The sequence below is a fragment of the Bos mutus genome, chromosome 5 (genome assembly GCF_027580195.1).
Source record: "Bos mutus isolate GX-2022 chromosome 5, NWIPB_WYAK_1.1, whole genome shotgun sequence".
Classification (NCBI taxonomy): Eukaryota; Metazoa; Chordata; class Mammalia; order Artiodactyla; family Bovidae; genus Bos; species Bos mutus.
This window is the reverse complement of record NC_091621.1, coordinates 5,544,240-5,823,227: the sequence shown is the minus strand read 5'-3', so window position 1 is coordinate 5,823,227 and position 278,988 is coordinate 5,544,240. Positions and strand designations below refer to the sequence as shown.

General features: G+C 40.4%; 4 protein-coding genes across 7 annotated transcripts; 2 read left to right on the top strand and 2 right to left on the bottom strand.

Moving 5' to 3' along the window:
* The first annotated feature begins 22,687 nt into the window (after positions 1 to 22,687).
* On the top strand, positions 22,688 to 36,985 carry NOPCHAP1 (NOP protein chaperone 1). Its single transcript, XM_005899066.2, has 4 exons — positions 22,688 to 22,851; positions 24,955 to 25,041; positions 27,486 to 27,622; positions 30,319 to 36,985. Exons 1-4 carry the CDS (start codon positions 22,737 to 22,739, stop codon positions 30,556 to 30,558), a joined length of 579 nt encoding a protein of 192 aa, XP_005899128.1. The 5' UTR covers positions 22,688 to 22,736; the 3' UTR covers positions 30,559 to 36,985.
* Positions 36,986 to 37,492: 507 nt separating this feature from the next.
* On the bottom strand, positions 37,493 to 98,456 carry ALDH1L2 (aldehyde dehydrogenase 1 family member L2). Its single transcript, XM_070370230.1, has 23 exons — positions 98,304 to 98,456; positions 83,782 to 83,926; positions 82,349 to 82,583; positions 80,201 to 80,366; positions 75,716 to 75,817; positions 75,425 to 75,514; positions 72,907 to 73,041; positions 71,360 to 71,485; positions 70,498 to 70,589; positions 67,710 to 67,857; positions 63,123 to 63,242; positions 62,378 to 62,505; positions 60,562 to 60,712; positions 56,897 to 56,967; positions 56,710 to 56,815; positions 52,582 to 52,669; positions 51,958 to 52,051; positions 50,696 to 50,795; positions 49,991 to 50,089; positions 47,622 to 47,787; positions 45,655 to 45,760; positions 42,754 to 42,953; positions 37,493 to 39,911 (listed from the first exon to the last, which is right to left on the bottom strand). Exons 1-23 carry the CDS (start codon positions 98,349 to 98,351, stop codon positions 39,856 to 39,858), a joined length of 2,772 nt encoding a protein of 923 aa, XP_070226331.1. The 5' UTR covers positions 98,352 to 98,456; the 3' UTR covers positions 37,493 to 39,855.
* A 36,065-nt stretch (positions 98,457 to 134,521) lies between these two features.
* Positions 134,522 to 196,851, top strand: WASHC4 (WASH complex subunit 4). 2 transcript variants are annotated; one of them, XM_005899065.3, is made up of 33 exons: positions 134,522 to 134,666; positions 137,593 to 137,732; positions 138,635 to 138,688; positions 138,786 to 138,851; positions 139,708 to 139,753; positions 140,210 to 140,277; positions 145,205 to 145,287; positions 146,787 to 146,829; positions 147,459 to 147,562; positions 148,150 to 148,270; positions 149,890 to 150,013; positions 150,109 to 150,236; positions 151,067 to 151,227; positions 155,669 to 155,795; positions 161,221 to 161,346; positions 163,174 to 163,281; positions 163,758 to 163,904; positions 164,029 to 164,108; positions 165,283 to 165,388; positions 166,965 to 167,081; positions 168,255 to 168,423; positions 169,075 to 169,229; positions 171,691 to 171,765; positions 172,019 to 172,123; positions 174,294 to 174,428; positions 176,511 to 176,619; positions 181,064 to 181,130; positions 181,606 to 181,692; positions 184,342 to 184,489; positions 191,334 to 191,430; positions 192,039 to 192,235; positions 192,566 to 192,665; positions 194,594 to 196,851. In XM_005899065.3, exons 1-33 carry the CDS (start codon positions 134,606 to 134,608, stop codon positions 194,659 to 194,661), a joined length of 3,522 nt encoding a protein of 1,173 aa, XP_005899127.1. In that variant the 5' UTR covers positions 134,522 to 134,605; the 3' UTR covers positions 194,662 to 196,851. The 2 variants fall into 2 exon arrangements, with proteins under 2 accessions (XP_005899127.1, XP_070226328.1); XM_070370227.1 differs by lacking the exon at positions 194,594 to 196,851 and adding an exon at positions 193,293 to 194,587.
* Positions 196,852 to 200,377: 3,526 nt separating this feature from the next.
* Positions 200,378 to 252,026, bottom strand: APPL2 (adaptor protein, phosphotyrosine interacting with PH domain and leucine zipper 2). Of its 3 annotated transcripts, none has more exons than XM_005899062.2 (21): positions 251,816 to 252,026; positions 243,965 to 244,063; positions 233,405 to 233,464; positions 232,774 to 232,845; positions 228,139 to 228,226; positions 225,548 to 225,589; positions 225,378 to 225,436; positions 224,271 to 224,417; positions 220,907 to 220,989; positions 217,508 to 217,666; positions 215,910 to 216,098; positions 214,426 to 214,468; positions 214,264 to 214,320; positions 214,076 to 214,164; positions 210,007 to 210,165; positions 209,799 to 209,851; positions 208,049 to 208,223; positions 204,136 to 204,172; positions 203,605 to 203,745; positions 202,754 to 202,801; positions 200,378 to 201,511 (listed from the first exon to the last, which is right to left on the bottom strand). In XM_005899062.2, exons 1-21 carry the CDS (start codon positions 251,867 to 251,869, stop codon positions 201,377 to 201,379), a joined length of 1,989 nt encoding a protein of 662 aa, XP_005899124.1. In that variant the 5' UTR covers positions 251,870 to 252,026; the 3' UTR covers positions 200,378 to 201,376. The 3 variants fall into 3 exon arrangements, with proteins under 3 accessions (XP_005899124.1, XP_070226329.1, XP_070226330.1); XM_070370228.1 differs by having other exon boundaries at positions 200,378 to 201,295; XM_070370229.1 differs by lacking the exons at positions 232,774 to 232,845; positions 233,405 to 233,464.
* Positions 252,027 to 278,988: the final 26,962 nt, after the last annotated feature.

Genomic DNA, 278,988 nt, shown 5'->3' with positions numbered 1-278,988 from the left:
AAAGCAAAGTGCATGGACCCAGGGGAGGTGGCTGGAATGCCAGACTTTTCAAACTTGCTCATGCTTGTTTTTAAATCTATGTAAAAAAGTAAGCTAGAGTTTGCAACGTAAAGCCAAGAATTCATTTACATTATTTAACAACTATCTTTTGAGCATCTTTTGCAGGTAATGGGTGAAGCCCTGGAGGTATTCCAGTGACCAGAACAAAGGTTTCTGTCCTCAGGCTCTGCTAAAAGAGAGACTGCCCTTTTAAAAATTACCCAGCACATGACACTTCCTCAAGTCAAAGCTTCCACCAAATCTTAAGTCACTCCAATGATTTAGTAGCAGATTTTCGGGTGCTAAGAGAGATCAGAGAGTATATTTACCCACTTTTTTTTTCTTGAGGCGTGTTTTTTTTTTTTTTTTTTTTTAGTTGCAGCATGCAAATTCTTAGTTGCAGTATGTAGGATCTAGTTTACGGACCATGGACCAAACCTGGGTCTCCTGCATTGGGAGTGTGCAATCTTAGCCACTGGACCACCAGGGAAGTCTCTGCCATGAGAGTTTTGACCTTCACCTTCAGGATGAAGGGTACTTCTGTATCAGTTTTGGTCATCTGAGGTAATGCTTTTTATAATGGCCCATGCAAGTTTAAGGACAGGGAAGCCTGGGGTGCTGCAGTCCATGGGGTCGCAAAGAGTTGGATACGACTGAGTGACTGAACTGAACTGAACACGCAAGTGTTCTTCACCCCTAAACATTGGTTAGGAATGAAAGTATAATTGCAAGGAAGTGGAAAAACAGTGTTTCCACTGCATTTTCAAATGATTTTTGTTCTAAAGGTTTTGAATTGCATATCACCCCGAGGTAATTAACTCCTCTTGAAAGCTTTTGTCATTGTTGTTGAAAGCTTGCTAGAAGTAAAAGTTCCAAAAAGATACATACCTCCTCTGGGTCCTGTAGTCTCAAGATTTCTACACAAACCATACATAGGATACACCACCCTCTGCCGGTTTAGAAAATCCTACCAACGTTTTTTTTCCTGAGAGCTAATGGTTTCCATTGCCCTGAATTTTACTAGCCAGCATGTAGCAACTTTCTCCTCATGCAGTGCCTCTCATTCTATATGCCACAACATGGAGTGTGTGTGTGTGTATATATATACACACACACACATATATATACATTTAGTTATTTTAAGCTTCAAATTGGAATCCAAATTTAAATCTCAACCCTGAAAATAGCTCAAGGTGGAAGCTGGTGAAGGGATACCCCCTTCTGAAAAGTTAGGTCCCAATGTGTGCAGGCAACAGCATCATATTATAACTTCATTTTCTACCTGACAGCTGGCAACTCTAAATATGAAGCAAGTGACTTAGAATTGAGGATATGTAGTAATCACGGTTGTGATGATTGCTAGAGAGAGGCCTGGGAGTTATGAAAGTGTGTAACAAAGAGACCTGTCTGTTCTAGAGGCTAAGAAAGAGCCCTTTGAAGAAGTGACATTTAATCTGAGCCTTGAAGAATAAGGAGTAGGAGGCCTGGCAACAAAGGGAAGGGGATGGGGTGGGGAGTGGAGTTTGGAAACTGCAGGTTTGAAGGCCCTTTGGTAGGAAGGGGTTCCACCTGTGGAGGCCTTGAGAAGGGACCACTGTGGCTGGAGTGAGATGGCTAATACTGCAGGAGAGGACAGCAGGAGCCTTGAATGCTACGACGAGGACTTTATTTATTCCAAAAGACAAAAGGAAGCCACTGAAGAGCTGGAAATGGTCCATTTGGACGTGATCAAATTTGTATTCATGTAAGACATTTCTGGCTGCAGCAGGGAGCACAAATAAGAAAGGAGCCACGGAGGAGGCGTGAAGACCAGGTTGTAGGCAATGGGAACTAGGAGGCAGTGAATCAAACAAATAAGTGAGGGTTAGAACTGCAAAGGCTTGATTTTTGACTGTGTGTGAAAGGTGAAGGAGAGAAAAGGATCCAAAAATCACTCCCCATTTTCTGGCTTGAGCTTATCCTTTTCCCAGAGAGGGGTAACCTGAAGGAGGAAGTCTAAAGGAGATCATTTTGAGTTACTTTGGCTATGATGGGTTTGCTGACTCTATGAGATATCCAAGTGAAGATGCTAAGAATATATTTGGAGAATAAATCTGGAACTCAGAGATCTGGACTGGAGATAAACTCAAAGCTAAACTTTAAGATAACATGAAATATAAATACAGTAATTTGAAATGCTTTCTTGATGAAAAATAAACAATTTGTATATAAAAAAAAGAACATGAAATATGATTTGTTTGTAAGAATTTAACCTCTAAACTGTAGAGAAAATGAGAGAAGCAAACGGAACCTAAATTGACTGTGAGACACTTCACAGAGGTTATTTTAATCCTTACCCCCTATGAAGGATTATAGTTATAATCCCGTTTTTCATATGAGGAAACTAAGGGTTAAATCCTCACTCAAAATTACTTAAAATCCCAATTAAATAAGAATCTCTGCGGGTAGCTTTGATGATGACTGAGGTTCAAGAACTACCCTGTGGACTGTTTGAAAGTGGTCCTGCAGGGACTTCCCTGGTGGTCTAGAGCCTAAGTCTCTGCATCCCCAGTGAGGGAGCCCAGGTTTCAATCTCTGATCAGGGAACTTGATCCCACGTTGCTCAACTAAGAGGTCCCGCATGCTGCAACTAAGACCTGGAAAAGCCGAATAAATAAATATTTTTTTAAGTGGTCCTGCAAACCATATAAAATACTCATAAAGAAAACGGATTAGAGAAAACCATGACTCAGAAGACATGCAGCCCATGCAGTACATGTTTCGAGGCATATGTTCCAGTTTCTTCATCCCCATCCCCTGTTATCAACACCCTTCTTGGGAATTTCTAGAACATTCACTTGTTCATTCAGCAAGTATTTATAGTGGACCTAGTAGTGTTAGTTGCCCAGTTGTGTCTGACTCTGTGCGACCCCATGGGCTGTAGCCTGCCAGGTTCCTCTGTCCATGGGATTCTCCCAGCAAGAATAGTGGAGTGGGCTGCCATTTCCTTCTCCAGGGATATTTACACTATCATGTGTAAAATGGATAACTAGTGGGAACCTGCTGTATAGCACAGGGAACTCAGCTCAGTGCTCTTTGGTGACCTAAAGGAGTGGGAAGTGGGTGCGGAGTGGGAGGAAGGTGAAAGGTTGTTGTTGAATCACGCGAAGACACCGGGATTCTTGGCCCCCTGGAGGAGAAGAATTCAATCTGGGGCCAGAGACGAGGCTTGATCGCTCAGAGCTTTTGTGTAATAAAGTTTTATTAAAGTATAAAGGAGATAGAGAAAGCTTCTGACATAGACATCAGAAGGGGGCAGAAAGAGTACCCACTTGCTAGTGTTAACAATGAAGTTATATACTCTCCAATGAATCCAAAGAATGTCTGGAGGTTGTAAAGACCTCATCAGACCTACTCCCATAATTTACATTTTAAGATAACAGAAGGTTTAATCCAGAGATTGTCCTTAGGCAAGATACATTATTGTTATATAATCCTAAGGAATGTGGAGAAATAAAAAAAGTTTGTCCTTTCTTCCTCCTTGAGAATTCCAGACCCCTCTCTCCTTGGGGACCCCTAGACTCCTTATCAACCTGCCTAGGAAATGACTCTCTCAAAGGTCCAAAAGGGAAGGCATATTTGTATATATAGTTGATTAACTTTGTTGTACGGCAGAAACTAACACATCATTATACAGCAACTATATCCCCAATTTTAAAAAAATGTTTTAATCAGTTCAGTTTAGTCGCTCAGTCATGTCCGACTCTTTGTGATCCTATGGACTCTAGCATGCCAGGCTTCCCTGTCTATCACCAACTCCTGGAACTAAAGTTTTAATTAAAAAAAAAAGAGCCATGTCCTGTGTGACTGGAGTGACCTGATCAAGGGGACAGTGGTCACAGATGTGGTCAGGACAGTGGGTTAGAGGCAGGTCATGGGATCATAGGTCACAGTAAAGTCTTTGGCTTTCACTCTGGGTGACACAGGAGCCACCAAAAGTATCTGAGCAGAGAAGTGGTTTAGGGAACAATGGTGTCACCATGGAGAACTGAGTGAGGGAAGGAGGGCAAAAGCAGGAGGACCAGCAAGGAGGCCTTCACAGTAACTCAGGTGAGAACGCTGAGGGGACAGGCCAGGCTGGTTGCAGAGAAAGTGGTGAGAAGGGCCTGGACTCTGAATACGTCTGACAGTGGAGCTGAGAGATAGGATTTGCTAATAGATTAAATGAGGAATATTCTAGAAAAGGGGGCTTCCCAGGTGGCACTAGTGGTAAAGAACTCTCCTGCCAATGCAGGAGACATGAGAGAGTGGGTTTGATCCCTGGGTTGGGAGGATCCCCTAGAGAAGGGCATGGCAACCTACTCTAGTATTCTTACCTGGAGAATCCCCATGGAGAGAGGAGCCTGGCGGGTCCATGGTGTTGCAAAGAGTCGGGACACGACTGAAGCGACTTAGCATGCACGCATGCAGGAGAAAAAGAGAAGTGTTCAGGAGGCCTCCAACGTTTTGGTGTCAGTTGATGGAAGAATGGAACTACCATTTGCTGAAAGGGGAAAGACTGCAAGAAGAAATTCAGGAGACTGGTGTGAGGTCACCTGGTGAGGGCTCACGGTTCTAAATGCCCATCTAGGTGAACTCATCCAGTCTTCATGACAACTCTGTACAGTAAATACTATTGTTATTACCATTCTGTGGATGAGGAACTGAGCCCTGAGTGTGCCTCAGATGCCACAGCTGTAAAATGCAAAGACGACTCCTGAGTTTACCACTGCACTGTCTGTAAGGGAAGACAGACCACTCAATAGACAACTACAGCAATATCTGGAGCTCTGGGAGAGGGAGTCTGAGGGGCTGCAGTTGTACAGAGCAAGAGCATCTCCCAAAGTTTCCGGGGAGGGAAGACAGGCAGAAGTCAGAGAAGCCTTACAAGAAGTGATGGTGGGCTGAAGTGTAAAGGATCAGTGGCTAAACTAAAAGGCATTTTAAGAGGTAAGATAGGATAGGAAGGAGAGAGTCTTCCAGGCAGAGGGAACTACTTGTGCAAAAAGGAGGGGGGATGGGGATTTTAAGGAACTAAAGAATTTCAGAGTGGTGCTTCTGCCTCTTTTAGAGCAACTTGTTGATTGATCCCTATAGAGAATTTTCCTCCACCAAGTCACGGTAATGGTTCAAGGGTTCCCTTTCCTGCTGTCTTAGACTGTATCGCTGAGAAAGCAGAGGTCAGCTGTCTTTGATCACTTATCAGGGCCCTGCTGTTCCTCAACTGTGCTCACCGGTTCCTGCCTCCCAGCTTCAGGGCTTGCTGTTCTCATTAACTAGGACACTCCATTCTCCCAGAAGCCTTCCCAGGTCTGTACCCACCAGGTGAACTCAGAGTCTTCCCTCTTGGTTTCCATGACAGCCAGTGAAGGGCATGATCATAGTACTTAAAAATACCACGTTGTAATGTGTAATTATCTGTCCATCTTTCCTTTTTTCGTTTTTTGAATCACCCACAGGTGCTTGTTTTAATTACAGACCTCCCGAATCCAAACTTTCCTGGAGAAAGGCCTTGGAATCTTTTTACTAGCACCTAGGTGATTTTTTTAAAACTTTTTTGACTGCACCTCACAGCATGTGAGATCTTAATCCTCCAACCGGGATCGAACCAGTGCCTCCTGCACTGGAAGGCAGAGTTTTAACCACAAGACCGCCAGGGAAGTCCCCTATCTGTCCATCTTTCTACTAGGCTGTCAGCGGGGCCTTGTATCTCAGATTAGCACACCATTTTTAGCCTTAAACAGATACTCAATAATTTTTACCCTGAAATGAATGAATAAATACATTTTAATTGAACTTCCTTTGCATTTAGTGATGCTGCTACTGGCATTTTGATTTTCTGTTCTAGTTCCACTCCCAGCAGAATTATGAATAGATTTTAAAATGTAATTACGTATGGCATTGTTCTTGCTCCTTGAGCCTGACATTTTGGATGTTGTTGGGAGACAGGCTTTCTCTAACACTGGGATGCTGGTGGCTATTTTTCCAGCCTTTTCCAGCTTCTAGAGGTGGACCACATTCCTTGGCTTGTGGCCCCCCTTCTCTGTCTTCAAAGACAGCAGTGTACACAGCATTTCTGACCCTCTCATCATCACAACTCTGATTCTTTTTTTCTGTCTCCCTCTTCCACTTTTAAAGGCCCTTGTGAATACATTGGGCCTACCAGACAATCCAGAATAATCTCTCTATTTTAAAGTTAGTTGATTAGCAACCTTAATTCCATTTTACCATGTAATGTATGATGAATAAATATATTGAGAATAATGAAAGTCAGATTTCCAGTGGTACTCTGCTAAACTGGTTCTCTGTGGGAGGAGGGGGGAAGGGGAATAAGAAAATTTGATTTGCAGCATTTGCCAATCGCAATGGTATAAATGGTCCCATGACTGATTTTCAGGCAATGATCAGCTCAAAAAATTACAAATAGCTAGTAATCAGCTTTTGTGAGCTGGTTCATATTGGTTCCAGCACACTGTGGCAAGCTTCTCATTCTTGAAGTTTTTAAATATAGATAAATATAGAAATAAATATAGATATATTGTGGATAAGGATATGTATGTGTGTGTTTCCTTGCCCTCTACAATGGAAAAGCCTAAGAGCTAGGGCACATCAGTAGCAATTAGCTACTGTGTGTTCGTGCTCACTCACTCAGTTGTATCCAACTCTTTGTGACCCCATTGACTGTAAATTGCCAGGCTCCTCTGTCCATGGGATTTTTCAGGCAGGAATACTGGAGTGGGTTACCATTTCCTCCTCCAGGGGATCTTCCCAATCCAGGGATTGAACCTGCATCTGCTGCATTAGCAGGCAAATTCTTTACCAAGGAGCCACAATTAGCACACCTAGCTAACTAATACATTCAGATCTTACTTTCCAAATACCACTCTCACCATTAAAAGGAACCTTGGAGAAAAGGTTAATTCCAGGGCTGGGGACAGGAAAGTACAAAATGAGCCTGCAACAACTTGTACCAGAAATTAATGAACTGTGCAAAAAAAGACGAGGATACATGAAAAGGAGAGATTTGCAAATAGAAAGAGCTCCCTCTGGGACAATTTTGTATCAAGATAAATTATAATAGTAATGGCTTAAAGCCCTTTAAATAGAATAAAAATCCATGAGTTAAACAGACATAAATAAGTGAACAAATAAGTAAATGGAAGGACAGAAAGCTTTCTCACAATAGAATACCAACTCATACATAGAAAGTCCGCCTGCAATGCAGGAGATTCCTAAGTCGATTCCCCAGTTCGATTCCTAGCTCGGGAAGATCTGCTGCAGAAGGGATAGGCTACCCACTACAGTCTTCTTGGGCTTCCCTTGTGGCTCAGCTGCCCACAATGCGGGAGACCTGGGTTCGATCCCTGGGTTGGGAAGATCCCCTGGAGAAGGGAAAGGCTACCCGCTCCAGTATTCTGGCCTGGAGAATTCCATGGACTTTATAGTCCATGGGGTTGCAAAGAGTCAGACACGATTGAGAGACTTTCACTTTCACATAGAAAATCATCAGTAGGTGAAAAATTGAGTGAAATTTTAATGAGACAATATGTTTACATCTCTCCCCACAAATACTTGTTAATTGAAAAGAAATAACTAGTAATTTGACAGAGCAGAAATTTCACAAATACCACCTTAACTGAGTGATCAAAGTTAATATCACCAGTAGTGAGACAAATCTACGTCATGAACATACATGATGGACTGAAAGGACCTAATATCAGCTCTGTGATTAATTTGCCGGAATATATGATTTGAGTCTAACCACAAGGAAACAGGAGAGAGACCCAAATTGAGGGATATTCTACGAAATCTCATCTATCCTCTTTAAAAATGTCAGTTATAAATGGCAAACGATGACTGATGACTGAAAAACTATTTATCACAGATTGATAAAAAGGCTTGAATGCAGTGCATGACCTTGTGTTTGATACTGGCCTGGCCAAAAAAAAAAAAAAAAAAAAGTCATAAATGACAGTACTAAGACAAAGTCTGAATACAAATAGTGGGTTCCATAGTGGAAATAAATTCATGGTAAACTGTCTGATTTTGTTTATTGTACTATGGTTATGTAAGAAAATATCCTTATCTTATACTTAGGATTTATACACTAAAATACAGACTAGGAAGTTTACAATTTGCTCTCAAGTTATTCAAAGAAAGGATTGTGTTGTATGGTGTGGGGAGAGAGAGAGAAAATATGACAAAGGGTGGCTCAGTGGTAAACAATCTACCTGACAATGCAGGAGACATGGGTTCAATCTCTGGTCTGGAAAAATCCCATGTGCCATGGTAAGCCCGTGTGCCACAACTATGGAGCCCATGGTCTAGAGCCAGTGGCCCACAACTACTGAGCCTGTGAGCGTCAACTATCGAGGCCTATGCAGAAGCCTCTGTGCTTCACAACAAGAGAAGGCACCACAGTGAGCAGCCCAGGCACTGCCGCTGGAGAGCAGCCCCTGTTCTCTACAACTAGAGAAAGACTGCAGCGTGGAAGATCCAGCACAGTCAAAAACAAATCAATAAATAAACAAATGGGGCAAAATAGATCCATGTTTCAATCTGGATAAAAGGTTTACGGGGCTTATACTGTTGTGGCAACTTGTCTTCTTTTAACTCAGAAGTTATATCACCCAAAAATGTGACCAAAAAATTGAGATGGGGAAGTGTGTGTGTTTACTCGCTCAGTCATATCCGACTCTTTGCGACCCCATGGACCTTAGTCCGTCAGGCTCCTCTCTCCATGGAATTCTCCAGGCAAGAATACTGGAGTGGGTTGCCAAAGATGGGGGAAGAGGGACATAAAAAGTTATTTTGGTAACATTCCACCAGTGCAGAGGGAAAAGTCATACAAAAATATGATGGTTGTATCTGCTCCTGCTCTCTGTACCACTTCTCTGTTGATACCGTCTGTATTCTTGGCTAAAACAAAACAAAACAGGAGCTTCTAACCAGTGTGTAGGTGGTCTGTTTGGGCAGCTTCAAAGACAGCTTTTGTGAAAATGAAAGTATTCATTTTAAAATCATAGAGATCTCTCTGTCCTGCATAGCAATTTGGGAGCCCTGTCATAGTTTGTAATCAGAGTGTCTAATCTTGCAAAATATTCTTTTTTTCTTTCCTAAGTCAATTTCTATTTTTAAAAATTTTTAAATATTTATTTATTTTTAATTCATTGATGATTACTTTACAATCTTGGTTTGATTTCTGTCATATATCAATATCAGTTAACCATAGGTATACATATGTCCCCTCCCTCTTGAATATCCTTCCCATCTCCTGCCCATTCCCACCTATCTAGGTTATTACAGAGCCCCAGTTTTGAGTTCTCTGAGTCATATAGTAAATTCCCATTGACTGTCTACTTACATATGTTAGTGTATATGCTTCCAGGCTCTCTTCATTTATCTCACCCTCTCCATTTTCTCCCCTACCCTTACCCATAAGTCTGCTCTCTATATCTGTCTCTCCACTGCTGCTCTGTGAACAGACTCATCAGTACCATCCTTCTAGATTCCATATATATGCATCAATATACAATATTGTTTTTCTCTTTCTGACTTATTTCACTCTGCATAATAGGCTCTAGGTCCATCCATCTCATTAGAACTGACTCAAATGTGTCAATTCTTGCAAAATATTCTTAACGTAAGATAAATGAAAGAGGTGGTATGTAGGACCAGAAAAAAGGAACAGTAAAACCATACACAATTTATGATTTTTTTTAATAAAAAGGTATTTCCTTCCAGTCCTCTCTTGGGATTTAACTCATGGGTATTATCGCTTCTTGTTCATTAATATTTAGCAGAATTTAACACAGATCTCATTTGTTCCTTTTGATGAAGAAATGATGCCTTGCACTATATACAAAATTCAACTCTTAAAAAAATAACTTAAAGATTTCAGCACAAGAGGCAGAGAATCAAGGTTTAAGCCAGTTTAGCTTCAGGATGAAAAATAAAATCTTGTTCTGCATGCCTCCCTACTTCCTCCACTGGGTGAACATTTTATGTTGCTAGAAAATAAAGCATTTCTTTGACACAAATGTTTGATTTGATCCCTAGTGTTAAATAGATGAATTGAGAGGCTAATGAAAATCAATTATTTGCAATCTAATTACACCATAATTTTTAGCATTTAAGTATCCGTATCTCTAGAGATAAAATAGTTTTGATTTACAAAACTGGGTAATTAAGCATATAGGCCTATAGGCCTGAGAGCCAGGTAATAGCAACTTGAAAAGTTAGCAATATAAACGATCAGTTTGGTTAGTCTGCTGAAGATAAAAAAATGAGTAAAATTTACCCCTGAGGAGAAAACCTCAAAACAATCCCAAATATTATTGACTGCAGTTGAGATGTGAATGCTTCCCTAGTTTCCTTTGCACTCTCTCCCTATCACAGCAGCGCTGCCTTCTGGGTGATATTGACCTATCCACCCCCAGCTGGAGGGGTAGGCCCTGATTGGCCTAAACCAATTAGGATTGTCCTAATCGTCTCAGCTAGTTCAATAGCAGGCCTTGGCCCAAGTTGGTTAGTTTTACATTTAATTTCTGGAGAGCGCTCTTTTTTTCTTTTTTTGCCATACCACACAGCACATGGAATCTCAGTTTCTTTGACCAGGGATCAAACGCACATCTCCTGCATTGGAAGGGCAGTCTTAATCATTGGACCACCAGGGAAGTCCCTGGATAACAATCTTAATTCCAATTTCTTGGGAAAGTTTTATGGTAACACCTAATCACCAACCAGGACCTGCCTCCCTTCTCCCATCATCAGAGCTTGCCCATGATCATAACTATATACAGTAGAAGTGACAAATGGATTCAAGGGATTAGATCTGATAGACAGAGTGCCTGAAAAACTATGGACAGAAGTTTGTGACATTGTACAGGAGGCAGTGATCAAGACCATCCCCAAGAAAAAGAAATGCAAAAAGGCAAAATGGTGTCTGAGGAGGCCTTACAAATAGGAGAGAAATGAAGAGAAGTGAAAAGCAAAGGAGAAAAGGAAAGATATATCCATCTGAATGCAGAGTTCCAGAGAATAGCAAGGAGAGATAAGAAAGCCTTCCTCAGTGATCAATGCAAAGAAATAGAGGAAAACAATAGAATGGGAAAGACTAGAGATCTCTTCAAGAAAATTAGAGATACCAAGGGAACATTTCATGGAAAGAGGGGCACATTAAAGGACAGAAATGGTATGGACCTAACAGAAGCAGAAGATATTAAGATGAGGTGGCAAGAATACACAGAAGAACTATACAGAAGAGATCTTCACAATCCAGATAATCACAATGGTGTGATCACTCACCTAAAGCCAGACATCCTGAAATGCAAAGTCAAGTGGTCATTAGGAAGCATCATCACAAACAAAGCTAGTGGAGGTGATGCAATTCCAGTTGAGCTATTTCAAATCCTGAAAGATGATGCTGTGAAAGTGCTACACTCAACATGCCAGCAAATTTGGAAAACTCAGCAGTGGCCACAGGACTAGAAAAGGTCAGTTTTCATTCCAATCTTTAATAAAGGCAACGCCAAAAAATGTTCAAACTATCGCACAATTGTACTCATCTCACACGTTAGCAAAGTAATGGTCAAAATTCTCCAAGCCAGGCTTCAACAGTACATGAACTGTGAACTTCCAGATGTTCAAGCTGGATTTAGAAAAGGCAGAGGAATCAGAGATCAAATTGCCAACATCCACTGGATCATCGAAAAAGCAAGAAAGTTCCAGAAAAACATCTATTTCTGCTTTATTGACTATGCCAAAGCCTTTGACTGTGTGGATCACAATAAATTGTGGAAAATTCTGAAAGAGATGGGGATACCAGACCACCTGACCTGCCTCCTGGGAAATCTGTATGCAGATCAAGACGTAACAGTTAGAATTGAACATGGAACAACAGACTGGTTCCAAATCAGGAAAGGAGGACATCAAGGCTGTATATTGTCACCCTGTTTATTTAACTTATGTTCAGAGTACATCATGTGAAATGCCAGGCTGGATGAAGCACAAGCTGAAATCAAGATTGCCAGGAAAAATGTCAATAACCTCAGATATGAAGGTTGCTGCTAAGTCACTTCAGTCATGTCTGACTCTGTGCGACCCCATAGACGGCAGCCTACCAGGCTCCCCAGTCCCTGGGATTCTCCAGGCAAGAACACTGGAGTGGGTTGCCATTTTATTGACCTTCATATAACCTCTGCCACCCTTATGGCAGACAGTGAAGAAGAACTAAGGAACCTCTTGATGAAAGTGAAAGAGGAGAGTGAAAAAGTTGGCTTCAAACTCAACATTCAAAAAATGAAGATCATGGCATCTGGTCCCATCACTTCATGGCAAATAGACAGGAAAACAATGGAAACAGTAACAGACTTTATGTGGCTCCAAAATCACTGCAGATGGTGACTGTAGCCATGAAATAAAAAGACACTTTCTCCTTGGAAGAAAAGCTATGACCAATCTAAACAGCATATTAAAAAGCAGAGACAATACTTGCCAACAAAGGTCTGTCTAGTCAAGGCTATGGTTTTTCCAGTGGTCATGTATGGATGTGAGAGTTGGACCATAAATAAAGCTGAGCACCAAAGAATTGATGCTTTTGAACTGTGGTGTTGGAGAAGACTCTAGAAAGTCCCTTGGACTGCAAGGAAATCAAACCAGACAATCCTAAAGGAAATCAGTGCCGAATATTCATTGGAAGGACTGATGCTGAAGCTGAAACTCCAATACTTTGGCCAGTTGATGTGAAGAACTGACTCATTTGAGAAGACCCTGATGCTGGGAAAAGTTGAGGACAGGAACAGAGGATGAGATGGTTGGATGGCATCACTGACTCGATGGACATAAGTTTGAGTAAGCTCCGGGAGTTGGTGATGGACAGGGAAGCCAGGCGTGCTGCAGTCCCTGGGGTCGCAATGAGTCAGACATGACTGAGACGCTGAACTAAACTGATGATCATAACTCTAAGTTATAATATATGCAGGTCAACCAACAAGCTTCTTATATGCCTTTTAAGTATCTTAATGTTTAAAACAGTTTATCTTCCTTTTCTATGATTTTCATTTTGAATAAAACAGAAATTTATCCTGTAGAATTTCCCATATTCTAGATTTGATTGGTTGATTTCTTGAGTGGTTTCACTAATCCCTGTTTCTCGTTTTTCCTATAAAATGGTAGTTTGTACTAGGGGCTTGATTTAGAAATGTCATTGTTTTACAAAATGTATTAGGTGGCACTGTGCGCTTCTTAACACATTAAAGTCAGAACCACACAAACTTGGGTTGGCCATAGTTTTAGTGATATCAGAATGGTTGGCAGAGTCAGATTTAGTTCATTTGAGCTAGTGGGAATTTCTGGAGTTAGTTCCAGATTCCTTTTGACATGACCCCAATAGTATTTGAGAGCCTCCTTGCTTTCTGGTTCCCCCAGTGTCCCAGGTTTATATTTCCTGACCCAGACATGAAATCAGCCATGTGTCTAAGAAGCTCTGTTCCTTTTCTTAATAGTGGGGAAAGTTGTTTAGTGGGCACCACCTGGGCTCAGGAATACTTGTAACAAAGGGTTGTTACTGTTTCTAGACCTGCCAGTGGGCCAAGCTAGGGAATAAGTAGTTTTTCAGAAAGAGAAAAGGAAATCATGAATTTATACAGATATTGCCAATTTAAATTTAAGATTATAGAAGAGCTTTACCTCTTATCTCTGACACAAAAAATCTGAGCCGCAATTCGTGTTTATATAACTTTATTTGCTTTATCTAAGAATGTTTAAGAATCTAACAGTATTTAAAAATCTAAGAATCTGAGCAAACTCCAGGAGATAGTTTACGGACAGGGAAGCCTGGCGTGCTGCAGTCTATGGGGTTGCAGAGTCAGACACAACTTAGCAACTAAACAATTACAACAAGAATATTTATATAAGCAGTTTCAAAATAATCATATCAATGCTGCTGCTGCTGCTAAGTCGCTTCAGTCGTGTCTGACCCTGTGCGACCCCATAGACAGCAGCCCACCAGGCTCCCCGTCCCTGGGATTCTCCAGGCAAGAACACTGGAGTGGGTTGCCATTTCCTTCTCCAATGCATGAAAGTGAAAAGTGAAAGGGAAGTCGCTCAGTCGTGTCCGACTCCCAGTGACCCCATGGACTGCAGCTTACCATATCAATAGGAGTACTAAAAATTAAGATGATAGAATGCAAATTTTAAGATTTGTTGAGGGTGTGTGGCTATTGTCTTTCTCTTTAAGATATATCTTATTAAGGATGTACTGTCCAAATATTAAGTTTTAGAGTTATCTAAAATAAGTCTTTTCTGTGTTGTGCCACAAACTTGATATACAGTTAAATTCAATGACTTCTGTCCATTTTAAGTTTTGGGAAGAGGGTTCTTTCTTTTTGTATTTAATTTTTTAAAGTATAGGTTATTTACAGGATTCCAAAATCAAAATGGTTAAACAGAACACATTCAGAAAAGTCTAACACCCTTCCTTGTTCCTTCCTTTCCCTTCTGTTAATGTTATGAAATGAAGTAACATTTTTATATGAAATGAATAATAACTTTTATTTATTTTTGGCTTATCCTCCATTGCTTCTTTTTGAAAATATACATGCATATGTATCTGTATGTGTGTGTATATAAACATATATAGGTATTTTCCTCATTTTATTAAACAAATTTGCTTTATGTGCTTATAAATATATCCAGAAGATCCTCCATAGCAGGATATACATATTTACCTCATCTTTTTACCATGCATAGTATTTCATTTTGTGTTTATTGAAATAGACCCCCATTGATGGACATATCTAGGTTATTTTCATTTTTACCATTACAAATAGTGCCACAGTGCCTACGTTATCTTAAATTTTTTCCCAGAATATTGATAGGAATTTCTGGGTATAAGGTAAATGCATATATGTAACTTACTGGATAATGTCAATTCCTTTCCATAACAACTCTATTATTTTTCATTCCCAACTTTAATGTACGACACTGCCTGCTTCCCCATTACTTTGCCAATGGGTATGTTTTAATTTTTCATTCTTGCCATTCTGATAGATGAGAAGTAGCTCCCCAATGTCTTTTTCTTTTATGTGTGTGTTTTTTAATATGAGTGTGTTTCAGCATTTTTTTAAATATGAGTGTGTTTGAGCAACTTTTGTATTTCTGTTTCTGTGAATTGTTGGTTCACTTTTCTAACCTTTTTTTCTGTGGAGTTATTGGTCTTTTTCTTCTCAGTTTTTAGAAGCTTTTAATGTTATGGGTATTAACTCTGTGATATAAGTTGGAAGTCTTGTTTTCAGATGTGTCATTTGTCTTCTTACATCACTTATGCTGATTTTTCTTCTGTAAAAATTATTTTTGAATTTTTATATAGTCAAATTCATGAATCTTTTCTCTTATTGATTCTAGATTTTGAATGATAGTTAAGAAAGTTTTCCCCATCCATTTCAGTTATAAAGAAAACATTCTATCGCCCTCTCTTTTCCTAGCTCTCTTTTATTACTTTTAAAGTTTCATTTTTTAAGTTTGACTCTCTAATACATTTGGAATTTGTCTGGATGCATAGTGTGTGGAATGGACCCAAATTTACCTTTTTTCCTTTTTTCTCAAATGGCTATTCTTTTGTTCTAATACCATGTTTGTTTTGTTTTTGGCCATACCACATTACCTATGGGATCTTAATTCTCCACCCAGGGACCAAACCCAGGACCCCTGCATTTAAAGCATGGAGTCTTAACCACTGGACCACCAGGGCAGTCCCCTAGTAAGAGGCACTTATTTAAAAGTGCCTCTCTTCCTTACTGATTTGAGATGCTGCCTTTATCTACACTAAAATTCCCAAAGCGTGGGGATCTACTCCTGAATTGTATTTTTTGTCCTCTGTTTAGTTTGTGCATCAGGACTGTTTTTAATTATTAGGCAGACTCTACAGTACGTTTTACTAATAGAGGAAACACCTCCCTCTCATTGTAGCTCCTCTTTTTCAGTCTCCTTGCTGCTACTGTCATTTTGTATGAACTGTTTCATCATTCAAAGGGAAAAGATTACCTGATGGCATTTTTATTAGGATTATGGAAATTTCATGGTGGACCTTAGGAGACTGACAGTATTTTTGATATTGAGTCTTTCTATCCAAGGCAATGGATATATCTGTTACATATTTCCTTTTATTCAAATCTATTCTTTATCTTTCAAGAATATTTTATGGTTTTCTTTATATACTTTTTGAAGATTTCTTGTTAAGCTTATGCCTAGGTGTTTTAGTTTATCTTATAAATGGGTTTTCCCTTCCACTATATTTTCGAACTGGGTGGCGTTTCTCTGCATTTATTTCCTACTATTTTACAAGATTCTCATTTGTAGCAGTTTTTCTGATTCTTTCCCCACTCCTATTCTCAGATATACTATTGTAACATTTGTATATAGAAATAGTCTTACCTCACACTTTCCAAGTCTTATGTTTCTGTTTCCTCTTGTGTAAATGTTTTGGCTAATATTGCCAATTCAATGCTTAGGTAATAGCAAAGACTGAACATCCTTGCATTTCCTCTAGAGGCTTTAGGAAGAAAGCCTCGCATTTACCCATTAAGTAAAATGCTGATTTGGGGGCAGAAGTATATATGATTTTATTATGCATAATGGGTATCAATTTTCATCTTATTGAATGCTCATCTGTAGATACGATCATATGATTTTTCTTTGTAACTGTTAAACTGATATATTAATGACAATACTACTATTAATATACTAAAGACTATACTAATCCCTCTTAGAATAAGCACCTCTTGTATGGCATCTAGTTTTTAATGTACTCTTGGATTCTCTTGCTAGTATTTAATTTGTTTCATCTTAAAGAGATGGGAATACCAGACCACCCTATCTGCCTCCTGAGAAACCTATGTGCAGGTCAAGAAGCAATAGTTAGAACTGAACATGGAACAATGGACTGGTTCCAAACTGGGAAAGGAGTACATCAAGGCTGTAAATTGTCACCTTGCTTATTTAACTTACATGCAGAGTACATCATGTGAAATGCCAGGCTGGATGAGGCACAAGTTGGAATCAAGATTGCTGGGAAAAATATCAATAACCTCAGATATGCAGATGACACTACCCTCATGGCAGAAAGTGAAGAAGAACTAAAGAGCCTCTTGATGAAAGTAAAAGAGGAGAGTGGAAAAGCTGGCTTCAAACTCAACATTCAAAAAATGAAGATCATAGCATCCAGTCCCATCACTTCATGGCAAATAGATAGGGAAACAATGGAAACAGTGAGAGACTTATTTGGGGGGGCTCCAAAATCACTGTAGATGGTGACAGCAGCCATGAAATAAAAAGACACTTGCTCCTTGGAAGAAAAGCTATGACAAACCTAGACAGTGTATTAAAAAGCAGAGACATTACTTTGCCAAGAAAGTTCCATCTAGTCAAAGCTTATGGTTTTTCCAATAGTCATGTATGGATGTGAGAGTAGGACCATAAAGAAGGCTGAGCACTGAAGAATTGATGCTTTTAAACTGTGGTGTTGGAGATGACTCTTGAGAGTCCTGTGGACTGAAAGGAGATCCAACCAGTCAATCCTAAAGGGAAACAATCCTGAATATTCATTGGAAGGACTGATGCTGAAGCTCCAATACTTTGGCCACCTGATGCTAAGAGCCGACTCATTAGAAAAGACCCTGGATGCTGGGAAAGATTGAGGACAGGAGCAGAGGATGACAGAGGATGAGATAGTTGGATGGCATCACCAACTAAATGGACATGAGTTTGAGCAAGCTCCAGGAGATGGTGAAGGACACAGAAGCCTGGCATGCTGCTCCATGGGGTCGCAAAGAGTTGGACACGACTGAGCGACTGAACAACAACAAATCTCTCGCATCAATATTCATAATTAAGACTGGTCTTGTCATAAAGGTTGTCAGTGCCTCACCCACATCCCATTGGCACTTACTATTTATATACACTTCTGCCCAATTTTCTTTTTTCAAAAAATTGTTTTAATTAATTAATTTAATTTAATTTAATTTTTAGCTGCACTGGGTCTTTATTGCTGGCATGGGCTTTCTCATTGTTGCCATGAGCAGGGGCTGCTCTCCAGTTGCCAAGCATGGGTTTCTCATTGCAGTGGCATCTCTTGTTGCAGAGCATGGGCTAGAGCTCATGGACTCAGTAGTTGCAGCAGGTGGGCTTCAGAGTTGTAGCCCAAGGGCTTAATTGTCCTGAGGTATGTGGAATATACCTCAGAGCAGGGATCGAATCTGTGTGCCCTGCTTTGGCAGGAGGCTTCTTAACCACTGGATCACCAGGAAAGCCCCTGCCCAATTTTCAATGACCAGCATTTGTAACTCTCTGCCTGAAGATTTTCTCTTGCCACTGGAGCCCACTTAACTAGAAAGCAAAGAACAGGCTGGTAATGCTGGGCAACTTGTACCACGTAGGAGCAGCCCTCAACCAATAACTGACATGAGCTAGTAGACAAATACCTAGGCTCACTGAGGGTAACTGAGAATTCCCCAGCAGTATTAAGTTCCAGTTGCCCTTAGCCACAATTTACTTGATAGTAACACATTATTGTTAATTCTCAGGTGGCGCTAGTGGTCAAAGAATCCGCCTGCCAATACAAGAGACTTCAGAGAAGCAGATTTGATTCCCTGGGTTGGGAAGATACCCTTACCCTGCAGTAAATTCTTGCCTGGGAAATTCCGTGGACAGAGGAGCATGGACAGTCCACGGGGCCACAAAGAGTCGGACACAACTGAGCACATAACACAATACTGGTTCCTTTCCTTCTTTGTTTCTCTTCCCCCTTCTGGCTTCAAAGCTACTTGCACTTGAACCTCATCTCTAGGCTGGCTTCTAGGGAAACCAATTAAGCCAGTTCTATGATTTTCTTTTTTGTACAGTCTTTCTGAAGTTTGGGTATCAATGCTATATTCATTTCTTAGAACTTGGGAATTTTACTTTTATTTCCCATGCTCTGAAATAGTTTAAGTAGCATTAGGTTTATCTGATCTTTGAAAGTTTGATAGAAATCCCCTTGTAAAACCAACTGAGCATGGTGTTTTTATGTGAGAGCTCTGACAACCCTCTCTGTGACATCTATAAAAATTGCTCTATTTAGACTTGCTATTGAATTCTGGGGAAATTTTGTAAATTATATATTTCTGGAACATTAACCATTTCAAATGGTTTCATTTAGGCTTTCAATTTCCTTTGCATAGAGTTGTGCAAAGTAGCGTTTATACGTTTTTATATATTTCCTCTGATTTTATGGTTATTGTTTCATTACCTTTTATTTCATATATTTATACCTTCAAACCTTCCTTCACCCCTGTATTTTGACTCACATTAAGCTAGTGGTTAGTTTTTTAAGGGCAAAGGTTCATTTCATTATTTCCTTTTAATGCAAGGATTGATTAGCAGTGTGTTTTTACATTTTTAGGTGGAAGAGACTTTTTTAAAAGTCATTATTTGCTAGTTATATAGAATTGTGATCACAGAAGGCCACTTATATCATTTATACTTTTGGAATGTATTGAAATTTTGTGGACTATAATACAGCAATTTTGTGAATTTTTCATGTGACTTAGAAGAAGGTTTAATCTCTGTTATCAGGATTCAGTGTTTACATTTATTATATTTATGTGTGTGTGCTCAATTGAATCTAACTCTTTGTAACCCCATGGACCGTAGCCTACCAAGCTCATCCGTATGTGGAATTTTCCAGGCCAGAATACTGGAGCAGCTTGGCATTTTCTACTTCAGGGTATGTTCCTGACCCAGGGATCAAACCTGTGTCTCTTACGTCTCCTGAATTGGTAAGGTGGATTTTTCACCTCTACTTTATTTATAATTTTGTTTAGGTCTTCTGTAACCACATAATTTTTTGTTCAATTAGATATAGTCTGTTCTGAAACAGTGTTAAAATTTCCAATTATTAGAGTTTTTTTGCTTAATTTTCTTTGCATTCCTTTTTAGTTTCTGTTTTATAATACTTGTTGCTATTTTATTAGGCACGTGGATATTAATGATAGTTTCCTCTTTGCAGATTCTAGTATTTAGCATTATATTTATATTTAGCATTATAAAGTATCTTTTTGTTTCCTTTTAGGGAAAGAGCCTGAATTCTTTTCTTTCTATCTTATTAATTTTTATTTTTATGAATATTTTTATTTTGTTCTAATAACTGTACTCAATATCATTCAGTCCCCTTTTATTTTGATATTGTCTTACTATGAACAACATTGTAACTTACAAGTAACCTCCTCTTTCTCTTCTCTCCATTACCCCCAACATCTAACTTAAAATACTATCCTTTTATTTCAAGTTTTTAAAAAGTCAGATTTCCTCTTACTATATAGTCTCTGCTTCTCCCCCTTTTTTGTTTTATATCCGCACTATCAAAACCTATAAAAATTAAAGACTATTCTTTCAACCTTATTCTCACTGTTTTCCCACAATTCTACTGTAAAATGCTCACTACCAAAACTTAAGTTGCATTTCTCCAATTATTTTCTGAATCATATTTTCTAGGAAATTCCTCAAGGAGGGTTTGGGAGCAATATTTCCTGAGTTCTTGTATGTTCATAATGGTCTATGTCTATTATCATATATCTGATAAGAAAATATAAATAATTCCTACAATTCAACACCAACAAAGCTACCTGAACTAAAACAGGCAGTGGATGTGAATACACATTTCTGCAAAGTAGATACACAAATGGCCAATGAACACATGAAAACATGCTCAACATCACTAATTGTTAGAGAAATGCAAATCTAAACTACAGTGAGTTATCACCTCACACCAACTAGAAAGAAAGAAAGAAAAAAAGTGAAGTCTCTCAGTTGTGTCCAACTCTTTGCGACCCCATGGACTGTAGCCTACTAGCTCCTCTGTCCCTGGGATTTTCCAGGCAAGAATACTGGAGTGGGTTGCCATTTCCTTCTCCAGGGGATCTTCCCAGTCCAGGGATCGAACCCAGGTCTCCCACATTGCAGGCAGATGCTTTACCATCTGAGCCACCAGAGAAGAACTCAACTAGGATGGATGGCCACTATTAAAAAAAAAAAGAAAGAAAAAGCAAATAAACATTGACGAAGATGTGGAGAAATTGGAGCCCTTGTGCCCTAGTGGTAGGAATAAGATAGTGCAATCACTATGGAAACACACTGAAGGGTCTTAAAAAGTTAAAAATAGAATTACCATATAGTCAGTAATCACACTTCTGGGTATAATATATCCAAACAAATTGAAAGCAGGGACTTCCCTGGTGGTCCAGTGGCTAAGATTCCATGCTCCCAATGCAGGGGGCCCATGTTTGATCCCTAGTCAGCGAAGTAGATCCCATACACTGCAATGAAGATGGAAGATCCTGCATGCCACAACTAGGACCTGGCACAGCCAAATAGATAAATATTAAACAAAAAGGAATTAAAAGCAGTACCTGGAAGATATATTTGCATATCTATGTTCACTGCCTCATTGTTCAGGGTACCCAGAAGGAAGCAACCCAAACACCTGCCAAGGGATGAAATGCATAAAGAAAGTGTGGTATATGCATGGAATGGAATACTATTCAGTCTTTAAAAAGATGCTGCTGCTGCTGCTAAGTCGCTTCAGTCGTGTCCGACTCTGTGCAACCCCATAGACAGCAGCCCACCAGGATGCCCCGTCCCTGGGATTCTCCAGGCAAGAACACTGGAATGGGTTGCCATGTCCTTCTCCAGTGCATGAAAGTGAAAAGTGAAAGTGAAGTCGCTCAGTCGTGTCCGACCCTCAGCAACCCCATGGACTGCAGCCCACCAGGCTCCTCCGTCCACGGGATTTTCCAAGCAAGAGTACTGGAGTGGGTTGCCATCGCCTTCTCCGTTAAAAAGATGGGAATCCTATTACTTGCTACAACATGGATAAACTTTGAGAATGCTATACTAAGTGAAATTTGCCAGTCAAGAAAAGGCAAATTTTGTATGATTTCGCTTATATGAGATATCTGAAGTAGTTAAACTCACAGAAACAGAAATTAGAATGGTGGAGGCAGGATGCAATGGTGGGGGAGGGGTGGGGGTGGGGCGTTGCTCAATGAATATAGAGTTTCAGTTTTGCAAAAATTCTACGGATCTGTTACATAACAATGTAAATAGTTAACACTTCTGAACTATACCCATAAAAATAGGATTATATGGTTTTTTTTTAAGATTTCTTTTTGGTGTGGATCATTTTTAAAAGTCTTTATTGAAATTGTTGTAATATTGCTTCTATTTTATATTTTTATTTTCGTGGCTGGGAGGCATGTGGGATCTTAGCTCCCAGACCGGGAATCCAACCTATACCCCCTGAACTGAAAGTCCTAGTCTTAACCACTGGACCGTCAAAGTGTGTTCTATATCACAGAGGTTTGAAGAGGAGGGCAGCCCCTATGGTGCGCTCTTCACTTTTAAATCCAGCCTTGCTAGCTCTTTCATCGAATCACAGGATCTCTAGAGCCTCCACCTACCTTTTCTCCGGATAGGAATGGCCTCCTCACTCCGCTAGGTGCCGCCCTCTCCGCGGGCCTCCCTCGCCCTGCCCCTAGCCCCGCTCCTACGAGTTTCCTCCAATCGCAGTCCTGGCCCCGCCTCCTACCCCAGCCTTTTTCCTGCATCCGGGCTTGGAGAGGCCGCTGTGAAGACCAGCGAGCAGCATGGAGGTTTCCGGCGAATCCCACTCCGGCCCAAGCTGTTCGTCGTCCTCGCGGGATGGCTCCGGGGTTTCGGTCTCCAAGGAGTTGCTGATGGCGGGGAGCGGCGGCCGCGGAGGTGACGAATGGGTGGTCGGCAGCGGCGTGGGGCGCGCACGTGCAGCTGGGGGCGGCGCTGCTGGAGCTGCGGGTCAGGGGCTACCTGCCTAGCTAGCGAGGGACCCGGACATCACCCCGGCTGCGGGGTTGGGGGACTGGCTGGCCTAGGTATGGGCATCCGGCCTCGAGCCCGAAGGTGGTTTGTGTTTTCATGTTTTAGGCACAGTGCTGAGTGCCCAGTGCTGAGCGCCGCAGCACGACCTTCCCCCGCACCCCTCCTCCTCCCAAGGGGACGACCTTAGAATCAGGTCTGGGTTCCAGCAGTTGGCTAGTAAGGGGAGCAGGTGAGTATTATGGATTGAGCACCCTCTCTCTGCAGATGCTCACAGAGCCATCCTTAGTGCGCTCCCTTAGTGCGCTGCTCTGGTAGAGGGAGACGCGTCCAGGAAACCCTCACAGGTTTTTAGACATCATAATAGAGAGCTAAAAAAAACTAGGGTTCGAATCCCAACCCCACGAGTAATTAGCTGTCGAACTTTTTTTTTTGGAGGGCGGTGTTTGAAGAGAATAAAGTTCATTCGAGTGGTAGACGCTGTTAGAACAGATGGCTGGCTCAAGGAAGAGCAGAACCAGCTGTGGAACTTTTTTGTGGCTCGGTGTCCGACGCTTTGCGACCCCATGGACTGCAGCACTCCAGGCTTCCCTGTCCTTCACTATCTCCCAGAGTTTCCTGAAACTCATGTCCGTTGAGTCGATGATGCCATCCAACCATCTCATCCTCTGTCGCCCTCTTCTCCTCCTGCCCTCAATCTTTCTCAGCATCAGAGTCTTTTCCAGTGAGTCGGGCTCTTCACATCAGGTGGCCAAAATATTGGAGCTTCAACTTCAGCGTCAGTGCTTCCAATGAGTATTTCAGTGTTGATTTCCTTTAGGATTGACTGGTTTGATCTCCTTGCAGTCCAAGGGACTCTCAAGAGTCTTCAGCACCATAGTAGGAGAGTTGTTTACATCCCCAAAGCTTCAGTTTTTACATTTGGAAAATGGAAGTAGTAGTACCTATAGTGTTTGTTTTTGTTTTTTTTTTTTTGAGAAGAAGAATGAGTGTAATGTCTTGGACATATCCTCATTAAATATTAACTTGAAAAAACATTCTTTGAGAATCCAGAGCATCCGATAATAGCTGAAGCTTCTTAGTGCCTACTCTGCCCCAGGAATTAATTCGCTAAATTTAATCCTCACAACTTCCCTGTGTGGAGTTGGTTCTGTTAGGGCAGTTGTACAGATGAGGAAACTGAGACCTGGTGTATCACACAGATAAGTAACTTGTTGGAGATCATGTGGCTGGAAAGTGGCAAAATTGGCATTTGAATCCAATCGGTGTGGCCCCAGAGTCCATGCTCTTTTCACTAATCCAATTATTAGGTATAAGCTATTGATAGTAGCTAGGAGTGTGGAGCTGCTGCTTTGAGGGTGAACAGGATTTTTATGCCAGAGTGAAGAGATTTTCCAGGTGTGGGAACCGGGGTGCATAAAGCCTTGGGTTTTGAAAGTAAGTCCTGTTCTCTGTGCTCTGATGGGCTGGAGAGTTGGGTTGATTTGAGGAGCTGTGAAAAGGCTAAAGGGGTTCTCTTTAAAGGGCTGTTTTGTCTACATCAGACATCTTGACTGAAAGGGAACTTACCAGGCAGAGATGTTTTATAAATGAAGAAATTAATACTCAAAAAGTGTAGGTGATTTGCCCAATATAATGTAGCTGGTAAACCATTTCTGGCTTTACTTAACCCTTATGTATTCTGTACTGCTTCCTGCATTCTGTCATTGCCGACCTACATTTGTTGCTGGTAGATTTCTGGCCCAGAAAGGTGCAGTTTAGTGGGCATTTACTACCTGGCATTGGTGAGGCAGAGATGTAAGAGACAGGTTTAAAGGGGGGAGATCTGCAGAAAGAACTAAAATGTTGTCATGGAACTTGGAATGTTCCTTTTTTTTTTGTTGTTTAATGTGTTAGAAAGTGAGGAAGGAACAGTCAAGACTTGAGGGTGGAGGGTGGTCTTGCAAAGTTTGCTCTTGGGCTCCTATTTCTTTGTGCTGTAATAAAGGAAGTGTGTGTGTGTGTTTGCAGGTATATGGGACAGGTTGCTCATCAACTCCAAGCCTAATTCCAGAAAGAATTCTACTCTTCAAACAGTTCGGATAGAGAGGAGTCCCTGTAAGTACCCTTCCCTCTCTTCTCTTTCTCTCTCTCTCAAGAACCCTCTGTGATATGAAATTCTGCCTAATTAATCACTTATTTGTTGGGACAGTGTCTGCTTTTGTTGTCAGAGAGTCCATTCTAGCAAGTCTTACTTGGAAATTACATCATGAATTCAGTGCACAGGGATAAAATTTCTTGTATTATTCCCCTGCTTTAAGAGGGTGGGGCTTAAACCAGGCAGGAGACTCGGGTTTGATTCCTGGGTTGAGAAGATCCCCTGGAGACGGGAGTGGCAACCCACTCCAGTATTCTTGCCTGGAGAATCTCATGGACAGAAGAGCCTGGCAGGCTACAGTCCTTGGGGTCACAAAGAGTCAAACACGACTGAGTGTGACTAACACTTAAGAGGATAACCTTGCCCAGAAAAACTTGTGGGATGGATTTTTGGAAATCAAAATCAATTATTGTTAAACTCCATGGGGAATGTTTCCAGAGGTTACTGACTCCTAAATTTCACACACGGATGTGGGAAAACACCACCAGATTTTATTAAATTGGACACAGTTACTTAAATGGTAAACGTTACTCATAACAGGGCCAGTTCTTTTTATTAATTACTCTGTGATATTGGTGTACCACATACTCTAAATATATGTGAGTCAGACTTTGTTCAGATAGCATCATGTAACACTTAGCATTTGTGTAATTCCCTTTTAATGTTTAAAAGAAAATAAAGACAAGAATTAGTAAAAATGGTGTAAATGATACATGAGGTTATCATGTCTGTAAACTACAAAATCGTGAGTAGTTGAGGGGAAGTTAACCATAATATGCACTAAATGTACAACAGCTGAAATGATTGCATGGTGGGTCCCCATTCAAATATAAGTTTTTGTGTAGACATAGGTTTATATTTTTGGAGCGTACGTATCTCTGAGTGGAATTTTAAGAATTTTTATTTTTTAGTATTTTGGCCGTGCCACCCATCGTGTAGGATCTTAGTTCCCCAACTAGGGGTGGAACTGTCACCTCCCTGCATTGGAAGCATGGTGTTTCAGCCACTGGACCCCAAGGGAAGTCCCCAGAGTGTATTTTTTAATAGAGAAAAGATTGCCAAATTCTTTTCCAAGTTGGGTATACCATCTGGAATCCTAGCAGTCCTGTTTCACAATTCAAGGCCATTTCTTGATCCTCACCTCCATTTTCTTCTTCCATGCTCTGAACATTTTAGTCCACTGTTACATGGCTGTGTCAGTGACTTAAGTTCTGAGAGCTCATAATGTGCATGGTTATATGCTGGGCCTCTTGAGAGCTAACTCAGTAAATGACATATCCCTGTTCTTTGTCTCCCCTGTGCTTAGCACTCACAGATGAGTAAACTGAGGTTTTGATTGGTTAAATTAAATGTATTAGATTCCTGTGGTTGCACATGAATGAAACCCAGCTCCAGTTGCCTTTAGCCAACTGATGTTGGCTCATTTTTGGGGGAAAAATACCCCCAGTGATTTCAGGTACATCACCTGGGATCTGCCACTCTATATCTCTTAGTTCTACTTTCCTAGGTGACTTTATCTAGAACCAGTTCTTCCCTGATGATGGGTGGTAGCTGGGCGGTTTATCAGCAGCTCTAGGTTTACATTCAGCAACTCACCTAGTCATTGACTCTGGAAGAATGGACATCTTTCTCAACAGTCCAAAACAGAGTCCCAGGGTGATCTCTAATTGGCTTGCCAGATCACGGTGTCATGAGACCAAATCCCAGTGGCCAAGGTTGTGGAATACATAGGCAGGAACTGGGTAGGGGCAGGAGTGACTAAGAGTGACAGAGCTTAAGAAAGTCATCATTATCAGAAGAAAGGGAAACAGATGTGGGCCTCATCAACATCCATTGCTTCATTAACCTGCCCAGGTAACTCAGGTAGTAAGACGTGGAACTGGGGTTCTCTGAAGAGCCTCAGCAGTCTGACCCCAAAGCCTCGGAGTCTCATGCATTTAACTATTAAGTCCAACTGCCTACTTAATCAGTTTACTGTCTGTTGAATGCCATTCTTCTAGGAATTTTCAGTTCTGGGCATATATGAAAACCAGAAAACTTTGAGAAATAATTGCTGAATTGTACAGTCATACTGTTTTTCATGGACAGAGGAATTCCCCAGACAAGAATACTGGCGTGGGTAACCATTCCCTTCTCCAGGAGATCTTCCTGACCCAGGGATCGAACCCGGGTCTCCTGCATTGCAGGCAGATTCTTTACTGTCTGAGCCACCAGGGACGCCCACCATTTTAAGAATTCAGAAGAGAATGAAAAGTTTTAAAATAGAAGGAATTTGAATGCTTTTTTATTGAACTGTTGTTATTATTCCTGTCAGATTGAGAAGTGTTTATATAGAAATTCTGAATTTTAAAAGTTTGGCCAAAGACTAACATAAATATTGATAAATGATATTTTCGCTCCTTAGTATTGGACCAAGTACGGACCTTTCTCCCACAGATGGCTCAGGCAAACGAAAAGCTAAGAAAAGAAATGGCAGCTGCACCACCTGGTCATTTCAATATTGAAAATACTGATGAGACTCTTGGACAAGTTATTCAAATGGTAACTATGCCTTGTTTTCATTTCATAGTATAAAATAAACAATATGTTTCATCACCTGAAAAAGAAAGAGAACTTTTAAATTTTAATTCCAAGTGTTATTTTCCTTTTTGCAAAGTCAGCTCATGTTTCCAGTACTGCACAGGTGCTCAGTCATTTGATGATTAAATGACCGAGTTATTTAATCCTAATAACCTCATAAGTCAGCAAGCTTCCCTGGGTGAAGTCTAGGAATTTAGTCGTTCAGAATCATAGAAAGGCTTTTTCCACTCCAGTAACACATGTGTTATCTAGAAGCATTTATATACTAAGTGTCCTGAGTTTTTAAAAGTTTTCCCATTCAAGGCCCAAAAGAAGTAATCAGAGTCTGATTCATTGAGAATGCAAAAATAAACAATGTGTATAACAGAAAAACTGCTTATATAACTCAGGTGTGAAAATTGTCTTTCACTTTGCTGCTGCTGCTGCTAAGTCGCTTCAGTTGTGTCCCACTCTTTGTGACCCCATAGACGGCAGCCCGCCAGGCTCCCCTGTCCCTGGGATTCTCCAGGCAAGAACACTGGAGTGGGTTGCCATGTCCTTCTCCAGAGCATGAAAGTGAAAAGTGAAAGTGAAGTCACTCAGTTGTGTCCGACTCCTAGTGACCCATGGACTGCAGCCTGCCAGGCTCTTCCATCCATGGGATTTGCCAGGCAAGAGTACTGGAGTGGGGTGCCATTGCCTTCTCCAGTCTCTCACTTTGGGCTCCTCTTATTTCTGCACTGAAATCCCCTTTATAACACTCATGTCTGGACAGATCTGACACCATTTTTAATAATCATATACCTGATCCATCAGCAGATATGGCAGCTCTGCATCTAGAGTACATCTCGAATCAAGCCACTCCTGCTCGGCACCCAGGACCCTCACTCTAGGTGATGACAGTCTCTCCTCTGGATTATCCCAGGAAGTTCCCAGCCAGGCTTTCTGCTTCCACATTTTTCCCCCCAAAGCTTGTTCTTGACACATTGTATGTGGCTCCCAGTTTGGGAACCAGGGGGCTTCCCATCACATTTCTAATTAATTCAGAGTCCTTCATGGGCCAGTGTGATCCTGCCTCCATCTCTCCATTGACCTTCTCTCCCACCAAGGACCCTCACTGATTGTACTCCAGCCTCCGTCTCCTTGGCTCTGGGCCTTTTCCCTCTTTGTAAAATCCCATCCCCAAATTCCTCCATCTTTCATCACTTGTCACCTCAATGGTTTTCTTTCTTCTTTTTTTCTTCTTTAACTTTTCACTGCCCTACACTGTGCTTTCTGAGTAATTGTTTATTGCCTTTAAAAAAATACATTTATTTATTTGGCTGTACCAGCTCTTAGGCTTTTAGTTACAGCACGTGGGATTTAGTTCCCCAACCAGGGATCAAATTTGGGCCCTCTGCATTGGGAGCGTGGGCCCACTGGACCACCGGAAAACCTGTTTCTTAACTAAAACAGAGGTCAGCAGCCATTATTTGTAGGGGGCCAGATAGTAAATAACGTTAGGCTTTGTGGACCATGCTGTCTCCGGTATGACTGTCTATTTCTGCCATTTCCATGTGAATACAGCTGTGTGTGTGTGCGCGCTCGGTAAGTCGCTTCAGTTGTGTCCAACTCTTTGCGACCCCTGGACTATAGCCTGCCAGGCTCCTCTGTCCATGGGATTCTCCAGGCAAGAATACTAAAGTGGGTTGCCATGCCCTCCTCCAGGGGATCTTCCCGACCGAGGAATTGAACCCACATCTCTTATGTCCACCTGCATTGGCAGGCAGGTTCTTTACCACCAGCGCCACCTGTGAAGCCCCAAAGACAGCTGTAGATGATACGTAATGAGTAGGCACGTTTTATATACTTTTTATGGAATCCAAAATTTGAATTTCATACAATTTTTGCATTTCATGAAATACTATTCTTTTGTTGTTTTGTTTTTTTCCTACCACTCAAAATGTAAAAGCATTCTTAGTTCATGAGCTGCATGAAAACAGGCAGGGGGCTGGGTTTGCCCTGCAGGCCATGGTTTGCCACCTCCTGCTCAAAAACATAAGTTCCACCAAGGCAAGGATTTTGTTGTTGTTGTTGTTGAGATTCTAATGTGGTGCCCGGTTAATGTTGGTATTTGTTAATATTTGTTGAGTGAGTTTTGTTGGGTAGATTCAGCTATATAGAATTCAGCTGTGAGGAACATTTTAGACTTGTAATAAAAGTAAATCCTTAGGCCAGACTCTGGCAACTGAAAGAATAATGCTGCTGCTGCTGCTGCTAAGTTGCTTCAGTCGTGTCCGACTCTGTGTGACCCCATAGATGTCTGGCAGCCCACCAGGCTCCCCCGTCCCTGGGATTCTCCAGGCAAGAACACTGGAGTGGGTTGCCATTTCCTTCTCCAGTGCATGAAAGTGAAAAGTGAAAGTGAAGTCGCTCAGTCGTGTCCGACTCTCAGCAACCCCATGGACTGCAGCCTACCAGGCTCCTCCATCCATGGGATTTTCCAGGCAAGAGTACTGGAGTAGGGTGCCATTGCCATCTCTGGAAAGAATAATAGTATTGTATTAAAAACATTTCCTGTCTTCTGTGCTTCAGTATTTGTCCTAAGTGTTGGTCATTCCCAAAGTTGTTTTTATAACTTTTTAGGGAACTGCCCCAAAATAAATCTCCCACATGGTGTGTAATTTTTTTTCTTTCAGGACGTGGCCTTGTTTGAGATGAATCAGTCTCATTCGAAAGAAGAGGACAGTTCGGAAGAGAATTCACAAGACAGTTCAGAGGAAAGTTCAGAATCTGAGGATGAAGACGACAGCACCTCTTCGGAAGGTGAAGTCACCATAGATAATATTAAGCTTCCTCATTCAGAAGATGGAAAAGGCAAGATAGAGGTTCTGGACAGTCCTGCTAGTGAAAACAAAGAAAAACAGGGAAATAAGTGATCTGAGAAACAGGTGATAGATGCCTGCTAATTAAAAGGCAACCCACTCCAGTATTCTTGCCTGGAGAATCCCATGGACAGAGGAGCCTGGTAGGCTAGTCCACGGGGTCGCAATGAGTCGGACATGACTGAGCGACTTCATTTCACTTGACTTCAATTCTATGGAAAAGAGTGTGACTCACTAGTTGTTTTGCATTTCAGATACCTATGGTGCTTTTTTGCAATATTGAATATACTTTGTTTTTTGGAGAAACAGAAGCTGGCTTTTAAAGAGCTGGAAGAGATAGCATTTGGGGATCCTCTAAGAGCACACTGTATTTGATTTCATGCTAAAGAGATTGCGTTTAGAAAGCTTAATTTTATGTATGGTAATGAGTGAGATTGTTGGCATCCTTCTTCATAGCATAGACTTCAGAAATCTCAAACTTATTTTAAGGTAAAAATACATATCACCTGTTTGTTTTTACTTTAAATTGTCCACTTGGATAAAACAACCTAGGTTGGTTTTTATTTTTTAAGTTTTTATAAAGTCAGACTTATTTATTACCATCAAAATGGGGTCAATGAGGTAGAAATCTTTTAAAGAAGTTTTTTACAAAGAAAATAATTACTTACATTTAGCCACCCTCAGACATATCTACTTTCATTAAAAAAAAAAAAAAAAAAATTCCTTTCCAATTTGAGCGGGAAAACTGGTGTTCTGGTTTAATCACTGGTTTAAACTGGATTAAATTGGTTTAATCACTGTCGATGACTCTGTAGCCCCTTATTACATACTAATATGTAGAATTTTTATATTTCTCCCTTGCCATGGCTGTCTCATATAATACAACCAGGTGTGCTATACAGTTAAAGAAGTCATCTAAGTTCAGTTCTCTGAATTGTATGTAGAATTTACTTTTTTGGTTTTGTTTTTTCTTTTTCTCATAAAGCAATGTTTTTGTTTGTTTCAACTATTGAAATTATTCCTCACAGTTGCCCAGTTTTGAAATCTGTTCATTGTAGAGAATAGGGACACCCCAAGAAAAATAGGGAACAGTACATAAAAAGATAGTAATTGGTTTTCCCTTTCAAAAGACAAAATGATCCTACTTTGGGGTCTCCTTTCTGCCTTATTCTTGACCTTATTAAACTTGTTTGGGTTCTTATTTGCCATGGAACTGGCTTTGCTCAGGATGTAAACTAGAGAATTTAGAGGAGTGTCTCCAAGTGCATTGAGCTGATGGGACTTTGTTCCCTAATGTTTTAGGGTTTTTTTTTTTAACTGTTTTTTTTCTTACTCCTCACCTTATCCTTGTGAATACTCTGAAGATTATTCTCAAGGTTCTTTCTGGTATTTCCCATTGGAAATTGGAACCCAGGCTGTGCCTTAAAAGTATGCAGAGTGAACAGATCTGGAAACCAGATTTCTTAGCTAGAAAAGATACTATGTTGTACCTGGTAGCACCAAACACAGCTGTGATGAATTATTGGTGTAAATATGTATTTAAATAAATTAACAAATATTTAAATAATGTCTTCTACCAGCTAATATTTATGCCACATTGTGGGAAGAATTGCATTTGTCTGGTTCACTCCTTAGCATGGTGCATGGTATACAGTAGGCACTGAATGATGTAGATAAATGAATCAACAGGTATATGGGGATGTACAGGGCATTTTAAGCCATGGTATCCATGGGGATATGAAGGTGTAAGTTCACCAGAAATGCATACCTAAGTAGTAGACTGGTCAGTGAAAGAGACTAGTCAGTGTAGAATTACATACTAGTACGTAGAATTTTAATATTTCTCCCCTTCTTTGGCTATCTCATATAATACAACTAAGTGTTCTATACAGTTAAAGAAGTCACCTAAATTCAGTTCTCTGGACATTCTTATGACATTGGAGGAAAAAAAGAAATCTAATATGTGATAGGGTTGTCCTTTTCAGTTCAGTTCAGTCGCTCAGTTGTGTCCGACTCCTTGCAACCCCATGAATCGCAGCACGCCAGGCCTCCCTGTCCATCACCAAATCCCGGAGTTCACCCAAACCCGTGTCCATCGAGTCGGTGATGCCATCCAGCCATCTCATCCTCTTTCGTCACCCTTCTCCTCCTGCCCCCAATCCCTCCCAGCATCAGAGTCTTTTCCAATGAGTCAACTCTTCGCATCAGGTGGCCAAAGTATTGGAGTTTCAGCTTCAACATCAGTCCTTCCAATGAACACCCAGGAGTGTTTTCCTTTAGGATGGACTGGTTGGATCTTCTTGAATTCCAAGGGACTCTCAAGAGTCTTCTCCAACACCACAGTTCAAAAGCATCAATTCTTCAGTGCTCAGTTTTCTTCACCGTCCAACTCTCACATCCATACATGACCACCGGAAAAACCATAGCCTTAACTAGACGGGACCTTTGTTGGCAAAGTAATGTCTCTGCTTTTGAATATGCTGTCTAGGTTGGTCATAACTTTCCTTCCAATAGTTAAGTGTAAATTGGATCCATTATTTAATACACAGTGTCAGGGATGGCTGTTTTTAAACAAAGTTAGAATCTAGGCTCATACCATGTACTAAAGTCAAGGGACAAATTGGGAAAAATATTTGCAATAAAAGGCAAAGAATGAGTGTTATTAGTATAAAATGGGCTCTTACAAATTAGTAAAAAAAAAAAAAAAAAGTAATACTCTGAGTTAGTGAAATGTGAGCAGATAATTCACAGGGAAAAAATGCTCAGTCCCATTTTTCAAAGAAATGCAAATAAAACCAAGGTTATACTTTTTTACCTGTTGAAGTGGCAGGTGAAACAACAGCTAGTACTTAACTAGTACTTAACCTTTTTGTGTGCCTGCCACTATTCTGAGTGTTTTGTGAGTTACCACCACTCTCACACATAGAAAAATTTATCGAGTTACACATTTAACATCTGTGTACTTTATGTATGTTATACCTTAATGAAAAAGCTGTTTTGTTTGTACGCAGCTTGCTCTACAGTCTCTTGGAAACTGAGTCACCGTCATGCTTTGGTTGGTCTGACCCTGTGCATTCTCTGCCTGATTCTTAGGTGTAAGGTGACGGCTGCCATTTGAACAGTCTTGTTCCTGCTAAGGCTGCTCAAATGTTCTCTTTAGCCTTGTGTGTTATCTTTTTATGGCTCTTTGACAGTCATAAACTGGGTAATTAGGTTTAATGGTCTTGGAAGCAAAAATATTCTTAATGAATCTCCTCTATCCTCATAATACTTTGTGCATCAAATGTGGTATTTATTAAAAAAAAAAAAACTGCCTTGCCAAGTAGCTTGTATTCCTGTGCCTGAGTCCACGGCTGTGGCAGAAAAGACAAAGAGATTGAGTCTTTCACTTGTATTTCCCTCAGTGCCTGGCATGGTGCCTTTCACTCGGAATGTACAGTAAATGTTCATGAAAAAAAACTTTTTTTTTCCTCTTGACGCCAATAAAGTAATACATCTTAAACATCAGTGGTCACCAGTCCTGAAGAAAGACAGGTTTACTACTGTCTTTTGTCTAACTGATTAGTAGACTTTTCCCCAGAGTTTAATGTTGGCATCTTTGTGGGTGACTCCCCACCGTATGGGCTTCCCTGGTGGCTCAGACAGTAAAGAATCTGTCTGCAGTGCAGGAGACCCGGGTTCGATCCCTGGGTCGGAAAGATCCCCTGGAGAAAGGAATGGCAACCCACGCCAGTATTCTTGCCTGGAGAATTCCATGGGCAGAGGAACCTGGCAGGCTACCGTCCATGGGGTCACAAAGAGTTGGATACGACTGAGTGAGTGACACTTTCACTTTCTCCACCATTTGTTCATGGAAAATCCTGGCAGTGATTGGTTTGGGCGATGGGTATGTGACAACCTTCAGAAAGCGGCACAAGCCAAGTCTTATTAGTAAACTTTCTGGAAAGAAAAGGATTTCTTATTCCGAAGAAGGAGGCACATGAAAAAATGGCTCCTTCTTTGGAACCGTGGATATCTTGTGGTTGGATATGGCTCTTGCCACTCTGACCTAGTGGGCATACCTGGAGCCACAGTCAGCACGCCGAGGAGAGCACAGAGAAGCAAGGAACATCACTGAATTACTGCATCAAATAACTTGACAAAGCTATCACTGGATTTCTAGTTTTGTGACAGTGAACTTCTTTTTTATTTAAAAAAAAAAAAAGGCCACTACCTTATGAGATACTCTTATAGCTACTTCACAGATTTAAAGAAAAAAGTGGCAGGGAGACACTAAGCAAAAATTTTAAAGCCTCCCAATAGGTAAGTGGTGGAGAGACTTCCCTGGTGGTCCAATGGCTGACTGTCCTTCCAGTGCAGGGCGCCCGGGTTCAATCCCTGGTCCAGGAATTAGATTGCACATTCTGCAACTAAGACCCCATGCAACTTACGTGGTGGAGCCACATTTTCAATTCAGTCAGCCCCACACTGCCATTATGGGTCTTTGTGCCAGTCACAAAGCCACAAGCGTAGGCTCTGAAGCAGGATCAATCCCAGCCCAGCCACTTACATTAGTTTTTCCATTTGTAAGATGGGAATAATAGTATCTCCCTTATGTGGTTTTAGTATTAATAAGAAATGAATGACTTAATACCTATCACGTGCTTAGAACAGTGTTTGGTAAGTGTGAGGTGTTATGCTATAAGAAAAATACAGTGGTGGCAAAAATGTGGAGAAACTGTTGGCAAGATTGCTATATCCTTTTAATCAGAGATTACACCTCTAGGAATTTATTCTAATTAAGCAAATACAGTTTTGTTCACAAACTTCTATATAAGATTGATTGCGGGGACCTCCCTGGTGTCCAGTGGTTAAGAATCTGCCTTGCAGTACAGGGGACTGGGGTTCAGTCCCTGGTCAGGGGACTAAGATTCCACATGCCTCGGAGCAACTAAGCCCGTGTGCTGCACCTACTGAGCCCACACACTGCAACTAGAGAGTCTGTGTGCTGAGACAAAACATCCTGCGTGTCGGATCAAGTAAGACCCAGTGCAGCCAAATTAATATTTTTTGGGGGAAAAAAAGATTGATTGCAGTGTTTAAAACAGTCAAAAAGCAAATATAAATGTCCAACAATAAGAGAACAAGTTGAATTAAAGCCAGTGAACATATGTAGAGGTATTTATTGACATAGAAAGATGGTTACATATTTTTAATTGAAAAAAGCAGATAAAGTTATGTACAGTATATATTAGTTCTAAAAAAAAGTATATTCATAGAAAAAAATCTGGAACAATTTCAGATATCATCTGGTTATTTGTGGAGAGTGGTTGAATCTTACCTTCTCATTTTATTATTTTTACAAAATAAGGTGTGACTTAATCATTAAAAGTCCACTTAGGTATTATTTGCATGATAGTAATAATCATAATAATTCATCCTTTCAATCATGTTCATGTCTGATAACCTACTTCTAGACCAGGTTCCCTTGAGAGCTTCTGTTTTCTTAAAAAGGCAGGTATAGGGAAACCAATTTGTTTCCTTGCCCTCTTTTTTTTTTTTTTCTTGCCCTGTCTCTTGATGTTTCCACAAAAGCTCTCACATGTTCCACTCAGTTTAGCTTTGAGTTTGACAAATATTTAACACATGCCTACTCTTCATTATCCAGGGTCTGATTTGGTTATGGGCAACAACGGGATCTTAGCTTGGTTAAAAGACTTTCAGCTTCATTGCTTGAGTACCTGCTCTGCCACTGAATAGCTGTTTGATCTGGGCTGGTTACTTAACCTCCTTCATTTGAAAACAAATATTTATTGAACTCCTCCTATGTGTTAGACACTGGAGATACAGCATTGAACAAAAGCCCCTGTTCACAAAGCTTCAGTTCTAATGGGAAGAGCTGGATGGTTAATAACCATGTGGTGATAAGTGCTGCAAAAACAATGCAGGAGAAGGCAAATGACAAAATGAGAGGACAAATGAGGTGTGGATGTGGGAATCTCATGTGCTATTTTAGGAAGAGTGATCAGCGAATGGACCTCCACTGAGATGGTGTTTGAGCAGAGACCTGGAGATGAGGCAGCCTGTTGGGAGGTGGTGTGTGGGACAAGTTTCAAAAAAAGCAGTGGTGTACTGGCTGTAGCCCACACTTGTTCTAATCACACGTATCTCTTCCCAATTCTGTGTTCAGTGAAGTTTGTACCTTGAAAGCAGCCAGTATGAGAGCATTTATACACAGAAATCAGAAAATGCTACAAGTCAGAATTTTGTTTTTGATTTTTTTCCCCAGAGAGCCACTTGTTAAATATTTACCAGCACACTGCTGGGAAGAAGGAGCAGTAAGTGCAAAGGCCCTGCACTTAGGAGTTAGGAGTGTGCTTGATCAGTTTGAGGAACATCAAGGCAGCCAGGGTGGCTAAACAGAATGAGAGGGTAGATGGTAGGAGATGAGGTTAGAGGTAGCCAGGAACAAAGTTGATAGGACTTTGCAGGCATGGTAAGGGGTAGACTTTATTGTAAGCGAAATGGGGGCCATTAGGAGGTTTTGTGCAGAGGAGTGACACATTTCTGACTTAGGGTTTGAACCACACAGGGAGGGATCAGGAAGGCCAGTCAGGAAACGCAATAACCTCTTGGTGGGGTGGAGCCAGTAAAAAGAGCGCCTCGATTTATTCATCTTTTCAGATGTGAAGTTTAAGTAAGTTGGCTTAGCATAGTGACTAGCATACAGCAGCCCCTACATAAGTGATAGCTGTTATTATTGACAGATGCCAATCCTGGGAGTGGGGAAGGGGTTCTCATATCTAATTAGGAAGATCAATCATTCCAGCACCACGCGGTAAGAACTGTGTTCCAGACAAAGTATAGAGGAGAGATACTTAAAACCAAGTTGGGCACAAGAAAGGTCAGGAAGGGTGTTTGAACAAAAGGGCAGCACTGGGAAATGGAAGGAAAATAGAACGTTTAAAAGTGTCCACACCTCCTCAACTCCCCAGTTAAGGGAACAAATCACAGCTTTATCCTTTAGCAAAATAATCAGTGATGTGAAGAAATGGTGATAAATTACTCTGTATGTTAATTAAATTATCTAGCAGGCTGTGTATCATTATATTCTCATTCAAATTCACTTGTCATTTTATAAATCCCATGTAGCCTTTGACTCTGGTCAGCAATTGGATATAAAAACTCAAGCCACTAAGAACTTCAAAACTCACTATGGAAAAATGAGTTCTTAATCTAGAGCTCAAGCATGGGTTTTAGGAGGTCTGTGAATTTCTTGAAGATATTTGCAGAATTAGGTGTGCAGGTGTGAGTTTTGGACAGGGGGATCCATAGCTTTTATCAGATTCTCAAAAGAGGTTTATGACCCCCAAAAGATTAAAAGCACTGCTACTGAGATTAATATTAGAAGGTAAAAGTCAGTCTAAAAGAAATGGGCATGTTTTTGTTTGCCATTTCATCTATCAGTAAAATATTCAGTGATATAAAATAAAGTGATATTTTAAATCACATGAAATCAGTAAAAAAACTGCATTTAAAATGTGGTTCCTTTATAATAAGAACTTTGTCATTTTATTCAAATATGAACTATCAATTTGGACCCTGTTGGGTCCAAATTTAGAATTTTACCTGTGCCAGCTTGCTTACAGGCAAAATTTGCTCTATTGATCATGCCAGGATCATACCTAATATTCTTCCTTTTGAAAGTTTTCTGTCCCTGATTTTGTTATTGTTGTTTATTGATTAACAATTCCCTGCACTCTTCTTGGTTAAACTGCTGAGTTCCAAAGTAGTTAAGTAATCCCTAAGGGCTTCTTCAAAGCCAGAGAGATAGGAATGTTTACTGAAATTTTACTTTAAAAAGAGAATTAATGGAAATTAATTGCTCTGACAAACTTCTAGAGACTCTTCAAGTCAGGATCTCACCTTCTGCTAGTCACACCTGGACTACTTACCCACCTATTTTTGTCTGACATCAGGCAATTATGAAGTGCTTCATGAGTTGTAATAATTCCTCTTTCTTGAGCACAGAGAATGATCTAGACACCTTGTTGAGTGCATTATGTATATAATCCCATTGAATCCTTACGACACCTAATGAGATAGGAACTTTATCCCTATTTTATAGATTCCACCTCTCAGCTTTATATTGATATATTAGGTAACCAATCTGCCCTTTATTGAGTATTTACCATGAACAAAGCCCAGTGCAAGGTGCTTTACTAAGATTATTGCATTGAATCCTCACCTCATCATAAGGTTCCTGAGGGAGGCATTACTGTCCCCATTTTACATACAAGGAAACTGAGGCTTGGAGAAATTGCATCGGTTTCCCCAAGTCACATAGATAGTAAGATGGTATGATATGAACCAAGATCAGCCTCCAAAAACTACTTACTTAATAATATATCATACTGTAAAATTCACTTTAAAAGCTGTTGACAAGAATTTCAACTATTTGGGGTCAAAGATCATGTCATTAAACTTTGTGTACTCCTCAGGACATAATATAGCACCTCGTACTTAGTAGGTACTCAAGAACTGTTTATGAGCTGGTCACTTATCACAGTGGGTTGAAAAATAGAACATCAAGGGCATAATGATGTATCTTATTTCTGAAAGAAAATAAACTTCCTTCGCTTTCCTTGGGGGGGATATACTGTTTCTTGAGAGCAAAATAATAGGGGAAGAAAGATTGTGGCAAATGGAGAAGGTGGTATTGACATGTATGTGCTACCATGTGTGAAACAGACAGCTGGTGAGAAGCTGGTATATAGCACGGAAGCCCAGCTTGTGCCCTCTGATGACCCAGATGGGTGGGATGAGGGAAAGGGAGGGAGGCTCAAGAGGGAGGTGATACACGTATAATTATGGCTGATTTGCCTTGTTCTGTGGCAGAAACCAATACTATATTGTACAGCAATTATCCTCCAATTAAAAAATATATTTAAAAGATTACAGAAAATCTTTTTAATAACCCCCACATGCCTGGTTCATAGGTTAAAACCTTACCTATTATACAAGGGTTCCCAACTTTCTGTACTATAACTGCATCATATTGATGTTTGCAAAACGAACAACCTTGATTAGGATTAGTCTTGGTGGGGGAAAAAAAGCAGCTCAATATTTTAGAAATACGTGTGGTATACAACATAGTCAAAACCCAACATCATTTTAAGGTATAAAAGGGGTATTAGAAAACACTCAGGCACAGGTGTAAATGCTTAGACATGTGGCCCCACCCTCCTCATGGTCCCTGTGCATGTTTTTTGGCTGGCGGCTGGCACCTCTGTCCTCGGCACAGCCAGGCTTCTTCAGTGGGAGAGCTGAAGAGTGGTGGGCCCGCGAGGAGTTCCTGAGGATGGCACTGCTCTAGTACTCCAACGTCACAGACTTGGTTTTGAGGTATTCGTTTAGAGCTTCCTCACCTAGGAAAGAGAAAAGCAGTTGATGGACTGTGTTCACAGGTGGACGTGATGGCGCCAGGTGTAGTGTATCTCACTGAGCAAGAGAGTGGGGCTGAGACAGTGCTTCTCAAACGTTCGATTTCATGTGAATCACCTGATCTTATGACACTGTAGAGTCTGATTGGATTAAATCCAGCAGAGGCCCCAAGGTTATAAGTGAAAGTTGCTCAGTCGTGTCTGACTCTCAAACCCCATGAACCATAGCCCACCAGGCTCCTCTGTCCCTGGGGATTCTCCAGGCAAGACTACTGGAGTGGGTTGCCATGCCATCCTCCAGGGGATCTTCTCAGCCCAGGAATAAAACCTGCATCTCCTGCATTGCAGGCAGATTCATTGCCATCTGAGCCACCAAGGAATCCCTATATGCTTCTAACCATTCCCCAAATGCTGATGCTCATGGTCTACACTTTGAGGATAAGGGTTTAGACCAGCTACCAGGCCTTCTAAGGACCACACTGTTGACTTATCAACCTCTACCCAAAACCCTTCTTTATGTCCTGGCTTGATGATAAATCTTCATCTCTCTTCCTCGCCATTTAAGCTGAACAAAAGTGATCAGGATACTGTCCTTCCAATTACATTAAATGTAATTATATTAAATGCAGTTAAATGCATTAAATCCAATTACAATAAATGCAGAATAGAGTGAAGTTTGAGATCATTTTGTTTCATTTTGTTAGAGAAAAGAGAAATGTATTTTTCCTGACTTACATAGTATGTTAAAGACACAGAAGGCATGCATGCGTGCATGTAGTTACTATAGTCGTGTCTGACTCCTAGCAACCCTATGGACTGAAGCCCTCCAGGCTCCTCTGTCCATGGGATTCTCCAGGCAAGAATACTGGAGTGGGTTGCCTTGCCCTCCTCCAGGGGATCTTCCTGACCCAGGGATTGAACCTGGGCCACTTGTGTCTCCTGCATTGTAGGCGGTTTCTTTACCCACTGAGGCACCTGGGAAATCCACAGAAGGCATATCCAGGCAAAAAATAGGTCTGCCATTTTGTTTCTGTGCCATTCCTGTTTTGAGCTTCCGCAATCATCGATTTCTACAGCAGTTAAGGGGCATGAATACCATGAGTGAAACTGATGAGTATATGATTCTGGAGTTAAGCTTAAACTCAGGGTTCTTACTGTTAAATTAGAATCACCTTAGGGAGCTTTTAAAATTCCTGATCCCAGGTCACACCTCAGACCAGTTAAATCAGCATCTTTGCATTTTTTTTTTAAAGCTCCCAGGTGATTCTAATCCAGTGTGCAGCTGGGAACCATTGAGCTGAGGGAGTTTCAAATTCAGAGAGGAAGAAACTGTTAAGACAAAGTCTACTGTGTTATAATAAAACAGACAAATCGATCATTCTCTATCAAAAGACAAATGGAACACTGTTGCCTTCCTGATAATGCTAACACTATTGCTTCCTGATAATAATTTCCCTAAGAAAATCTCCCCCTGTAGTTTAGATCCAGGGATGAAAGCCAGATTGAAGACATGAAAAGAAAAAAAAGAATTAAACTTCAACTCAATGGAATTTAAAACGGGAGTCACTCTTATTGTTGCAAATAAATTGTCAAATGTCATCAGGAAAGAGAAGATGTAAAAATACCCCAAATTAACAAGCAGACTGTAATTTTGGTAAATCACAAACATTTCAACTTTTGAAACAACATGCCAGACTGTGAGGGGTGAGGACATGGGCTACACAGCTGGAAGACCTCGCTTTGCAGTCTTGTTGTCCATGGCTGGCTGGCTGACTGTGGGCAAGTTGCCCAGTCTCTCTGAGGGCCATTTTCCTCATCTGTAAAATAAAGATAATAATAGCACCTGGGTTCCCATGGCTGGGACTTCCCTGGTGGCTCGGTGGTAAAGAATCTGCCTGCCAATGCAGGAGATTCGGGTTCGATCCCTTGATCAGAAAGATCCCTTGGAGAAGAAAATGGCAACCCACTCCAGTATTCCTGCTTGGGAAATCCCATGGGCAAAGGAGCCTGGCATGCTACAGTCCATGGGGTCGAAAGGAGTTGGACACAATTTAGCAACTGGATAGCAAGCTCCCATGGCTATTGTGAGGGCTGCTGATATGCTCTTATAGGCCTGGTATGTATTTAGTTTTCAAAATAAGCTATTACTGGAAATGCGATAATGTTGCTGCCCACTGTAAATTACATTTTTGGGGGCTTTCTGCAAACTCTGAGCTCCCAGAGGCCCAGAAAACTCTGCCAGTTTCAGTGTGGACTCTGAAAGACTGCCAAGTGGTTCAGAGACAGCATACATTCTTGGAGCTAGCTGGTTGTTGCCTTCTACCCATTTTCCTTTCTTGGTTCCACTTGGTCCCATGACACCTAAACCAAGTTCATGCTGAATGTCAGGTTAAAAGAAACAACCGAACATATTTTAGCTAAATTGTCAGTGTTTTCTTTTCGATAGGAATCTTCTTTTTTAAAAGGAAGCCCTTTTCCATACAATTTGTGTTCTTTTCTATATGTACGTTATGTTCAATAAAATGTTTAACCATTGATATGTGGCAACCTGGGATGGGAGGGGAGTTTGGGGAGAATGGATATGTGTATATGTGTGGCTGAGTCCCTTTGCCGTCCACGTGAAATTATCAATATTGTTAATCAGCATACTCCAAATAAAATAAAAAGTTTTTAAAAAATGTTTAACATTGAAAGAAAAATCAATGCCCTTGAAACCCCAGATCAACTACCATGTGGGAAATGCCCTTTAAAGCAACATACAAGTGTTGGACAAAGCACGAAGCGGGCTTTTTATGATGTGCAGTAGAAAGGTAAGGCATATTCATACCTAAGTCTTTTCCAAACCCAGACTGCTTAAATCCGCCGAAAGGAGCAGCCACATCCGTCTTGTTGTAGGTGTTAATAAAAACAGTTCCTGCTTCTAGTTTTTCACTCACATACATGGCTTTATTTATGTCTCTTGTAAAAACTCCTGAGGCCAAGCCGTATTCTGTATTATTTGCTCGCTGTAACACTCCATCGACGTCCCTATAAGATGTTTTTAGGAAGACATAAAACCTCATTAAATGTAAAAGCAAAACACTTTCATTTTATGTTCTAATATTTTTCCCCTCTGTGTTAGAAACAGGAAAACGTTACTGCCAGTGTGCTTACATTTTTATAAATGAAATATTCCAGGCTTACACCAAAAGAAACGCCCAATGAGATATTACAACCCTAGTATTGTATTTTTTCACATATATCATGTGACACCCTTTAAAATCTGAGTTGAAGTCATCTTTTCAATCTTCTTCATTGGGTTTCCTTCATGACTACCCCATTTGTCTTTCCCCTGAGTTCCATATATAGATATTATATATTCTCAGAGCACCCTCTCAGTCCCTCCATCTATTCAGATTTTACATGCACAGTTCACGGGCTCATTCCATGCCTCACCCTGAAGCCTTCTCAGATCCCATCAGTGCTACTGCTTAGGCGGTAGAGTGGAGTGGCCCAGTGAGAAGGCTCAGCAGCCAGACTGCCTGGGTGACCTTTGGGCAAATGACCCCATCTCCCCCAGCTTTTCTGTATTCTTGTGAAAAAATGGAAATAGTAATAATAGCACCTGTCTGTTGTCATAAGGATTAAATGAGCCAGTAGTGTCTGGAACAAAGGAAATGCTCAGTGAAAGTCAGCTATAATCGGGTAGCCCACGTTCCTCCAACTCAGTCACCTTCCAACTAGACAGGAAGTTCCCAAGGAGAAAGAGAACATTTCATTTTTCTTTATACTAGGATGTGGCAACATCACATGTGAACTCAATTAATAGGCTAATCCCATAAAAGGGTAGTAAAATCATTCCTTCAGTGGGTCTGGTGACTTCCCTGCCTTCTGTCTCAGTATGTGTGCATGGCCAAGTCAGTGCAGACATGAACCCACTCGTGTCTCCGCTTGTTCCAGTTCCCATGTGCCTGCCATACTGTATCTCATCTTTATGAGTGTCATCCTAATGTTAAAAAAAAAAAAAAAAAAACATGAAATTTCTACAACATGGCCAGTAAATGCAAGCCAAGATTTCATCTGGGGATCTGGCAAGGAAATGGGATTTCTGTTCCAAAGCTGGAAGAAAAATTAGTTGTGCTGAATTCTTTGAAGAGACAACAAAGGCTTGAATGTGGTGCCTCCCCTAGGGATTTTCAAAGGTAATCTTGTCTCTATCCAATTTTCAACTTTCATGAGAAATGTGGAATCTCACTTGGAGTGGACTAGACTCTGCTAAAACTCTCACACTTGATGCACTGCACTTGATCGCACTGAAGATATTCATAGATTGGACTAAGGCTGAAAGATGGCTGGATGCCAGTGCCCACTGAGGACTGCTGAGATCACACAGCTTCATAGTACACCTTGTCCACTTTTAGAATAATAACAATGATTGCAACTGCACCAGCAGCAAACACATTTAAATCTTCAGTCGCTCAGTCGTGTCTGGCTCTTTGCGACCCCATGGACTGCAGCACGCCAGGCTTCCCTGTCCATCACCAACAATGACCCCAAAACATAGATACTATTAATAACTAGCCCAACTTCACAAATAGATAAACTTTACAAATAGAGAAACTTAATAGAGGAATTACGCTAGTAACCCAAACCCACAGGGGTGGTCAGTGCAGACTCCACCCACTGCATTTCCCACCTACACCCTCTTGGGTTAACTGCCTGTCTCTTTGTCTGTCTCCCCTATTAGATGGTGACCTCCTTGAGGATAGGATCTGTGATTTATGTAGGCTTACATTCTCTAAACCTGGCTTCTAATATCTGCATGGTTAACACGACTATCATATAGGGGAATTTATAATTAGGAAAAGAGGTTAAAAGAGCATCTTTCGATCAGTATGTCAAAATGTTACTACAATTTAGTGTCCCCAAAGTTCTCTTACAATCTATCAAAGACCAAGAAGCCCTTCTGAACTGGGTATTCTGTTTTTTACCACCTTCTCATTGGTTAAAGAAAAACTAAAGCCAGAATTCTAAAGAACTGTGTGCAGTATACCAGAGAGTCTATTATATTAAATATTATGATAGGAACTCAGTTACTATATGGACTTCTTTGATATGCTAAACACTTTGGGAAGTTTCAGGGACCCTGACAAACCAGTACGTCATTTACGGTTGTTTATAAGGTGACTGTGGGCTTTCTACAAAGAGTTGAGTTTTAGGTTTTTGGGGGCATGATCCCCTGTGGAGAAAACACTCCACTCTTTCTTTGGGAAAATCAGATTTCATAGATGATGCCTTCTCTAAAAATGTAAATGCAAAAACCACTTCTGTTAGTCTCAGTTACTGGCCTTATTCCAGAGATGTTTCAAATGCCAACTGTACAAAAATTAAAACTAGCAAATACCATATGATGTCAGCCATTAATTTAAGCTAAGGAGCAAAAATTTATTTCAACTTACATTGTAAGTTAGCATTCTCTTCTAATTATTTGTCAATTATTATTATGGTAGAAATTGTATCGGAGAAGGCAATGGCACCCCACTATGGTGTTCTTGCCTGGAGAATCCCAGGGACGGGGAGCCTGGTGGGCTGCCGTCTATGGGGTCGCACAGAGTCGGACACGACTGAAGTGACTTAGCAGCAGCAGCAGAAATTGTATGTTCTTTAACTGTATGCTCTGTATATAGCACAGTGGTAGGGAAAAAACCTGTATCTAGCCAACCCAGTTAAATTATGCCTAGGAACATACCCATTTTGGAATTTAGAAATGACCATAATAGGCCCAAAGGATTCCTCTTTGGCAAGATACATGTGGTCTTCCACATCTGTGAAGACAGTAGGTTCCATAAAAAAGCCTATTTGAAAACCAGAAGAAAATAACATCAATTATAGTGTAATTTTCAATTAGTAGTTCTCTCATTTAATTACATTACAACTTTTATTTCTTCCCTTCTGGGTCAGTAAAACCAAGAAGACTTTCATTTTCCTATTTGGTGTTAACAATCCTAGGTTCTTATACTTTTAATGTCCTTATTACAAAAATTTCAAACATATGTAAAAGTAGAGAAAATAGTATAATGAATAGTAAAATAAATCTTTATGTATATATTTTGCTAGATTTGATTCATTTTTTCCTTGCTGATATAGTTTAAAGCAAATTCCAGAGACATAGATTTGTACTAGAATACTTGGAGTATAAATTGTAATGTACATTATCATACCTAACAAAATTAATGCTAATCCCTTATTCATAGTTTGTTTCAATTTAACTTCTAATTTTTAAATTGAGATATAATTGACACATAACATTAATTTCAGATGTACAACATAATGATTTGATATTTGTATTCAATTTCTGATTTCTAGAAAATATCTCTTTGTAGTTGATTTGTTTGATTCAGGGATTCAAATAAGTTACACTTTGCATTTGGTTGTTAGATAGCTTTAATCTGGAACATTTCCTCCCTTATGCCCACCCCTTAATTTTCATGGCACTGACTTGTTAAACCGGTGAATTCACAGTGGGAAAGAATCTACTTGCTAATGCAAGAGATTCAAGAGACACAGGTTCGATCCCTGGTGTGGGAAGATTCCCCTGGAGTAGGAAATCGTAACCCACTCTGATATTCTTGCCTGAAAAATCCCATGGACAGAGGAGCCTGGTAGGCTACAGTCCATAGGGTTGCAAAGAGTCGGACATGACTGAAGTGACTTAGCACACATGCATGACTTTGTTAAACAAACTGATTCAGCTGTCCGGCAGAACATCTTAGGCATTTCAGATTTGTCATTGCTTCTTTGGGATGATATTTGATTTGTTTCCCTATCCCCTGTGCTGCTTTAAATAGAAAATATGATATAAAGGCATGGTTAGATTCATGGTTAAATGTTTTTGGCAAGAATACTTCATCGGTGATGCTGTGTTACACACTGGATCCCATAGAAGACACATCATATCCAGTCGTACGGCTGGTACTCAGTCTATCACAGTAAGACAGGAGGTTTTACACCTGTTGTTTGTTCATTTTTCTCTCCTTTTGGGTATCATGGCATGGAGTCATTCACATACTTCTGTAACAAGTACTGGGTTCAGTTCAGTTCAGTCGCTCAGTCATGCCCGACTCTTTGCAACCCCGTGGCCTGCAGCACACCAGGCTTCCCTGTCCTTCACCAACTCACAGAACTTGCTCAAACTCATGTCCATCGAGTTAGTGATGCCATCCAACCATTTCATCCTCTGTCATCCCCTTCTCCTCCTGCCTTCAACCTTTCCCAGCATCAGGGTCTTTTCTAATGAGTCAGTTCTTCATTAACAGTTACACAACAGTAATGAATCCTTCCCAGGATAAACTGGCTAAGATTAAGCCTCACATTGCCAGGAATGAAAACCGCCAGCTCCTGAAACACACTTATCCATTACGCTTGTTCACTGCATAGCTAAGGGCCTGTCACATCATTTTATTTGATTTTCACAGCCTTGTAAAGCAGGATGTGCGCATTTCATCGCATTTTACAACTAGGGCTCACCAAAACTATTGTCGAAGGTGTCACAGCTTAAAAGTGGCCAAGCAGGATCTAGAATGTATTTCTTCTGACCATAACATAAATGCCACTGTTTACTTCTGAGGCAAGATGGTGCTGTAATGAAGCCTGTTACCAATTATTCCAACTTAAGAAGCCAGGCCCCCAGCATCCCTCCCCTGGAGGTGATCATACCTGGCCTTTGGACTTGTCTTCCTCCATACACCAGGGTGGCCCCCTCTTTCACTCCAGCTTCACAGTACTGCAGAAGCTTTTCCAGATGGGCCTTATGATTTTGGGGCCCATGATCGGTAGATCTGTCAAGTGGATCACCAATTTTCATCTTTTTAATTTCTTCCACCTGTATATCACCCAGTTTGCAGAACACAATTGACTGTTAATAATAGTAATGTATACCCTTCACCGAGCTTCCGCTGGGTGATGGGTGTTGTACTGAGCTCTTCCCAGATGGTCCTCACTTAGTCTTCATGGTAGCATTGGAGGTAGATATTTATTTCCATCTTACATATGAGGAAACTGAGGATCAGAGGGGCTAAGTGACTAGCCCAAGGGCACATGACCACTAAATACTGTAGAGTTTTCTTGATGTGAAAGCCCAAGCTTTTAACCACTGAGTTTTAAACAGAACAAAAGCCACATGCATTATATTAAGATTATCTTGAACGTTAATCCATTAAAATAGCAAACCTGATGTTCTGGAATTTTTGTCAATACAGCATACTCTTCATGGCAAAGTAATTTCTAAAATGGCCACATTGTTGTCTTTTTCCTCTCCCTAAATGTGGCCGACTGCCCTTGTGAAAATCTCATGGTATAGCCACACTGGAGGACATACTAGAATATTCTGATGAAAAACCATCTTTATATGGAACATTCATCACTCACACATGCTCCTTGGTTATCTTTTTTTTTTTTTAACTTTTTATTTTGGAGTATAGCCAATTCACAATGTCGTGATAGTTCCAGCCAATTAACAATGCTGTGATAGTTTCAGGTAGACAGCAAAGAGACTCAGTCACACATATACAAGTATCTATCTATTCTTTCCCAAACTCCCCTCCCACTCAGGCTGCCACATAACATTGAGCAGAGTTCTCTGTGCTATACAGCAGGACCTTGTTATCCATTTTAAATACAGCAGCATGTACATGTCCATCCCAAACTCCCTAACTATCCTGTCCCCCCATCCTTCCTGCCCTGGAAAGCATAAGTTTGTTCTCCAAATCTGTGAGCCTGTTTGTTTTGTAAATAGGTTCATTTTGTATCATTTCCTTTTAGATTCCAATATAAGGGAAGTCACACAATATTTCTCCTTTTCTGTCTGACTTACTTCACTCAGAATGACAATCTCTAGGGCTCCTTAGTTATCTTAGTCTGTTTCTGAATTTCTTGTTGTTAAGACCAATTCTAATAAGGAGAAAGAATGGGAGTTACCATAACCTCACAGGGCCATGAATTTTGAATTTAGGTCTGGCTAAAATCCCTCAGTAAATGCTCAAAAAATAGCCATTGAATAAAGAAATTAATTTGTTCCTATGTGTGCAAAACATATTATTGATGGACTGATAGCAGCAAATCTGTGACATTTCTGGTCTTAGCATTTGAAATTTCAACAAGTTGTAGTTGTGAAAGCCCATGATGTGTCATGCTGTGCCCTGTATTTTACTAAGGCAGAAACGTGAATTTGCGGGGTGCTCATGAGCCGGACACTGCCCGCCGTCTGCCCTTCTGTATGGCTTCCTTGTTTCCTACTCTCATGAGGAAAGATGCCTTTGCTTCTTGGGGGTGGAATTGGGGAATTGGCTCTGAAGGAAAAGAAAAGCTGGGTGCTGGTTTTTCAACTAGAAACAAATTTGTGATTACTACAACCATAATGATGATACACTGTAGTATGTTCAGAGTTCATTTTTACCACAGAATTCATCTTAATAGTTCTATAAATGCTTCTAGTCTCATATTTACGGAATCGTGTCCAACATCAGGGGGTATGTAGGTATGTATCTATCTTAGTGGAGGAAATATATATGCTGTCATTTTACTGTAAATTCAGGATTTGTAAGAATCTAGTGGTATACCTCTCATAGGCAATTTAGGGATTTATAATAACCTAGGGGTATATATCCCATAAATATCAAGGACCTAATATACTATAAATACAGAGCAAGATAAAGGTAATAATAGCTCTTCAGTATACTTTATCAGGTTTTTTAATATAGACCTATAACTTTTTACTATGAAAAATTATAATTATATATAAAAGTAGGCAAATAATATAATGAAACTCCACGTACCCATCAGTCAGCTTCAACAACTGCCAAGCCATGGTCAATTTATTCCCTGACTTACTTCCTCCCCTTCTGCATTATTTTGGAGCAAAATCCAGATATCATAATCTAATCTGTAAATATGTCACAAAGTACTTCTAAAAAATAAGGATTGTGTTGTTTTTTAAAAATATACTATCATCACTAATAATCCCAGAAGTACTTTGAAAGTAAAGACAATTTCTATCCAACTCACAGAGCAAATCTGAAGATGCTTACCACTCTTGTCACAAATTCATCGTGGATGGATTCTTCCACAAACAGCCGACCAGCTGCAATACAATTTTCTCCTTTGTTGAAAAATACTGCCCCCATGCCCTTTGGCAGCAAAAGACAAAATACTTTGTTATTTGGGAAGTCAAGGTTGTCATAAAATTGCACACACTAAGAATTGTCTTATCATAAAATAGCAGGCAACACAGAGAAATTAGAGAAAAAACACAAGCCCTTGGTCTAGTTAGTGATGCTTAGAGATTCTTGGTTTTGATATTTTTAGAAATTTTATTTCTCCTTTCCCCTTTTCTATCCATGAGTACTTTACAAGAGATGTACCTATCAAGGATGACATACGGATAAAAAGATTTTGTGTTATAAGAAAATGTAGACTATACATTTAAATGTAATATTTGCATGCCAAATTTTGCTTTTAGAATCTCTACATCAGTTTATATAAATCATGAATGTTTATAAACCTCTTCATCTGTTTGTAAAAAGCTGGCCTCCAAGTTTTAAAAAAACCTCTAATTATAATGACATTATTTTTTAAATTAAGTGCCCTGAGCAATCCCAAATCGAAGCATAAAGAGAATGGTTTCTGTTTATGGTCAGATAAAACCAGACCTCATTTTAAGGCACCTGATGAACAAGAAGCTGAAATGTGTTTCAGAAGTAGCACCTATTTCACTGGACTTGATCTCCTCTTACCATTCGCACAGCCTTGTCAAGTTCACAGTCACTGAATATTATAAGTGGGGATTTTCCACCAAGTTCAAGGGAAACTTTCTTCAAGTTGCTCATAGCACAGCTGGAGAAAAATAAATGGAATATGGGCATTTACTCTCTCAGTTTCTTTCTCTTGTTTCTTGGACACAATTACTACTTAGGATGTAAAATATAATTGAGCCTCAGAAATATTAAGAAACTTATTCAAAGACAAAACATGCATGGTAGAATGGTGATGACAGCTGAAGCTGGGTGATGAGCACGTACATGGAGGTTCATTACACTATTCTGTGAGCTTTGTGACTGTTAGAAATCTTCTGTAAGAATTGCGTCTTTTAAAAATTCTGTGGTCAAATAATTAGAGATTCTCATGGGTGAATACAGATTCTTTGGGTGTAAGAATTTTGATTACATAAAGGCCTGGCAAAGAATTTAACATTTAACTAGATTACTGGCACACTGGAGGAAAATATCCATTTTTAGAAGTTATTAAAATTCTGTTTATTACTTCCTATTTGCAAAAAATTTGTTATTTAAAGCATTTAAAATACATTTAAAAATTCAGAAAGAAGGAAAAAAAATCACAAAATTCCATTCCATGGCTCAGTGATGACTATTTTCTTTTTTTAACCATTTTGATATACTTGTTTCTGGTCTGTTTCCAAACACAGCCTTTGCCTTAGTTAACATAGTTAGGATTACCCAATATGTACAATTTTATACCTTATTTTTCTTTCCATTTACCATTTAATAACAGTCTAGAGTTATTAAAAATTCTCCCTGACCGCACAGTATTCCATTATGTTAACAAACTTTAACCACTGCCTTATTTTAGACATTTAGATGGTTTGCATTTTTTTGAACTAATGTTACTGTTTTTCAGGAATGCATTTTATAAATAATCCAGATTTGTCTTTTATATGTCTTTTCAGTTTCTTACTTAAGCTTCCAAAACCAATTTGGGCCACAGTTTTAGTATAAAAAATTTTTTGTGCCAAATTGTTAAAGCTACCAGAAGCCTGCAGGCTTTCAATACATCTCTGGTTTTACTGACTTTGGGTTTTACACTTTAGAAAGTATTTTACTGTATTCAAACATTTCAGTACCCTGCTGTGATAGGATTTCTCTTCTACATTCGATGTGATTTTTCTCCTTCCAAAAGCACCTTATTTAAAAAAGTAAAAACAAAGCCAAAGACCTGGTTTAACAGGATCCTTAGCAAATCAGCACACTAAACCCAATACCTCTTCATGATCTGTTTGCCAATCAGAGTGGAACCAGTGAAACCAAGTTTGCGGATATCAGGGTGCTCTGAAAGGTGCTGTCCCACTACGCCACCTGTGCAATTAATGGAATAAAACGCAAATTAAAACTTTATCAAGGTCTTAGGGGAGAGGTGTCTTTGAATTCACTGAAGCAGTTTTCCAAGCTCTCATTTAAATCTTAGTTTTACATTTTCTATAATAATAACAGTGTGACAAAAATCTGAATAATGTCTTCCATGCAATTGTCAGTACCCCAAAGATGGGTTATGTCTCAATTTTTTTAATCTTCTAAAGTAATTTTAAAAAACGGACATGGGACACCATAGGGTAGTTTTACGATGTTGTACAACTTCCACCCTCCCACCCAATTCACCTGCCACTGTATTTCCACTTTAAGATATTAGCACGTGTTTCTATTGCACTGTTGCTAAACTGTATTTAGTTTTAATATTTTGGATTGGACAGAATGTTCATTCAGGTTTTTCCATAGGATGTCATGGAAAAGCCCGAATGAACTTTTTGACCAATCCAACAGCTATGTCAGGACAAGACTCGAGTGGGAAAATTGTTCATTAGTTACAGCAAAGTAGGTTCTTGGCTTACCTGAGCCTGGAATGATGTTGATTACCCCCTTCGGAAAGCCTGCTTTAACAGAGAGCTCAGCAAACTTCAAAGCAGTCAAGGGCGTGACCTGAGCAGAAGTAGACAGCAATTGCCTTCTTCAGACTCTGTCCTGTCCTGTGGATCAATACCTAGCTATCCTTTTATGGCCACACTAGTGTTGTTGTTGTTGTTGTTGTTTTTTACTAGAGTTTATTTTTTCTTTTACTTTTACGTAATTTCTGACTTATAGCAAAGTTGCAAAAAACAGTACAAAGAATTCCTATGTATCTGTCACCCACATTCTTCAAATGTTAATATTTTACTGTTTGCTTTATCCTCTTCCTCTCTCTGTGTGTTTTTGAACTGCTTAAGGAGTATAATATAATCTCAACATCCACAATATATTTTACTTATTTGCTTAGTCTTAAAATATACAGAAAATATTTTGAAAATTACTAAGCCACGTCCCTATGAAAAAGAAGCCTACTAACTTCAATATTATTTACAGTGTTTTTGCCTCCAGTCTGAGGCCATATAGACCAAATGTCAGTCAAAAGTTTCTTGGGTTAGTACTTCCTCATTGCCTTTAGCATGATGCTGTTATTAATATGAAATTTGGTTTAATTGATTTTTTTTTGTATTCAATGTTGGCCTCATCTATGTTGATTATATTTCTTTTCTTTATTTGTTCATTGTTGTTTTGTAGAGTATAGGAAACATGCTTCCAAAAGTGAGGATTATACAACAGTACATTCAGAGACATGTTGTTCTCCTGAATACCCCTTCCCCCATCCTTCCTAGGTCATCCTCTCAAGTAGTTACTCAATCTCATTAGTCTCTGGTTTATCCTTACAGTGTTTCTTTTTGCTCAAACGAACACATAATATTTTCCCTTTCTTTTTACCAAAAAGAGTGGTATAGTTATGGATCTCATCTTAAAGATCTATTACAGCAATGCATATCTCAGAAGCAAAATGAGAGTAATATGTTTACACTGAAAAACCAATGCTGATTAAGTCTTAAATTAGTATTCTGTTAGCTTGGTCTCAAAAAATGGAATGGACGAAAATTGAGTTGTGAATAGAAAAATAGTAGAGCTTCTATTTCTATATTTTAACAGAGAAAGACAGGAAATAAATCAAACATAGCTAACAGTTAATATGGGGCTGGATAACGGTACTCTCACTCTGTCTGAATGAAGGTCAGAGGATCACTGATCACAGGTAAGTGTGGTGTCCTAGGAAGGAACAGAAGCTCACAAGGCCAAGGGACAGACTGTGGCTTCCTCACTTGCTCACTATGCTTTCAGGGTATTGCCATGTGTTGGAGTTTACAGGCCTGCTTGCATATTCATAGACTATAGTGTTGTTTTAGCTAATAAAATGGTCAAGAGACTGAAAAGGAATCTATATAGAAACTGCATAATAAATAGTAATATTAATAGGACAAACACAAGCAACAACAACAAAAAAGCAGGGTTCACATTTTTCCTCCTTCTAGTAACAGGTCCATGGCAATAAACATTATGATGTTTAAAAAAATGTCAACCTAGTTATACTTGAGGAGAAATTTTTCAAATGCTCAAATATTTAAAATTGGCAAGAAGATATTTCAAATAGTGGCTTTATACCTACTATAGTTAAAGAAAATTCTAGTATGAAATCATTATGATTAGAAAGACTTTTAAAAACTGTCCTGAATTAGTAATTTCCATGGGACAGAAATTTCATGTCTTTGTCACTGATAATATGCCTGACAATTAGTGTGCACTCGATACATGTTTGTAATTTTTGAATATTCCGTGTAGTCACTGGAGTGTTCCAATGCTTAGCACTCTCTTTGGATACCACCATCTAGTGGTTCTCAACTCTGGCTGTACCTTAGAAACTAATGCGAAGAAGTTAAGTAATACCAAGGTCTGGCCTCTGACCCAGACCAGTTAAATCAGAATCTCTGCCAGTGGGGCCAAGGTATTAGTATTTTTAAAAGAGAATTCTAAAATTTAGAATTTTAAATTCTAGAGAGAATTTAAAAGACAATTCTAATGTGCAGCCAGGATTGAGCACTGCTGGGCTAAGTTATCTGCCTCCTCTCTTCATTTTACTAGTTTTTTGCTGTTTAATGAGTGCTGCTGCTTGGGAGAAACAGCACTCATACAGGATGCTGGTGAATTACTCAATCCTTGTGAAAGAATGAGCCAGTATCTATCACACAAAACATGGATCTATTAACTAAGTGATTCTGCTATTAGGAACATATCTTACAAAGATAGTTGCACATGTGCATGAAGCTGTATATTTTTTCAATTAAAAACATGTTTTTTTGCTGTGCTGCATATGGGATCTTAGTTCCCTGACCAGGGATCAAACCCACGTGCCTTACACTGGATGCTCTGAGTCTTAGTCACTGGACTGCCAGGGAAGACCCATGATGCTATATTTAAAAGGTTATTAACTGTAACACAGTTTATAACAGCAAAAAGGCAGAAAATCTCAATATCCATTAATTAGGTATAGGTTAAATAAAATACTGTTTATTTTTTACACTGGGCTTACCTAGTGGCTCACATGGTAAAGAATCTGCCTCCAATGAAGGAGACCAGGGTTCTATCCCTGGGTTGGGAAAATCCCTTGGAGAAGGAAATGGCAACCCACTCCAGTATTCTTGCCTGAAGAATTCCATGGATAGAGGAGCCTGGCAGACTATAGTCCATGGGGTCGAAAAGACTCGGACACAACTGAGTGACTAACACATTTTTTACACTGGAAACTTTTTTTTTTTTTAAGTTTTTTCCCTTTTTGGTAAGTATGTAGAGAGTGCTTCTATTTTACTTCATTTTATTTTTATATTGTATTGTATTGTGCTAAGAACACTTAACATGACCTCTACCCTCTTAACAATTTGTTTAGTGTACAATACAACATTATGGTTGTTCAACTGCTAAGTCATGTCTGACTCTTTGTGACCCCATGGACTTCCCAGCATGCCAGGTTTCCCTGTTCTCCACCATTTCCTGGAGTTTGTGCAAATTCATGTCCAGTAATATGATGTATAGCAGACCTCTAGAACTTACTCATCTTACATAATTGAAATTTTATGCCTCTTGATTAGCAATTTCTCATTAACCCTTCTCCTCCTGTGTGGTTTTCAGTTGGTTAAAAAATATTTTTAAAATTACCTAATTATTTAATTTAAAAAATATGCTTGTATACACAGAGAATATATCTGGAATACCTCAGAAACTAATAAATAACAAAAACACTGGTTGCCTCAGGGAGGTAAACTTGTTAGCCAGGAGAATAAGAGGGAGACTTTTCATCATCTATCTCTTTGTATTTTTTTAATTTAAAAAATTTTGAATGTATATCTTTTTTTAATGAGGAAAACAAGATGGCTGTGGTCACATGACTATATAGTTGCTCCAAATGAAAAAAAAATTTTTTAATCCTAAAAGAAGAAATAAAAAAATAATAGGTAACAAACTGTAGACTCTTCTTGAATAGAGACCAAGCTTTCCCCACCAACTTGGGTACCTCAGAATGTCCACTCCTGTGCACTGTCTGGAGGAAATGCTTAGCCAGGTGTTAAGTTTGCTACGTTTTTTTTTTTCTTGAAAAGCTACTCTAGCATTGAAAAGATGTTTTTGAGAACTCTATCATTTATTTTTAAACTAACTTCCTGTTTTACACATACATATATATTTCAAACAGCTACAATTATGTACATTATTTGCATGCTTTTCCCACATCTTATTGTAAATAACTTTACAATATTTTTGACAATTAAAATTTGAATGCCTGCATAAAACTTCTTTTGCTATTTCATAACTACTCTAAATAACTCCCTCAGTTCGGGGCATGTGGCATTTTGCAAGCACTGAACTGGTTTGTAGAAATTCAGGGGATTTCACTGACATACACTATGCTGCTTCCATTCTCGTGGATGTTCTAAAGTCTGGAATCCCCATTTTGGGTAGCTATTAAAAATGAATATTTACTAATATGAAAAGATGCCCAGGATATATGAAAAGATGGTGTAATATATGATCCCATTTTTTTCAAGAAATAATATTTGTCAACGTACGTCTGTGGGAGGGGTAGATGCCACACCTGGCCTCGCGTGTCTTACCTGCGCCGGCTTGAGCACTAAGGTGTTGCCTGCTGCCAGACACGCGGCACTCTTCCATGCCAGCATCATCAGCGGGTAATTCCAGGGGATGATAATGGCACAGACTCTGCAAGAGGAGAAAGAGACAGCCTCAGTCCCCTCAAACTAACTTAACACACGCCACTCAGAGGCACTCTCCTTGTCTTACCCAAGTGGCTCCTTCTTGGTAAAGGTCAGATTGCGGTTTGGACGGGCCTGGTTGATGGGAATTGTAGAACCCTAAAGAATAAAAAAGGTTGATACTACTTTACTAATTTCATTTTTTTTTCTTTGCCATGCAGCATGTGGGATCTCAGTTCCCCAACCAGGGATCAAACTTGCACCCACCGCACTGGAAGCATGGAGTTTTAACCACTAGACTGCCAGGGAAGTTCCTACTTTATTAATTTAAATGAGTAAATTTAATCTCAATGAATCCATTTTCTATCTGCCTCTCTTACTTTCTCTTAGCTGATATTAAAAAAAGCAGTGTTCACATGGAACTCTATTCAATGTCATGTGTCAGCCTGGATGGGAGGGGAATTTGGGGGAGAATGGATACCTGTACATGGCTGAGTCCTTTAGCTGTTCACCTGAAACTACCACAACATTGGTAATCAGCTATATCCCAATACAAAATCAACAGTTTGAGAAAAGAAGCAGTGTTCAATTTATAAGAAACATAGCCACACCTAAAAAGGAACTGCTATGCCCTTCTCAAAAGAACTAAGACACAGGAGAAAAAAAACACATAATTCTAATTTGATCATCTCCATTCCCAATTTCTGGGCATGGCAGAGAATGTTAATTGCCTGCCCAATATCTATTCTCCCCTCTGTTCTTAGTAACAGAAACCCTTGGTTAATAATGGGGATGGCAATGTGCCAGGTAAAGTACTATGTTCCCCAGTTTCCATAGCAAATGGTGATGATTAACGGAAGATGTAAGTACAATGCACTGGAAGGGGAACACTCTTTAAAGTAGGCTGACTCAGCTAAAACAAGTGCTGTTTTACCCATTCCCTCACTTCTTCATTCTTCCTTCCAGAATGTTGCTAAAAAGGCTGGTGCTGCAGTGGCTATCATGACACCAAGAGGCAGCCGTGACGGTAGCAGTCACATGGTACTAAGGATGGCCTGGCAAAGAGAGAGAAGGAATCTTCCTGTCTCAGACTAGTCTTGATTGCCTGCTCTTGGACTCCTTGAAAGTGAGATAAAAAGACTCTTTGGTTGGGTTTTCTATTATATGCAGCTAAATTTGATCCCAACTGATTTTTGGCAGTAATCTTTAACTGAAACTATCCATCTGTTTTGCCACATAAAATATTATTGCTGTTACTAATACAAGTGTATAATCTCTCATCTGAAACCCTAGGGTCAGGTGTGCTTTGGGATTCAGAATTTGACTTTAGAAACATAATATAATGCATAAACAATACCTTATATAATGTTATAATATCTATAACCCCCATTAATGTTTGGGGTTGCCTCCCATAATCAAGCATATTAGTATTTATCCAGGGCTTTCCTGGTAGCTCAGCTAGTAAAGAATCCACCTGCAATGCAGGAGACCCTGGTTTGATTCCTTGGTCAGGAAGATCCTCTGGAGAAGGAATAGGCTACCCACTCCAGTCATCTTGGGCTTCTCTGGTGATTCAGATGGTAAAGAATCTACCTGCAATGCAGGAGACCTAGGTTCGATCCTTGGATTGGGAAGATCCCCTGGAGAAGGGAAAGGCAACCCACTGAACACTTATTCAGTGAACTATGAGTATTCACTCTAAAGCTGGAGTCAAGATTGCCGGGAGAAATATCAATAACCTCAGGTATGCAGATGACACCACCCTTATGGCAGAAAGTGAAGAGGAACTAAAAAGCCTCTTGATGAAAGTGAAAGTGGAGAATGAAGAAGTTGGCTTAAAGCTCAACATTCAGAAAACGAAGATCATGGCATACGGTCCCATCACTTCATGGGAAATAGATGGGGAAACAATGGAAACAGTGTCAGACTTTATTTTTTTGGGCTCCAAAATCACTGCAGATGGTGATTGCAGCCATGAAATTAAAAGACGCTTACTCTTTGGAAGGAAAGTTATGACCAACATAGATAGCATATTCAAAAGCAGAGACATTACTTTGCCAACAAAGGTCCATCTAGTCAAGGCTATGGTTTTTCCTGTGGTCATGTATGGATGTGAGAGTTGGACTGTGAAGAAGGCTGAGCACCGAAGAATTGATGCTTTTGAACTGTGGTGTTGGAGAAGACTCTTGAGAGTCCCTTGGATTGCAAGGAGATCCAACCAGTCCATTCTGAAAGAGATCAGCCCTGGGATTTCTTTGGAAGGAATGATGCTGAAGCTGAAACTCCAGTACTTTGGCCACCTCATGCAAAGAGTTGACTCATTGGAAAAGACTCTGATGCTGGGAGGGATTAGGGGCAGGAGGAGAAGGGGACGACAGAGGATGAGATGGCTGGATGGCATCACTGACTCGATGGACGTGAGTCTGAGTGAACTCCGGGAGTTGATGATGGACAGGGAGGCCTGGCGTGCTGCGATTCATGGGGTCGCGAAGAGTCGGACACAACTGAGAGACTGAACTGAACTGAACTGAACTGAAGATGAATAAAACTTATAGACTCATGTTGGTTTGGGTAAGATTTTGGCACCAAATGAGTTTGAGTCAATCAAACAAATCAATTTTCAGGTTTCAGAACTATTTGGATTTCATAATTGAGAATAAAGGATGGACTTAAATTGCTCTTACTAAATACTTATGACTTTGTAGCTGAACAATAATAAAAACTACACTTATGTGCAAGACCTACTATAGTACAGACTTTAATTCTGTATATATAAACACTTGTAGTATATAAACACTCATTTCTAATTCTCATAACGTAGTTTGCAAGGTATGGATTATCATGACCATTTTACAGATGAGGAAAGTAAGGCTGAGAGAGGTAAATAACAACAACTGCTAGTAAGTGGCAAGGATGAGGCCTGGAACCAGGTGGTCTCTCTGATTCTATAAAAATGATGGTACAGCAATGTGACCAGAAAAAACTTTCCCAGTATCCTTAGCAGATAGAGACAGCCAATGGGAGATACAAACACAAAGTGTAGGGAGGATGGGAATGTTTTTAAAGTCCTTTTACCTTTCTCCCTCTTTCCCACTTACTCCTGGCTTCTAGGAATGTGGCTGTGATGGCTGGTGCTTCAGTGGTTACCATGAGACCAGAAGTGGCATGCATTCTGCTGTTTGCTGCAAGCCCTATTTCTCTTCTATATCTCAATACCAAAGCCAAGTGTAGTTGCCATTTATCATCACACATGTGCTATTTATTTTCTTGTAAGAAGAAGGAAATTGACATTTTTATCAAATTTATGTTTTTAAGAAATTTTTCTTATAACCAGTCTGCATAGCCCAACTATGTTAGCTCTCTGACCTCCTTAGGTATTTGAGTCTTCAATTCCTCCATTATATCAAGCTTCTGTCTATATGCCAACAAGACTATTAGATGCTCTCAAGAGACATTATAGTACAAAACAAAGAACAATATTAGATTTCAAGCTCAGAAAAATCTTGAGTTCAAATCCTAGCTCTACTTACTATGTGACCATAGGTAAGTCATTCATTGTCCTCAAGCCTCAGTTTCTTCACCTGTAATAAGAGTTGACAACTATCTACCTACCTCAGATAACTGTTATGAGGATCAGATGAGAAAACCTACGGAAGTGGTGACTCTGACAAGGGGTCTTTATAAACTAACAAACATCCGTCCATTTTCCTCTAGGAATGATCTCCACGGAAACAAACAACATTTTGCACTTACCTGAATTTTGTCACACCAGCCAGCAAAGTATCTGAATGTTTGCACAGACATTCCAATGTGAGTCTTCAGAGCCAAGGTGTAGACAGCCCCTGAATCGAGGGCTTCGATGGTTGCCAGTTCTTCTTGTTTCTCTTCCATTAGGTCTGCAAGTCTGTTGGCCAGTGAAAGAAATCCATTCAACAGATGTTGAGTCTCTACTGTGTAAAAGGCGTCCTCCTAAGGGCTGAGAATTCACACAATGGACCAGGTCTCCGTCCTCATGGAGAACGTGGTCTCATAGGGAAGACAGGCATTGAACTAATAATTGCATGAACAATTTAAGAGTTATCATGAAGAGGCAGAGGGTGTTGGAAGTCTGTATCATTCGCATTATAGACGCATAAGAAGCAAGAGTGATGGAGTCACAGTCAGCCACGGAGATCAGTGACAGAACACAGTGGGAACGTGGATAGTTCCTGAATACACTGGGAGATGTTAGAGGGCGACCCACACCCCTGGAGAACCCACGAACACCTGAGGATTTCTGGTTGGTGTAGAAATATTTCCAACACTGGCTGAAAAGGACAAGACAGAAATACATGGAATGAACTATAAACACCACAACAGGCTTCTGTTTGTCTGGTTTCTGTGGAAAGATACCCAGAAACTGACTAATGACTATGAAATGGTCAAAATTCATCTTTTGTGTCTACCTCTCCCATTTGTTTTCCTTCCTTCCTTCCTTTCATGGTTCTGACCCGTTTCTTTCAGACCATTCCAGGTCAGGCTTGAAACCTTCCTCCCTAGTATTTCTTCCAGATCCTGCTCTAGGAGATCTTTTGAGCAAGATCAGCTATTTGTCATTTAGTAAGCAGAAAACTGAATCTGGGATTGAATCTGATTACGCTTGGCATACTCAGCTACCAATTTATAACACCCTTTCCAAGCCTTCATGTTTTTCCTCCTTGTTTCTACTCCTCACACATCAAGTCGATTTAAAATTTCTCTGTGGAAACAGCAGGGTGCTGGATGTTCTCCATGTGCTGCTTGTAATCCAGTCTCCGCCCTGCTCTGTGACCCCTGGAGGATGACTTTTACAGATTACATCACAGGCTTCTGGGTTCTCTCACTGGACTTGGCTAATGACAGGCCAGTGGGAGGCAGCCCCAGGAGACTGCCAAACTGGAGGATAAAGTGGTCTGGGGATGGCTGACTGGTGGGCTGTGGATCGGCAGCGGTAGCTGCTGTGTCCTTCCACTGAAACCCACAGGTGTGGTCTCCTGCAGCCACAGATCTTGCCAGATTCTAGTAACAGCTCCTTCCTCTGTCCCATTAGGCCTTGCAGTAAGAGCAGTTTCCCTGTTTTACCCCCAGCCTGAGTGCTTCATTATCCTTTGCTGGATTCCCTTGACCTTGCTTACATCTTTACAAATCAGTAGTCCTTTACTAAACTGCTCATACAGGGATGATGACTGAAACAAGCAAAAATACAAAAATCAGGAACTCCCATATATGGGAGTTTATATGATGGAAGTAACAAAAGATATACTATCTAATAGGTGCATAATAGAAAGTCTTGAAAAATTTTTTAAATCTTGGCAATGTTAGTCAGTATCCAAAGGCCACAGACTTGTGCTCTCTCTTTTTTTTTTTTTAATTTTTATTTATTTGGCTGCACCAGGTCTTAGCTGCAGCATACAGGATCTTCAGTTGTAGCATGTGGGATCTAGTTCCCTGACCAGGGATCAAACCTGGGCCCTCTGCATTGGGAGCGTGAAATCTTAGCCACTGGACCACCAGGGAAGTCCTCAGACTCGTACTCTTAAAAAAATCATACCGATACATCAATCTTCCTCTGTCTCGTGCATTCATTCTTCCCCATTCACCGTTTTCAAAAGCATCTTTTGCTGCTGCTACTGCTTTATCAACATCCACCAAAGAGGCATAGGATACTTTGCATATCGTCTATTTCAAGGTAAGAAAACATAGGTTATAGACTATTTTTATAGAGAGATATACAACTTTTTCTTGAGATTAATATTATGCCATAAAATTCAAAGAGTTTTGATGATGGAAAATCAATACTTACAGTAAACTTCTGGTAATATAGTAAAGAAAAAGAAACCATTTTAACACGAAAATTGTGAGCCTAAAATTCAGTACTTGTCATTCACACTACACTATGAGAAGACACATGTAGGAAACTGTACCTATTTCTTCTCCCGCCTAAGGAACGCTGAATTTCTCACCATGAGCTTGCAAATTCTGAGATTTTTCTCACATATACAGCTCCATGTGGAATTGTACCTCTGTATGTATATAGGTATAGTGACCCATCTAAATTCATCATAAATATTCATTCTTAAAAGTAAGTTACAGTAGATAACAGCAGCCAGAACCAGAGCTGAATAGTTTAAAAGAATACATGAAGTACATTTATATTAAGTGCTCAGACAGAGTAACAGAATAATAGAGAGACAGAGTAATAGAATAAGTAATTCTTAAGACTGTTTTATAATGGTGTATAAATGAAAAAAAAATCCATGATCAGTGGTTACTGCACACACTAAATCACAACTCACAGATCCATCTGTTGGGTTGATAGTATCATAAGTCTGTCCATCTTCAGCATCTGTGAACTGTCCATTTATGAAACACTGATATGGCATTTTTACTGTCATGTCATTGATCTCCTTTGAAACCTAAGAGAGAGAGTTACATTAATAAAATCAACAGATTTCTATATTTATGCAAAAAGAAGCTTATTCACTAATGCAGACAGAAAAGTTGTCAGTGGGACTCCAGTGCTTACTGTTCAGAAGAGACAAGCAGATGTAATAGTTAGGCCTTATGATGCTTAGAGTGGCCATTGAGACAGGAGGTCAGCTTCTGTGACGACCAAAGTGGTCTGAGTCGGGCATTGTAAAGATCTGTCTCTTCCTCATTGAGATGAAAGATGACTCAGAAGATCTCCAGATAATGGAAACACCGCCATCTAGTGGCACCACTGGTGGAGTTCAGCCATTGCTGTCACGCAAATTTTTGAAATTGCCCATCAACACTCTTTACTTTCATACTGGTGACATTTTAAGTTTTCTTTCCAGTCTCCTTCCCCATTTTCAGTCTCCCCCTCTTACATATGTGCTGCTTAAATTGTAGTCTGTACTATTAGCTGGCAAGTGAATTTATATTCGTCCATTAACCTCTATAAATCTCGGTTTGTTTCAACAATAAAATGATAATATACCTGCCTCATACAATCATTAAGAGACATAATTAAAATAATATATGTGAAAGAGAACTATTGGCATAAAATCTCACTTCAATTAAAGGTATTAAAGAGAAAATTTAATGATTTAAGAAATTATTTTATATAGAGAAATTGAGGATGCTTAGAAAAGAAACAAAAAAATAGCAAACGCGTAGTTTGCTGCTCATCATCACTAATTATTAGAGAAATGCAAATCCAAACTACAGTGAGGTACCACCTCACACTGGTCAGAATGGCCATCATTAAAAAGTCTACAAATAACAAATGTTGGAGAGGGTGTGGAGAAAAGGGAACCCTCCTACATTGTTGGTGGGAAGTAAATTGGTATAGCCACTACAGGAAATGGTATGCTGCTGCTGCTGCTAAGTCGCTTCAGTCGTGTCTGACTGTGCGATCCCATAGACGGCAGCCCATCAGGCTCCCCTGTCCCTGGGATTCTCAAGGCAAGAACTCTGGAGTGGGTTGCCATTTCTTTCTCCAATGCATAAGAGTGAAAAGTGAAAGTGAAGTCGCTCAGTCATGTCCGACTCTCAGCGACGCCATGGACTGTAGCCCACCAGGCTCCTCCATCCATGGGATTTTCCAGACAAGAGTACTGGAGTCGGGTGCTGGAGGTTCCTTAAAAAACTAAAAGTAGTATTGTTAGGGGAAGCACACTGATTGAAACCGCCCACCCTGGCCAGGCACCATAGTAACAATTTGCATGAGTTGTTTTATAACAGGTGGTCTCAGTAAGGAACACAGAACTAATAAGCCTCCACCAACCAGAAGAGTTCAGGAAAGGTCAAAAGGAGACACCACATGTCCAACCACCTCCTAGAATCCTTCTCTCTGGCATCCATCTTGGCTGAACAAGGCGTGCACCACCAGGAAGGACTCTAAGTCAGATGATTGGTTAAAGACAACCTGGAAACTAATCCCATCACCATAAAACCTGAGACTGCAAGCCATGTGGCAGAGCAGTTCTCCTGGGTTCCCTTACCCTACTGCCCTCCATCTGGGCACCCTTTCCCAATAAAATCTCTTGCTTTGTCAGCACATGTGTCTCCTCGGACAATTCATTTCCAGTGTTAGACAAGAGCCCAGTTTCAGGCCCTGGAAGGTGTCCCCTTCCTGCAACAGTATCATATCATCCAGCAATCCTAGTCCTAGGCATATGTCCAGACAAAACTCTAATTATGAAAAGATAACATACACTACAGTGTTCATAGCAGCACAATTTACAATAGCCAAGACAAGGAAACAACCTAAATGTCCATCAATGTATGAAGATGTGAGATATATATATATATTTATATAATATTTTACTATACAAAAAAAAAAATATATATATATATATAAACCTACAAAGGAATACTACTTAACCATAAAAAAGCAATGAGCAATAACTGAAATTTTAAAAGTCATTAGAGGGGTTCAACAGGAGAGTCAAGCAGGCAGAAGAAAGAAATAGAAAACCAAACAATGGGTCAATAGAGACATCCAGTGTGAAAATAGGAAAGAAAAATAATTTAAAAAATGAATATAGCCTTAGAAGCCTGCAGGACACTATCAAATGTACTAACATGTGCATAAAGAGAGTCTCAGAATGAGGGGAGAGGGATGAAGGGGTAGAATGAATATTTGAAGAAATAATGGCAGAAAATATCCCAAATTTTATTTTAAAAAACTAATCTGCACATCCAGGAAGCTCAATAAACTTCAAGTAGACAAATCTCAAAGAGATCCATCCTAAACACATCATGATAAAATGGTCAAAAGACAAAGACAAAAAGGGAATCTTGAAAGCAGCAAGGGAGAAGAAGCAACTCATCACGTGAAAGTGATCCTCAATAAAATTAACAGATGACTTATCCTCGGAAACTACAGAGGCCAGAAAGCAATAAGATTATATATTAAAAGTGCTGAAAGAAAGAGAATGTCAACCAAAAATTCCATATACAGCAAGAATATCCTTCAAGAACAAAGGACAAATTAAGTCATTCTCAAACGAACAAAAACTAAGATACTTCATTGCTAGCACATTGCCTTTCGAAAAAGACTAAAAGGTGTCATTGACAGAATGAAAGAACACAAGACAGTGACTTAAATCTACCTGAAAAGATAAAGAACACCAACAAAGGTAAACATAAGTCAATATAAATGTAATGTTTATTTTAAACTCCTTTCTTCTCCTATCTGATTTAAAGGAAAACTGCATAAAGCTAATTATAAGACTATGTTGATGGGCTTATACTGTATAAAGAGGTATTTGTATGACAATAATAGCACAGGTAAGTGGGTAGGGAGCAGAGCTATACTACAACAGATTTTTTCTACACTATTAGTATTAAACTGGTATTAATCTGGGCAAGAATGTTTTAAGAAAAACGTCTCTAGGAATCCTCAGCCACTAAGGAAATAACTAAAAGTATGTAGCAAAAGAAACAATGAGATTAAAAGGGCATACTAGACAATATCCATTTAACAAAAAAGAGCAGTAAGGAGGAAGAGAGGAGAGAAAGAGGCATAAATCAAGACTTATAGAAGCACAAGTGGCCAAAGCACAAACAGATTAATCAAACTTAATCACATTTTGAAACTTGTGTGTGTTAAAGGATACTATCAAAAAAGTGAAAAGAAAACCCACAGAATGGGAGAAAATATTTACAAATAATGTATCTGATTAGGGGCTACTATTTAAAATATACTAAGGTCATTTACAACTAAAAAATTAAAAAGATAAATATCCCAATTAAAAAAACAGGTGAAGGGTTTGAGGGACTTCCCTGGTGGTCCAGTGGTTAGGACTAGGCATTCTCACGGCCAGGGGCTCGGGTTCCATCCCTGGTTGAGAAACTAAGACCCCACAAGCCACCTGGTACAGCCAAACAACAAAGGAGTTGAGCAGATATTTCTCCAAAGAATATATACAAATGGCCAATAAGCACATGAAAAGATGTGTATCACTAGTCATTAGGAAAATGTAAAGCAAAACCGCAGTGAGATACTACTTCACACCCACTAGGACAGCTGAAATAGAAAAAACCAGACAACAGCATATGCTGGCGAGGACACGAGAAATCAGAAGCTTCCTACATGGCTAGTGGCAGTGTAACATGGTCTAGGCACTTGGGAAAGCAGACTGGTCGTTCCTAAAAAGTTAAACACAAGAGCTCCCATATGACTCACCAATTCCACTTCTAGATATTTACCCAAGAGAATTGAGAACATATGTTCACACAAAAACTTATATTGGCCAAAAAGTCCATTCAGGTTTTTCTGTTACATCTTACCAAAAACACAAATGAACTTTTTGGCCAATCCTACGTGACTTTTCATAGCAGCGTAATTTATAATAGCCAAAAAGCAGAAACAACTCAAATGTACACCAACCAAGGAAAGGATAAATAAAACATAGTTATCCACATGAGGGACTATTGCTTGGCCAGGAAAAGGGATAAAGTGATAATCTACTCTAGAATGTCGATGAACCTTGAACACATTAGGCTGAGTGAAAGAATCCACCTGCAAAAGGGCACTTATCGCCTAATTTCACGTGTATGAAATGTCTCAAATAGGCAAATCCATAGAAACAGAAAGTAAATTGGTGGTTTCCTGGTGCCAGGGCCCAGGAGAGGAGAGCATGAATGCCAGTGGATATGGAGTTTCTTTGGGGGAGGTTAAAAAAAAAAATGTTCCATAATCAGATCGAGGTCATGGTCGCACAACTCAGTGAATATACTAAAAAACAATGAATTGTACATTTTTTAAAAGGTGAAATGTATGGTATCTGAATTATAATCTCAAAACTGTCATTTTAAGAAAGTTGTAAATGTAAAAGCATGAAAGGCACAGCATTCTTCTATAGCATGAAGGTCTTAACCATGTAGCTTTTCAACACCACGGACAGGCTTACATAATCCACCACCAGCTCTGCTTCCTGATCCTCTCCTCTCAGTTTCCTCACGACCTTTTGGATGAAGTCTTCAAATTTGGTGGCCATATAAACATCCTCATTCTGTAACTGAAGCCCTCCACACTTCTGTCTTATCTCTTCAACCAGTCTGAAAAGAAAAACCAGCTCACATTACTTACATTTTTTTAAAGAGTTTTGAGGACTGTATGATTACATTTAGGTTGCTTTGAAGTAGGACGTATGTCACATACTTATTTATAGTCCATGAGATCGTCTATATTAGTAAGAGAAATTAATGAGATTGAGAGGAAAAAAATGTTAAAGCGTTCTCAAAAGACAGTGGCAATTTTTTTTAATACAAGAAACTGAAGCAAAGATATTTTCATTACTTTCGAGAGAAGAGTTGGACACCACTCTTCGCTGAGCGACTAAGCACAGCACACAGCAGGTGATAAAGGGCACATAAAATCTGTTTCTATCCTTTCAAAAGTACTCAAGGAATAAAGAATAAAGAAAAGTTCTGAACTGTGATCATTATGAGAGACCAAAGTCACATCATAGACTGTTTTCTCTGGATCCGGTGTAAGAATAAAACAAACATTTGTTTGTATTACATGGCTAAGTGAAAGTTTTAGTTGCTCAGTTGTGTTCAACTCTTTGGGACCCCATGGACTGTAGCCTGCCAGGCTCCTCCATCCATGGAATTACCCAGGCAAGAATACTGGAAGGGGTAGCCATACCCTTCTTCAGGGGATCTTCCCAACCCAGGGATCAAACCCTCATCTCCTATACTGCAGGCGGATTCTTTACCCTCTGAGCCACCAGGAAAGCCCACATGGCTAAGGTGGGTACTAAACAGAACCTTCCCAAGCAGTGTAGTTAGCAAAGAATCTGCCTGCCAGTGCAGGAGATGCAGGAGACGTGGGTTTGTCCCTGGGTCAGGAAGATCCCCTGGAATACAAAATGGCAACCCACTCCAGTGTTCTTGCCTGGAAAATTCCATGGACAGAGGAGCCTGGTGGGCTACTGTCTATGGGGCCACAAAAAGTTGGACCACAACTGAGTGTGTACACACACACACACATGTATATAAGATAGATAACTAATAAGAAGAACCTACTGTATAGCACAAGGAACTCTACCCAATGCTCTGTAGTGACCTATATGAGTATAAAATCTAAACAAGAGTGAACATATGTGCATGTGTGAAATGAAAATATCTCCTGCCATTTCAGTAAACAAAAAATGTCATGCTGCTGCTAAGTCGCTTCAGTCATGTCCAATTCTGTGAGACCCCATAGATGGCAGCCCACCAGGCTCCCCCGTCCCTAGGGTTCTCCAGGTAAGAACACTGGAGTGGGTTGCTATTTCCTTCTCCAATGCAGAAAGTGAAAAGTGAAAGTGAAGTTGCTCAGTTGTGTCCGACTCTTAGCGACCCCATGGACTGCAGCCTACCAGGCTCTTCCGTCCATGGGATTTTTCAGGCAAGAGTACTGGAAAGGGGTGCCATTGCCTTCTCCTAAAAAATGTCATAGCTATCAGTGATTTCTGGCCTCCAAATGTGAATAAGGGCTCCCAAAACTGAGATCCAGCAGATGCTGCCACCCCCATGGGGATTGTTGAGGAGCTGGGGGGTGCAAGAAGCAAGGTGAACAGGGAAACAGGATTGTGCCCAGGTAGCTGAGCTGCATGTGAAAGGAATGAATTCAGCGAGCCCAGAGGCGTGCATCTCCCCATACACAGAATGCCAAATTCCTTAGCTCGGATACCTGATTTTTGACGTTCAGATGGCCTGCTCCCCTTGTTGCATACTTGTATATAGCCAGACTTCCCCTCCTGCCTCCTTGGAGCAGTTTTCTCAGAGCTACTGAGATGCTGTCTCCTGGGCCCAGAGTTCTAAACATTCCCACGAAATAAAATAACTCTCTACTTTCAGGTTGCGACTGTATTTTTTAGTCAACAATGTGTAACTGATTCACTTTGCTATATAGCAGAAAATAACAGCACTGAAAGTTAACTATACTCCAATAAAAATTATTTTAAAAAATACATGAATGAATACATGAACAGAATATTCATCAAGAACACTTGCTTTGTCAACATGAAGACTTTTACCTTGTTTATTTAGTAAAAAGCCATACGGTGGCCCTCAAAGGAAAAGCACCTCTACAAGACTCTCCACTATTAGGATCCTGGTCTGCTCTTCATGCCATAGAGGGTGGCTTTCTAGTCCTCTAGCCCTTTCTACCTATTGCAAACTTCTGCAGAGAAATTCTGACTAGAGAGTGACTACCATTACTCTTGCAAGAAGTCTGATAATCCTCATTCTAGATATACCATACTGGGTAACTTGGGGAGTTAGGAAAAAAGATTTGGGGTAAGCATAATCAATGTTAGATATCCTTTTAGATGCAATTATATAGGAAAATTCCAATTAACATTCTCCACTCAGAGCTTCCCAATTCCAATTGGAGGAGAATCAGAAATATGAGAAATTTGAAGAAATGTGAAATATGAAGACATATTTTTAAGTGAAATAAACAATTAGTAGGGTGGTTTTCTAGGTGTATAGTCAATATGAAAACACTCATAGTTAGCAACAAAGAAAAGAGAACAAATACATGTATTTGACCATGGAAACAAGCAAAGAAAGATGAAGGAAAGAGAAATATAATAGATGGGTATGATAGAGTGATGAGATCTAGTACAAAGGATTTAGATTCGATTTTCAAGGTCAAAGTGAAAATCCCTGGTGCAGGGGTGTGAGTCACTAAGGTGGTGGTTTTACCTGGCAACATCCATTGAGCTTGCTCCAGATTTAAAGAAGTCTGTTGAATCTTCAATAGCAGGGACATTGCTCAAAATTCCAGCCCAGATGACCTACACGACACGAGGGAAACTTTATGAGGGAGCTGCCGTGTAGAACACTGGCAGAGACCAGCTAGCTTCTCACGAAACCTACTTCTTTACATGTCTCAGCATCTCTTCAATTAGAGAGGGCCGTTTGACCAACTTCTAGCCAGTGAATATGAATGCAAGTGACCTGTGCTGTCAATCTTGCTTCTCTAGTGGCTCAGTGGTTAAAAAGATCCACCTGCCAATGCAGGAGATGTGGGTTCAATCTCTGGATTGGGAAGATCCCCTGGAGAAGGAAATGGCAACCCGCTCCAGCATTCTTGCCTGGGAAATCCCATGGACACAGGAGCCTGGTGGGCTACAGTCCACGGGGTTGCAAAAGAGTCAGGCGTGACTTAGCGACTAAACAACAATAACACTGTCAATCGTGGCCCATGCAAAACCTTTGTCACACAATTTTCTGTGCTCTTTTGCTCTTCCTGGCTGTCTGGGATGGAGATAACACCCAGCAGGTCCTTGAAGATAGCAGAGCCTGGGTTCTTGCTTGACTCCACCCCTAACCCTCATATTCCCATTTTACCCCCATGCAAACCTAGAACTGCCTTGGATTACTTATATGAATGAGAAATAAATGTGCATATAAATTTTGGCATTGATTTCCTTTTGCAGCTAATACAAAAAAAGAGGAAATAAAAGTTTCATCCCACCTCCTTTGAGGATTAATGGTACGAGTTACAAAAATGGTTACAAGAATTGTTCCAAGACAAGGAACTTTAAAAACTTCACGTGTTCACCTTGATGGTCTCCGCCACCTTCACCTCTTCGGCTGTGAGTTCCACCATTGACATCTCACCCGATGAAAAGTACTGAGAGGCAGGAATCATTTTTCCATCTTCAAACTGCAGATTTCTCACCATCAGCTGTAAAATAAAGACAAAACAAGCAGAAGAATTGAGAATTAGGACAATTCAAAAGTGAGATTGGTGTCAGAAAGAGTCTTATGTGAGTATGCTGCTAAGTCGCTTCACTTGTGTCCGACTCTGTGCGACCCCATAGACAGCAGCCCACCAGGCTCTGCCGTCCCTGGGATTCTCCAGGCAAGAACACTGGAGTGGGTTGCCATTTCCTTCTCCATTGCGTGAAAGTGAAAAGTGAAAGTGAATTCATTCAGTTGTGACCGACTCGTAGTGACCCCATGGACTGTAGCCCACCAGGCTCCTCCATCCATGGGATTTTCTAGGCAAGAGTACTGGAGTGGCTTGCCATTGCCTTCTCTGTATGTGAGTATAAGGACCAGCTTATTTGGAAAATAGGAAAATATGGATTAAAAGCACTACCTACTATGTGTAAAAGGGCTGAAATGGTATTTCAGTTATGGCTGCAGAGAGGAGAAAGTTAAGTCCAGGGGTAGATATATCTCAAAATGGATGATAAACACCCCTAAAATTGACACTTGCATACAGGAATTGGGTCTAAAGCTGACAATGACTACCACTGCTACTAATAGCACTATTACTGCCTCTACTACCATCTTCTGAACTCTTAGTCTGCAGCATGCACAGTGCTAAGTGCGTATATGCTGAGTATCTTATTCAGTCTCCTAAATCCTGACAGATGCAGAGGATGGGGATAATGTCCTTATTTTCCCCATTTTACTGATAAGCAAATGAAGGCTCAGTGAGGTTTAGTAATTTGCCCAGTGCCTCAAAGCAAGTAACAGAGCTGAGGTTACAACCCAGGACTAGCTGGACTCTGAGGCCTACCATCTTAATAACTGATGTATCCTGTGAGCCAGGACAAGGTATCTGTGAGCTGCAAATTCCCTTTTGTTTTGCTCACTGGGCACCTGCCCAAGAGCCCACCGAGGGCCAGAGTTCATGCTCCCAAGTGCAGGCAGTGCAGACGGGCATCTCCCTATTGGCAAAGGGAGGACCATCTGAGGCGGCTCACACCACCTGATCCTCCCAGACCAGACCACGCTCTCCGTTCTGTAGATGGAGAAACGGAGCCTCAGAGGGAGAGGCATCCTGCTCATACCAGTGAGTGACAGAGCAGGGATTCACACCCTGGCTCCTGACCAAACGCTAAGCTCTTTCTACTGTATCACGGAGCAGGCCGTGCAGGTCCTGTGGGTCCATCCTGAGATGCCTGGTTCTCAATCAAGGCACATAAAGCCAGCTCATCCCCAGAGAGAAATGGGCCACAGACATCTTAAACCTCCTATATCCCACTGCACAGCCAGATTGTCCTGGGAGTCTGCCCTGCCAGACTCCCTCAAGAGCTTGGGTAATTGAAGGAAACCACCAAAGTGATTTTATAGGTAACCCTATTGAACACTCACTGCTTTTCCATCGTTACCGAAAAGAACAAGTCCATTTTTGGTAACAAGACCAGGCTTCTCAGCACCTTTAATTTCCAGTGGTTCTCCAGGAGGGACGGAGCTATTCAGCAATGACGAGCCATAGAAAGTGACCACCTAGTAAAGAGACCAAACCCAAGTTGTGAAAGGAGGAAATGAAGGCTGTTTATAAGGGTGTATGAAAGCAGCATGCCCTGCAAAAAAAAAAAAAAAAAAAACAGCTGACATTCTCATTTATGCCAAAATGAGGGACCTTCCACTGCCAGTGTAAGAGACTATATCAAGCATCTATCGGAATGACACAAAGCAAGAGACAGTCTGTGAGGGTATGACTGAAGAGTTGAAAAACACCCCACATCCAGGGGATGCAAGTATACATGTATCATTTATTTGCATTGACACACAAGTGAATGACATGAAAGCTTTCACAGACTTTGCAGCCTGAAGGTAGAGTTTTTGTGGAAGTGGAGGTATTGATGTGGGCTCAGGGAGGCAGGTGCAGCGTAGTAAACAGACTATTGCATTGCAGTGGAATGTGTGACGGAGGTGCAGGAAGCTTTGTGGGTAAGCTCATGGAAACAAGACTGGATCCAGACTGGAACTAAGAGAACTGGATATTAATTGACTTGTTATTGTTATTATAATAATTACTATAATTCTATGCTTGCGTGTGTGCTCAGTCACTCAGTCGTGTCTGACTCTCTGTGACCTCATGGACTGTAGCCTGCCAGGCTCCTTTGTCCATGGGATTTCCCAGGCAAGAATACAGGAGCCAACCCAAGGATTGAACCTGTGTCTCTTACATCTTCTACATTGGTAGGCAGATTCTTATATAATTCCATATATAATTCTTATATAATTCTCTTATAATTCCATGGTCATTAGCTACCATTTATTGACAACTCTATTATTTAATATTTATTGAATATTTATTCTATGTCAGGGACTAAGTTCTTAGATGAATTAACATGTATTAACTCATTGCATCTTTACAACAACCCCAAACCAATGAGGGAGGCACTATTATTAGTCTCATTCTGCAACAAGGAAACCAAGGTACTCAATGGTTAAGTAGCCTGCCCATGGTTATACAGCAAATAGAGGCAATGCCAGAATTTTACTGGAAACATTCTGGCTTCAGATCCCACACTTTTGGTGTGTCTGTGAGTATAACTGCTTTGAAAAACAAGGCATTATCAATTGTGATAAAACATATTCATATGCTATATGATGTCACTGTAGTCCAAGATGTATATCCAGTATTCCTCATGTAATCAAGAGTACATTTGTATAAGGATGTCCATGACAAAATGTTTTATTGAAGTACAATATGTACTTGTAGCTTACTTTATACATAATAATTTGTACCTCTCAATTCCCTACTCCTGTCTTGCTCCTCCCCTCTTCCCTCTCCCCACTGGTAACCACTAGTTTGTTCTCTATATTTGGAGTCTGTTTATTTCTTATTATATTCACTACTTTGTTGTATTTTTTAGATTCCATATATAAGTGATATCATATGGCATTTGTCTTTCTCTGATTTATTTCACTTAGCGTAGTACCCTCCGATTCCTTACTCTTAACCATGGCACTGGACTTCCACCTTTGGTTCTCCACTGAGCCCATATAGTTTTATTGATATCTAATATGCACTGAGGACCCAGCTGAAGGGCTGAGACTATCAAGACAACAGCATGATGCCCTTGCCCTTGAGGGGCTCCCAGTCTATGGTGGGTAGAGGGATAGATACATAAAGAAATGCTTACAATAGACAATATGCTGAGTCAGAGCTAGGCAGGGCATTACTGGAAAGGAGAAAACGGATACCCAGTCCTGCCAGGCTGGGAGTATGAGGTCAGGAGACTTCCTAGAGGAGGCGAAGCTGGAGAAGCTGAGTTGAGTGGAGTTTCCCCAGGTATCAGAAGGCTTTTCCTGCCCCTGCCCACCACCCCTGCAGCATCTCTTCCCCATCCTCTCACTCCCAGTCCTCACATCTGAGGCCCCAGCTTCTCTGAACTCTACTGCAAGTTCCTGTCTGGGTAACATGCTCTCCTACCTCTGGTCTTTAACTCTGTGTCTCATTCTCTACTTGTTGACCTCTTCTTGAAGTGCAAGCCAAACAACTTTTCTAGGAAGCCTTTCCTAAGATACCTGAGCCTGGACCTCAGTTACAGCGTTTGTCTTACTGTCTTGTGAGTGCTTATTCATTTCCCTGCTTTCTCCATAAAACTGCAGTCTCCCTGAGAGCAGAGGCTGTGCCTAGTGTCTGCCTCACATCAAATGCTCCATATGTGTGGAGTAAAAAATGGACCACATGACCATGTGTACCTAGGCTCTTTTAGCTGGCCAGTGTACCTAAACTCCTTTAGTTGGTCACATGTACCTAGAACACAAACTCTCCTCACAAGCAAAGGAAGAACCAGGGGAAGCCTAGACTCATGAGTAATGCCTCTTACAAAGGTCACATGCCGAAAGAAAACATTGGGCCCCTAGAACATACCTGTCCATTTATCTCTGCCCAAGCTCCAGGGACTTTATCATGACCTCGGATCCAGTTATGTAAAGCTTCAGCAGACTGATTCCAAGAGATCTAGGAATGTGCAAAGCACAGGTTGAACTTCTCAAGTCTCAAAGGCAGTAGAAACATTTCTCTTCATCAGTGGCAGACATGGGTAGGGATAGGGCAGGGGGCTTGGAGATTTTCCTTTCATTGAGGAAATGGTACACTGAGAACTGCTCGAAGGTGGGGGACAGTGAATTCTGAGATGCGTAACTGAGTTGATATAAATACCTTAGCATTTTCCTTTTTCTGGATACCTTCATATGTTGCTCCTTCTTCTGACTGGGGAATGCGAGGAGCTTTACCATCAGCTATGAGTTGGACAGCTTCCACCTAAAGCCAAACATGTTACCGGTGTTAGAGTCCAGTGGTCAACAATGACATGGTCTGTTTAACTGAAGTTTCTGTTTAACAGAATTACTACATATAAATCTGTCCAGAGAGTCAGACTTTGATAAAATAACTACCATTTCTTTGAATCCATAATTGTACCAGGCAGTGTGTTAGGTGGGGCTTCCCAGGTGAGAGAGTCAATTCCTAGGCAGGTTGATAAGAAGTCCGGGGTTCCCCAAGGACAGAGGGGTCTGGGGTTCTCAAGGAGGAGCTAGGGGTCTGGAATTGTTAGCCCCCATCTGTAAGAGAGAAAGAAGCAACCAGCAGACCATCTCTCTACCGGAGGCATCCCTCCCTGATCTACATGGGGGTGTAGACAGACTTTACACCAAAGCTTCCCTTCCTTGGTCGGACTTAGTCTGTCCCTTACTGATGCAGGTGCTGTACTCGTCCCTCCCAGTTCTACCACCGAGGCAGGGCAGAGATGCACCAGGGGTAGACCTGATGACATCCTAGACTGATGTCCAGTTCCTCACCATTAAAACCTTGCTTGCCTCTGATGCCACCTGAGGTGCAATCAGTAACCTTCCGGAATGCCTCCCAAGCTAAGACTGCTGGGGGAAACATTAGGCACAACCTGAGTATATTCCTGACCACAATAAGACCAGTATGAACATAAAACTGAGATGTTTCTTCCAAGCATCACCACACCGGAATAAGCAATAGCAAAAGAGATGGTGAAGGGTTGGCCAGTGAGGAAAAATTGATTTTTGTCCTCGAGTTATTAGGGCCAGTCCTTCCATTTCATTCCCACAGATTCCACAGAAAGAATATCTAAGGAGTTGGGACAAAAGCCACTGGAAAGCCTCCTCTGGCCCACTAAGAGCTAGCATTACCAACGGAAGAAACCCATTGCACTTCCAATCTGAGTAACCTTTAACCTCAGAGATGCTCCATCTAGCTTCTGAACTTTTGACTCCTAGCAAGGCTAGGTGCTTCCTGACTACCAATCCAAGTTGGGGTCCTAAGTAACAGTACACAGTAACAGCATAGATCACAAGTCCCTTGAAAGTCTGTGATCTGACAGATAGGTTAGTAGTTCTAATTCCCAAGGACTTATGAAATGGTCAAAGAAACTGGAAAGTTTGACTGAGAAAGGAGAGTTCAGTCCACACTCTTTGCCCATTTCTGGTCGGTCCCTGAAGGATACGTTGGGTGCCTCTTGGCATTGGCAGGTCGGTATAAACCCCCGATAGGTTTCTGCCATAAGCCATATGAGGTCACTGCAGAACCTCAGAGCAGGGCTCCTCCTCACTTGTTTTGCTCAAGGAGTGTATTCATTCACACAAGCATACTGTAGAGTTAGTAAAGTACAGCAGAAAACGTGTTTGCTAGGAGAACAAAGAACTAGAGCTCCAAGCATCCTTACCTTGTCCTGAAGAATCCCGGACGAACCCCAAGATGAAAGGTTGTTACTGAACCATGAAAGACGCCGGGATTCTTGGCCTCCGGGGGAGCAGAATTCAATCCGGGGCCAGAGACGAGGCTTGATCGCTCAGAGCTTTTGTGTAATAAAGTTTTATTAAAGTATAAAAGAGATAGAGAAAGCTTCTAACATAGACATCAGAAGGCGGCAGAAAGAGTGCCCTCTCGCTAGTGTTAGCAATGGAGTTACATACTTTCTAATTAGTTATTACAGTGAATCAGAAGAATATCTGGAGGTTGTAAAGACATTACTAGGCCCACTCCCATAATTTACATTTTAAGATAACAGGATTAACCAGAAGGTTTTTTCCAGAAACTGTCCTCAAGCAGGATATATTACTGTTATATAATCCTAAGGAATGTAGAGGGGAAAAAAAGTTTGTCCTTTCCTCCTTGAGAATTCCAGACCCCTCTCTCCTTGGGGACCCCCAGACTTCTTATCAACCTGCCTAGGAATTGACTGTCTCACAGGCGGCGCTAGTAGTAAAGAATCTGCCTGCTTGCCAATGCAAGAGGCATAAGAGACTCAGGTTCAATCTCCAGGTAGGGAAGATCTCCTGGAATAGGAAATGGCAACCCACTCCAGTATATTTGCCTGGCAAATCCCATGGACAGAGGAGTCTGGTGGGCTGCAGTCCAAAGGGTCGCAAAGAATTGTACACAACTGAAGCGACTTAACACACACACACACACCTGGGTTAGCTTCTTTATGTAAAATATCCTTTGGTGGCTCAGAGAGTAAAGAATCTGCCTGCAATGCAGGAGACCTGGGTTCGATCCTAGAAGAAGGAAATGGCAGTCTACTCCAATATTCTTGTCTGGAGAATTCCATGGACAGAAAAGCCTGGTCAGCTACAATCCATGGGGTCACGAAGAGTCGGACATGACTGAGTGACTAACTAACTAACATCACACAAGTCCTACAAGGTGGATATTATCAGTCTTGTTTTACATAGGAGGTTGCAAAAAGCCTCAAGCAACTAGCTTGAGAAAAAGCAACTAGCTCAAGATCACAGAGAAGGCACTGGCGACCCACTCCAGTACTCTTGCCTGGGAAATCCCATGGATGGAGGAGCCTGGTAGGCTGCAGTCCATGTGGTCGCTAAGAATTGGACATGACTGAGCAACTTCACTTTCACTTTTCACTTTCATGAACTGGAGAAGGAAATGGTAACCCACTCCAGTGTTCTTGTCTGGAGAATCCCAGGGACAGGGGAGCCTGGGGCTGCCATCTATGGGGTCACACAGAGTCGGACATGACTGAAACGACTTAGCAGCAGCAGCAGCAAGATCACAGAGATAGCTGGTAGGTGTCAGAGAAGGGTCTGTATCCAGATCTATCTACTGTCAATATCCAGCCTGCACTTTTAAACATGACTCCTTTATTTAAACACATTTCAATCTTCTCTTGCTTTTTCAATGGAAATTTTAGGAAGATAATTGTAAAATAAGTCATTGCAGGTTATTTCTGCTCATCATGATGATTCTAGAAAATAATACATTGTTATGTTTAAGGAATTCCCCTTGCTTTATAGTTTAGGACACCTGGAATAAAAAAAAAAATTAAAGTCTGTCCATGAGTCTGATTGCCTTTGGGATGTGTCCTGTGTCCCCTTCTGTGCACCATTTATTTTTACCTTGAGTTGAGAGCCTGTGTCCTTCACTGGGAAACCTATGTGAGCTCATGTTCTCAGTTTTCTCTCTAAATACTCACAGCTAAGTACTCCAACCTCTTCAAGAGCATGTGGAGGGAGCCACCTGGGACAGGTTCAAGCTAAGCTCATTCGTTCCACCCATTTCTGGCTATAATCCAGGTTTGCACAAATGCTACTGAACACACAGAATACTACTTTGATTATAATGATCATTTTGAGCACCTACTGTGTGCCAGATGCTTTACACAAATGTCATTTAATTTTCACAACAACAACCTTGTAAGTCAGGCAGTAGTGTCCACATTTTATAGATGAGGAAACCAAGGCTAAACAGGCTAAATGACTTCCCTCTTTAAACAAATGGTAGAACAAGAACTACTCTCTTAATCATTGTGTCAGTCACTCAGTCGTGTCCAACTCTTTGTGACCCCATGGATTGTAGCCAGCCAGGCTCCTCTGTCCATGGGATCCTGCAGGCAAGAATATTGGAGTGGGTTGCCATTTCCTTCTCCAGGGGATCTTCCCAACCCAGGGATCAAACCCAGGTCTCCTGCCTTGCAGGTAGATGTCTTACCGTCTGAGCTACTAGGGAAGCACCCCCCCCTTAATCATTAAATGATAACAAACAAAATACTGCTCTCCTCTCTCCTAAATCAATGGCTGCTGTTTTATATTATCTTATTGTCCACCTCTGTGCTGTACTTCTACCATATCAAACACTAGAAGATATTAAATAATACTGAAATTATCTTTCAATGTTTTTACAGGTTAATATATCACTTCTTTATGATGTGCATGTTTTGAGTTTTTAATTCAGAGCATACCTGAACAAATAAAGCAGTGTCAAATTTTGCCCTATCACATAGACTGATTTTAAATGTTTTTGAAGGAAGTCCAAATTACATAGCAAAATTTCTTCACATTCTGCTACTTCTTAACAATTAGTCATTATAAACAGGATGGAGATCCAAATAGGTGGTAAAATAAATGAAGTTTGATGACTACCTTATCCAGTTGATCACTATCCTCAGAAGAATAAGTCAGCTTCACAGAATAAGAAATTCTGAAGTTCAGATTTCCTCCCTCAATGTACCATCCTATTAGTAAATATAATAAAATCTAATTTTGTTTTTCAGACTTATTTTTAGTAAAAAGTCATAGGAGCAAATTCTCAATAAAAGAGAAACATTGCCAAAACTTTAAAGGTTTACTAGATTCTCCTTGATGGCATAATTGTACTGACCATGGCCTTGATTCCTTCTGGAAAAAGAAATCGATTATAAAGCGCATCTACTGTATCATTGGGCTCCACATCACACGACCTCTGGAGAAGGATGGGTCCTGTGTCTAAACCGTCATCAGCCCAGAAAACAGAAAACCCAGCTTTCTTATCTCCCATGATCAGAGTCCTGTGAAAAGAGTTGCAACGTAACACATTGGTTAACTGTATCATAAGGTGAATTAGTAACATGAAAGTACAATGTGGTCACAGTGGAAAATAGACAGTGAATGAAGCTACTGTGAAAATTAGAGCAGGGCTGGGCGATATCAGCATTCAAAAAAATACAACTTAATGGCTCTGTGATTTTATACATCCCCATCTCTGTAATCTTTCTTATTAACACACAGTAATGAAAAGGCATCAGAGACTATCAGTACTACGTCTCACTGACTCCCAGGTGTTGGCTTTCTATTGCAACATCAAGTAATTTTGCCCACCAGGGCCCAATTCCCACATTGCACCTGACCCTGTATTAGGCAGAATAAGATCATGAAAGCTAAAACAGAGGATAGTCATTGCAGTGTTGAAAGGAGAATGATGTTTAATTTAGGTTGTATAATTCAGGTATAGGCATCACTTAGAGCTGGAATTAGATTGTCTATAAATAAATAATAGTAAAAGAGAGTGGATTAATTCAACTACTTGTATTACGTGTTCTATAAATTTAGCCTAAGAGGAAATACTGACCCTACAGACCTTACGGCTTCCCAGGTGGCGCTAGTGGTAAAGAACCTGCCTGCAGGTGCAGGAGACATGAGAGACTCGGGCTCAATCCCTGGGTCTGGAAGATTCCCTGGAGAGAGTCATGGCAACCCACTCTAGTATTCTTGCCTGGAGAATCTCATGGACAGAGGAGCCTGGAGGGCTACAATCCATAGCGTCACAAAGAATCAGACACGGCTGAAGCAACTTTGTATGGACACACACAGGCCTTATAATATATACAATAAACCAGATAGATGGGAATACATATATAAAAGCATATCAGAGAGCAGGCTAATATAGACAGAGTATGAAGTGATAGGTCAGCCATACTCTTCACTGAGATCATTGTTACCTCTCTGAGCTACTAGCCAAGAAGACCAACTCAATCAACTGACCAATCAATCAACTACTCATTGCAGAAATCTTGAGGAACTAATTGGCACTGTGTTATCAAGAGCCTTGAAAATATTCATATACTTTGAGTCAATGATTCTGCACATGGAAGCAATGTGAAATGAGAAAAAAATACATGTTTAAATACAAAGATATTCACTAAAGTACTATTTACAAGAGCCAAAAAGAAATCAATTCATGTAATCAGTCTTGAAGCATTGGGTTGGGCAAAAAGTTCACATGGGTTTTTCCATAGTATGTTATAGAAAAATCTGAATGACATTTTTGGCCAGCCCAATATAATTAAATGTTTTTCACCACATTTAAACCAAGGGTAGATTTTCTGCCTATATGATAACTTGACCCTGAGAGAGAGCTGGGGGTTATGCAGGTAAAGGAGAGATGGTAGAGAAGATGAGAAAGGCCCACCTTGACCCACAGGATAGTGTACCTATGATACTGGGCAGGAGCAGGCAGTGTTCTTGAACCTGGGCCTTATGGCAGTAAAAATGTTAGACCATAGTCCTTTCTCCTTCAAGAAACTTAACCTTGAATGGGGGAAGATAGACCACGAGAAAGATAACTTCAGGTAATTCAGCATTTCCTGAAATGTACCTGAGATACTCTATGCAAAAAAAGTTCTATGGCCAAATAAATTGAGGAACACTTTGTACTCACATTCCTCCTTGGAGATTAGGATGCTCACATGAAAGCACATGTTAAATTCTCTAAGTTCTGAGAAACAGAAATCCAGCATAAACCAGACTCGTCTGAACACAGGACCTTTGCTTGCTAAATACCTAGTTACATCCAGTGGAGCCAATAGGCCATAGAAGATTCTTGGGAATGCTGTTCTGGCTTATGCAGTACCTCAAGATCTCAGGGAGTTCATGCAATCAGGATCTCACAATTGTTCAAGCATACCTAGTTCCTTAATCTTCTAGGTTAAAAACAGAAAGATTACAGGCAACAGAAATGGGTCCATCTTGGTTATTTAAAGAAAAATCTCACCAGTTGATAGCAGAAGCTCCTCTGTGCCTGGGAAGGATAGACGGGTGATAAATGATGGAACCATGCTTTGGGCCATCAATTACATCCATGGGGATGAATTGTGTGCAGAAAGGAAGCACATTGAGCTCAGCACCCACGGATCTGTAGGCCTCTGCCACCTCCTTTATGGTCTTGCCCTTGACTCTCCATCTAGGGAACTTGAACACAGGGGTCCCATTTTTCTCTGCAGCCAATGCTGAGCATGAAAGAGAAGATTATTTTCATCAAAAAAGTTTGGGCCATAATTTTGTATTACTATGAGTTCACACATTGTAATTTCATGAAACATCTACAAATAAAACATGATGAAGAACAATTTAGATTCTGACCATCTCATGGCCCAAGGTAGCTGCTTTAAGCCCCACTGTATAAGTTTAAGGTGTACAGCATAATGATTTGACTGACATACATCATGAAAATGATTATCACAGTAAGCTCAGTAAACATTCTTCATCTCATATACATACAAAATAAAGGAAGTAGAAAAGATTTTTTATTATGATGATAATGCTTTGGATTTACCCTCTTAACAACTTTCATATGTAACATACAGCAGTATTCATTATATTTATCAGGTTGTACATTATATCCCTACTCCTTACTTATCTTATAATTGGGAGTTTTTACTTTCTGACTGCCTTTATCCAATTCTCCCAGTAACAGGAACTAGAATAAACACCAGAGCTGCTTCTTTCAAGAAAAAAAACTTAGAGTTATCATAGATATTATTTCCCAACCAATATATTGCATCATACCAGTGATTTATAAAGATTCAAGTCACAAGCCAAGGTTTCTAGATGCTAGTTCTTATTCTCTACCTGTAGACTGTTTCTACTGGGTTGACCAAAAAGCTCATTTGGGTTTTCTGTACCATCTTACCAAAAAAATGAACCAACTCTTTGGTTAACCTAATATCTGTTTCTTGCCCTTTTTTTCAACATAGCTAAAGTGAGCAAATCAGAATCACACTGTAGGTTTTCTTTGAGGATGGCTATTTTCTTTACCTACTGTTAAGAGTCAAGCAGCCATCGCTATAATTTGTCTGAGATAAATGTGTTCTTTATAAGCCCACATCAATTGCTATCATTGGATGTGGGCTTCCCTGCATTCATATTGGCACCTCTGCATCAGACATTATTCTACATGTCTTGTAGAACCTTTGGAAAGTCACAAGCGTAACTCAGGAAAAACATATGCTTGGAAATTCCTCTGATGGACCTGATGATTACCACATTGGTAAGTGGAGAAACTCAGTACAACGGGGGCCTGCATCTTTGTCTTGAGGCCCACAAGAGAAGGGAGAATGTTTGAGTCTGTATCCACCATACAAATGGACTTGGCCCGAGAAGGCCAAGTGCAGAGTCCCTGATCCAGTTGCTCCAAGATACACTCACCAAGTGGGTCAGCTTTTCCATCTTTGTCTGGAACTGTGAACACTCCCACGACTCGGTGGCCTTCTTTGCAGAGATGACTATAGACCTCCTGTCCAAAGAGGCTCTGACCAATAAGTGCTACTTTCAACTTGTTTTTGAAACAAACCTGTGAAACAATTCAGTAGTGACAGATATTAGTATGGATGGGTTTCCCTGGTGGCTCCATGGTAAAGAATCCGCCTGCAGTGCAGGAGACACAGGTCTGATCCCTAGGTGGAAAAGATCCTCTGGAGAAGGAAATGGCAACCTACTCCAGTATCCTTGCTTGGGAAATCCCATGGACAGAGGAGCCTGGCAGGTTACAGTCCATGGAGTCACAAAAAAGTCAGACATGCTTTAGCGACTAAACAACAACATTAGTATGGATAGAAGATACACGGATAATAAATAATCTTTTCTCAATAATACCAGATAGTAAGGACTACAAAAGGCTTAAAGGTTTACAAAGTAAAATATTTATTGACATACACTGAACTCAGACTACATGCTACATACTGCAAGTAATTTCACACCTAAGTATTCCTCATTTTCCCTTTGTTTTCACTCACATGATTATTCATTATAATCATTGAGATTGCATATATTTTTACAAGGTATTTCAACTCCTTGATAAAATGAAACCAGATGTTAACAAATAAGCCCAAGTTTCACAGTTAAAAAGAGTGTAATTCTCAGCAAGATCTACCTCAATAAAACAATGGTTTTATGCCCCACAATTTAGAAATAAGAGCTGATTCATCTCTCACCTCCAAAAAAAAGCCAAGAATCAACATCTAGTAAAATATAGAGGCCAAAGCCTAGTGCCACCCACCCCTTATTAGTTGTGTGACCTCAAGTAAGTGACTTCTATTTGCCTTTTTTTCTCATCTATAAAATGCAGACAACACCAACTCACACAATTCTGATTGAAGTAGATGACAATATCTATTAGGCTTAAAGCAGTGTCTGACACACAGCACTGTGTAAGTAAAAGCTTTAATAATGTTTTAAAGGTTTTGCCACATAGTAGACAATTCTATGTTTTTTCACATAGTCTAGAATTCCAAAATTCTTGGTAAGTAATAGTAATCTAAACTCATTTGGTTTCAAGATCTGGATTGATCTAATAAAATGTTTTTCTATAGTCTTTGAAGGTGTCTTATAAATTAACACAAAATCATTTGGCTTCAAACTTGACTGAACTGACAATACTATTTATAGTCTTTAATATAGTATGCTTTGCTACAGAGAAAATCAATCATGTGCTTAGTTACAGATACTAACCCAGACCCTGCTATAAAGTGCACGTAAGTTTCTACGTACCATACAAACTCTATTAAATGTGAATAACTCTGAACCCCAAACACATTTGGCCCCACAGGTTTCAGAGAAGAAATTGAGGTCTGCCCATTATTTCATTCATTTAATCTTCACAACTATCCTGTTTTCTTACCCCTCATTTTGTATCATTCTATGAATGAAGAAACCAAGGCTTAGAAAAATCTAGTTTATCACCAAGGTCATACTGGCAAAACAAGGCAAAGGTGGGACTTGAATCCAGGGCTGTCAGACTCCAAAGCCCACATATGTACTTAAAATGAGCCAGCACTGCCCATCTCTTCCAACTTATTTTTTTCAAATTAAAAAAAGAAATTGGAGTATAACTGCTTTACAATGTTGTGTTAGTCTGCCTTCTTTTTAGAACACTACAGTGATGCACAAAAATACACTGATGGCCAATAAATATAAACATCATATAGATAAGAATGGCACTAACAGAGTTAAAGTTTTTAAGGACTGTCTTTAAGCAATTATACCTTTTGTAAATTCTCCCAAGAGGAAGTCTTTTCACAAAGCTTAAGGTAACGTGTTGACGTGACGATTGTTAAGATGGTGAAGAGAGTCACCAGGTGAAGCAGGCTGGATGCAGGATTGTGCATGTAGGGATGGTAATCAGAGAGTCACGACCTCCTATGTGAATCCTGTTTTGGCAAGGAACCAACCCCGGCTCCCCAGAGTTCTTTTCATCTTTCATTCCACCACATTAGAATTCAGCTCCACAGGATTTGGACATAGAACATTTTTCCTTCAGTTTGAATAGGATTCATTAATGTTCCAGAAAGTCATTCTAAATTAGCAAAGCCTCACTGTTAAACTCTGACTATGAGAAACTTAAATTTCCCTTATTTCCTATTTTATTTATTTATTGGTTTAAATTTTTTAATTAAAAAAATTTTTTTAACTTTTTATTTTATATTGGAATATAGCCAATTAACAGAGTTGTGATAGTTTCAGGTGGACAGAAAAGGGACTCAGCCATACATATACATCTATCCATTCTCCCCCAAACTGCCCTCCCATCCAAGTTGCCACACTGAGCGGAGATCGCTGTGCTACACAGTAGGATTTCGTTGGTTATCCATTTAAACTATAGCAATATGTATATGTAGGTTCCAAACTCCCTAACTATCATGTCTTCCCCTCATTCTTCCCTCCTGGCAACCATAAGTCATTGTCTGTTTCTGTTTTGTAAATAATTTGTATCATTTCTTTTTAGATTCTGTAGAAATATCATATGACATCCCTTATATAGGAATTCACTTTACTAAGGGCATAAATGACATCCCTTTTTAGGCATGAACTTAAAAGCATGCAGGTTCACACCTTCCCTGTGAGCTCATAATTAATCAATTAGGGTTTGGGTTTAAAAATTCCTTTCAAGGGCCAGCCAAAGTTTCTATCCCCAAAGAGCCTAAAGCTTCAACATCTAACAGATTCTTACAAACAGACAGATTTACTCTGTAAGAACAGCTCAATTTGCCTACAGATAACACGTAACTATTCATTTCCTCTCATTCAAAAACTCAAAATGTTTGGTAATTACTCTATTTTCAGATCCTATAATTAATGCTGTTGTTTGATACAGAACCAATGCGCTTGCTAGCCTAAAAAATTTGGCTTTTACCTCACACCATTACCAATGCCAAATATTTTAAGACTTCCTAAATATTAGTCGTAAAACAATCAAGGGCCATGAGGATGAGCTGACTCAAATGTAGTGTGCCCCCAGCTGTCATCTCGTTATTGGGATTTCAATTCCTAAATCAACAGTCCCCCAGAAAGTGTTTAAAGAAACCATGTCAGTATCTCTGGAAATTCTACATTCACTGAAACACTTTCTGAGCTTAGTGGTAAAACTGAAACTATAAAGGCAAGTTTCTAACAGAAAATTTCAGAGTTAATGATTTTAAGTGTTTATCGTGAGTTAGTATAATTCTAAAGAACTGTACTGGGATGTTTTACTTTAGTCTTATTTCTCCAAGTATGATCTGAGGACTGACGGTCCGTGTTGGCAGAATCGGCTGGAAGGAAATGTTAAAAATGTGGTTTCCTGGGTCCCACCCCTGATTTACTGAGTCAGACCCTCAGGAAGTTGGCATTAACTCAAAAGCATATGAGGAAGTTTGGACCCTGTCTCTGCACCATATTAGCCCAGGAAGCTGCATTTTAACAAGCTCTCCATTGACTGACAGGCATATGCAAATCAGCAAATCTCTGGTGTTTAGAGTGTGTGTCCATCCCTCCAAAATGTGTCTGCCCTGGGGAGTCTGGGTCAGAAAGAAGTGGTGAAGTAATAGCAAACATTTTAATGAAACCCTGGGGTGTGTCAGGTATTTAATATATGTTATCTCATTTTGATTGCCCAATGACTCTCAGAGACAGCCATTAATAAGTTGTTTTACAGATGAAGTGGAGAAGGGGATGGCAACCCACTCCAGTATTCTTGCCTGGAGAATCTCACGGACAGAGGAGCCTGGCAGGCAACAGTCACCAAGAGTCAGACATGACTGAAGCAACGTAGCACAGATGAAGAAATTAAAATAGAGAGATTAAGATACAGCCTGGAGTCCAATCATTACTAAGTGGTAGCTCTGAGATTCTAACCCAGTTATCACGTCAGTGCCATCATTCTTCTATAACACCAGCTGCTGGGTATCACTTAAAATCTGAATAATAATAGTAACTTATCCTATAACTTACTATTATTATTGTCATAAGGATTTAGTGGGATAAAGCCTGTAATGTGGCAATGCGTGGTGTGTGGCAATAGTAAATGCTCAAAAAATGAAAACTATACAGAAGAACTATACAAAAAAAGATCTTCATGACTCAGATAACCATGATGGTGTGATCACTCACCTAGAGCCAGACATCCTGGAATGTGAAGTCAAGTGGGCCCTAGGAAGCATCACTACAAACAAAGCTAGTGGAGGTGATGGAATTCCAGTTGAGCTATTTCAAATCCTGAAAGATGATGCTGTGAAAGTGCTGCACTCAGTATGCCAGCAAATTTGGAAAACTCAGCAGTGGCCACAGGACTGGAAAAGGTCAGTTTTCATTCCGATCCCAAAGAAAGGCAATGCCAAAGAATGCTCAAACTACTGCACAATTGTGCTCATCTCACACACTAGCAAAGTAATGCTCAAAATTCTCCAAGCCATTTCAACAGTACGTGAACTGTGAACTTCCAGATGTTCAAGCTGGATTTAGAAAAGGCAGAGGAACCAGAGATCAAATTGCCAACATCTGTTGAATCATTGAAAAAGCAAGAGAGTTCCAGAAAAACCATCTACTTCTGCTTTATTGATTACACCAAAGCCTTTGACTGTGTGGATCATAATAAACTGTGGAAAATTCTGAAAGAGATGGGAATACCGGACCACCTGATCTGCCTCCTGAGAAATCTGTATGCAGGTCAAGAAGCAAGTTAGAACTGGACATGGAACAACACACTGGTTCCAAATAGGAAAAGGAGTACGTCAAGGCTGTATATTGTCACCCTGCTTATTTAACTTAAATGCAGAGTACATCATGTGAAATGCCAGGCTGGATGAAACACAAGCTGGAATCAAGATTGCTGGGAGAAATATCAATAACCTCAGATATGCAGATGATACCACTTTTATGGCAGAAAGTGAACAGGAACTAAAGAGCCTCTTGATGAAAGTGAAAGAGGAGAATGAAAAAGCTGGCTTCAAACTCAACATTCAAAAAATGAAGATCATGGCATCCAGTCCCATCACTTCATGAGAAATAGATGGGGAAACAATGGAAACAGTGAGAGACTTTATTTTTGGGGGCTCCAAAATCACTGCAGATGGTGACTGTAGCCATTAAATCAAAAGACGATTGCTCCTTTGAAGAAAGCTATGACCAACCTAGACAGCATATTAAAAAGCAGAGACGTTACTTTGCCGACAAAGGTCTGTCTAATCAAAGCTATGGTTTTTCCAGTAGTCATGCATGGATGTGAGAGTTGGACTATAAAAAAGCTGAGCACCAAAGAATTAATGCTTTTGAACTGTGGTGTTGGAGAAGACCCTTGAGAGTTCCTTGGCCTGCAAGGAGATCAAACCAGTCCATCCTAAAGGAAATCAATCCTGAATATTCATTGGAAGGACTGATGCTGAAGCTGAAACTCCAATACTTTGGCCACCTGATGTGAAGAACTGTCTCCTTGGAAAAGATCCTGATGCTGGGAATGACTGAAGGCAGGAGGAGAATGGGACGACAGAGGATCAGATGGTTGGATGGCATCACCAATTCGATGGACATGAGTTTGAGTAAACTCCGGAAGTTGGTGATGGACAGGGCGTGCTGCAGTCCATGGGGTCGCAAAGAGTCAGACATGACTGAGCGACTGAACTGAACTGAACTGAACTGAACTGAAATGTCAGCTAGTATTCTTATTATACTACAAGTAATACCCAGGTAAATAAAAACGATGATAATGAACCTTTCCTATGGGAGTGTACCATGAAGCAGGCACTCTATTGAACCCCTTTCACTAATTAAAAAAATGTATCAAATCCTTATCATACATCATTAAGACTCACTGTGATCCATTTTACAAATGAGAAAACAGGACTCAGGGAAGTTAAGTAACCTGGCCACAGATAATAATAATAATCATCTCAGATCAGATCAATCACTCAGTCATGTCTGACTCTTTGCGACCCCATGAATCGCAGCACACCAGGCCTCCCTGTCTATCATCAACTCCCGGAGTTCACCCAGACTCATGTCCATCGAGTCAGTGATGCCATCCAGCCATCTCATCCTCTGTCGTCCCCTTCTCCTCCTGCCCCTAATCCCTCCCAGCATCAGAGTCTTTTCCAATGAGTCAACTCTCCGCGTAAGGTGGCCAAAGTACTGGAGTTTCAGCTTTAGCATCATTCCTTCCAAAGAAATCCCAGGGCTGATCTCCTTCAGAATGGACTGGTTGGATCTCCTTGCAGTCCAAGGGACTCTCAAGAGTCTTCTCCAACACCACAGTTCAAAAGCATCAATTCTTCGGTGCTCAGCCTTCTTCACAGTCCAACTCTCACATCCATACATGACCACAGGAAAAACCATAGCCTTGACTAGACGAACCTTTGTTGGCATAGTAATGTGTCTGCTTTTGAATATGCTATCCAGGTTGGTCATAACTTTCCTTCCAATTTCATGGCTGCAGTCACCATCTGCGGTGATTTTGGAGCCCAAAAAAATAAACTCTGACACTGTTTCCACTGTTTCTCCATCTATTTCCCATGAAGTGATGGGACCGGATGCCATGATCTTCGTTTTCTGGATGTTCAGCTTTAAGCCAACTTTTTCACTCTCCACTTTCACCTTCATCAAGAGGCTTTTTAGTTCCTCTTCACTTTCTGCCATAAGGGTGGTGTCATCTGCATATCTGAGGTTATTGATATTTCTCCCAGCAATCTTGATTCCAGCTTGTGTTTCTTCCAGTCCAGTGTTTCTCATGATGTACTCTGCATATAAGTTAAATAAGCAGGGTGACAATATACAGCCTTGACGTACTCCTTTTCCTATTTGGAACCAGTCTGTTGTTCCATGTCCAATAATAATAAGGAGTAAAGGCAGGATTCAAACTCAGATCTATTTCACTTCAGCAGATGTACTTCTATTGCTTTCCTGTGTTGATGGTCTTCCTCCTCCCATCTTTTCTTTTTTTTTTTTTAAAGAAAAATTTGGCAATAGTTTGACAGGTCAGTTATGGGATACAGTTTCATCAGACTTTCTAATGGATTACCATGGTGGTCCTGACATGGGAGACAGTTATCATTTGTTAAAGGGTGAAGGCTGGTGACCAGAGGACATTCTTTGAGATACTCTCAGTGCTTGTTTTGTTTGTTTGTCATAGTCAGAATTTATTAGGATTTGCAGAAGCACGAGAGGATGTACCACAAAAGTTTGACTTTACAACGAGGAAGTATGGTATCAATGTACAGTGTTGTCAGCAAAACTGGGATACAGAGCAGAGGTTCACATTTTTTAAAGCTGATGGATGACATCTACTCTTAAAATAAAATCCTTAAAATAAAAATGGGGAGTCCAGCAGAATCTGTTACATTGGTGAGAAAGAAGAAGGGGGCATAAAATGATTCAGAGTATTTCTAAATCTGGGTGATAAGTGCTATTATCCTGGAATTCCCTTGAGATAATCTGCATTAGAAGAGCCTTTTGCAGGATATAGGGCTTTTGCTTCTTAAACTATTAATATCAAATATTGCATTCCCGCAGCTATCCACATCCTGGTGAAACTCTCTTGGGAAGCAAGTTAATATGAACTCATTATGCTCTAATGATTGGAAAAAAAAAAAAAACACAGTCTTCTACAGAAAACTTAAAGGCACAGTGCTAAGAGTCTGAGCTAATCCAAAGCCCTTCTTAATAAAACCATTTGAGCAGGGTGTAAAATAAGGTCAAAGCTGCCTATGTTAGAAATTGTGAGAACTGGCAGTTTTTCCAATGGGAAAGGACCTTTTTCACAAAAGAATAAAACAAAATGAATTTTTCTGCGACAGTGAGATACCTAACTCTTAAGGGACCCTCTGGCACGTGGTTTCCCAAATCATGCCTGACAGTGTGCAAGATCTGTTCAAGAAACATGTTTTGGGCATTTGCCAAGCTCTGGGCACAGTGTGTGGTTCCTGTTGTTGTTCAGTCGCTCAGTCATGTCCAACCCTTTGTGATCTCAAGGACTGCAGCACATCAGGCTTCCCTGTCCTTCACTATCTCATGGAGTTTGGTCAAACTCATGTCCATTGAATCGGTGATGCCATCCAACCATCTCATCCTCTGTCTTCTCCTTCTCCTCCTGCCCTCAATCTTTCCCAGCACCAGGGTCTTTTCCAAAGAGTCAGCTCTTGGCATCAAATGGCCAAAGTATTAGAGCTTCAGCAACAGTCCTTCCAATAAATATTCAGGGTTGATTTCTTTTTGGATTGACTGAATTAATCTTACTGTGCAAAGGACTCTCAAGAACCTTCTCAAGCACCATAAATCAAAATCATCAACTTTTGGGCACTCAGCCTTCTTCATTATCCAACTCTCACATCTGTACAGGACTATTGCGTGGTGAAGTGAAGTGAAAGTCGCTCAGTCATGTCTGACTCTTTGTGACCCCATGGACTGTACAGTCTGTGGAATTCTCCAGGCCAGAATACTGGAGTGGGTGGCCTTTCCCTTCTCCAGGTGGATCTTCCCAACCTAGAGATAGAACCCAGGTCTCCCACATTGCAGGCGGATTTTTTACCAGCTGACCCACCAGGGAAGCCCAAGAATACCGGAGTGGGTAGCCTATCCCTTTTCCAGGGGATCTTCCTGACCCAGGAATTGAATCAGGGTCTCCTGCATTGCAGGAGGATTCTGTAACAACTGAACTATCAGGGAAGCTCCCTGTTGCATGGTAGGGGCTGCAAATCAGTGACCTGACAAGAGGATTATATTTGGCCCACAGAGCATTAGTAAAAGAACTATGATAAGATTTTTGGGAGGTTTTGCATTAGCAGGCTGAATTTCTGACTTCTCTTTAAAAATCAGGAGGCTTGTCAACCGTGATCAACATTTCCAAGTGGCAATGGTCAGCTGGAGCTGACCAGGGGATGCTGTCCTTCAACTCTGAATGTGGTTTACTCAGTCCAGCCCAAATGCCTCATTCGTCTTACCTGTGTGGCCTCTGTGGGCATTTTTGTTTGGGATTCCTATGCTAAAGGCAACCAGAAGAGTCCCTGTCCTAGTTTGGTTGAATGCCTATTCATATTTTATTCCCCATTTGTATTTCCATTTTGTTATTATTCTTTACCTAAAGGCAAGTTTAATCATTTGTCCTAGTAATCTATGAACTCCTTGAAAGCAGGGACTATTTATCTCTTCTTTTTTTCCCTTCTTTTTTGGCTATGAGACTCTGAAAAAGTTTTTTAACTTCTCTGCATCTCAGTTTCCTGTTTTGTAAAATGAGCATATTAATATTACTTACCTCACTGAGATGTTATGAAGACTAAATGAGTATATGCAAAGCATTTGTAACAGTGCCTGTTGCATATAAAGTCCTAGACCAATGGTATTTATTATTATTTCTTCAGGATTTAGACAGTACATAATATATATAAGTGCTCAGTACATAATATATAATTTAATGTGGTTTGAAGTTGAATTTGAGGGTCCTAAATTAAACTAGACACCAAAGCAGAGGGTCATGCAATAAAGAAACAAGTCAAGGACCTAGTTGCTAGAACTAGGATGTAAAGTCAGTACTTGGTTCTAAGAAGCAGGGAAGGGTCCTCTTGAAATGGATCATAAAGTAACCCCAAGTCCTGAACCCAGAGCACCAGTCATGCTTGTCTCAGACACTGGCAGAGGAGCTAAGTAACAGGTTGCCAAATAAATATAATGCCTAAGTAGCCCCCGTCATTGGGAGAAATTAAGAAGCAGTCAGCCAGGCAAGATACTGGAGGTGGACAATAATAGCTCATTGACAAGGGTTTTATTGCTAGATACAGTGAGAGTTGGACTGTGAAGAAAGCTGAGCGCTGAAGAATTGGTGCTTTTGAACTGTGGTGTTGGAGAAGACTCTTGAGAGTCCCTTGGACTGCAAGGAGATCCAACCAGTCCCTCCTAAAGGAGATCAGTCCTGGGTGTTCTTTGGAAGAACTGATGCTAAAGCTGAAACTCCAATACTTTGGCCACCTCATGCGAATAGTTGGCTCATTGGAAAAGACTCTGATGCTGGGAGGGATTGGGGGCAGGAGAAGGGGACAACAGAGGATGAGATGGCTGGATGGCATCACCGACTCGATGGACGTGAGTTTGGGTGAACTCTGGGAGTTGGTGATGGACAGGGAAGCCTGGCGTGCTGCGATTCATGGGGTCGCAAAGAGTCGGACACGACTGAGCGACTGAACTGATAGTTGCACTATTTAAAAAGATCCAGCCATATCATTAAGCTGAGATCATTAAATAACTGTAAGTCCATTTCTTTAAGACAGAGAATTAATTATGCCAGGAAGTGTTTTAAGTAAATTTTCTCCTTGGATTTTATTAAATTCTGAGAGATTTTTTTTTTCATTCTTCCTTCATTCTGGTTTAATACAAACTCAAAAATGCTGTGTGATTTTAAAAAGTTTTTTAAGATGAAGGTACAATGTATAAAAAAGATCTTCATGACTCAGATAATCACGATGGTGTGATCACTGACCTAGAGCCAGACATCCTGGAATGTGATGTCAAGTGGGCCTTAGAAAGCATCACTACAGTGGAGGTGATGGAATTCCAGTTGAGCTATTTCAAATCCTGAAAGATGATGCTGTGAAAGTGCTGCACTCAATATGCCAGCAAATTTGGAAAACTCAGCAGTGGCCACAGGACTGGAAAAGGTCAGTTTTCATTCTCATCCCAAAGAAAGGCAATGCCAAAGAATGCTCAAACTACCGCACAACTGTGCTCATCTCACACGCTAGCAAAGTAATGCTCAAAATTCTCCAAGCCAGGCTTCAGCAATACGTGAACCGTGAACTTCCTGATGTTCAAGCTGGTTTTAGAAAAGGCAGAGGAACCAGAGATCAAATTGCCAACATCTGCTGGATCATGGAAAAAGCAAGAGAGTTCCAGAAAAACATCTGTTTCTGCTTTATTGACTATGCCGAAGCCTTTGACTGTGTGGATCACAATAAACTGTGGAAAATTCTTCAAGAGATGGGAATACCAGACCACCTGACCTGCCTCTTGAGAAATCTGTATGCAGGTCAGGAAGCAACAGTTAGAACTGGACATGGAACAACAGACTGGTTCCAAATAGGAAAAGGAGTACGTCAAGGCTGTATATTGTCACCCTGCTTATTTAACTTATATGCAGAGTACATCATGAGAAACGCTGGACTGGAAGAAACACAAGCTGGAATCAAGATTGCCGGGAGAAATATCAATAACCTCAGATATGCAGATGACACCACCCTTATGGCAGAAAGTGAAGAGGAACTAGAAAGCCTCTTGATGAAAGTGAAAGTGGAGAGTGAAAAAGTTGGCTTAAAGCTCAACATTCAGAAAACGAAGATCGTGGCATCCGGTCCCATTACTTCATGGGAAAGAGATGGGGAAACAGTGGAAACAGTGTCAGACTTTATTTTTTTGGGCTCCAAAATCACCACAGATGGTGACTGCAGCCATGAAATTAAAAGACGCTTACTCCTTGGAAGGAAAGTTATGACCAACCTAGATAGCATATTCAAAAGCAGAGACATTACTTTGCCAACAAAGGTTCATCTAGTCAAGGCCATGGTTTTTCCTGTGGTCATGTATGGATGTGAGAGTTGGACTCTGAAGAAGGCTGAGCACCGAAGAATTGATGCTTTTGAACTGTGGTGTTGGAGAAGACTCTTGAGAGTCCCTTGGACTGCAAGGAGAGCCAACCAGTCCATTCTAAAGGAGATCAGCCCTGGGATTTCTTTGGAAGGAATGATGCTAAAGCTGAAACTCCAGTACTTTGGCCACCTCATGCGAAGAGTTGACTCATTGGAAAAGACTCTGATGCTGGGAGGGATTGGGGGCAAGAAGAGAAGGGGACGACAGAGGATGAGATGGCTGGATGGCATCACTGACTCGATGGACGTGAGTCTGGGTGAACTCTGGGAGTTGGTGGTGGACAGGGAGGCCTGGCGTGCTGGGATTCATGGGGTCGCAAAGAGTCGGACATGACTGAGCGACTGAACTGAACTGAACTGACAATGTATATACAATAAAACACCATTTTCAGAGTAAAATTCTGTGAGTTTGGACAATCATACAGTCATGTAACTCCTGCTACAATCAAGATATAAAACAATTCCATCATCTCGCCAAATTCCATTCTGTCCCTCTACAGTCACTCCCTCCCCCTAACTCCAACCCCTGATAATCACTGGTCTTTTTTTCTATCACTATAGTTCACTCTCTCCAAAGTGTCAGATGAATGTGGCATGATATGTGCTCAGTTGCTCATTCGTGTCCAACTCTGTGTAACACCACGGACTCTAGCCTGCTAGGCTCCTCTGTCCATGGGATTTTCCAGGCAAGAATACTGCAGTGGGTGGCCTGAGGGGATCTTCCTGATCCAGGGATTGAACCCATGTCTCCTGTACTGGCAGAGGGATTCTTTACCACTGAACCACCTGAGGACCCATATAAATATGAAACACTTTGGGTTTGTCTTCTTACATTTAGCATACATATTTGAGCTTCATCCCTATTGTTTTTATCAATAGTTCATTACATTTTTTTTTTCTGAGTAAGAGTCTACCATATGGATAGATATACCACAGTTTGCTTATCTTGACACCAACTGAAAGACATTTAAATAGGTAATTATGAAGAAAGCCTCTGTAAACATCCAGGACAGGACCGGGAAGCCTGGAGTGCCGCAGTCCATGGGGTCGAAGGGAGTCTGACATGACCGAGTGACTGAACAACAACAACAACAAGCATCCATAAATAGATATTCCGATGAATATAAGATTTCATTTCTCTAGGGTAAATACCTCTGAGGGCAATTGCTGGGTCATGTCATAGGTGTATGTTTACCTTTATAAAAAAAAGGTCAGTTGTCCAAAGTAACTGTACCATTTTGCACTCCTATCAGCCGTGTTTGATTTCAAACAATTCTTATAGAATACAGTCTAAAGGATGGATCTCCATTTTCTACAGAGTAAAACATCCCAAATGCAACACCTAATATTCCATGTTCTCCTTTTGGCCACTGAAGAACTTGTCTTCTCCCCAGCCATATGGCACAGCTCTCCCACATGTATTCCTGGAGACAGACTCAGGCACCTGACCTCGGACCATGCCTGGTGCTTGCCCACTTGGGTGTTTTTGTTTATGCCATTTGCTACCTGGGATGTTCATCTTTTATTACTGAAAGCTTATATAATCCCACTATTGACATCTTTTCATCCTTCAAGAATCCTGTCTGCTTCCAAAAAAGACAATTAAAGATGTTGACAGAGGAGGCCAATGAAACAGGCAAACACAAGCCCCTTGCTCTCTGTACCATTCAACACAGATTCCCATGTGCCACGTAGCAAGAGAGAGCTAAGGAGGAGTCCAGAGCACTGCAAAGGAAAAACAGCAAAGTCTTTGCCACAACAGGTCTCTTTCCCCTTATTACAAAAATAGCTAGAACTGGCAGCATGGGATAAAGTGAATTCTCATTACTTGTGGCTGTCTGGGAGACCAAAGCTTTCCCATTTATGCAACTTTTGGCCAGTTCTGGATGGGACTCAAGACCTCTCTGCTCCAAGTTTTTTTTTTTTTTTTTAATATCTGGATAGGTACACATGCACACATGACTCTAGCAGAGAAGAGGAATCAAAATGCCAACTCTTTTATAACACAGCAAACATGCACTTCCTATAAAAGAGATGAGGTACATGGGATGGATCTGTTTTCTTCCCTTAACAGCTTGGACTCTGCCTAGATGCATAGATGCATCTCTTCCCCAGGCCCCCTGAAGTGCTGAAGTCAGCCCCACATGCAACGTGTCCGCCTTCATTTCATCGCTGGAGAAGCTGATGCAATTCCAAAGCGCCGGGCCGGGCCAGGCCAGGGCTCTGTTCTTGCATCATTGTTTACCAGTATTCCAGGGTGGCTGCTTCTGCAGCGCCTGGTAATCGTAGAAAGCTTGCCATCTGCAGCTCCGGAATAATGAGTTGGCAGTCACCGGCTGGGACTGCCATTGTGTGAATGGGCACTGCATGCCCATCGGGAGCGCTGACACCTGTCGGGCTGCGGAGGAGGACCCGGTCGACTTGATGCCACTCTCCTCCAAGAGGTGGACTCGGTCCTGGACCTCCGCTCCATCTCGTAACCAGGCAGGGGTCTCAGCATTGAAATGAAAGCTGAAAGGAAGCCGATTCTGTGCCCCTGGTCGATTGACTGTTTCCACCCTGTCAATCCCAGACAGACATCCTCAGCCCCTCCCGCTAGAGGACAATGGCTCGTTCGACAAGCCCATTCGGGACCCTCCTACGACCTTTACCTCCACTCTACCAGTTTAAAACAAACAAACAAACGTTGTCTTGCAAAGTAAACAGCTGCCCACCCTAGCCCCGCCGCCCGGCCCACCCCGAATCTGGAAAGCAGCCCCCGGGTGAGAGCCGGGACGCTCGCCCGGGCGAACTCACCCGGCCGGTGGAGAAGCGCCTGAGCGCCTGGCCGCCCCGCCACAACATGCTGGAAAGGAGCGCTCGCGCGGGCAGCCCGGGAGCAGCTCAGCCCAGACTCGGCCTGCAGCCTCCGGGTCCCCGGCGAGTCCCGGGACCCCCGTTACGACCCCGCCCCCTCGCCTGGCCGGCCTCCCGCGGCCAATCCCGTGCGACGGGGCGGGGCGTGCGCTGATCTCCCGGAGCTGCCCTGGTGTCCAGCCAGAGGGACGGCTTCTGGCGGCTGCCTCTGTTCCACCCTCACTAGTTGAGGGATCTTCTACCAGTTACTCACACTTCTGAGGTATATAAGGATCTGCCTTAAAGGTCAATCTGACACCCCAACTCATGTCCTTAACACAGTCCTGAAAAGACAACGTGGAGCCACGGAAGTAAGGGGTGGGGGCACCTTCGCAACGTAAGGGTCCCGATTCCTACCTCGTAGTCTAATAAGAACATTTAATGAGATTGTGTATAAAGCACCTGACAAAGGGCCTGGCACAGAGATGATCCCTGATAGACGACAGACAGATAGATGGGTCCTTTCCCCTCACCTCCCTGAAGAAATGCTCAAGGCAGGCTTTAGCTGAACACCTGTATCAAACACAACTCCTTAGCCTGGCATTCAAGGCATCTGTAGTTTGGCATTTACTCTTATTTCTTGCAATTCCTTTGCACCTGTAATTCAGTCTGAATGTAGTACTTGTCTATGATTTCTTGGACAATACCTCCCAGGAAAAGTTGCCGCCTGACCAAATTCCTTCTCTGCTTAAAGGTATACCTCAAATGTTGCCTCCTGGAGAAAACAAATGTTTTCCTGATTATTTTTCCTCCCCCACCTCCTGACATCCCCAAAGTAATCTTTCACTCCTCTGAACTGGGAAAGATTTTTCCCTATGCATGTCTTCAGTTCAGTTCAGTCGCTCAGTCGTGTCCGACTCTTTGCCACCCCATGAACTGCAACATCCCAGGCCTCCCTGTCCATCACCGCTCCCGGAGTTTACCCAAACTCATGTCCATTGAGTCAGCGATGCCATCCAACCATCTCATCCTCTGTCGTCCCCTTCCCCTCCTGCCCTCAATCTTCCCCAGCATTAGGGTCTTTTCCGGTGAGTCAGCTCTTCACATCAGGTGGCCAAAACAAAGTATTGGAGTTTCAGCTTCAGTTGATGTTGAAGGTTCAGCTTAAACATCAGTCCTTCCAATGAACACTCAGGACTGATCTCCTTTAGAATGGACTGGTTGGATCTCCTTGCAGTCCAAGGGACTCTCAAGAGTCTTCTCCAATGCCCCAGTTCAAAAGCATCAATTCTTCGGCGCTCAGCTTTCTTTGTAGTCCAACTCTCACATCCATACAACTCAAAGGTCCATTGACTAGACGGACATTTGTTAGCAAAGTAATGTCTCTGCTTTTTAATATGCTGTCTAGGTTGGTCATAACTTTCCTTCCAAGGAGTAAGCATCTTTTAATTTCATGGCTGCAATCACCATCTGCAATGATTTTGGAGCCCAAAAAATAAAGTCTGACATCGTTTTCCTATCTATTTCCCATGAAGTGATGGGACTGGAAGTCATGATCTTCGTTTTCTGAATGTTGAGCTTTAAGCCAACTTTTTCACTCTCCTCTTTCACTTTCATCAAGAGGCTCTTTAGTTCTTCTTCACTTTCTGCCTTAAGGGTGGTGTCATCTGCATATCTGAGGTTATTGATATTTCTCCTGGAAATCTTGATTCCAGCTTGTGCTTCATCCAGCCCAACGTTTCTCATGATGTACTCTGTATATGAGTTAAATAAGCAGGGTGACAATATACAGCCTTGATGTACTCCTTTTCCTGTTTGGAACCAGTCTGTTGTTCCATGTCCAGTTCTAACTGTTGCTTCCTGACCTGCATACAGATTTCTCCAGGCAGGTCAGGTGTTCTGGTATTCCAATCTCTTGAAGAATTTCCCACAGTTTATTGTGATCCACACAGTCAAAGGCTTTGGCATAGTCAATAAAGCAGATGTTTTTCTGGAGTTCTCTTGCTTTTTCGATGATCCAGCAGATGTTCTTAGTTTGATTTCTTGTTCCTCCGCCTTTTCTAAAACCAGCTTGAACAGCTGGAAGTTCACAGTTCATGTACTGCTGAAGCCTGGTTTGGAGAATTTTGAGCATTACTTTGCTAGCGTGTGAGATGAGTGCAATTGTGCGTAGTTTGAGCATTCTTTGGCATTCCCTTTCTTTGGGATTGGAATGAAAACTGACCTTTTCCAGTCCTATGGCCACTGCTGAGTTTTCCAAAGTTGCTGGCATATTGAGTGCAGCACTTTCACAGCATCATCTTTCAGGATTTGAAATAGCTCAACTGGAATTCCATCACCTCCACTAGCTTTCTTCATAGTGATGCTTCCTAAGGCCCACTTGACTTCATATTCCAGGATGTCTGGCTCTAGGTGAGTGATCACACCATTGTGATTATCGGGGTCATGAAGCTCTTTTTTGTACAGTTCTTCTGTGTGTTCTTGCCACCTTTTCTTAATATCTTCTGCTTCTGTTAGGTCCATACCATTTCTGTCCTTTAATGTGCCCATCTTTGCATGAAATGTTCCCTTGGTATCTCTAATTTTCTTGAAGATATCTCTAGTTTTTCCCATTCTATTGTTTTCCTCTATTTCTTTGCTTTGATCGCTGAGGAAGGCTTTCTTATCTCTCCTTGCTATTCTTTGGAACTCTGCATAATCTTTCCCTTTCTCTTTTGCTTTTCTCTTCTCTTCTTTTCACAGCTATTTGTAAGGTCTCCTCAGACAGGCATTTTGCTTTTTTGCATTTCTTTTTCTTGGGGATGGTCTTGATTATTGTCACGAACCTCCGTCCATAGTTCATCAGGCACTCTATCTTTCAGATCTAGTCCCTTAAATCTATTTCTCACTTCCACTGTATAACCATAAGGGATTTGATTTAGGTCATCTTAGGATGCCTCAGCATATTTGGAAAACTCAGCAGTGGCCACAGGACTGGAAAAGGTCAGTTTTCATTCTCATCCCAAAGAAAGGCAATGCCAAAGAATGCTCAAACTACCGCACAATTGCACTCATCTCACACGTTAGTAAAGTAAGGCTCAAAATTCTCCAAGCCAGGCTTCAGCAATACGTGAACCGTGAACTTCCTGATGTTCAAGCTGGTTTTAGAAAAGGCAGAGGAACCAGAGATCAAATTACCAACATCTGCTGGATCATGGAAAAAGCAAGAGAGTTCCAGAAAAACATCTATTTCTGCTTTATTGCTATGCGGAAGCCTTTGACTGTGTGGATCACAATATATTGTGGAAAATTCTTCAAGAGATGGGAATACCAGACCACCTGACCCTGCCTCTTGAGAAATCTGTATGCAGGTCAGGAAGCAACAGTTAGAACTGGACATAGAACAACAGACTGGTTCCAAATAGGAAAAGGAGTACGTCAAGGCTGCATATTTTCACCCTGCTTATTTAACTCATATACAGAGTACATCATGAGAAATGCTAGACTGGAAGAAGCACAAACTGGAATCAAGATTTCCGGGAGAAATATCAATAACCTCAGATATGCAGATGATACCACCCTTATGGCAGAAAGTGAAGAGGAACTAAAAAGCCTCTTGATGAAAGTGAAAGTGCAGAGTGAAAAAGTTGGCTTAAAGCTCAACATTCAGAAAATGAAGATCATGGCATCCGGTCCCATCACTTCATGGGAAAGAGATGGGGAAACAGTGGAAACAGTGTCAGACTTTATTTTTTTGGGGCTCCAAAATCACCACAGATGGTGACTGAGGCCATTAAATTAAAAGACGCTTACTCCTTGGAAGGAAAGTTATGACCAACCTAGATAGCATATTCAAAAGCAGAGACATTACTTTGCCAACAAAGGTTCATCTAGTCAAGGCTATGGTTTTTCCTGTGGTCATGTATGGATGTGAGAGTTGGACTGTGAAGAAGGCTGAGCGCCGAAGAATTGATGCTTTTGAACTGTGGTGTTGGAGAACTCTTGAGAGTCCCTTGGACACCAAGGAGATCCAACCAGTCCATTCTGAAGGAGATCAGCCCTGGGATTTCTTTGGAAGGAAGGATGCTAAAGCTGAAACTCCAGTACTTTGGCCACCTCATGCGAAGAGTTGACTCACTGGAAAAGACTCTGATGCTGGAAGGGGTTGGGGGCAGGAGGAGAAGGGGATGACAGAGGATGAGATGGCTGGATGGCATCACTGACTCGATGGACGTGAGTCTGGGTGAACTCTGGGAGTTGGTGATGGACAGGGAGGCCTGGTGTGCTGTGATTCATGGGGTCGCAAAGAGTTGGACATGACTGAGCGACTGAACTGAACTGAGGATGCCTCAGTCAGTTACTGGTATTTATGTACCTTTCATCTTCTCTCCTGGAAGCTCTTTGAAGGCTGAATCCATGCCTTATTTATCAGGATTTACAGTACTTAGCACTAAGCAGAGCTCAGAAAATACTTGTTGAAAGAGAGAACAAATCAATGAATGCATGTGTTTAAGAAGGTAAGAAGGAAAGAAAAATAACTTAAAAATTATTGAAGTGTAGTTTATGTACAATGTAATGTTAATTTCATATGTACGGCAAAACCACTCAGTTATACAGATATGTATACATGTATACTAGAAAAGAACCATTCTTAAAGCCTGGAGAATTGCAACAAACATCCAGGGTTTTGGTTTAGATACTCTCTGTCCCTTGACAATTTAACCCATTTCCCTGACTGCATTTTGTGACTCCTTGCTTCTCTTAAACTTCTAAATATTGATACTCATTTTGAATTATTCTGAACCAGGGAGGATAAGCAAGGAATGTGGTTTTTCCTGAGTGAAGATTCCATAGTTATATACTTCAGTTCCCAACTTTGGAAAATGAGTTTATGTTTACACAGATATAAGAAAACATACATGATGCCTAAAATTTTCTCTATAAAAGCCAGAAATGTAGTTCTTTTTATAATTGGAAGTTAACTCCAGTACTTTGGCCACCTCATGCGAAGAGTTGACTCATTGGAAATGACTCTGATGCTGGGAGGGATTGGGGGCAGGAGGAGAAGGGGACGACAGAGGATGAGATGGCTGGATGGCATCACTGACTCGATGGACGTGAGTCTGAGTGAACTCCAGGAGCTGGTGATGGACAGGGAGGCCTGGCGTGCTGTGATTCATGGGGTCGCAAAGAGTCGGACACAACTGAACGACTGAACTGAACTGAACTGAAGCCAAATGCAACTAGAGAGGTTAACAAACAAACAAAAACTAAAACACCTGCTAATCTAGACTTTCTGCATGCGTGCCCAGTTGCTCAGTCGTGTCTGACTCTTTGTGACCCCATGGACTGTAGCCAACCAAGCTCCTCTGTCCATGGGATGTTCCAGGCAAGAATACTGGAGTGAGTTACCATTTCCTTCTCCAGGGGAACCCCAACCAAAGGATCGAACCCTATTGCTGGCAAAAATGGAGATGAAATAAAGCAAACTTTAAAATAAAAAACTTGAGAGACTTTGTTATCAGTAGACATACAAAAAGGAATATTAGAGTGTCCTTCAAGTAAGAGAAAAATTACTGACTTGGAAGCCCAGACTGACAAAAAGGCAAATACGTGAGGGAATTTAAGTAAACACTGACCATATGAACAAAACCAATAATAAAGTCTTGGAGATATATGTATATATCAACAAGATATATACATGAAAATATAAAAGCAATAATAAAAAATTGTTGGATAAGTTGGGAAGGCTGGGAGGAATGGAATAGTCTTCAGGCAGAAAGAAAATTAATACTAGATGGAAGCTCAGAAATGGAGTGAAGAGCACTAGAGAGGGTAAATATGAGGACAAATTTAAATGAGTATTATATAGAATGATTCTAATAATGGTGGTCTCATATAATCTCTATTGTGTTACTTTCTTGTGTCTTTTTCTTTTCAGATTTTGTAAAACAGAAGTTTAAGATCACAGATTAGAAGATATCACACATTTCAAAGAAATGTGAAAGACTTGTGCCTCTATAGCCGAACTTGATTTCCCTTAAACTTGTTTCATTTTTAAAAGTAGAATTTTTTTCTTGGGCAATATTTCCCCATTCCTGTCTAACTTTGTGTGACACTGATGTTTACTCAAGAGAGCCCATGGTCCTAGTGTTTTTCACTTCTCTAGTATTAGAATATCTTTTTGTTTTTGTTGAAGATGCAAACGAAGTATGTACACGCATAACCTGTTGAATTCACTTTTGTGCGATTTTTGTGAATATAGTAATTGGTACAACCTTTTGCAAATGTCAGAACTGATTTTACACATCAGGTGATAGAAGATGTGCCAAATGGAAACCCAAGAGATTCCACACAAAGCTCTGTGTGTAGAGCTGTGTATAGGAAGAGTGGTTTATGGTCTTGGGCTTCTAGAATATCACACTGAAATCTTTACTCAGTTTGCCATCAGTAAGTGTCTACTTCTGTGACTGGCATCTGACTTTCAGGGGCTTTGTTCAATTATGATATGTTGCCCAGCAATCTATTTAATGTTAAATTGTAGGTAGCACATTCATTGATAATTTTATGAAACTGCAAGTCATATAATCTATAAATTTTTTAAGCATTTAAAATTTTTACTTTCACAGTCAACTTCAGGATTTTAGAATAAAATTCTGTGAGTTTTCACTCTCCTTTTATTTGACTGTTTTTTTGACTCAAACTGATGTGCAGTCATTTTTACTGTTTGGAAACATAGCCGTCTGTGTTTATTCTTAATTTGTGCTGCTGAATACTCTATGTTATTCATTTTTAGAATGGTGTTTTGACTATAAATTCTCATTTTAATTAACCCACTCTTGAAAACAGGTATTATTAGTAATGTTTGATTATTATTCAAGTGAAATTAATTTCATGATAAAAGAAATACTTGAGAGCACCAACCCAGGGATCTACAACAGGAAGAACTGGAGTAGAGGTCAAAAGGCAAAAAGTAGAGGTCAAAAGGCAGAGAAACCAGCAGATTTCAGCAATTTCATGGGGGTAGAGAGAACAACTGGAGTTTGAGCAGCCAGAATGTGAGGAGCCAAGATCTCAGCAGTAAGGGAGATACAGAAATGCACTTAGCTCTTGACACTTGTTTTCAGTTTCAGATATTTGCTGATTCTTCAGATACATGGATTAGAGGCTATACAACTAAGGAGAAAATTTCTAAAATGCAAAACAGTGTTTTCAATACCCAGAAACTGGAGTTGAACATCTGCTAAGAAGGAGGGAGTCTAGGAAACATCTCATCCCTCTCAACTGATACTCATGAAAGACACCTCCCTAGAAAGAGTGCAATCTAGAGGTGGAGCTATTAGGGGAAACACTGACTGAAACTGCCCATCCTGGCCAGGCACATAGTAACCATTTGCATGAGTTATTTTAGGATAGGAGGTCCTGGTAAGGAACACAGAACTAACAAGTCATCACCAACCAGAAGAATTCAGGAAATGTGAGAAGGAGATGCCACATATCCTGCCAACCTCCCAGAATCCACCTCGCTGGAATCCATCTTGGCTAAGCAATGCATGCATTCAGGAAGGACCCTGAGTCAGAATGATTGGCCAGAGACAACCCGAAAGCTAATCCCATCACCATAAAACTTGAGATTGCAAGCCACAAGGCACAGCAGTTCTCCTGGATTCCTTTACCCTGTTCTCTGCCCAGGTGCCCCTTCCTAATAAAGTCTCTTGATTTGTCAGCATGTTTTTCTCCTCAGACAATTCATTTCTGAGTGTTAGGAGCCCACTCTCGGACCCCGGAAGGGGTCCCCGTTCCTGCAGCAGAGCAACTCATAGCCTGATTCACATGAGCTCAGCCCTCACTGTAATGAACTAATCTGCCCTACTTTAGCTGCCTGCCAAAAAAGAAGGTCAATGTTTTCTGTAGAAAGATAACATTATCCAAAACCTTTGCAATTGTTCATTTGTTCTCCCACATTCAATCAAAAAATGCCAGGGACATCAAGAAAAATGGCCCAAAGAAGCAAACAGTATCATATGAGAACTGCTTAGGGTAGAAATGACCACTGCTGCTGCTGCTAAGTCACTTCAGTCGCGTCCAACTCTGTGCGACCCTATAGACGGCAACCCACCAGGCTCCCCCATCCCTGGGATTCTCCAGGCAAGAACACTGGAGTGGGTTGCCATTTCCTTCTCCGATGCGTGAAAGTGAAAAGTGAAAGTGAAGTCACTCAGTCGTTCCCGACCCTCAACGACCCCATGGACTGTGGCCTTCCAGGCTCCTCCATCCATGGGATTTTCCAGGCAAGAGTACTGGAGTGGGATGCCATTGACCAGTCATCTCTGTGCAATAAATAAATAATATACTGCTTTATCATGTCTGCCCCTACCAAACTGTGTCCCATTTAAGTGCAAGTGTTCAATAAATAATGTCTGAGCACCTACTATGTTCTAGGTACTGTGGTAGAAGCTGGGCATGGAGAGATGAGAAGACAGATGATTCACTTCCCTCATGCTGCTTATAGTCCAGCAGACGATGGCAAATAAGCAAAGTGTGATCAGTGCTATAAAAGATGAAAACAGGGTTTCATGGAAACATGAAGCAGGAAGATCTAACTCAGGTCTAGTGAGTATGCTGATCACCTTGCACCCCAGGATTCAGCATAATTCTTTTTTTTTAAATTTTTATTCATTTATTTTATTTTTGGCTGCACTGGGTCTTCCTTGCTGTGAGCAGAATTTCTTAAATTGCAGTGAGCACAGGCTACTCTGTAGTTGCGGTGCTGAGGCTTCCACTGCAGTGGCTTCTCTTGTTGCAGAGCATGAGCTCTAGGCATGCAGGTTTCAGTAGCTGCAGCAGACAAACTCAGTCATTGCGGCTTGCAGTCTCTAGAGCGAGGGCTCAGTTGTTGTAGTGGACAGGTTTAGTTGCTCCAAGGCATGTGGAATCTAATTCTTGACACATGGAATACATATTCATGGAACACAGAAGTAAGTGAATGTGGTGACTGGATAGAGGGTGAGGAACAGAGAGAAAGGAGTGACTGGCTCAGTTTCACATCATAAGGGAGGATTTTCACAGAAGATTTAACACTCTTCCCACTTTGACCTCCCACTCTAAAAGATAAGTTTTGAAGTGAAAGAGTTTTCCTAAAGGTGGAAAGAGAATCAGTGGTACAAGAAACAGCAAGTGACAGTTATGAAGGACAGAAAAACTCTGGGCAAGATCAGAAAACACTTTCTTAAGGCTAGGTGAGATAACGACTGTTAAACTTTTATTTAGAGGCAAAAATGTATTCTTTAAAGGAAATATTATGAAGAACCCCAATATATTCAAAAATAAATGGCAAGGGTATGGGTTCACTTCATTTCTGAGTGAAGGAGAGCCCTCAATCTCCTGCTGTGACCTCCAAGGCACTTCTAAAAGAGACTTCGTTAAGCTCATTTTGTAAGCCAGTGGGCTACAGAGTGTTCATGGGGGTCAGGGGGAGTAGGCAAAGCCAGGAAGGCCGCGTGGGGTCTTGTAGGGCTCGTATACCATGCTAAGTAGGTGATGAAAAGGGCTAAATCTTTTTCATACAGTCAGTATTGAATATTGTAAAATGTCAAAATGTATAAAGAGCAAAAACATCAAATCACCAATCCTGTAATTCAACATTTGGGTCTTTTTCCTCACTGAAGCACAGTTAAGCAGTGCAGGGGGTGGGGGGCAATTCCACTGCACTTTAAGAAAATGCTTTTGTTTGCAGCATGGAAGGTGGTAGGTGACTCCAGAGGCTGTTTAGGAAGAACTGCAATAGGTCAAAAAAGTCATCTCTGTTACAGTGGGAAGAAAAAGAAGGAACTGATTTGAAAGACATCATTACAATCAACTAAACCCTGTGACTGATGGATGGATGAGAATAAGAGATAGAAGGTATACCTACAGTGTGCTTCTGTAGGAAATGAACCCACTTACTAAAACATGGATTGCATACAGAATGAGAAGCAGATTTTGGAATGGAAGATCATGAGTTCACTAGTGAATGAGTTAAATTTGATAAGATGCCTATGGTTCCTGTGGAGCTGTCTAGTTGGATACAGAAAAATCATGAGGGATACACCTAAAACCACTGTGAATCTCAAATTTTGGTGACAGGGAAATCTTTTTTTCAGATTCCTGGGATTCTCCAAACCATATTCCTGCCAAGAGAATTTCTTGTGTAAATCATTATCCTTCAAAATGATCACCATTCAACTTCCCAGTTCAGTTCAGTTCAGTCGCTAGGTTGTGTTCGACTCTTTGCAACCTCATGAATTGCAGCACACCAGGCCTCCCTGTCCATCACCAACTCCCGGAGTTCACTCAAACTCACGTCCATCGAGTCGGTGATGCCAACCAGCCATCTCATCCTCTGTCGTCCCCTTCTCCTCCTGCCCCCAGTCCCTCCCAGCATCAGAGTTTTTTCCAATGAGTCAACTCTCCACATGAGGTGGCCAAAGTACTGGAGTTTCAGCTTTAGCATCCTTACTTCCAAAGAAATCCCAGGGCTGATCTCCTTTTAGAATGGACTGGTTGGATCTCCTTGCAGTCCAAGGGACTCTCAAGAGTCTTCTCCAACACCACAGTTCAAAAGCATCAATTCTTTGGCATTCAGCCTTCTTCACAGTCCAACTCTCACATCCATACATGACTACTGGAAAAACCATAGCCTTGACTAGACGGACCTTTGTTGACAAAGTAATGTCTCTGCTTCTGAATATGCTATCTAGGTGGGTCATAACTTTCCTCCCAAGGACTAAGCGTCTTTTAATTTCATGGCTGCAATCACCATCTGCAGTGATTTCGGAGCCCCCAAAAATAAAGTCTGACACTGTTTCCACTGTTTCCCCATCTATTTCCCATGAAGTGATGGGACCAGATGCCATGATCTTCGTTTTCTGAATGTTGAGCTTTAAGCCAACTTTTTCACTCTGCACTTTCACTTTCATCAAGAGGCTTTTTAGTTCCTCTTCACTTTCTGCCATAAGGGTGGTGTCATCTGCATATCTGAGGTTATTGATATTTCTCCTGGCAATCTTGATACCAGCTTGTGCTTCTTCCAGCCCAGAGTTTCTCACCCCCCACCAATTTAATCTCTCTTTTGACAATCATCTTTATTAGAGAAAACAATTCATTGCACAATTTCCTTTGAGCTGCTGCTGCTGCTGCTAAGTCGCTTCAGTCGTGTCCAACTCTGTGTGACTCCATAGATGGTAGCCCACCAGGCTCTGCCGTCCCTGGGATTCTCCAGGCAAGAACACTGGAGTGGGTTGCCATTTCCTTCTCCAACACATGAAAGTGAAAAGTGAAAGTGAAGTCGCTCAGTCGTGTCCGACTCTTAATGATTGGGGCTTCCCAGATGGCACAGTGGTAAAGAATCCACCTGCTCTTTATCTCTCTTAGGCTAGATTTGACATTATATTGATATGAGACCAAAGTTGCCAAGGACTAGTATATGCAACTTAAAGAAGGTAGCAAAAACTGTTCAAGAGATGGAAAAGAAATGGCGAAAAGTCAAGACCTGACATCACAAGGGCCCCAGTCCCACCACTGTGTTCAGATCAGATCAGATCAGTCACTCAGTCATGTCCGACTCTTTGTGACCCCATGAATCGCAGCATGCCAGGCATCCCTGTCCATCACCAACTCCCAGAGTTCACTCAGACTCACGTCCATCGAGTCAGTGATGCCATCCAGCCATCTCATCCTCTGTCGTCCCCTTCTCTTCTTGCTCCCAATCCCTCCCAGCATCAGAGTCTTTTCCAATGAGTCAACTCTTCACATGAGGTGGCCAAAGTACTGGAGTTTCAGCTTTAGCATCCTTACTTCCAAAGAAATCCCAGGGCTGATCTCCTTCAGAATGGACTGGTTGGCTCTCCTTGCAGTCCAAGGGATTCTCAAGAGTCTTCTCCAACACCACAGTTCAAAAGCATCAGTTCTTCGGCACTCAGCCTTCTTCACAGTCCAACTCTCACATCCATACATGACCACAGGAAAAACCATGGCCTTGACTAGATGAACCTTTGTTGGCAAATTAACGTCTCTGCTTTTGAATATGCTATCTAGGTTGGTCATAACTTTCCTTCCAAGGAGTAAGCGTCTTTTAATTTCATGGCTTCAGTCACGATCTGTAGTGATTTTGGAGCCCAGAAAAATAAAGTCTGACATAGTTTCCACTGTTTCCCCATCTCTTTCCCATAAAGTGATGGGACCGGATGCCATGATCTTCGTTTTCCGAATGTTGAGCTTGAAGCCAACTTTTTCACTCTGCACTTTCACTTTCATCAAGAGGCTTTTTAGTTCCTCTTCACTTTCTGCCATAAGAGTGGTGTCATCTGCATATCTGAGGTTATTGATATTTCTCCTGGCAATCTTGATTCCAACTTGTGTTTCTAACACCAAAATCAACTTGATTATATTCTTTGTAGCCAAAGATGGAGAAGCTCTATACAGTCAGCAAAAACAAGACCAGGAGCTGACTGTGGCTCAGACCATCAACTCCTTATTGCCAAATTCAGACTGAAATTGAAGAAAGTAGGGAAAACCACTAGACCATTCAGGTATGACCTAAATCAAATCCCTTATGATTATACAGTGGAAGTGAGAAATAGATTTAAGGGCCTAGATCTGATAGATACAGTGCCTGATGAACTATGGAATGAGGTTCGTGACATTGTACAGGAGACAGGGATCAAGACCATTCCCATAGAAAAGAAATGCAAAAAAGCAAAATGGCTGTCTGGGGAGGCCTTACAAATAGCTGTGAAAAGAAGAGAAGTGAAAAGCAAAGGAGAAAAGGAAAGATATAAACATCTGAATGCAGAGTTCCAAAGAATAGCAAGAAGAGATAAGAAAGCCTTCTTCAGTGATCAATGCAAAGAAATAGAGGAAAACAACGGAATGGGAAAGACTAGGGATCTCTTCAAGAAAATCAGAGATACCAAAGGAACATTTCATGCAAAGATGAGCTTGATAAAGGACAGAAATAGTATGAACCTAACAGAAGCAGAAGATATTAAGAAGAGATGGCAAGAATACACAGAAGAACTGTACAAAAAAGATCTTCACGACCCAGATAATCACGATGGTGTGATCACTGACCTAGAGCCAGACATCCTGGAATGTGAAGTCAAGTGGGCCTTAGAAAGCATCACTATGAACAAAGCTAGTGGAGGTGATGGAATTCCAGTTGAGCTATTCCAAATCCTGAAAGACGATGCTGTGAAAGTGTTGCACTCAATATGCCAGCAAATTTGGAAAACTCAGCAGTGGCCACAGGACTGGAAAAGGTCAGTTTTCATTCCAATCCCAAAGAAATCAATGCCAAAGAATGCTCAAACTATTGCACAATTGCACTCATCTCACACGCTAGTAAAGTCATACTCAAAATTTTCCAAGCCAGGCTTCAGCAATATGTGAACCATGAACTTCCTGATGTTCAAGCTGGTTTTAGAGAAGGCAGAGGAACCAGAGATCAAATTGCCAACATATGCTGGATCATGGAAAAAGCAAGAGAGTTCCAGAAAAACATCTCTTTCTGCTTTATTGACTATGCCAAAGCCTTTGACTGTGTGGATCACAATAAACTGTGGAAAATTCTGAAAGAGATGGGAATACCAGACCACCTGATCTGCCTCTTGAGAAATTTGTATGCAGGTCAGGAAGCAACAGTTAGAACTGGACATGGAAAAACAGACTGGTTACAAATAGGAAAAGGAGTTCGTCAAGACTGTATATTTCACCCTGTTTATTTAACCACTATGTTAACATAAAGTAAAAATTGAGTTTGTTTTTGGTGTACACTTGTGTAAGTTTTAACAATGTATAGATTTTGTATAAGGAACACCACAGCCAGAATACAGAACAGTTGCATTCCTGCCATACACAAAACACTCCCCCATACACAAAAACATCCTTCTCCTATCCCTTTGTAGTCATGTCTACCAACCACCCTGAACACTGATAACCACTGATACATTGTGTCCTTGTAGTTTTATCTTTTCAAGAATGTCAAATAAATGGACTCATGTAGTATGTATTAATAAGTTCTTAGAGAGACTTCCCTGGTGGTCCAGTGGTTAAGAGTCCACCTTCCAATACAGGGGATATGATCTTGCCTAGAGAATCCCAGCGACGGCGGAGCCTGGTGGGCTGGCGTCTATGGGGTCACACAGAGTCGGACACGACTGAAGCGACTTAGCAGCAGCAGGGCTTGATCCTTGGTCAGGGAACTAATATCCCACATGCTGTGAGGTAACTAAGCCTGCATGCCACAGTTAGAGAGCCCATGTGCTGCAACTGTACAGCTCATGCTCTGGAGCTTGGGTGCCACAACTAGAGAGAAGCCCACAATGCAGTGAAGATCCCATGCTGCAAATAAAACCTGACGTGGTCAAAAATAAATAAATATTTTAAAAAGGTATTAGACTGGTTGTCTTCATTCAGCATAATGCCCTTGAGATTCATGCTAATATTTAGAAATCTTCCAGGGATTTTGAGGTTCTTCTGTTATTGATTTTAATGTAATTCCACTGTGGTCAGAGAATGTCACTGTAACATTTTAATCCATTTAAATGTATTGAGGGTTGTTTTATGGCCTGTCTTGCTGGATATTCTTTGTATACTTGGGAAAAAAATGTCTGTTTATCTGTTTGGTGATAAAATGTTTTATAAATACCAATTAAGACAAGTTAGTTGAGAGTATCATTCAAATATATATTCTGCCTGTGCTTAGTCACTCAGTCATGTCCAACTCTTTGTGACCCCATGGACTGTTGCCTGCCAGATTCCTCTGTCCATGAGGATTCTCCAGGCAAGGATACTGGAGTAAGTTGCCATGCCTTCCTCCAGGGGATCTTCTGAACCCAGGAATAGAACCCAGGTCTCCCACATTGCAGGTGGATTCTTTACTGTCTGAGCCACCAGGGAAGCCCATATTCTGTCTGCTTTATACCAAATACCAAGAGAGGTATTAAAATTTCCAACTATAATTATAATTTTATCTATATCTTCTAATTCTGTCAGATTTTAACCAATTATAACTATCATTGTTGTGAAAAAAAGTAAATTCACTGGTATTCTGGATTCTGTTATGGTCTTCAGAAAATTATTAGGGTTTTGATTTTTAAAGTAGTAAATTTGCTTGGATTCAAACTCTGTAGCATGTAGTGGCTTATATTTCTTCTTAAGTCTTCACTTAAAGATTTGGCCAGTGTTTTTTCTCAGATGATGGGGTTCACCCTCTTTGCTGTTCCCCTGATGATCTGTTTTCCTTTCTAAATGTCAAGCTGCTCTGCCAGCCCAGTCTCTGTTCTCTGCTGTCTTAAACCCACAAGGCTTAGCTCTTGCTACCTGAGGTGCACATGTATTGGGGCATATATGCTGTCAGAGGACGGCAAACACATCTCTGACCCAGTATTGTTGTTTCTCAAGGGCTCCTGAACAGCTCTTTCAGCAGGGCCTGGGCATGTAGTTCAGAGGTCAGCCAGGGATTTTTAATTTCACCCCTTCTGTGGGACCTTTGTTTCAGGATTCCCTCCCAAGTTTCCAGGTTCTCTTCCAATAAACTTGAACTTAGTTTGCTACCACCTTGAGCCAGTAAGACTGCAGTCTGTCACTCCCAGATTTGAAGGGGTGAGAACACTGTCAGCTAAGAAGTCACAGACTCATAATTATTACCAGCTGCTCAGGAAATTCTCCTATGGTTTCTGCCTAAATTTATTATCTTTCAGGTTTTTCAAAAGTTATCTTTATTTTGTCTACTTTTTTTGTTATTAGCAGCAAGCAGCAACCCACTTGCTTTAGGCTGCCTCCAGTACCTCTTGAGGACACAGAAGTATCTTTGTGAATTACTTTAATATGTTAATTATAAGATTTTTCTAATAGTTATATTTTTGGTTTTTTAATTAGGATATGATTGTTTTATGACATTGTGTTAGTTTTTGCTGTAAATTAGGTTATTTCAACCCACTTTGTAGACTAAAACTCACATGGGTTTCCCTTGTGGCTCAGCTGGTAAAGAATCTGCCTGCAATGTGGGAGACCTGGGTTTGATCCCTGGGTTGGAAAGATCCCCTGGAGAAGGGAAAGGCTACCCACTCCTGTATTCTGGCCTAGAGAATTCCATGGGCTGTATAGTCCATGGGGTTGCAAAGAGTCAGACAGGACTGAGCAACTTTCACTTTCATATATATGTATATATACTATATATATAGAGAGAGAGAGAGTTCATTTTGATCTTTTGGAATTAAAACAAGGGTTGGCAAGCTTTTTCTTAAAGGGCCAGATAGTAGAGATATTTTGGGCTTGTGAGCCTAAAATGGTCACTGTTGCAACCACTCAACTCTGCCCATTGTATTATGAAGCAATCATGGACAAAATGTAAATAAATGGGCATGATTGTGTTCTAAAAAACTTTAGTTACAAAAACAGATGGTGGATCTGCTTACTCTGTTGATCCCTAAGTTAAAATATCTTAATAATTTATCTTACCAGACAACCGGGCTCTTTGAAAGAGTTTAGTCAATATGATGTATCGAATAGAGAAGATCCTGATTAAATATTGGTGGAAGAAATGAACAATTTTAAAAGCCACTTTAGAGGTGGTCCTAAGATGGTGGAGGAATAAGATGGGGAGACCACTTTTTCCCCAACAAATTCATCAAAAAAAACATTTAAATGCTGAGTACATTCCACAAAACAACTTCTGAATGCCGGCAGAGGACATCAGGCACCCAGAAAAGCAGCCCATTGTCTTAGAAAGGAGGTAGGAAAAAATATAAAAGACAAAAAGAGAGACAAAAGAGGTAGGGATGGAGCTCCATCCCAGGAAGCGAGTCTTAAAAAGAGAGAAGTTTACAAACACCAGGAAACACTCTCACTGTCGAGTCTGTGGAGAGCCTTGGAACCACAGAGGGCAACATAACTGGGAGGAAAAATAAATAAATAATTAAAACCCACAGATTACGTGCCCAACGGTAAGTCCCTCAGTGGAGAAGCAGCACAGACGCCTGCACCCGCCACTAGCAAGTGCGGGCTGGGCAGGGAGGCGCAGGCTGCATTGCTTAGAGTAAGGACCAGGCCTGAATGCCCCGAGAGCAATTTGAGGGAACTAGCTTGGGCTAGCAAACCAGACTGTGGGATAGCTACCACGCGAAAAGCCCTAACCTAAGACACCACCAGGCCCGCTCACAGAATAAAGTACTAAACAGATAGCCTGCTGCAGACCATCCCCCTCGGTGACAGGCAGCCAGAGCCGGAAGTGGGCAATCTCAGCCCCAGAGAGGCATTATCTACCAAACTGCAAGCAGGCTTCTTTGCTAACTAAGACTTCTTGGGGTTCTGGACATCAACATCTGCCTGAGAAGGCGCGTCGGTGGTACACCCAGAAAACCGAGCGGCAGGGATGGGGGAGGTGGTAAGTTGCTACCGCGCTCACCAAACACCTCATCACCTGAGCTGCTCGGACTTGGGAAGGGCACAAAACATGGGCCCAACCAAGTCTGTGCCTCTGAGGACTACCCGAGTGCCTGAACCTGAGCGGCCTAGACCTGGGAGGTGCATGCAGCCCAGGGTCGGCCTCAGAAGGTTCCCCGCGGAGCAACCTAGAGCCTGAGCAGTGTGGGCAGGGAGGGCACATGCGCCAGAAGTGGGGGCAGGCCCAGTGTGGCTGAGACACTGCGAGCACATGCCAGTGTTATTTGTTTGCAGGGTCCCTCCCTCCCCACAGCGCGACTGAACAAGTGAGCCTAAAAAAAGTGTCCACCAGCGGCCGCCTTGTGTTAGGGCGGAAATCACACTGAAGAGACCGGCAAACAGAAGAAGCTAAAACAGAGGGAACTGCCTTGGAAGTGACAGGTGCAATAGATTAAAACCCTGTCGTTAGTACCGACTACATAGGAAGGGGCCTATAGATCTTGAGAAATATAAGCCAGACCAAGGAACTATCTGAAAATGAACTGACCCCACACTGCCCACAAAAACACCAGAGAAAGTCCTAGATATATTTTTACTATCATTTTTTTAATTAAAAAAATTTAAATCCTCTAGTACTCCTTTAATTTTCATTTTTATAACCTACTATTACTTTGCAAAAAAAAAAAAAAAAAAAAAAAGAGAGACCCTATTTTTTAAAGCAAACTTCATATATATATATATTTTTAAATAATTTTTGTGACTTTTTTTTCTTTTCTTTAATATTGTGGTTTTGAAAATCCAACCTCTACTCTAGATTTTTTTTGAATTTATTTTATTCAATTTTTTAACTTTACAATATTGTGTTGGTTTTGCCATATATCAACATGAATCCACTACAGGTATACACGTGTTCCACATCCTGAACCTCCTCCCGCTTCCCTCCCCATACCATCCCTCTAGATTTTTAATCTTTGCTTTTTGGTATTTGTTATCAATTTTATACCTTTAAGAACCCAATCTTCAGTACCCATTTTTACCTGGGAGCGAGATTACTGGCTTGACTGCTCTCTCCCCCTTTGGACTCTCCTTTTTCTCCACCAGATCACCTCTATCTCCTCCCTCCCCCTTCTCTTCTGTACCCAACTCTGTGAATCTCTTTGTGTGTTCCAGACAGTGGAGAACACTTAGAGAACTGATTACTGGCTGGATCTGTCTCTCTCCTTTTGATTCCCCCCTTTATCCTCCTGGCCACCTCTGTCTCCTTCCTTCCTCTTCTCTGTATAACTCTGTGAACATCTCTGAGCGACCCAGACTGTGGAGCCCACATAAGGAAGTGATTACTGGCTAGCTTGCTCTCTCCTCTTTTGATTCCCCCTCATCTCATCCACCTATCTCCCTCCTCCTTCTCTTCTCCATGTAACTCTGTGAATCTCTCTGGGTGTCCCTCACTGTGGAGAAACTTTTCATCTTTAACCTAGATGTTTTATCAATGGTGCTGTATAGATGGAGAAGTTTTGAGGCTACTGTAAAAGTAAGACTGAAAACCAGAAGCAGGAGGCTTAAGTCCAAATCCTGAGAACCCAGAGAACTCCTGACTCCAGGGAACATTAATTGACAGGAGCTCATCAAACGCCTCCATGCCTACGCTGACACCAAGCACCACCCAAGGGCCAACAAGTTCCAGAGCAAGACATACCATGCAAATTTTTCAGCAACACAGGAACACAGACCTGAGCTTCAATATACAGGCTGCCCAAAGTCACTCCAAACCCATTGACATCTCATAACTCATTACTGGACACTTCATTGCACTGCAGAGAGAGGAAATCCAGGTCCACCCACCAGAACACTGACACAAGCTTCCCTAAACAGGAAACCTTGTCAAACCACCCGTACAACCCCACCCACAGCGAGGAAACTCCACAATAAAAAGAACTCCTCAAACTGCCAGAATACAGAAAGGCCACCTCAAACACAGCAATATAAACAGGATGAAGAGACAGAGGAATACCCAGCAGGTAAAGGAACAGGATAAATGCCAACCAAACCAAACAAAAGAGGAAGAGATACGGAATCTACCTGATAAAGAATTCTGAACAATGATAGTGAAAATGATCCAAAATCTTGAAATCAAAATGGAATCACATATAAATAGCCTGGAGACAAGGATTGAGAAGATGCAAGAAAGGTTTAACAAGGACTTAGAGGAAATAAAAAGAGTCAATATATAATGAATAATGCAATAAATGAGATCAAAAACAAACTGGAGGGAACAAATAGTAGAATATAGTAGAGGCAGAAGATAGAATTAGTGAAGTAGAAGATAGAATGGTAGAAATAAATGAATCAGAGAGGAAAAAAGAAAAATGAATTAAAAGAAATGAGGACAATCTCAGAGACCTCCAGGACAATATTAAACACCCTAACATTCGAACCATAGGCATCCAGAAGAAGAAGACAAAAAGAAAGACCACGAGAAAATACTTGAGGAGATAATAGTTGAAAACAGTTGAAATCAGCAAAGCCAAAAGCTGGTTCTTTGAAAGGATAAATAAAATTGACAAACCATTAGCCACACTCATCAAGAAACAAAGCGAGAAAAATCAAATCAATAAAATTAGAAATGAAAATGGAGGGATCACAACAGACAACACAGAAATACAAAGGATCATAAGAGACTACTATCAGCAATTATATGCCAATAAAATGAACAACTTGGAAGAAATGGACAAATTTTTAGAAAAGTACAGCTTTCCATAACTGAACCAGGAAGAAATAGAAAATCTTAACAGACCCATCACAAGCACAGAAATTGAAACTGTAATCAGAAACTTCCAGCCAACAAAAGCCAAGGTCCAGATGGCTTCACAGCTGAATTCTACCACAAATTTAGAGAAAAGCTAACACCTATCCTACTCAAATTCTTCCAGAAAATTGCAGAGGAAGGTAAACTTCCAAACTCATACTATAAGGCCACCATCCCCCTAATACCAAAACCTGACAAAGATGCCACAAAAAAAGAAAACTACAGGCCAATATCACTGATGAACATAGATGCAAAAATCCTTAACAAAATTCTAGCAATCAGAATCCAACAACACATTAAAAAGATCATACACCATGACCAAGTGGGCTTTATCCCAGGGATGCAAGGATTCTTCAGTATCTGCAAATCAATCAATGTAATACACCACATTAACAAATTGAAAAATAAAAGCCATATGAGTATCTCAATAGATGCAGAGAAAGCCTTTGACAAAATTCAACATCCATTTATGATAAAAACTCTCCAGAAAGCAGGAATAGAAGGAACATACCTCAACATAATAAAAGCTATATATGACAAAGCCATAGCAAACATTATCCTCAATGGTGAAAAATTGAAAGCATTTCCCCTAAAGTCAGGAACAAGACAAGGGTGCCCACTTTCACCACTACTATTCAACATAGTTTTGGAGGTTTTCGCCACAGCAATCAGAGCAGAAAAAGAAATAAAAGGTATCCAAATTGGAAAAAAAGAAGTAAAACTCTCACTGTTTGCAGATGACATGATCCTCTACACAGAAAACCCTAAAGACTCCACCAGAAAATTACTAATCAATGAATATAGTAAAGTTGCAGGGTATAAAATCAACACACAGAAATCCCTTGCATTCCTGTACACTAATAATGAGAAAAGAGAAAGAGAAATTAAGGAAACAAGTCCATTCACCATTGCAACGAAAAGAATAAAATACTTAGGAATATATCTACCTAAAGAAACAAAAGACCTATATATAGAAAACTATAAAACACTGGTGAAAGAAATCAAAGAGGACACTAGTAGATGGAGAAATATACCATGTTCATGGATTGGAAGAATCAATATAGTGAAAATGAGTATACTACCCAAAGCAATCTATAGATTCAATGCAATCCCTATCAAGCTACCAACGGTATTCTTCACAGAGCTAGAACAAATAATTTCACAATTTGTATGGAAATACAAAAAACCTCGAATAGCCAAAGCAATCTTTAGAAAGAAGACTGGAACTGGAGGAATCAACCTGCCTGACTTCAGGCTCTACTACAAAGCCACAGTCATCAAGACAGTATGGTACTGGCACAAAGACAGAAATATAGATCAATGGAACAAAATAGAAAGCCCAGAGATAAATCCACACACCTATGGACACCTTATTTTTGACAAAGGAGGCAAGAATATACAATGGAGAAAAGACAATCTCTTTAACAAGTGGTGCTGGGAAAACTGGTCAACCACTGGTAAAAGAATGAAACTAGAACACTTTCTAACACCATACACAAAAATAAACTCAAAATGGATTAAAGATCTAAATGTAAGACCAGAAAATTTATAAAACTCCTAGAGGAGAACATAGGCAAAACACTCTCTGACATAAATCACAGCAGGATCCTCTATGACCCACCTCCCAGAATATTGGAAATAAAAGCAAAAATAAACAAATGGTACCTAATTAAACTTAAAAGCTTCTGCACAAAAAAGGAAACTATAAGCATCGTGAAAAGACAGCCTTCAGAATGGGAGAAAATAATAGCAAATGAAGCAACAGACAAACAACTAATCTCAAAAATATACAAGCAACTCCTGTAGCTAAATTCCAGAAAAATAAATGACCCAATCAAAAAATGGGCCAAAGGACTAAATAGACATTTCTCCAAAGAAGACATACAGATGGCTAACAAACACATGAAAAGATGCTCAACATCACTCATTATCAGAGAAAAGCAAATCAAACAACAGCAAAGTACCATTTCACGCCAGTCAGAATGGCTGCGATCCAAAAGTCTACAAGCAATAAATGCTGGAGAGGGTGTGGAGAAAAGAAAACCCTCTTACACTGTTGGTGGGAATGCAAACTAGTATAGCGCTATGGAGAACAGTGTGGAGATTCCTTAAAAAACTGGAAATAGAACTGCCATACGACCCAGCAATCCCACTGCTGGGCATACACACCTAGGAAACCAGAATTGAAAGAGACACGTGTACCCCAATCTTCATCGCAGCACTGTTTATAATAGCCAGGACATGGAAGCAACCTAGATGTCCATCAGCAGATGAATGGATAAGAAAGCTATGGTACATATATACAATGGAGTATTATTTAGCCATTAAAAAGAATACATTTGAATCTGTTCTAATGAGGTGGATGAATCTGGAGCCTATTATACAGAGTGAAGTAAGCCAGAAAGAAAAACACCAATACAGTATACTAATGCATATATATGGAATTTAGAAAGATGGTAACAATAACCCTGTATGGGAGACAGCAAAAAAGACAGAGATGTATAGAATGGTTTTTTGGACTCTGGGAGAGGGAGAGGGTGGAATGATTTGGGAGAATGGCATTGAAACATATATCATATACGAAACGAATCGCCAGTCCAGGTTCGATGCATGATACAGGATGCTTGGGGCTGGTGCACTGGGATGACCCAGAAGGATGGTACGGGGAGGGAGGTGGGAGGGGGGTTCAGGATGGGGAACAAGTGTATACCTGTGGTGGATTCATGTTGACGTATGGCAAAACCAATACAATATTGTAAAGTAATTAGCCTCCAATTAAAATAAATAAATTTATATTAAAAAAGCAAAAAATAAAAACAGCAAATAAATAAGTAAATAAAGGCTCTTTATTATTTTTGATACTTACAAATTCTTTAACCAACAGTGCCACCTACTGACAAACTAAGAGTAAATAATTTTCTTGTAAAATGAATATTATGGGTATGTGCTCAGTTGCTAAATCAAGTTCAATTATTTGCAACCCATGGGCTGTAGCCTGCCAGGCTCCTTTGTCCTTGGGATTTCTCAGGTAAGAATACTGGAGTGGTTTGCCATTTCCTTCTTCAGGGGATCTTCCCAACCCAGGGATCGAACTTGTGTCTCCTGCATCATTAGCAGGTAGGTTCTTTATCACTGAGGCACCAGGGAAGTCCTCAAAAAATGAATATTATAGAGAAATTGAAAAATATATATATTATTTATTCTTTCAACAAATATATCCTTGGAAGGAAAGTTATGACCAACCTAGATAGCATATTCAAAAGCAGAGACATTAATTTGCCAACAAAGCTTCGTCTAGTCAAGGCTATGGTTTTTCCTGTGGTCATGTATGGATGTGAGAGTTGGACTGTGAAGAAGGCTGAGCACCGAAGAATTGATGCTTTTGAACTGTGGTGTTGAAGAAGACTCTTGAGAGTCCCTTGGACTGCAAGGAGATCCAACCAGTCCATTCTGAAGGAGATCAGCCCTGGGATTTCTTTGGAAGGAATGATGCTAAAGCTGAAACTCCAGTACTTTGGCCACCTCATGCGGAGAGTTGACTCACTGGAAAAGACTCTGATGCTGGGAGGGATTGGGGGCAAGAGGAGAAGGGGACGACAGAGGATGAGATGGCTGGATGGCATCACTGACTCGATGGACATGAGTCTCAGTGAACTCCGCGAGTTGATGATAGACAGGGAGGCCTGGTGTGCTGCTATTCATGGGGTCGCAAAGATCCGGACACGACTGAGCGACTGAACTGATCTGATCTGATGTATATGTGTGTGTATATATATATATATATATATATATATATACACACACACAATCTGTGTACCAAGCACTGTACTTGGCATTAAACTGTATCAAAGATACATGGCATGGATGTTTAGAATCTAGTGGGAGGGATAGAGATTTAGCAAGTAACCCTCTAGATATATGATTAAAAATTTTGGTAAGAGTTACAAAGGAAAGAAACATAGTGAATTTCATACAATAGGAGTATATATCTGGGCTTGTGTCATCGAGGATGTCCTTACTAAAAAAGATATTTAATCAGAGATCTGAAAGATAACTGGAATTGAGCCAGTTGATGAGGGAGTAGAACTTTTCAGGCAAAAAGAGGACACAGTACACGTGCAAGCCTTCATGTGGAAAAAGAGCTTGGTTTTCTGGAGGAAGTGAACCACCAATGCGGCTGGATCGTAAGGAGTGGAAAGAAAAGAGGCTGAAGATGATGCTAGTGAGGCAGACAGGATTTTGCTATAGATGCTGTGTTTTATTGTAAGCACAACTGGAAGCCACTGACAGTTTTTTTAAAAAACAAAGGAATAGAATACTGATTATATTTTAAAAATCAAACTCTGACTAAGTCAAGAATTAGAGTGGGGGAAAGAATGGAAACAGGGAAGTAAGCAACTATATTATTAAAAGCAAAAATAGAAACACCTTCAGGGCTTCTGGCTATGATTGCCTAGCTTCTGTCAGAACAACTCTCCTGCTGACAACAACTAGAAGAGCTGGTAAAATACATTTTAAAATCTTTTTAGGAGGAGAATGTTTAATTGTAGTAAAAAGCACATAATATGAAATTTACCTTCTTACATGTACATTTTAGCAGTGTTAACCATATTCACATTGTTGTGTAATTTAGACGTGACTAAATTACATTTAGTCATGACTCTAGCATTTTTTTCACCTTGCAAAGCTGAACCTCTATAATCCACAGCACAATTCCCCATTTCCCCTCCCCTCAATCCCTGGCAACCACCATTCTACTTTTCCACAATTCTGGCTACTTTAGATACCTTATGTAAGTGGAACAGAATATTTGTCCTTTGTTATTGGCTAATTTTACTCAGTACAATGTCTTCAAGGCTCATCCAGTATTACAGCAGGTGGCAAAATTTCCTTCTTTTTAAAAATTGAATAGTATTCCATTGTATGTGTATACTACAGTTTCTTTATCCATTTATCTGTAGACAGGCATTTGAGCCACGTCTTCTCTTGACTATTGTGAATAATGTACACAGAACACAGGTGTGCTAATGTCTCTTCAAAACCTTGCTTTCAAGATGGATAAAGAAGTTCTGAAAACTATGATCTTTCTAGTAGTCATGTATGGATGTGAGAGTTGGATCATAAAAAAGCTGAGTGCTGAAGAATTGTTGTGTTTGAACTGCAGTGTTGGAGAGGACTCTTGGGAGTCCTTTGGACTGCAAGGAGGTCAAAGCAGTCAATCCTGAAGGAAATCAACCCTGGATATTTACTGGGAGGACTGTTGCTGAAGCTGAAGCTCCAATACTTTGGCCACCTGATTTGAAGAGCTGACTCATCAGAAAAGACCCTGATGCTGGGAAAGATTGAGATCAGAAAGAGATGGTTGGATGGCATCACCGACTCAATGGACATGAGTTTAAGCAGGCTCTGGGAAATGGTGAAGGACAGGGAAGCCTGGCATGCTTCAGTCCATGGGGTCGCAAAGAGTTGGATATGACTGAGTGACTGAACAACAACAACAACAAAAGAAAGAAGTTGTGGTATAGATACACAATGGAATATTACTCAGCCATAAAAAGGAACACGGCTGAATCAGTTCTAATGAGGCGGATGAAACTCGAGTCTATTATACAGAGTGAAGTAAGTCAGAAAGACAAAAATAAATATTATATATTAACACACATGTATGAAATCTAGAAAGATGGTACCAGTGAACCTATTTGCAAAGCAGCAATGGAGATGCAGACCTAGAGAACAGACTTGTGACCACAGTGGGAGAACGAGGGGGAGGGACAAATTAAAAGAGTAACATTGAAACATATACATTACCTTATGTAAAATAGATAGTGGGAATTTGCTGTATGACAGGGAGCTCAAACCCCGTACTCTGTGACAACCTATATGGGTGGGATGGGGTGGGAAGTGGGAGGGAGGCTCCAGAGGGAGGGGACAAATATATATGTACCTATGGTTGATTCATGTGGATGTATGGCAGAAACTAACACAATATTTTAAAGCAATCATCCTCCAACTAAAAAACATTTTGATATATACCTAGAAGTGGATTATATTCTAATTTTAGTTTTTTAAGGAACCTCCATAGTGTTTTCCATAGAGGCATATTTTCAAATGCTTGTTGACCATTTGTATATCTTTTGGTGAAATGTCTATGCAGATTTTTTGCTTATTTTTAATTGAGTTACTTTTTTAATGCTTCAATTGTAGCAGCTCTTTGAATATACTGGATATTCACCCCTTATCAGATACATGATTTGCATTTTCTTTCATCCCATAGGTTGAGGTTTCACTCTTGATTGTTTCCTTTAATGTGCAGAGGTTTTGAAGTTTGGTATAGTCTCATTTATCCATTTTTGCTTTTGTTGCTAAAAATCTTTCTGAAGGCATTGGTGTCCTAGTACAGTAAGAATCTGAGGAACTGAGATTCAGCAGAGAAAGTCCAGAGAAGTGAACCTCAAAGCATTTACTGATTGGTATGTGGTAGCTGAGGTTCTCAGAGAAGGCAATGGCACTCCACTCCAGTACTCTTGCCTGGAAAATCCCGTGGACAGAAGAGCCTGGTAGGCTGCAGTCTATGGAGTCGCTCAGAGTTGGACACGACTGAGTGACTTCACTTTCACTTTTCACTTTCATGCATTGGAGAAGGAAATGGCAACCCACTCCAGTGTTCTTGCCTGGAGAATCCCAGGGACCGGGGAGCCTGGCGGGCTGCCGTCTCAGGGGTCTCGCAGAGTCAGACACAACTTAAGTGACTTAGCAGCAGCAGCAGCAGCTGAGGTTCTAAGAGGCTGAGAGGCAGAAAGCAGAAGCTCTGAGGTTGAAAAGCTGAGCAGAGGTTTGACAGGACTTGTCAAGCACACCTGCAGGGCTGTATCTGAGAATTAAGATGATGCAGAAATAGGCCAGCCTCACAAAGACAGAAACCCATCTTGGAATTGCACCAGTCCTAGACGGAGTTAACGTAATCTGCCCCTACTCTCATAACTTCCCAGAAGATGTATTAATAGTAATCCTCTCTGGAGGAAGATAACATCATTCAGGCCCTCAACTTATCTCTATAATTTTTCACACTTAAAGACCAAGAAGCACTAAAAAATGATCAGGCTCATCAGAAAATAAGACCAAATGGTAGAAAACCAAGAGGGAAAAGAAACCACCCACACACCAAACAACAGAATAGAGACATATAGATAAATCCAGATATTGGAATTATCAGAAAAGATGTCCTATATATACCGAGCTGAATAATAGATGCCCAAATATGTCTATGTCTTAATCCTCAAACCTGTGATTATTCTGTCTTATCTGTTTAAAGGGACTCTGTGGATGTGATTAAGTTAAGGCTCTTGAGAAAGGGAGATTAACCAGGATTACCTGCCTGAATGTGAAGTCGCTCAGTCATGTCCGACTCTTTGCTACCCTGTGGACTATAGCCCACCAGGGTCCTCTGTCCATGGGATTTTCCAAGCAAGAACACCGGAGTGGGTTGCCATTTCCTTCTCCAGGGGATCCTCCCAACCCAGAGATCGAACCCAGGTCTCCCGCATTGCAGGCAGACACTTTAACCTCTGAGCCACCAGGGAAGCCCTTATCTGCATGGGCCCGGTGTAATTACAAGGTCCTTAGAAGAGGACCTTCTTCCCTGGTGGAAGACCTCTTCCCTGGTGGCTCAGATGGTAAAGCATCTGCCTATAATGCAGATAGACCTGGGTTCGATCCATGGGCCGGAAGGATCCCCTGGAGAAGGAAATGGCAACCTACTCCAGTACTCTTGCCTGGAAAATCCTATGGATGGAGGAGCCAAGCAGGCTACAGTCCATGGGCTCACAAAGAGTCAGGCATGACTGAGCAACTTCACTTAGAAGAGGAAGTCAGGAGAATCGATGTCTGTGGTCAATGTGATGGCAGAAGCTAGAGATTGGCATAATGCATGGAAGCCAAAAAAGGCAGGAAAGTGGAGTCTCCCCCAGTGTTTCTAGAAGGACTCAGCCCTGCCAACATCTTGATTTTAGCCCAGTGAGGTTCGTCTTGGACTGCTAATCTCCCTAACTGTAAGATAATAAATCTGTTCTAAGCCACTGAGTCTGTGGCAATCTATCATAGCAATGGGAAACCAACAGATAGCCTAATAGGGGACACAATTATATCAACATACAATTTCCAAGAAGTAAATACTATGGAAGCACAGGGCTGGACTGCTCAGTCCAATCTGGGATTCACAGAATGAGGAATACTCACACATATGATAATAACCCACATAATCCCATAATCATTGGTCACTCGTGAGTATAGGAATACAAGGATGCTGAATGGCAGATTTTTGGAATAACTAGGAAGCTGAATTGGAGAAGAAAATGGCAACCCACTCCAGTATTCTTGCCTGGAGAATCCCAGGGACGGCGGAGCCTGGTGGGCTGCTGTCTATGGGGTCACACAGAGTTGGACATGACTGAAGCGACTTAGCAGCAGCAGCAGGAGACTGAAACAAAACTTCATTTTATCTTTAATTAACAAGTTGGATTTAATGAACATAGGACTCTGCATTCAGTACTTGAACATATTTTTTTTCTAGGCTCATACTCATTTTCTCATTTCATCACTTATTAGGCTACAAATTAGGATACAAATGAAGTCTCAAAATATTTGAAAGAATTGATATCCTGCAGACCATCATGCAGGACCACATGCATAATTCAACTGACCACATGCAGTTGAATTAGATTTCAATTTTGAATGATAAATCAAAAAATCCCCCTACATTTAGAAACTTAAAAACACATTCAAGGGAATTCCCTGGTGGTCCAGTGGTTAAAACTTCATGCTTCCAATGCAGCGGGATTGAGTTTGATCCCTGCTCTGGGAACTAAGATATAAGATCCCACATGTCAAGCAGTACCAAAAAACCACAAGGTAGTTACATCCTCATCTCCCATAGTGAGGGAAGACAATATATAATTCCCAACATCAAAAATTGAAGAAGTAATACTGCAATTATGCTATTTAGAGAAATGGAAGTAAATACTAAAATAATCAGCTAAAAAGATAAAACAATTGCCTTTGGGGAGAGGAAAATGGGAGAGCAGTCAGTAAGACTTTGCTATTTTTCACAACAAACTTTGTATAACTGCATTATTCTAGACCAGGGGTTGGCAAATCTTTTCTCTAAAAGGCTAGGCAGTAAACATTCTAAGCTTTGCAGGCCATATGGTAGACTTGTTGCAACTACTTGCTGCTGCTGCTGCTAAGTCGCTTCAGTCGTGTCCGACTCTGTGCGACCCCATAGACGGCAGCCCACCAGCCTCTCCCATCCTTGGGATTCTCAAGGCAAGAACACTGGAGTAGGTTGCCATTTCCTTCTCCAATGCATGAAAGTGAAAAGTGAAAGTGAAGTCGCTCAGTCATGTCCAACTCTTAGCGACCCCATGGACTGTAGCCCACCAGGCTCCTCCATCCATGGGATTTTCCAGGCAAGAGTACTGGCTTAACAAAAGCAGCTAGAGACCATTCTTAAATATAGCTGTATTCCAATAAAGCATTATTATAGACACAGAAATTTGAATTTCATGTCATTTCAGGTGTCATAAAATATTTTTTCTTTTGAGTTTTTCAACCATTTAAAAATCGTAGTTTTGAAGCTGTATAAAAATAGACTGGATTTGGACTGAGCTGTTGTTTGCTGATAACTGCTCTAAATGATCGGAGAAGGGAATGGCACCCAACTCTGGTACTCTTGCCTGGAAAATCCCATGGATGGAGGAGGCTGGTAGGCTGCAGTCCATGGGATTGCTAAGAGTCAGACACGACTGAGTGACTTCTCTTTCACTTTCATTTTCATGCATTGGAGAAGGAAATGGCAACCCACTCCAGTGTTCTTGCCCGGAGAATCCCAGGGACGGGGAACCCTGGTGGGCTGCCATCTATGAGGTTGCACAGAGTCGGACATGACTGAAGTGACTTAGCAGCAGCAGCAGCTCTAAATGATGTGTCTTTATAACTATTAAAATAAATAAAACCCAATACACCTCTTGCAAAGAAAGCTAAGACTAGCAGGAGACTTTATTTTTATCTTGATGAAGTGTACATTTTAAAACACTATAGCAAACAGCTTTATTTTCGTAATCAAAACTTGTATATATATACTTCCTTCAGAAAATCGGGAGCAAGACAAAGATGTCTGTTATCACCACTTCTATTCAGCAGTGTACAAGGCTCTAGAGAATGCAGTAAGACAATGAGAAAAAAATATAAGGATTAAAAAGGAAAACCAAAAATATCCTTATGCACAGACAAAATGTTTAGGAAAAGATGCAAAAGAATCTGCAATTTGTTACAGTTAAATGGAGAATTTGACTGAATATAAGTTCCATATATAATAATCTATTACTTTGATACACCTGCAAGAAACTGTTAGAAAACATTAGAAGTAATATGGTTTATAATTGCAATCATTGAAAGCAAATTTACTTTAAGAAAAAGTCTATATGACTTCTCTGGTGGATCAGTGAATAAGAGTCCGCCTGCCAATGGAGGGGACACGGGTTCAATACCTGGCCTGGGAAGATTCCGTATGCTGCAGAGCAACTCAGCCTGTGTGCCACAACTACTGAAGCCCTCAGGCCCTGGAGCCTGTGTTCCTTAACAAGAGAAGCCACGGCAATGAGAAGCCCGAGCATCCCAACAAAGAGTAGCTCCTATTCACCGCAACTAGAGAAGGCCTGTGTGCAGCAACAAAGACGCACAGCACAGCCAAAAATAAATTCATTAATAAAAGAATAAGTCTATGTGCCTCAACCAAGACCCGGCACAGCCAAATAAATAAAAATATTTTTAAAAAAGAATAAGCCTGACAAAAGATATGCAAGAAATTTACGAAAAGGAACCTCTGAAGTTTAGAAAGAAAAGAAAATTATACACTTGCTGAAAGACTTTAGGGAAAACCCCAATAAACGTTAGTGTTAGGAAGATTCAATACCAATGGAAGAGAAATCTATTCCTGCCAAACTGATGTAGTGCCATCTCAATTAGAATTCCAACAGGGTTTCCCATGGAGCTCTACAAACTGACTAAAATGTATTTGGAAAATCAAAGGGTCAAAAATAAAAATACCCTTGAGGAGAAAACAGGAATAGGGGTTGTCTAACTAGACAGCAACACTTAAAAATTTATTGTAATTAAGAGTGGAGTTTTCGGCATTGGGATGCATGTCTGACTCTTTGTGACCCCATGGACCATAGCCCTTCAGGCTTCTCTGTCCAAGGAACTCTCCAGGCAAGAATACTGGAGTGGGGTGCTATTTCCTTCTGCAGGGGTATCATCCCACCCCAACCCAGGGATGGAACCTGGATCTCTTGCATTGCAGGCAGATTCTTTACCATCTGAGCCATGAGGGAAATACATGAATTAACATTGTTGTTCAGTCACTGAGTTATGTCCAGCTCTTTATTACCCAATGGACTGCAGCACTCCAGGCTTCCCTGTCCTGCACTGTCTCCTGGAGTTTGCTCAAACTCACGTCCATTGAGTCGATGATGCCACCAACCATTTGTCCTCTGCTGCCCTCTTCTCCTTTTACCTTCAGTTCTTCCCAGCATCAGGGTCTTTTCTAGTGAGTTGGCTCTTCCAATCAGGTGGCCAAAGTATTGGAGCTTCAGCTTCGGCATCAGTTCTTCCAATTAATATTCATGATTGATTTCCTTTAGAATTGACTGGTTTGATTTCCTTGCAATCCAAGTGATTCTCAAAAATCTTCTCCAGCTCCACAATTTGAAGGCATCAATTCTTCAGCATTCAGCCTTTTTTATGGTCCAATTCTCACATCCATACATGACTACCGGAAAAATCATAGCTTTTACTATATGGACCTTTGTTGGCAAAGTGATGTCTCTGCTTTTTAATACACTTTCTGGGTTTGTCATAGCTTCCCTTGCAAGAAGCAAGAGTATTAACATATTAGGAATCTTTTTGACAGATACACATAGGACTCTGACAAATTACTAACAGAAATGTCTTTAGTGAGTTATTACCATAGATTTTCTATTGTAAGAAACATATTTTAAACATATATTAAGAAACTAGTTCATCAATACCTTAGCACTAGTATCTATCTATACTATATTTAGGTATGAAATAAACTTGTAGTTAAGTTTAAGTTGTGGGTAGAAGAGTTAAGTGAAAGGATTGCTAGGTGCCCGTGGGCAGGCACATTCTAAGGGCAATTGTTTTAAAGTTCTTTGAAGCTGTCAAAATAGCATGATACTGTCCATATAAAATATTGCCCCTTCTAGTTTCAAGCTTATCTTTCAGAAAGCACTGTTAAGAGTGATGAAAAGTAGAAAGAAGGGTATTTAATTTTCAGAATGATTATTTGCCTTCGATAGCCTAAGCCTAAGAAATACAGAAAATCTATTGTAATAAATAACTTTCAGATAGCACATTTCAGTTAATAGTTAATGTGCTTTAGATTTAGTCTCTGACTTGTAATTCTGTAATAAAATTTGAAATTCTAGGTATGGAATTTGATTTAAAGATATGCAAGCTTAAGACTGGCAATCCCTGTGGTTTATTTTAAAATTAGGTGATAATGATTCCAAACAGCAAGCATTTCTATAGCATGTGGTTGTCATTGCTCTATACTTCTTACATGTATGAACTAAATTAGTCCTCATAACAATTTTACGAGGATTTTCCTATTATTTGTCCCACTTTACAAATGAGGAAATTGAGGCAGAGGTTAAATTCAGTTCAGTTCAGTCACTCAGTTGTGTCCCACTCTTTGCGACCCCATGAATCCCAGCATGCCAGGCCTCCCTGTCCATCACCAACTCCCAGAGTTCACTCAGACTCACGTCCATCGAGTCAGTGATGCCATCCAGCCATCTCATCCTCTGTCATCCCCTTCTCCTCCTGCCCCAATCCCTCCCAGCATCAGAGTCTTTTCCAATGAGTCAACTCTTCGCATGAGGTGCCCAAAGTACTGGAGTTTCAGCTTCAGCATCATTCCTTCGAAAGAAATCCCAGGGCTGATCTCCTTCAGAATGGACTGGTTGGATCTCCTTGCAGTCCAAGGGACTCTCAAGAGTCTTCTCCAACACCACAGTTCAAAAGCATCAATTCTTCAGTGCTCAGCCTTCTTCACAGTCCAACTCTCACATTCATACATGACCACAGGAAAAACTACCTGGCCCCAAACTCCATGGCTAGTAGGCGGCAGAGCTATGATTCAGACCTACACAGTTTGACTGTAGAAACTGTGCTTTTAATTATTAAATGAAACTGCCTCTCGCTCTGATTTAATAGATTAGTGAATATGCAGATTCAAATTGCTCTGACCTTTAATTTCAATGTATCATAATGAGCTACTAGGGGATTAATTACAGTGATTAGCACAAACATGAAGAATATAGCACAGTCAAATTCATGATCACACAGAAGTAAAAGGAAAAAGTTTGCTAACCATTCAGCACTGATGTTTCCTGTTATTTTCAAAATTTTTATTTTTTTCCTTTCTAAAATGCCCACTAAGACTGCAAGTACCACAGGGGTGGGATCCACCTTTCTGGTCTGTTTTTTCCATAACAATCTCTACATATAGCATGGTGCCTGGTACCTAGTGGGTCCTCAAATATTTGACCAACTGCAGATTCAGGGGCCTCAAGGAATGTTCCTCAAGAGGCTGTTTACTTGCTTTGTTATTTTTGGTCCTATTTAAGACTACAGAAGACCTTCACAAATTCTCTTTGCTAAAGATTAAAAAAATGTAAGTAGACACAATAAAACTTGAAAATTCACTTTCTAAGCACCAATACATACTCTTTTCCAGTTGACCACTGTCCTGTTCAGTAATTTCTCTTTCTTTTATTTACATGCGCATATGCTGGTGAAAAAGTTGGCTTAAAGCTCAACATTCAGAAAACGAAGATCATGGCATCCGGTCCCACCACTTCATGGCAAATAGATGGGGAAACAGTGGAAACAGTGTCAGACTTTATTTTTCTGGGCTCCAAAATCACTACAGATGGTGATTGCAGCCATGAAATTAAAAGACGCTTACTCCTTGGAAGGAAAGTTATGACCAACCTAGATAGCATATTCAAAAGCAGAGACATTACTTTGCCAACAAAGGTCCGTCTAGTCAAGGCTATGGTTTTTCCTGTGGTCATGTACGGATGTGAGAGTTGGACTGTGAAGAAGGCTGAGCACTGAAGAATTGATGCTTTTGAACTGTGGTGTTGGAGAAGACTCTTGAGAGTCCCTTGCACTGCAAGGAGATCCAACCAGTCCATTCTGAAGGAGATCAGCCCTGGGATTTCTTTGGAAGTAAGGATGCTAAAGCTGAAACTCCAGTACTTTGGCCACCTCATGCGAAGAGTTGACTCACTGGAAAAGACTCTGATGCTGGGAGGGATTGGGGGCAGGAGGAGAAGGGGATGACAGAGGATGAGATGGCTGGATGGCATCACTGACTCGATGGACGTGAGTCTGAGTGAACTCCGGGAGTTGGTGATGGACAGGGAGGCCTGGCGTGCTGGGATTCATGGGGTTGCAGAGTCGGACGCGACTGAGCGACTGATCTGATCTGATCTGATGCTGGTACAGGTTTATATGAAAACACAAATGTAACCACAAATACACACTTTCCTGCAACTACCTCCTGTTAGTTTCTCATGTCTCTATAAATCTACTCCATTTCTTTGAACAGTTATCTAGTATTTCACTGTACAGACATATTAAACTTTATGTAATTACTCCCCATGGATGGACATGCACAGGGTTTCTTATTAGTATCTACTGAAAACCATGCAGCAATGAACACTGCTGTTCAAATACATGTAGACATGTAGCATTATTGAGTAACACAGATCCCTGCTCACTGAAAAGCCTGTTAGCAGGTAGGCACAGGTAGCTCCTTGGACAGCAAGGAGATCAAACCAGTCAATCTTACAGGAAATCAACCCTGAATACTGGTTGGAAGGACTGATGTTGAAGCTGAAACTCTAGTATTTTGGTCATCTGATGCCAACAGCTGACTCATTGGATAAGTCCCTGAAGCTGGGAAAGACTGAGTGCAGAAGAAGAATGAGATGGATGGATGGCCTCACTGATGCAATGGACATGAACATGGGCAAACTTCAGCAGATGGTGAGGGCCAGAGAGGCCTGGCGGGCTGTAGTCCACGGGGTCTCAAAGAGTTGGACATGACTACGCAGCTGAACAACAACAACAGGTAGCTACTTCAACTGCACTTCTTCCCTCTGGCTTTTTAAGAAGAGGTATGAATAGAGCCGGGGCTTCCCAGGTGGCTCAGTGATAAAGGATCCACCTGCCAATGCAGGAGATGCCGGTTCAGTCCCTGGGTTGGGAAGATCACCTGGTGGGCTATGGTCCATAGGGTCGAAGAGAGTCGGACATGACTGAGCACGAAGCACGAAAGATGAGAGCTGAGTGCAAAATAAACAGAGTAGTAAAATTCCTCGTTTAAATGTGTTCATAAAGTAACTCCTCTTGCACATCGTTTTTGTTTTTTGTTTTCCCCTCAAGAGCAACCCGCATTGGGAGTGCAGGACAAGAGCGGCAAGAGCTCGGACGTTGGAGACCAGGAAGTCGTTGGCTAAACGAGCTTCTGGTAAGAAGTGCCTGGACGGCTATGTTCTAGTTGACCACGCCTTCCTATTAAGCCCTCACCCCATCAATTTTGCCCTCTTTAGGCTAGAATGAGGGAGCAGTTCTTTTAGTATTAAAAGTTCCTGGAGACTGCAGGGCTAAACTGAAGGTATAGAGATATGCCGTGAGAAATGAACTGGATGGTTGCGACGCCCACGTAGTAACTAGGGGACACCTAAAGGACCACCGCCAAGGCTGTGGCAGCCTCCGCCGGCCACCCCCGGAGGACTCGGTTTCCCAGCGGCCCCCGCGGCCCGCAGGGGCGTCTAGCCCCGCTGGCCCTCGCGAGCGGGGGCGGGGCCGAAGCCGGAAGTCACGTGCTGCTACAGCCGCTGGGGTGAGGCCGCGGTCTTAGCCAAGGCTGGTTTGGGCTGTGACTGGGGGAGGCGCCGGGGTGATGGCGGTGGAGACTCTGTCCCCGGACTGGGAGTTCGACCGCGTAGACGACGGCTCACAGAGTAAGGGAGCGGCAGGGCGAGGGCTGCGGGTGTACGCTCATCGGCCCACCGACGTCCGGGCAGCGCTCCTGCGGGAGGGCTTTGCGTTGCGGTGGGCGCGCAGCTTTCTGCGCCTTGGGGTGTGAGAGGCACGGGCTCGCGAACCTAACTTTCGGTGTCGGGAGCCCCAGTGATGGTGAGTCAGGCAGGCCCGGCCTGGCTTGGCGTATGGGGTTGTGATTGTCCGGCGGAGCGCGCCGTGGCCCGGGGGCGCGGCGTGTCCACTTGGTGCAGCCGGGGCCCCGGGCGGGGCTCCCCCGGGGAGGTCCGCATCCTGGGGAGCGGAGGCGGCCTGGTCCCTGGTCTCCTGGGACTTTCGCTGGATCTTCCGAGCTTGCAGTTTTAGGTGAGGTTGAGGTCGAGGTTCCTGTTTCGGTTTCCTGTTTTTCTTCGTTTTCCTCCCAAACCAACTTTGGGAAGTTTCGAGTGTCTTTGCCTTCATATTCTTAGAACTGTAGAAGGTAGCGAAAAAGAACTCAAGCGTGAAAAACAAACACGTGAACATCAATTTATTACCTTCCATGTCTTTTATTTACGTTTAATGGTATTTTTGAAAAGTGATGCCCTGTGGTTTCCAGCGCACCTAGACAGGTTTCGGAAATTAACAGCATATCTCCTGCAGATTTTACTTCATAAAATTGGATTGTCTCATTTTAATTTAGAAATCCAATCTCCAAAACCTAACAAATTCAGTTCCACGTAGCAAAATTTAGAGGTCAAGCTATTTCATTGAAACTACTTAAGATGAATACAAATTCGCAATCCGTTTCTTATATTTGGTAATATGAATCTGTATAGGTGATTTAAATAAGAGATATTAGGCTTAACTGCTTTTTGAATTTGTTTTTTTATGTAGTTTTCTCAAAAGGTGTAGTTTTTAAAAATTACGTGTAAATTTTGCTTAATTTTTACAAAGACAGACACATTAGATGTATGTAGATTTTATTAGCCTGTCAAAAGGGTGAGTTTAATTCAGGATGGTTAGCCGTTTCTCACAAAACTTTCCATGAGTTACTAGCTCTTACACAGCATGAGAAAACAATCCTGGTGATAGTGACACGATCTTTCAACTTGTTTGTGGAGAGGATTCTGTCTTTGTTAAAGTGAACTGCACCTTGTCATGTATGAAGTTTTATGGATAGAGGTTCCTTACTCTGTATCTGTGAAATATTGGATTGAAGATATGTTTGGGTTTGAAAATGGTTCTGGTAGATTGAATCAGTTCAGTCTGATTCACTCAAAGATATTTTCCACACAAAGATAAAAAAAGGAATTCAGTCTCTTGGAAGTGATAAGCATGTTAATAGGTTTTTGGAATTTAACTCTTGAAGAATCACTATAGAGTTCTTATTTCAGATCTTATTTTAACTTTTACCAGCTTAAAAACTTATCAGCAAGGAACTTTAATGTTATTACAGATTTTCTCTTGCCTGCTACTTTAATTTCCAAACAGACTAAATGAATAATTCATTGGCATGTTTGTCTAGCGTTGTCATTAAGAAGTCATTTTCTGGTTAAATGCAGCTTTGGTCATTTCCCTTGTAACTGAAAATTAGACAGGTACTTGGGATTTTGAGAATCATACACAGTTTTTAAAATTTAAGCTGTAAGGAAGGGAAGAGCTCTCTTCTCTGGGCCTGGTTTTCATTAATTTTTGGAATATGAATCATTTATATTGCTTTCCAGAATTGCCTGGATTAATGCTATAATAAAGCAGGAACCGTAATTAAATGGATCCACCTGATTCCAGGCATTAAGTTAACTAAATGAATCCACCTGATTCTGAACATTAGTTGCAGAATAGGTGAGAATGTGAAGCTAGATCTTCAGTGAGTTGGAACATACTTAAAGTTGCTTTGCATTGCTAATTTGAGGAGAGAAAAGCTTTACTTTTTTAAGAAGTCAGCAATTGAATAAAGTAATTCACATCAGTAAGAGAATCTGAGTTGGAGTTGAATTTGCTCCCTTTGGAGTAAGTAATTATAATGTATGGTGCTGAGTCACTTCAGTCTTGTCCCACTCTTTGCGATCCTGTGAACTGTAGCCCACCAGGCTCCTCTGTCCATGGGATTCTCCAGGCAAGAAAACTGGAGTGATTTGCCATGCCCTCCTCCAGGGGATTTTTTGAACCTAACGTCTCTTTCGTCTCCTGCATTGACAAGCAGGTATTTTTGATGAGTAAGGGAACTTTTTGTCCAGTTTATTCCAGTGACTTCTAGAGTCCTCTATTAATATGTAAAGTCTGTAAATATCAACACAATATTCTGTACTCAGTGTCCTTTACTGGCTTTTCCAATTCTATTATGATAATTAAAACAATATATCTTGGGGCATTATAAATATAAAATTAGCAATATAAATTTGGGGCATTACAGAAATAATACTGTGATGAAGCAGATCTAAAATCATTTCAAAAACAATATTTAGGTGTATTTTTAGGCATAGTTTACTGTGTAATTAAGCATTACAGTTAAAAATTTTGCTTCTATGACAGCTCAGATTTTTGCACCTAAATCAGGTTTTTTGCACAAAGTAGTTGTTTATGATTAAAATAGAGAATTAGGACATTGAGTTGTCTAAGGCATTTTCAGATTGTTTAGATTATGGGGTAAATAGTATAGTGACTTTTTCATAGTACTTTAAAGTTATAGTTTTAAGATGATTTCTTAAAGTACCATCTACTGTATGTACAATTATTATTATACTTGGAAAAGATAGAAAGTTCAATTACTGTTTAACTTTAGAACTTTATTTTCAAGAATTCCAGACATTCCAGGGTGATACATTAACAATGCTTACTATCTACTTTTCTGTGACTTTTGAGATTATTTGAAGTAAATGTCTTGTAATTCATTACTTTTCACAAACTTTTCAAATTTATATTTAGAAATTCATGCTGAAGTCCAGCTTAAGAATTATGGGAAATTTCTTGAGGAGTATACCTCTCAATTGAGAAGAATTGAGGATGCACTGGATGACTCAATTGGAGACGTTTGGGATTTCAATCTTGATCCTATAGCATTAAAGGTTGGAATTTGTTTTATTTTTAATTTACGTATACATTTTCAGAACATATATGCCTTGAAAACAGTGTTCAAATATGGGATATATATTTTTATTTGGAGTCTAGAGAGCTAAAAGAAACTTGGAGAAACATGGTTAATTTCCTTTTCTCTAAGCCATGCATGTGTGTGTTTTGTTTTTTTTTTTTTTTAAAGAATGATGCAAACTCCAGTCTTTGAGCTGACTTTTGTTTTTCATTATCAAGAAAATGAAGAGGGTTGGAATTGCATATTAAGGCTGTGTTTTCTTATTAAGACTATTTTACATACAGAAAAGTGTGTAGATTTAAAATATATTGTATGGTGAATTTTACCAAACATCTATCCCCTTGTAACTCATATCCCAGTCAAGATAAAGAATATTTCCATGATTTTTCAAAAGCTCCTTTATGCTATTTAGTGGCTCTTAATATGGGAGTGTTTTTATTTTTATTTTTTTAATATATAAAATAAGCTGCTGTGTTCCATTTTGAGGTTGTTGTATTTTGTTTCATCTTTGAAACTGTAGCCTCTTACTACTCAAATAATAACATTTTTTAAGCATTTATTATGTGCTAGACAACTGTCCTAAGGTAGCAGTGTTGACTTTTTAATAGCAACTTTCCTGAGATGTAATTTGTGTATCATACAATTTCTTTGGTTTGTAGTGTTTCCATAGACTTGTGCCACAGTCAATTTTAGAACATTGTCACCACTCCAGAAAGAAATCCTGTACCTGTTAGCAGTGCCCATCTGCTGTGGGACGGGTGCTGAGTACAGGGTCTAACACAACTTTCAGTGAAATAGAGCTAGTCTCAATTTGTGTATTGAGAATTTTAATGATTTTTTTTAAATTAAAAAGGAATTTATTTTCCTTTGTTTCTATAGCTTTTGCCTTATGAACAGTCTTCCCTTTTGGAACTCATCAAGACCGAAAACAAGGTACAGATTCCTAAACCTAAAAATCTATTTTTTAAAATGCTTTCATTATCTTCTATAATTTACTTCTTTCCTTTTGTATTTTTCCTCATGAAACTAGGTCCTAAACAAAGTCATCACTGTTTATGCTGCACTTTGTTGTGAAATCAAGAAATTAAAATATGAGGTAATTATTTATATTCTTCAAGACATTAAAAACATGATTTAAAAGCAAATATGAAAAAGCAAATATGCGCTTTTATATGTGTAAGTGTGCACAAATATTTCATGAAGATTGGGTGAGCTATATATTTATTTTAGCAATAATAATGAGACCATTCACTAAGTACTATTTACCAAACACCATGCTAACCCTCTTAACAGTAATAACCACTTGGAGGTACGTGAGAAATAGATGAGAAAATTGAAGCTTAAAGAGGGTGTCACTCATCCAACATTTTATTGGTAGTAATGGTTTGAGTCTGGGCCTGCATTCCTTCTGTATTACTTGTCATATATACTGGATCTTCTGGATATAACTGATTTTTTTTAAAAAGGTTCGAATTTTTCATGGTTTGCGTTTCTTCACCCGTGAGCCATTAAAACTGGTAGATGGTAATAAAAAAGGTTTGAATTTATAATGTTTTGCATTTCCTCACCCATGAGCCTTTGAAAGTGGTAGATGGTAAACTTCATCTTTTCTTCTTTAGATTTTTTTTTTTTTTAATTTATTTTTCTTTTTTACGTTTTTGGTACTACATGGTTGCTTTCTCTCATGAACTTGTGAGAGGATGTCGGACAGTTAGAGTGGTCAGATAAAGTAAAGGCTAAAGAAATCAAGAAATAACTTTGAGTATCAGTAATATCTTTGGTATTCTAAAGATAGATTGAATTTACCTATATTATAAGCAGTTTTTGAAGTTAAGTAAATTTGTATGTATGATGTAGTCATCTGTGTATTATTAAATAAGGATAATGAAGACAGCCTAGGAATTTAAAAACAAAATAGCAACCTTTAAAATTATTTTAATTTTTTTAAACAGGCTGAAACTAAGTTTTATAATGGTCTCTTGTTTTATGGAGAAGGAGGTAAGTTTTAAAATTTCACATTGTAATGTTGTGGTACTTGAAATAAACAAAGTTAACTGACAATTCTAGGACTGTTATGATCATGTAAAGTGTTAGTTTGAGCAGTGAACAGTCACATTTCTTTGTTGCTTTGTGTTTTTATTTAGTAAACAGGTGAAAACCTCAGTGAACAAGCGGCAGCAAATTCTGTATAAAATTGATCTGTGAATATTTTTATAAATTACAAAGCACAATAGCTAGATGAAGATTTTCCTTGAATTCATTAAATAGTGGGACAGATGGTTGCTTTTAATTGTGTGATTAATGATTGTTTCATTTTTCTCTTTAGTGTAAAATTCTATTTTTCATACTATCCAGATTAGAAGATGTCCTAATGAATAAAAATCATTTTCCTTTTTTGATGTTGATTGACTTTAAGATAAAAACTTGAAATATTCTTCATGTTGCTTTTTAAAGCTACAGATTCCAGCATGGTGGAAGGTGATTGTCAAATTCAAATGGGGAGATTTATTTCATTCTTACAGGTAAGTGGTTTTTACTTTTTATTGAGTTTCCCACCCCCCCCCCCCCCAAAAAAAAGTTTGAGTAAATCACGTAATCAGAAAAGAGTTCTGAAATGTCAGATGCTCAGAGATTGTACTCTGAGGGTAAGGCACTTTGTTGGCATTGGATTATATTTAAGGAGATTGTAATTCCTGAAAGATTTTCAAAGCGTTTTTAGTGACATAAGCTATCAAAATAAGTTTGTATAATTTCATTTATGGACAGTTTATCACCATGCCTCTTAAAACAATTTAAACTTTGTACCTGGTAGGAAAAGATAATTTATGATAGAAAAAGTGGCTAAGAAAGATCATTAAGCTGATATATGGACAAGAGTGAAGTTTTAAAAGCAGCAGCATATGATGCTTTTAACCAGATGTTTCAATTTAGATATACTTTTCATTACTGTAAAGTTTTATTTTACAGTGTAAAGTTATTCTAGGTCTTTTGATTTATCAAAAGAATGAAATAAGTTCTGTTTCTCCCCTCCCTGTTGTAAAAGCAGTGCTCATATGATAAAAGCAAAAACTGGAAATCAGGAAACAGTAGCCATAATCCCACTTACCTTCTGACTGTTGGATATAAGATTTGATGTATTTCATTGAATCAGGCATGCTAATATGTTCAAATCTTTTATATCTTTACTACTTTGTTTTGGTCTTCTCACCTAATTGAGAGCATTTTGTTGCAGTTGTCCTCTATGATGGTACATGTCAGTCAGGGTTCAATCCAAAAGCAAGTATCACACAGGATACTTCAAAAGGGGAGATTGAAAAGAGCTACCATTTGGTCCAGCAGTACCATTCTTGGGCATATATTCTGAAAAGATGAAAACTCTTAATTTGAAAAGTTAACATGCACCCCAGTAATACAACACTGTTTACAGTCGATGAGACATGGAAGCAACCTAAGTGCCTGTCAACAGATGAATGGATAAAGATGTGGTATATACATACACAATGGAATATTACTCAGCCACAGAAAAGAATAAAGTAATGTCATTTGTAGCAACATGGCTGGACCTAGAGGTTATCATAAGTGAAGGTAGAGAAAGACAAATATATCATTTATGTGTGGGGTCTAAAAAATAATGCAAATAACTTCTTTACAAAACTGAAACAGACTCACAGACATAGAAAACAAGCGTACGGTCACCATAGGGGAAAGGTGGGAAGAGGGATAAGGTAGAAGTACGGGATTAACAGGTGCACACTGCTATACGCAAAATAGGTAAACAGCAGTGATCTACTGCATAGCACAGGGAACTGTACTCAGTTTTTTTATTAACCTTAATGGAAACGAATCTGAAAAAATATATTGTTAAATCACTTTGCTGTACACCTGGAACTAATACAATATTGTGAGTCAACTGTACTTCAATTAAAGAAAAAAAGAATATATATTAAATCTAGAGAATTGGTTACATAAGGATTGGAGGGCTGAAAGGAAAAACAGTGAGGTAAGCCAGAGGACGCAAGTATCACCCCTATATCTAGGTAAAAAAGGAAAAAGGTTCAGGTTGTTAGAATCTGAGAGCTAGGAGGAGGAGCCCCAGGGAATTAGTATTAATATCATAGCTCTGAGGAATCAGTGCTGCCTGGCTGCTGCTGGTAGACTTTAAAATTGAATATTGCTTCTGGAGTCATTAAGAGTTCGACACGACTGAGCGACTTCACTTTCACTTTTCACTTTCATGCATTGGAGAAGGAAATGGCAACCCACTCCAGTATTCTTGCCTGGAGAATCCCAGGGACGGGGGAGCCTGGTGGGCTGCTGTCTATGGGGTCACACAGAGTCCGACACGACTGAAGTGACTTAGCAGCAGCAGTGCTGAAAGAAGCTGGAGCCTGGGGCAAGTTGTGATTGCTGGGTTGAACTGATCCTGCCTGGATTATGTTGATAAAAACAGCAAGAAATAGAAGGGATGTCCCTTTCCTGCCTTTAGGTCTCCTTTTAGTGCCACCTGTTGACAAAACCTAACAGGAAGCCTGCTGGGCTGGGGTCTGAGAAATGTTGATTTGCAAGGTTGAAGTGAAGGTGTCAGTTTCTCCTTCTGGTTTTGTCAAATTTTGCATTTCTTATTTTGAGGACGTTTTATTTGGTGCTTATGAGTTTAGAATTGTTAATAATTTCCAGTAAATCGAATTGTTTATTGTGTGATGACCTTCTTAAACTGTGATAATTATGTATATAATATATAATTACATACATATTAATTAGCTATACTAATGTTAATCAAAATCTATTTGATACTACTATCACTGCCCCAGCTCTAGTTAGCATTTTCTTTTTTTAAAATTCTTTTTTATTCTTTCAGCCTTTCAGTGTCGTTATGTTTCAGTTGTGTTTCTCTAAAACTGGATCTATTTGGATTTTGCTTTTTTATATAATCTGAAAATTTCTGTGTTTTAACTGGTTCTTTTTCTGTATTTTATAGATAGTCTGTTATGTACCAGGACTCGTTTCTACCTTTTGCTTTGTGTTTTCTATTTGTCCTGCATTTTCTAGTCTTTGCTTTGCTTTTATTAGATTTATAGAAGTTTAATAAGAGATAACTGGAGCTGTTTAAATAAAATTGAAATGCATTATTTTCACTTTTAAAACATTTAAATTGTGGATCTCACAGCTGCATATAATTTCATTTTATATATTCAACAAATGTTTTGGGAGCCTAGCATATGTTAGAAACTGTGATTGGTGCTTGGGATACAGCAGTGCACAAAACCAACACATTTCTGCCCACAGAGAGCTTATTGTTTAGAACAGCCATACATTTAATTAGATTCTAAATAAGATAGGTGTGAATTCAGTTCAGTTGCTCAGTCGTCTGACTCTTTACGACCCCATGAACTGCAGCACGCCAGGCCTCTCTGTCCATCACCAAGTTCTGGAGTCCATCCAAACCCATATCCATGAAGTCAATGATGCCATCCAGCCATCTCATTCTCAGTTGTCCCCTTCTCCTCCTGCCCTCAATCTTTCCCAGCATCAGGGTCTTTTCCAATGAGTCAGCTCTTCGTATCAGGTGGCCAAAGTATTGGAGTTTCAGCTTCAACGTCAGTCCTTCCAATGAACACCCAGGACTGATCTCCTTTAGGATGGACTGGTTGGATCTCCTTGCAGTCCAGGGGACTCTCAAGAGTCTTCTCCAACACCACAGCTCAAAAGCATCAATTCTTTGGCGCTCAGCCTTCTTCACAGTCCAACTCTCACATCCATACGCGACCACTGGAAAAACCATAGCCTTGACTAGACGAACCTTTGTTGGCAAAGTAATGTCTCTGCTTTTTAATATGCTGTCTAGGTTGGACATAACTTTCTTTCCAGGGAGTAAGCATCTTTTGATTTCATGGCTGCAATCACCATCTGCAATGATTTTGGAGCCCAGAAAAGTAAAGTCAGCCACTGTTTCCACTGTTTCCCTATCTATTTGCTATGAAGTGATGGGACTGTATGCAGTGATTTTAGTTTTCTGAATGTTGAGCTTTAAGACAACTTTTTCACTCTCCTCTTTTACGTTTCATCAAGTGGCTCTTTAGTTCTTCACTTTCTGCCGTAAGGGTGGTGTCATCTGCATATCTGAGATTATTGGTATTTCTCCCGGCAATCTTGATTCCAGCTTGTGCTTGCTCCAGCCCAGCGTTTCTCATGATGTACTCTTTAGTTTAGTTCAGTCGCTTGGTCGTGTCCGACTCTTTGTGACCCCATGAATCGCAGCACACCAGGCCTCCCTGTCCATCACCAACTCTGGAGTTCACTCAGACTCATGTCCATCGAGTCAGTGATGCCATCCAGCCATCTCATCCTCTGTCGTCCCCTTCTCCTCCTGCCCCCAATCCCTCCCAGCATCAGAGTCTTTTCCAGTGAGTCAACTCTTCACATGAGGTGGCCAAAGTACTGGAATTTCAGCTTTAGCATCATTCCTTCCAAAGAAATCCCAGGGCTGATCTCCTTCAGAATGGACTGGTTGGATCTCCTTGCAGTCCAGGGGACTCTCAAGAGTCTTCTCCAACACCACAGCTCAAAAGCATCAATTCTTTGGCGCTCAGCCTTCTTCACAGTCCAACTCTCACATCCATACATGACCACAGGAAAAACCATAGCCTTGACTAGACGGACCTTTGTTGGCAAAGTAATGTCTCTGCTTTTGAATATGCTATCTAGGTTGGTCATAACTTTCCTTCCAAGGAGTAAGCGTCTTTTAATTTCATGGCTCTGCATATAAATTAAATAAGCAGGGTGACAATATACAGCCTTGACGTACTCCTTTTCCCATTTGGAACCAGTCTTTTGTTCCATGTCTGGTTCTAACTGTTGCTTCCTGACCTGCATACAGATTTCTCAAGAGGCAGGTCAGGTGGTCTGGTATTCCCATCTCTTTAAGAATGACAAACATATTCCTGGGAAAATCTATATTTCACTTAATGTGTGCCAAGCCTGTTAATAGGTAGGGTTAAAGGTTATAAACATTTGAAGTTATTTCAGAGTGATTTCTGAAGACCCTTTCCATTCCTTGTCACACTTTGTAAACTGGCAGCTTTTGAGCTTCATTCATTCAGATGTTCATTTAATAGGCAGAAATTGAGAAGCAGTTGAAGATTAACCACAGTACTGGACAGTGGCTATTCAAAGAAGGAGTAAGACAGTCTCTGTCACTTAGGAATTATATGAGCAGTGAAAGCAAGACTTAAAATACAAGGATGAATGAAATGCTATGGAGGCAAAGAGGTAGAAATGACCGTGGGAGGTGAGTGAATAACTGATTGCTTGAAGGATGCTTTAAATCTTATTGCAGGTTAACTGGAGATTTTTACTAGAAAACAGTTTTATTCTTAGCGTTGTTAACATAAAAGTCAGAAATGATGACGTTTACTCAACTTGTAACATATACTCAACTTGTCATTTCAGGAACTGTCTTGTTTTGTTACGAGGTGCTATGAAGTGGTGATGAATGTAGTCCATCAGTTGGCTGCCCTCTATATCAGTAACAAGTAATGGATTTTAAAAATCATTTTGCATTTTTAATAGAGATGCAGGGAACGTCTTTTCTTAAACTAGCTAAATATTTAAAAGGTTTTCGTGTGTTTACTCATTTATTCCCTCATTCCTTCATTCACGTACTCATCTTTCTTTGAACGCTCGTGATGTTTTAAACACTCGTGATGTGTATAATGCAGAGGTTAGGAAGACAGTTTATACCGTGGTGCAGGAACCCATTATCTGTCTGAATGAAAATGTTGACAGAATAATCTTTAATTGTAGAGAAAAGGGCTAACATAGAATGTACTGAGTTCTCTTACTGCTTTTCTTTACATTGAAGTATTCTTGGCTCATTAGAATCATATGACACTTAAACTACTGAATCTTAGGGAGAGGGGACTAGATAATCTTTAATTCTAATGATCTTCCAAGTTTGGATATCATTGCCCTAAATCAAGAAAAATGATCAAATTGTCATGGTTAGTATTCCTAACCACCACAGAGTAATACCTTGCATTTGATTAAAACTTTATACTTAATTTTTTCCCACTCACTTACAATCTTAAAATACCTTTGTTTAGGTATATGATGAGGAGTTCTCAGTTGTGAGAAGAGAGATAACTGAGGCCCAAAGGAAGTATTTGCCAAGATTCCATAGCAGTTTCAGTCTGATTCTTTCGGTCACCAGTCCATTCATTGTTGTTGTTCTTAGCCCATGCTGCATCTTAACTCTCTTTGTAAAGTGGAAGAGTGTGTTGTTTCCCATTCTCGTGTGCTTCTGCTCTGTCAGATACTTAGCTCTGTTTTTCACTAAAGTTCTCATGGCAGAAGGGACTGACAGCATAGCTACGCCGGCCCGCCATAGAACCTGGTGTGTGATTCAGAGACCCCTCTCTACCACAGCCCTGTCCTAGAAAGACAAAGTTTATTTGAATTTTGTATTTAATTTTTAAAGTATTCTATCTTGCAGAATATTTTCTATGTGGTTTAATATATAAGTATTAATTCATTTACTGTTGAGTAGGTTGAGTCTCTGGGAAGTAAAATTGAATTATCCTGGGGCTTTGACTTTGGTGTAATCCCATTTGTATGCATTGTTTTCTCAGTAGGAATGAAAACTCTAGAAATAAACCCAACTGAAGAGAGGACTAGTTTCCAAATGCCAGTTTGGGTAGGATAGCAAAGATTCTAGTTGAAAATTGAGAAATTCTAATAGTTTAGAAATAAATGAATATCAGTTTTGGTATTTCTCTGCTTCATCCCAAGCTAGATGGGCCATGTATTGACATGTACCTACCCACTGAGTTGGGTATAGGCAAGGAGAGTACGTTAGTCCTCTTCTTGGGTGTGGACTATGATAGTAAACTTGTGTTGCATAAATTTTAGTGACGAAAGCCTAAATAAAAGTAAATACATTTTTAAATTCCAAGAGGCTTTTTCCTTAAAATAAACATGAACTGTGACCAAAAAATGAGGTTTTCTTTTAAACTTGGATGTTATTTTATTACAGGATTGCACCCAAAATTATAGAAACAACTGGAGTTCATTTTCAGGTAAAAGTAATTTAACTTGTAAAATAATAATTTTTCGCGTATTTTACTTTGGCATTTATATGATTGGGGAGTACTACACTTACTGCAAGGCTCTTAAAGGGTTTCTTTCTTTTGCATTTGTTCTCTCATTTGTGAACTTGATGAGGCGTTATTGACCCACTGTGACTTCCTAGTATTGGCCCAATGCAGACTCTCGAAGTTGGTGGTCCTCAGCCTCTTTGGCACTAGGGACCGCTTTTTTGGAAGACAGTGTTCACAGACCACAGGGGTGGGGAAGGGGGTGAAGGGATGGTTTGGGGATGATCTAAACACATTGCATTTACTGTGCACTTTATTATTATTACATCAGCTCCGTCTCCGATCATCAGGCATTAGATCCTGAAGGCTGGGGACCCCTGCTGTAAGTGGTCTGAGGGAATCTACAGTAATGTGATTAAGGATGAAATTTGGGTGAAGGGTTTTCCAATTTTAGGCTGTTCCTTTTTGAGGATTAGTAGTTTCATCTGTAGCTTAACTTTCCCACTGCTTTAAGTTAGTAATTATCCCAAGTGTGTTTAACTTTAAAATCCACATGAAGCTTAACTTCTAACTAGTGATTAAATGATAATCATTAAAGGTTTTTTTTGCAGACTATGTATGAGCACTTGGGAGAGCTGCTAACAGTTTTGCTTACCCTGGATGAAATTATTGATAATCACATCACATTAAAAGACCACTGGACCATGTACAAAAGGTGAGCCAACTAAAATGTTTAAAATATTCTCTTTGTACAGTTAATGTATTACTAAAAAATAAATATAAATAGTACAGATCCTTTAAGAGACCTGAAGATACATATTTAGAAGGATCTCATTTCAGATTTTCTTTGAAGACAGTAACCATTCTTTTAATTGCAGATGGGCTTTTTGAGAGTATGATATACTTGTATAAAGCATCCTAATTCTTAAAGTGTAGTGAATGTTAATTTGACTATTTTAGGACCCAGGTTTATTTTCCTTGTTCTATACAAGTAACATTTATTCTCAGCTTGGTTTTATTTTGTTTTATATTCCAGACTTTTTAAAGTGAAGGCATTTTATTTTATTCAATCTATTAGGTTTTCACTAAATTTTATCTAGAGAGTACCAGGTATCTGAATTGAAGATGATATAAAAAGGTATGTGATTAGAAATTTAAATATATTAGGATTGTTTTTGTTCAAATTTTCAAATGTGTAGTGTCAAATAAATGATTATAAATACAGAACTTTGATTTTGGGGAATAGTTTTAATATAAGAATTTATTGGCAAATTGAAGGTCTTTCTCCTCCTTTTCTACAAGGTTACTGAAATCTGTCCATCACAATCCTTCAAAGTTTGGAATTCAGGAAGAAAAGCTAAAGCCATTTGAAAAGTTCTTGCTGAAGCTAGAGGGGCAGTTACTTGATGGAATGATATTTCAGGTATGAGAGCTGTATCAGACTGTAATAAACGGGCTTCTGTTAGTAGACCCAGCTCAGAGTTGTAGTGGGGCACTTTTATAACATACTGTTGTGACTGTATTTTTCTTTAAAAGTGCTTAAGCTTGAAACATTGATTATGTTGTAAAATATAATTATGTCAGTATCTAGTAGCTAATGAAATTAACAGTATACTGGTTATATTTGGGATAAAGTTTTTTTTTAATTATGTAAAAGGATAGAACTGTTCGAGGATTAGTATATAAACAGTTGTTTGTCAGGCATTTTTTTGTTGTTAATCTCTAGATTTTAGATTTGTGAAACAGCCTCTTAAAAGTCTGTTTTAATTCTTCCTACACAGGGAATATAATTTGGATCTATACAATTCAGGTAGCTTCTAACCATGTAGCTATTTAAATTAAAATAAATCACCCTCTGCCATACTAGCAACATTTCAAATGCTAATAGCCACATGTAATATAATTATCACACTTGTGTGTGTGCTCAGTCCTGTCTGACTCTTTGCAACCCCATGGACTGTAGCCCTCCAGGCTCCTGTGTCCATGGGATTCTCCAGGCAAGAGTACTGGAGTAGGTTGCCGTCCTTCTCCAGGGGATCTTCCTGGCTCAGGGATCAAACTCACATCTCCTGCATTGGCAGGCAGATTCTTTGCTGCTGAGCCACAGGGAAGCCCTCACACCTTAAACTTACATATGTTACATGCCAGTGGTATCTCAGTAAAACGGCGGGGAAAGTCAGCTGTGGCTAACAGTCATACCAGTCAGCACATACATAAAACATTTCCATTATCAGAGGAAGTTCTGTTAGATGGCACTGCTTTGGTAGTGTTCACCAGAAGTTGTATTACAGTACACCCTTGAACAGCATGGGTTTGAACTGCACGGGTCCACTTATATATGGATAGTTTTCAATAGTAAACACTATAGTATTACACAGTCCATAGTTGGTTGAATCCAAGTATGGAGAGGAACTGTGGATACAGAGGGCTAGCAATAAATTATATGTGATTTGACCCTGACTTGTTCAAGGTTCAACTGTATATTCCATTTAAAGATCTATTTCAAAGTTACCTTTAATTTATATTTTAGATGGTCACAGTTTTTACAGAATGATCACAGCTCTTGTTTATACCAATGTAACTACAAATCCATTAATTTTAGAAGAATTTTTTTCATTGATTCTTTTTCCAGGAGCCATTTCTACACATGATGTAATAAAGTGCTAGGAGAGTAATTGTAACCAGAAAAAATAAAGTCTCTTCATAAAAGTAAATTAAAATAATAAAGCATGCTTTCCCATGCTTCATCAGATACACCTTCTGTGTATCACCAAGCACCACTGTGTCCCTTCTTGTAGGATATAGATTTTCAGTTCTGTTTTATTCCTTTCACATAACTGGTGCTCAAATATATAAGTATATATACATTTCCCATTCAGAAAGATTTAGATATTGGATTAGATTGAAAACTTGAGCCTCAATGTTAGTAAAATTAAAATGATGAATGTAGGATTTTATCACTCTATATTTAATTCTGTTTCATAGCATATTAAGTCATGTAACTTATGAGAGTCTAAATTTCTCTAAACGTTTTCTGTGTAGGCCTGTATAGAACAGCAGTTTGACTCTCTCAATGGAGGAGTATCTGTGTCGAAAAATAGCACTTTTGCTGAAGAATTTGCACATAGTATTCGCTCAATTTTTGCAAATGTAGAAGCCAGACTTGGTAATGTAAAATGCATTCTTTTTTTTGTTTGTAAAGTTTTCATTTCCTTTAAAGCAGAACTATAAGTATACTCTTTTTCTCTCATGTTTTATAAGGAGAACCTTCTGAAATTGATCAGAGAGACAAGTATGTGGGAGTTTGTGGACTCTTTGTATTGCACTTTCAAATTTTTCGAACTGTTGATAAGAAGTTTTACAAGTCTTTATTGGACATTTGTAAGAAGGTGAGAATTTGTAACTTCTGTTTTTTTTCAATTTGAATAGATGGAAAAGATTTTGGATAAAACTAGATATTTTAAAATGTGTTTTATTCCTGCTTACAAAAATGATAATTTTTGTAATAATACTTATAAAACTAATAGTATAATATTCATTTAAAAAACTAAGCTGTCCAAAAATAAGTAACATTGTACATGAAAATACCCCATAATTCCGCATCATATAAATACAGATTAGTAGGTGCTTTTCTGGATCTTTTCCTGTACATTAACTTCCTATTACTACTTTTATCTCTTTTCTTTCTTTTCCTTCTTTTTGTCATTCATTCCCATTATTGAAGTAGGAAAAATATGAGATAATTTTTTTTTCTGTCTTTGCTGTTTCCATGGTGTGGCGCCTGATTTCAAAGTTGAAAATTTAAACATTATGTAGAATCAGGTACATTGACCATGAGAACCCAGCCATCTTGGATATGTATTCTGCATTTTTTCACTAATATAAAGTGAGAGTAAAGGTCGTAACGATTCAAGTTTCTGTTTAATTTTTACATATTTTTGTTCATCTGAAAATCCATGAGTGTGTTTGTGTATGTTGTGTATGTTGTTTAATATTTAGGCAGAATAAAATTAATGTCATGCTCCACACCAGGTACAGGAATGCCTTGCCCTGAATTCTGTGCCATGTTAACATAAATTTTTTCACATTAATGAGGATCTTTTTATCATTATTTTTCTTGAAATAAATTGTCTTCCTTTGCCTGTTGTTGGACTATTAAACAGTTCATTATTTAGCCTGCATTTAATGATTTCCCCCTTTATTATATTTCCTGTTTCAGGTACCAGCCATCACTCTAACTGCTAATATTATTTGGTTTCCTGATAATTTTTTGATCCAGAAAATACCAGCAGCTGCCAAACTTCTGGACAAAAAAAGTCTTCAGGCCATTAAAATACACAGAGATACTTTCCTACAGCAGAAAGCACAGTCACTTACCAAGTAGGTTTTATAAGTATCCATAATGAAACTACTTAGATATTTTATATTTTAACTCTTACACTGATTCTGAATATATGGAAAGCATTTGAATTATAAGATCAAACATAGTTACTCATTACCAGAGAAGAGGCTGGGCAGTCTCTCCGAGATTTATTTTCTAGGAGTGTGTTCTTGTTTTAAATGTTGTAGGCGTAAACCTCAGCTTACGATGTGGACAAATTATGCGTTATGGAAATACATGTACATGTGCGTACCCTCACGTATACACACACATGCCTTTTTAGCAGGTGCATTACGTAGTTTTTGTGTGTGACGTGAAGTTGCTGCAGTAGATGCCATTTGATGAATTAAGAACATCGTGTGTACGTGCTTCAGTGTTGATTTTTGCAAGATTGATGCCATCCTTTTTTTATTTTTATGAAAGTAATGTATGCCTGTATTTAAGAAGTTAAAAAGTACTAAAGGTTCAAAGGGAAAAATAATTGTCCTCTGCTGAATTGCCCCCTATACCTTAGTCCTGTTCCCTAAAAGAATACTTTAACTCCTAGTTTCTTCTAATATTTACATCTTTTAGCTTCTTTTCCTATGTAAAATTTGAAATATGCACAAAATAGAGAAAACGGTATAATGAACTCACATGTTCTCATCATCTGGCTCAACAGTTAAGTTTACTCACTGGAGTATATTGCATTCTCCCTGGAGTATAGTGCTAAAATTTTATGTTGACCTAGATGAAGATTTTAAGTGAGGTGTCATGGGGCTTTGCCACTGGCCTGGTACCGATCACGGTTTTTAATCTGTAACGTAGTTATATGATACTATGGAAAACTACCCACTTTGTGTTGATCTTCACTGTTGAGGGGGAAGTTGCATCACTCCCGTACAGTGGGAAAGGAGGAGTATGTTTGGAATGTATGAGATCCCCTAAAGCATCTTTTAGTACTCCCAAGTCAGGTCCTGTGATTAAAGTCATGGAGAGTGATAGCAACTCAATTCAGGCAGGACTACTCAGGGCAGAGATTTCAGGGCTCTCCAATACATGCTAAGACAGAGTTGAGAGATGAAGACATAAGTTTGGGGTTATATTACGGAGATGAATTCAGTAGGATGGAGAGACAGGAATCAGATTTATTAGCAGTAATCTTAAAAAAGATTCGGATATTTTTGTTATCGGAGGCTTAACGTTCTTTAACAATGCAATACAATTGATAAAAATGTCAGTTTATATTTAGATTACATTAATAATTATACCCAAATTTTGGAAATGAGTTGCCATGTCTAGGCTAGGGGAATTGATAGTTGCATTGAATTTTTACGGGTCACATAATTAGTGTTTGGTGGTGCCACATTTTAAGAGGGCCACAGAGTGCAGCATCCGTGGATGAAGCCGATCAGGATGTTAGATCTGAGAACCATGACCTTTGAAGACTCGGTGGAAAAGTCTCTATATGGTTTGACCTTTAAAAGAGAAATCTGAAGAATGATGTATTTTCTTTAAATATTTGGAGGGCGTTCAGATTGAATAGGGAACAGATTTAATTCCTGTGTCTTCAGAAGTTCAGTCAGAACCAAAAGATGAACATGGCAGATATTAATAGTAATTGCCAACATTTTTAAGCTTGTTCTAGGCAACCCACTCCAGTATTCTTGCCTGGAGAATCCCAGGGACAGGGGAGCCTGGTGAGCTGCCGTCTATGGGGTCGCACAGAGTCAGATACGACTGAAGCGACTTAGCAGCAGCAGCAGCAGTAGGCCTTCTGCTAAAGGATTTAAACACAGTCTTACATAAACCCTGTAACAATCTTCCCATATGGGAAATTGTAAAATCACAACTAATATTTACCCTGTGCTTTCAATAAGCCAGTATATTCCAGGAACTTCATATGTGTCATCTTTTTTAATCATCAGAAAATCCTGTGAGGTAGATTCTGTTGTTATGGCCATTTTATAAGTGAGAAAATTGAGATACAGAGAGAGTGACGTTACTCAAATTTAAACAACTAATGTGGCGGAGCTGGGAGTTTACCTGTAGAGCGCAAGCCCTTAACACTACTATAAAGTACTATTTTCATCCCATTTTCAGGTAAGGAAAATGAGACTTAGAGAAATGAATGTTGCCAGGGCACACAGCTAGGTACATGTCAGAGAGGCCAGGCAGACCCGTGCCCAGCCTGCTCTGAGCCTTTGCAGCAGAGTTGTGTAAGCTGCCCTGAGGAGTAATGACCTTACACCAGAGCTGACAGGCAGAACACAGAGGACTGTCAGTCCAAGGTGCTGTAGGAACTGAGTCTTCTTAAGTGAAAAATAAGTTGATTTTCAAGGATTCCCTCCCCCCATAAGATAACATTTTAATGTTTCTAAATTCTTTTGTTTCAAAAATATACCTACACAGTCATTGCAGAGCTCCTTTGAGCTGAAGGGGGCAGTGTCTTTTTCATTGTCATAACTGCCAAAGAAACCTCAAATTCACAACACTGAAGTAAAGCCCGGGAGAGAGGAGTCCTGCTTGAGTCCTGATCACATTCTCCTCCTCAAAGTGGAGGCGTTGCCCTGGGATTTGGCCCTTTATCTGTGTTCCAGACTTTTAAATCAAATTATCCACAAGTCAAATAATAAATTTTAGCACCATTTGAGGCAGAGTGCAACTGTTGGTGGTGTTTGTTTAATGGAATCCTGGCTCAGCAGAAATAATTTTTCTCAGATTTGATGGTGAGGTTTCACCTCCTTAAAACACATAGAATCAATTGAAATTAATTTATTGTTTTTAAAATAAAAGAGTATACCTTAAATAGTTGTGCCCCTGAAAGTTCTCATCTTGAGTGATTTGATATGCTTTGATAGAGTGATGTAGTGTTAATAAGCAACCTGCTTAGAATTTTATTACTGATTCAGCTTTTCGAGGTTGGGACAGTTTCCTAGATTTGGGCTTAAGTCCTGGCTCAGCTGAGTACTAGTATGATGTTGGGCCCATTACTTAATTTCCCTGTTTGTCAATTTCCTGTTCTGTAAAATGGAGATCATAATATGTTGGTTACCTCACAAGGTTAATGTGAGGATGGAATGAGTTAATTTGTGTAAAGTGCTTTTAACAGTGATTGGATATTTAGTAAGCATTCAGTAAATGTTAGCTTTAATTTTCAGATTCTAAATACTTCATTCTGGTTCTGGCTGTCATCTCCTTTCCTCTGCATTATCACAGGAACTTCCTAAGTGGTTTTCCTGCTTTTGCCATTGTCCCCTATATAGTTTATTTTCAGTATGCCAACCAAAGTGATTCTGATCCTCCTCAGAGTTAGAGTAGGTCAGTCTGCTCAAATCCGCTCGCAGGTATCCCCAACCTTCAGGATCTAATGCCTTGATGACCTGAGGTGGAGCTGATATAGTAATAGAAATAAAGTGCACAATAAATGCACTGTGCTTGCATCATCCCATAACCATTCACCCCAGCTCCCCCAGGTTGTGGGAAGATCATCTTCCGTAACACCGATCCCTGGTACCAACAAGGTTGAGTCTAAAGGGGGGCTTCCCTGGTGGCTCAGAAGGTAAAGCATCTGCCTGCAATGTGGGAGACTCAGGTTCGATCCCTGGGTCAGGAAGATCCCCTGGAGAAGGAAATGGCAACCCACTCCAGTACTCTTGCCTGGAAAATTCCATGGATGGAGGAGTCTGGTAAGTTACAGTCCATGGGATTGCAAAGAGTTGCACACGACTGAGCAACTTCAGAGGCTTTCCACTGAAGTCCTTACCAGGCCTTATACAAATCCCTTTCTACTCTCCACTTTACCTGTTCCTCCAACCCACTCACCCCTGTGTATCTCTGATCTCCTTTTCTGTTCTCACCCATCCTCTCTGCTCTTCAGTCATCCTGACTTCTTTTAGTACTTGAGCATGGCGCACACTCTTCTGTTTTGAGATGATTGCATTTGTTGTTTACTTTCCTAAAATTCTCATCTGTTGAATATTTGCATGGATTACTTATTTGTCTCCTTCAAATCTTGGCTCACAATCACTTTTTCAATAAGGCTACTTTGATCACTGTGTTTAAAATTGTACTTGCTGCCCCAGTCACTTTTCCCTGCTGTATTTTTTCCGTAGCACATATCTGACATCTCAGAGTTCAGTTACTGATTGCTTTATTGCACAGCTCTTCTTTCTAGAATGTAAGCTTCATGGGAGCAGAGATTTTTGTCTGTTTTGTTTACTGCTGTTTTTTGTTTTTAGTACTGAAAAACAGTGCCTGGCCTGTATAGACATTCAGTGAATATTTGTTGCTTAAGTAAATTATGTGTGTATGTATAACATGTATATTTCGAAAATCTGGAAAAAAAAATCTGAAAGATGAATTGACTGCTGCCAGGAAATATTTTATTGTAGCCAGAAGAAGAAATGGAAGTAAATTTTCTTTCCTGTGCTGAATAACCTCAATATTTTCCTTTGTTAGAGATGTACAGTCTTACTACGTCTTTGTGAGTTCATGGATGATGAAAATGGAATCTATTTTATCTAAAGAGCAGAGAATGGATAAATTTGCCGAAGACCTCACCAGTAGATGTAATGTTTTTATACAGGTAGTTGCATCTTCTTTCTTAGAATGTTTGGATCATTTATTTGTTAATCCAGTATGCAGAAGGTACACTGTGAAAGAACTGTGAAGGGTAGGATATGTTTTTGTGTTTAAAACTGAAATTGATTTGGTTATGTAAGTTTGAGTCTGTGTGACTTGTTTAGATTTTCTAATACATGCTTTTAATATATGCATCTAATATATTCAAATCTACATTCCTTCCAAGTCCTGACTTCTTAGCTGCATCCCGTAAGTTTTGATGTGTTGTATCTGTATTATTCTTTACTTCAAAATACTTAAAAAAAAATCATTGTGATTTCTCCTTTGCTCTTTTGACTGTTTTGAAATAGAATTCTTCATTTCCAAAAGTATGAGGATTTCCTAGTTACCATTTTATTATTGATTTCTCCCAGTATGAAAATATTTTCAGTATTGAAGTTTGTTCAGATTTGCATTGTGGATCGGGCTATGGACAACTTTGGCAAACATTTCATGTACACTTAAAAAGAACATAGTTTGCTTTTTTTTGGTCATTGTATTTTATATATATCAAGTAGGATCATATTTAATTATTTTGTCTGAATATTCTGTCAGTTACTGAGATAATTGGGTTGGAATCTCCCACTGTGTTATAGATTTGTCTTATTTATCCTTTGTAGCTTCGTCAACTTTCATTTTATGTGTTTTGAGACTAAATAGGCACATAACATTTAGAATTGTTATAGCTTAGTGGTGAGTCAAACCTTTTATCATATCTGGTAATGCTTTTTGTCATAGGTCTCTTTTGTGTGATAGTAACAAAGCTGTACCAGTTTTCTTTTAATTAGGTCTGTCTGCAAGGTCCATCTGTTACTATCCTTTTATTTTCAACCTGTTTGGCTCCTTTATTTAATGTGTGTCTCCTTTCAGTTCAGTTCAGTTCAGTCTCTCAGTTGTGTCCAACTCTTTGCGACCGCATGAATTGCAGTACACCTGGCCTCCCTGTCCATCACCAATTCCCGGAGTTCACCCAAACTCCTGTCCATCAAGTCGGTGATGCCATCCAGCCATCTCATCCTCTGTCGTCCCCTTCTCCTCCTGTCCCCAATCCCTCCCAGCATCAGAGTTTTCCAGTGAGTCAGCTCTTCACAAGAGGTGGCCAAAGTACTGGAGTTTCAGCTTTAGCATCAGTCCTTCCAAAGAACACCCAGGACTGATCTCCTTTAGAATGGACTGGTTGGATGTCCTTGCAGTCCAAGGGACTCTGAGGAGTCTTCTCCAACACCACAGTTCAAAAGCATCAACTCTTCGGCGCTCAGCTTTCTTCACAGTCCAACTTTCACATCCATACACGACCACTGGAAAAGCCATAGCCTTGACTAGATGGACCTTTGTTGGCAAAGTAATGTCTCTGTTTTTGAATATGCTATCTAGGTTGGTCATAACTTTCCTGCCAAGGAGTAAGTGTCTTTTAGTTTCATGGCTGCAGTCACCATCTGCAGTGATTTTGGAGCCCCCAAAAATAAAGTCTGACACTGTTTCCACTGTTTCTCCATCTTTTTTCCCATGAAGTGATGGGACCAGATGCCATGGTCTTAGTTTTCTGAATGTTGAGCTTTAAGCCAACTTTTTCACTCTCCTCTTTCACTTTCATCAAGAGGCTTTCTAGTTCCTCTTCACTTTCTGCCATAAGGGTGGTGTCATCTGCATATCTGAGGTTATTGATATTTCTCCTGGCAATCTTGATTTCAGCTTGAGCTTTTTCCAGCCCAGCGTTTCTCATGATATCCTCTGCATATAAGTTAAATAAGCAGGGTGACAATATATAGCCTTGACGTACTCCTTTTCCTATTTGGAACCAGTCTGTTGTTTCATGTCCATTTCTAACTGTTGGCTTCCTGACCTGCATATAGGTTTCTCAAGAGGCAGGTCAAGTGCTCTGGTATTCCCATCTCTTTCAGAATTTTCCACAGTTTCTTGTGATCCACACAGTCAAAGGCTTTGGCATAGTCAATAAAGCAGAAAGAGATGTTTTTCTGGAACTCTGTTGCTTTTTCGATGATCAGCGGATGTTGGCAATTTGATCTCTGGTTCCTCTGCCTTTTCTAAAACCAGCTTGAACATCTGGAAGTCTACGGTTCACGTATTGCTGAAGCCTGGCTTGGAGAATTTTGAGCATTACTTTACTAGCGTGTGAGATGAGTGCAATTGTGCGGTAGTTTGAGCATTCTTTGGCATTGCCTTTCTTTGGGATCAGAATGAAAACTGACCTTTTCCAGTCCTGTGGCCACTGCTGAGTTTTCCAAATTTGCTGGCATATTGAGTGCAGCACTTTCACAGCATCATCTTTCAGAATTTGAAATAGCTCAACTGGAATTCCATCACCTCCACTAGCTTTTTTCATAGTGATGCTTTCTAAGGCCCACTTGACTTCACATTCCAGGATGTCTGGCTCTAGATGAGTGATAACACCATCGTGATCATCTTGGTCATGTTTAAGCAACATGTATTTCTCCCCAGTGAAACTCTTATGTATGTCAATACTGATACTCATATTTAATTAGCACCTGATTAATGCTTTCTATTTGTTTATATTCTTTTCTTGCTCTCTTTTGAATTATTTTTATTTATTTTATTTTTCCTTCTGTTACTTTCATTCAGTATTTTACTGTTCTTTTAGTGGTTACTGTAGAGATTTTAAGATGCATTATTGAACATTCAACTCCAATATAAACGAGTAATTCACTTTCAGACAGTATAAGGCTCTTAAGCCCTTTTAATTCTATTTACCCCTTCTCACCTTTGCTGCTGTAGTGTATTTTGATTCTATGTATATTTTAAACCATGTAAGGCATTGTTGCTGTTGTTTTTAGTAGTATTCATTTAGATTTACCCATATATTTACCTGTTCAGTTGCTTTTTATCCTTCTTGAATCCCCTCATCTTTCTACTTGTGGAATACCTGTTAAAATTTAATTTTTTGTTTTCTGGCTTCCTTTGTTTTTGTTGAGAAGGCAGCTGTCAGTTTTGCTGTTTTTTTCAATATATGTCTTTGTTGGATTGCTTATAAAATATACTTTTTGGTTTTTAAGCAATATTTTTTGATGTACCTACATGAGGTTTTCTATGTGTTTTTGGTACTTGGGATTTGTAAAGCTTTTGGAATTTGTGGAAAATTCTCAGTCATCAACTCCTTAAGTATTGTTCCTGTTCAATTATCTGTTTTAATTATTTCTTCATCTAACCTACTACTAAACCCATCTACTGACTTTAAAAATTTTTTTCTTAGTTCTTAATTTTAATTACTTTTCAGTTTGTTTCTTTTTTATAGTTTCCAATTTTCTGAAATAATTTTGTGTTCTATTTCCGTCTGCATACTTACTGTAATTACTTTGAAGCCCATGTCCAATAATTGCTAGTTATTTCTATTATCTATTTTTTGTTGTTTGTTTTTTGAATATATGTTATCTCTTTGTATGCCTGGTGATTTGTAATAACACAAATTGTATATAAAACTATAGACATAATTTGAAGATCTGGGTATTGTTTTTCTTCCTCCAGAGAGGATTTAATATTTGCTTCCAATACGCATTAGTCTAGGACAACTAGTAACTGAGATTACCTCAGCCCCGTCATGGGTTTAGATCATCGTAAATCGGGACCTAAACTGTATGATGGCTGTTTTTTTCTAGTTCACCCTTACTTTTTAGCAGGTAGTTTTTAAGAATCCCAACTCAGAGCCTGGTTGATTTAGCAGGACTCCATCCTCTCCTTGATAGGCCATGAGCTCTTATTTTTATCCTCAGGGATCCTGAAAGATTATGTCTGGCTTCTGTCTTTGTTATCCTCTTTTGGAATGGGCAGATGCCTCTATGGGAAAGCAGCCTCAGATGCTGAGCTCATTTCTCTGGGTTTCTGTCTTCTCCCTATCATGGCCTTGTGGTTTCTTATTTTCTTGATAGCTCTTTGATACCTTCCAAGAGTTAAAAAAAAATGTTTTGTCCAGATTTTCTGGTTTTCTACAGGAAGGTTGGTCCAACTTATCTATTCTGCCATTTACAGAAACAGACCCCAGACCTTCCCCCACCCCATTTAGATGTTTAAAATTCATTCATCCTTCATGTGTATCCTTCACAAACTAATGACCATTAATTAGTTTGGGAATGAGGTGATGGTAGCTTGTGACCTCTGTGTCCCCTCCCACCTCTCCCCCCAAAAAACCTCTTTCTGCCTGCCTTAGAGTTACACTTTCCTTTTCCTTGTCTCTGCTTTTTAACTTTTCCCAGTGCTGCAGTAGGTTCAGGGTCTGGTGTAATAGCCCTGTAGCTGACAAGGTAAGACTTGCGACTCTTTCCTGCGTGTATACCCCAAGCGCTGATCTTATTGTCACCTCTTAGGAAGCTGCCTACTCTCATTTCTTGGTCCTTTTAATTGTGGCGCATCTCCTTACCATAGAGCTGCTATTGGTTCACAGAAAATTCCCCCTCCCTGCATTGTGTCATTCCTTTAGTCAGCCACTGTTACTCAGGGTGGAGCTGGTGAGAAAGGTTGAGAATCACTGGCATATAGCTGCTGCCCTGGCACCTTGGATATATTCACAATAATATAGTTTAGGTTCATCTCTAAACTGTACATGTGTCTCTTTTTGGTCCTTCTTTATGAACCCAAAGAATCTGCATTATTCTGTTTCTGTGTGTTCTTTTTGGATCTAAATGAAAATATGTTTGAGAAGTAATAGCCTTTTTCTTATTTTGTATTCTATACTGTTTCCTTGGGTTTATTAGCACTAAATTTTTTTTAATCCTCACAGGACTTGTGGCTTCCTTTATAAGTAGAAGGGTAAGAGAGACCCTATTCTTGGGGCTGGAAGGAGAGAAAGTCGATTAGCGGCAACACAAGCAGAGGACATGGTAGTAGATGGATGGTAGGGGTTGGTCTGGGTGAGAAAGAAAGGGGAGATCGGTTTGGAACTGAGGAGTGCTGTTGAACGTCTGTACTGGTCAGAGAGCAGCTCTCTTTCTCCTCATTTTTCACTTCCTACTTCCTTAGAGCCCTCAGCCTTTGTCTTAAGCTGCAGCAAATAGGAGTCTTTAATCCTCTTGTCTGGCAGGTAACATAAGGATGAATAGATACCGTCCTGACATCCCAGTCGTTTCTCTGAAAGTTTTGTTTTTTTTAATGGAAATATTCTTTAATTGCAGTTATATACTGTAATGTCAAGAGGACTAACCTTCTAGTGTGTGATAGGTTGCATAACTTTAAAGGGGTGCTTTGAAACTTCACCACCATGTATAATACTGCATGTAAAGAGTATTTCAGAATCTTAAATGCACTTTAGAAACACTAGATATTGGTGAGTTGAAGAATTATTATCACATAGAGAATGAAATCTTGAAGAATGAAACCTTTTATTGTGATTTTAATTGATGTTTTATGTTGGTTTTTTATAGGGCTTTTTATATGCATATAGTATTAGTACCATTATTAAAACCACAATGAATCTCTACATGTCCATGCAAAAGCCAATGACCAAAACATCAGTTAAAGCATTATGCAGGCTTGTTGAACTTCTCAAGGTAAGTTTTGGATTGTTTTACCTTGCCATTATAATTGAGAAATGATCCAAGCATAAAGTAGGATTTTTGGGGGTAAGGTTTGACTTCTTGATTATGAGTATAAAAAATTATGGGAATGTGTTTTTGTCTCTTAGATAAAGGAACTAACCAGTGACAGAAATTTCTTGCATAATTTTCTGTGAATGGCCAATATACTTAAACTTTATTAAAAGTTAACATGTAGTCCAAAAGAAAAGAAGGAAAATGAAAAGATTAGTCAAAATATTAGTAGTTTTACTCATGGAAGTTCTAAGTGTGTTACATGAGTTTTAAAAACTACACATAAAATGTTATAGTATTAAAATGCATATGAGGCCAGTCAGCATGAGGCTGTTTGTTTTATAATATAGAGGAAGTGTTGTAATCTTGGGATTTGAATGCTTTTGAAAATGTGGTAAAATGTTTCTTAGCATACTGTTAAGTAAAGAAATAAAACTCATAGGTGGGAGAGCCTACTTGTAGCTTTTTGTAAAACCTGAGCTAAAGATTTGCTAGGGAATTTCTGTTAATAGTGGCTTTAGATATGCTTAGGAAATATAGTTTGGAGATCTTGTCTTTAGATTTTTAGCCGTTTTTTCCTTTAAGGTATTATTAGTTATATTTATTTTTAATGAAATGCAAATACAGAAGTATATATATGTATAAATGCATGTATATCTTATATTTAATATGTAAGCATAATTTAAAAATAATAAACACTTAAAAACCTATTACCCCATTTAGGAAAGCGAATGTTACCAGTGTTTTTAAAGCCCCCTCTCTTGTCCTTCCTGGACTGCATCTTAATCTACCCTCTTGGAGGACCCGCTGTCCTGAGCTTCATGATTCCCTTGTTTCTTTTTAGTTGGTGGCATATGACTGAACTTATCAACCACTCATTGTTTAGTTATAAATGTTTTTGAAGTTTGTATTAATGGAGTGATGTCTCATGTATTCTTTGGCTTGGTTTCTTTTTACTCAGAATTTTTTATTTGGTCTTAACATGTTGGAGTGAGTAGCTGTAGTTCATTAATTTTCATTACTGTGTAGTCTTCCTAGGGTTGGACTTTTGGATAGTTTCCAGTTTTTGCTATTTTAAATCATGTTGCCATTCTTGTATTAATTTATGTTTCTTGGTGTAATTGTGCAAAAGTTTTTATGAGGTGTTATAAACCTATGAGTGGATTGCTGGGTTTTATGCTATGTATATACTCAGCTTTTAAGATGATGCCAGATTATTTTTCAAAGTAGTTAACATCAGTTTACATACCTCCGTCAGTATATTAGATTTCTGTTGTTCCCTGCCTGGCCAACATTGGTATTATCAATCTTTTGTGTGTATGTGTGTGTGTGTGCATGTGTACTTGTGAATTAGTGTTTATAGACGACTTTATATTTAACATTTCCCTGATGATTAATGATAGTATCTTTTCAAATATTATTAACTGTTTCTTTTGTGAAAAATATTTTTATGTCTTTTGTTCAGGTATTTGTTGAATTGTTTGCCTTTTTAAAAAAGTGCTTGATTCATTTGGTGTCTACATATTCTGAGTACTTATCCCTTGTGTGTGGCAGGTATTTTCTCATACGTTGGTTTATCTTTTAATTTTCTTTATAGTGGCTTTTGATAAACAAATTTGTAATTTTAATACAGTTGAATTGACCAGTCTTACCCATTATAGTAGTGCTTTTTTCATCTCATTTATAACTTTCTTACCAGGCCCAAAGTCATAAAGATATTCTAGAATTGTGCCTAAATATTTTAAGTTTTAAGTTGATTCTCACAGAATCACTTCTGATTCTTTTTAGGCTATAGAGCATATGTTCTACAGGAGAAGCATGGTTGTGGCTGATTCAGTCTCACATATAACACAGCATCTTCAGCATCAGGCTCTTAATTCTATTTCTGTGGCCAAGGTATAAAAGCATAATTATATTATCTTTCTAGTTTGCCCTTCTGTTGTTTTGTGTTTTCTAGTTAAGCCTGTTTATCCACAATATTCTTGGTTATAATCTCCAAGGTATTCCATGATTTTACTGAGAGTGATGAGGATTATCTTTAGCCTGAATTTCCAGCATTAACACAGTTCTCCTAAAAAAGACATACTGTGCATTATTAAAATAATGTTGTATCTTTCTTAAATTAGTTCCTTGTTAAATTGATTTGGTAATTTTGAGGTACACCTAGTAATTTGCTGTTCCTGATGGTGCTCAGCAAGAATGTTATAGAAATAAAGCATCTGACATTATCAAAAGAAGTGAATAGGGAAAGTATGTCTTAAGTGCTGTTAAGTTGAATCATGGAAAAGATAACTGAAAAATTTTTCCTCATGAGTCTTTTGTTACTGCCTCAAATTTAAAGCTGGTATGTCCTGTTTCCTTTTATCTTTAAGAAAAGAGTAATTTCTGACAAAAAATATAGTGAACAGCGTCTTGATGTGCTCTCTGCTCTAGTTTTGGCTGAAAACACTCTAAATGGACCAAGCACAAAGCAGCGACGACTTATTGTTTCTTTGGCACTGAGTGTGGGCACACAGATGGTAAGTGTATTGCTGTTGCTTACAGAGTGAAAATGAGACCTGAGCTTTCACACTTCCCTTTTTACTGACTTAAGAAACCTGTCCTTCAAGTGCGACTTCTCTGCGCTTTTCCCCTCCCTAATAGAAAACATTTAAAGATGAAGAGCTCTTTCCACTTCAAGTAGTCATGAAGAAACTGGATCTTATCAGTGAACTCCGAGAAAGGTAAGTAGGGATATGTAATGGTAATGAAAGATACGGGTGATGGAAACATCAGGGCTTTTTTTTTTTTTTTTTTTTTACATAGGCTAGCAGTAGAAGGAATATAATCTAGGTAGACCTTTGGTTCCTGCTTATAATTTCTGTGGCATGACTAGAATGAAACTGACAAGGGTTTGTATTTCTTTTACTTGTCTTCTGTAGTAAGGATGTAGCTTTTGGAAGAACTCACTTGAAAATGTGATCTAGCCCTTAGAGCATCTGGCAGACTCTGGAACTATTGTGCTTATTGTGATGGGTATCTCTAATGGACTCAGAGTTGCTGCTTTGTAACAAAGCTTCATCTACTTGTGAGAGACTTAGAGCCATCTCACATAGTCTTCCATAATTTTATTTGGGACAGAATTTGAGTTACATCGTTGGTTAGACAGTCACTAAGATGGATTCATTTTTGGAAGGCTTATTTGTATAACTCCTGTGGCTTTATTGTTTTCTTTTTATCAAATAAGCATTGAGTTTCTTAGAAGAGAAAATGGATTTTCTGAATTTTGATTTCCAGTGGAACTAAGATTACAGCACAATTTTTATTTAGTGCTCGTATTTATAGCATAATGTTTTTGTTATTCTGAGAAGCTCAGATTTTTGTAGTTAGTGGCATTTCACTTTCTATCCATGGAAGAAATACGGAACTTTTCTTCACTCTATTTATGATCAAGTTGTTGCCCTTTTATAAAGCGTGAAATAGTCACTTGGCAAAGATAATGAATAGGTTGAGTGCCACCGGTTTCTGTTGTTGCTCTTTTGGTCACAGTTTCTTGAAAGGTCTCCTTTTCAACTTTGAGACAGGTAAAATGGTGCATGTGGTACAGGGCTTGTAGGACTAGTCGTATCAAATAGTACTGAAAATTTAAACTATCTTAAAGTTATATTTTTTAAGTATGCTTTAAAACTAAAATGCGTTTATAAAATTCTAGCAGTGTCACATATTGGACTGTTTTGTTACCATTATTTGAAAAATACATATTTTGTGACTTTTCTATGCTAATTTTGGGTTAAGTGATATAGGGAATACAGATAGGAATAGACAGCTCTTACCTTTACAGTATATAATGTCATTCTTTTCATTATTTTGGAGGGTGACTTCACTTTTGGTACCATTAATTACTACTTTACATTGTAGAGTCCAGACACAGTGTGACTGTTGTTTTCTGTACTGGCATCGAGCTGTCTTCCCAATTTATTTAGATGACGTATATGAAAATGCTGTTGATGCAGCCAGACTGCATGTAAGTAAAAGAATAATGTAAAGAACATTATTTATTCATTTTTTTAATATACGGTGCAAACCATTTTAATTAATTTTAAAATAGATCATTTAATAAACCATTTAAAAACTGGTGCTGTTTTTTAACAGTGCTCTGCATATAAATTTTATATTAATACAAATGAATTAATTTGAATATATACTAAACTCTTAACATATTCCTAATCATTCTCATTTCACTGGGTTTAGTTTGTGTCAAAATAATTGACTTATTTGTCAGCAGGGTATTCAGATCTTTCCACTTCCTTATGGAAATGAAGTATTTGAATGCTTAAGATAAAAAGGATTAGTTAATGTGATTTTTTTTTTTTTTTGTATTAGCATATGCTTTAGAGAATAAAATTCAACTCTTAGGAAAGTAAGGTCAGATCAGATCAGATCAGTCGCTCAGTCGTGTCCAACTCTTTGCGACCCCATGAATTGCAGCACGCCAGGCCTCCCTATCCATCACCAACTCCCGGAGTTCACCCACACTCACGTCCATCGAGTCAGTGATGCCATCCAGCCATCTCATCCTCTGTCGTCGCCTTCTCCTCCTGCCCCCAATCCCTCCCAGCAGTGAGTCTTTTCCAGTGAGTCAACTCTTCGCATGAGGTGGCCAAAGTACTGGAGTTTCAGCTTTAGCATGATTCCTTCCAAAGAAATCCCAGGGCTGATCTCCTTCAGAATGGACTGGTTGGATCTCCTTGCAGTCCAAGGGACTCTCAAGAGTCTTCTCCAACACCACAGTTCAAAAGCATCAATTCTTCGGCGCTCAGCCTTCTTCACAGTCCAACTCTCACATCCATACATGACCACAGGAAAAACCATAGCTTTGACTAGACGAACCTTTGTTGGCAAAGTAATGTCTCTGCTTTTGAATATGCTATCTAGGTTGGTAATAACTTTCCTTCCAAGGAGTAAGCGTCTTTTAATTTCATGGCTGCAGTCACCATCTGTGGTGATTTTGGAGCCCAGAAAAATAAAGTCTGACACTGTTTCCACTGTTTCCCCATCTATTTCCCATGAAGTGGTGGGACTGGATGCCATGATCTTCGTTTTCTGAATGTTCAGCTTTAAGCCAACTTTTTCACTCTCCACTTTCACTTTCATCAAGAGGCTTTTTAGTTCCTCTTCACTTTCTGCCATGAGGGTGGTGTCATCTGCATATCTGAGGTGATTGATATTTCTCCCCGCAATCTTGATTCCAGCTTGTGCTTCTTCCAGTCCAGCGTTTCTCATGATGTACTCTGTATATAAGTTAAATAAGCAGGGTGACAATATACAGCCTTGACGAACTCCTTTTCCTATTTGGAACCAGTCTGTTGTTCCATATCCAGTTCTAACTGTTGCTTCCTGACCTGCATACAAATTTCTCAAGAGGCAGGTCAGGTGGTCTGGTATTCCCATCTCTTTCAGAATTTTCCACAGTAAGGTAGTCATGTGTAGAAAAACAGCCTTCAGATTGAAGCTTTGTCTTTTAAGATAGGTAACTTCCGTAATATAATTCAGAGATGTAATTTCTCTAGATTCATGTACGTTCTGGTTTTCTTCTTTAGTACATGTTCAGTGCTTTACGTGACTGTGTGCCTGCCATGATGCATGCAAGGCATTTGGAGTCCTATGAAGTACTTCTGGATTGCTATGACAAGGAAATTATGGAAATTTTAAATGAGGTAACATTTGAGATTGAAAAGCTTAAGATGTGTTTGGAATGCAGTGTTTGGAAAAACTTTTTGGGTTGAAGCAGACTTGCACAAATTTATGATTCTTACTTACAAATCACTGTCTAGAACAAAGGAACTGTCACTATTGTGCTAAATTGGTCTTTAATTCCTAATTTTTTGTATAGAAATCCAGATTAGGAATTTGGATTTTTTTTCCTTTTCCTTTTCCTTTTTTTTACTTTTACTTTTTTCCTTTTCCTTTTATATAAGTAGTATATTTGAATTTAAAGTCTTATTCATTAGAAGACTGCAAATGCAAAATTGCTTTGAATATTGTCTGCTGCTCATGGTAATATAGTTAAGACGACCATCAATGTTGAATTTCATTTTGAGAGCTAATGACTGAAATCTTTTATATTTAAACGTAAACCCTGTTTCTTGTGTAACAATTTAAATGCATCTCTCCTTGTTCTAATGAAGTGTGTGTTGTAAACACTGCTATCTTTAAAACTGTATTTTCAGCCAGCAGTGTTTTTATATGGAGGGAGGAATTAAAAATGAGTGAATTTTACAATATACACCTTCTCAGGTTTGATAAAAATGTGAGATTTTTAATATAATTTATCATGCTGAATATTCATATTTAGAAAATAAGGTACATGTCTTGGTCAGTATTTAGAACCCCATGTTACACCAGAGAAGATGATTAATTTCATTGCTGTTAAGTCAGTGAGTTTTGTGTTTTTTTAATAATTTTATATGGAAGCATTTAAAAATTTTTCTCTTGCATGTTCTCAGGATCTTTCTTCCTTTGTTCTAGTTTATATAAATTTTATGCTCCATGTTGTATATTCATGTTCCTTGTGGTGAAACTACCAGACATTAGCTTTTGATTTTCTTTGCAAGGGTATTATACTTAAAATACTAATGAACTCATTAGAACTCATCTGACTGCTTCCTGGTTAAAAAAATAGTCATTGATGTAAAATGGATAGCAAAATAATTTCACTTTCCCAGTGAAACAATATTTTACCAGGGAATATTTAGGTTGACAGTTTGACAGATTTTTTCATCATTGTATTGAGTATAAAGCTCTTCACATTGAGAACATGGACATCTAGAAGTATCATACAGTTGGAATATCATTTTGAAAATTTAAGATATCAATTCTTTTCTGAATAGCATTTGCTGGACAAGTTGTGCAAAGAAATAGAGAAGGACCTGCGGCTTTCTGTGCATACTCATTTAAAGCTGGATGACAGAAACCCTTTCAAAGTTGGCATGAAAGACCTGGCCCTTTTTTTCTCTCTGAATCCAATTCGGTTTTTCAATCGTTTCATTGACATTCGAGGTGAGTGTTCTGGTTTTCTTCTTAGGGTCATATTCTATATGTGTTTGCTCTGTTAAAGAACAGATAACAAAAACGAAACCTTGAGAAAAATCTTTCCTTGTATTAGTCCATTTATTCTTGAATTCCTTTTTGTTTCTTCATTTTTGTTTTCCTGGCAGCTTATTGTATTATTTAAAGAACACTTTTTAGCTCTCAGTCTTTTCTTTCTAATTAATTCATTTTTCAGTATTGTTTTTGGTTGCACTGGGTCCTCGTTGCCGTGTGCGGGCCTTCTCTAACTGCAGCAGGTGGGGACTTCTCATTGTTGTGCGCGGGCTGCTCGTTTGGGGGCTTCTCTTGTGAAGCGCGGGCTCGCGTGCACACGGCAGGTGCGGCCTGTGGGCTCTAGAGCACAGCCGCATTAGTTGTGGTGCTCGGGTGTAGTTGCTCCGTGGTGTGTGAAACCTTCCGACCACAGATTGAACCCATGTCCTCTGTGTTGGCCGGCAAATTCTTATCCATTGCACCACCGGGGAAGTCCCATTCCTAGCACCTTATTTTAAGGGAAGAAATTTAATGTTCAAAAACAAGTTGTTTTTAGTGTCATTTTTCTTCCTTTCCTACTGTTATCATGAAGCAAAAAAAGTTTTGATTTTTTTGTTTGTTTTGAAGCTTATGTAACTCACTACCTAGACAAGACTTTCTACAATCTAACGACAGTAGCTCTTCATGATTGGGCTACTTACAGTGAAATGAGAAATTTAGCTACTCAGCGTTACGGATTGGTTATGACAGAGGCCCATCTTCCTAGTCAGACTTTGGAACAGGTATAGTATAAAGTGTTCTTAGTATAGTCTAATGGTAGCTTAATAGTATTTCTCTAAGACAATTTTTAAAAAAATTTTATTTAGTATGTGTTTATATTTCAAAGTTGAAAGTGAAAATATTTGCTGTATATAAAAACCTCACAGTTGAGAAGAATAAAAAATTAGTGCTGATTTGCTTTATGAAAGAATTTATCACATGCTTCCAAATGTTTATACTTCACCTTTTGTTGAAATTTTGGTACATACATAAATTTATGTACAGCTTTTCAGAAACAAATGTAGGATAGTGAGGTGACTTTTGCTGAAATTTTACAAGTTTAGTCAAGGTCACGGTTAAGAATTTTAAACTAGATATAATATATGTGCTTCAATATCTTAAAAAAATGGTTTTAAATTTATAAAGTTGTATTTGTTTTTAAATTTGAGTGCAAAATATTTAGCTTTATTAATTCAGTAAGCTAATTTACAATATGGTTGTATCTCAGGAGTGCAAAGATTTGTTTTCAGTTAATTTGTATGTAATTCTTTCTAAGATAATCCAGATGTAATATTTACTAAAATCCATTAATTCAGTTCAAAAATTTGAAGATCATAATTTTTCATTTGTCTCACTGCATATATACGGGCCAGTTCCAGAATCAGTTTGTATATCCTTTCATTCACTTATTTAAAAAATTAATATTTATCAAAAATTCGCTAGACACTACATGGTGTTGCTGGAGAGGGATGCCATTTCATTCTCCAGGGTCTTCCTGACCCAGGGATTGAACCCATTGACTGCTTTGCAGTCAGATTCTTTACCACTGAGTCTCCTGTGAAGCCCTCAGTGTGTTTAGGGATACAAAAATAAATAGAAACGGTCTTAGCTCATGTACCTGTAGCCTAGTGGAAGAAAAATAATGAGTAAATAAAATTTTAGATTAAAATGTGAGAAAATCTATAATAAAAACTTAATCAAAGTGGTGTTTTGGTATTACTTTGAGCCCCAATTAGAAAAGCTATGGAATAGTTTACATGATACCATTCATTAGATATTAGAGTAATCACTGAAGAATGAAGGATTCTTATTAGGTAACTTGTATATTAAAGGTACATATGGGTGAGCTCAGCCGCCCAGTCGTGTCCTACACTTTACGAACCCATGGGCTATAGCCCACCAGGCTCCCCTGTCCATGGAATTTTCCAGGCAAGAATACTGGAGTGGGTTGCAATTTCATTCTCCAGGGGATCTTCCTGACCCTGGAATCAAACCTGCATCTCCTGCATTGACGGGAGGATTCTTTACCACTGAGTCATCTGAGAAGTCCTTATATTCAAGGTGGTCTAGTATAATTAAAAGAAGCATAAAGATTTGGAATTAGACTTTCTAAAATCCCTAGGTTCTGCCTCTTCCTAGCTCTTTGATTTTGCAGAACTCTCTTAGTTTCATTTTCTTCAGCTGTGGAATTTATTTTTTTCCTCCTTTTTAAAATTTTTTAAATTATGAAAGTATAGTAACACATTTATAGGTGACTTAGAAAATATAGTACAAAGTTACATATAGTCCACTATACAATTATTTTTTTAAGTAGATAAATGAAGATTTTTAGTTGGAGTTTCCTTATCAGACTCTCAAAAATTAATAAAATGAATAGAAAAGTAGAAGGATATAGTAGACCTGAAAAACACTATGAATCAATTCAACATAATTAAGATTTATACAATTTTCACACAATAGTAGGATAGAAATTCTATTTAAGTTCCCATAGACTATAAACCAGGAGACACTGGAACATATCCAGGGACATAAAACAAGATGTAAAAATTTCACGGTCTAAAGGTAACTGAAGTCATACAATGTCTGTTCTCTTATCACTGTGGAATTATGTTAGAAATCAATATCAAAAGGTACTTGAAAGTAGTCCACATATTTTCAAGTGCAGTGTGTCATTTACCAAGAGAGATCTTTAACTTAGCCATTGAAAGCCTCAGTAAAGATAAAAGACTGAAAAAAACAAAGGATGATCAGCTGTGGAATTTAGAAGAATAATATCTTTTTGAGAATTCCATGTAAAGAACCTTGCACAGTGCCTGAAAAATAGTATATACTTTAGAGATTACCACATATTCTGGCTTCCTTTTAGAATCTGGCTGTTAATTTACTTTCTAAAGAATATAGAAAAAAATCCTTGGGAAGACAAATATTCTCAGAAGTGGTAGGGAAATGATGTGAGTCATGAATCTTTGAAGTTTTAACTTTTCCTATCTACACAAAAGGTGTAACAGTCAGATTTCCCCAAGCAGTTAGTCCTGTTTGTGTGTGTCAGAAGCCTAGTCTGATCTTTGGTTGTATGTTTTCTGTAGTTCTTTAAAATAATTTTAAAATATTGGGTGACTTAATGTAAGCAGTAAGTTACTATATTGATAAGTTTGATTATTTTAAACTAATGATAATAGAACTTATATGTGAATTGTTTTGTAGGGCCTGGATGTCTTGGAAATCATGAGAAACATTCATATATTTGTATCTCGATACCTCTATAATCTCAACAATCAAGTGAGTAAATAAAAATTTTTTTATTGTGGGTAGGTGTATAGTAGGAAAGGCTGAGGGGCAAAGAATTGATTCTTAGCAGTGAAAGTTAGTAAAATAAAGGAAACAATGATTGTTTAGAGATCTTGTTTATTTCTTTGCTTTGACTATATTATCTTCTTGAATGACTTTCCAATTATCTCTAATAAAATAGAGTTCTAAAATTCTTAGATTAACTGACCAGTGTTTGCTATGGATTGTGTTTGTTTTATTACAGATTTTTATTGAACGAACAAGTAATAACAAACATTTGAACACTATTAATATTCGGCATATTGCTAATTCAATTCGAACACATGGCACAGGAATCATGAATACAACAGTAAGAACCTTCTGGGAGGGGGTGTTGTACAGATGTTTGATGCTGTTTAATTTGGAAGTTTAAGATAGTTTTTTCATTGAATATTCTGATAAATACACATTATTACCTGTTCATATAGTACCTGAATTTCCATTTTTCTGTTGTAATTGAAGTATTTGGCACTGAAGTTGTGTAAGATGGAAATGGAAGCTTTGTGATTCAAAAGGCACTTTAGAATGTCTTAGCATCACAAGGTCATTATAAATAACATTGGAGATTTGAAGACATCAGCATAAATATATATATCTATGTAGATTGTCTGATAGTCTCTGAAAAGTTGCTTTTGAAAGCAAATCATCGATAGTTTATTTAATATCAGTCCCTGGTGGCTCTGCCACCAGGCAAAGAATCTACCTGTAATGCAGAAGACCCAGGTTTGATCCCTGGATTGGGAAGATCCCCTGAGAAGGAAATGGCAACCCACTCCAGTATTCTTACCTGGAGAATTCCATGGACAGAGAAGCCTGGAGGGCTACGGTCCATAGGGTCGCAAAGAGTCAGACACAACTGAGCCACTAACACTTAACACTTGCATGCTCTTTTTTGGGGGAGGGTACTTACTAGTTATTTGATACCCTTAAAAATAGCAATTTGCTAAAAATATCTCAAATCTTCCTAAATATGGGCAGTCATGTGAGAGACTGAATCATTTGAGCTTATATGTTGTTTTTCCTCTGTTGGAAAAAGAGAAATCTTTAAATTTACCTGCTTTTCAGGTCACGGTTTCTCCTTAAGGAAAGAATAATGTGAATGTTTAAATAGTACAATATTATTAGGCATATTTGGGAGTAAGAGAATGAGGAAAAGTTACATGACTGGAAGGTTGCAAAGGACCATTTTTAGTGTAGTGGAGAAGATGTATTTGAGCTGATAAGTAACATGGTTGGAGCTCTTTGTTAGTGGTTACCAGTAGAAAAATGAGACATGGATGGAGTTTGAGATTTCAAGTCAGGAGTCATCTGCATAGAGATTTCTGAACCTTTCAGGATCAAACTCTTCTTTGACCTCATCTATCAACCATTCATGTAACAGATGTAATTATGCCTGTATTTTATGTGTCTCAGGCACTGTGCCGGGTGCTGAGATGAGAAAACCAGACATTTCTTGCTCTCGTAGTCATTGTACTCTGGCGGGAGAAACAGCTGTTAATCAGTTAACCACACTAATAAATGTAAATTCCTGATGTCTGGTGATGATGAGCTGAGCACAGAAAAAATAAGATCAGAGACTGGCAGATTTACCTACTATTAAGATGTGTAATAATCTTCTAAGAGCTACTACAACTGAGAAGATCAAGAAAAAGCAGTGTTTAAAGCTGCAAGAAAAGTTCTGAGAAAGCACCCACTTCTATAACTGGGTGATGAAGACTGTTAGTTAACATGGACATATATATGCCAAAATAATTGGTAATATTTGAAGGTGGTGGCGATGGAAGTTAATGCAAGGCTTTCATCTGTGGGTCAGAATTAATCTTGTTTTGACTTTAATCGTAGCTTAAACCCTACTTTTTCAGTGTTTTCTAAGTCTAGATCAGGGCCTTTTAATCCATCCTCAAAACACCTCCACTTGTCATTTTACAGGTTATTGCAGTCGAGATTTCCTAGTTTATTTAACGTATACTTGTCTTAAAGTCCCTGTCACTCCCACTAGAATACACTTGATGATGACAAGGGCAGTGTCTAGCATGAGAGCAGGTACATTGTTTTGCACATAAGAGGTGCTCAAAATATTTATGGGTAAATAATTGAATGTTTACTATCTTCCTTTAGGAAAGGTCAGAGAGCTCCATGTTTTTTACTTTAGTATCAGTTCATTCATGTAGCTTGGTAATCTCCTGAGTGTGGTTTATGACATAAAACCCAGCGTGTTGGCAAATCTGGTTTATGATTCTCACTATAGCTCTTAGTCATATTATTATGTGAATATTTTTTCCATTTTTTAATTTTTTTTGTGTGTCATAAAAATATTTAAGAGGAGCTTTTAGAAAAGTTCTGTAAACTTTGGCAATAAAAACTTCATTTAAGTATTTCATGTCCAAAATGAATTAGACTTTATAAATGGATTATTTTATTTAGTAGTACTGATTTGAAATTAATTTTTATATTTAATTTTTCCAATTTTAATTTTATAGGTCAATTTCACCTACCAGTTTTTGAAAAAGAAGTTCTATATATTTAGCCAATTTATGTATGATGAACATATCAAATCCAGATTGATTAAAGACATTCGGTTTTTCAGGGAAATCAAGGACCAAAATGATCATAAGGTATTTTACATGTTCTTTTGAAAAGGTGGTTTGATTCACCTATTGAATATATTGACATACCTTACATTGCTGTGCTTTACTTCATTGAGCTTCGCAGGTGCTGTATTTTTTAACAAATTGAAGGTTTGTGGCAAACCTGCGTTTTCAGATGATGGTTACCTTTTTTTAGCAGCAAAGTATTTTTAAATTAAGGCATGTGCATTATTTTTTTTATATGTAATGCTATTGAATACTTAATAGACTAAGTACAGTGAAAACGTAACTCTTGTATTACACTGGGAAACCATAAATTAACGTGACTCACTTTATTGCAGTATTTGCCTTGTTGCAGGGTCTTGAACCAAACCTTCAATATCTTCAGCGTTTGCCTATATAGCAAGTGTTTATGCTGAAATTCATTATGAGTTACTCTGTTAGCGATTTTGTTTTCTTTTTTATTTTTCACATAACTCCCTGGTTTGGCTTCCAGTTTTCTGTATTTTCTCTTATAATTTCTTACCCTTTGCATTCTCTGTAAGTGAAAGTGTAAGGAAAAAGTAAATGATGAATGTAACCAGGTATTACTTTTCTTCGTTTTAAAATAATGCAAAAGCAGAACGTGCTCATTTTGAAACATTTGAACAATGTATTGTTTAACATTTAAACTAAATGTTCTCCTTCATTTCTGTTTTCTCCCAATTCCATTTTCTGGGGGCAGTTGCTATTAACAGTGTCATGTGACGTCTTCCAGATGTCTGTGTGATAAACATGTATTTGTGCATTACAAATACTGCTTTTTCCCTTAACAAAAATGGACTAATACTAAACATACTGTTTTGCAATGTGCTTATCACATCAGCACCTATAGATCTACCTCATTCTTCTGCAGAGTTGATAGTAAAGATGCATACTGTAACTCCTCTAACGTCCTACTGAGAAATAGTTTTTCAGTAGCCTCTGATTTCTCTGTGCTACCAGTAGTGCTACAGATAACATCCTTGCATATTTATCTCAGTGTTAGGGACTGTTTTTTTTTTTTTTTATTTTATTTTATTTTTAAACTTTACATAATTGTATTAGTTTTGCCAAATATCAAAATGAATCCATCACAGGTATACATGTGCTGTTTTTGAAAGACAAATTCCTTGAAGCGGAAAAGGGCAAAGAATATGATTATTTAGATTTTTGGTACATGTTGCCAAGTACTCTAAAAGTACTGCACCAGTTGACAATCCCACCAATAATTTATAAGAATGCTATTTTACTTTTGCCCTCTGGACTGAATTTTCCCATAGTGAAGTGAACTGTAAGTGTTAACTGTACAGAGGCTGCGTATAGCCATGTGGATAGAGAAACCAGCAGGCTTGGATGGATTTTATGTTTGATCTGCCACATCCAAACCTGTTTTTATTACTCTTCTTAAGCATCACCTAGTTCTAGCCCTCTTATATATTAGTTCATTCTTTTCAGTATCAGAGCAGCAAAATAATTAATAAAATTACAGATAAGTTATCAGGAAATTATATTAACTCATTTTTATTGAATCAGAAATTAATGTTCAGAGAAATAAATGGTGCTGTTGTATAAGAATTGTTTCCATTTGTTACTTATATAAAATGAATGATTGAAAAAAAGTTGACTAAGACTTGAAAAACCTTTTTTTAATTGGTGATGGCAGCTAGAAATTTTAGTTCAGCTGATGTGTGTTACTTGGGAAGGAGTGTGTTTTTATGTAAGCCCCTAATACTTTTCAGCCCATGGAAACTTACCACAAATCTCTGAACAGATGTTTCTAGGAAGCATTGATTTCTTTTATCTGTCTGATAGAGCAGTTGGAAGACTAATATTGGTAATGGGAAATCTAAGTTTGGTGGCATTCATAATTATTCCCTTTAATATAAAAATATTTAATTTATATTAACCTTGAATATTGGTAGTTTTTGTGCTATATATAATTTTTTTGTCATTAAATTCAGTAATTATTTTTTTGAACACAATGGAAATGCAAAATTAGAACAGTGATATTGGTATGATTGATTTGGTAGATATTTTATGTTTTAGGAGTCTTTATTAATAATGGCAGTCTTCAAATTTTCTCTCTAGTATCCTTTTGAAAGAGCAGAAAAATTCAATCGAGGCATCAGAAAACTTGGAATAACCCCAGAGGGACAAAGCTACCTTGATCAGTTCAGGCAGCTCATCAGCCAAATTGGTAAGTTATTGTAAACATGTTGGAAAGTAAAGTACAAATGCCAGGAATCTGTCTTATATATTATAAATATCTCATAGGAATGAACTTTAATATGTGTGTGCCTAAGTTTAGCTTTATTCCACTAGTAAATTCCTTTCCTTAACAAAAGTTTTTCAAGTATGATTGGATGCACAAATAATTGATAGATAAATAAAATATTTATAAATAAATACTTAGTGGATAAATAAAACCTCTTCAGTTAAATTAAAAATATAACTCATCTCAAAGGCCATACTCATAATAGTCAACTGGTAATTATTTATTGGGTGCCTATTCTTTTCAAGGTCCTATTTCAGACTTTTAAAAGAGATTCCCTCAGGTTAAGCCTGAATGCAAAAATGTGCGGTGTTAAGGTGAAAAGTTATTTAATAATTTTTCTATGCTCCATCATTTTATGTTTATATGTAACTTCTTGAGTTGTCCTTCTGCCTTACAAGTAGAACTTGTTTTCTGAAATGTGTAACACTATTTAAAAGGAAGAATTTCACTTAAAAATAATCCAAGATTTAAAAATCTGTATACTTATTTGAGCTTTTCATATGCATTACCTCTATTAATGTCCTCACGGTAACACTTGAGATAGGCATGTAATCATCTTTTTAAAGATGAAGAAAGAGAAACTCAGAAATAAGTGGTGTTGCTGGGATTTTAACCAGGGTTTTTCGGCTCCAAGTCCAAAGATGTTTTGTATTCTTCACAGTTGCAGACCGCAAGCAGTTCAGTAAATTCTTATTGACTCTGAAACTGAAACTTAGTCGTTCAGTCATGTCTGACTCTCTGTGACCCCATGGATGGTAGCCACCAGTATCCTCTGTCCCTGGGATTCTCCAGACAAGAATACTGGAGTGGGTTGCCATTTTCTTCTCCAGGGGCTCTTCCGACCCAGGACTCAAACCTGGGTTTTATGCATTGCAGGCAATTTCTTTACCACCTGACCCACTGGGGAAGCCATTATTGACTCTAATTTGGCAAAATTTGGCCTCCTGAGATTCATTGATTCATTTATCAAACATTTATAAAGCCTTTGTTATACCAGATATTTTTCTTGATGCTGAGAATACAAATAGCCTTTGTTCTCAAGAGGCTTTAAGTTTACTAGTGGGAAAGGTATAATAAACATTTAGTTAGGGAATAAAGTCAGTGAGCACTAGCTAAAATTATATAAATTAATTGGTTTACACATTAAAACTTTCTGTTTTGTATTAGTACAAGAACTTAGAGACTTTTACCTTTGTAAATTTTTAATTTTAAACAATTTAATAGTGAGATACTGTCTAGTAATCTTTTATTCATAGTGATGTTTAATGTCATATTAGATTGTAAATTTATGGAGCAATAGTTGTTAACCCTTTTTGAGAATTTGATGAAAATACTGAATTGATTTTCCTCAGAATAATGCCCCTATGCATGTTCACATACAGTTTTGCATGTAATATACCAGAGGTCAGATACCCAAAGCTAGAGTCCATGGTACTCAAGAGCTGTTTCTTCAGAGCAGTGTTGCTTAAAACTTTAAAATTCACACACCAATAAGTTTTTTCCCCTTGTGAATACTGCTTGTGGTAGTACTTATTTTATGTTTTTACATTTTCTAAAAGTAGTTTTGTACTATGAAGTAATCATTAATTCATGAGCTTAGGATGCTAGTCATTTTGCCCCCCAATATACATGAAAATACACATTTTTCCCCAGTACACAAAAAATCATGTCACCTCTGCCCCTGGCATGTATTGCACAGTTGGTGAATATTATCCTTTTCACTTTGTTCCAGTATTTTATTCTTTATTCTTTTCTTAGGAAATATAAGTTCTTTACCTCTGCCCGTAAAAATTGTAATATGCTTTTGAGTCTGTTAACTCTGTTGAGAAAAGGAGTAAGGAATCTAGAGCTGGGAGCAAAATGAGAAGTCTTCTTGTCTAATAACCTGCCTGCTGAATGAATAACCGCCACCATTAACATTTATTGAGCATTCGTTATGTGCCAAAGTTATTCTGAGTGCTTTATATGTTCTAACACATGTAAAACTCAATGCTGTGAAGTAAGTATTATATTCATTGATTCCACATATTTATTGAGGACAGTACAGTATTTCTAGGTGCTGGTAATATCTATGACAGTAAACCCAGTGTTTAACCCATTATAGCTTAATTTAATAAATGAAGAGACTAAGATACAAAGTTTGTAACTTGACCTAGGTTTTGTAGCTAAAAAGCACAGAGTTCAGATTTGAACCCAGTAGTCTAGCTCACAGTAGTACTCTTTACTGCTGCTCCCTATTTGCTTCTCACTAGTGTATTTTGCGGAGAAGGCAATGGCACCCCACTCCAGTACTCTTGCCTGGAAAATCCTATGGACGGAGGAGCCTGGTAGGCTGCAGTCCATGGGGTCGCTAAGAGTCGGACACAACTAAGCAACTTGACTTTCACTTTTCACTTTCATGCATTGGAGAAGGAAATGGCAACCCACTTTAGTGTTCTTGCCTGGAGAATCCCAGGGACGGCGGAGCCTGGTGGGCTGCCATCTATGGGGTCGCACAGAGTTGGACATGACTGAAGCGACTTAGCAGCAGCAGCATATTTTGATCAGCCAATTTGGAGGAAAACAATTTGACCAATTTGATGGAAAACAATCAAACTAGATACTTCATTTTTCTAAGATGCATATTAAAGAAGCATTTTAACATCATTTCTTATATTGAGATAAGCCTTGGATTCAGTGATACCTAATTGAAGGTTTTTAATGATATCAGATGAGATAATGTCTGTTAAGTGCATAATTTTATTATTGTAATCTATGAAGTATTGACTACTTCTTATCTTTTTGTTTGTTCTTACTCACAAGTATTTTCATTTCATTTGAATAGGAAATGTTGGCTTTAGGGTTGGAGCAGTGAAGAAAACAAAAGCTATATCATAGATCTTGCATTCTAGTTGGGGGAGATACAGACAAAAAGATATGTATCAGTAATAGGTGCTGAGTAAGGTGACATATCATTAAACACTTAATGATTTTAAATGATTTAAGTGATATTCAGGGAATGATATAGTTTAATGACATTTAGGGAAAGCTCTAAGTAGGTGACACGTGAGCAGGAACCTAAATAACATGAAGGAATAAGCCATGTGCATGCATAGCTAAGGAAAGAGTTTACCAGGAAGAGGTGGTGGTAAATGCAAAAGTCCCGAGTCTGCTTAGCATTTTTGGAAACCAGTTGGGCTGGAATGGAGTTAGTGAAGACCCAGATGGTAGGGTGTGGTATCAGAACAGTTGCAAGGGGCAGAATCAAAGAACCACTAACCTCTAAATAAAGGAAACATTGTTGAGGTGTGGCATACTGAAGGTGGAAATAGATCAGGAAACCATTGCATAGTGTAGTATTCTAGGCAAGAACTGCTGGTGGTTTGGAATAGGGTGAGAGCTGTGAAGGTCGGGAAAACTGGTTGAATTCTGGTGACATTTTGAAGGTAGAGCCAGTGTAATTTGCCATTGATTGAAGTATGAGGGAAAGGAGGGCTTCCCTGGTGGTCAGTGGTAAAGAATCCTCCTGCCAATGCAGGAGATGCAGGTTTGATCCACAGGGAGGATCCCCTGGAGAAGGAAATGGCAGCCCACTCCAGTATCCTTGCCTGGGGAATCCCATGGACAGAGGAGCCAGGTGGACTACAGTCCATGGGGTCACAGAGAGTTGGACACTACTAACTAAACTAAACAACGACATTGAGGGTAAGGAAGGAGGCAGAGATGACTTCACTGGGTTTGGCCTGAGCTACTGGAAGGATAGACTTGTCAGTTTCTGAGGAAGAAAATATAACTGGGGGTGAAGATCTTCAGTTGGAGTTAAACTTCTTAAATTAAAAATTCTTCTTAGACATGGAGATGTAGGCATGGGATTAAAAAAAGCCTAGAGGAACAGTCTTGGTTGGAGGTACTAGTTTGGGAGGAATCAGATAAGGATTTCTTGATACCACTTGCAGCTGTGTGTGTGTGTGTGTGTGTGTGTGTGTGAGAGAGAGAGAGAGAGAGAGAGACATGTTATTTAATGTGAGTGAAGAAGCTGTTGATAACAGTAATTGTTAAATGTTTGAGTTTTTAAAATGTGCTCAATTTAATGCATTTATCAATTAAAACACACTTATTTTTAAAATATTTAATATAGATGGTGTAAGTTTATGTACATTTATATTCAAAGAGTTGGACACTACTGACTGAGCAACAATATTTTAAGTGCACGAATATGTAACTTTTATTTTTGTGGAGCAAAACTGAAGTAAAATACAGCAAAGTCTCTTGGTTCTTACGAGTTGAAACCTTGTAATTGACTGCTATATATAACTGTATTCCTGATTATTAGAACTTAGAGTTATTTGTATAAACATCTGATTTTTGTGTGTATGTGGTTTTTAAGGTAATGCTATGGGCTATGTACGAATGATAAGATCTGGTGGCCTTCACTGTAGCAGCAATGCCATTAGGTATGGATACAAGCATATTTTTGCCTTATTTATGCCATTTAGAAATTTTATGTCATTTAAATCTGTCTTCATTGTAAGTAATATTGTAGAAGGGGCTTTTTTCTTGTTGATATATTTTGAGATCAAATATGGAAGAAAACCATTAATCCTACTACTTAAATATTTTTCTCCAATTTTAAATCTGTATTTTTTGAAATTAATTTATCGGTGCAGTTTGAAATGTTCTATAGATTACATAATTTGTAAAGATTATAATTTGATGATTATATGTAAATAATTAAAAATGCTGAAATTGAGTTTTGGAACTCAGTTGTTCCAAATATAAACTGGTGATAGTAATAATACAAGTGAAATAAATGCAGAGTTCTTTCCAAAGATATTGTTGAAAAATTTAGTCTTACAGTACTGCTTTTCGTCTGTCAATTGCATATATTTAATTTGCTTTAATAAATGCCTTCTAAAATTCTTAATGTAGATTTGTACCTGATCTTGAAGATATTGTAAATTTTGAAGAACTAGTCAAAGAAGAAGGTCTTGCAGAAGAAACGTTAAAAGCAGCAAGGTAATCTAATCTTGGAAAAATAAGTTAAATTTGGAGATTTAAAAACATGTATGTTCATTTAAAGACTAAAGGATAACATATAAACTGATATGTCAGTGTTTTTATTATGCAAATAATGGTATTTTTATGGGATACAATTTGTTTTAAGACTGCAGTATTCTGAGATCTTTCCAACATCACTAAAAGGGATCTTCTAGACGGTGCCCTCAGATACATGTGACTGTTCAACACTTGACATGTGGTTGGTTAGTCCATATTGAAACGTGCTGAAGTATAAAGTTCATAACTAATTTTGAGGATTTAGTGTTTAAAAAAAAAAGCCAAATATCTCATTAACAAAATTGGGACTTCCCTGGTGGTCCAGTGGCTAGGACTCCTCACTCCCAATGCAGAGGACCTGGGTTATCCCTGGTCAGGAAACTAGATCCCACAAGCCCACAACTAAGAGTTCCTGTGCTCTAGCTTAAGACTGGGTGCAGCCAAATAATTTTTAAAAAGAAGAAATTAAAAAAAATCTCATTAACGAAATACATTTCACCTATTTTTAAAAATAATTTTATTTACTTATTTATTTTTGGCTGTGCTGCGTCTTTGTTGTAGCTACTCAACAAAGTAGAGTGAGGGCTACTCTCGAGTTGTGGTGCATGGACTTCTCACTGCGGTGGTTTCCTTGTTGCGGCTCCCAGGCTGTAGAACACAGGCCCAGTAGTTGTAGCTCGTGAGCTTAGTTGCTCCACGGCGTGTGGAATCTTCCTGAATCACACATCAGACCCTTGGCTCCTGCATTGACAGGCGGATTCTTTACCACTGAGCCACCAGAGAAGCCACTTACCTATTTCTTTTTACTCTTTTTTTAATATTCCTCTTTGCCAGCATGGTTCTAGAATACTGGTCCATCCTTATGTAATCTGGAGCAGTAGTGTCCAGTACAGTGGTCACTGCCAAATGTAGCTGTTGAACACTGGAAATAGGGCTAATGGACTAGGGAATTGAAATAAAATCTTTATTTCATTTAAATTTAAATAGCTAATGACAATCTTATTGAACAGTGCACATGTATAGACTTTTAAGTAGTGATTTTGGAACACAATTTAAAAGTTGAAAAGGCATGCAGAATTGTTAAGTATTTAGAAAACTGGGTTTTCTTATTAATAACTAAAACAGTTATTGAGTCAGGCATGAAGGGGCACCCTTGGACGAAGTGGAAACAATTTGAATATCAAAAAGAATAATGGTAGAAATTGGTCATAATACTGAAGAAGAATCTGTGATACAGTGATAATAAAAGTTGGAGAGACAGAGGGAAAGTTCCTTTTTACAGTGATTGCCAGCTAGTAAATATGAAAGGGATGAGAAAATTTAGGGGAAAAACCAGTTTTGCAACTACCACTGTAGGACTTGACATCAGACAAAAATCATCAATGAATTCTCAAACATTTTTGGAGAACAGAGTATTCACTGTGAAAACATTGTCTCACAAATTGATTATTAATCATAAAGGGGAAAAAACACCTTCCCAGTGGAGAGACTGATGTATCCACCTTACATGCTGACATAGGGCCCCCTGATGCAGTGTAATGGCGAGTACCTGTGTTGTGTTCTTGCCTTGATGTTTACTCATCAAGTAAAATAAAGTTTATGGCAGGTGATGTCAGGGAATTAAGAGGTTATGATAATAAATTGATTCTCTAAATGTACATTAATGTCTTCTGGAGCAGGTATCATAGTTCAAGATAAGTGAAGTGGTTAAAATGGTTAATAGATGTCTGCTTTCAGGAAGGAGTGGTTAGATAGTTGGACATAGTTGGGTCACATGCATCTCAAAGGAGAGAGATTTCTACCATTTATTGGTGGAGGAATAGTAATTTGAAAGTGATAATAGCCATACATAAGGATGTAGAAGCAGCAGCTAATGTTTCTGAAGGTTGACTCAGTGAATGAATGAAGGTCGCTCAGGCGTGTCTGACTCTTCAACTTCACGGACTATAGAGTCCATGGAATTCTCCAGGCCGGAATACTGGAGTGGGTAGCCTTTCGCTTCTCCAGGGAATCTTCTCAACGCAGGGATCAAACCCAGGTCTTCCATCTTGCAGGTAGATTCTTTACCAGCTGAGCCACAAGGGAAGGCCAGGAGTACTGGAGTGGATAGCCTGTCCTTCTTCAGGGGATCTTCCCGACCCAGGAATCGAAACAGGGTCTCCTGCATTGCAGGCTGATTCTTTACCAACTGAACTATGAGGGAAGCCTGAAGGTTGAGTGGGAAACTAGATTCTTGAAAAGGAGATAGATTACAGTTGAAGTCAGGAAGTGTAGGAATGTTAGTGAAGAGAGTTAAGATGAAGAGGAATTTATTTACAATGAAATGGACTTCTGCACAGTTCATTTTGAGAAGAAGAAATACAAAACTCTAAAATTTCAAGAGGCACTACATGTTCTCTTTTAGGGACTAAGTTAATTAAACAATGATAAGCTTCTGTCCATTAAAAAAAAAAGTTCATCCTGTACTCCAAGGAAGTTTAGAGATGTCTTCCAGTAATTCATATTTTTGAGTGCTCTCATCTAAACTAATGAGAGGTGGATTTTAAAAGCTTCCCCTTCTTTTGAGAAAGGAGCCAAATAAATACTTTTTTTCTTTTTTTTGCATTTTAGGCATTTGGATTCAGTCCTCAGTGATCACACACGAAATTCTGCTGAAGGCACAGAATATTTCAAAATGCTTGTGGATGTTTTTGCTCCAGAATTTCGAAGGCCCAAGAATATACATCTCCGAAATTTCTATATCATTGTTCCCCCTCTGGTGAGTATTTTTAATACACAAAATGAATTTTTTAAAGTATTAATAAATAGATCCAATTATTTTTTTACAGCAAGAAATGCACACAGACTGTATTGTTGACTTTTTGGTTGTAGATAAAACTAAATGTGGTCTCAGTGAATGTGGCCTAGAATTTTTACTTACTAGCTGTGCAGAATGAGACTTCTTTATAATTAAGATAGATTCTTATGAGTTAATAACTGCCAGAGGAATCCTAGTGTGATTTAAATTACTTGGGTATATTCCATTTTATATATATACCATGTAATCTTTGGACTGAATTATATAGTCATTTTAAGTGATTAATTGTAGACTGTTAAAATATGAAGTGTTTTTAAAAGCATACTATTTAAAGGGACTTCCCAGGTGGTACTAGTGGTAAAGAACCACAGATGGAGCCTGGCAGGCTACAGACCATTGGTTGTAAAGAGTTGGACATGACTGAAGCGACTTAGCATAGCATGGCATATCTCTACTCAGTAGTAAATATTAACATCTAAACTAATTTTTTTTAATCGTATATAGTGTGTGCTGCTCTAGTTCTGTAGTTGACATCTTAAAAATAACCACAATTGCAGTATGAAAACAGTTATTACACCGAGGAAAATGGAGTTAAGAGATTAGAGAGGTATATATTAGGAAAGAGTTATTCTTCTGTAAAGGTTTCTTTAAAAAGCTCTTTCTTAAAAAATTGTAAAAGAATAGCTCTAAAGTCTAAATATCACTGAGCAGATGTAACTTCTGATTACATCTAACTTTGATCAAGAGCAATAACTTGTTTAATGTTGCTGTCTGAATTAACACATATATTCTAACATACTATTGTTAGTTGCTCAGTCGTATTCAACTCTTTGCAGTCCCATGGACTGTAGCCCACCAGGCTCGTCCATGGAATCATCCAGGCAAGAATACTGGAGGAGGGAATCTTCCTGACCCAGGTATTGAACCAGGGTCTCACACATTGCAGGCAGATTCTTTACTGTCTAAGCCATCAGGGAAACCCGAAAGTGAAAGTGTTAGTTGCTGAGTCAAGTCCAGCTCTTTGCGACCCCATGGACTGTAGTCTGCCAACTTAGAACCATTATTATGAATTCAAAGTATCTGATGGCTATGGATAGCTTTTTTCTTCATGCATTTTCCTTTCTATTGTTTCTTTTTAAAATACATTTATTGTTAATACTCTGTTATAATGTTATACCATGTAGCAAAAATGTCCATATTTATCTGATAAGCATTGTCTTTTCATACTCAGATAGTTGTGAGACTGGAAGCAAGTCTATCTTAGTTATATTTCAGTAATAATGTAGTTAACTCACGGTGAATTCTCACCATGGTTCTTTAATTTGAAGCCATAGTAAACAGCAGTGAGGAACCATTTGTGGATGTGAGGAAGAGGAGTTTTGCAGGGCAGCTGTCAAAATTCAGTTAGTGATGGAGAAAACAGGTGGGTTAAGAACACCACAAAGAAGAAAAGTATGGGACACTATTGTTTTTTTGAGTTTTAATCTAATTTCAGAAAAAACCATGAAATATCTAAGGAAGAAATCTTTAACAAAGATTTTACAAAATGCAGTTCATTGCCAAGTAAGTTTTACAGGCAAAAAAAAAGTGAAATATGATAATCTTGTTTCCAGTGTAAGCTATTGTAGTACTTATCATATTGTACCACAATTATTTTTAAACAGGCCTCTCTTTATTCCTGTGCTGTGCTATCATAGCCCCAAGTAGGCACTTAGTTAAAATTTTATAAAAAGTTCAGGCACTCAGTTTCACTAGCCACATCTCAAGTGCACAGTGGCCAGATGCGGCTGGTGGTTTACTGGGCTGGACACTGTAGATGCACTGCGTTTCTGTCATTGTCAGGAGTGTTGCCCTGTAGAGTGTTAGATGGTATTCATTTTTTTTTACTGTAATTATTTCATTGGGCCTCCCTGGTGGCTCAGTGGATAAAGAATTTACCTTCAGTGTATTAGACACAGGAGGCATGGGTTCCATCCCTGGGTTGGGAAGATCCCCTGGAGAAGGGCATGACAGTCCTCTCCAGTATTCTTGCCTGGAGAATCCCATGGACTGAGGAGAATCCCATGGACTGAGGAGCCTACAGTCCAGAGGGTCATAGTCAGACACGACTAAAGCAACTGAGCACACATAGTAAGTTTCAGTAAATCTTTGTTGAATAAATGCTGTGATTAGTTAAGGTATTTTACAGGAGCTAAATTTTTAGGGAAGTGCTTTTCGGGGGGAATTTGTTTATCCAAATGACCACTAAGCTTTTTAAGCCAAGAATATGGTAAGAAATACTATTATAGGAGGCGCCAAGATGGCGGAGGAGTAGGATGGGGAAAACACTTTCTCCCCCACAAATTCATCAAAAGAGCATTTAAACGTCGAGTAAATTCCACAAAACAACTTCTGAATGCCGGCAGAGGACATTAGGCACCCAGAAAAGCAACCCAACTCTTCGAAAGGAGGTAGGAAAAAATATTAAAGACAATAAAAGAGACAAAAGAGGGAGGGACGGAGTTCCGTCCCGGGAAGGGAGTCTTAAAAAAAGAAGTTTCCAAACACCAGGAAACCTCCTCACTGCCGAATCCGTGCCCGAGCTTTGGAAGCACAGAGGGTAAAATAACAGGGAGAAAAAATAAACAAACAATTAAAACTCGCAGATTTCGAGCCCTACGGTAACTCCTCCAGCGGAGAAGCAGTGCAGACGCCTGCATCCGCCATTAGCAAGCGGGGGCTGGGCAGGGAGGCACGGCGCTGGCTGCATCGCTGAGAGTAAGAATCTGGCCTGAATACCCTGAGCACTATCTGAGCGAAATAATTAGGGCTAGCAAATCAGACTGTGGGATATCTACCATGCAAAAAGCCAGCCCTAACCTAAGACACCGCCAGCCCGCGCACAGAACAAAGGACTAAACAGAGATAGCCGGCTGCAGACCTTCCCCCTCCGATGACAGGCAGCCAGAGCCGGAAGGGGGCAATCGCAGCCCCAGAGAGACATTATCTATAAAACTGGCTTCTTTGCTAACTAAAACTTATTGGGGGTCTGGACGGTCAGCATCTGCCTGAGAAGGTGCGCCGGTTTTACACCCAGATAACCGAGTGGCGGGGAGGCGATAAGTCGCAGCATTGGCGCTCGCCAAACACCTCATCACCTGAGCTGCTCGGACCTGGGAAGAGCACAAAATGCAGGCCCAACTGAGTCTGCGCCTCTGAGGACTACCTGAGTGCCTGAACCTGAGCGGCTTGGACCTGGGAGGTGCATGCAACCCAGGGCCAGCCTCGGATTGTTCCTGGCGGAACAACCTAGAGCCCGAGCAGTGTGGGCAGGGAGGCTACACGCGCCGTGAGCGGGGGCAGACCCAGTGTGGCTGAGGCACTGCGAGCGCACGCCAGTGTCATTTGTTTGCAGCATCCCTCCCTCCCTCCCCACAGCGCGACTGAACAAAGAGAAGAAATACAGCTCCACCCACCAGAACACTGACACAAGCTTCCCTAACCAGGAAACCTTGACAAGCCACCTGTACAAACCCACACACAGCGAGGAAACACCACAATAAAGAGAACTCCACAAACTGCCAGAATACAGAAAGGACACCCCAAACTCAGCAATTTAAACAAGATGAAGAGACAGAGGAATACCCAGCAGATAAAGGAACAGGATAAATGCCCACCAAACCAAACAAAAGAGGAAGAGATAGGGAATCTACCTGATAAAGAATTCCAAATAATGATAGTGAAATTGATCCAAAATCTTGAAATTAAAATGGAATCACAGATAAATAGCCTGGAGACAAGGATTGAGAAGATGCAAGAAAGGTTTAACAAGGACCTAGAAGAAATAAAAAGAGTCAATATATAATGAATAATGCAATAAATGAAATTAAAAACACTCTGGAGGCAACAAATAGTAGAATAACAGAGGCAGAAGATAGGATTAGTGAATTAGAAGATAGAATGGTAGAAATAAATGAATCAGCGAGGATAAAAGAAAAACGAATTAAAAGAAATGAGGATAATCTCAGAGACCTCCAGGACAATATTAAACGCTACAACATTCGAATCATAGGGGTTCCAGAAGAAGAAGACAAAAAGAAAGACCATGAGAAAATACTTGAGGAGATAATAGTTGAAAACTTCCCTAAAATGGGGAAGGAAATAATCACCCAAGTCCAAGAAACCCAGAGAGTCCCAAACAGGATAAACCCAAGGAGAAACACCCCAAGACACATATTAATCAAATTAACAAAGATCAAACACAAAGAACAAATATTAAAAGCAGCAAGGGAAAAACAACAAATAACACACAAGGGAATTCCCATAAGGATAACAGCTGATCTTTCAATAGAAACTCTTCAAGCCAGGAGGGAATGGCAAGACATACTTAAAATGATGAAAGAAAATAACCTACAGCCCAGATTATTGTACCCAGCAAGGATCTCATTTAAGTATGAAGGAGAAATCAAAAGCTTTTCAGACAAGCAAAAGCTGAGAGAATTCTGCACCACCAAACCAGCTCTCCAACAAATACTAAAGGATATTCTCTAGACAGGAAACACAAAAATGGTGTATAAACTCAAACCCAAAACAATAAAGTAAATGGCAACGGGATCATACTTATCAGTAATTACCTTAAACATAAATGGGTTGAATGCCCCAACCAAAAGACAAAGACTGGCTGAATGGATACAAAAACAAGACCCCTACATATGTTGTCTACAAGAGACCCACCTCAAAACAGGGGACACGTACAGACTGAAAGTGAAGGGCTGGAAAAAGATTATCCATGCAAATAGGGACCAAAAGAAAGCAGGAGTAGCAATACTCATATCAGATAAAATAGACTTTAAAACAAAGTCTGTGAAAAGAGACAAAGAAGGTCACTACATAATGATCAAAGGATCAATCCAAGAAGAAGATATAACAATTATAAATATATATGCACCCAACATGGGAGCACCGCAGTATGTAAGACAAATGCTAACAAGTATGAAAGGAGAAATTAACAATAACACAATAATAGTGGGAGACTTTAATACCCCACTCACACCTATGGATAGATCAACTAAACAGAAAATTAACAAGGAAACACAAACTTTAAACGATACAATAGACCAGTTAGACCTAATTGATAGCTATACGACATTTCATCCCAAAACAATGAATTTCACCTTTTTCTCAAGCACACATGGAGCCTTCTCCAGGATAGATCACATCCTGGGCCATAAAGCTAGCCTTGGTAAATTCAAAAAAATAGAAATCATTCCAAGCATCTTTTCTGACCACAATGCAGTAAGATTAGATCTCAATTACAGGAGAAAAACTATTAAAAATTCCAACATATGGAGGCTGAACAACACACTGCTGAATAACCAACAAATCACAGAAAAAATCAAAAAAGAAATCAAAATTTGCATAGAAACGAATGAAAATGAAAATACAACAACCCAAAACCTGTGGGACACGGTAAAAGCAGTCCTAAGGGGAAAGTTCATAGCAATACAGGCACACCTCAAGAAACAAGAAAAAAGTCAAATAAATAACCTAACTCTACACCTAAAGCAACTAGAAAAGGAAGAAATGAAGAATCCCAGGGTTAGTAGAAGGAAAGAAATCTTAAAAATTAGAGCAGAAATAAATGCAAAAGAAACAAAAGAGACCATAGCAAAAATCAACAAAACCAAAAAAAAAAAAAGAATGTGCTGGGGAGGGGAGGAAGGTCCAAGTAGCTCTGTCAAAAATCCTTCCTTCATTGTCTCAACATCTCCAAGTACCAGGGCTTAGACTTAGGCCTCTTTTTTGCACAGGCTGTGGCCTCTCTTGTCGTGCTTTGCTCATTTGCATTGATACCACAGCCCTGATGCCTTTGTGGATTCACGGGGTCGAGAGGGGTTCCCTTAATGCCTTCCAGGTTTCCCCGCCATACTTCAGAAACATTTTATGAATGGAATGCACACATGTATTAGATAAATGGTCTTTCATCTGGGAAGGAAGAGAAGCCAACATTCGCTGAGCTCCAACTGTGCCAAGCACAGCGCACGCTTTGCTTCTGGTTTGCTTCAACCTTCCCTGCAAGGGGCGTCCAATACTATGGATTTTAGAGGTGAAGAAATCAAGACCCTGCAAGGTAAATAATGTGCCCCAGCCCACCCAGTTGTCACTGGCCAAGTTAAGTCTAAACTGAGCTCTGAATGACTCCAAATTCAGGCTATTTATCTGTTCCCTAAGCTGTCTTTCAAGTCTCAAGAATGGAGTCTTCTGGAACGACTCCAATTAATAGTCTGGCTGCTAGGACTGTGGGTCTTTGAGGTTTCTCTGGCCTCCTAATAAAGTGATTTCTGATGAAAAAATAAACAAACAAAAAAAAAATACTATTATAGCATGAATTGGGTGGGCAGAAGTAAGCATTGCTGTGTTTCAGAGTACTTAAGCTTTTAAGTAAAGCAGACCTACTTTTCTGACTCAGCTTTGCTTTAGATTATGGCTTTCAGGAAGTTACTAAACTTCTCAAGCCTTAGTCCCTTCATCTGTAAAATGTGCATGATATTTTAGAATGAATCTTATAACAAGGCACTGTGCTTGGGTTAAGTGGTGATTGAGGGAGTGCTGACATTTAAAGGATTTGGAAAAGAGCCATTATGAGATACTTACACATATTGTGATCTCACCAAGAAGCTTTTTATATGAGGCAAGTGTTTCAAATCAAAAAGGCAGGAACTTAGAAGAGATTCTATTTATAATTTTTGAAATGTCTGTTTTAGGAACTAAATTCTGACTCTTTTTAGCACAGTCGTTTCTCTGATACGTTGTTATATCTTTTTAGACCCTCAACTTTGTAGAGCATTCCATTAGTTGCAAGGAGAAGTTGAATAAAAAAAATAAAATTGGAGCTGCCTTTACTGATGATGGCTTTGCCATGGGTAAGCTTAGTGAAATTCTTTTCCCATGAATTTTGTGTTTACCTTACAATGAATTTTTTGAAATGTTTGCTTGAGAATAGGTCTGTGTGCTCTGCGTAGATTTGTTTTTCACAAGCTGTGTTTATTTACTGTTTACTTTTTAGCTGGGTCATCTGATTGGTAATACTTGTTTCCCATCATTTGTGCTGTTCCTGCTCCTTTGGTATTGCTGATCACTTGGATTAATTATTTAGGCTTTGTTTTTGTTGTAGTTTTACAGTCTGACCATCTTTTATTTAGTTTCTCTGGTTTCCTTGTAGTTCCCTCACTTGTCTGTTTAGCAGTAGAACCACTCTTATAGCCCTATGTTATCTCCAGGTGATCTGCAGATCTTCATAGCCATATTATTTCTTTTTATCTTCTTGATTGGCTTTTTTAAAAAAATTTCTTTATAGGATCACATCTTTTTAAGGAGGAATTAAGCCATGTTGCTAAACTTCTCATTTGTGCTGTAAAGTGTAATTGGAAAGAGGATTAATTTTAAAATGGTTAATTTTAAGAATTATTGGTGGAGTAGAATACAGTCTGTGTACACATTGTAATTTGATTTTGGTTTTGCTGATGACTAGGTGTGGCTTACATTCTGAAGCTTTTGGATCAGTACCAGGAATTTGACTCACTTCACTGGTTCCAGTCTGTTAGAGAGAAATACCTGAAGGAGATGAGAGCAGTTGCTAAGCAACAGAATGTACAGTCGACTAGTCAGGATGAAAAACTACTACAAACCATGAATCTCACTCAGAAACGACTGGATGTTTATCTACAGGTAGAGGAGAATAATAGTCAAATCTGGTTTGACTTTTTAATACCCATTACTTCTTGATCACTGAAAAAATGTCAATCGTATTGAAACTCCCATTTTAATAGGTGAGATGAACAGTGGTCATAAAGAGTATATTTTTAAATGAATGGTACTTGGAAGCCATTTGACCCGTATCTTTAAAAATGGATGGATTGCTTCTTTCAGTTTCTGTATTTATGATTTGCACTCACTAGAGCATTTTAGAAAAATGAAGAGATATTAAATATGGTAATTTTGATATTTTGCTAAAATACATATTTTCAACTTTTATTTCTGATATTTTTATTTACTTAGGAATTTGAATTGCTGTATTTCTCACTGAGCAGTGCAAGAATTTTCTTCAGAGCTGACAAGACTGCGGCTGAAGAAAACCAAGAAAAGAAAGAGAAAGAAGGTTAGTGAGTGGCTTTTATTTGGAAAGACTAGTAAATCTTTCATCAATAATAGATTTGAATACCCCATTTTATTTAGTCAGACTTTTCTTTTTGAAAAAATATATAAACCTAGAAATGTCCTTTTTTTTTAAGGAAAGCCTAAGTGGATCATTTATGAAACTGAAAAGAAATTTAACATGCATTTCATTCTGGAATAACACTTTATTCAGTTCATCTTAATTTAAAATTGTACAAAGTTTGGGTTTTTTCTTTCTCCCTTCAACTGTTAGCAGATGAGAAAGAACAGATTAGAGGAGACTAAATGCTGCTGAGTGCAGAACTGCTGATGACTAGATGTTGACTGAATGCCTGGGCCAGGTGTCTCAGGAGGCATAACAGTCAAGACTGTTTCAGTATCAGAGTGAATAGCCTCCTGTGCTCCTCTATAGCCAGACCTTGGAGAATCAGAGCAGTACAGCCATAACTGATGGTCACTGGGGAGAGGATTCTGTCAGATACAATCTATGTGGATGTAAATTCTTCAGTATTTCATATTTAAGGGACCCTCATGATCATTTCTCAGATTTGAAATTTAGCACCAGTTGTTTTCTCTGAAAAATGGTTATTTCCTTTTTCTGTTATGGAAGTTATGCCACTTAGGCTTCCTCTTTGGACGCTCAGAACTACGTACAGCAGCTTCACGGGCTTCGTGTTTGCCCTGCTTGCTTTCTTCTTCTATCACACAGCGATCAAGAATAAAAGAACTTCATGAACTACGATATTTTTATTAATCTTATCAGTTAAGTGTTTTAAATATTTCACACTGAAGAGATCATTCATTTCTGTAGACCACTTACACCCATTGCCCTATTCCCCATTGATAATGTCACATCAGTATTACTAGCATATGCAAGCATTTTTGGAATCTATACTAAGTAAGTATTGATAATTGTGTGCTTGAAAAATGATTTCAGGCTGTTGCTGGGAAGATACTCAGTATTTATTAAATGAAAAAATACGTATTTACTACTTTTGGGTTCATTTAAAAATAGTATTTAGCAGAGTCATCTGGAAGGATCTGAGTCAGTATAATCTAAACTGTGAAGAGTTTAGATTAGTAACTGAACTGTGAGTTCAGTTTAGATTAGAATCTAAGAGTTTAGATTCAGTAATTCAGTTACTGCATAGGCTGTGCTCAGGCCTGTCGTGATGCCAGAACCTTGTCTGCAGGTGGACTGGATGTTTACTTTGAAGGCCTAGAGCATTAAGACAAAATGAACATTGCAGTCTCAGGAGAGCTCCTTGCTTTGGACTGCTGTTCTTTAGGAACTCTCTGGGGTTTGGGGTTAATATATGTCACCCAGATAGCTGCCTGATGCCTGGGTGGTGGCTCTGCTATAGGGCTGTTAGCTAAAAGTTGCTCAGACTTGTCAGAGTTGCTAAATGTATTAGCTAAATAGTTTTGCTCTGTTAATGAAGTATATGCATATGACATTTTGCACAAAAAGCCAGAAATTCACTTTATTATGTTCATAATAAAAAAATCACATTTAAAAATAAATTATAAACATAATTGGGAAGGGATTCATTCTGGACAATTTTATATGTGAATTTGCAGTCATGTTTTTACCAGTAACAGCACTACAATTTCCTCACCCACATGGGGGAACGTGCAGTGTGAAAACAACCCCACTCCAGACATAGTTCTGATGTCTCAACAGTTCCACACCCCGATTACAAACTAGTCAGAACATCACATTTGCAGTATTTAGCCTGGAGTTCTAAAACATGAAGGCAGATAAACTGCATATAATTTGTGATATTAGAGAAGTATTTGGTAGATGCAACATTCTGTTCATTTGAAATTTAGCAATATTGTCCTTCTCAATTTTAGTTTGTTTTTTTAAATGAACATAAATATGTCCATTATTTTTACTCATGCTTTCAGAAGAGACTAAAACAAGCAATGGAGACCTGTCCGACAGCACGGTGTCTGCAGATCCTGTTGTCAAATGATACTGATGGTTTGCGTTTCCCCTGTGAGATCATCAGAATTGTACGTGGAATGGATGTTATAAGCTAATAACAGAGTGTTTCCTGGGCCACATCTCTGGGAAACATTTAGATGCTGCATCTCTCTAAGGCAGTGCTCTAAAGTGAAGTCCATTCTCCGTCTAAAAGCTGTACTTTTCGAAGGTTGAGAATGAGATTTAAAGATGAGATTTTTTTCTTGGACTTTAGGCTTGGTGTGCCTGCTTGGGAACCGGTATTTGAAATGAAGTGTTAAAGGGTTAACCCACATTCCTAAACTGCCACCTCAGATCTCTTATAATCTACATGAATGTTTATAATTTGTATTTGCGTAGGTCTTTGATCCATATTTGTCTCAGTCATTGGAAATTCAGTGCATATACTATGTACAGCCAGTAAATATGTTTAAACAAAAGGAGTTGAGGCTGAAATTCATGAAGCATACATATCAATATTCTTATAAAAGGGATATATGAAGATGGTCTTGACACTAGAGGTGAGGCCCTGGTGTATCCTTTATGTACAGTGTGAACTGGCTCGTTGTTAATGTCACGTGACTCACAAGAGCTGCTGCTGTCTGGTGAGGTATTTTATAACTCGTTTACATTGCTTTGAGAACTGATTTAACCTCCAACAACTGCTTTAAATTTAAGATTTACTTAATACTCAAGATGGAGGAAAATACAGATAAAGCCATAGAGTCCTGCTTGACGCTTTACTTTTGGCTGAAGGCATATATGATACCAGAGAAAACTGAATGAATTCTTATTTCTACATCCAAACTCAGGTTTCTTCTACATTAGGTTCAGTTGAAGTCTTGGTGATGGTTTGGGCAGATTTTTTTTCTTTAAACCAAGTATAATCTAAGAAATCAGATTTAGCACTGTGCAGGCTTTAAAAAAATTACCACTGTGAGAATGAAGTTCTAAATAACTAAATCATTTTACTGATTTAAAAAGTACAGAAAGATTTAGAGTAAATTTAGTTCTGGACAAGCTATTATTAGCTTTATTTTTGTAAAGATTATATCAGTTAATAGTAAAATGGTTAATCATGGCCTATAATATTTTAATATAATACAATGATACCTTTACAGTGAAAACAAAGTTTGAAACTTTACATGTAATACTAATGTTATTTTAGGAAATACTTGATTTTTCCGTTGCACTTGCCTATAAAGCATTTCTTTGGGTAAATTTTGTGAGTAATTCTAACGTTGTTTGATTTCCAGCTTTTGGAATGGGTGTATAATGCCCTGTCTGTTCTCATTGGTCACAGTCAGGGTAACTTTCCCAGCTCAAGATAAACACTTTCACTGTTAAAATTCAGAAGAAACAGAATAGGTAGGAAATGTTTTTTATTGTGTCAACATGACTTATAGAATTATGTACAATGGATGGATTAAAGGCATTTAATATTTGTAATTCATACTAATTGTAGAAATGGCCCTGAAGCATGCTGCATAATTAATAATTTATATTTTGTCTTAAATGTTTATAGTAATGATCTTGCATTTGACTCTATCAAATTGGTCACCATTTCATAGCAACAGTATTACTTTTTTTTTCTTCTCTAACTTCCCTAAAATCGTTTCCTTTAATAGAAATTCTAATTAGAAGAGAATCAAAGGTTTCTGTCATTTTCCCCACATGTCAGTTATTTTATCCATACTAGATAGAGGTCACATGCTGACTCCATGGATACCTATGATTATGAAAAATGTGAGAGATCAAGTTTTACCTTTAGTTCAAAATAATGTGTCACTGCAGACTGGATAAGGTATAATAAATTTACTTATTTGACATCTCTGAAAAAGATTACGCATATTTAAATGCTGTTGCAGTGCAGAGCAGCAGGGCTGAGTGTCTCACACCTAAGTTAATGCACAGTTTAGATGATGGTTTTCCTTGCCAGTGTATTAATGTTAACATTTTCATTTTTTTCAGACATACTGCAATTTAAAATTTGTGTGCGCATTTGTTGTGAATTCACAGAAAACTTAATGTTCAAATTCTCAGGAATTAAAGACTAACCATAACATTGTCAATTCTAATTAGATTTTATAAAAGATGGTAAGTTTGTTATCTCCCTTAAGTGGGGGCTTTCCTCTCCCCCAGTTCTAAGAGAATACAATATGTATAATAGAACATGAATAAATGCAATTTCCAAAATTTACTTCCTTTGGATGTTTGTTCAGAATTGAATGTCTTAAACCAGTAGTTCTTACTCTTTCTGGAGTTCCCTTTAATAGTATGTGGAAATGTCTTTAAACAAATGCTTGCAAGCATATAGGCAAGACATTTCAAGTATAAAATTGGTATTGGCTCCTCTGTGTAGTCCAGGTGGACTTTTTGTTCTCTTTCCTTTTTATATTTTTAATCTTTCTGTTGCTTGCTGTTTTCAAATAAAAGAACCCAAATGAGTGTATAATTTTAAATCTTACTCCTGGGAGGGGATGATTAATCTGTGGTGCTGTAGTGCCATTTGCAGTCATGACTTGGACTGGAACAGCGTAATAAAGGAGAGCGTTCTAAATACTATGCTGGAGAAGATGTTCTGCTTTTCTCTTCTGAGGTGGTAAATTTGGAAGGTTGTGGGAAAGGTGAGACAATACCATCACATACATTGTCCTCTTACTTTTTTATGCTGGACTGGCCAAATATAAATGGTGGACTTTAGCCAGTTTTAATAATTTTAGTTCTTTATCCAGCTTAAGTTGCAGAAGTTTTGGACTGATGGTATTCCTTTTCTTACAAGATTTAATGCCACATTTTTTTGTTTGTTTGTTTTTAGATGTTAGGACAATTAAAAGTTTAGATTGTCACAGATTTCAGTTTTAAAAAAGGAGTCCAGAATAAGTGGGTCTATTAAGTGAAGTCATAGAACTGTGCAGTGAACTCAGATGGTGATGACAAATGAGAGTTGTTTATATAGGAATTTCTTATAGGAAAGGTTGATTTGGGCAAGTATATAGATATTTTCCTCTATTGTAATAGTTTGGTTCTTCTTTATCACCTAGTTTACCTAATAGCACTGGTTCCCATGAGTGGAGAACATACTTGGGGAAAACAGGTGAAATTTCTCTTTCAGTCCGTGTAGATCTGATGTAATTCTGGAGTCACCTTGTAATGTAAGATCTTTGTGTATTGAAACATTCTCTGGTAATGCAGTCATTATCATTAATGTGGGGGGCCAAAAAGTTAACACTTCTGTACCCAGACTCTCCTGTTTATATAAAGGTGGTAGTGTTACAGTAAACATTGCAGAATGTGTACAAAAGGTAATCAGGCATTAAAGGTGCACTTTTAAGTTGATGTAATTACTGAATATCAGAATCATCAGAGATGAATGCATTGAAACATTTGGAGGTTGCTTTGTCTCTGGTTTTCTGTGTGCTAATATGCAGCAGAAGCATAGATACTGGAACCAGGAGGGATTTGAATCCTGAGTTGCTGCTTACAAGTTTACTAACCTTTTTGTGCATCATTTCCTGAGGCCTAAAATGGTGTAATAATAGCATTCATAGATTGAGGATTTAGTTAATATGTATGAAGCCACTTTATTAGGAAACAGTAACTGCTATAAATACTAGCTATTACTATGGTTGTTCCTATTGGCAGAAATTTACTTGGCATGTAATTATTAGCTGTTGAAAAGTTTGAAGATAAACAGTCTGTATTTGACTCTGTAGCTCAGTGGAGTGTTGACAGTGTGAGGCAGGTCTTGCCCCTCCCTGAAGGTGGTCTGACACGGGGCCAAACAACGAAAGGCAGTGCTGGGAGATCAGTTTGGTGAGGCCAGCTGCCTAAGAAAAGGTCTCATTTTCCTGCCTCCCACCTTTCATTTACATTGGCACTTGTGAATTTTTTAGAGGGCTTTCCTATGCATTAATGCACATTTCAGTTGAGAGAAAGGGAGTCACCCACTGTTTCTGAATTTTAAATTTTTATTTAAAAATCGGATACATGCAAAAGCATATTAGTATGTATGTACTATTTAGTGATCTAAAAGAGAATGCCTGTGTAGCCACCAGGTGGGTTATGAGCTTGGATGTTCCCATTACTCCTGCTCTGCTCCCTTTTCTGCTGCAGAGGGAACCACAGTGCACTGTGTTTTTCTTGAGGGTTACAACTGTCATTATTTTAAACAATAATATGGTGATGTTTGTGTTATTTTTTAAAGTTAATATAAATGTATTCTGTGTGCTTAGGCTTTAATTCAGTATCACTTTTGAAATTCATCCACGTTGATGTATATAGATCTAGTTCATTTAGCTTTATTTCCCTCATCCTGGATTACATGAACACCTAGATACTTGGTCTGTTGATAAGATCTGCGTTATTTCCAAATTCAGGATACTGTGAATAGCGCTGCTCTAATTGTCCTTGTACTTGTCCCTGGGAACGTGTGTGGAATTTCCCCGGGTGTGTGTCACAAGTGACCCTCCTTGGCGGTAGGGCCCGGTGGACCTGCAGGTTCACTGGAAGAGAATGCCAGGCTGTTGTCCCATCCCAGAAGCAGGTGAGGTGACTCCCATTCCCTGCCAGGAGCTGGATTTCTGCAGTCTGGTCAATATCATATCTGTGGTTTTAATTTGAATTTCCTTGATTTTTATATGATTGAACGTATTTCTGTTTGAGCTTTTTTTCCTATGAAATGTTTCCATGACTTTTTTTTTTTTTTTCATTTTTTTTCTTACTAATTTTAGGAATATTTTATATATTCTGGATACTAATCTTTGCTCATGTGTGTTTGCTGAATTTGTTGTTCAGTCACTAGGTCGTGTGACTTTGCGACCCCATGGACTGCAGCACAGCAGGCTCCTCTGTCCTCCACTATCTCCTGGGAAGATGCTCAGTTAATTTTGTATTTCATTTTGTATTTTGTTCTATGTTTTCTGTGCCTCGGTCTGTTTTTGTTTTGTACATAGATTTATATTATTCTCCAGGTTCCACATACAAGTGATACATGGCTCTTTGACTTCCCTGAGTATAGTGCTGTCTAGGTTCCTCCATGTTGCTACCAGTGGCAATATTTCATTCTTTTTTACGGCCGAGTAACAAGCCTGTTTGTCACATCTTTTTAAGCCAGTTGTCTGTTGTGTAAATAGTGCTGCATGTATCTTTTAAATTAGTTTTCATCTTTACTGGATACATACCCAGGACTGATACATACCCAGGCTGGATCATATGGTAGCTCTCTTTCATCTTTTAAGGAACTTCCATACTTTCCATAGGCTACACATTATTAAAATTTAATTAAAAACATCAATTTTTATTGTTTTATTATGTAGATATATTATTTTACACCCTGAACAGTTCTAAGCAAGCATTCAGGGGGTGTGGCTCTTGAAGCTTGTCAGAACTTGCTGAGCTATGAGCGACTATGGTTATGCTAGGATTTTATGGTGTATAATTTCATACTGTTTTGACCAGCTCACTGTGTTTCTGATGGCACCTCTTAATTTTGAGTTACAAAAGTTGTTTTATTAATCCATTTAAAAAGCAGCACCTTTTAAAAATTTGGCCTTGAGACCACGTTATTCCACTCACCTTGCATAATACATAACCCTCTGCTGCGATTTCATTATGTCCTGGGGTTTGGTTTTTGTTTTTTGTTTTTAATTAGCTGTTCAAGCTATAGAAACAGCTTTAGTTTTCTTTCATGGATGTTGTAGAAAATAATCACAAAAAGAAAAAGAAACAATGATAGTTTTTATTTGCTAGCGTTTATTGCTAGGTTAATTTATTACAAAGACAGTGGTATTTCTGTTGAACTTGGTTATAATTAAATACATTGTATCAATTAAAGATCATTACACTTATTTCCTAACGGGCTAGGATGTCTGGAACTTATGTGTCAGGGTGAAAATAGGAACTTTTCTACCAAGCCCCATGGCCAGCTGTGCTTCAAGTGAGTTTAAAAATTCATTGGTTCCCTTCTTTAAGGAGGGTCTGGCTCAGAAGAAATAGAAATTGGTGGAGCTGTACACTGTCCATGGTGCTCCACCCCTAAAAACAGTATCTAAAGGCCCATACACTTCCAAATGCTGGTTCGTTAAGGTTCCACTGTAAAGTCAGACATCTTTTGTGGTACTTATCTGCTCGTCTTTTTATCGTGTGATGTTTGAACAGTTACCGAAACTAGACCTGCATTTCTGCTAGTGCTCGCGTCCCGGACTTCAAAGCACAGGGCTCATCACCTGACTGCACAAATGAATTCTGTTAGGTCAAATGATGAGACAGACTTGATTATAAACAGACCAGTTTCCGAACGACAGGCACTTACAGTTTCATTAAAATACAAAAATAGATTATATTAATAGGAAATATTTAGTGTCTATCAAATTATAAATCTAGACGTTTACCATTTTTTTTTAAAGGATACTGAAAAAGAGATGACATTGAAATAAAGTGAACAATGCATTTTTTTCATAGCTTTCATTCTGAGCACTGAACAATGCAATCTAAGAGGACTTACCACAAAGCACCTAAAATAACATTTGTAGATGGGTATGTTGTCAACCATTTCTTACTGTTTCCCTCCCAAGTCTCAGTATCAAGGCATCAAGAGTACATTCCACAAGCGATTGTCAGCATTCTGAAACCAGGTGGTGTGCCTGTATGTATCAGAGAGGTTGAAAACCTTTAAGGAGGTAGCTCTCCTTCCTGGGTGCTCTTCACCCAGAGGCGCAAGGAAGTTATGCTTCAGATTCTGCGCCTCTATTTTCACTTGGACTTCCATCATTGTCATCTGGTTGATCATTTAATAGTACATATTTTCCATCATTGGTTAGTGGTACGGACAGCATTAATTGAGCCAGTGCTTCTGGATCCTGAAGTTACGGGAGTTTAAGAAGGAGAAAAGAAAACACTTAAAATGCACTTAAAACCCCTTTGGTTTGGTTGTCATTATATTCTGTAATCTAGCCTCATTTCTTCTGACTCTTGTCTTAGGTATACCTTCTTACATCTCTTAAAAAAAAAAAAAAAAACAAACCTCAATTGTATTCTCCCAAAAAACTAGGCTAAGGTTGTACCTGTCAGCCAAAATACCATTTACATAGCAAACTCAGAATCATCTTTGTGGAAAGAGTCCAGAGAGGAATTTCTTTCACAGCCCTGACCGCTGTCTTTAAACTCCTTTTTTTCCTTTTACTCTATACCAAGAATTGCCAACTGTGGCCGTTTGGCTCACCACTTGTTTTTATAGTTTTATTGGAATATAGCCATGCCAATTCATTTACATACTATGGCTGCTTTTATGTTAAAACAGCAGAGTTGAGTAGTTTGGCAGCAGAGATGGTGAGCCTGGAAAGGTTTATCTTCCGGCCCTTTATAGAAAGTTTGGCAACTCTGATCCATACCATAAGATACAAACTTGCCGTGAGTCTTATTTTTTCATTATGTTGGTCCTAGTCCTTGACCTGCCTGCCCCTCCCTGATGGATTAGAACTGCACAAGTGTGATACCCACTAGCTACACGTTACTATTTACATTAGTTAAAACTAAAAATTTCAAATCCAGTTCCTTAGTCACACTAGCCACATTCAATCTGCATATTAAACAGCCCATCTCCGTTACTGCAGAAAGTTCTGGGCAGTGCTGAACTAGAAGCCCCTGGGGGCAGGAACTGTGTCTCTGGCTCACTGCTATAACCGCAAGGATTTTTCTTACACAGAATTTGCTCTCAAAAATTAGTTGGGTACTACTGATAGGTCTGAGAGTCTTCACTTCCAGACAGTTTCCAGATAACATCTCAGTCAGTGTTGCTGGGCCTGTGACCACACTGGGGAGTGAGGCCTTAGAGCACACAGCAGATACTGGTTAGTGAGTGTCCTTTAATCTGAAACAGAGGAAACCTAGCCAACCACCAAGGCTGTAGCCGTGGTATTTGTTAGCAACGCCACGTGTTTCCAGTGACAGGAACTAGGTGATCAGAAATGCCTGGCACACAGAAGGCTTAAAAGGAAGTCCCAGATGTGGCCACCCTGCCTAGTGAGCATCGCTTTTCTTTTTGAGAGGTAAGTATACAGATACCTTTTGAGTTGTTCAGCCAGCACTAAAATGAACCTTACCTTCTGAACCTCAATGATTTCTTTTCCCAAATTAATAGCATAACATATCTGCAAAAAAAAGAAAAGCAGTGTTTGGCAAAGGCAGAAAAGGATAAGAACTTTAGAAGAAAATGTGACTCTGAAAGTATAGTGAGGTCACAGTCTGATCACATCACCACGGAGGCAGAGGATCTGGCTGCAGGAAGTTCGTCAGATGGGGCTTCGGAACACTAGCATCCACCTGTACTGGTCTCCTGTTGCCACTTTATGTTAAGTGCAAACTGACCTTATTAAACAGTCTAAAATTCTTACCAGATACTTTTTTCCTTTCTCTCAACCATATTTAGCCACTGCATGTTCATACACACAGTGCTTAACAGATACTTCCTGAAAGAAGGTTGAATCATTTTGATTAATTCCAAGTAGCAAAGGCAGCCACAGAGTTTCATACTAAAGAACGGTTTAGATGTACTTTCTTTACATCTGCTTCCTTGGTTTCCTCCCTGAGAAAAGATTTTCTCCATTGTAACTTTTAAAAATAGAAATTTAAGGTGATCTGCTTTTTAACATTTCCTAATCTCTCCTAAGCAATTATATTTCACCATTAAAGTTCTTCACTCTTTTTGCTTGATAGGTACTTTCCATATGGAAGTTTTACTCCAGTTTTCAGTGGGGCCTTCGTAGAAGGTATTCTTAAACTCCTCAGTGGGGACCTGAAGAGTAGTTAACTAAATGTTGAAGAGGTTTGTGCAAAATAACCCTTTAAATATCTCTGGACTGAAATATTTGGCATCTTCAGTCTAATGCTCTCCCAACTGAGCTGCTATTTCGGCCACCTTTGTGGCATCTTAAGATGAAGAAAATAACAAGACCTTTTCGCCTTCTGAGTTGCTTTCAAAAACATATGTGCTCAGAGACTCTCCGCCTGTGGATTCAGGCAAGCGGACCACAAAGCCAACCAGTCTCTTGTTTTCTTGATGAGCAGCAAACTGGGTGACACTGGTGAGTTCAAACTAGAAAAAAACAGGAATAGACTATTACTATGCAACAAATGAATTAGGGTCCCTGGCGGCTCAGAGGTTTAAGCATCTGCCCGCAATGCGGAAGACCTGGGTTCGATCCCTGGGTCGAGAACATCCCCTGGAGAAGGAAATGGCAACCCACTCCAGTATTCTTGCCTGGAGAATCCCATGGACGGAGGAGCCTGGTGGGCTACAGTCCATGGGGTCGCAAAGAGTCAGACACGACTAAGTGACTTCACTTTCACTTTCCATAAAAACAGTGCACACTACTGGTGATGTTTAATTGGCAAGTAAGTTTTTTAAGTGCACAGTGTGTTTCCGGTGACCACAAAGGTGAGTTAGAGAGTAATCACTACAGTCAGCATGCAGCAGGGTACTTACATTGGCCCTTGTTACTTGAGTCTGGGGATCTATCAACCTGAAATTTTAAGAGATTCATTATATCACAAATGTTGGATAAAATTATATTCTTAGATGAGTTTGTAGAACTTCAGAAGGAAACCACACAAAACTTTAAATATGAAAACATATTTTCATATGTTTTTGTCTGGTTGAGGGCAAGGTGAGAGCACCATGGGACCATCCAAAAGGAGTGAGTGCCCTGGTTTCTGCCTTGACCGAACCTGTGCAGTTAAACCTCAGGGCATCTTTAATGGAAGATGATGGCAAATAGTGGATTTCACAGTATTTTAGTGCTTATCCAAAGAGGCAGCATTATAATTCTCCAGAAAAATTAACATGGATGGATAATACTCTGCAGCCGCCGTCTCAGAAATTCCTATCAGCCTGTTTCTCTTAAAGTACCAGAACCATATACTTCTCAGTTTTAACAAGTTTTCTCAAAAACATGGGGTAGAGGTGAGAACAGTTAAGGGATTTAACAGAACTGTTCCCTAACAGAACTATTCCCAGATTTAACCAAACTGTCAGTTTGGGTGTAGGAGGAGTAACTTTAGGAAGGTATTCTAGATACTCTCTTAAAAGGATTTTAAGCATCATCCATGTCTGAGAAAACTACCTTAGAGAATTTACTGTTATTTTATAGATACATACACAATACTATGTTTTAGAAAGTAGAAATTTGTAAGTTATTACTGATGTGCTGTTTCATAAGTGAAAGTGAAATATCTATTTGCTTTGTTAAAAGATGGTTATAATTCTATTTATATGGAATGTCCAGAATAGGAAAATCTGTTAAAACAGATTAGTGGCTAGGACTGAGCAGGTTGCAGGGGAAAGGGAGTGACTGCTAATGGGTGTGAGTTTTTTGCGGGGGGATGATGAAAATGTTCTAAAACTGGGTGACAGTTGTACAAGTATGTACATACTAAAAAACACTGCAAATAGGTAAATTATACAGTATGTAAAATTATATTTCAACAAAGCTGTCTCCTACCCCATGGTAACAATTTGAAAAATATATTTGTTAAAGCACAATATTTATCATCAGAGGGCTCAAGACTAAATTCCTGAATACTAACTTTTATCTTATGCAAGTTACCCTGACTTCTCTCATCTGCTTCGTAAAACTGGGATAAGAACCTCCGTAAACTTCAAAGAGGTGGTTAACAAAATGTGCATGGAATTTTAAGCTACAAAGCTAAATAATAATTTATGTCTTCATTAGTCAGTATGAATTTAATGATTTTTAAAATATACATCATAAGCAATTTCCCTTAAGTTGGGATAACCAAAGTATTTTGTAAAAGTTTTCTATAAATGGAAACTTAAAACTTATAGTTTACTGTGTATAACAGGTAACCTGTATTTGCTTTTAAAGATCTGATTTTCTGTGTGACTTCTAAAAACATACGAATTCTCATATAAGGATGTGTGTGTATGTAGTGGTAAAATACACCTAACATCAAATTCACCATTCTTGATATTTAACACATCACAGGATTGAACAAGCATCACCATTATCGAGTTCTACAACAGCTTCATCACCTCAGAGGGAAATTCTGCATCCGTTAGAGCAGTCACTTCCCGTTCTCCTTTCTTCTCAGTTTTTGGCAGTTCTCACTAATCTTTGTACATTTGCCTATTCTGGGTATTTCATATAAATGATCATACAATATTGTGGCTTTTTTGTGTCTTTCAATTAGTATAATCTTTACAAGGTTCATCTGTTGTAGTAACTTTATTTTTTAAAATTTATTTTTAATTGGAGGATAATTGCTTACACTATTGTATTAATTTCTGCCATACATCAGCATGAATCAGCCATAGGTATACATACGTCCCCTCCCTCTTGAACCCCCATTTCTTTTTAAGGCTGAGTAGTATCCCACTGTACATATATACCACATTTTGTTTATATATTCATCTTTTGATGGACATTGAATTATTTCTCTACCTTTTGGCTATTGTGTATAGTACTCTCATATGAACACTTGTTTTAAATTCTTTTGGCTATCAACCCAGGAATGGAATTCTATGTTTAAGTTCCAAAGGAACTGCCAAATTACTTCCCACAGTGGCTGACCCATCTTACATGCCCACCAGCAGTGGGTTCCAGTTGCTTCACATACTTGCTTACACCTGCTATTTTCTATTTTTTTAAAATCTATAGTCCTAGTGGGTTATGAAGTGGTTCTGGATATGATTTACATGTTAGTTACTAATGACATGAGCATATTTTCATGTGCTTTTGGCCAATTATCTCTCTTTGGAGGAACAGATAGTCCTTTGTCCGTTTTTAAACTGAGTTTTTCCTTTGTTCATTTGTGAGAGTTCTGTGTATTAGATAAAGGATTTGAAAATGTTTTCTCCCATTCTGTGTTGTCTTTGCACTTTTTTTGGGATCGTGTTCTTTGATGCACTATGTTTTTTCCCAGTGCTTTTACATAAATTTCATCTTTTTGGTGGTGATTATAAGAACAATGAGCCAATGCCTATGAAAGGTCCAGGGCATACTTGGAGAAAAGCTTTAAATAAATGTAAGTTTTTATTCATAAGAACCTCATTCTCGAAGCAGGGCACTCAAACCCAGTGCTCTGGGACAACCCAGAGGGGTGGTGGGGGAAGATGGGGAGGAGGGTTCAGGATGGGGGACACATGTACACCCGTGGCTGTATGGCAAAAACCACCCCAATATTGTAAAGTAATTAGCCTCCAATTAAGATGAATGAGTTGTAAAAAAAAAAAAAACCTCATTCTTAGTAGGTTTGTAACACATGAAAAGGACTGATTTTAATAAATGGAAGAAACTATATTCTGATTTTTGCCAAAGTACTGGTTAACTTTTTTTGAAACTTAACATTTATTTATTGAGCCCTTTCTATGTGCCAGTGATGGCTGTAAATGTTTTACATGAATTAACTCATTCCTCATGACAACACTATGTGGAGTGGATAAGGTTGTTTTCATTTTATAACTGAAGAACCCGAGGCACAAAGGTTAAGTAACTTGCTCAAGTTCAAACAACTAATAAATGCCAGAGTCAGGAATAAGGGTCTAAAGCAGTGCTGCTGTCCTATAGAAATTTAATGTAAGCTTCTTATGTGTAATTCAAAAATTTCTAGCAGCTGCATCAAGAAAAAAGTGAAAGCAAGAGAAATTAATATAATAGATGAAAAATACTACCAGCTAGACATGTTACTAACGTAACAATTACTTTGCTTTCTCCCTGAGGTGGGTATGATAGTATGAGAGCTTAAATATTGGCATGTGTTGTACACTTCTCAGTTCAGATGAGTTAGGTTTCAGACGTTCCATGTAGCTGCAGTATGGACAGTGCAGGTCTTAATAAAACCTGTGCCAACCACAGCTTGACCACTGTTTGCCATCATTCATACAGCTCTTATTACTTGAAACCCCAAATCATGTAGTTGATATGGCTTGACTTCTTTATTTTCAGCCCAAGAAATATTAACCAGATTTTCCTTGTGGTGGTCTAGTTATCTCAGGCAGGCTCATGGTCTGTTTTCACAGTTTTTAAATTTTTATTACACAGTACTCTGAGGTGAAAGAGAAAAAACAAGCCCTTTCATTTGCAAGCTCTGAGAGAGAGTAACACTCAAATGACAGCATCTTTATGCACAGTGGGGTAGGATTCACTCACCTCTAAAAATACCAGTTTCTAAAAAAACCAGCTTTTGTCTTTAAGGGCACTTCTTTTAGCCAGTGTATCTTAAGAAATTGAAATGTGTTATAAAAAGCAAAGCAGAAACATGAATAGTGTCTTCACTTAATCCAATCAAACAAGTATTCTACTGTGAACGTTCTAGACAATTAGACGTGACTTAACAGGGAATTAGAAGCTGTAAGAAAGTCCGAAAATGAAACAACATACCTCAGAGTCTGACTGGTGACCATCAGATGGGATTCTGTCATCCGGAAGATGTTATGAATAGCCCGAGCAGCCAATACTTGTCTCATTGCTTCGTAAATCACTTCCGTAGTGTTGTCTGTTTTGACTGCCATTGATCCCAAAAACCGAACTATAAACATCTGCTGCAAAAGAGAATCTGCAAAAGAGCATTTTCTGCTCAGGATCATGTTCACTTCCTGCCTGCCGACCCAGGTGCTGGTCTGAGGACAGGCCAACATCAGGTTTTTCTTGCTTTCTGAAGGGCTTTCTAAAGCCAAAACTTCTCATTACTCTGATTATGTAAACCACAAACCACCAAAGCTCTGAATCTTCTATTGTCTATTATTTTGTCTGTTTGGAACTATTCATTAGACTAGAAAAGCACCTTTTTCTTCATCTATAAAATGAAACCAGATGAATGTCCTTCTAGCACTAAAACTCTAGGTGACCACTAGTGTATCATCTTACCTTTTCTCTGAAAATGAGCTTTTCCAGATAATAGAACATTCATTCATTACTTTGGCCTGCTGATAAAATCCTCTTATAGAAGAAAATGTATTTGAAGAAAGTAAGACCTGATGTTGGATCTCACTCAATTTATGCACATCATTTATTACTGAAAGGCAGTGATGACATTCCATAAACTCTGGGAGGTCTCAAACTGTTAACTTATTTGATGCTAATGAGCTTACAGTATTTGCTTCTTGATAATGACACATAACCTGACAAACACTAACAGCAATCACAGCTGGAAAATCATGAAGAAGGTTTGAAAGATGTTTTTTTTTCCTATAAGAACAATAGTTCTCCTTTCCACCATTTGAAAGTAAGAAGCCTACATTTTCTTCACTTGTCTTCCCTATTAGTATCCTAGCCCCTAAAAAATAACTGAATGGTGAAAAAACAAATTAGGAAAATATAACTGACATGTTATATAAACGGTTACTCCCATATGAAGATAGTTTTTACAAGTTTGACGTTTTCTGTATAGACCGGTAACAAATAACGTGGACTGTGAAAAGTCAGCTAGAGAGTCAGATCTGAGGCACAGCCTATTTAATAACATCATTTTTCATTTTTTTGCCTAAAGCTATGAGGAATGCCTCTTCACAAGTCCTACTTTTAAATAAGTGGCATTTCATTCTAATGACATTCTGTGGCTTCAGTCAGGAAGCTGTGTTAAAAAGGCCTTGCCAGCCTTCTAAACTGTCCCGGCTGGGAGCTGCAGCTCTGTGGGGCAGCAGGTTAGCTCTATCGGGTATGTTCTTATGCACCTTACAAGAATGTAAATCAGACAACAATCTGAATTATAATGAATTAAATAATTTTTATCCCCCCCCATATTTCATGTCATCTTCAAATTTAAGAATGAGTTATTTTTGAAATAGCATATTTATGACTCATCTGGATTTTATCCTCTTGGAGTCTGTTTTGCAGTAATGTGATAGCACATTTAGATTCAGCAACATTGCTCTGCAGGAGCTACAAAAAGGTTATGGATGTGGCTAAATGGTACAATGCTTGCAGAAAATCTTGCACGCCTCAGTTTTTACGCTAGACCTGTTCTATCGGCACTGTGTCCTAATGAGTTTTCACACACAACATCTGTGGGTCATAATTTCAATTCATAGTTCAAGTCAAAGCTTTTTGGAACATGACTTCACATCTTACTTCAAGGGCCCTGATTATTCTGTGCTGGGCAAAGAAAAAGCACACAAAACAAGCCACTTACCTTCTGCTTCTGGAAATGTCGCATCCTCAGTTTCACCAAAGGGGTTGGTACGCCTAGGGGGACAGCCAGAGTCAAAACAATCCCAAGGGCTTCAGTTCAAAGAACGCTTAACACCTGAACTCTACACCAGAAGGGGACGGTCTCTGGGGGTGGGGGGCGGGAGGGGAACGACATTCTCCCAGAAATAACCTCCCTTATTAGCCCATACCTGCCGCCTCTGTTCTGATCAAGGAATTCTGTAGCAGGAAGTACAATGTCAAACTGAATAGGTGTTCCAGGTGCAATCAGTTGTTCAGCTTCGGGTATAGTGACTGTTGCTTTCGGAACTATCTTGTCATTTTCCATCTCTGAACTTTTCACGTTCTGGCTGGGGTACAAAGTTGAAAAAAAAAATTTTTTTTTAATGCCTTTTGACCTTAAGTTTTTACAATCAAATGAATACATGTCGAATGCCTATGTGACTTTTACAGGTAGATAAGGGAGAAGATGTAACTTACTCTACCAATAAATCTTTTAAGATGTCATTCACGTCCGTAGTTAAAATTCCTCAGATATTCCCGTTACCTACAGCTGGTTCTGTGCATGACATTCCACATGATGCTAGACTGCTTCTTCTATTACCTATTAATTTCCTGTATCTTTCTCTCTTTAAGAGAGGTTTTTGAGGGCAGGAGCTGTAGCTAAATCATATTTATCACTTGGTACACAGTAGGCACTCACAAATGTTTGCTGAATGAACACTACATTTTGGCCTAGCAGTCAACCACCTGGCTCTCCTCCTCCTGAGGGCCTCCCTCTCCCCGCCCTCTGCGCCCTCCGCTGTGCTCCTCCTGCCAACTCTGCCTCAGTTCCACTGCTCACCCACCCTCTCCTGCACTGCAAACAGCAGCTCAGATCACCCTCCAGCCACCAGGCCTTGCAAGCCAGCCTGACCCTCTCCCTCCTCTGCAGTCCTGCGTTTCTTCTCAGGAAGTCAGGAGGACAGTCTTGGACCTCCGTGTGCCTCCGGGGCTTAGCACTGGACCCACACATGCGGTTTGGGGATTGTGGCCAGAACAGTACAGCACTGTCTGAACAGTGATTGACCCTGCCTGTTCTCTTCCCAGTGTCAGCATGCTGTAATTTAACCTTTCATATGTTTATAACCTTTTCTCCCCAGCTAGAGTGTAAATGCCTGTGAGGGGTAAAGAATGTAAAAGTATTTTGATTTCTTACATTATTTGAACCAAAAGAAGACTCTCAGTATCTTTCCATTCATTTGATAGTTTGTGTATCAGTATTTCAAATTTCTCAAGTGTGTCAGTAACTTAATATGTTGTAAGGAACTATTTTATAGTATCATCTGACAAATGAGCACAATCAATGGAAAGTGGACAGAGAAACAATAGAATAGTAGATGATCAGTACAAGGAGAGACACTTAGTTTAACCTCCACTGTTAACAGAAGAGGAATCCACGGCCTCTAGAGAAGCTGATAATGCTGACTGGACTCGGTCATCTGGTGGGTGAGCTAGATTAGGAACTGAGTCTTCCCCACAGTGTCACACTGCCTTAGTAACCAGAATGACAGAACCACACCTGCTGTTCAACGCAGTCTTTAAGAGGGGAGTGTGATACAGGTGACTCACTGGAGGAAGGTGTGAGTCTGACTTCCTTCACAATCTGTCCCTGTCTCCCTCCTTCCCAAGCTCATCTCCTCTCTGGCCTCCCTTGGCTGACCATCACCTAGTACACTGATATCCTTTCAGTTCCCAAAAGACACCAAGCTCTTCTCTGCCATTCAGCCTCCACAGCTGATGCCGGGAATGCAGTATGTCTGGCTCTCTGCAAGAGAGGCTACTTCTCATCTCTTCTCAGTTTAAATACTATCTCCCCAGACAGCCCCTAAATTGGTCTCCTCTTTATTCTTTATGACAGCATTCTTATCTTTACCATAACAGTGCTTTCCTGTATTTCAACTAATTTACCTTTTGCCTGTCTTTCCCTACAAGTCTGTAAGTTTCATGCTCTAGCTCATTGCCTTGCCGCATACTGGACATTTAACAAGCGTGTGTTGAACAACAGGATAAATGAATGAATATTAGATATAAGTAACTGCAGAATGAGTGAAGGCCACACATGAGATTTTCTTGGAAGTGAACAGCAATTTGTCTCCAAGAACACAGTTTCTCTGCTTCATTCCCTCACTCTCATCAAAACCTTTATCCTTAATGAGTTGACCCTAAGAGAGTACCCCACCCTCCACTGCTCAGAGACCACCTGGCAGCTGTGTGTCACCCTTCCAATCTCTGGGCAGATTTCAGCCAGTTGGCTACAGTCATTTTTTTCTAGGGATTCTTCTATGGGGTCCTTTCTAAGAATGTGGTTTACATATTCTAGAACAGAAGAGAAAAATCAGTTACTAAATCTGAGCTGCAAACTGTTTTTTCAGAAAGCCAATCACACCTAATTACTAACACTAACTGAATTCTGGCACTCCAGAAAGAGCGTTTTAAGAGTGGGAAGAGGTGGTCTCAGAGGTGGTCTAATTCATTTCATGTCAGAGTTGGGACAAAGACCTGCAGTGTTGATGACTCAGGGACATCTATCTGTGTTCAGAGCAGAGCTGTTGGTAAGACCACATCTAACTCCAGCCTAGTGCATGTTCTCCACTCTGTCCCCCTCAGACTCGCATGGCTTTACAAAGAGAGGACAGACACTGACCCAATCCGAGGCTCAGAGAGGAGCCCCACTGGCTGGATCTGTATTTCCGTTTCCATTCATAAAGTGCTTTCCTTAAAGCTGCACTTGATAAGCATGCTGCTGCTGCTGCTAAGTCACTTCAGTCGTGTCCAACTCTGTGCAACCCCATAGATGGCAGCCCACCAGGCTCCCCCGTCCCTGGGATTCTCCAGGCAAGAACACTGGAGTGGGCTGCCATTTCCTTCTCCAATGCAGGAAAGTGAAAAGTGAAAGTGAAGTTGCTAAGTTGTGTCCGACCCTCAGAGACCCCATGGACTGCAGCCTTCCAGGCTCCTCCATCCATGGGATTTTCCAGGCAAGAGTACTGGAGTGGGGTGCCATCTGATAAGCACGCTACTTGTGTGTAAACTGGTATCCTTAAATTAGGGCACTGGAGTGTTCTCAAGACTTGTTGCTTCTTCCTCATTTTTGTTTCCTTGGCTCAAGTTCTCCTCACAGGACATCCCATGGGGCCTTCTGCCCTTCTCTTCTCCCACCCCACCCACTCTCTCCTCGGGTCACCAAGCAGTCTTCCCACGCCGTTCCGACTGCCTCCCCACTTCTCAAAGCCTGCAGTCCTCCACTGCCATTCTTTCACAGTTGGACTCAACCTGTCTTGTTTTATCTTGTGTTCTTCCTCCTCATGTCCCCGTGTTGGCTGTGTGAACACTGGCTCCACATTGCACAGCACTGAGACCCTGGGAAGTTACTTAATCACTCTGAGCTTTCTGACAACTTTCTTCTGGAATCACTGGACAGTATCTGTAAAACACATAACGGGGTTCTTCCTACCGTGCTATTGGGGTGCCTGATACACTCATGATTTAACTCACCCTTTGATACCATGCTTTAATCAGCTTAACAGATAAATCAGCCTTCTATTATTTAACCAATGGAAAATCCCACTTAGATAAAGGGTGGCATTCCTAGAATAAACCCTAACGCAGCATTCAAAGTAAGAGGATAGCTGTCCATGTGAAAATGCTCACTATAAATGACAACAGCAAGTAAAGGAAGGGAAGACGACCAATGTATTGAAACAGACAATAATAATTGATGGAAGAGTGTGGCGTTAAAGCAACAATTATGAAAAGTAAAAATATGAAAAATACATATGTGAAACAAATGCACATATGAAAATACCACTGTATGTGCTGATAAGGCCTGCAGCTGTAACATGGACACACAAAAGGTGATTTTTTAAAATTATTTTTAAAATTTTTGTTTTGGTTCCGTAACTGTTGATACTGATACAAATGTGGGGAGAACTCCTGACTAGCAGACACTCAATGCACATCCTATTTGCTCAGGCTGAAGCTGCATGGACCCCAGGAATGATGCTGATGTTGAAAGCTGACAGCTTTGAATCCTGGCTTGGCCCCCCGTCTGTGGTGTGACCCTGAGCAAAGTGTTTACCCTTTCCTGGTCAGAGTTACTGTTTCTGTAGTATAGGGCTGAACTGGCAGATCTGGAAGGATGAAATTTCTAGTACATGTGAAATTCCTAATACAAAGTTTGGCTCCACAAAAGCTACTTTTCTTTTGTCCTTTAGTTACCTGGGGCATGGACTTTCTTGTTTTTTTGCAAAGCTTGTAATTGGAGTCACTGCTTGGAGAGCCGTCTGATTCAACTTGATGGCGACTGCCTAAAAATCCACAGGAAACACACTCAGGTCCAGGAGGTGGACGCTTATCTTTCACACTAAGAAAAGTGCTGAGATGCAGGTGGGGTGGCTGTGAATTACCTCTGGGTTGTCAGTCAGGTAGATCTGTCTGGAGATGTTGTTTATTGCACATATCCACTGCAGAGAACATAAACAAAACAAAACAAAACCAAAAAAAAAACCCTGCTGAATCCCAAAGTCATCCACCATACTACAACAGAATGAAACAAACGAAATCTTTACCTCTTCATTTTCCTTTCTGCTTTCTGCCTGGAGGATTATTCCCCTGAAATAAAGTACATCTGAGTAAGTGCTGCCCAGATCTCTGTGACTGGGACATACTTCCCTCCCCTGGGCCTCAGGTTTTCCATCTCTACAGTGAGCAAGCTGGACTCAGAACCTGCTAGCCCAAGGTCATGATTCTGCAGCATGGACCATCTTGTGGCCCTGCGTAGATGATCCAAGGTGGCCAAAACTGTGGCCTACCACTCCTCCAGCCACACCCAAAGAAGAACCTGCAGCCATTCCACGCCTTCCTAAGAACTGAATCTCTGCATGCCACGGACTGGGAGTAAGACACACATAATACTGCCCTACTTTCATAGAGGCATTGCTCCTGAAGGGACTCCATACCTGCCAGTTCCTGTGTTACTCATCCCATCTCTGGGAGCTGGGGAACATGGATCATATCCCTATTTCTTATCTCAGGGAAGTGAAGCCCAGAGGAATTTCATAACTGCCTGGGACTGTGACTAGAATCCAATATCTCCATTCCCAAGTCATTTCCCAACACCCAGGGAGGAAGGATGATGTCTAAATATGCTCTGCCATTCTGGGAGAAGAGATAGTCTACACCATACAACACTGCTCCTTCCCCTGAGAATCTCAGCTCAGAAGCCCAGTGGAGAAAGGAAATGTAAGCAGAGCAGCTCTGAGCACAGGGCCACTCCTCCCCACAAGCAGGTGAAGCCTAGAACACTTCACGGGGCTCTGGACTCTGAAACAATTTCAGACCACTGCTCCAAGTGAGAGGGGATCCCGCTCAGACAGGGTCTACTGTGATGATATGAGGCTGTCACTGTGTAAGTGTGTGGTCACTTCAGGGCCCAAGGTGCACAGCAGTACATGGGGACAGCGTGTTAATGAAACGACGCTGCTGCAGCCGAACGTCCTGCTCACATCAGCTGTGTCAGCTGGAGGAGTGGACTCCTCAGGCAGGCACCCACTTTCCCCTTTAGCTGCACAGCCAACCCCCATGATGCGGACACAAAGGCTTGTCTAGTAACAGGAAGAGCCTGGCACCACCCCTCTCTTTGAGTCTCTACTGATCAACAGCTCCTTCCATCGCTCTCTACACATGTAGGTCACCCCTTCTCCAAAGCCACATACAAATCCTCCCTGGGACTTCTTTTTTTTGGCTGCGTGGCATGCAGGATCTTAGTTCCCTGAACACGGATCCAACCTGCACCCCCAGCAGTGTTAAGCATGGAGTCTTAACCACTGGACCTCCAGGGAAATCTCCTCCCTGGGACTTCTTAAAAAAGGCAGGCTGGACTCCATATGGTCTTGTGTCCTTGCTTAAAGAGAACATAAAACCACCCTCCGGGAAGGTCGACATCACCCAGAGCGGGGCCTCCCCCAAGGAGGGCCAGCACAGAGTGAGCTAGGAGGCCCTCGCAGAGGCGGACTCACTGCCCGTTCCTCCCACATAAACCCGAGTGGCCTACGCTTTTCCATTGGGAGTGGTGATCTGGAAGCAGTATCGTCGGTCCTCACAGTCCACCGCCATCACCGAGCAGTTGTCCAGGTCCTGGATCAGGCCCCCGGCCACGGCGCCCCTGGGCTGGCACATGAGATTCCCGCCTTGGGTGAAGAAGTAGAGTCTCTCCCAGGTGGTTGAGACCAGCCCTGTTTTACTGTGAGAATTGAATTGTGAAAAGCCCATGAGCATTAGGAAGCATGAATGGCACCTCAAGAGTCTTGCTGCCTTTTTATGGGTATTGGTAGTGTTTCAGAAACGATGGGTTTCTTGACATTAAAGTAAAAGTGCTTTGAAAAGAATTCAAGTGCAAAGACTAGCAGGAGAGGGACAGTGCAGCCTGAATGAGTGGGGAGATGACAGGCTCTGCTGGTCCCAGGGCCAGCTCCAGGATGTGGGCGGGGACACCACTGCAGCCAGACTTTGCTTCTCAACCCAGTGTCAGCCATCGGACACTGAAAACCTAGAAGACCACTTCACTAGACTCAGAGCTCAACTGCTCGAAATCTAGTTACAGAGTTACCAGGGTCACCTCAGCCCACAGCACATACCGCAGAATCCTGGGCACTTTTTATCAGACTGGGTTTTGTTCCAGCTTAGATGTTATTCTTGTTTTGTGGGCTGTTTACAAGAGAAAAATCCAGTTCCTGGCCAGTAACACCAGAACCTTGTGGAATGTTCTGCACAGAACTAAAGGAGATACATGGCCTGTGATCTTGACAAGCTTTCCAGACTTTTGAAGAGCTCTACCCTGGAAGGAAAGCAGCGGGCAATTCCTCTTCATACCCCCTCCATTTGGGGGGCGTTGAATATATTTGCTTCATTCAGTGTATGGAGTGTGACTATGCATGGGGCACTAGGTTTCCTGCCTCAATAATTACAATTTCCAAAAATGGTAACAGCTAACACTGGAGTGCTTATACCTGCTAGGAATTACCTCAGTTAATCTTTGTAGCAATTTTAGGATGTAGGTTCAGTTTTCAGCTTTATTTGACAAATGAAGTGACTGGGGGCCCAGCCAAGCCAGGGTGTCTGACCAGTGGGAGTTCACCACTGCACCTGCTCTGCTCTTAGGCTCAGGTAAATCTGAGTGTCTCGTTCATTTGAGATGGGCAATTGGAAGACCTGAAGGTTAAATGTGAGATTCAGTCTACAGAAATCTAGACGACTCTGAAAAGTTCCTGGCCCTCAAGACTCTGGCCTCAGTGCTGGGTCACTGGCACACTGCTCTCACCCACTGGGGGTCTGAGGAAGGGTCTCAGTGGTCTAGGACGATGACCAGTAAGAGCAGTCTACTTACAAATGGCCCTGGTGAGCAGGAAGGGGTGGCCTGTGGTGTCTTGGAGTCCATGTACTGGGTTCTTACTCACACGACTGTTTCAAGCCCATCTCTCAGTGCAGTTTGGGAGCTGGCCCAGGTCCTGTGTCCCAGGCAGGAGGGGCGCCTGGTGGGAGCTCTTCCCCACCCTCACACCTCCCCCGCCTTTGATGGGGCACGTAACAGGTGCTCTTCAGCCACTGCTAGGGAATACAGCTTTCAGATGGGGGCGGGCAGAGCACTCTTACTTTCTAAGATTAAGGTAACCGGCCTTCTGGATGAGGTTCCTGTTGACCTGGGGTGCAGCCACATCGAAGTCTGGGGTGTAAACAGCTTCATCGAGAGAAAGTAATTCTTGCTGGGATGCCCTCATCTTCTCTGCTTCCACTTCTAGTTCCACCTGGATGCTTGAGACAGAAGGTGTCAAGTCAGTCACTTGTCACAGCAGATGGCAGAGCCTCCCCATGGCTTCCTACCTCACACAGGATACAAAAGGCTCCACCTGAGGCCCTGAAAGCTGAAGACCACAGGGACTCCAGTCTGTTTTACTCAAAGTGTTAACAGGACTGCTGTTTTCAAACAGAGCATAACTGAATAGCACTGGGTGAGGCCTGAATCCAGGTAAGCAGTTACTCTGCCGACACAGTGGTGTCCAGGCTCAGAACTACCAGGGCGAGTTTGAGAAGGCAAGCCCAACCTCAGGAGCCACAGGTGCTAGCAGCTGTGGAAGTGCCAGAGAGGCAAGAGGGAGACGGCCGTCATTCATGCACCCACCTACCCGCCATCTAGGCAGGAGTGGAGACGGCCATTGGAGACTGGAAAGCAACTAGAGCGCAAACACAAAGGCAAGGCCGATGCTTTTCCCTTGTGTGACAGCTACTCAACTGCCCAGAGATGGCCGGAGATGGCACGGGCTGGCGGGCCATAGTTTGCCCATGGTCTGGCTTTCATTTCCTTGTGCCCTGAAGTGTGGAAAACCTGGAAGCTTTACCTTGAAACAAGCAGCTGCCCTTTCTCCTCGATAAGGTGAGGCCCCAACAGCTACCACACCCAGTGAGGACAGCCTGGGTTATAAAGTCTTAAACACAATCTGCCAGGATGGTCCCTCCACCCAAGAAAACAAACTCTAGAGGCGCTGCTCCACTTCCCCACTGCGGTAAGGAGACAGGACTGAACTCCAGTGTTGATTTCAGAAGGAAGCCTGGGGGCCAGCGAGTCCAGGGTTTTAGAATGAGCTCCTCAGCATTTCCTTTCAAAAGCATTCTGCAGGTGAGTGAGCTCAGGCTTGGTCATTCCATGTTCTCCTCTTACAGGTTCAGTGTCTACTGGCTGGGTCTTGTTTAATGTTTCCCTGATACAAGCAGGCAGTCTGAGTTAATTTTGGCTATTTAGACATTTGAATGGAATGCCTGGGGCTCCACCAATGAACCTCATTAGTTTAACCTGCCTGTCACTGCCAAGGCTGAGACAAAGAAAGGAGAAAAAAAAAATTAAGCGGTAAGGATTTAGAAAGAGGAAGCCAAATGTATACAGAACCTTGTAGGCTCATCAGCTTTTGTGAGAAGCCTCTGACGATCTCACGAAAGGTAAGCATGCTTACCCCCAGGAAAGCCCTCATGTGAACCAACACAACATCGTGCACACAACTGCAGGGAGCTTTTAGTAGCTGTCCCCTCCCCTCCCCCACCCATGTGGACTCAGGCTCAAAAACTCTGAGCTAACACAGGAACTCAGGAACAGGGTAGAAAAGTCACCATCTTCAAATGTTCCCTTCATAGTTTTTTTGGTGTTTTTTTTGTTTTTTTTTTTTACAAAATCATGTTTTATTTAATTAAAAAGTGTGTGTGAGAAGGAACCAATAAAAAAGGCTGAAGTGTTATCACTTGGAGTAGGATTAAAAGCAAAGCCCCTGGCACCAGGGGTGGTTTGAAATACCACCCATGTGGGTTCAGGCTGGGTTCTGAATCCTCCCACAACTGGATGGGAGGCCAGGCATCCATCTCCCGGGGAAGCACTGCAGAGCCCAGGGCCGCCACGAGACACCGTTCCCTCGGCCTCTCAGGTGGGCTGGCTGCTGACATATAGCAGTGCAACATAGGCTGGCAGGGGGGGTAGCAGTATTCATCTACTCACCAGAAGAAAACGTAAGGGATAGGAAAATGATAATTCTTAATTGAATGCTTTCACTGTTTGAACCAGGAGGTTCCGGGGCTCCCAGGTTCAGCTGGGAACCCCACCTGCTGCCTCTGTTGCAAAATGCCTCGTCAGGCAGCAGAAGTGCAACTCACAAAAGGAGACCCAGCTCTCAGGAGCAGGCTGTGTGGCCAGGGCCCAGTCACGAGACTGTGGGAACAGCTGGTGCCCTGGTGACGGTTCAGAGAGACACCGACAAGGAGAGAGGACGCGAGCACTGCAGAGTGCCGGAAACGGGCACAAACGTCCTGCCCTCCGTTAATATAAAAATCTAGTCCACGAGAAAACCCTGAAGCACAAGAAGTTCTTGCAGACACAGAAAACCATGGGATTCTGAGAGTTAAGGCAGGATGAGAGAGGCGGCGAGAGATAAGGGAGAGAGCGTTTTGCAGTGACAAGTTAATGGGCTCCCTATTTTCATTTTTTCCTGACACTCCCAGGGGTTCACAATCACATTACAAGGCAGGAAACTGAATTCAGATTTCACAAACTGCTTTCTAACATAATTATAAATTTAACGTGCATCAGCAATCAGAGGAAAAAAACAGTTTAGGGACTTTTACCAAGTAATATATGCTTTCCTAAACCACAACTCTCCCCGTGTTGCCCAAATAAATTCTACTCCTTGGCCTTTTAAAGATACTTTGAAATGCACATCCTCAAGAAAATGAACAACACTCATTTTTCCACACAAAATAAGATCCTCTACTTATATTTCTATTTTGTACACTGACTTATCAGTTATACATCTATATATACAGAGAGACAACATTTCTATATTTCAGGAATCGTGAGGAGTGCTCAAGGAACCGCACATCTGTGCTGTTAATGAAATGAGCCTGGCGTTGGCGGTGCCTGGGTGCCTTCCATGAGTTCACCAGCGGGGACCCTGATGACAGGAAGCAAGGAGACTTGGAGCAGCCGCAGCTTCAATTAAACGTGGGCAGGACAGTCTGCATTTGCAAGGCTGAACTGCAGTTTGTTAAATGAATTTTAAAAAGGCTTAATGTCTTATTTATCTATTTGTCATTCACAAATGATGCTGAGTTTCCTGAAAAGCTGCAGCACTTCTGGCTAATAACCCCATTAGCTCTCAAAGAAAAAAGCAAGCCACTCTTCTAAATTGGACTCATAGGCTTATAACGTGAAGATCTTAAGAAGAGGAACTTGGACTTAATGGGAAAGTACCCTTGTGGACATTTTAATTTTTGTTTAGAATTTGTAGTAGATAGGACTCTGGCTCCATACAAGTCAAGAACTGCAGAAATCATGGCTTTCCAAGCACACTACTCATAAAGAGCACAGCAAAGAGATGGGTGCCGTCTCTGAGCATTTATGGAGTGGAGGCGGTCAGGGTAGGGGGCTCTGTGGGGCCCTCCCCTCACCTTGCAGAGAGACTGACTCAGGAGAAAAGATAAAAGGCAAAGGAGATTCAAACCAGAGCACAGCATTACCTTTGAACCATGTCTGCGACGGAGGATAAGAAGCCGTCCATACTCTGTGAAAACATCTCTGCTCCCTTCTTAAAAAAGTTAATCTGAAAGATACAATTATGACATTCTGAAAACTGTCTGGGAAAGGTGATTGACAAAACTCATGAAATGTGAGCTTGACAGCACCAGGGAGATTGACACTAGCGGGCCCTCCTGCCAGCAGCACTGGCTGCCTTCCAGCTGAGCCCCAGCTCACCAGCCGAGTTAGTCCCAAAGCCCACAGTGCCTCGGAAGAGGGAGAAGGGTGGAGCCTGCTAACTCGCTAAAAGGTTGTGAAGACCAGAGGTAGTGTAAGTGCTTGGTACATACCCCCCTCATCAATAACTCCTACTGATAATTATTTAGATATTATCATCTGCCTTTTTCCTGTGTGAATTTAGAGTCAACTCTTCAGGGCCAGTACTAGGTCTTATTCACCCTTGAGTCTCCGGCAGCTAACACGGTGACATGCACAGCACCAGCAAGAAGCAGAGAAGCAGTGTGCAGCTCTCAGTGAAGGGAAGGCCACTCTGACTGCCTCTTCTCACCAAGCCACATGTGGCTAAGAACACAGGCCGGACAGACGGTGACCTGGCTGCCAGCTTGCAGAAGGAAAATGGGGCTGAAGATCCTTAAAAGGCCCTTCCAACTCTGACATCAACTTAAAGGGGACTGTGTGTGAGAAGGACACAGCAGGTCTGTGGCATTGGGTAGGTGCTGGACACTGGGGGTGGCGCTCTCCTGCTCCCCATCATTCTGATTTGGAAGCAGGTCTTGCCCGGGTGGTGGGCATGGGAATCAACCTTTCACCTCTAAGAGGATGGGAGGTGTCATTGATATAGTTCTGACATCCTCACGCCTGGCCCCCCAGACACCCTGGGGAGGCACATACACCAGTGTTCTTAGTTCTCACGGTACAGAAACACAGTGCTCGGGGTATTCCTAATGCCAGGAATACCTGCAGGGAGATGCCCTGGCTCCGTGACCGTGGACCCATACAGAGATAAACACTGTAAATGCCACTCTGAGTCCCAGAAATGTTAAACATCAAAGTCTGTTAAATGAGCATTCTACATTTCTGAGGACACAGCACGAAGGTGGCTTTTCCTCTGCTTCCCTGCCCCGAACTCCTTGGAATTGATACTCTAAGTCCATACCTCAGCTCCTCTACTATTCTGTAAACACTGAGGGTAGAGGCTCATGCAGTCCTTTAAACAACCTGATGGAAAGAAGGCATTCACCACCGGCTTATACAACCACATGATGTACGACTCACCCTGTAAATACAACTTTTTTTGTGTTCTCATGTACCTGTACACAGATTACAAAACCTCAATCTGTGGGGCAGGCATCAAGATTGAATCATGGCTTAATTGGAAACCTGTTTATTGAGGGCCAGAGAAGGAAAAACTGGAGTCAAACCACCTTCACTAAAGGGGGTGGTGCTGAGAAGTCTCACTGGTGCAATATCATCCGAAGACCTCAGTCCGTGGCCCTCTGTGAACAGCAGAAGTACTGTGGTCACATGATCATCAGCTACAGAAGCAGATGCTCTGTGGGCAGTGGGTACAGAGGGCTGATGAGGCAGGAGGACAGCGAATGCTTCAGAATCATCCAAAGATTCACGGTGTCGGACAACAACCTCGTTTACAGGAAGGAACTATAGTTTTTATCAGAATTCAAAAGTCTGCAGGGTGAGACTTTCATCCAGCCTTCTGTCTTGAAATCTGCATACTTTTCATATAAAAAATGAAACATGCCATCCTCTGTCCTCAAAAACGATGCTGCCACCACCCAACAAGGATGTGTGCTCTGCTCTGCCTTCCTAGGTGCAGGGGGTACACCAGCGCTACTGCACCCGATGTCTTGTCTTCCCCTCTGCGGCCAGGTTGGGAGACGTGCTGGAATCCTTGGCCGCGAAAGCCAGTGAAACCAGTCAGTATCAAACCCATCCTTCGGGCCTTGTGAGGACCCTCCTCTGACCAACCCAGCTCCCCAAACACTGACCCGTCAGGCCCGGAGCTGTTCCTCTTTCTGAGATGCTGAGTCCAGGTCCTTCCCTGACTCGGGGCCTCTAACTGAGAAGGAATTACTGCTCCAAAGGCAAGAACTGCTAATCAAGGAGGTCAGATGTAAGAAGAGGTATTAGCAAGGGAGTACTGGCATTCTCTAACAATGCCAGGACAAGGGCAGGGGCAGAGGGGCAGTATTTAGCAGAAGAGGGGAAGGCAGCGGAGTGTGAGTGAGTATACACGAGTAGACACACGTGCCCCTTCCGAGGAAGCTGGGCAGTGCCCAAGGATTTGCTGAGGACTGGAGCCCACAGCTGGACAGCGCTCATGTTTGGTTTAATCCAGCTTTACTCAGCTGACACACAGATTATATTGCTCTAGTTAAATATTACCTCTGAAGACATAAGCGGACCTTACTGTCCCCACCACTAAACAATGTAACAAACATACTGAGAAGAAAGCTAAGCTTAAATGTTTGAAGGTTCTCTCTTATTCTTTTTGAATGAAACGGATATTTTATTTTTTGGAAATATATGTATTTTTAAAATGTATTTTAAAAACAATAGATGCTCACATGTGGGATTTTTTTTTAAGTTGCTTTTTTCCTTCTCAACGTTTTTCTTCTTCACATTCCCTTCTGTTCCTAGAAGGTTAACTGAGAAGATTCCCAGGTATGTTTCTCATGTGCCCAACTGAGGTTCTGGAGCCAAGCTAAGTGGGGCAAATGCAGGGTAGGGGTGGAGTGTGAGGGATGGTGTCCCAGGTCAAGGCCCCATCCTGAAACTGTAGCCTCCCTGCAGACAGTGTTCAGTAGCCCGTGAAATGAGAGGAAGAAGCTGGATCAGTATTCTACAGAGACTTCATCAGGCAATGGCAACGTTTCCCCATGCCCCAGAAGCCAAGGTGCTGGCAATAACCTCAGCAAGGTTATCTTGTGAGAAGAGCCTTTCCTACACAGAATACAAAGGAACATGCGGAGTCCTGGTTGCAGGCCCAGTTCCACCAATCTGGGAGTCAGAGGCTTCTCAGAAAATTGGACCAGGCCTGGCTTTCATTGGAATCAGACACAAAGGCCATGCTGGCTCCTCCCCACGGGAGTCCTGGGAACAGGCCATTGTTTCCTGCACATGCAGCCTAACAAGTCCAGCTCCTGAGGACCCAGCCCCTCTGGAAGCTCTCCAGTGCTGCATCTAGTAGCCTCCAGGAAGGCTGTGCATCTGTGTTTCTTTCTCTGATGATGCTTCCATGTCTCCTAGGGGCTTTGTCAGCAGAACACCACCCTGTTCTCCACAGCTGGTCAGGTCTGAGGCCTCGGGGCAGGGGGACAGCCCTACCTGTCCATGGGCAAAGCCCAGCATGGGCTCCATCATGGCCACGCGCTTTCTGTACTGCAGCGCATTGAGGGCACAGTAGTACTGAAGGGAGGAAAGGTGCTGTTTTCGCCGGGCTGCGGCCACCTCCTTCACGATTTCAGCCTTCACCTGGTTAAGAGGGGAGAGGAAAACCAATGGCAAGCTGTCCAAAGCAAGCAGCAATTCTGTACGAGCTGGCAACTTCAAAACATGTTTGTTTATTCATTAGAGCAATATTTGTGACAAAAAACATAAGGTTCTCCCTCAAGTTTTTAAAAAGTCAAATTAAAAATTCCAAAATTAATGGCATCTCAGTGTTTGTGAGGGTGAAGACAAGACTTTCTGCTGGCAGCACTACAAAGAACTACAGTCCTTTAGGAAAACGATATGGCAGCATGCAATCACAGCCACAAACATTCTGCTTCACTAGTAAGACTGTATTCCCGGGAAATCATGGAACGGAAGTAAAAGTTATATATCTGAAAATTTCGATATTCTCTATGTGTGTGTGTTAGTCATATAGTCGTGTCCAACTCTTGGCGACCCCATGGACTGTGGCCCGCCAGGCTCCTCTGTCCATGGGATTCTCCAGGCAAGAATACTGGAGTGGGTTGCCATTTCCTTCTCCAGGGGATCTTCTTGACCCAGGAATTGAACCCGGGTCTCCTGCACTACAGGCAGATTCTTTACCATCTGAGCTATACGGAAGTCCCTGATATTCTCTATAGCAGCTAAGAAGCTAGAAAGCATGAGTTAAAGAATCAGAGTCTACATCCAGGGCAAGGAGATCAAGTGCCTGAGTATATATGAGTCAGATAATCATATGAGGTATCAAGCTTAAGTTAGAATCATTACATGATTATCATTTTACAATGGTTCCAAGTTCATGTTTAATAAACTAGTTTGAAAAGCTAGAACCGAGAAACAGAAGTCTACTTAAGAGATTCGGAATAAATATTTTTAAAAATTCATGTGTAAGAAAAAAAAATTCATCAGGACACCCTCAATGCCACAAATTCATAACAGGAAAACATAAAAGAAGCTTAAATAAATGAAGTGAAAAATAACATGGAAGGTAGGTTTTCTTACCTTTTCATTCTCCTTTTTTTTAGGAAGCCTGCTATATTTTGCCATTGAGAGGTCATGCTCTAAAAATAAACAGATATTTTAGCACCCAGATGGGTTGAAAGGCAAGACATTCATTCAGCATCTCTACCCACAAACTAAACCCTCATACCAAGACCAGAGAAGATGCTTACCGCTGCTGGCAAGTCCGAAAAGATCCTTTAAAGTGCTTACTTCTGAATAAGAGAAAAGAAACATCTTAAAACAAAGAAAAAGTATGCCAACCCAGAGCTCTGTGCTTTCCCAGGAAAATAAAGACATGTACATGGAAGGGGAGAGTCTTCACCAGCACTCCCAGGTCCTGGTGACTGGGGATGCTTGCTTTCATGAAAAACTTCTGAAGTGATCTAGTATACTGTACTTGCAACAAGCCAACACCAATAAATATTACCCCATGTAGGTGCCACACACATCATGTATAAAGACGGCTTAACAAAGTCTAAGACCGAAAACACAAAGTCAACGTTAGAGAGCAATGACCGTCCAAGGTTAAAAACTTAAAAAGCACGGAGATATTTAAAAGGAAGAGACACTTTCTACAATTCTAAAATAATCCATTTTTACTTTATCAACAGAGAAAAAAGCATTTTCACATTTTGTATGTTGCTTTTGTCTCAAAACTGCTTCCAGCTTATAAATTTCACTTCACATTTTTGTTATTCTTTCTAATATGGGGGCTACTTTCTGCCTTTCTATTCTTTAATTTTTCTTTCTTTCTCATCTTTTACTTCCCATTGGAGCAGTTTTAGAGTTTTTTCCTTATCAATTTTAAATCACCTGCTTAAAAACTCTTGTATTATCTTAATTCAGATTATGTACTTATACTGGTGGGTAAGCAGGCTTCCCAGATAGTTCAGTGCTAAGGAACTCCTCTGCCAATGCAGAAGACCCAGGTTCAATCCCTTGGTTGGGAAGATCTCCTGAAAGAGGAAATGGCAACCCACTCCAGTATTCTTGCCTGGGAAATCCCAGGGACAGAGGAGCCTGGTGGGCTACAGTCCATGGGGTCGCTAAAGAGTTGGTATGACCCAAGGCAAACCCTTCAAATCTCTGTCTTGGTGTCATCAGAAAAGGATAACAACTTTTTTCATGAATACTAAGAGACTTTTCACTACTACTGGATACTTTTATTCTCTTAAAAAAAAAATTATCATCCTGGTAAATACTACTATTCCACAAGTTGAGCCCTCTGGACTAACAAGGGCCACGTCATCAAGGCTGCAGAGCATTCTCAAGCTGAGGTTCCCACCAACAAACCTGAGAAACAACAGTCTGACCATACAAGTCGTCAGGGGGGATTCTTCTGTCTCCAAAAGACTTAAGAGTTCATTTTTTAAATGACACCCCTACATGTTTCTAATATTTTCATTTAGAGAAAATCTTTTTTTAAAACGCACTCAATGAAGTTTTCAGTTACCACTGGATAAACAGCACAGGACAGGACTGTATTTAGGTCTGGGATTTACATGCGATTATAGATGAGCAACACTGAAAAACATACAAAAGTCTGCTCAATCGAGGTTTCTCTTCATACAAGCTGACATATTATGTATTATTTTTTATTTATCAAGTGTTACTGCTGTCAAACTGCCCTTGGGTGGAGTTTATGCCACTTCTGCCGTTTCTCTGTTGGCCTCAGGTGACATGATCACAGGGGATCTCAAAGCGAGGGGGAAGAAAGCTTTATGTTTACGATTTGGCCTTCCATGAATGGCGTCTTTTCTGCCTAAAAAAACTTTAAGGTGCTGTATTTTTAAAGAGGAAGTACTATCCTGAACAACAGATCTTTCAGTACTCAGGTTCAGACTTTCTGTTCTGCAATTTTTTATATTGGTGTTGTAGAAAATACAATTCTTTACTCTCTGAGCAATGAATATTTTCAATGAAATAAAAATGGACAAAAGGACTAGAAAATCCACATTCCCAAAAGTAATATCAATTAAGCTTTTTCAAGATTATTTTTTCACTACCTTCATTTCAAATGATATAAAATTATTCTAAAGTTTTATTTTAGTTGAAGAACCAAAATTAACCCAAAAAGGCAACTAGGCTCTCTGAACTAGTCACATGTACTACCTCCCACTAAATGTGAGCTCCACGGTTGTACACAGCTATATCCCAGAATCGAGCACACATACTGCATGGTCCCCACTTTGAACTTTCCTCCTGAAGCTTTCCACTTACATTCCAAAGTATTCATGGCTCACAAGAACTGCATGCCTTTACAAATGCCCCCAACATGAGTCTGGGCAAACTCCGGGAGATAGTGAAGGACACGGAAGCCTGGCATGCTGCAGTCCATGGGGTCACAAACACTGGACATGACTTAGCGACTGATCAACAGCAACCTGTAATATGAGCCTTGTTAACTCTGTCTACTTGGTAAACATTTATTTATCAAAACTCAGCTCAGAGATCTTCTTCTCTAGGAAGCCTTCTTTGGCACCCTACCTTCAAAAGGGTAATAATAATGCCTGTGTGCTGTTTCTGTTCCCTGTACAGCTCTATCAAGCTGCCCTTGTCACATTACAATTGTTTCCAACTCTATTTTCTTATTAGCCTTTGACTTCCTTTAGGTGAGCCAAGAACACTGTGAGGATTTAATAAAAGCTGAAAAAGAGGGTACTTCTCAATAATCCACACACTTAAAGAAATAGTTTCAGGAAAAAAAATACTTAAAGAATTAATATTCTGAAAGTATATGCACTGAACTCAAACACTTTACCTGTAAGATCCTTTTCTCGAAATTGTATAATTGGTAGAACCATTGTGTCTGCCAACTGTTTAGCCAGCTCTGTATGGAGAACATTAAGCTGAAAGAAAGAGAAATCTATTGAAGAAAATTATACCTACTATTTCTGACATTGTCTTATTTCACCGAGTGATCACACTGAACACTTCCATGTGGTTAAAGAGCTCAGTTAGACTTCTTAGCAAATAAATTACCCTTCATAAAGCAGTAAATGTCAGAGGCTAAGAGGTATTAAAAACTAAAGGCAAGGTTCTAACTGACCAGCGCACCATTTAAGTTTGCTAAAGGAATTTCTGATTGGAGAAGGAAATGGCAACCCACTCCAGTGTTCTTGCCTGGAGAATCCCAGGGATGGGGGAGCCTGGTGGGCTGCCGTCTATGGGGTCGCACAGAGTTGGACACAGCTGAAGCGACTTAGCAGCAGCAGCAGCAGCAGCAAAGGAATTTCTGAGCCCATGGTTATTGTTTGCTTACTGGGCAAATTCTGGCTCTGTGTTCTGGATGTGAGCCACATGCACACATCCAGAGAAGGAGAAGGAGAATGCTCTGATGTGTGGGCAGTAAGGTGAGCACTCTGCCAGGCCTGTGCGTGCGCGTGCTCTCTCAGACGGGGCTGAGGTCATACCTTAAAGACTGGCCTGCTGGGAACCCTGCAAGTATAGGCACTCGGGACCTGGGAATTGCCATGGAGAGAGAAAGCTCCCTGCGGAGACAACCCAGCCAGATTGCAGACCTTTCCAGGAGCAAGAAGGCTATATTCAGATATGCTCCTCCTCACCAGTTAATTTCCACAGCTCTTGATTCTTTCCTCTCTTCCATCACAAGGCCTTACTAAATCCTGTCCTCGTAAAGGGTCTAGGAGAAATAAAAATCATCACCACCAGCACTAACACTTTGGAGCACCTCACGCACCACTTTGTGCGCCTGCTTTCTGTGCTTTTATATCACTTAGTTCCCATCTACTGTGTCAGATGGGTATTATTTATTATCCTCAGTTTTATAGGTGGGCAAATAAATCTCTAAATCTAGAGAGCAAATAAGTGGAACAGCTACAATGTTAATCCCTGGCTACTGGGATCTAAAATTCACGCTCTTTTCAAAATATTGTCTGGGATACAGTTTGTCTTTCACGCTCACAAAGTGGCTAAAACATTTAACGTGTGGTAGTTGGTAATGAACAGTGGAAGGCCCAGACTTCCAGATACTATGAGGATGCTCTGGGATTCCTGTTGGGTGTACAAGGAGAAATCACCCAGCGACTGTTTTTTGGGTAAATGTTAGGTGAAGTTTCTTTCAGCACCGATCAGTCACATGCCCGCATCCCTTTTGCACACAGATCTCCCAACAGATCTGGTCCTTCAGGGTGGTGCTTGCAGAGGCTGCTCTGACAAGATTAAAAACTGGCCTAAGGTCAACCATCTGTCAGGCAAGGGAGCAGCTGGCCAGTCAATGTTCCCCTTATCTTTCAATCAAGCCAAAGAATTGCAGTTGTTTTTTTTTTCTCCCTGTGGAGGAACACATGAAGACAGCCATGCCAAAAAATGCATTAGCACAGAATGTGTTAACTACTTTTCCTGAATAACTGCAATAAGAAATGTACCTTTTTTTTTTAAACTAACAGTTAATTAGACGAATTCAATGAACTGGCTCTGCATCGAATGCTCTAATTATTTAATTTAATCTTTATAACAGCTTGGTTAAGTGGACTATCCTGCTTCTGTCATTTACAGATGAAAAAAACCAAAACACAGAGAGGTTAAATGGTTTTCTTTCCAAAGGTTATATACCTCAGGAATGGCAAATTTCTGAACTATACATTTTCTTCCTAATTTCTTCTTAAGGATCAAGGGATCTGTGTCACCAACTCTTTACTTTGGGGCTTTGGGAGGTAAGGGATAATCACTTCCAAACACACCACCTCTGCTGAGAAGTGTGCAAAGAGCACAGACCATCTCTTGGCACTTCAGTATCATCACACAGAAAATGGGCATCACAGCATGTTCCTTCCATGACTCTTTTGAGGATAAAACAATAACGTGAATAAGTAACACTCAGAGCAGAGGGCCTGACACACACTGGGCAATGGAATCAATAATGTCAAAAATTCCCTGTCTCAGATGCACTAAAAATAAGTAATCTAGAAACCTTGCTTTTGGTGAAATCATCAAGGATAAAAATCTCTATATGCCTATAACATCAAAGATCTGAATCCAACATATCCTATTAAATATAAGTGACACAAATCTCTATTTTTAGTTGGATTTTTCAATTTCTGAGTCAAATTACTTCTTTTGAAAAATTGTCAATCTGATATAGACCCAGGTAGAGAAAACTACCTCAAAAGTTACTCTCCACTTCCCACCTGAGTTAACTGCTTTCACTGGCTTAAGTCTTGACATCAAGAGGCTTGTGTGAAAAGTCACAGTGCTAAGTTTCCAGAAGGCTATGATACTGCCTATAAAAATCACACCTCCAAGCTTCCATCCTTTTGGAATGATCATTCCCCACTGAAAGAATCATCACTGGCCAATAAGTTCATGAAAAGATGCTCAACATCACTAACAGTTAGAGAGATGCAAATGAGAACTATAATGAGGTATAATAAATGCTGAAGAGGGTGTGGAGAAGAGAGAAGGCTCCTATACTGGTGGTGGGAATGTAAACCAGTGCAGCTACTATGGAAATCACACAGCATCACTTATGCACGCAATTTAAAATATGACACAAATGAGCTTATTTACAAAACAGAAACAGACTCACAGACATAGAAAGCAAACTTAAAGTTACCAAAGAGGAAAAGGTGTGGCAGAATAAGTTAGGAGTTTGAGATTAGCAGATATAAACTGCTACATATAAAATAAAGAACAAGGTCCTACTATAGAAGCACAGGGAACTATATTCAATATTGTGTAAGAAACTATAACGGAAAGGAATACGGAAGAAAAAATATATATCTGAATCACTTTGCTGCATACCAGCAACTAACACTGAAAAATCAACTATGTTTCAATAAAAATCAATTCATTAAAAAAAAAAAAAAAAAGAATCATCATTCCTGCCCAGGAAAATACAGTTATGAGTAAAGATCTTAAAGTAGAAATCCTAATTTAGGGTTTCGACAAATAACCACATTTCCTTAGCAACTCTCTTTTGGTCAAGAAAACATAACTTCAGTGAGTGCAGACTACTGCTTCTCCCCCTGGGTTATTCATTTACTGTTAATTAAGAAAAATTCTTCTCACCTTCAACAAAATTACTTGTTGCTCTTCTCTAATTCCATTTTCCATTCATCTTCCTCCTCTTCTGGACTAGACATGCATCCATATTATTATACAGAGCCCCAGCAATGGAACAGAGGACAAAGCTCACTACCAACTGGACAGTTTGTATCTACATCCCTAGTGCCTCGAACTGCATCTGCTAAATAGCAGGTGGTCAGTATTTGTTGAATGAATATTGACTTGGTGAACTGAATGAACAGACAACTGGCACAAATTTATGTGAACGTTAGTTTCTCGTTCTTTAAACTGAAGACAGTGTCACCTTCGTATCAACAGTGGCACCGTGAAATGGCACCTGTAACTGTCTTGTTTGCTTATTCTCTGAAGATATTCTATTGTAAGTACCACAAACGCCTTGAAAAATGAAGTCGTTTACGCTCATCTAATTTGGCAGAGGGTGCTGCCCAGCACCCGCAGCACCTAAGCTCTTAAGTTTTTACAAGTAGGATTTAGGCACTTTTCCTATACCAATACCTGCTTTTCACAAATATTCCAGATATATTATACAACAGAGCCATACAAACAGTTGTCAGAATCTCTCTGTAGTGGGTTGACTCACACTCCCCGCAAAGTTATGTCTATACCACGGGAATTTTAGGGAAAAGGATCTTTGCAGATACAATAAAGGATCTCAAAATAAGATCACTCTGGGTTATCCAGGTGTGCCCTAAATCCACTGACAAGCGTTCTAATAAGAAAATAAGACAGAGACATGAAGAAAACAAATGGTGGTAGGGTGAGGAGAGACGGCCACGTGAAGTCAGGGGTGGAGACTGGGGTGATGCTGCCACAAGTCAAGGAACACCCAGAGTCACCAGAAGTTGGGAGAAGCCAGGACAGATTCTCCCCTGGAGGGAATGTGGCCCTGCCAACAACTTGATTTCATACTTGTGGCCTCCAGAACTGTGAGAGAATACATGTCCATTGTTTCGGACCACCTATGTGTAACTTTATTACAGCAGCCCTAAGACAGTAATTCTTCCTCCTTAGGAAACTGAATTCTTAGAAGTCTTTCTTTCAAACTATTGCTTATGTATACCAAGGCCTCTCCCCTCAAGCCAAAATCAAACATAACCGCATACAAATCTCATTTATGAAATGAGCCTCGGAAGATAAAGTTGAGATACCTTCTCAGATATTTAAATATATACCTAAAAATAAAAAGTAGGGTGAAATAAAGAGGAAAGAAAGTTTGAAAAAAGAATCAAATAAAAATTTGCTATGTATACCTATGGCTGATTCATATTGATGTTTGGCAGAAACCAACACAATTCTGTAAAACCTTTATCCTTCAATCAACAAAAAAATTGCCATGTTGCCATCTTACCTCATCCACCACTTTGGAAAAATAGTGGAGTGTAGAAATGACCTCTTCATCGCCTTTGCCAAGAGCAAAATTCTAAGACCAAAGAAAAAAAGTGCCAGGTGTTAGCTGAATGCCAGGGGATTCAGCACTATAGCATCATCCCACAAGATACTGCCCTCCACATCGACTTCCTCTCCTCCCAAGAGCACATGATGTCAGAGTGTCTGACTGCAGAGAACCAGAGCTCTCCCTTGTTCGGCCCCAGCCACGCCGTCACCTGCCCTTCCCAGGCTATCCCGTTGTTGGTCATCACCCTTCTGCACAGATAGAATGGTATCTTTCAGTTTCTTGCCTGGAATTCTTAGTGTTGATGCACTTGTAGTCCCTCAAAAAATACAAACCCTCAGGGCAGTTGATTACATTTGTAAGCTAATTTTAAGAATACGTACATAAGAATATATAGACTTTTGGATAATCATTAGAATTTATCAGTGGATAAGAAAAGGCAAGAACAAGAAAAAAAATGGAACTGGCCTATGGAAAAAAACAAAGGAAAGAAGGAAGGTCTCTAAAGGATGCCCCTAGAAAATTCCTTTGTAAGAACTCCACCTAGGACACTCTTAAGACATATGCCACATATATATCAAGTCACCTGTTTTTCATATGCCAGCAGTTGCTTAGAAAGCTGTTGAGTAGCCAGGCACATTTCATTCTGTAGGGAAAAGAGAAAAGTAAGATTTGTCCAGCGCACACACACTCACTGAAAATAATGCCACCTCAGAGAATCCCTTAAACGTAATACGTATCTATAAAATAATAAAATACTTTGTTCAGAAATTATTTGAAAAACAAGACCAAAACAGAAAAAAAAATTTTTTTTTTTTTTAAAAAGCTTTTCTCATACCCACCATTTATAAATCAGTGCTCCTTCTGGTCATTCAGTCAGTAAACAAATGTAGTAAACCACTAAAATGTGCCAAACACCCAACCAAGGTTTGGTCCCTGCCCTCACAGGGTTTGTTGGGGAAATACACATTAAAAACTAGTTACAAGCATGATGAGACCCACAGAGGAAAGACTGGGTGCATTAGGAGGCTCTGATTGGAGGAGCTGGATGGTCTCTAATGAAGAGATGTTTTAAGCAGACAGACCCCTGGAGAAAGACCAGGAACTGGCCACAGGAATGGGCTTTCCAGGAGGGATGGGCATGTAGAAAAGCACCCAGCATGTTTGAAAAGCTATATAGTGGGGTGTAGCTGGAGCTTGGGGTACAGGGAGTAGAAGTGAGACAAGCCTGGCAAGGCAGGCAGAGTGAGGGCTTGCAGGACTCTGTGGCCCAGCTGTAAGCAACATTACGACATGACACATAGTCGGATTCTACCAAAGTACAGCACTAGGTCAGTGTTATCCATGTGTTACCAATGATGGATGGTAATTCCGAAGCACAGCTACAATGCCTGGGAAGGTCCCTTTTGTCCTGTTTTTCACTGACAGACATGGACCACTTTCATCTTGTTGTATTTCTCCCTCTAATCCCTGGCTACACAGCAGCTGTCTACCACTATCCTCCCACCATCAACACATCCGGCCTAGAAAACGTGTCTTACATTTCTATAGCTCAGTGAAGGCTTCTCTTTAGGTTTGAGGTATACTCCTAAGAGAGGAATGGTGCCAGACGAGGGGAGGGTACTGGCCAGCCTTGACCTCCACTGCTGTTCGAATTCTCCTGGGTTTGCTGTGCCTTAGGGGTGAAAGCCTGAGTTCTGCCGGGGCTTGTTTTATTTTTCATGGGCCTCCTTTGCAAGATCCATCAGAGCCCAATCCTATGGTTTTTTGGCCTTCTTTGCAGATAACTGGTCAACCTGTTCCCCAATTTCCTTCATCTGTCCTAAGAAACAGCCAATAGACCCTGAAACATGGTATGCTCTCTTCTCCCCCAGGATGAAGTCAGGCAAACATAATGAAAATTCCTAGCTTTGGCATCCTACTGGGGTGCCACTACTTTGAAAACAAACTAGAGCTGGCAGTCATGTAGCCAAGGGGGAGGCAAAGGAACAAATCCAAAAGCACTGTGTCCTGGCTCTAGACAGGAGTGTGCAACTGTTCTTAACACAGAGAAGCACTCCACAAGTGCTTAATGAATGGAGGAACAAACAGGGTTGGAGCACTCATCTAAATTTCAAGTTTTTAAACAATACCTGGGATCACAGCGTAAGGACAAAAATACTTTCTAATCGTATAAGGCAACATCACAAACAAGGGGGGAACAGAATACAGAGTGGACACGGATGATGCAGTCAGCCAGGAGACAGTCTGCGGACCATCTTCAGCACTGCTGTTCTGACAACTGGGGTGCAGGGGAACAAGGGTCTCAGCCCATTCACTGAGCTGCTACTCTGCTGTATCAGAAAACCCCCTACTCCTCTTCTTTGAGTTCATGGCAGTGGGTCTGATATGGACCTGCTCAAGTCACCCCAGACAGCACAATGGAGACTATGATTTGCAGACCCACAGAATCATCCTAACCATAGCAGTGAACATTTACAGAGCACTTAATTCAAGCCAGATACCACACTAAGTGCATTCTTGGCATTGTGTCATTTCATTCTGACAATCCTGTAAGGCAGGTCCTAACTATTAACTTGATTTTACAGAAGAAATGGAGGCACAGAGACATTAGGCCATCTGCCCAAGGTCACATAGCTAGTTAGTAGCAGGACTGGGATGTGCATCCAGGTCTGTCTGAGTCTAAAACCCACGCTCTTAAGATCCTAAGTCCTGCTAAGAGAAGAGACCTGAGAAGACCACTACTTTGGGCTAGAGATGACACACTTTTCCTATAAAAGGCCAGATAGCAATTATTTTTGACTTATTGGATGGATGGTCTCTGTCATGACACAAAAGCAGCCATAAGTAATTCATGGGCAAATAAGTGTGGCTTTGTTCCAACTTTATTTACAAAAATAAGAGCCCAGTCCAAGGGCCATAAGGTGCTGGTCCTGTTTAGACAGTAAATGTCTCACAAGATTGTCCTCTGCCTCACCTCCCTCAGGAGGCTCCCATGAAGCTACAACTCTTCAGAGTCAGGAACAGATTCTGCTCTTCTAGTCCATTCTTTTCTTTATTTTAGCTAAGTCTAAAATATTACTGCCCCACATCTGCCTCCTTAGAGACCAATCAACATGATAACCACACTCCTTGCTTTCATAACAAGCAAGGGCCACAGGCTGCTTGAATCCTGCTCGGCTTTAGAGGGTCCTGGCAAGCACCCTCACATGTAGTGGAGATAGCTGCCAGGGAGCTGCTGGCACCCGACTGTGCCCAGGCCTACGGGGGAGGGGGGGTTCGTGGGGAGGGGGTGCTCATGTGCTATGTGCACAACTCCACTGAGGCTCAGGGAGAAGGGGCAGAGCAAACAACACACACAACTGCTTCCAAAACTCCTGTGTACAGTGGCCTCTGCCAGGTCTCTACTAGAAATAGTTTCTGAAAATCCTGTGTATTTCAGATGTGTGTGATTCCAGGCACCAAGATTCTGTTCTACAAGCATGACTCCACCAAAGACAAAAACAATACATGTTACAAAATGGCCTGTCACCTGCCCTGAAAAGAAATGAAACTCCCCTGGACAGAGCACATGATATGAAGTCTTTTTAAACTAGACCAACTTTAATCTTAACTCATACTTAATGTATTGTACACAAAGGTTTCATGAAATGCTTTACCAACATCAATTAATTAATCCACACCCTGTGAGGTAAGCCTGCCTAATTATCTCTGCAATAAGACCTGTAAAACTGGAACTTGAGTTAAGAGTAAATATTAGTAGTAACAATAATAAAAGTAGCTGCTAATATTTACTGAGTCTTTTCTAGGTACCTGAATTGCTGTTAAGCACTGTTTATATATCATCACATTTAATCCTTATAAGGCACTTACAATGTACAGCATATTCTTACTCTCATACAAATGAGGAGAAAGGTTCTTCTATAATAAACTACACAATTAGTAACCAGAATGGCAACAACTCAACTCAGATCTGTCAGACTCAAAATCTAAAGCGCAAGTTCTTAACAATACATTGGGTTGGCCAAAAAGTTCATTTATAAAACTCGAATGAACTTTTTGGCTAACCCGATACTATTCCTATCCAAAGTCCAAAACTGTACTTAGTCGTACTCCATGGGCAGGCCTCGTAGGGCCTATAAATATCAGCATAAATTCTGTATTTTCCTAGCTGTAGTTCAGCAAAAGCAGTGGTCTAAAATGTAGACTCTATGAATAATGGAGTTCTGGGAGTAGAGTCCTTCAGTGCTCTGGAATAGCTCTCTGGTTACCATCTACTCTATCAGATGTGTCATAAGAATCCTTAAGAGGGAGAACCTGAAGAAGGGTTTACTGACAGAATGTTCTAAACAACATCACTTCGCAAGGCTGGTGCCAAGCAGAAAGACCAGTGGTTGACAAAGCCAGAAGGAAAACTGAGATTTGGACAAAGAACTGTTTACCTCATGGTGGCGTGGAGCACTCACCAACTGCAACTGTCACCTGAAACCGCCTGAAGGCCCGGGACCGGGAAGGAGAGGCCAGGAGCGGGGGCAGAGGAAACCCACTAGGGTCACCGTCACAGTGTAGGCACTACTGTGATCTCCACCAAACACTTGGCCAGAAGCGTTGCCTGAAGTCAAGCGGTTGAGAGTCTCATTCATCACAGCACTACCCCAAGCTGATGGGATCAGGAGCCCAGGCTGGAGCGTGGCAAAGAGAAAGGATAGAGAGCCCTGACTGGGGCAGGCCCTGAGGGGTACCTGCTGAGGACTCCAGCAATACTCTGCAGGTACCAGGGAAGCCCTGAGGAACCTGGGCAGGAGAATAACAAGGTCAGATGTGAGCAGAATTCCTTAAGTGGCTGTGTTGCAAAAGAAACCTTGAAGGGAGAAAGAGGATGACATGAGGGTCAGGAGACCATTTGAAGTTGAGTGAGAGAGAGAAAAGGCTGACGCCAAGCCAGAAAGTAGAGAAGGTAGCAGAGATCTGCCTGCTATCACTGAGGCAAAAACATCAGGCTTGAGTGAATGGGGGAGGAGTCCAAGACTGCTGGACCCTAGACCGGATGACCCACGATGGCAGTCCCCAAGCTAAGGTGCTGATGGCAGGGCACAGATCTGGGGGGACAATCAAGCACACAGTGAGGGTACGCGACATTCTCGTCAGTCCTTCATTTAACACCTAGTTATCAAATAGTGAATGAGGCCAGGCAAGGTGCTGGGCACTGGAGACAAAGAAAATCTGCTCTCAGAGCTCACAGTGCACAGAGAGGCAAAAAATCCCACACACTGTCCCTCAGAGCTCTGACCCACAAGAGCGCAGGGCGTCTGGGTGCTTTGGTGAGAAGGGAGAAAAGGAACACAGGAAAGGCGTCAGATACCTCGGATCTGAAGTCAGCCTTAAAAGTCACCTGCTGGGAAGGCCATTTGCCAGGACAAGGGGCCCCTGGGGATTCCGGGCAGCAGGAACGGCACAGCAGTCTCGAGATGTATGCAGGGCCTGGCACACCGGGCCAGCTGAAGACGAGACTAGAGGAGCAGGCTGAGACTCAGCACACAAAGAGCTCTGCGTGCCATACTGAGGGTTTCATCAGGGAGCCACAGAAGCATCTAAAGACAGGGAAGGTTTGGATGTAGTAGCTTGAGGGTAAAGAATGGACAGAAGAGCGAAAGACAATCCCCTGACCACAGGGAAACTGCTTAGGATGGTGCTGCAGTAGCACAGGTAAGAGCGGAAAACTCTCTCTCCATAGTGACAAGAGGCAAAAGTCATTTGGAATAAGGACCTAGAGATGAGGGCTAGAAACAGATTCTGAAATGGCCAGGCTGTGCTGCAGTGACCTTGCCCAGCAAGCTGGTAGAGACTAACCAGAGAAGGCTTCCTGTGGAGTTAGACTTAAGGGGCAGGCAGCAAAGGGTGCCAGGACAAGAAAACAATCAAGAATGGTGGGCAGAGACTCGGGAGAGACACCGTCACAGGGACCAAAGACAGTTAGTTGTGCAGGGGCCGCTGGTACCAGCATCGGGTGCTGCCCGGGAGGGAGGGTGGACAGGGGCTGGGAATCAGGCACGAAGCGGCCTGTGCAGCCAGCGGGGGACGGAGTCTAGAATGAGGAGCAAACATCAACGATGCAGTGAGGAATCAGAACGCAGCTACACTGCCCCTTGAGGAAAGTCAAGATCACAGGACCAAGTTCTATTTAACCCAACCAGTGGACCCAGGGTACAGTGCTATCATAACTATGATTATTCTAAGGCTTAGAAGGTGGTTATGTTAACGGTGAGCACTTCCTGCCAAGGACTGATCTTATACTTTACAGGTATTAGCTCCATTAACCCTCACAACAACCTATGAGGTGGTTATTACTATTAATATGACCTCTGTTTAACTGATAAGGAAACCCAGGCAATCAAGTGACCTGCTCAAGGTCACCCAGCAAGTGGCCAAGACTGGAACCCAGAGCTGATACATCTAAGGTCACACACTTAACCTCGTACCTAAGGAATGAGCCTGGCCCAGAATAATCTCTACCAATCTGAAAGCCTTCAATGTTGGCATGAGGGAAGGTTGTAGATTCCATATGCAAACCCAGTGCAAAAACCCAGGTCTCTGAGGCTGCTTCCAGGAACCACTCAGGGGCTCTCTGCTCCCGTACCTCAGCCTTGAGCTACACATATTCCTCTGTCCCTGTCATACGAACCTCAATGTGACTGTTTTTGAGAGCTGTTAAAATGCACTGATTGAAACCATTATGAATAAAACCCAATTAAACAAGGGGAGTTTCCCTGGGACACAAAAAGGAGCTGGCTCCCACCTTTAACACACTACAAAGCTGCTAGGCTGCTAAGCAGGGTTGTTCTGTGATGACAAGAACAACTGCTGAAGACTCCCACTTCCTTAGCCTCGGCTGACATTTCCAGAGACCAGTATGTCAAGAGAGTACAGTGTGGCGGTGTAGAGTGAGAGTGCAATAAAGTTTTAGAGTCAAAGACCTGAGTTCAAATTCTGATCCTGACTCTCATCAGCTGTATGATCACAGGCAAGCTGCATAAGCTCTCTTAGTTTCCCTGCCTGTAAACACCTACTATAAAAACACTTCTCCTTTACTGTGAAAGCTAAATGAAATTATACACAAGAGGTGTCTCGCCAAGTGTGTGGTACATTTATGTGTCTCATACTATTTTTATTATTAAAATACACAGTTCTGATCCTCTATGCCTTCCAAATCCTTCTCTCTCCCCCATTAAAAGCTCCCGCTCCTGGATGCCCACTACTCTGTTTCCCAAGAGGAACAATGACTTATTTAGTTTGATATCTATATATATATATCTCATCATTTCTAAAAAGTATTTTCCTCTTTATAATAACAAATGTATGCATATCTTGCAAAGTACTTTACTCCTATCCCCTCCCGCTGTCTAAGCCCAATTTGAAAAGATATGATTCCCAACTCCAGTGTGGACTTTTACATTTTAGGATCAGGAGTTCTGCACTTCAAAAGGTCTGTTTAAGAACAGCTGCAAAGGGACGTTCCTGGTGGTCCAGTGGTTAAGACTCGACCTTCCAATGCAAGGGGTATGGGATCGATCCCTGTTCGGGGAATTAAGATCCCATATGCTGCAGGGTGTGTTTTAAAGTTGTAGAAAAAAATTTAACAAAAAAAGGTAAATAAAAAAGGAACAGCTGCAGAGATGAGACCATGTTTAAGCAAGCCAGTTTTGCTGAAGGAAAGGGAAAGAGCCTGAACCATGGTTCTCACGTCAAAAAATTCCATCCAGAACGTAATTAAAAAAAAAAAAAAAACCACACCAGAACAAACGAAGAAATCCATCCAGACTGAAGGCACCAACTACAGAGGCGTGTCATCTGTTGGAGGAGAAAGACGGTTCTAGAAGATGCCAGGTTTCACTAACACTGCTAGGAACATCATTTGACCTTCCCCTGTTTCCTCAGTACAGTGTCTGAGAGAAGTAGTATTACCAAAGTAAACTTTCCAGATCCTAATAAATCCATTTTTTAAAGATTTTTTAAAAACCTTAACCTTTCTAGGAAAGAAACAAAAGTACAGCAGATATACAAAATCAAAACAAATATATTAAATGCAAAACTTGGGCAGATTTTTACTGAATATGTATACTCATGCATATATTTAAACACTATGTAAGTTTTAAACTTACTTAGTCAATAGTCTGAAAGACAGCAGAGATTCCTAAGTATGTAAATCATCTCTGCTGCAGGAGACGAATTCTTTTGTTCAGATGACCCACGATGGAGTACGCAGCTCCTGCGTGTGCAATGGCGTGTCTGACACTTAGGAAGCCACAGGCCATCCAGGCACTGCTGCAAAATGCTGAAAACAGCTTAGAGCCCACAGCTTCATTCTACTGCTTAAGACAAATAAAATTACAGACTTTCCCCAAACCAGCCAATATCAGCAAAACTGCTCACAGAACTTTCCTCTAGTTTTTTTTCACTCTTCCTCTTTCTAAAACTAAGGCCCAAATGGGCAAGTTCACTGTATCAGAATCCAGAAAATTACCATGCGGCTTGATTTAAAATATCTTTTATGAACATTTATCATTTATTAACAGCATTAACCTGGTTTGAAAAATGTAATAATGAAAAACATCTTGCTAAGCACCTGTATTTTAAAATGAAATTACAAAACTCTATTAATATAATTGAACAGGTCTAGGTGTAAAATATTTAAGGAAGAATGTTAAATAAAACCAAGAAAACATAACCTAAGGGGAAACGCTGAATGAAAATATTGGCACCTCTTTCTCTTTCTCCCTCCCTTTATCTCTTTCTGCCCAACCACATACATGGACATAAACAAAGGGATCAAAGAGGAGTTAGAAAGTTTTCTTTTTAATTAAAAAGAAACAAAACATGTTCAAATAAACCTGAAAAACAACTAGCCCTGACCCAACTAGCCCTGACCTCAGCCAATCTGAGTGCCACCGGACACTGCCAGAATCCGTCCCTGAGCTGGCAGCATTAGCCAGACGTTCCTGCTAAGCTTCTGCCACAGGAAACGCCGAGGCAGAAGGAAGGGTTTCTGCCAGCACAAAAGCCCATGTGATGATCATGTGGTGTGAACTGAGAGCTGGTTACAGCTCTTGGAATGCAAGATCCACTTAATTTTGGCAAAATGCAGTTTTCTGGGCTCAAAAAACAAAAAAAAAAAACACATAAGAGAGTGTCTGGACATCTCCAAGTAAATGATTCTGACAGACACGGAGAGGCAGAGCAGAGACTCTTGGGAGTGGCGGAGTTGTAGTCCCTTAAGTCTTGGGACGCTTAAACCTTAAACAGGAGACCAATCATTTGACAACAATATTCAAATTCCTGAAGAGCAAGCAAATTTCAGTAAAAAAATTTTCTATTCCCTTAAATTCTGAATATTCAGGAAAAAAATACAAAAAATGTAATCGAAATAAATAGGGTTTTTGAAAAACTGACGAAGTAGGTCTCCTTGTTTCTGAGTGCTTTACCTCAGAAACAAAACCACAAATAACTGTGTGATTCTTTTGGTCACTAAAATTAGTTCCAATTAATAAGTAACACTTTTATAATATAGTAGTTTGCAAATCTCTATCTCTAGCCTGAACTCTGGATCTGAACTTTCAACATGATCTCTTTCCCCACTTTGATGTCCATGGACACTTCAGCCTTTCAAGAATTAAGATTGGCGTCTCTGCCATTCCTGTCACTGTCACACACACACATCCACACACACACTCACACACACCCCCACAAACATTCCAGCTCCTCTTCCTGTGCTCTCCCAACTATGCACCCTGTCGTTCAAGTCAGAGACCTGGGCTTCATTCTTGATTCATTCTTCACTGACCTGACCCCTTCACATTCAGTCAATCACCAATCTGCCTCTTCCTGTTGCCACTGCCCTAGCTCAGGCTACCACTCTTATGTGTAGTAGTTAAGAGTCTGGGCTTTGGCTTCAGGCTGACTTGCTCTGCCATGTATTAACAGGGTGGACTTGGGAAGTCACTCATATGAGAATCCTTAAATCTCCTGACCTAGAAAATGAAGAAAACAGTAACAACACTCACCTCACAGAGTTGTGAGTGAATTTAAATGAAATGATTACAGGTAAAAGCCTCTGAAACTGTGCCTAGACCTTAAGAAGTAGTCGATAAATTTCAACCGTCACAATCATCCTCCTTTTGGGTGTCCAGCACAATCCTCCGGGTTAGGCACCCTTTCTCTCCCAGCACCTCTACACGCTTTGCTAACTGTCTTGTCTCCCAACCCAGCTGTAAGCTCCCTAATGGCAAGGACTGAGTCTTTTTCCCATATATGATATGAACGAATGATTAATAAAACAATGATAATAAGTGATTATATATGAAGAGTAAGTATGTAATAATAAATGACTACACATGACTACTAATATACACTATTATACACTGAATGTGGTATTTATTTAGAGATCATAGGTGAGAAAAAGAAACAGTAACACAGACAGATTTAAGTCAGCAAGGAATTAATAATGAAACCGGTTGCCATAATATTTTGACGTGTAAGGTACCAAATTTTACTTTTAAGTAACTCTCAAGTTTTATCCTAGCAAGTAACATACATAGGCAATTCTTGATCTTAAAAAGATTCACTTTTGCTACTCAGCAATTTATTTTCCATGGTTTTGCAAGATAAAGATACTTGTTCCTCAAAACAAAGAACCACCCAACTGTTCTAGAACTGTGACTCAAATCTTTTCAGAGGAAGCACTTGAAAAAACATCTCTATGCGCCTGCACTGACATCTAAGACTGATATTTATGAGAAAGAAAAGAGCCATGCCTCAGAATACTGAACCCACTCATTCACAAGTAGGAAGAGGAGACTCAAATGTTTCCCTTTGGGAGTGCATTCCTTTTTTTTTTTATTAAAAAGCAGTGATGTGGTACCTTTCTACTGGTTCTACTAGTTACAGGAAAATTATCCTCTTTCTTAAGCTATGAAAGCAAACTGTCCTTAGTTTTTTGAGATGAAGAGAAGAGAAAAACAATTGTGATTTTATTTCAAAAATTTAAAGGGGGGTGTTCTGACTCAAATCTCTTGACCTCCTGAGAGAAGTTCAAGGTGAGGGCAGAGGGCTCCTACTCTGTTCCTCTCCAGGTGAGTGGGCACGAGGATACCTGGGCTCCATAGACGCGCTGCATCGCTTGAAGCAGCTGGTTGGTATAATCTGTGAGAGTGCCGGCATCTTCCTCAAACACACTCAGTAAAGAGCGAGTCTGCAAGAAAAGAGGCCAATATTATTTCCAAGTGGAAAAGTTACAAAAGAAGTAAAACAAATACACACACACACACAGAACTGGGAAGGGAAGATGCCTGTTCTCTGGCTTTATTATTTCATTGCTAATACTGATACAAGTTGATTCCTGGAGCTTTAATTTAGAATTCCTTTTCTAATCCTTTAGACTACAGTGCAAGGCCAAACTGAATACAGTTCGAGTATTGGGAACAGAGAAGGAAAGCTGGTTTCTAAAGGGTTAAGACTCAAGGGCTATTATCTGTCTCGACTTTAGCCTCTACCTAAGCACCAGTGAAGTTCATCCAATAAAACAGTGTTAAAAAGGGCAGCCTCTCCCTTCAAGCCCATAACTTGAACTCAGTGTCAGTCCTGTCTGTGTACCTGGGGTGTGGTCACCCAGCACTGCATCATCTCAGTCGTTAACCATCTGTCTGGTTTTCTGCAATCTTGAGTGTCTTGCAGGAGTGTGTCATTCCTTCCGCTTAAGACACTACAGTCAATCTCCATGTCTTACGTCACATTCTAGTCAACCACATTTTTAAACTCATGGCCAGGAAATTTCGTGTACTATGGGCATGCCAGCAGAAGTTCTGGGCACAAAACTCAAATAGAAACTTAGGAACGCTAGCTCCATTCCTTTGGGAAGACTACTCAGGGTTTCAAGAACAGCTGAGCAATGTCTTAGATGAAAGGTATTTCCTATCATTTTCATGCAGAGTGCCTGATCTGCTGAGCACTAAGAAAATATTTATATATTGGAAGATGTCTAAAGAAGTATCACGGCATCACATAAGAGACCATGTCTGTTCAAGGGACTACTGTTAATGTGTCTAGCACAATGGGAAACATTAGTGACAATGGGATCTCTATTTCAGAAAACAACCCACTAGGCAGTGAACAGAGAGTAAACTACAGAAATGTCTTTAATAAGGTGATTCCAGGGCAGCTTACAAAGAACAATCCATTAAGGTGCATAGTTTCCCTGCAAAGGAATTTCAATTCCTTCTTTCTTTTTCTAACTTATCTCAGGCAAGAGAACAATAACTGACCCCAAAGCATCCCCTAATAAACTAGAAGAGAAATCCAGGCGTTTGAATCGTCTGACCTTTGATTTTGTTGACAAACTCTGGGGCACTTCACAGCAGTACATATTATCCTGGCTTTGCCTGAGGTCTTTATGGCTAAAAATACCTTCTCTGAAACCAATGAACTCTCTTCAGTACCAATTCCTATCAACAGAAGGATCAGAACAAATAAAACAAAAATCATGGCTGTGACCCACTGGATCTTAATCCATCACTGCATGTCAATGAGTAGGTGAAAAACATTGGTTTAGAATTCTTTATTATATCTCTTTCAAATATACTATTTGAAAAAAAGAAGATTGCTAAAAGATGTTTTTGGAACCTACAGTGACTAGTCCATTACTCTAGAGTCATTCATTCACGTATATACTTTAGCCTTCATCCAATATTGGATGATACACTGTGATGGGGATTCAGATTCAGCGATGTTCTCCAGAAGCTTATAGTCTATTGGGCCCTCTCAAAGGCTCTGCGATCCTCTTGGGACCATGTCAGTCCTGGGTCCAAATTCAGGCCCTAACACTAATTTGCAGGTAGCCCTAGAAGTAAAGAAAGTCCTTACGGTGCCTACCAGTGTCTAACACTAGCGGTAGCAGAGGATAGTGATCATGAAGCAGATAATGAACGTCAGTCGCTTATTACACGTTGGCTTCACATGTATCATTTCATTTCAACACTGTGGCAACATTATCTACACAGTTAACTACTGATGTAAACGTCAGCTAATAGGAGAGAGCCTTTCGGTACTCATGGTGTCAACGATGAAGGAGTTCTTCAATGTTTATTATGATTCGGGTTCCTTTCTTTGCTATAACAGTATGTCTAAGAGAAAGAAAAAGAGCGATACAACTGGATCGAGGCTATTTAATTTTTTAAAATACTACTCCCATCCATTTAGTTGAATCCTACTTACTGTTTTTAAAACTCTTAGGAACAAAACAGAATGGAAAATGAGCTGTAGGATGAAACGAGAGGGCTTGTATAAATATCCTCCACAAAGAGAGTAGAAAGAAAGCTAAAGACTACCATTTACTCTGCCTGTGTATCAGACACTGTGTCGAGCACTAAATACTACTTCATCTAATCCTTCCACCAACTTCATTAGATACCACAGTTAAACTACCCCTTTTACAGATGATAAAACTGAGGCTCATCAAGGTTAAGAAACCTCCCACAACTGGGAAGCAGCAGGGCTGCAATGTAAACCCAGGTCTGGCTGGCACCAATGGCCAACGTTGTTTCCATCACAGGAGTCTGCATCCGTCACCCAGCAAAGGTGGGTTTCACCAGTGGGCATGCCCCTTGGCCCACAGCCCCCAATCCCGTCTGGAGGCGGGATGCAGCCGTCTGGAGCTGGCTTCTCTTTGCTCATCCTACTGTCATGCTCTTACCTGTGATAACAGCCAAAGCTACATCACAGATCTTTTCTTTATATCCTGAACATGTTTATCATGATACTAAAACTGACAAAAACACTCCTATCTTCCCTTTCTAACTGAACGAGGCCACGATCATCTTGAAAAAAAATACCCAGCTATCTCAGACACTGTTTTAATATCCACAGTTATCAGCCATCTGTTTAAATACATGGAACAACAGGAATGTTCTGAGATATGAAGAAGGAATAGGACCAGTCATAGGTACACTAGTTGCTGGAAAGTTCTACCAAAAAATCCAGAGGACACTGTTGCATATAATTATAAGGACAATAACAGCAATCATTTATGGAGTTACTGTAACATGCAAGCGTGGAGATATTGATACTTGATATATGTTGCTTATTCTTCATAAGAATTAAGCAAGTATTTTATTCTGATTTTACATGTGCTGAAACACAAGCTCAGAGAGGTTGAGTCACGTCCTGGATCAAGATTTAAATTCCATCCTTTCTCTACTACTCTATACTTTCAAGAGTATGCCTGGACAGAAGAACAAAACCAAACACCTCAGCCTTAGCACCACACTACCTTCCATCTTACAATAAAGAAACCAAGTGTAATCTAACAAAATAGTCCTAAACATTTTTCACGCCTAAAAACAGCATCTACTTATATAATGGCACAATTTCAATAGCTGTGATTATAAAATTTACACACATGTATGTGTATATTTTATATGTATTTAAAATGTTTCAATATTTATCACATATAATATATACAAGTATAAATACTACATATATATATTTAAGGTAAAAACAAAACTCTTATTCCCACATTATGGGAGAGGGACAGAAATGTCTCAGTAGAACCAAGTCTACTGAAATAAAGATGTATTATAAACAAAGAGTACAGCAGGACAAAAGTCTTCCACAATGAAGACAAAACCACTAGGCAATGTTCTGATGCATCTTGCTGGAGTTAAAAAGGCCTGGTTTCCCAGTTGGACCTCTCACTGCATAATCTCAGAACTTAGTCCTTAAACTGTCTGTGCTTCAGTTGTGCCAACTGCAAAGGAAACAAACATCATAACAAAACAGCAAGCAACAGCGCTTCACTTTATCTCAAAAGCACACCACGTACAGGAAAAAGAATAGCCCCTAGAGAAGGGCAAGCTGCAGCAGCTCAAAGTTGCATTTGTGTTCCTATCACAGTAGTAGTCACACAGTGCAGGAACTGCTGCTCTCATCTGTCTCCCAGAACAGACTGTCAACCAACAGAGGGCAGGCATTCTTATCTGTCATTACATTCCAGCATTTACCAGCACTTAGCCAGGAGCAGGGGACTTTCCAGGTGGCTCTAGTGGTAAAGAACCCGCCTGCCAATGCAGGAGACAAAGGAGACACAAGTTCAATCCCTGGGTCAGGAAGAACCCTTGCAGAATGGAATGGCAACCCACTCCAGTATTCTTGCCTGGAGAATTCCATGGACAGAGGAGCCTGGCGGGCTACAGTCCATAAGGTTGCAAAGAGTCACACACGACTGAAGTGACTTAGCACAGCACAGCCAGGATCAGAGGCTCCCAAACAGCAACAGAGACAAGTATCTTAATCCCTAAAACATTCTGTTGCTCATATAGCAGAGATCAAATTGTGAACATCCGTTGGATCACTGAGAAAGCAAGTGAGTTCCAGAAAAACATCTACTTCTGCTTTATTGACTAGGCCAAAGCCTTTGATTGTGTGGATCACAACAAACTGTGGAAAATTCTTCAAGAGATGGGAATACTAGACCACCTTACCTGCCTCCTGAGAAATCTGTATGCAGGTCAAGAAGCAACGGTTACAACTGGACATGGAACAACAGACTGGTTCCAAATGGGGAAAGGAGGACATCAAGGCTGTATATCGTCACCCTGCTTATTTAACTTATATGCAGAGTACATCATTCGAAATGTTGGGCTGGATGAAGCACAAGTTGGAATCAAGATTGCCGAGAGAAATATCAATAACCTCAGATATGCAGATGACCCCAACCTTATGGCAGAAAGCAAAGAACTAAAGAGCCTCTTGATGAAAGTGAAAAAGTTGGCTTCAAACTCAACATTCAGAAAATGAAGCTCATGGTATCTGGTCCTATCACTTCATGGCAAATAGATGGGGAAACAATGGAAACAGAGAGATACTTTATTTTTGGGGCTCCAAAATCACTGCAAATGGTGACTGCAGCCATGAAAATAAAAGACGCTTACTCCTTGGAAGGAAAGTTATGACCAACCTAGACAGCATATTAAAAAGCAGAGTCATTACTTTGCCAACAAAGGTCCATCTATCAAGGCTATGATTTTTCCAGCAGCCATGTATGGATGTGAGGGTTGGACTATAAAGAAAGCTGAGCGCCGAAGAATTGATGCTTTTGAACTGTGGTGTTGGAAAAGACTCTTGAGAGTCCCCTGGACTGCAAGGAGCTCAAACCAATCAGTCCTAAAGGAAATCAGTCCTGAATATTCACTGGAAGGACTGATGCTGAAGCTCCAATACTTTGGCCACCTGATGGGAAGAACTGACTCCTTAGAAAGACCCTGATGCTAGGAAAGACTGAAGGCGGGAGGAGAATGGAATGACAGAGGATGAGATGGTTGGATGGCATCACTGACTCGACTGACATGAGTGTGAATAAGTTCTGGGAGTTGGTGATGGACAGGGAAGCCTGGCATGCTGCCGTCCAAGGGGTTGCAAAGAGTTGGACATAACTGAGTGACTGAACTCTTATAATACGTTGTGCAGGGCTGTGAACTATAAAGAAAAAAGGACGTGAACAGATGTATCTAAGGTCAGTGAACTGTTTTTCAGCTCCTCTTGGGTCACTGAGTTTAAACATAAAAGTTTCTGTGTTCATTAATGAATCCTATGCAACCAGGTTACTGGAGTAACCCTCATAAATACTCCACATAAAACAAGAGGAAACAAACAATAGATGGTTTCTTAAGAACGCTTCCTTTTAGTGAAATACTCTAGGTCACCGATGACAGAAAAGCCAGGTGCTAGGTGGCTGGGCTAACTTCAACAACACAAGCAGACTGCCTGAGTTCCAATCCTGGCTCTTCCACTCTATAATGTATAATTCTGGGGGGAAATTATTTAACTTCTCTGCTCCTTGGTAACTTTAATAGAGGACCTACTTCAAAAGATTGTTGGATTAGATGAGTTAATATACGTAAAGTATTGAGAACAGTGCCTGGCACATAAAATGCATATATGATACAGGTGTTTGCTATGGTTTTTATTCTTTATAGATAAAACGAAGGAGTTGGATTAGATTCCTTCCAATTAGAAGTCTATGAATCTCTTGGGAGGAAAGCTGCATTAGGCACAGGCCCCACACAAGAACACTATGCTTTGATGGTTATCAGAGACCGTCCTAGAAGTTAGCTTCCTTTCAAACCTCACCAAGAAGCCTTGTGACACTCACGTCTCAAAAGCAATGACAAATTCATCGCATAAAGAGGAACCCTAAAGACGAATGAGAAGGCCTCCATACCTCTTCTTCCTCAAGCATGATAAAACTTTAAGCCCCTTAAAGATCATCTGCTCCTCATTCTGCAGATGAGAAAAACCAAGCCAGTCACACTATTGGGCTCGTGCTGTCGCTCGGTGTTTTTTATCACTGTGCCACCTGGGAAGCCCCAGTCACAGGACAGGGATGAGGAATTCACCCAAATCAAATGATGAGTTAATGTTAGAGCCACAATTAGGACCTTGCTTGCCAGTCCTCCTTAGCCTGCCTCATAGCTGAGTACATCCTGAAAACACTCAGAACTAGTGCATATTCATTGATGTGAGAACCAAAAATTCCAAATGTTAACTCCTCGGTGAGGGCAACACTGAGATTCAGTTAGTGCAGCCTCTCTCATCTGGCTCAGCCATCACCATGCTCCATTAGGAAAGCAATGTATCTTTGCACCTCAGTTTCTCCAACTACAAAGCAAGTGGAAATCCTTGTTCAAAGTGGTGGAAATCCTTGTTCAAAATGATAGAAATCCCACTTTATTATCTTCAGATCTCACATAACAGGTCTGAGGATGGACAAAATGACTTCTACCAAGGGCTTTTGTCCCATCAAAATGCCAGAAGTGCAGAGACTTCAAAGCAGTCTTTGAAAAAGTCAGACCTGAGGATGCCAATTAAAAAAAAAAAAACAGCTTCCTTACAATTTCTTGACTATGTAAGGAAGATGACAAAGAAATGGGCACAAGATTTTAAGCACAGAATCCTTTGATTACTAAGTCTGAAGTGGAGAGATGCAGAATGGGTAAGTTCATCAAAGGATCATCTCCAGGAGGCCCAATTACATTAAGAAGAAAATCGAAAGCAAAAAGGGAAGAGAAGTTGTGAGAGGAAAATAGTTTACTCTTAAAATCTTACTCTCATGTTTTAAGAGTTGAGATACTAGGGAATAAAGAGCCTTACTTAAGTAACCCAGGGATGCAGAGCCACTAGGGTAAATAAGAAGCTGGGGAAACGTGAAAGAAGGTGAACAAAGGTTCCCTGGGGAAAGGTGTACTGATTAGGAACTAAAGTCATTCTGCACTCACTATATTTACACACCAGCTTTCTGCAGAGCTCAAAGGACTTGAATCTCATCTGGGGAGTGCTAATGAAGTTTCCCTGTGCGACAAATGAGAGAGGCATTGTATTATTACAATTTCCTCTTCACAAATGGGAAAACAGGGCCAAGGGGAGTTCTGGCATCGCTGGGAAAGAGGTCGAGGCTCTCTGCCTCTCACTCTGGCCCTAAATCCACCAGGTCCCAGCATATCGGCAGCAGTAATAAGACTGACTTCTTATTCTGTGCCAGACATTACTCGCTAACAACTTTACAGGCATTTCTTTAATTCTAACAACTCTAGGAGGCAGGAACAATTATTATCCCTATCTTACAGATGACGAAACTGAGGCAGAAAAAGATTATCTGCCCGGGGCACCCGGCTAGTAAGCGGTGGAGCCTAGGTGTAGGCCAAGCAGCTCCGGTTTCAGCTGAGTTTGGAGAGGGGTCGGGACACAAAGACTCGGGGTTGCTTTCCCGGTGTCTCCAGCTCTGCCTGAGGGATGCCATGTCCCGGAGCATCCCGGGTTCAGGACATTGGGCCGGGACCCGCCCCCTCCTTGCCCCCAAGGTGGCCCGGCGTACTCCCCGCCTCCACCCCGGGGCTGGAAGGGCCTCCTCGGCCTCAAGCCCTCGGGCGAAGGGGACCCGGGCGGCGGGAGGTACCTGGGGGCTGTCCTGCAACGCCTCCTCTAGCAAGAGCTTGTCCACAGCGGGCATGGTGCCGCGCGGAGAGCCGAGGGCCGGATGGAAGCACGGAGAGCGGACGGCGCGGCAGTCCAGGCTCAGGCGACGAGCGTGTGCTCTGTGCCCTGGGTGGCCCCACGCGCGCCCACGCCTGGCCAGTGGCCGCCGCCGTCCGCCCGCCGGCCCTCCTCTCAGCCCAGCCCTCAGCTGAGCAGGAACAACAGGAAGTGTGGCGAGCGCCGACACGGCCACCGGAAGTGTGGCGGCCCCGCTTCCGCCAGCGCCCTTCTCTCGCGGGAAACCGCATACCCCGCCGGGCTCCCAGAGAGTAGTGTGTGAGGGTTCGTGGTTAAGGGGCCAGTGCTTGAGCTCGAGAATGCATCTAAAGCCCAGGAGGGGGAACTCAAGAGCAGAAGTGAGTGAAAGTCGCTTAGTCGTGTCTGACTCTTTGCGACCCCATGAACTATTCAGTCCATGGAATTCTCCAGGCCAGAACACTGGAGTGGGTAGCCTTTGCCTTCTCCAGGGGATCTTCCCAACCCAGGGAGCAAACCCAGGTCTCTGCCTTGCAGGCAGATTTTTTACCAGCTGAGCCACAAGAGCGCAAAGATAAGGTTTTATCTGCTTGTGGTACCCAGACTTTTTGAGTAAAGGAGATTAAGAGCCGATAGGTTTTGAAAATCTGTGCAATGCTGTGTGAAAATCTTAAGCTCCGCGTACCACTTTTTCTAGAAAAATCTCAGTGCCCTCGGGACAGCTCTGAGAGCAGAGAGGTCACCTAGTTCTAGGAAAAAAAAATAGGTAACTGAATCATCTGTGGTATTTGGAAGTAACCTTTTGGGAAACCACAGCTATTTGGCTAATATGGTTAGGTCTCGCCCTCGTGAATTGGTATGTTGTATCATTTTGGAAAATGTCCTAATTAAGTTTTTAGGGTAGATGATCTAGTTCAGTGTTGTCATTTAGAGATTTTTTTTAAGGGACCCTAAGAATGATTTCGGAGAAGGCGATGGCACCCCACTCCAGTACGCTTGCCTGGAAAATCCCATGGACAGAGGAGCCTGGTAGGCTGCAGTCCATGGGGTCGGGAAGAGTGGGATACGACTGAGGGACTTCACTTTCACTTTTAACTTTCATGCATTGGAGAAGGAAATGGCAACCCACTCCAGTATTCTTGCCTGGAGAATCCCAGGGACGGGGGAGCCTGGTGGGGAGCCTGGTGGGCTGCCGTCGCTGGGGTCGCACAGAGTCGGACACGACTGAAGCCACTTAGCAGCAGCAGCAGCAAGAATGATTTGGTCAGAGTCAGTTAATGGAAGCTAGAGGAAAAAGAGAAAGAGGGAAGAGGAGGTGATGGTGAATACTGGCAAATGAAACTTGGTATCTTCTTATACCAAAGGCAAGGGTTTCAGAATCTTTACTCCTTTAGGAATCTAAGATTTTCGTAATAGGACATATCACCAAAAACAGACAAACAAAAACACCAAAACCAAACCAACAAACAAAAAAGGCAAGCAGAATATGATTTTTTAAAAAATACAAATTCTGTGTTTTATAGAAACACCTAGGTATATTAAGGCACAGTCTGAATTGCAAACACCTCTGAAAAGCCAGTGATGTTCTGCCTGATCACTTGAAGACTCCAAGGCCATTATTCCCTGTCTGGCTCTAGACAGCACTAACCTTTCCTGAGCCATGGTGTAGGCTCCATGGGGAAATCATGCACCATCCTTTCCCCACCATGTTCTTTCTTCTTATTGGGTAGAATCACGCTCATACCATGTTTCTTCCTTTTCCTGTATTTTCTATCAAGTATCATTCAGCGCTAGTGGTAAAGAACCCAGCTACCAATACAGTAGGTCTAAGAGATGCTGGTTGGATCCACGGGTCTGGAAGATTCCCTACAGGTAGGGCATGGAAACCCACTCCAGTGTTCTTTCCTGGAGAATCCCATGGACAGAGGAGCCTGGCAGGATGCAGTACATAGGGTGGCAAAGAGTCAGACACAACTAAAGCTCCTTAGCCCTCATGCACATCATTCAGTTAATTTCACCTCATACCCCCTCCCAACTCTTTTGTGACTGAAATCTTTTTCCACAAGGTCAGACTCAAACACTTTCTCCTCCCTTCCTAGCACCAAAGATTGCTACCTCCTCTGAGTCTTGACTGTCATCCTATGTGACTTGATTGTCATCCAGCTTGACTTACTCTGTAGGGCCTTTTCTTTCTATATGCAGGTCTTACTCTGTCTATAAATAGTGAGTCTCTCTGTATCACCTTCCCTCTGTTCTGAATACTGAGACACATAATAACAAATACAAGTTTGCTATTTATAGCACACTCATTTCTTCCAACTCCTTTCCAATTAAGAGGAATTTCCCTCAACCTTCCATCTTGCTTTGTTTCTACCCTTCCATTCAATTGGAAACACAACAGTTGTTAACTGCCTACCAGACAAACACTAAAAGTCCTTCTGAAGATAAGAATAGTACAAGATTGTATCAAGGGAGAGATATTGCATGCATTTTTATTTGAAATAGATGTAAAAAGGGGACAGAATACTTGAAAGGTCTCAGAAGTCCCATTGGGAATTGCCACAACATTTTTCATGCACCCCTCATCTCCTGATTAAAGTTACTCTTTCTGAAACACCAGTATTCAAAATTGTTTAAACTGTGTGCTTACATGATGCCATTACTTTTCTATGTTTTATTGCTACATTATGGGCTAAACAACCTTAGTGGGATTTCTTGGCCCTTAAGTACCATTTATAAAATTGTTTCTATGGGAAAATGCATCCCAAATTCAAAACAACTAAGTTATAAAACCAATCTGGGAATACAACACATTTGTAAATGTTTAATTAATTTCATTAACTTATCCAATTATTCATTCATGTAATAAATATAGGCTGCTCAGTGTTAAGCACTGTGTCTCCCACTTATTTTACTATCTTCTTTGTGATTCTCATTTAAATTCTGAATCCAAGGATTCTCCTCTTCAATAGTTAATCTGTACAAAACTATGTAAGAGGAGTTTTTATGTAAACAAGAGACATTTTTCGTTATAAGTATCTGCCCCTATTAACTTCTTGTGAGGGTAGCCTGCAAACATCCACCCAGCTGTATCTGAAATCCCTGGACAGCTGTGAGGTTGCTGACAGGAAGTAGAGAAATGGACAATTTAGAGTTGCCATGTTGTCTGGGGAGAGACAGCTGAACTCTACGGAGCTACAATCTTTTTACCCATTGAAGACCAATGGGGAAAAGTACAGGTGTTGTTTCCATAGGCAACTATCTATGTGTCCTGTATTAGTCAGGACTTTCTCAGTTGCAACTGACAGAAACCTAAGTCCTGTTTGCTTAAAGAAAACATAAAGGTCTGGGAGAAACTGAGGGATGAGAAGACTGTATTTCTTAGATTATTTGTACACTGATGAGGATAAACCAGTGGAACAGGGGAAACGGAAGATACAGGAGGGAGGAGAGATAATTGCAGGAACACAGTCCTTGAGCAGACGAAAAGGAGTGGGAACCCAGTCACACATGGGGGGAATAGAAGCAGGGATAGAGCATTCGGTTGATAGATAAGACAGTAGGTTGGTAGATTAAATGGAGAAAGATGGAGGAGCTCTTTTCTGACTGCTTTTATTTTCTCAGGCCTTACTTCACACATCTTTATTTCTTCAACACCAAGCTCAGGACTTGATTTATAATTGGCTTTCAATGAAAATTTGCTCAGTGAGGTATCAGTAGGGTTAAATATGACTGTAACTAATTAGAAAAAGATTATGGTGTCAAACACCATAGAACTTTATTTCTCTTAAGTACTTAAGAAGCCTAGAGGTGGTGGCATGGCCTTCCTCAGTATCCGTCACTGATTCCTTCTATCCTGTCCTCCGGCTTCCCTTCCCAGAGTCACTCCATGGCCCAAGATGGCTGCTGGCATTCTGGTCATTAAGTCTACCTTCCAAACCAGCAGGTTGCATAAAGCAGCAGGGGACATGCTTCCACCAGAAAGTGCACGTACTGCTTCTTCTTAGGTTCCATCACCTAAGCCAGAACTTACTCTTACAGCTACACATAGATATATGGGAAGCTAGAAAATTGACCTTTTCCCAGGCTTAGTATGCCCAGCTAAAACCAAAGACTCTATTTATATACTGCTGGTGGGGATGTAAAATGGCATAGCACTGTGGAAAATAGTTCGGCAGCTTTTCAAAATATTAAACACAAAGTTATCAAATGACCCAGCAACTCCTTCCTGGTGTAAACACAAGAGAATTGAAAAGATATGTCTGCACCAAAGCTTATACATGAATGTTCAGGGTAGCATTATTCATAATAGCCAAGAAGTGGGAAACAACCCAAATGTTTATCAACTATCGATAGATAGGGCTTCCCTGGTGGCTCAGTGGTAAAGAATCCACCTGTCAATGCAGGAGACATGGGTTCAATCCCTGGTCCAGGAAGATCTCACATGCTGTTGAACAAATAAGTTCACGCACGACAATTATTGAGCCTGTGCTCTAGAACCCAGGAGCCACAGCTACTGACGCCTGCACACCCTGGAGCCCATGCTCTGCAACAAGAGGAGTCACTTAACAATTAAGAAGCCTGCACATCACAACTAGAGAGTAGCCCCCCTCACTGCAACTAGAGAAAAGCCCATGCAGCAACAAAGACCCAGCACAGCCAAAAATGTCAATTTTTAAAAATTTATTAAAAAATCTATTAATGGATAAACGAAATGTGGTATTATGGTATACTATTCAATCATTGAAAGAAAAAAAAGGGGAGTAATAATTTGGGGACAGTGATTTCTGCTATAGTTTCCTAGAATGAGTTAACTGATGATTCTCTTTGGATTGCATTTAGGTTAATTTGAATAAAAGGGGAAAAAATTCTATAAAGAGGAATATGTGCCACGTCACACCAGTCAGAATGGCCATCATCAAAAAGCCTACAAATAATAAGTGCTGGAGAGGGTGTGGAGAAAAGGGAACCCTCCTTCAGTGCTGGTGGGAATGTAACTTGGTGCTGCCACTAGGGAAAACACTGTGGCAATTTCTTTCAAAACTAAAAATAGAGTTCCCATATGATCCAGTAATCCCAATCCTGGGCATGTACCTGGAAAAGACAAAACTTTAATTCAAAAAGATACAGGCACCCCAATGTTCATGCTGCTGCTGCTAAGGTGCTTCAGTCGTGTCCGACTCTGTGTGACCCCATAGACAGCAGCCCACCAGGCTCCCCCGTCCCTGAGATTCTCCAGGCGAGAACACTGGAGCGGGTTGCCATTTCCTTCTCCAATGCATTAAAGTGAAAAGTGAAAGTGAAGTTGCTCAGTCATGTCCGGCTCTTAGCGACCCCATGGACTGTAGCTCACCAGGCTCCCCCGTCCTTGGGATTTTCCAGCCAATGTTCATAGCAGCACTATTTACAATAGCCAAGACATGGAGGCAACCTAAATGTTCATCAACAGATAAACAAATAAAGAAGATGTGGTAAATATACGCAATGGAATATTGAAAAGTAGTGAAAGAGTTAGTAGCTCAGTCGTGTCCAGCTCTTTGCAACCCCATGGACTGTAGCTCACCAGGCTCCTCTGTCCATGGAATTCTCCAAGCAAGAATACTGGAGTGGGTAGCTTCTCCCTTCTCCAGGGGATCTTCCCAACCCAGGGATTGAACCCTGGTCTCCCACATTGCAGAATCTTTACCATCTGAGCCACCAGGGAAGCCCCACTGGAATATTCAGTTCAGTTCACTCACTCAGTCATGTCTGACTCTTTGTGATCCCTTGGACTGCAGCACGCCAGGCTTCCCTATCCATCACCAACCCCGGGAGCTCGCTCAAACTCATGTCCATTTAGCCGGTAATGCCATCCAACCATCTCCTCCTCTGTCGTCCCCTTCTCCTCCTGCCTTCAAACTTTCCCAACATCAGAGTCTTTTCCCATAAGTCAGGTAGCCAAAGTATTGCTGCTTCAGCTGCAACATCAGTCCTTTCAATGAATGAATATTCAGGACTGATTTCCTTTAGGAATGGAATATTACTCAGCCATAAAAAAGAATGAAATAATGCCATTTACAGTGACATGGATGGACCTAGAGATTATCATACAAGGTGAAGTATGTTTGACAAAGCAAACATATGATATCACTTGTATATGGAGTCTAAAAAATTATACAAATAAACTTATTTATAAAACAGAAATAGACTCACAGATAGAAAACAGACTTATGGTTACCAAAGGGAAAAGGGGAGGGATAAATTTGGAGTTTGAGATTAACAGATATACACTGCTGCTGCTGCTAAGTCACTTCAGTTGTGTCCAACTCTGTGCGACCCCATAGATGGCAGCCTACCAGGCTCCTCTGTCCCTGGGATTCTTCAGGCAAGAATACTGGAGTGGGTTGTCATTTCCTTCTCCACAGATATACACTACTATATATAAAATAGATAAACAAGGACCTACTGTATATTCGATATCTTATAATAACCCATATTAAAAAGAACCTGATTGTATGTATGTATCCTGAATCACTTTTCTGTATACTTGAAACTAACACAGCATTATAAATTAACTATACTTCAATTTTTAAAACAAGAAGAGTACGTGACATGAACAGAGAAGCAGGCTTGAGAAAACTCCCAGAGAGATATTCTCAAGTTCTAATGCCATGGGCTTAGTTTATCATCACCTCCTTGCTGAAGATTAAAGACTTGACTTTCCATTTGAACTCATAAAACAAAACCGTTTCAGAAAATAGTGTCTTGGTCATAAGGTCACTGACTTTAAACTTCTGCAAAATTAACAACTTGGCTCTCTGTTAGCAGTGACTTTTAAATTGGAATAGTCAGAGCCTGGGCAATGCTCCAGAGAAACCACTGTCTGGTCCTCATAGCATTTGGTTATCAAGCAAGAAACTTGGATGTTCAGTAAGAAGACCATCCCTAAAGTTGAAGCCCCATATTTATAGAAAAGAATGCTAAAAATAACGAACAGATTATGAGGAAAGTGTGGCATTATAAAAAGATAACTGACTTTGCAGTTAGACCTGTATTCAACCCCTGGCATTGTGGTTTACTAGCTATGAAACTTTGAGACAAGTTATTCAAGTTTTCCAAACCTTCTGAGCCTCAGATCACTTCTCTACGATATGGGAATGATAGTATCTACAAAGCCTGTTTCCATGGGCACCTGGCCACCTGTACTGTTTTAAATAGGACTCTTTCAGTCACACACGGCAGAACTCTAACTCTGATTAGCTTAAGGAAAATATAAACAGCTGGGAGAAAGTGGAGGGGCATGAGGGAAGGCAGGATTTCTGAGACTGTCTAACCAGGAAGGGCAGTCATGAAGCTGGAAACTGTTGGAAGGAGAAACTCAAAATCCTCAGGGCTGCCTCTCCACCAGTCATCCTCTCCATGTGGGCTTCCCTCTCTCAGCCCTGAGTCTCAGGCTCTAGAATCATGTCTGCTGGCAGCTGCAGGCTCATCTCTGGCACTGAAGAGCAAAGGGACGTCTCCCATCTTTAGTTAGTTAAGGACTCTGGTAATCCTGCTTTGGGACCCCTACCTATCCACTCCTTGGATCACAAACTGTGGCTGTGTGCGCACATGCTACCATAAAACACAAGGGGCTTGGCCCAGGTCAGGACCACACCCTCGATGCGGGAGGAAATGGGGTTAGTTACCGGAAGACAGAGGAAGTACTGCATAAATTCAGGCTTAAGGAGTCTACCCTCTCCCAGACCAAACTCAGCCTTCAACCTATCCCTCCTCCCTCACCATCCCTACTCTCTTCTATTCCACGTCTCAGTGAATAATTTCACCCAGTAGCTGAAGCCAGGAGTCTGGAGTCGAGCTATCTTCCCCTCCCCCAGTGGAATGACTCACCCAGCCCTTGAACTCTGCCTACAAGTTCCTCTCACATCTATCACTTTCTCTCCATCCCCCTCCACTGCCCTGGCACAGGACTCATCAGCCTTCATCTGTATGACGGTAATAATAGGTGTTCTTTCTTTTTGTTGTACCTCCTCCTATATTAACTTCCCCACTCTGCTGAGAGTTATTTTTCTAGAAAAAAAATAACTCGTCTTGTGTCTTTCTTCCCTGGTCAAGATTTTTTAATGGTTCCCCATCAAGGCCAGCTACATAGCTTACGGGACCTGGCGCAAAATATTGAGAAAGCAAGGGGAGAGTGCCATTCAATTTACTAAAATATAAAGTTCTCCCCTTTTTGGTCATCTCTTTTTCAACATGTCATGGTATTTTTATTTGCCACAATGTTCTAAGAAAATAAAATTTTGAATGAGAAATGGTTAGCATGAGCTTTACTGTTCATCTGCACATGCCAGTTTTAAATGGAAATAAGAGTGTTTAAGTCATATGAGGAATCACTGAAGTGATATAATTTGTATTTATAGCCCACAGAACAAAACTAGCCCAACTGTTTTATCTCACTTCTTAAAATGCACATGGTCTATCAACACTTAGGGGGAGCTGGTGCCTTTCATAATATGCTTACCTTGTTCTTGCTTTGAGGGGCTAAGAATGCCTAGGGGGCTATAGTATGTGACTTTAATTTTGTGCTCATGGAGCATCAGTGAAGACTACATGTGGGTGAAGCAGCAAGATAATGCAGAAGTACACATGGCATAGACCTCCTCTGCTTGTGTGTACACACCTCTGTCTTATTGGACTTCACTTACAAAACACAAGTTCAGAGATAAAGCTATTTCCATCAACAGGTGAAGGGATAAAGATGTGATATATGTGCATATATACACAATAGAATACTGCTGCTGCTGCTGCTGCTGCTGCTGCTGCTAAGTGGCTTCAGTCATGGCCGACTCTGTGTGACCCCATAGACGGCAGCCCACCAGGGTCCCCCGTCCCTGGGATTCTCCAGGCAAGAACACTGGAGTGGGTTGCCATTTCCTTCTCCAATGCATGAAAGTGAAAAGTGAAAGTGAAGTCGCTCAGTCGTGTCTGACTCTTTGCGACCCCATGGACTGCAGCCTACCAGGCTCCTCTGTCCATGGGATTTTCCAGGCAAGAGTACTGGAGTGGGCTGCCATTGCCTTCTCCAAAGGGAATACTACTCAGCCATAAAAAAGCATGAACTTTTGCCATTTGCAACAACATGGGTCAACTTAAAGGGTAAGACAGAGAAAGACAAATACCATGATACCATATATATCACGTATATGTGGAATCTAAAAAATACAACACACTAGCAAATATAACAGAAAAGAGACTGACAGAGAGAACAAACTAGTGATTACCAGTGGGGAGAGGGAAGGTAGGAGGGGCAACATAAGGGTGGGAGGGGTGTTGAGAGTTACAAACTACTATGTATAAAGTAAGCTACAAGGAAAGTAATTATCTTCCAATTAAAATAAATAAATTAATTTTTTTGAAAAAGTAAGTTACAACAAAGGAAATATAACCAATATTTCATAATAACCATAAACCTGTAAAAATTGCAAATCACTGTATAATCCATGCTAGTGGTAAAGAGTCTGTCTGCCAATGCAGGAGATGAAGGTTCAGTCTCTGGGTTGGGAAGGTCTCTGGAGTAGGAAATGGCAACCCACTCCAGTATTATTGTCTAGAAAATTCCATGGACAGAGGAATCTGGTAGGCTACAGCCTACGGGATCACAAAGAGTCGGACACAACTAAACATGAGGATAATTTAAGTAACACTGTACATCAAAAACTGTACTTTGATTAAATAAATAAATAAGAAAAAAGATTAAATTATTGAGAATTTCAGAACAGCTGGCAGCAGAGCATTAATCCAAGCATGGGGCCCAACGAAGCATGAAGTCCCGTGGGACTGTACCAGCTACACACCCATGAAGCTGAACTTGATTTCTATTTTCTGTAGGGTGAGTTCAAGCTGTTTTAAATGAAAATCTGGACCTTTTATGAGTAGCTGGAAGCCTCTTCTTTCCTTTCTCTATCCATTCTCCCACTTCTTTGCCGCACAGAAATTTTTTCTCCTCCAAGGATGAGCTTCTTGTAGTAAACAAGTTTCTCTCACACCGTCCTCATTGCCTGAAATGTCTGAGATCCTTTACACATTTTAAGTCTCAGTTCAAAGGCTGACTCCTTTGTGGGGATTGCCTTGGTTCTTCCAGGAGGACTTAAGACCTCTCCTATGCTTGTCTGAGCTCTGATATACAGCTTGTGGTCATTATATATTGCATCACCATGGCCTGTAGGTCTATGTCGTCGACATAGTTGTTGACATAGTCTATTCCATAGACTGTAGGCTCTTTGAGGGCAAGAACTGCTTCTTTTCTTGTTGGAATCCAGTGTCCAGCAGAGTGCTTGGCAAATGATAGGCGCTCACTCAGTAAAACATTTGTAAATTGAATGAAAGAATGACACAGTGCCTGGCATACAGTGGGTATTCATTGATAGATTCATTTCTTCAAAATAGTTACTGGTTGCCACTGGTTGCTCTATGCCATGTCTGTCTTTCCTTCAACAAACAGTGAATGTCTACTGCATGTCAGGACCTATGCCGGGAGCTGGAAACAAACTAGTGAACAAGACAGACCAGCTTCCTTCCTTCTAAGACCTCATATTCCAGTGAGCTCTCAAGAAATGTGATTTCACTTCTTCCCTCTTCCCCAGAGCCTCCTAAGAGGTAACCAAATCAGTCATACATATTTTAAGACTTTCTCTGTTTCCACCTTCTGCTCAGGATTCTCTTTCTCTGCTTCATTGTCAGGTACTAAGAGATGGATGCTTGATCTTGCCAGAGTTGTTTAGTTTTTTTCAACCACTGCAGAGATCAATGTGGAATGAACATGAAATCAGCCTTTTGGCCCCTGCACCAGCTCAGGCCATCTCACTAAATTATTCCAGAGATAATTCCCCCGGTTCAAGAAAATCACTCAATGCTGACTACTGTTTTTAATCTTGTCCCCTCCCCTAATTGTTTCTGTCTCACAAACTAGAGATTTATGGGACTTCCCTGGTGGTCCAGTGGTTAAGACTCTGTGCTTCCACTGCAGGGGGCATGGGTTCTATCCCTGTTCAGGGAACCAAGATCCTGCATTCTGCACAGCCAAAATAAACAAATTAGAGGTATTTCCTTGTAATCAAAACTGTGTGTGTCTCATTTGCTGTGCAATTGGTTCCAGAGCTGAGCTCAGGCTAAGGAGCAAGAGAACAGAACTGTTTGGACGCTTGAATTCTGGGTGACATAGGCCTATTTTCCATCCTCCCTTCACTTCTCTGTGACCTTCTGCCCTCGTGTAATTTCTAAGTGTTCTTTAGGAAAGAGGAATGTCACAAAGCCTCTGTATGAAAGAACTTTGACTCATACAGAACTGATTTTTCCCTGATGTTCTCCCAGCTGAGATAAAATGTTTCACACTTAATCATGGCTAAAAAAACAAATATTTTGGGAAGTTGGACCAGTCTCACTTTCAGGAGTTATTTATGACTTAGAGAATTGTAGAAATGTTTAAGAGATGAAGTCTCACTTGGGGTGTACTGTGGACACAATTATGCACTCCCCACATTCATATGGGCTTCCAAGATGGCTCAGTGGTAAAGAATCTGCCTGCAATGCAGGAGACATGGGTTTGATCCCTGGGTCAGGAAGATCCCCTGGAGAAGGAAATGGCAACCCACTTCAATATTCTTGCCAGGAAAATCCCAGGGACAGAAGAGCCTGGTGGGCTAGAGTCCATGGGGGTCACAGAAAAGTCAGACATGATTTAGCAAGTAAACTACAACAACTCATTTATATGTTAAAGCCCTGACCCCTCAATGTGATGGTATTTGGAGATGGGGCATTTGGGGGGTCATTAGACTTGGATGAGATTGGGGTGGGGCCCTTGTGATGGGGTTAGTGGCTTTACAAGAAGAAGAAAGAGAGGTCATTCCTTCCCCACCATGTGAGGACACAGTGAGAAGACGATTGTCTGCAAGTCAGGAAGAGGGTTCTCACCAGGAATTGGCCAGCACTTTGATCTTGGACTTCTTAGTCTGCAGAGGTCATAATTTCCACACACATCTGTTAAGTGCTAGTCACTGTCGATTAGTTTGGATATCTCCAGGGCCTATGAGAGTCCAGACAGACCACATCAACTGCCTCAGTCTCTCGCTACACTTTTTGCATTTAAATGATGTCACTAGCTGAGGTCTGACACATTGGAATTGGCAGTGGGTTGACTCTTTGCAACCTTATGAATGGCAGCATGCCAGGCTTCTATGTCCTTCACTATCTCTCGGAAATTTGCTCAAATTCATGTCCATTGAGTCAGTGATGCCATCCAACCATCTCATCCTCTGTCGTCCCCTTCTTGTTCTGCCCTCAATCTTTTCCAGCATCAGAGTCTTTTCCAATGAGTCAGTTCTTCCCATCAGGTGGCCAAAGTATTGGAGCTTCAGTCCTTCAGCATCAGTCCTTCCAATGAATATTCAGGGTTGATCTCATTTAGGATTGACTGATTTGATCTCCTTCTTATCCAAGGGAGTCTCAAGAGTCTTCTCTAGCACCACAGTTCAAAAACATCAATTCTTCAGCACTCAGTCTTCTTTATGGCCTTCTCTTGAAATAAGTCCATATATCACTACTGGAAAAACCATACTTTCAACTATATGGACCTTTGTAGGCAAAGTGATGTGTCTTGCTTTTTAATGCACTGTCTAGGTTTATGTATGAATATAATAATAAAAGCAAAGGTTAAAGTCATAGAAACAGATCCAGCGTGGAGTGAAAATTAACCCTTCCAGGTTACAGTGGTTTACTGCATTGTTCTTAAAGGAGAGGAGTTTGAAACAATCATGTTTCTCAAACACCATGGAAAGTACAGGCAGGAGCTATGAATGATGGTCAACCAGAAAAATGTAAATTTGTTGCAGCATTTCATGAAGTTGATCACTTTAAGAATACTCTCTGTCCTTACACCTGGGCTCCAGCCTTTCTAAGAAAGCACACTTTCTGGAAGGCAACAGGTTCTCTTGAGCCTTGGCACTTGTACCTCCCTTCTTAGGAGCATTCGCTCCTTTCTTGCCACTCTTTTCTAGATGTCCCTCCTGCCCCATCGTCTTAGACACTCACTGACCCAAAGATGGCTTCTCATTGTATCCACCTCCATAAAGGTGGATGGCACCCTGAGCTATAAAGATCTGTTTATAGCTGAGTCTCCTACCTGATGCCACCATCCTGGAGGGTTCCTTCCTTTCCTGGTGTGACCCAGTCCCTGCTTAGCAAAGCCACTGCATATTGTAGTCCCTCGATACATATTTCTTGAATGAATGAGCGTTTATGCCCTGGATGATGAAGGGAACATAATCACTGTTGTCTGAAAACAAATATATAAAGCACATGAGAGTTGTGAGTTGAGCTCTTTGGGGGCAAAATGAGAACTATACCCCAGGGGGCGACAGCTTCTCAGATAGCTCTGAGGAGCTGCTTCAAAGAAGAGGAGGGAGGGTCAGTGATGCAGATGGTCTTAGTGGAGAGGCGGGTACGTGCAGTCAGACACACGTTTTGGCAGAGGGCTGTTGTTAGTCATGAGGAACAGATGTCACTGTTAACGATTTTAGTGCTTTTGTAGATATGACAAGATGTAAGAATTCAAGCTCATAAAACCTCCTCCTGAAAATATTTAACTCTCTGAAAGCCTGTTCTGCCAGTTTTTCCCAGAGCACAGGATACTTTATTCCTAATCTCCACCCCGAACTCCTTTCAGCATGTTTGGGGCGTTATCATTGTGGTCAGGGTAGCAAAACGTATAAATCATTTTTTTTTTTTTCTGAATGCCTTTCTTGTGAATATGAGTTTCAGGTCCTTAACGCTCTAAATCTTTAGATATGAAGCTGATTTGATAGCTTCTGTGTGTCTGTATCATTCTGGCTTCAGATTTCATTTTCATAGCTCTGCTTGTGCTGTGAATCTCACACTCACCTCCCACTATCCCCACAAATTTACTCACCAAAAGGTGAGTTCCTCTGGGCTCTGGCTTTCTCTAGAGAGGTCAGCAGAGGGATTCCTTCCTTACTCTTTAGTTTTCTGGATCTCTCTCTGGAGGGTATCAGGTTACCTGGCCAGTAGCAAAATTTCACTTCTGGAGTTCTTGCCATTTGCAGCATTGGCAGTCAATGGATTTTCAACTAAAGCTCTCTGATGGGTAGACAAAGGAAGGGTCTCTCCTGAGACCCTCCTGTAGCAAGTGTCCAGTGAATACATGGGCTTAGAGGGAAGGCTGCCTTGCTTTGGTTACCAGCCAGCTGTTTACTTAGCTTCTTGATCTACAGCTTCCTCACTGATAAGGAGAAGATAATAAAAGTCCTGACATCATAAGCTTTTTTATAATAATTAAATAAAATCATGCACATAAAGTATAACATCAAATCTGGCCTACACTAAGCAGTCAATAACAAAAGCTAATTGATGCCCCTAATGCATGTATGTGTGTAATTGATGACATAATAAATTTAATTTTCTAGTCTAGAGATTCCAGATATGATTCATCTAAACCTCTGGGGGAAGGTTTTGGGATATGAGATATTACAAAATATACCAACAAGGAAGCAACAAAATGCAATACAATATCAAGATTAGGTTCAGCAGTAACAGAGACCTCAAGTAACTGTGGCTTCTACAACATAGAAATTTCTCTCTTACATAAAAGCCCAGAATTGGCAGTCTAGTGTCCAGATGGCACTTTGTGAGGTCCTCAGAGATTTAGGCTGTCTCTAATCCCCTCCCACCTCCAACTTTATTGAGGTATAATTGACAGAAGTATATATATTTAAAGTGTACAACTTGATGCTTTAATACATGTGTACATTGTGAATTGAGTACTACAATCAAGTCAATGAACACATTCATCATGTTACATAGTTAATTTTTTTATGAAAATGCTTGAAATCTATTTTCTTAGCCTATTTCAGGTACACAGTACATTATTAATAACTATAGTCACCATGACGTACATTGAATCCTCAGAACATATTTATCTTATGACTAAGTTTATACCCTTGGACCAACATCTCCCCATTTTCCGTATCCTCAGCCCTTGACGACCACCTTTCAACTGTGTTTTTATGATTTGACTTTTTTTTTTTTAATTCCACATAGAATGAAACATATCATATTTGTCCTTGTTTGGCTTATTTTACTTAGTGTAAAGCCCTCCAGGTTCATACATGTTGTCACAAATGGCAGGATTTCATTCTTTTTTAAAGGAATAATGTATATTTATCTATTTCTTGATCCATTCATCCATCCACAGACACTTAGGTTGTTCCTCTCTCTGTCTTGATGCTTCACCATACATTGACCCCTTGAGTCACTTATTGACCCAAGAGGGCTGCTCAACTCCATCCATCAAACTTAATTCAAGGCAGGAGGAAGGAAAAACAGGAAAGAACAGATGGTATCAACTTGCCCTCCTTTTAGGAGGATTCCTGGAAGCTGTCACATGACACTTCTGCTTAGAACCCATTGGCCAGAACTGAGTCACATGGCCTTACCCAACAGAAAGGAGGCTGAGAAATTCAGCCTTTGTTCTGTATTATCATATGCCCAACCAAAAATCAGTGGTTCTATTATAATGGAGGAAATGGAAAATGAAGACTGTAAACAGTCTCTGCCATAAAAACCCACCCTTCTCCTCATGATATTCATCATAATCAAGGATCTTAAGTGAGGTCCCTAAAACTTTACTGCATTTTTTCAATAAATTCAATAACAAGGCCTAGCATTATGCTCGGAGAAGGCAATGGCACCCCACTCCAGTACTCTTGCCTGGAAAATCCCATGGACGGAGGAGCCTGGTAGGCTCCAGTCCATGGGGTCGCTAAGAGTTGGGCATGACTGAGCGACTTCACTTTCACTTTTCACTTTCATGCATTGGAGAAGGAAATGGCAACCCACTCCAGTATTCTTGCCTGGAGAATCCCGGGGACAGAGGAGCCTGGTGGGCTGCCGTCTATGGGGTCACACAGAGTTGGACACAACTGAAGTGACTTAGCAGCAGCAGCAGCAGCAGCAGCATTATGCTTGGCACTGATATACAAGCCATAAATCTAGGCACTGAGGGTACAAAGATAAGTAAGGAACAGTTCCTCCCCAAAAATAGTACAATGTTTTATGTGCTGTACCAGCAGTGGTTACAAAGTGTTACTGGATATGGAGGAAGGAATGATTAAACTTTCTGAGGGAGAGGGTTACAGGGGATGGCCTGAGGAGGCCTCATGGAAAATAATTTTTGTTTGGGACCTTCATAGATAAAAAGAACCTTCTTAGAAATGAGCAGAAATGAGCCCAAAGCCGACTGCTGGGAACATTCTCCACTATAGGAAAGGGATGCTTGGCTTAAGTAAGTGGATTCAAGCAGAGTTAGAGAGAAATGGAATGGAGAGGGAGAAGAAAAGAATGTAAAGCAATGATCATTTTTTACTTTCAGTGATGAAACTTGGCTGGACCACTTATGGTCATAACCTAATTTTTTTCCCCTGAAATATTGAGTACTTTTCACAAAGAGCTAATTTAGCATACTGTATATGGGGCAGTGAAGAGGAACTAAAGAGCCTCTTGATGAAATGAAAGAGGAGAGTGAAAAAGCTGGCTTAAAACTCAACATTCAGAAAACAAAGATCATGGCAACTGGTCCCATCACTTCATGACAAATAGATGGGGAAACAATGGAAACAGTGACAGACTTTATTTTCTTGGGCTCCAAAATCACTGCAGATGGTGACTGCAGCCGTGAAATTAAAAGACACTTTCTCCTTGAAAGAAAAGCTATGACCAACGTAGACAGCATATTAAAAAGCAGAGACATTACTTTGCCGACAAAGGTCCATCTAGTCAGAACTATGGTTTTTCCAGTAGTCATGTGTGGATGTGAGAGTTGGATTATAAAGAAAGCTGAGCACTGAAGAATTGATGCTTTTGAACTGTGATGTTGGAGAAGACTCTTGAGAGTCCCTTGGACAGCAAGGAAATCCAACCAGTCCATCCTAAAGGAATCAGTCCTGAATATTCATTGGAAGGACTGATGCTAAAACTGAAACTTTAGTACTTTGGCTACCTGATATGAAGAACTGACTCCTTAGAAAAGACCCTGATACAGGGAAGGATTGAAGGAAAGAGGAGAAGGGGATGACAGAGGATGAGATAGACTCGATGGATGTGAGTTTGAGCAAGCTCCAGGAGTTGGTGATGGACAAGGGAAGCCTGGATTGCTGCAGTCCATGGGATCGCAAAGAGTCAGACACGACTGAGTGACTGAACTGAACTGATACGGGGCAGAAAGGTTCTTTTTAGAAACAGATTTACAGTATTAAATGTCAGACTTAGCTGAAGTTTACATGATATGAAATTTCTGCTAAAATATAGAAAATAATCTTATTGAGAAAATAATCAAAGCTCTGGGGGATAAGCTTCACTGATGGCAATAAAATCAATCTCAGTTTATGATTACAAATGGGGAAATGAATTTATAGAGTTAACAAGCTTTCCCAAATCATGGGGCTTTATTATGGAAGGAACTCAGATTTTCTCATTCCTGGCAATGTCGGGTTCCCTGTTACTAAGCCTGTTTTGAATGTGGATGTGGAATTTTCTATATTGAATACAAGTGATGATAAATTGAAATAATAATGGAGTACAGTTCAGGCAAATAAACATGGAACTTGGTGTACATTGAGGATCTGGTCTCAGGCAGATCTCTGCACTGAGAACTTGAACTTTCTGTGTACTGTACCAGACCCAAGGACATCGTCAGCCATATTCAGAACATCACTTGCCAGCTACAACCTCAAGACCTACCTCAAGATCTCCCCTTGTATCTATGCAACCATTTTGGATCACAACCAGTCCTTATTTAACAACACCTTTACTTCTTGCTGGATCCAACTATTGTTCAGTTGCTCAATTGTATCCGACTCTTTGCGACCCCATGGACTGCAGCATGCCAGGCTTCCCTGTCCTTCACTATCTCCCGGCGTTTACTCAAACTCATATCCATTGAGTTGGCGATGTCATCCAACCATCCTATCCTCGTGGTCCCCTTGTCCTCCTCCTGCCTTCAATCTTTCCCAGCATAAGGGTCTTTTCTAAAGAGTCAATTCTTCCCATCAGGTGGCCAAAGTATCGGAGCTTAAGCTTCAACATCAGTCCTTGCAATGAATATTCAGGGTTGATTTCATATAGGATTGACCAGTTTGATCTCCTTGTAGATCCAATTATAATTCTTGATAAATAACTCATGTAACCAATTGTAAGCTTGAGATTTTGCCTATATAGGTCTGCTCCATTTTTTAGTCTGGCAGAAAGCAATTCAAGTGCCTCTTGAATCTGCATCTCCCAGGCTACAGTCCCAACAAACCCCAAATAAACATCTTTTTATTTCAATCAGGTCTGTGATTGAAATTCTGTTTAACACATGTAATGTTTCAAATTCCAATTTGTTTTCTATTCTGTTCCAGCATGCATACATTCTAACATAAACTCACATGTACAATCTGAAAATACCTATAGTTGATTGTGAAAAATGTCTTGATAAAGCTTTATCATCTGGATAAAAAATTAAACATTGTAGACTGTGATGCTACAAAAACTGTCGCTATAAACACAGAAGCCATAACATGTCAAAACTGGATTCAAGATAATTTGAAGAACTTCTTTCTTAAAGAGCACAGAAAGACTTCAGTTCATCAGAATCTGGGGAAGAAAAAGTATTCAGCCATCCCAGGCACTACCAAGTGTGCTGTAAACCTTCCTGCAGTTGGGATGGGAGGCTTTGAGAAGCCTAGAGTCTATTCAAGAGGAAAATACAAAGTCTGTAGGCAAAATATGCTGTTTTCAGCAAAAAGAAAAAAATAAGGATGAAGCAAAATAAAAGTAGCAATTGTGTTAGACTCTTTTGTTTCATGCTAGGGAGGGATTTTCAGTGCTAATCAACTTAAATGGCCCATTTTGAAATAATTTCACTATGTGATTTCGAGGAAATGCAATAAAAGTTTCCCAAACAATAAATGTCACTATTAATTTATAAAACTTCTTGTTGCCTCCTGGATTTGTATTCAAGATGGTCTTATTTTTTTCTCAATCTTTTAAGTTACTTTTAATTAGCTTCTGCTTTTGCAGTTTTTCTAGAAGGATTACCATTTCCTAAGTCAGATACAATTTTGCTCTCTCTCTCTCTCTCTTTTTTTTTTTTACTTTCCTGTCTTAGGAACTTTTGTGATTTGTTTTCATTTTTGGCCACTCTGGATGGCATGTAGAATCTTAGTTCCCTGACCAGGGGTCAAACTCATGCTCTCTGCAGTGGAAGCGCAGAGTCTTAATTACTGGACTGCCAGGGAAGTCCTAGGAATTTTGTTTTTGACTCTTAAGAACTCACCAACCTCTTGGCCAGGGTCTTCCTCTAGCTGAGCCACACCTGTTTCCATCACAAGAGGTTGCAAGGTGGTAGACTCAGTTAGCCAGAGGGGCTGTGCTAGTAAGCATGTGAACCTTGGGTTTGAATATTAGCCCTGCCACTTTCTAGCTGTGTGACTTTAGACAGGTTTTTTAACCTCTCTGTGTCTCAGTTTCCTACATCATAAGTTGCTGCAAGGATTGAGTGCTCAATGCATAATGAGTGCTCAAAGCAGTGTTACTTAATATCATTATTGTGTTCCCAACAATATATTTATGTTTGAAGCAAATGCTTCTTTTCTTAAAAATTAATTTATCTATTTTAATTGGAGGCTAATTACTTTACAATATTGTAGTGGTTTTTGCCATACATTGACATGAATCAGCCACGGGTGTACTGTGTTCCCCATCCTGAACACCCCTCCCACCTCCCTCCCCATCCTATCGCTCAGGGTCATCCCAGTGCACTAGCCCTGAGCACCCTGTCTCATGCATCAAACCTGGATTGGCAATCTATTTCACATATGATAATATACATGTTTCAATGCTATTCTCTCAAATCATCCCACCCTTGCCTTCTCCCACAGAGTCCAAAAGACTGTTCTACACATCTGTGTCTCTTTTGCTGTCTCGCATATAGGGTCATCATTACCATTTTTCTAAATTCCATATATATGCATGAGTATACTGTATTGGTGTTTTTCTTTCTGGCTTACTTCACTCTGTATAATAGGCTCCAGTTTCATCCACCTCATTAGAACTGATTCAAATGCATTCTTTTTAATGGCTGAGTAAGATCCATTGTGTATATGTACCACAGCTTTCTTATCCATTCATCTGCTGATGGACATCTAGGTGAAGCAAATGCTTCTTTAACATTTTCTTTAATATAATGTGTCTTGAAGTGGAGAATCCAGTTATTGAAGTCAAAAGATCTTGGTTCAAAGCCCAACATTGCCACGTTCTAAATGTGTGACCTTTGCAAAGCATACAACCCTCATGGGCTTCAGTTTTCTCAACCACAAAATGTAGACAGAGATGGATACCCTTTGATGCAAAACTACTATACATTCCAGCTCTTCCCTTCGCCTCTTCAGAGTAGTTTCTCAGAGCTATCTGAAACGCTGTCTCCCAGGCAGCAGTCCTCATTTTGCCCCAAATAAAGCTTAACTTGCAACTCTCATGTTGTGCAAACTTTTTTCAATATGTATCTGCCCAATATTATCTTTTCAAATATTATTAATTTTTTCAAACGGAGTCATTTGTCAGGGATTCTCCCACACACACCACATATTTGTCATGCAGATGAGCTGTGAATTTAATGTTTCCAGGCTTCCCAGGTGGCGCTAGTGGTAAAGAAACTGCCTGCCAATGCAGGAGACATAAGAAATTTGCATTTGATCCCTGGGTTGGGAAGATCCTCTGGAGGAGGGCATGGCAACACACTCCAGTATTCTTGCCTGGAGAATCCCATGGACAGAGGCGCCTGGTGGGCTATGATCCATGGGGTCACAAGGATTAGGGTTCAACTTAGCAGGCATGGCTTAGGGATCTCTTTGGGAAGCTAGAGGATGCCCAGGAGGCTCTCCACACACTGAGGGGCACCCAGGCCAAACAGAGTTTGGGCACTACCTCAGGGGCTGGCTGACAATATTGTAGCCTAATCATGGGCTGTAAGAGTAAGTCACAACCTGGGGAGTTGTACCACTAAGATTACCTCTGGTGCTGCAGTGGTAAAGAATCTACCTGTAGGAGATGCAAAAGACGCAGGTTCGATCCCTGGGTGAGGAAGATCCTCTGGAGTAGGAAGTGGCATCCCATTCCAGTATTCTTGCCTGGAAAATTCCATGGACAGAGGAGTCCGTGGACTAAACAGTCCATGGGTTTGCAAAAGAGTCAGATACTACTGAACATGCACACATGCAACAGAATTCCAGAAATCAGGAAAGGAACTTAGTGGCAGCTACCTGTTTGAGGATCGACACTGGCAAAGATAAGTGTCTATCAATCACATGGGAACTTTGCCTTCTGCAAGCAGTGACATAGGGGGATGAAAAGCATTAAAAATGTGAAGCAGGTCATCTAACTTCCCAGTTTCAAGCTCTCCAATGTTTCCTCATCAAATTACTGTAAAATCTAAAGTCTTTTCCATGGTTTGCGAGGTTCTACCTAATCTGGTCCCTGCCTACCTATGCTCCCTGACCCCCTCCCCTACTTGCTTCACTCCAAAAATGCTGCCCTTTCATCTGTTTTCAAAGACATCAAGTTGGTTCTTTTATCTTCTGACTGGGGCTCTCTTACTCAGATGTTGTCATTAAGACTTTTCTTGTGACTCAGGTCTCAGCTCTGATGTCATTTCTGGCTGAATATAAAATTGTCCCTTAGATCCTCTCCATCATTTATGTTTATAATATCCTGGGAACTTATCACTGTCTCAGTTTTCTTATTTGTTATATGTTTATTGTCAATTTCAAGCCTAAAGGGTATAATTCCCCTGAGAGGGGAGGGATCTTTTCTGCCTTGTTTCCTGCTGTATCCTCAAGTAGGGAGCAGAGCACCTAGCACATAGTTGGTGCTCAATAAAGTCGTCAATTTAATATACGGATGAACAAATGAGTGAGTGAGGATGGTAGCAGAGAAGCCTGCCTTCTTTTGCATTTTAATTTCATGTAATTAACAGAAGGGGTGGTTTTTGGGAATGGGGGAATTAACACGAAGAAACTCTAAGATGAGTCTCAACACCAAAGTGATGTAGTATATTGAGGACCACGGAATCTGGAATCAGACTTGCCAAGTTCAGTTCCCACCCTGCTGCTCTGTGACTTGTGGTAGGTTCTCTAACTCTCTGAAAAAAAAAAAAAAATGACTGTAATAGTAAAAATGCTTCTTATTGTTTAAGTATTAAATGAGATAATGCATATAAAGCTCTTTAAATAATGGCAGGCCCGTAATCAATCATTGTGTTGTTGTTTGGTAAAACTTCAAGTCTCTGATCCCCTAGCCTCCTCCCTCCCCCACTTCATATCAGCTTTCCTAAATGCTGAGCATTGCCTCATGTGACTGGAGCCCGCCCTTCCAGGAGTTCTCAGTCCTCCCCATGCCACTCCCATGTGCTGAGGAAATTTCCATCTCCAGGTCCCTGGGGTTTAGCTTCAATTCCATTCCTTTCTTTCTTACTAGAGAAAGCACTTTGGAAAACAAAGTGAAAACCCAGTTATTAGAAGGATAACAGGAATCTTCTCAAATTTAGAAAACCATAAGTGTAAATCATTAGAAAACTCCGTCATCTCTCAAATGACACTAGATAAATGAGACTGGGAACCGCTGGCCTTCATGGCATACTGAGCAAGAAAAGGATTGAAAATGAAATGGAGAAGAAAGCCGCCTTGAGCAGTAACTCCTGTGGTCCCAAATTATAGTTGATGATGTTACCTACCATCAGCTCCTAGGGAAGAATCTTTCCTGAACTGCATCCAGGAAGTTACACCGTCCATCAAGAGTAATGGAATTGGATCCCTGGCCCTCCACAGGGGAGCAATTGATTGAAAATGGTATGTAAGTTAATGCTTGAAAAAGTCCATTAGCAGGGATTGCATCCTGCCATAACTGTCCACACGGAACATCAGCAGAATGAATGGCTTCAGACTACTATGTGGTAGGGGGTGATACTGAAACTGTTAGGTGTTATAGGTGTCTGAAGAGCTCTGGCACCTTAATCCTTTATGTCTCAACACAGAAAGGAATTAGGCGAGAGGCAAAGTGATAGATAAGAAGTGATTTATTAGAATAGGATGCTTGTAAGGTTCACAAGCTGGCAGGCAAGCATTGCGCTCGCTGCCCTGGGTACTCAGTGGGTTATGTTTTTATAATTAGAGAAAGAAGGTGGCAGGGGGTGGGGGGGCTGATCTTCTTTGTCTTTCTTGAGTAGACATCATGTTTCCTTCATCAGTTCCTCCCCCAGGTAGGGCAGGGAAGTTTACTTGTCCCTCCCTATACGGTCAGGCCAGGACTGTCATGACACTTTGGAAAAATATTTTCGGGTGTCAGTACAACGAGGTTCTTTCATTTTGAAAAGTCACCTTCCCATAAATGACTGTTTTGTGTGTGTGTATGCACAGAACCTGTTTTGGAAGCCATTAACTTGATGATTTCATTGGGTAGTTTGTAGGCCTTATTTTCTACTATTGTTTTATTGTTTGGGGGGGCATGGTACAAAGAACGTGTCTCAGGGACCAAAGAACATACTTTGTGGTTGCTAATTCACTGAGCTCACTGGGTAGGATGTGGGTTTCATGCCACCAATGTTCTGTTGTTTGGGGGCATGTCTCCTATTTCTGTTGCATGGCTTTGTTGCTAAGCAAGTTAGCTTGATTTCATCATTAGGCAAGCCTGTCTGACTTTGATGCAAAGTGACTTGTTTTGCTTTATGAGTTAAGCAGGCTAGCATTGTTTCAGAATTTTCCCATTATTTTCTTGAGTGATCATTAGTCTTACTGTGGTCTCCCAAATTACCCTAAAGTTCTCTATCAACAATTCTCTAAGGGTTTCTAAGCTAACTATTTGATCATCCTATCCTGCCAGGCTGCGACAGCGCAGGAACGGCCGAGAGGAGCTACCCAAGCCCGAGGTCAGTGGCGGTGGCCGGGGGAAGCTACCCCACGTCCAAGGTCAGGGGTGACAGCCGAGAGGAGCTACCCAAGTCTGAGGTCAGGGGTGGCGGCCAGGAGGAGCTACCCCACGCCCCCAAGCCCGAGGCCAGGGGTGATGACTGGAAGAGCTACCCCACACTGGAGGCCAGGGGCAGCGGCTGGGAGGACCAACCCCACGTCCAAGGAGCGGTGGGTGCGCAGGCGCAGGAGGGCCTAGAGGAGCTATCCCATGTTGAAGGTCAGGAAGGGCGGCAGTGAGGAGATACCCCTCGTCCAAGGTAAGGAGCAACGGCTGCACTTTGCTGGAGCAGCCGTGAAGAGATACCCCACGCCCAACGTAAGAGAAACCCAAGTAAGACGGTAGGTATTGCAAGAGGGCATCAGAGGGCAGACACACTGAAACCATACTCACAGAAAACTAGTCAATGTAATCACACTAGGACCACAGCCTTGTCTAACTCAATGAAACTAAGCCATGCCTGTGGGGCAACCCAAGATGGGCGGGTCATGGTGGAGAGATCTGACAGAATGTGGTCCACTGGAGAAGGGAATGGCAAACCACTTCAGTATTCTTCCCTTGAGAACCCCATGAACAGTATGAAAAGGCAAAATGATAGGATACTGAAAGAGGAACTCCCCAGGTGAGTAGGTGCCCAATATGCTGCTGGAGATCAGTGGAGAAATAACTCCAGAAAGAATGAAGGGATGGAGCCAAAGCAAAAACAATACCCAGCTGGATGTGACTGGTGATAGAAGCAAGGTCCGATGCTATAAAGAGCAATATTGCATAGGAACCTGGAATGTCAGGTCCATGAATCAAGGCAAATTGGAAGTGGTCAAACAAGAGATGGCAAGAGTGAATGTCGACATTCTAGGAATCAGTGAACTAAAATGGACTGGAATGGGTGAATTTAACTCAGATGACCATCATATATACTACTGTGGGCAGGAATCCCTCAGAAGAAATGGAGTAGCCATCATGGTCAACAAAAGAGTCCGAAATGCAGTACTTGGATGCAATCTCAAAAACAGAATGATCTCTGTTCATTTCCAAGGCAAACCATTCAATATCACAGTAATCCAAGTCTATGCTCCAACCAGTAACGCTGAAGAAGCTGAAGTTGAACGGTTCTATGAAGACCTACAATACCTTTTAGAACTAATACCCAAAAAAGATGTCCTTTTCATTATAGGGGACTGGAATGCAAAAGTAGGAAGTCAAGAAACACCTGGAGTAACAGGCAAATTTGGCCTTGGAATACGGAATGAAGCAGGGCAAAGACTAATAGAGTTTTGCCAAGAAAATGCACTGGTCATAGCAAACATCCTCTTCCAATAACACAAGAGAAGACTCTACACATGGACATCACCAGATGGTCAACACTGAAATCAGATTGATTATATTCTTTGCAGCCAAAGATGGAGAAGCTCTATACAGTCAACAAAAACAAGACCAGGAGCTGACTGTGGCTCAGATCATGAACTCCTTATTGCCAAATTCAGACTGAAATTGAAGAAAGTAGGGAAAACCACTAGACCATTCAGGTATGACCTAAATCAAATCCCTTATGATTATACAGTGGAAGTGAGAAATAGATTTAAGGGCCTAGATCTGATAGATAGAGTGCCTGATGAACTATGGAATGAGGTTCGTGACATTGTACAGGAGACAGGGATCAAGACCATCCCCATGGAAAAGAAATGCAAAAAAGCAAAATGGCTGTCTGGGGAGGCCTTACAAATAGCTGTGAAAAGAAGAGAAGCAAAAAGCAAAGGAGAAAAGGAAAGATATAAGCATCTGAATGCAGAGTTCCAAAGAATAGCAAGAAGAGATAAGAAAGCCTTCCTCAGTAATCAATGCAAAGAAATAGAGGAAAACAACAGAATGGGAAAGACTAGAGATCTCGTCAAGAAAATTAGAGATACCAAGGGAACATTTCATGCAAAGATGGGCTCGATAAAGGACAGAAATGGTATGGACCTAACAGAAGCAGAATATATCAACAAGAGGTGGCAAGAATACACAGAAGAACTGTACAAAAAAGATTTTCACAACCCAGATAATCACAATGGTGTGATCACTGACCTAGAGCCAGATATCCTGGAATGTGAAGTCAAGTGGGCCTTAGAAAGCATCACTATGAACAAAGCTAGTGGAGGTGATGGAATTCCAGTTGAGCTATTTCAAATCCTGAAAGATGATGCTGTGAAAGTGCTGCACTCAATATGGCAGCAAATTTGGAAAACTCACCAGTGGCCACTGGACTGGAAAAGGTCAGTTTTCATTCCAGTCCCAAAGAAAGGCAATGCCAAAGAATGCTCAAACTACCGCACAATTGCACTCATCTCACATGCTGGTAAAGTAATGCTCAAAATTCTCCAAGCCAGGCTTCAGCAGTACATGAACCGTGAACTTCCAGCTGTTCAAGCTGGTTTTAGAAAAGGCAGAGGAACCAGAGATCAAATTGCCAACATCCGCTGGATCATGGAAAAAGCAAGAGAGTTCCAGAAAAACATCTATTTCTGCTTTATTGACTATGCCAAAGCCTTTGACTGTGTGGATCACAATAAAACGTGGGAAATTCTGAAAGAGGTGGGAATACCAGACCACCTGACCTACCTCTTGAGAAATCTGTATGCAGGTCATGAAGCAAGAGTTAGAACTGGACATGGAACAACAGACTGGTTCCAAATAGGAAAAGGAGTATGTCAAGGCTGTATATTGTCACCCTGCTTATTTAACTTATATGCAGAGTACATCATGAGAAACGCTGGACTAGAAGAAACACAAGCTGGAATCAAGATTGCTGGGAGAAATATCAATAACCTCAGATATGCAGATGACACCACCCTCATGGCAGAAAGTGAAGAGGAACTAAAAAGCCTCTTGTTGAAAGTGAAAGTGCAGAGTGAAAAAGTTGGCTTAAAGCTCAACATTCAGAAAACGAAGATCATGGCATCCTGTGCCATCACTTCATGGGAAATAGATGGGGAAACAGTGGAAACTGTGTCAGACTTTATATTTTTGGGCTCCAAAATCACCGCAGATGGTTTTTGCAGCCATGAAATTAAAAGATGCTTACTCCTT

What these genes read in the sequence shown, in the direction of transcription:
- NOPCHAP1 (XM_005899066.2), top strand. Translation starts at nt 22,737, where the DNA reads ATGGAGGTTTCCGGCGAATCCCACTCCGGCCCAAGCTGTTCGTCGTCC. An exon ending in GGGGAGCGGCGGCCGCGGAG is followed by an intron (nt 22,852 to 24,954) that starts GTGACGAATGGG and finishes GTGTGTTTGCAG; the next exon opens with GTATATGGGACAGGTTGCTC. An exon ending in TCGGATAGAGAGGAGTCCCT is followed by an intron (nt 25,042 to 27,485) that starts GTAAGTACCCTT and finishes TTCGCTCCTTAG; the next exon opens with TATTGGACCAAGTACGGACC.
- ALDH1L2 (XM_070370230.1), bottom strand. Translation starts at nt 98,351, where the DNA reads ATGTTGTGGCGGGGCGGCCAGGCGCTCAGGCGCTTCTCCACCGGCCGG. An exon ending in AGGTGGCGGAGACCATCAAG is followed by an intron (nt 70,590 to 71,359) that starts GTGAACACGTGA and finishes CGTGTCGTGTAG; the next exon opens with GTCATCTGGGCTGGAATTTT. An exon ending in CAACATCATTCCAGGCTCAG is followed by an intron (nt 52,052 to 52,581) that starts GTAAGCCAAGAA and finishes TTAATTGCACAG; the next exon opens with GTGGCGTAGTGGGACAGCAC.
- WASHC4 (XM_070370227.1), top strand. Translation starts at nt 134,606, where the DNA reads ATGGCGGTGGAGACTCTGTCCCCGGACTGGGAGTTCGACCGCGTAGAC. An exon ending in TTATGGAAATTTTAAATGAG is followed by an intron (nt 167,082 to 168,254) that starts GTAACATTTGAG and finishes TTTTCTGAATAG; the next exon opens with CATTTGCTGGACAAGTTGTG. An exon ending in TCTATAATCTCAACAATCAA is followed by an intron (nt 171,766 to 172,018) that starts GTGAGTAAATAA and finishes GTTTTATTACAG; the next exon opens with ATTTTTATTGAACGAACAAG.
- APPL2 (XM_005899062.2), bottom strand. Translation starts at nt 251,869, where the DNA reads ATGCCCGCTGTGGACAAGCTCTTGCTAGAGGAGGCGTTGCAGGACAGC. An exon ending in GCAGAAAGGAAAATGAAGAG is followed by an intron (nt 214,321 to 214,425) that starts GTAAAGATTTCG and finishes TGTTCTCTGCAG; the next exon opens with TGGATATGTGCAATAAACAA. An exon ending in CTCAAGTAACAAGGGCCAAT is followed by an intron (nt 203,746 to 204,135) that starts GTAAGTACCCTG and finishes GTTTTTTTCTAG; the next exon opens with TTTGAACTCACCAGTGTCAC.